The sequence below is a fragment of the Schistocerca serialis genome, chromosome 6, assembly GCF_023864345.2.
Source record: "Schistocerca serialis cubense isolate TAMUIC-IGC-003099 chromosome 6, iqSchSeri2.2, whole genome shotgun sequence".
NCBI lineage: Eukaryota > Metazoa > Arthropoda > Insecta > Orthoptera > Acrididae > Schistocerca > Schistocerca serialis.
This window is the reverse complement of record NC_064643.1, coordinates 624,113,224-624,401,581: the sequence shown is the minus strand read 5'-3', so window position 1 is coordinate 624,401,581 and position 288,358 is coordinate 624,113,224. Positions and strand designations below refer to the sequence as shown.

General features: G+C 39.4%; 3 protein-coding genes across 7 annotated transcripts; 2 read left to right on the top strand and 1 right to left on the bottom strand.

Annotated features, from left to right (window-relative positions):
• Window positions 1-73,928: 73,928 nt before the first annotated feature.
• Window positions 73,929-214,134, bottom strand: LOC126484343 (trifunctional enzyme subunit alpha, mitochondrial). Its single transcript, XM_050107795.1, has 12 exons — window positions 213,983-214,134; window positions 213,693-213,802; window positions 205,554-205,826; window positions 157,441-157,691; window positions 136,541-136,748; window positions 107,161-107,336; window positions 100,346-100,516; window positions 100,001-100,223; window positions 96,256-96,465; window positions 95,444-95,639; window positions 84,019-84,221; window positions 73,929-74,429 (listed from the first exon to the last, which is right to left on the bottom strand). Exons 1-12 carry the CDS (start codon window positions 214,053-214,055, stop codon window positions 74,229-74,231), a joined length of 2,295 nt encoding a protein of 764 aa, XP_049963752.1. The 5' UTR covers window positions 214,056-214,134; the 3' UTR covers window positions 73,929-74,228.
• Window positions 214,135-214,222: 88 nt separating this feature from the next.
• LOC126484344 (ras-related protein Rab-30) lies at window positions 214,223-221,566 on the top strand. 5 transcript variants are annotated; one of them, XR_007587839.1, is made up of 5 exons: window positions 214,443-214,678; window positions 215,023-215,204; window positions 215,290-215,534; window positions 215,627-215,929; window positions 216,249-221,566. XR_007587839.1 is itself a non-coding variant. In XM_050107798.1 (4 exons), the coding sequence occupies exons 2-4, from the start codon at window positions 215,025-215,027 to the stop codon at window positions 215,823-215,825; spliced, it is 624 nt and encodes a 207-aa protein (XP_049963755.1). In that variant the 5' UTR covers window positions 214,223-214,436; window positions 215,023-215,024; the 3' UTR covers window positions 215,826-216,200. The 5 variants fall into 5 exon arrangements, 4 of the variants coding, with proteins under 4 accessions (XP_049963755.1, XP_049963757.1, XP_049963754.1 ...); XM_050107798.1 differs by lacking the exons at window positions 214,443-214,678; window positions 216,249-221,566 and adding an exon at window positions 214,223-214,436 and having other exon boundaries at window positions 215,627-216,200; XM_050107800.1 differs by lacking the exon at window positions 216,249-221,566 and having other exon boundaries at window positions 214,423-214,537; window positions 215,627-216,200.
• A 36,679-nt stretch (window positions 221,567-258,245) lies between these two features.
• Window positions 258,246-284,424, top strand: LOC126485008 (uncharacterized). Its single transcript, XM_050108612.1, has 2 exons — window positions 258,246-258,431; window positions 283,621-284,424. Exons 1-2 carry the CDS (start codon window positions 258,246-258,248, stop codon window positions 284,422-284,424), a joined length of 990 nt encoding a protein of 329 aa, XP_049964569.1.
• Window positions 284,425-288,358: the final 3,934 nt, after the last annotated feature.

Sequence of the window (288,358 nt, the reverse complement as noted above, 5' to 3'; positions counted from 1 at the left end):
TTTTAATCTACAGTTCATAACCAATAGATTGTGGTCAGAATCCACATCTGCCCCTGGTAATGTCTTACAATTTAAAACCTGGTTCCTGAATCTCTGTCTTACCATTATGTAATCTATCTGATACCTTCTAGTATCTCCAGGCTTCTTCCATGTATACCACCTTCTTTCATGATCCTTGAACCAAGTGTTATCTATGATTAAGTTATGCTCTGTGCAAAATTCCACCAGGTGGCTTCCTCTTTCATTTCTTCCCCCCCAATCCATATTCACCTACTACGTTTCCTTCTCTACCTTTTCCTACTCTCGAATACCAGTCACCCATGACTATTAAATTTTCACCTCCCTCGACTATCTGAATAATTTGTTTTATCTCATCATACATTTCATCAATCTCTTCTTATCTGCGGAGCTAGTTGGCATATAAACTTGTACTACTGTAGTAGGTGTGGGCTTTGTATCTATCTTGGCCACATTAATGCATTCACTATGCTGTTTGTAGTAGCTTACCCACATTCCTATTTTCCTATTCATTATTAAACCTGCTCCTGCATTACCCCACTTTGATTTCATATTTATAACCGTGTATTCACCTGACCAGAAGTCTTATTCCTCCTGCCACCAAACTTCACTAATTCCCACTATATCTAATTTTAACCTAGCCATTTCCCTTTTTAAATTTTCTAGCCTACCTGCCCAATTAAGAGATCTGACATTCCACACTCCAATCCGTAGAATGCCAGTTTTCTTTCTCCTGATAATAACGTCCTCCTAAGTAGTCCCCGACCAGAGATCTGAATGAACTGCTGAAAAGGCTGCTGCCCCTCTTCAGGAACCACACGTTTGTCTGGCCTCTCAACAGATACCCCTCCATTGTGGTTGCACCTATGGTACGGACATCTGTATCACTGAGGCATGCAAGCCTCCCCACCAATGGCAAGATCCATTGTCCATGGGGGGTGGAAGTCTTTGATAAAACAACAATAATAAGAACATAATCTGAGGAAGCTTCTCACATCTCTAATACTTTTAGGAATAGGAAATTCCATTATAGATCTCACTTTTTCTGTGTCTGGCCACACACCTTCATTTGATGCAATGTGTCCAAGTATTCAGATTTCTTTTGCTCCTAACAGACACTTTCTTGAATTAAGTTTCAGTCTGCCTTGTTGAAGACGCTTAAGAATGGCCCTCAGTCTTTTTATATGTTCATCAAATATCTCTGAGAACACTACAATGTCATCTAAATAACAAAGACACATCGTCCACTGAATGACGAACACTAACTTCACTTAATGGAAGTTTATTCAGCACTTGTACATACAAGTGCACGGAGCAAATTGCCTCTGGCTGGAACACATACATTATGTATACAGCTACAGAACATTCCATTACAGTGATTCTTGATATTTGTGGATACTTCTAGAATGTACTCAAACCAAATATAGAAATTAAAATTGTACAGTCCAGGTGAGTTTTGAACTCACGACCCTCCATGCAATAGTTTAGTATCACAACCACTACACCACAGTGCTACTCAGCTTCTTCTATGACAATATGTTATATTTACTTACACTCCTGGAAATTGAAATAAGAACACCGTGAATTCATTGTCCCAGGAAGGGGAAACTTTATTGACACATTCCTGGGGTCAGATACATCACATGATCACACTGACAGAACCACAGGCACATAGACACAGGCAACAGAGCATGCACAATGTCGGCACTAGTACAGTGTATATCCACCTTTCGCAGCAATGCAGGCTGCTATTCTCCCATGGAGACGATCGTAGAGATGCTGGATGTAGTCCTGTGGAACGGCTTGCCATGCCATTTCCACCTGGCGCCTCAGTTGGACCAGCGTTCGTGCTGGACGTGCAGACCGCGTGAGACGACGCTTCATCCAGTCCCAAACATGCTCAATGGGGGACAGATCCGGAGATCTTGCTGGCCAGGGTAGTTGACTTACACCTTCTAGAGCACGTTGGGTGGCACGGGATACATGCGGACGCGCATTGTCCTGTTGGAACAGCAAGTTCCCTTGCCGGTATAGGAATGGTAGAACGATGGGTTCGATGACAGTTTGGATGTACCGTGCACTATTCAGTGTCCCCTCGACGATCACCAGTGGTGTACGGCCAGTGTAGGAGATCGCTCCCCACACCATGATGCCGGGTGTTGGCCCTGTGTGCCTCGGTAGTATGCAGTCCTGATTGTGGCGCTCACCTGCACGGCGCCAAACACGCATACAACCATCATTGGCACCAAGGCAGAAGCGACTCTCATCGCTGAAGACGACACGTCTCCATTCGTCCCTCCATTCACGCCTGTCGCGACACCACTGGAGGCGGGCTGCACGATGTTGGGGCGTGAGCGGAAGACGGCCTAACGGCGTGCGGGACCGTAGCCCAGCTTCATGGAGACGGTTGCGAATGGTCCTCGCCGATACCCCAGGAGCAACAGTGTCCCTAATTTGCTGGGAAGTGGCGGTGCGGTCCCCTACAGCACTGCGTAGGCTTCTACGGTCTTGGCGTGCATCCGTGCGTTGCTGCGATCCGGTCCCAGGTCGACGGGCACGTGCACCTTCCGCCGACCACTGGCGACAACATCGATGTACTGTGGAGACCTCACACCCCATGTGTTGAGCAATTCGGCGGTACGTCCACCCGGCCTCCCGCATACCCACTATATGCCCTTGCTCAAAGTCCGTCAACTGCACATACGGTTCACGTCCACGCTGTCGCGGCATGCTACCAGTGTTAAAGACTGCGATGGATCTCCGGATGCCACGGCAAACTGGCTGACACTGACGGCGGCGGTGCACAAATGCTGCGCAGCTAGTGCCATTCGACGGCCAACACCGCGGTTCCTGGTGTGTCCGCTGTGCCGTGCGTGTGATCATTGCTTGTACAGCCCCCTCGCAGTGTCCGGAGCAAGTATGGTGGGTCTGACACACCGGTGTCAATGTGTTCTTTTTTCCATTTCCAGGAGTGTATATATACTTAACAAAGACACATCATCCACTTCAGGTGACGTAGAAGATTATCCATAATCTGTTCAAAAGTTGCTGGTGCATTACACAATCCAAACGGCATTACCTTAAACTCAAACAGGCCCTCAGGGGTGATGAATGCAGTTTTCTCATGATCAGCCTGATCTACTTTGATTTGCCACTATCCTGAGTGCATGTCCATGTCTGAGAAAAAATTAGCCCACTTCAGACAATCTAGTGTATGGTCAATTTGTGGAAGAGGGTAAACATCCTTTTTAGTTATCTTATTAAGCTTCCTGTAATCAACACAAAAGCATCAACTGCCATCCTTCTTTTTGACAAGGACCGTGGGCTCTGTGAAGGCTGAATGATGTCATTCTTCATCATATTCTCTACCTCATCACGAATTATTCGGCATACCATTGCTGACACACGGAATGCTCTCTGGCTTATTGGTTGATGGTCTCCAGTACTAATCTGGTGCTTCACCTTCAATTTGTCTAATTTGCTCTTCACCTGTGGATTGAAGCATTCAGATAACTCTTGAAGAATGGTAAATAGCTCTTTCTGTTGTTCCTTAGTGAGAACTGGTGATAGTGAAGCTAGAAGATCTTATCTTGTAGTGGTAGCGCTATTTTCGCCCACAGACTTGGCATGGGAGGTTTCTATGACACTCAGCTGTTCTTCAATTAATGGATCAGCATTTGCTACACACATGCATCTTGGAAGTATCTGCGGTTCTCGGCGACAGTTAACTATCCACAATTCACTGAATCTGTTCCTAAATGTGACAACAGAGGCTGGGATGACCAAGTTATTCTTCAGTGGTATGCTTCTCTTACATTCCACTACAAGATCCATGGGTTGATGCATGACATGACACATGACAGTTACCTTTCTAGCGCTGACTGCCAGAATGATCACTTCATCCAGCACACATAGTCTCCACACACTCGGATGTGCATATTCCTGTCCACAGTATCTTATCTCGTCCAGCATAATCTACAAGTGACCACAATCTACAGTTGCCTGAGAAGCTTTCAAAAAGTCCCATCAGAGAATGATGTCATGACTACACTCTTGTAAGACGATGAATTCTAAGGGCTGTGTTTGGCCATTTATACCCACACGAATGGTACATCTTCCTGTAGGTTTTACAAATTTCCTATTAGCCATTTTCTAAAGAGATGTTTTGTTGATAATGAATTCTGTTTTCTACAACTGGCAATGGTACTTCTCCTAAATGACTGAATATGATGCTCCAGAGTCCACAAGAGCTTGGTGTGGTCTGCCATCCATGAGGATATCTATGTAGTTTCGTATCATTTTTGTAGTGATCGATGGAGGAGGATTTTTCTCTTTGGAGGCTTCAAGGAAAGTTGCAGCCTTTAGTTTTCCAGGTTGTGATGGCTAGGTGATCGGCTGGAGCTTCTAAATGGTGATGGAGACCTTGACCGGTGTGTTGAGAAGCATCCTCTCCAGCAGATAGCTTGTGGCGATTGTGGCCTACGCCATCCTGTACCCACATCTCCTTGTTCATTTTCGTCATCCTGGAGTTGGCATTTGCGTTAGCTAAGACCGGTCTGCTGTCTTCTGGCATGGGCATACTCAAATACCTGACACCTTTCTCAACAATAGCACACCACCTGTCCCGGTCATCTGCAGTGGAAAAATACTGGTTGGCTATCCTGGGTCCTCCAGACGTCAGTCTTCCTTGGTGCCCAAACAGGTTCCTCATGCGGCATTGTAGGAACATAACTCTGCCTGTGTCTCAACTTTTTCACCATTTTAAAGGGAAATGAAGCATGAGAGATGGCTTCAATGTCTGTTCCACTTCCTCCCATATGACTTCTTGAAGCGTCTCGGTTTTTTTGATTGCCGTGCAATCCAAGTGCGTTCTGAACTTCCTCTCTCACTATCTGATGAACAACACTTGTGAAATCAGTTGCTTCCTCCATCACAGACATTGATACGATGTTTAGAAGCCTTTCAAATTTGTTGCATGTAATTCTTTTTTCATGCCTTGTCTCGATATACTGGCACCATTTTATGAAGTCGCCTGCTGTCGAAACCTCCATCAGGAGTAGAGCTTGATACATGTCCTCAGCAACCCCCTTCATGAGATGTGCAGCCTTATCTTCCTCCTTCATTCTAGGATCCACAATTTTACACAGCTCCAAGACATCTTGAATGTAGGATGCTGTAGTTTCTCCTGGACACTGTGCCTTGCACTTTAATTTATCTTCAGCCTTGCACTTCTGTCGTTGTGCGTCACTGAAATACTATCGCAGTTCCACATAGAATACTTCCCACCTTGCGAACTTCTCCTCATGGTTCTCATACCATTGCTTGGCAGTGCCCTCCAAGTAGAAAAATACATTAGCCAAACACAAGGTGTCACCCCATTTGTTAAATTTGGCTATATGCTCATATACCTTTAGCCACTTGTTTGGATCTTGGCCATCATCATCAGAGAACCTGGAAGGATGTCTCATGTGGTGGCACACAGTTGCTGTAATCGTAACATCCTCTTCTTCTTCTTCTTCTGTCTCCGGTAGACAGCAATCTGTTGAATATGGCTCGAACTCGGGTTTCTCGCCATGTAAATGGTGGCTCTGGTGTGGCCTGATGGAAGCCACTGTGTCATCGATAATGTGCACTATCACAAGTTCCGATACCCAGTGCCTCCACCAGAATAATGTCACATAGAAGAAGGTATAATTAGATGAATGACAAACACCAACTTCACTTACGAAGGTTTATTCAGCACTTGTACATACAAGAGTGCGGAACAAACTGCCTCTGGCCAGAACACATACAGTATATATATGGCTACAGAACATTCCGGTACAATGATTCTTGATATTTGTGGATACTTCTAGAATGTACTCAAACCGAATATAGAAATTAAAATTTTACAGTCCAGGTGAGTTTTGAACTCACAAATGCAACAGTTTAGTATCATAACCACTACACCATGGTGTTATGCAGCTTCTTGGCTGATTCAAAAATTTTAATAGCTATGGAAAGATAGACATCCTGTGCTTGTTGAGTACCATGTAATGACAGTGTTAGATACATTACATATAAAAGATTACACTCTAACAGCTTACTCAGGCAGAACTAATACAGGAAACAGACTTGTTATATACGAGGGTTATTCCAAAAGTAAGGTCCGGTTATAAAAAAAAAATCAAAACTAAAATGTTTTTTCAAAACAATTGTTTTATTTACATTCCTTACATCTTTATCTATTTTTCTACACAACTTCCATACTTATTTAAACATTTGTCACATCGTTCAACAAGCTTTTGAATGCCCATGTTATAGAAATCGGCCGCCTGTGACGATAACCAGTCCTTAACTGCTTCTTTCACTTCATCATCTGCGTCGAAGCGCTTGCCGCCGAGAAACTCCTTTAAGTAACGGAACAGGTGGAAATCACTTGGCGCCAGGTCCAGACTGTAAGGAGGATGGTCCATCTGTTCCCATCCAAATTTCTTGATCAGAGCTTGTGTTTCATTTGCAGTGTGGGGTCTGGCATTGTCATGCAACAACAAGATTCCAGACGACAAAAGACCACGTCGCTTATTCTGGATTGCACGTCGAAGTTTAGTCAGGGTAGCACAGTAGGCGGCTTTATTAATCGTTGTTCCTCTCTCCATAAAGTCGACTAACAATACTCCACGTCTATCCCAGAACACAGTCGCCATAACCTTACGTGTTGAGATTGTCTGCTTTGCCTTGACCTTGACTGGCGATGACGTGTGACGCCATTGCATTGACTGACGTTTAGACTCTGGAGTGATGTGAGAAACCCATGTCTCATCCCCTGTGACAACATTGTCTAAAAGACTGTCACCTTCCTTATGATATCGCTCCAAAAAATCAAGAGCAAAAGCCATTCTTTTCATTCGTTGGGGCTCAGTAAGCAGCCTGGGAACCCAACGGGCACACAATTTGTGAAACTTCAAATGTTCAGACACAATTCTGTACAAAGTTGTTCTACTCACATTCGGAAAATGCATGTCTACGTCTGTAATAGTGAATCGGCGATCTTCACGAATTTTTTTGTCAACCGCATTGACCAAATCGTCTGAAATCACTGATGGTCGGCCACACCGTGGTTCATCGTGCACATTATCCCGTCCTTCATTAAAAGCTTGCACCCACTTGCGCACTTTACTGTCGCTCATTATGTTAGGACCGTACACTTCAGTAATCTGCCGATGGATTTCCGCCGCTGAATTGTTTCTTGCAGACAAAAACCGTATCACTGCCCTTACTTCACAATCGGCGGGCTGATCAATTGTCTTAAACATTGTAAAGTGACACTGTGAACTACACTCAGCAACAGTAACAAAGCGAATGGCGGCGTTTGACGCACAAGGCTTGCCGGGAGTCGGCGCGCATGCGTGTTTTGTCATTGGCACCAAATTTCAATAGTTACGGCGAATCGGACCTTACTTTTGGAATAACCCTCGTATATTAAGACAACACACAAATTCAGAAACAATGAGAAAACTAGATTTTGTAGTGGACAGCACACATAAGTGTGCACTTATGAATCAATATTGAAAAATAGTTCATGTTTAACTGTAACTGTATACAGAGACCCTCTCCCCTGTGAAATTTTGAACTGTTTATGAGGAATCTTGATTCTTTACTGTACTACCTGTCAAACAGCAGCAAGCAATTAACAGTCTATTGTGACTTCAATGCAGATTCTCTAAAGGGATTCTAATAGGAAAAACAATCTGAAAACCTTACTTGGATCCTACAATTTGATCTCACTGATTAACTTTCCACTACTGGTGGAGAAACTACAGCATCCTACATTCAAGATGTCTTGGAGCTGTGTAAAATTGTGGATCCTAGAATGAAGGAGGAATATAAGGCTGCACATCTCATGAAGGGCGTTGCTGAGGACATGTATCAAGCTCTACTCCTGATGGAGGTTTCGACAGCAGGCGACTTCATAAAATGGTGCCAGTATGTATACACAGTAGGACGTAATTGATAATGTTTACTTTGGTGTGGTTCAAAACGAGAAAATAACTGTTTACCCAGTAACAAATTCTCTCTCTGATCACTATGCACAATTAGTTAGGGTAAACATCAGTGTGTTACACTATAGATACTCCTCATTGGAAAGCAGAATAATTCATGACACCAGATGAAATTTTTTTTAAGAATAGTTGACAGAAGATGATCTGGGATGAAATTTATAATGAGCAAACTGCTAACATTAAACTTAATCTATTCCACAATAAATTGTTATCACTGTTTGAAATAGCTTTCAACACAAGCTGATCAGAAAGGACATTAAACAGCCACATAAAAAACACTAGTGGTATTAAAGTCTCTTTGAAGATAAAAGAGAAATGTAGAGATCCTGCAAGCAGAGATCCTGTGAAACTACTCAAAATTACTAAAAAAAAGTTATTAAAAAGGCGAGGAACATGCACATAATATACGAAATCATTAACTCCAACAACAGACTTAATCCTATGAGGAATATAATAAAATGAGAGAGAGGACAAGAGGCCACAGAACAGGATAAGACCACTATTGAACTGAATGGAAAAGCTATAAATGAGGAGTCACAGGTAGCAAATATATTTATTAGCCATTTCGTAAATATAGTCAAAAGTATAGAGAAAACAGTTGAAGAGTAAAACCACAGGAGTATGTGGGTAAAGTGACTCTCAAAAAATTCAATCATCTGAATCTATCAGCAACTTCTGTTTCTGAAATTAAGAAAATCATACATTCTCTCAAAAATGAAAGCTGTTCTGGTTTTGGTGTTTTCAATAGAGTATTCTAAAGAGCATTACTTTTCCTCAACAGAAGTGGTCAATAAGAGAACTAATTTTCGAATTTTGGACGGGTCAATATTATTTCAACTGTTTATCTGAAAAACTTCATATAATTTTATACATAATATTGTCAGACTGTGGAAGTTTCCAGTGATTAGAGGGAACAGTGTGGTGTTGTTGTGCAAGACTCACACTGCCCCTTGATTACTGAACTTACACGAAGTTGCTTTGCCGATCTTCTTTTCAGGATAGCTGGCTGCGATGGTCTGCCCCACTTCTTCTCTGAAGATAAGATGCTGTTTTGGAGGAATTTTCTCTACTCTTAAAACAACTCCGTATACTCGAGATACTTTGAACTCAGTCCCACTATATTTTCACAACACACAACAGGTTTCACATAGAGGAATAATTTTTCGTAAGTTCAACAATTTCTGGTCCTTCAGATACTATTACATATTCTTTACCATAAATACAATATTATAAATCTTCCAAAGTTCTACCTAGTCCACCATCCGGACCTCATGAAAGTAAGTGAATAATTCAAATAAGTGTCTTTTCTTTTCTTTTTTTTTCTTTTTTCCTTCAACAACATTCAACTGTTTTCAATAATGACTGATGTTGCACCATCGTGGAGTATGGCATGCTTGCTCCTTGTGCTGGGTGTGTATCTTCTGAGGCGAGCGCTGCGGATACCTGCCCGCACCAATCAACTGCCCAATACACGCCAGTCCTGCACACACATAATCATGGCGCAGTAGACACAGATCCACTTTCACACACTCATCTTTAAAATATCACATGTTCAAGACAGTGGAACTACGAGTATCTCTAGACTTTACCCCAAAATACTCGAAGCATTTCATATCCCTCCCCTTAGCTCAAACACACGATATTCTATACATGTTCTCTATGTGCATCAATATCGTATACATACAATATTAATTTATATTTCAATCAGTTTGCGTGACATTCCTTTTGAAAATTGTGTACTTAACGTAGCTCCCTTTTTTTCCCTTTCTACTACAACTATAAAACTTGAACCTTTTGATCAATATTGGAGTTAGCTCTTAAAAAAAAATCTAAAATTCGTGAGGACAAGATCCTTTCTGTTCCCTTTCCAATCATAAATTCCAAGTGCACATAACTCATGAATATTCTGTTGCTTTGTTCTTACTTCCTGTACTACCTTTTCTCGGTATGTACTTAATCATTACTGAGTGTAATCTGGAGGAATTCTTGGCAGAATAAAAGTGTTCCCTTTTTGGACATTTGTAAAACTGACAAGGCTAGTGAAATTCAAACTTACCAGAATAATATCTATCAAATTGTGTGACTTCTGTGACGATACTATCCTTCCATTTAGGAACAGTGCCTATAGCTTATATAGGTTGATCCTAGGAGTACCCTTTCTGCTTTTGTTTTGTTAGGTATGCCCCTTTTAATTTCCTAATATATGATACAGGTCAATTCCCTTCTTGGTGCCCCTGCCCGCACAGTATAGGTCAGCCTCTCTTTGGTCTGCCTATCTGCCCTTTTTTTCCATTCAATAAATGCTGGGTGTGCCCTCCTCCTCCTTCCTGAGTAGGTTTCATAGTTCATTGCCCTAGCATACATCTTTATGTACACTATAATAAAATACCTCCTAGAAAAATTAAAAATCTATATTACCCCTCACACTTCCTTTAACCCCTTAGAGTCCTCCATTACTCTTCCAGTCCAATGTTTCCAACAGACACCACACTTGGAAATATATCCTTGTCCCACTAGCCTACAATTTATCAGAATAGTTGTTAGACTGACATCCAATCCAAATATATTTCTGTACCCTTAAGTGTGTGATGTAGCATGTTCATAATGAACCACAAAGTGTATCTCCTCCTCCCATCTACACATACTAATGTAATACCATCATAATAACCATGAATACTCCTAGTCCTTATATACAATAATTTATTCCTGTACATATCTGTGTGTGATGTGGAACCATCACCACAAATAGCCATGTGTGCTTACCTGTCATTATGCGCAGTGCACAACTTTCCCCCTCCAACACATGGCGGTTCTCACATTATCTTTTCTGTTTGCGTTTTTGTGTTTCATTGTATGTATGTGTATGGGCAGTCATGTAGCCTGATTCTTCAGCCAGCTTATGTAAAATAAGTTGAAGGTTATAGAAAACCATGGAAATTGAGAAGGACTTCATCGATAGAAGTGTATGCATATGGACAGAGGGAAAGATGGACCGGTACTCAGATGAGAAATAAGAAATGAAAAAATAGAAATGATTGCTAAGATTGAAGAAGGGACAGAAGATAGCCCCAAAGACAGGAATCCCTTCGCACCACCCTTCCCCAGTATCCCTACTTCGACAGTACTTGAGTGAGAAGCCAGAGGAGGTATGATGTTAAACATCTCCTGCAGAACAGACATTCTCACCTTCAACTTTGAAGTCACCGAAGAAAGATCTTAGCAACTCCTCCAGAATGGCAAATGGTGAAGAATCAGTCACACTTGTCTGCGAGGGTTGTCTGAAAGGTGGGGTTTGTGTGTAGTGTTAGTCATGTTTGTGCCTACACTACCCACCCCTTTCAAAATTTATATAAACCCTCCTCATTCACATCACATCTCACCAAAGGTATAAAATATTCTATAAAAATAGAAAATTATTCACTATAATCAAATATTTAATTGATCAGTCACTTCACATTATATTATTCTTAAATATAAAACTCAATTCTGTTCCTTCCATCTTAAAGTCACTCTGTTTACGTAGTATCATCATATTATACTTTCTACCAGAATATTTTTCTGTTCATTCCATTTTATGTTTATAGATCACTGTTTATTCATGATCCTCTTAAATTAGTCGCTATCTTGAAGTCATATTCGTTCACGTAAATATCAACATGGTAGGATACTTTAAGAGGTCATGAATAGATTACAGAGTAGTTTAAGATTTGGAAGGAATTCGGTGTAGGAAAACTTTTAGGAATAGGAAATTCTGTTATAGATCTCACCTTTTCTGGGTCTGGTCGCACACCTTCATTTGACACAAGGTGTCCAAGTATTCTGATTTCTTTAGCTCCAAAATACCTTTCATGGATTAAGCTTCAGTCTGCCTTGTTCGAGAAACTTAAGAATGGCCCTCAGTCTTTTTATATGTTCATCAAATGTCTCTGACAAGGGAACCTCCCCATCGCACCCCCCTCAGATTTAGTTATAAGTTGGCACAGTGGATAGGCCTTGATAAACTGAACACAGATCAATTGAGAGAAAACAGGAAGAAGTTGTGTGGAACTGTGAAAAAATAAGCAAAATATACAAACTGAGTAGTCCATGGGCCACATAGACCACATTATGGAGAGTGGGAGCTCAGGAGCGCCGTGGTCCCGTGGTAGTGTGAGCAGCTGCGGAACAAGAGGTCCTTGGTTCAAGTCTTCCCTCGAATGAAAATTTTACTTTCTTTATTTTTGCATAGTTATTATCTGTCCGTTCGTTCATTGACGTCTCTGTTCACTGTAATAAGTTTAGTGTCTGTGTTTTGCGATTGCATCGCAAAACCGTGTGATTAGTAGACGAAAGGAACTGCCTCTCCAATGGGAACCAAAAACATTTGATCGCAAGGTCATAGGTCAACCGATTCCTCCACAGGAAAACACATCTGATATATTCTATACGACACTGGTGACGGCATGTGCGTCACATGACAGGAATATGTTGTCGACCCACCTAACTTGTACACTTGGCGAATGGGTAAAAAGATTCTTCTATCTTGCCCGATTTAGGTTTTCTTGTGGATGTGATAATCATTCCCAAAAAGTGATGAAAACATAAGTGTTTGTCACATAAACTGAAAATAAAAAATTAAACTTTTCACTCGATGGAAGATTTGAACCAACGACCTTTCGCTCCACAGCTGCTCACGTTATCACGAGACCACGGCGCTCCTACGTTCTCAGTGTCCTTGATGTTGCCTATCTTCCCATGAACTACTCAGTTTGTATATTTTGCTTATTTTTTCACAGTTCCACACAACTTCTTCCTGTTTTCTCAATTGATCTGTGTTCAGTTTATCAAGGCCTATCCACTGTGACAACTTATAACTAAATCTGAGGGGGGTGCGATGGGGAGGTTCCCTTGTGAAAACACTACAATGTCATCTAAATAACAAAGACACATCATCCACTGAATGACAAACACTAACTTTACTTAACGGAGGTTTATTCAGCACTTGCACATACAAGAACACGGAGCGAACTGCCTCTGGCCAGAACACATACAGTATGTATACAGCTACAGAACATTCCAGTAAAGTGATTCTTGATATTTGTGGATACTTCTAGAATGTACTCAAATCGAATATAGAAATTAAAATTGTACAGTCCAGGTGAGTTTTGAACTCATGACCCTCCATGCAACAGTTTAGTATTATAACCACTACACCACAGTGCTACTCAGCTTCTTCTATGACAATATGTTATATTTCAAGCGGAAAAACTATGAAATTGACTTATTTTGTTTTCATTGTTACTGTTGGTATGTACTAGCTCTGAATGTACAATGAAAATGACTTTTTTTTTCTTTTTTTTTTGAAACATATGAAATTACGAAATATTTGGCACACTTGTAATTTCTGTTATTAATTACACAATCTAGTGCTGTTTATTATTTTTATTTCTGGATTCATTTATAAAATAATAAACTACTAGAAACTCATTTGTCAAGAATGATTGTAAAGTCTTTGGAATATTTTTATTACCACAGAATGAAATAGTAGTGGGCATGCCTCTGACGTGATCAGACATGTTTTTGTATTTTGGAAGAACAATACAATTCCAGCTTTGTCAATGGAAAATTCAAAAGACAGTGTGATATAGTAAAATGTGAAACAAATAAACATAAAAATATCCATGCAGGCATTCATCAGAATTATCTCTGTCAATTGCAGCCATTAGAAGCTAAAATATGAAAATTTCAGCTTCAAGAATAAGTCCTGTAGACAAGTAGTACTAGAGACAACTATGAAAAAAGAAGATAAGTAAAACGTTTACTGTAAATCCTACTGCTCTCGAAACATATTAAAAGAGTTAACCATAAAGACAGTTGCGACAACAAACAGGGGTAGATTACAAATTGGGGCTCAGATGGGATCAGTTGACTAATAATGAAGTTTTGTCTGTTGTGGAAAAGAAAGTACTTTATTGCTTTTACGATTTATGTATGTATAAATTTCTGATGACATGAAGAAAGAAGACTGAGGGCTTCCCAACAAAGCAAATCATAACAACAGTGAAGATGTACTATCAACAATGATGGACCGGAACGAATGAAAGAGGACTTTAAAAATACAACCACAGACATCAAAAAGGAAAGATTAATATGAACTATTTGAGAAGCTAATTTGTTTGTGGACTTGCCAGCTTGTTAACAAAATGAATAGTGGCGAGAGTAGGAGTGAGGTAGAAGTGAAAGCTGTAGGAACCATTCAGGACATGTTTGAGCTGAGTGAAATAGTAGTCAGCAGAAAAACAGTAAAAACTGATATTTTGCAGTTAATTTTGGTAAAACTAGAGGAAATGAAGACAGATAACAGTAGTAAATTTAGTGCAGTCAATGATCAGTTAACTGAAGTGAGAACTGAAAACAATAGTAAAACAGGCAAAGTATAAGATCGGATAGGTCAACTTAGCAATCAAGTTTCAGAGTTAAAAAATGGGTTGTCAGAGGGGTTAAAAAGTGTGAATGAAAAAGTTGAGGTTTTAAAATAAATTTATTGTTTTAGAAAATGAGTAAGTAGCTGAGTCAGCAAGACAATCGAAGAATGTTGATGATGTCAGAGTTGCACAGAAGGCTGTAGAAGAAAAAATGAAATAAAATATCGCCAGCTTAAATCAAAAAGATTAAAATGTTGAAAATAATATGCAAACTAATGAACTGTTTTAGATCAAAAAAATTTAGCAGTTCAAGAAATTCATGTGAAACAAATTCTGTGTACAAACAATGGTACTGCTTGGTCCAACACTCCTATCAAAAGTTTTCCATCAGACAGTTTACATCCACTGTAGAGATAGTTTTGTGTCAGACATGAATGACAATCAAAAAATCAAATTTGTTAAAAGATGTCTTGATGGTGAAGCTCTATCATAGGTAAATTTAAACTTAAGTAAATGGGAAACATATCAAAATTTTGAAAAAAGTTTTTTAAATAAATTTTGGTAAGAAACTGAACAGGGGAGAATTAAAAGTGAATTTTTGAATTGTGCTAATTATAGGAATAGGGATGGTATTTTGAAAGACTTTTGTAAGAATCAACTTAAAAAATTAACATGCCTTGACAAACCATTTGATGAAATTACCTTGAATTATGCACTTAAAAGGAGATTACTAGTAAGGTTGCAGTTGGATTTAGATAACAACAGTGTTAATGATGTGGCACATGTATCTGAAACTGCACAGAAGGAATATCAGATTTCTCATTTATGTTTTGATCAAATGTTTTCAGATGCTGTGTTTAATTATGGTGATGTAGGTACTAATCACAAGCCAGAATGTCAGAGTATTGAGAATTTTGATGTAGTGTGTACTGATGATTTATTCTCTTGGTCAAAAAACTGTGTTATTGATGTATGTAAATCAGGTGATGACTGTATTGGATCTGAACTAGCTGGTATTTTTGTCTGAACTAGGTGGTATTTTCGATGTAGATGTGAATGAGAGCTGTGAAGTAACTGAGATTGGGAAGTCTGAGACTGGTGGCTTACTACGAATGACTGTGGGTGAGATAAGTGACTTTAATAGAGATGAGACTTGTATTGTTAGTGATGTTGTTGATGAGGTAATTTTGGAGGAATATGATGATGATGATGATGATGATGATGATGATGATGATGAGTATCAGGTATTTGTGGAGTTTATGAATAATGAAGTTTCAGAGTTATTTGTGAATGATGTTGACAATACAAGTAAGGTAAGTGGAGCATGTGATATTGTAAGTGACAGTCATGGAACACCAGTCCAGCTAGAGCAGTTTTTCATTAATGTCATGCAGAGAATGATCCAAACAGTAAAGGTGGGTTATCTGTAAGCCTAGAGAATAAAGGTGAAAACATTTTGAAGTTTGTTTGGGACCAGATTGATGATGACATAGATAAACGTGCATCCTGGAGTAAATTAACTATGGTTAGTCAGAGCTTGTATTCAGATTGGTGGAATGAAGTGAAAGAAGATCTAAGCAGAAGAGTACTTTCGACAGTAACGTATTTTGTGTACCTTCTGTAACAAGTGATGTGAGTTGTGCCATGGAATCCATTCATTGTGTTCAATCTTTGCCTGATAGCATGAGTAACCAAAGTAATGCTATGACACAAGTAAAGTTAATAAAAACTCTGTGAAGACATTATGGATGTATCATTTGATGAAATTGAAAGTGATGTTTTGCATGAAGTGTCTGACAACAGAGAAGATAATTCAGATTTTGGGTGTCCTTACATTAAAATTAAGATTGATCCCTGGGAAGATAACTGTTTGATTGATACAGGTAGCCTGACTTGTGGTGTATCTAAACATTTTAGTGACAAGATTAAAGGTGGTAAGAATTTTGTGGAAATTTCCACTGTACATATAAAGATAAGAGGAGCTACAGGTAAGCAAAGCAAATTGTTAAAATCTCAAGTACTGTTAACTTTTAGTGAAGATGGCAAGACCTTTGAATATGGATGCATAAGGATCTTTAGTCTGGAAAAATATGCACTATGTTTGCAGGTTCCTACAACTATATAATTATGTTTTGTAATAGATTTGTGCTTTAGAATTTGATACATGTAAGCCATGCTACTAAATGAGTAAATTCTTTTACAATTCTGAAATGGGACAATACCATTAAATATCTGGTAATAAATTTTCATATCTTGCACTGTAAAAATTAGGAATATCATCTTAGTATAACTGTGTGTATAACCTTAGTAGTTCATTTTTTCATTGCGTTTAGCTCTGTTTATTAAAGTTTCATATGTAAACACTTTTTAATCCAATCTGATGTAAACACTGTATACATTTTGATATATGTAGATAGGCAGAGAAAATGCCGTGTGATGTGAGGAAAGTATTGAACAGCATATTTAGTACACAAAACAATGTTGCATGATTTGATGTGAATGTTAGAAGGCAGTAACCTATCCATTAGAGCACATGATGAGAAATGTAGTAAAGAAACTGAAAGATGTGAGTGGATCCATTCCCACACTGCTGTATGGCTGTACCATTGTTGGTCTAGTTGGCTTACAAGAGATAGTAGGTGCTAGGTAATGTACTCAAGCATCTGTGAACTACATCAGTGTTGTGACTGAGATTCGTAAATTGTTAGCCAATAAATTATCCTGTATGAAGAATTCATGGAACTATTGTTCAGAAAAATCATCACTGACATGGTTAGTGTTATTCCACACAAATGTATTTATGTACAAGTAGGACGACTAACTTCCCAATACATTATATAACTTTAATTCAGTATGTCTTTTTTTATCAGTTGTAAATAAATTTTCTAGGCCTCTATGTATGTTAGTTTGTATGAATAATTAGCAAATAGTGTGGAGGACATTTAAGGGTGTAGATGGTATAATAAGAAACATACTCGTACATGTCTAATTTCATACACTGATTTTGGTCCTCAAAATACTCGACTATGTCATCATTCAAAGCTATTTATGACTTTGATTACTTGTATTTATCCTGAGTACTGCAATATTGTACCTCACTGGAACTTGAGTTGTGGGAAAACTCATACTTAACTCTGTTTTGGGTACCCTTGGTCGTTGTGACTGTGTATGCGTGTACTCAAGGAGAGCATGTAACTATTGATTGAGGCTAGATGCTTCTTATAATTACTCTCTCATATGATTTAACTTATTGATATGATTATGAACTTCATTCATTTTGTTGTGTCGAAACATTTTTTGCTGGTTTGTATCCGGTGTGGTTTGGATTCATGGGTCGGACCCCATATCATAAGCTTAGGCACTAATATTTTTTTCGTTATTGTGTCCTTTCATGAGTCAACACACCCTTCAATACTCTGGTTTATGTGGATGGCTGATTTTTGCTATATTCCTACTCATGATTGAGTCTATTCTTTTGGTCTGTACCCGTTGTCAAGAGTTTTTCGAGTCAGCTCACTTGCCGTACACTTAGGCTCTGAATTTTTTTTTTCTCCTCTTTTGAAGATTTTGAAGGTGTGATTTAATATATGTAAACTTGCAGTTTGTAATTCTAGTAATTTACATCCTCTCTGCATTTATTTCTATAGTTTAATGTTTGTAGTATTGTAGTTTTTACTTTGTATCAGTTATCTTATTACAGAATGTTCCACAGATCTGAAAACCTGAATGCCATGTTCTGATATACATATAAATTATGACTTGTATAGTAGATGTTTTTCTTATGTTTTCTATAATATGTTATGTATCAGATACTTCTATACATCTGTATTACATCTTTTGGCATCATTTTGTTAAGTCGTCTGGCAAACCTTATAGTAAGTAACAAAATATTGTAAACACATTGTTTCCAAATTTTGTTAGGGGTGTATTGTAAAGGGACACCCTCCTCTAGCATTACTTTTCCTCAACAGAACTAGTCGATACCAGAACTAATTTTCCTGAGGAAGCGACCGTTGGTTGCGAGGGCTTGAATTTTGTGTGTATGTTTGTGTTTGTTTGTGTGTCTATCGGCGTGCCAGCACTTTCGTTTGGTGAGTCGCATCATCTTTGTTTTTGGATATATTTTTCCCATGTGGAATGTTTCCCTCTGTTATATTCATATCATTAATTTGAACCCAACAATTACGTTTGTTATTGTCACTATTGCATTTCGAAATCTTTTCTGTCATCTTACTTTCTATTTCTGTTTTTGCAAGTAGTTTCACTTTGTATTCACCTTCTCCTTTTTACCATAATCTACAATACAATTTTATCCCGCCTATATATACTCAATAATACATAACCCACTTCCAACCCATAACAAAAAAAATAATTATTTTTCCGCTTTCAAAACTACCGCTGCTATAAAATCCACCATTTCCAGCTCACAAACAGTTAATTTCACCTATTAAACAACCATTTCGGCAAGTTCTAATAACTTTTGCTTTATTTCCATTTCCGTTTTTCCCACATCACTGATCATTTTTAGCCGCTTCCACAGGTTTTAACGTCATTATTTCTTCGTCAGACAATTGTTAGCCTCATTTTCATAATCTGCCACCACAAAACCACTCCTTTAATACATTTACACACAGTTTTTCCGAAATTTTCCCAAATTTCTCCACCCTTTAACGTGTTTAGGCGGCAACACAACCACCTAACCTTTGTGCACATCATTGTGTACCAACCCAAGTTCACCACAGGATCAACATAGCTCAGCTTAAACCAACACTTTTTCGACTTTTTTCACACCAGATCTCCAGTTGCTTTCTAATTCACCTTTATCTCTCCCCATATATTTTTATTTTCATTTTCATTTCAGCCTCATGTTTCACTTTCCACCTTCTAATACCATGTCACTCTCACAACATCCCCAGAATGACCTCATTAAGTTTTATTTACATTCCCTCCGCAAACATGCCTTCACCCTAGCCAGATAACACTCCCACATTTTATTTACTCAGACTTGTCTGACATTTGGCATCACCTCCAAAGGCCTCACACTTAAAGTTCCTCTCTGGCTGTAACCCTTCTTTCCATCAGTCCCTATACCAGTTCCAAACTGAACAATCCATTGCCCTCACCCACCTAATCCTCCACCTACACATAAACTCAGCCAATGAACACAACTGTCAACTCCTACCCTTAATAAAAGTCCTCAATATTTCCTCCCCACATCCACACCAGCTGTTCAGTGCATCCTCCTACAGGCCAACCGCAAATTAGAACATCATGCCACCCTCCACCTCAAAAAACTATCCAATCTCCTGGTTTCCCACCTCCGGAAAGGCAACTCACTCACCATTCACAACCTTTCCAGCAAACCTCAACCTCCTCTCATTGCACACAGACCCAGTCTCTCCCATCTACTCAATCTCCCACTTCCAGCTCCATTCCCCCCAAAACCTCAAAATTCTAATCAATACAATCTGGAACCACAACATCCTAATTTAGTAGTTAACCTTTCCTCCAAACCTCTCTGCCAATCCGAAACCTCTGTCCTATCCAAAGGCCTCACCTTCAGCCCTACTCCCAGATTCAACCAAACAGCCTTCGTCAAAGATTTACTGTCCTACACTCGTACTCTCTGCTGGAAATATCACTTTGCTATGAAGAAAAATGATCCTAATCCTACTCCCAATGATCCAACTCAAGACACTATCCAAATTGAACCCTGCCTGGAACAGTTCCGTCCTCCGTCACAGTGGGACCCACCTCCTCTTCCTCAAAATCACTCTCTCCAAACCTTCCAGGAATTTCTCACTTCCAGCCTTGCCTCTCAATCCTCCTTAAAAAACCTTAATCCTACTCCCAACATCACCACTGCTGAAGCCCAGGCTATCCGTGATCTGAAGGCTGACCGATCCATCGTCATTCTTCCGGCGGACAAGGGTTCCATGACCGTGGTACTTGATCGTCGGGAGTATGTGGCTAAGGTAGTAATTAGTTTTATTATGATAGTAATTTGTCAGTTTTTTGAATTACAATGTGATATGATACCTTAGCTCCAAAACTGGCACTCGATAATGGAATTTTCACTGAAACAGATCTGTAGTGAAAGGTAAGGAAATAAAAATTATGATCACACAGTAGAAAACCTGGACATTCATTATAAATCAACCAATACAGTATAAGAACATAATTCTGACTGGGAGAAATCACATATGGGGTTCCCAGGTCTCAGTCTTAAATCATGTGTGAGGTTCCCCAAGTCTCAGTTTTAGGTCCACTTTTTTCCTCTTCCATCTAATTGTAAGTGGAATTACAATATTAGAGAAGGAAAGCTGCTACTCGCCACATAGTGGAGATGCTGAGTCACGATATCACAACAAAAAGATTCACGCAACTATAGCTTTTGGCCATTAAGGCATTTGTCAACAACAGACACACACGCACACACACACGCGCGTGCGCCCACACAGACACACACACACACACACACACACACACACACACACACACACACACACACACACGTCTGCAGTCTCAGACAACTGAAACCACACTGCAAGCAGCAGCACCAGTGCATGATTGGAGTGGCAGCTGGGTGGGGGTAAGGATTTCTGTTATTGTAAGTGTAAAAGGTGAAGGTAGGAATTATGAACTCACACCAGAATATTAAAAAAGAAACCATATTATAAATGTTCAGCATATAGCCATATTTACAAATTAATTTGCAATGAGAACAACAATGACTCATTCCAAATCATAATGATGAAACATGCAAAATGATAAATGGAGCATGTAACTGAATAGTAAGAACTACCACTGATCCTTGAACAGTGTTTTGTTAGCTTCAGCTTCAATGATTTTATAATGTACTTAAAGAATTTACCACTAACCTCTTGGATGTTCATGAGTGTCAACCTGATATATGTGCTATTAATATTATGAAGTTGAGAAACTTGTCATTGTCCCAACAATGGAACTTTGTGGCTACCAAATGGGTGGAAAAGTGACATCACAAATGTTTTGTTGTGTACATTAGTGAGCAAGCACCATCCAACACTCAATAAGATTTTCAGCTTCAAGATAATAAACCGACTTGGTATCAAAGAAATGACTTTTTCTGAGTCTACGGACCCAGATTGGTGAAATTAAAATGACAGCAGAAAGCAAATCAGCTCTTAGCATAATTGAACAAATTCAGAGTCAATCCAAGATGTTATACTACTAAGATTTAAGCTTTAATTTTGGTCTAACAACTGATGCTTTGTGTGTTGGACTAGGAGCTTCTTTATTTCAGATTTGAACCATTAATAGACAAGCAAAATTTTGTACCAAAGGACTTGCAAGCAGAGTGTTAAAAGATTGTGAGAAGTGATATTCCACCAGTGAACTTGAAGCTTTAGCTACAGCATAGGCATTCAACAGATTTTTTTGTTTAGCAGGTCACCATAACAAAATATACAATGACCATAATTAAAAATTAGTTTTCTATTCAGCTGTAAACTACTGCATGCATGAGTAGCACTTTGGGCATTTTCCTTGTAGGAATCCAGATTTGAAATGAATTACTTTAAAGGAGAACAGAACTTAGACACAGATCCAATATCACTTTTACTGGAATAATTAGAAATATAATCTTTATATATAAAAACAAAGATGAGGTGACTTACCGAACAAAAGCGCTGGCAGGTCGATAGACACACAAACAAACACAAACATACACACAAAATTCAAGCTTTCGCAACAAACTGTTGCCTCATCAGGAAAGAGGGAAGGAGAGGGGAAGACGAAAGGAAGTGGGTTTTAAGGGAGAGGGTAAGGAGTCATTCCAATCCCGGGAGCGGAAAGACTTACCTTAGGGGGAAAAAAGGACAGGTATACACTCGCACACACACACATATCCATCCACACATACAGACACAAGCAGACATATTTAAAGACTCAACCAAGAAGTATTATTTTACAGGAGGAGATCTGACAAAGACCATTGATTAGTTTGGTTTCCTTTAGAATGATGAAACAAATTGATATGGCATTCACACTATGTGTGGAGGCACTTTGGAGTCATAAAACTTGGAAACAAGTTAAACAAGTACTGTTACCCACACAACATGAGAAGAAATGTACAGAATGAGATGTTGTTACTGTGTCAAAAACCTAAGGTAACAAATAAATGCATAATTTTAGAGTTACACTATATTGTCTGCACTAAAGTATTAGGTGGATATTTGTGACATTTTCTCCAAAGGATTAGGAGGTGTGAAATACATTGTTGCCTTGTGTGATGCGTTTACAAAGTATTTGAAACTGTATGCATCATATGGAATTCAAACAGCACAGTGATTATTAAGAGATTTGTAATGATTACTCCGTGAAGGTTACAAAATGAGACAAAATGAGACAATTGGTAGGACATGTTCTGAGGCATCAAGGGATCACCAATTTAGTATTGGAGGGCAGCGTGGAGGGTAAAAATCATAGAGGGAGACCAAGAGATGAATACACTAAGCAGATTCAGAAGGATGTAGGTTGCAGTAGGTACTGGGAGATGAAAAAGCTTGCACAGGATAGAGTAGCATGGAGAGCTGCATCAAACCAGTCTCAGGACTGAAGACCACAACAACAACAACATTATCAGATATCAGAGGTCAGTTTACTTGCAATCGATGACACAGTTTGTTGGCAAATTCGGGGATTAATCAAGCACTTATAATAAAATTCTATCTGGAAGCCAACACAGCAGAAGCAGTTTTTCATTTATGTTTGGGGAAGCAAGTGCCTTAACTGCTTAGCAACAGTGTCTAGTTAGGAGGAGTGAGGGAGACTTCCATTTCATTCGTCTCAGCCTCAAGTTCAAGCCAAGCACATTTGTCTGCATGTTCTTGTGGCTGACAAGAATTATGCAACTGTGTAACATAATACTGAGTTTGAACATCATTAGATAAATGGTTTCCCTCACAATTCATATTTAACAAAATTCTACATTCATCAGGATTTAAACATAAGGTATTTTTTTAAGGGAAATGCAAATTTTGGACTAAAAGTCAGAATAACATAATTCATCCATTTCTTAGGTATAAGACAGAATGTGGAGATTACAACAACATATTCTCAGCACCATATTGTTCATAGAAAGTGATTATGAATGGCCAAGTTTAAGAAAATTTAACAAGCATACAGCAATGATAGACTGGACAGTTCATATGGAAAAGACCTTTCATGGCATTTTAGAGGCAGTAGTTCCATTTCGTAGTCTGCTCCTGATTGTCCTGAGGTTATATAAACAACTCAATAGCTCCAGTATGAGATTTTTACTCTGCAACGGAGTGTGCACTGATATGAAACTCAATAGCTGCCTTGTGGGTACATTCACTCAAAGTATTTTGTCAATAATATGTGTCACTATCAGACTCAGAGAGTTGTGATAGAATGCTTTGTGTTGCTGGCCACAACCGGGAACACAAGCCTCAGACAATTTTGTGTGTGTGAACCCCTCTGATAGATAGCAAGAAAGTTGAAGGTTGCACTTTATGGAACCATTAGAAACTGAATAAATAATTAAATACCTCTTTCATTTTGGTCTAGCATATATTGTGCACTGCCGGTATTCTAAAGCCGTGTGGTGAGTGGAGTATTAAAACATACTTTTTTTAAGCGAACTAAACTGTACTTTGAATTATATGAAAAAATTTTTTCAGCAAAGAAATTGATGGCTAATGGAGTTTTGAGGAAATTTGGATTCTGAACTGTGACAAGTGCTGATTAGGGCAGTAAAACTTGGTTGATCTATGAACAAGTTTGTGTGGGCCCATAGCTTTTTGTGTATATATGATTATTTCAAACAGTGAACTTTCACTTTTCATCATTACTACCTCACTGTCTTCAAAGTAGTGAAAATAAATTTATTTTTCAGCCAGAGCTAGCTGAAATTTGAGTAAGTGGACTGTAGATTGCAACTAATACATTTGGGGCTATTTTGTGGTTGCTCATTTAAATAATTTAGACTCACTTTTGGTGTGCTTGAACTTACATTTAGAGAACCAACATACTGGTAAAGTTAAAACTTCCTGCCCCCCAAACTAAATAGCTTAGAAAGACAAGGAATATGGTTTAACTATCAAAAACAGTTTCACAAAATCATGAACAGCATATCACACACATCTACAGAGTTTAAACAGCATGAACTAATGTTTTCAAACAAAGAGTGAAATGGACACAATGTACACCTCAATGTGACTGCTCTAACATATCATGAGAAGTGAAAGTGAGACAAGCAGTTGCTTCACTTTCAAAACTGAGCAAAAGAATAAAAAATAATGACAGACAAGCAAGACTATGATTTAGTCCTTGTATGAAATCATCCTAAGTCATCACTGGTAGCTAAACATATAAGGAAATGAGATATATTATATATTCTACCGTACAGAATAATTCATACACTTCATTCTGGAGCATATTTGGTACATTACCCAAATTCAGGATGCATACCAAGATTTAAGGTATCTTTTCATTAAGACAAAGAGATGTAGAGTGCTGACAGTTTCCAGTAGGGCGTGTGGTGGAGTGATGGGCCAGTGGGGTCAAGTGCAAGAAACATTTTACTAAACTTTGAATATACATAAATTGGTTATCAATTTGAGGTACACACACACACCACTCCAGCAATTCAGGACAATGATGGCTAGCACATGTTGGCTTCATTCCTGGTGAAGAGGTGCACGTGTAGGTGCCCTGAATTGCTGACACCAGGCTGAGCAATAGCCAGCGGACTGACAGTGTGCTAAGGCCCTGACATCAGTCATGCTCTTCTATTTCTACTGTAACTGTGTTCTGCTGCAGAACAGCCACACCTGGTGACTCATGCTCAGCTCACGTCCACCATGGTGATGAGCGAAGACTGCCGTGCACACGACATGACCTGATGACCTGCTGCCCACAGCATGAGTCTGGTGACAGCAGGCATGGACAGCAAGCACCATGGGACCAAGTCCCACAAATGACTTAGTACTGGAGATGGCTGGCTCTACCCAGTCTTGAACCAATGGCTGCAGTTGGCAGTGCCAGTTATCTCATTATTTAGTGTGGCCCTGGTCTCTCAGTGGTGCTCTGAATTAATCTGCCTCAAAATTCACAGCTGTTTACATGGCACTGAGGCACATTTGTTGCACTATTACAAAAGGTCCCAAGTCATGTAGCTCACAACATGGATCTATCTTAAAGTGATGACATCATCCTGCCCATTCTGACTATTAGTGGTGCACATTGCAAGTTTGGTGAGTACAGATAGCCCATCTTGCAATCCTTGTACATGTGTTGTTGTGACTTATATGTTGCCACATTGCGGTTACTGGCCCATGGTTTCATGGTGGCCTTACAAATTTTTACAACTTTCATTTTGAATTGGATAATGACATTACATTGCAACCCCCGCCCCCCCTTCCTCCCAAGAACCCAGCTGTCTCCAATCAGCGCATACCAAAAAATAAAAAAAATCTTTATCCTTATGTACATGTACAATACTACCCAAAATTACTTTAATAATTGATGTAATGTACAAAAAGCAAACCAACCAAAATCACAAGAATCATAAAAAAAAAAAAAAAAAAAAAAACACGAAACATATTGAATATGCCATAGGCCTTAACACATACAGTGTGCAAGGTACATGGACCACCATCTGTTTCTCATTCTACTACTTCCTATTTTTTGCTTCCTTCCTTCTGGAATGTCTTCTGGCACACCCTTGAATAGTCATAAATGTCTGACATGCACAATCATTGACCCTGTTGGCAACTGTAGCTTCGCATTCACAGGTGATTGTGGTTTCGACAACTTTGTACCAGCCCTGGTGCCATGTCAGAAACTTCTTTGTATTTCCTTTCAGAGTACAGACTCAAAAATCACCCAAATGACCACCTTGTATTGCGGTGAAGTACAGATAAGTTCCACTGTCTCATCTTACCTTTCCACTGCCTTGGTGCTTGCTTGTTGTATCTTCTTCCAAATCTCTCTTACTTTTCTTGTTAATTTTCAGATTAACTCTACATTGTTGCTTTCTTTCTTCGTAAGCATAGTAAATGGCAACAGCATCATCTCATCATGCAGTAGCTCAAATGGTGATAACCCAGGGTTGGTGTGTTCTTTCGAATTATAAACTGTCACCATAAAAGATAAACATGTGTCCCAAACCATATGATAACAGTTAACTAACTGCCTGCTCATACAACATCAATACCATCTCAAGGTAACAAGAAATTTGGTCTCTTACAGTCAGCACAAAATTACCTGCTGGAGTTTGGTTGAATGGTTCTAATACATCCATTGCTCCTGGCAACCTGTGCAACAGTACTTGTTTCTGACTCAAATTATGATGCTGCACACACTGTACACAATCCCTAACACACTGACAGACGTAACTTTTTCTTCCTTAGAGCTCTGCCTACTCCATGGTCCAACAAAATGTGATCATGCATTTCTCTCATTACCTCTTCCCTTAACTTCAATGGAACAACCAACCATGATCTGAACCTTGCCTTCCTACAAAACATGTCACACGTGCTGAACTGGTGCTGCTTACTGTACTACTTACATTCCCTGTCAGCACTCTATGCTGCTTGCCATCAGGGTCATTCCATATCAAGTCACCCAGGCCTTGACACCAACCATGTCAGATTTTGATGAAACTTGGTACAATTACTCCTTTTATCATCCTGAAAGCACTTGTAAAATTGTTTTGCTCTATCTCTTATAGTTTTTTTTAATAAATTTTTAAAGTTTTTAGATTTGGCGTTGTTTCAGCAGTCGGAAATCGTAACTTAAACATGTACTCACAACTAAAAAAAATTATATATTAAAGAATACTCATGATATCAGTATGAAATTTTGGAATAAGTTTGTGTATTATATCTAAATGTTAAAAAAATTACCATAAAGATATATTAAAATCTTCCAAATGAAAAAAATTTACAAGTTTTTTATTTTTATTTTTTTAGCTAACAGATGTTTAGTTTTACAAAAACTGCAATATCTAGAGTCTCAGACTTGATAGAAAGCTCAAATTTGTTTTAAAATACTCTTAACTGTATAGGCTGTTAGATAAAAGAAAATTTACGTTGGCTTTTTAACCTGTTTAACAGTTATCTAATTTTTAAAATAATATTAATTATATTTTAAAAATAAAAAGTACCAAGTGACTTAGACACGGAAAATAAGTTTTTGTCTTCTTGGAGTAACAATGTATGCTTGGATTTGGTTTTTTTACTCCTGTGTTTTGAAGTAAAAAATTATTACAGTGTTAAATAGTCCTTGGATAGTATTTTATTAAGTTTATTAAGTTTCAGTAAGTACTGTTACTTAGTTTACAGAGATTCTTTTCCAATATCCTATAAAAGTAACCAGACCAAAAGTGAAATCAGTATGTCAGATACTCAAACCTGTAGCATAGGGTTATTTAAAAAATCTGACTGTTTCCAAACAACCTACACACCTTCAAAAAAGTTACAACCGGTATCTGAATTGAGTGAGGAAGAAAAATATTTGAACCACTTAAGATCTGGAATTAATCTGTGTGAATTTAAGAATATATGTTCACACCACAGCTACTACTTTTTAAATGTTTTTGAAAAGTATCAAACAACATGTGTAGACCCACTAAAAAAAACACAAAAAGCCCATCAAAAAATCATTGAGAAGTGTAGGCTTGGATCTTTCTAAACAATTACTGACAAAAAATATTAGCATAAAACCTGGACAAAAGCTTTGCTCAACATGCCGTAACTTTTGTGAGGAAAAATTAAGAGTTGAAGTCAATGAAAGTGAAACAGATGATAAAGTCATGGTTGAATTAGAATCATTGGAATCCAGAAATGAATCCCCCGCACAAACAAACATTGATCTTGATAATTTAGGTTTAACACCAATAAAGCTTCATGGCTTGTCAGAACAAAGTAAAAGGTCTTATTTTAAAAGGAAGGTTAGCAGTATTGAAAAGACTGCAAATAAGGCAGTTTCAAAAGCATTAAAATATGATGCACCAAGTTCTGATGATGACAAAGAAGATACAAGTGTGGTTGAGAAAGCAAAGGATTTTGATGTAATGATTTATCTTATGAAAGAGAAGATTTCATCTGTTGGGAGATCTAGAAAAATCCAGATTCTGACCTTGGCTCCAGATTCTTGGAGTCGAAATAAAGTGATGAAAGAATTTAATGTAAGTGAGTACATGGTGCAACAAGCTAGAAAGCTAAAATCTGAAAAGGGTATTTTGGAAATTCCTGGTCCAAAAAAAGGTAAAACTCTTTCTGAAAATACTGTAAGATTTGTAACAGATTTTTATGAAAAGGATGAAAGTTCCAGAGTGCTACCTGGAACAAAAGACAAAGTAAGTGTTCAAAAAAATGTGTACATGCCAAAAAGACTCATTTTGTGTAACTTGAGAGAACTCTATTATTCTTTCAAATGGGAGAATCCCGAGGTAGAAGTAGGATTTTCAAAATTTTGTTTCTTGAGACCTAAATGGTGTATCCTTGCTGGTGCTGCAGGCACACACACTGTATGTGTATGCAGTATCTACCAGAATGTTAAACTATTACTGGATTCTGTGAAAATTGAAGCATCTTATAAAGACCTAATTAAGATGCTTGTGTGCAACACGGAAAACCAAAACTGCATGCTACATCATTGCGACAGCTGTCCTGCAAATACTGCACTAGCTGAGTACTTAACTGAAAAACTAAGTGAAGATTATGATTTAGAAGAAGGAATTGTAATCAGTCATTGGGTTAACACAGACAGGGCAGAAATGATCAGTCTATCAATGTTGAAGACTACATTTCTTTATTGGTTAGGTCACTGGAAAAGCTCACCCCACACTCGTTTATAGCAAAATCCCAATCAGCAGCCTTTAAAAGATTGAAAGAAGACCCACCACCCAAAACAGCAATTATTGTGATGGATTTCAGTGAAAATTATTCCTTTGTTATACAAAATGAGATCCAAAGTTACCACTGGAATAGAGGTGGTTGTACTCTACATCCAGTTGGAGTTTTTCTAAGAAATGAGGAAAACAATGTTTTTGTTTCCACCCACTGTTTTATTAGTGATGACCAAGAACATGACACTGGTTTTGTTAACTTTGTACAAAAAGAAATTACAAAGTGGCTGTCATTACATCATACTGACATTGACTCAGTTCACTACTTTACAGATGGTTGTGCTGGGCAGTACAAAAATAGAAACAGTTTTAAAAATTTGACTGAACACTTGAGAGACTTTAATTTGAAGGCCCAACGCTCTTTTTCTGCAACAAGTCATGGGAAGTCAATTTGTGATGGCCTAGGAGGAACTATTAAAAGAATTTTAAGGAAAGCCAGTCTACAGCTTTCAGACGAGGAACAAATAATGACAGCAATCGATGTGTACAAGTTTTGTGAAAAAATATTGAAAACATTCATTTTCAATTTATTGACAAAAAAGAAGCTGATTTGCTACGGTTAAAACTAGAAAAATGTTTTTCAGCAACCCGAACCATTCCTGGAACAAGAAGTTTTCATAACTTCAAACCACTTCCAACAAACAACCTTGAAATTAGAAGGACTAAGATAGTGTAAAACCCTCCTTAGTCTTTTATTTCCATTCATCTACTGATTGGGTTCGTGTTGAACCATCCATAAATAGCTATGTGGCTGCAAATTATGATGGTAACTGGTACTTTGGACTGGTAAAAACAATATTCAATGATGAAGAAGATGCAGAAATTCTATTTCTACATCCTTCAGGACCAGCTGCATCATTTTATTGGCCTGAAAGAGAAGATTCTTGCATAGTGCCTTTGGAGCACATAGTCTGTGTAGTAGACGCACCTCAATCAAGCAGCACTGGAAGAATGTATTACTTCAAAAAGACTGTATCAAAAGAACTGAAAGCTCTTGGATGAAGTGGAAAAACAGTTTGAATCAGCATTAATGTTTATTAAATAACAAAATTACTCAAAAAATTCAATGTTTCAAGCAATCAGTTGGGTTATACATAAGTGTCGTAAGTACACTATCTTTGTACATAATTTTAATGTAATCTACTATAATTAATAAACATGTTAAAAAGCCATCATTATTTTCATTTTATGAAGTAGCCTATATGTTTAAGAGTAAATTAAAACAAATTTGAGCATTCTATCAGGTCTGAGACTCTAGATATAGCAATTCTTATAAAACAAAACATCCGTTTAAAAAAAAAAAAAAAAAAAAAAATTACATATATAATTTTTTTTCATAGAAAATATTAATATATTATAATAGTATCATTTTTAATCTTCAAATATGCATAATAAATAAACTTGTTGCAAAAATTCATGATGTTATCTAAAAGAGTTTTTAAGATATGCAATTTTAAAGTTTTGAATACAAATTAAATTTACCATTTCCGAAGGTTCGGAAAATGCATAACATAAAAACTTTAAAAATTTATAAAAAAAAAAAAAAACTATAAGAGATACAGCAAAGAAAATTTGCAGGTGTTGTCAGGATGGTATTAGAACCATTTGAGCCAAATTTAATGAAAATCTAAGGAGGTGGGTGAAAAATTTATTTTTTATTGGGTGATTTGATATGGAATGACCCATCAGCAAGGTCCTAACCTACTGCTTGTATCACTGTTATCTTCCTGCTTAATGCTGTTTGTTTTGTTTTGTTTTCAGGGCAAAAACAACTTAAGTCATAAGCACCCATATCATAACCTTAGAACACCAATCAGTAAAAGAAGTTAAAAGTTACACCAAATCAATGGAAGGAAAGAGGGCTAAAAACAAGGACTTCCTCTTGGACGAAGGTCCACAAAATATGCTGTAGAGACAGTGGAGATCCTTAATCAAAGATTAAATGTCCTTTGCCGTATTGCTACGACAGATAAAAAGTAAAATGTGGTCAACATCGTTTGCTAAAATGGCCAATAACTCAAATGCAAACACTGGGTCATAAGCAGTTAAAAAACGGCACTGAATCAGGAAATGGCAAACAGCCAAAGGTTGATGACAATAAGAACAAAGTGGAGGGGGATCACCGGTTAAAAAAAGGCGATGGCTAAAAAGACAGTGCCCAATACACAACCTCATCTCCTCACGATGAGAGGGCTGAGAGGTGGCCAGCCAAGCCATTGGAAGAGGTTTAATTCCCCAGAGCTTGCTCCTGTGATGAGAAAACCAGTGGTGATGCCATCTGCCAACAAATGCCAACACAGAGATCATCCAAAGGAATGGAAAAGGCCAACATACCAGGACTGCAGCCTTGGCAGCAGTGTCAGCAGCCTCATTCTGGGTCGTATTGACATGACCAGGAACCCTGACGAACATCACAGTGGCTCCCTCAAAAGCTAGCAAATGAGAGCTTTCTCAATCCTGTTGCATTACAGGATGGAGTATCTACAGCACACAGAGGCTCTGAAGGGACCTGAGGTAATCAGAGCATACAAAACATTTAAAATGCCTGTGTCGCCAGATGTCCTGGACGTCTAAGTTGTGTGCGAAGGTCGATAAACTTACAGCAACACATCAGATCCAGAGTAGTGTCCTTGGGAAGTGAATGAAATGCAACATGAACACGGGGTGCAACGTGAAGTCAAGGTTCAAACCCACTGGAAATGTGTCAGGTAGCATGAAGTTCAGCTGCTGGAGCAGTAGTCAAAAACGAGCTTTGCGAGGTATTAGAGAATAAGGGCACACCCCATACTGGCAGTCAAGGGAGCCATCGAGGAGGAGTGCATAGAATGGGTGGCTGGGCACAACAGACAAATGGCATCCGTACCCACTGGAAAGGGCATCACGTTGGTATGACAGTGGAAGTTCAGCAGCTTCAGCACAGAGACTCAACTAGGCTAGTTTAAAAGGCAGCAGTGGCCAAATGTATCCCACAATGGTGATTGCATCAAGATAATGTAAGATGGATGGACATGCAGAGGAATAAATGAAACACCCGTAGTCTAGTTTCGAACAGGCAAGGGATCTGTATTACCGGAGGAGGGTGGTCCAAGCTGCTTTCCAGGAAGTACTGATTAGGACACTGAGAGATGTGGTACAGTGTACTGCTAGATAAAACATGTAGGAGAACCAAGAATGTTTCCTGCCAAGCATGATCGCCAGGAATTTCATGGTTTTAGTGAATGGAAAAACAACAGGCACAAAATGTAAAGACAGTGGAAGAAACCCACTGCATTGCCAGAAATTCATACAAACAATTTTTTCAGTGGAAAAATGAAAGCCACTATTGATGCTCCATGAGTAAAGACAATTGAACCATTGCTGAAGATGTCACTCAAAGAGATAAGTCCGTGGAGAGCTGAAGTAGATCACAAAGTCATTTACAAAATGGGAGCCAGAGATGCCTGACTGGTGACAGTCCGTGCAGCTAAAGCCCAGTGGACAACACTCTGTTTGGACCCTTAGGGAACCCCATTCTCAAGGATAAACGTCTTTGACAAGGCTGAATCCACACATACCTTGAAAGGCCAGCCTTTTAAAAATTCCTGAAGGAAATGGGGCAGGCAGCCTTGGAAGCCCCACATGTATAGGGCACAGAGAATACCAATCCTCCAGTAGGTGTTTTAGGCTTTCTCCAAAACAATAAACACAGCCACAGTCTAATATTTCTGCAGAAAACAATTTATGACACGGTTTGACAAACCGATGAGATGATCAACTGCAGAATGGTGTGCACATAATCCACATTCTGCAGCAGTTAGTAGATTACAAGACTCAAGTCACCATACTAGCCTGTCATGAATCACATGTTCCATCACCTTGCAAATACAGCTGGTGAGAGAAATGGGGCAGTAGCTAGAAGGAAGGTGTTTGTGCTTATCAGGCTTAGAAATGGGTATGAAAGTGGATTCATACCACCACCTGGGAAACATGCAATCTGCCCACATGTGATTGTATGTTCAAAGGAGAAAGTGCTTGCTCACAAGAGAAAGGTGCTGCAACATCTGAATGTGAACATCGTCCAACACTAGGGTGGAAGATCAGGATGAGGTGCGAGTATGGTCAACCTCCCTCATAGTAAAGGCAGCACTGTAGCATTCATGATTCTGAGAGGAGAAGGATATCACTCAAGGCTCCTCCACTAGTTTCCAAGGGAGAGAGGTGGGGTGATAGTAAGTGGAACTCCAAATCTCCACAAAATAGCGGCCTAAGGTATGTTGAAAGTAGTATTAGGGTCCACTGTGACATCTGCTACAGTCTGAATGGAAATAGGGGAATGAACCTTTGTCTCCGAGAGCCACTGGAAGTTGCCCCAAACGATTGAAGAGGGATTGAAACTGTTAAAAGAACTAGTAAAGGAAATCCAGCTAGCTTTTTTGCTATCCCAAGAATGCAATGACACTGCACACACAACTTTTTGTTAGAAATACAGTTCACCATCATAGATTGACAGTTAAAAATGCAGAGAGCACATCTTCATTTGTAATGAATGTCGCGGCAGGCCTCAATCCACCAGGGAGCTGAAACACAATGCGATAAAGAAGTGTGAAGTATGGAACATTTTGCAGCAGTAAGGAGAATGCTCTTTTGTGTGTGTGTGTGTGTGTGTGTGTGTGTGTGTGTGTGTGTGTGTGTGTGTGTGTGTGTGTGTGCGTGTGTGCGTGTTTTTGGTGGTGCTTATGGGCACTAAACGGTGAGGTTATCAGTGCCCTTACATACATTAAAAGAAATGACTGTGGAAAGAAGTATTAAAACATGATCAGACATTCTAAGACAACAGGAAAGAATAAAAGATGCTGTACAGGAGACTAAAACACAAATAAAGCAAGAAAGGAGCTATAAGGAAGCCAAAGCAAACTGTCACTGGCTGAGAACTTATGTAAAATGTGGGCAAGTCGGGCACCCTGTGAACAAATTAAAACCTTCTCCCTGAAATCTTGGTGAAAATGTTAGACAATTCAAAAAACTTTGAAACTCCAACCACATTTGTATTATTATTACTTAAAATATATTGCAGATCCATCAGCAATTCAGCCACAGCCTACTGTTCAGAAAGTAAAATGCAGTCCAATAAAATGTGCAGTACAGTGATGTGTACACCAAAAGTGCCACACATCGGAGGGTCCTCTTGCCAGAGCAAGAATCCATGCATCATTGGGCTGTGGCCTATGCAAATACGAGTGAGGACAACCTCATTTCATCTACATGTCTGGAAGGAAATAGAACACAGCTACGTTGTGGGGTTTGCTACATGGAGCTTATTGTCGGTCACTTCCAGCCACCCAGTCTCCCACTGACGCAAGACTCTTGAGCTAACCAGCATGGCAATAGCATGGAGGGTGATAGCACACTGAAATACCTGCGGATCAGACACATTTCTTTGGCTGCTAGATCTGTCCTTTCATTCCCTTCAATTCACACGTGCCCTAATACCCAGCAGAAAGACTCCTCCTCCTCCTGTCACTACTTTGAGGAGGACTTTGTAGATTCTTACTGAAATTGTGTGAGAGTTTCGTGTAGGAGGTGTAATTTCGAGTTTTAGTTACTGTAATCATAAATTCAGGCAGATTTTAGCGCAGTCGTTAGGCATTTGTACAGGTTAGTTCATACATTTTTTGCGTGTTTCCCTTGCGTTATCTAGGCACAGACTCGTGTTGCAGTAACTGTTGTTCAACATCGATTAGAATGGACAGGGACTGTGATTGCTGTGTTCAGATGATAGCCGAGTTGGCATCCCTTCGCTCACAGCTGCAGGCAGTGCTGACTTCGGTCGTGCAGCTTGAGGCTGTTGCCAATGGGCACCACTGTGGGGAGCCGGACTTGGGTATCACGGGGATGTCAACCTCGTCCCGTCTGTTGTCCCCAGATCGGTCTGCCACTGTGGGTGCCCCCGTTGCTGCTCGCAGTGGGGCTGAGCCCTCGCCTGTGGTTGATGGGGAGGTCGTTCCAAGGCGTGGCAGGCAGCGAAAGACGTCCCCGGCGGCTGATCAGAAAGCCTCCCCGGTGCGTCTGACAAACAGGTTCCAGGTACTGTCTCTGGCTGAGCCAGATGTAGCTGCCTGCCCTGTTTCAGAGGATGATTCTCAGCCTTCAAGGTCTGGGCAATCGCAGAGGGTGGGCTTATTGGTAGTTGGGAGCTCCAATGTTAGGCGCGTAATGGGGCCCCTTAGGGATATGGCAGCTAAGGAGGGGAAGAAATCCCATGTGCACTCCGTGTGCATTCCGGGTGGAGTCATTCCTGATGTGGAAAGGGTCCTTCCGGATGCCATGAAGAGCACAGGGTGCAGCCAGCTGCAGGTGGTGGCACATGTCGGCACTAATGATGTGTGTCGCTTTGGATCTGAGGAAATTCTCTCTGGATTCCAGCGGCTGTCTGATTTGGTGAAGGCTGCCAGTCTTGCTTACGAGATGAAGGCAGAGCTCACCATCTGCAGCATCGTTGACAGAACCGACTGCGGACCTTTGGCACAGAGCCGGGTGGAGGGTCTGAATCAGAGGCTCAGACGGTTTTGCGACTGTGTTGGCTGCAGATTCCTTGACTTGCACCATAGGGTGGTGGGGTTTCGGGTTCCACTGAATAGGTCAGGAGTTCACTACACTCAGCTGGTGGCTACACGGGTAGCGGAGGCTGTGTGGTGTGGACTGGGCGGTTTTTTAGGTTAGAAGGCCTCGGAAAAATTATGGAATGGGCTGCAATCTCAAAGAGTGCATGGCAAATACACGACATGCTTGGATCAAGGAACAGTTGGAATTGTAGTTGTAAATTGTTGTAGTTGTGCTGGGAAAGTCCCTGAGCTTCAAGCACTAATAGAAAGCACAGAAGCTGAGATCGTTATAGGTACAGAAAGCTGGCTAAAGCCTGAAATAAGTTCTGCAGAAATTTTTACGAAGTCTCAGATGGTGTTCAGGAAAGATAGATTAGGCAGAATTTGTGGTGGAGTGTTTGTGTCAGTCAGTAGTGGTTTATCTTGTAGTGAAGTCGAAGTAGATACTCCGTGCGAATTGGTATGGGTGGAGGTTATACCTAACAGCCGAACGAAGATAATAATTGGCTCCTTTTACCGACCCCCAGGACTCCGATGATATAGTTGCTGAACAGTTCAGAGAAAATTTGAGTCTTGTAACAAATAAATACCCCACTCATACGGTTATAGTTGGTGGGAACTTCAACCTTCCCTCGATATGTTGGCAAAAATACTTCTTCAAAACCGGTGGTAGGCAGAAAACATCTTCCGAGAGTGTCCTAAATGCTTTCAACGAAAATTATTTCGAGCAGTTAGTCCACAAACCCACACGAATTGTAAATGGTTGCAAAAACATACATGACCTCTTAGCCACAAACAATCCAGAGCTAATAGAGAGCATCATGACTGATACAGGCATTAGTGATCACAAGGTCGTTGTAGCTAGGCTCAATACCGTTCCTTCCAAATCCACCAGAAACAAACGCAAAATAATTTTATTTAAAAAAGCAGATAAAGTGTCAGTAAAACCCTTTCTAAGAGACAATCTCCATTCCTTCTGAACTGACTATGCAAATGTAGATGAGATGTGGCTCAAATTCAAAGATATAGTAGTAACAGCAATTGAGAGATTCATACTTCATAAATTTGTAAGAGATGGAACTGATCCCCCATGGTACACAAAACAGGTCAGAACGCTGTTGCAGAGGCAACAGAAAAAGCATGCAAAGTTCAGAAGAACGTGAAATCCCGAAGACTGGCTAAAATTTACAGACGCGTGAAATTTGGCACGGACTTCAATGCGAGATGCCTTTAATAGGTTCCACAACAAAACATTGTCTCGAAATTTGGTAGAAAATCTGAAGAAATTCTGGTCGTATGTAAAGTACACAAGCAGCAAGACGCAGTCAATACCTTCGCTGCACAGTGCCGATGGTACTGTTACCGACGACTGTGCCGCTAAAGTGGAGTTATTGAATGCAGTTTTCCAAAATTCCTTTACCAGGGAAGACGAATGGAATATTCCAGAATTTGAAACATGAACAGCTGCTAGCAAGAGTTTCTTAGAAGTAGATACCTTAGGGGTTGCGAAGCAACTCAAATCGCTTGATACGGGCAAGTCTTCAGGTCCAGATTGTATACCGATTAGGTTCCTTTCAGATTACACTGATATAATAGCTCCCTACTAAGCAATCATATACAACCGCTCACTCACCGATATATCTGTACCTACAGATTGGAAAACTGTGCAGGTCGCACCAGTGTTTAAGAAGGGCAGTAGAAGTAATCCATTGAACTACAGACCTATATCATTGACGTCGGTTTGCAGTAGGGTTTTGGAGCATATACTGTATTCAAACATTATGAATCACCTCGAAGGGAATGATCTATTGATACGTAATCAGCATGGTTTCAGAAAACATCGTTCTTGTGCAACGCAGCTAGCTCTTTATTCGCACGAAGTAATGGCCACTATCGACAGGGAATCTCAAGTTGATTCTGTATTTCTAGATTTCCGGAAAGCTTTTGACACCGTTCCTCACAAGCGACTTCTAATCAAGCTGCGGGCCTATGGGGTATCATCTCAGTTGTGTGACTGGATTCGTGATTTCCTGTCAGGAAGGTTGCAGTTCGTAGTAATAGACGGCAAATCATCGAGTAAAACTGAAGTGATATCAGGTGTTCCCCAGGGAAGCATCCTGGGACCTCTGCTGTTCCTGATCTATATAAATGACCTGGGTGACAATCTGAGAAGTTCTCTTAGGTTGTTCGCAGATGATGCTGTAATTTACCGTCTAGTAAGGTCATCTGAAGACCAGTATCAGTTGCAAAGCGATTTAGAAAAGATTGCTATATGATGTGGCAGGTGGCAGTTGACACTGAATAACGAAAAGTGTGAGGTGATCCACATGAGTTCCAAAAGAAATCCGTTGGAATTCGATTACTCGATAAATAGTACAATTCTCAAGGCTGTCAATTCAACTAAGTACCTGGGCGTTAAAATTACGAACAACTTCAGTTGGAAAGACCACATAGATAATATTGTGGGGAAGGCGAGCCAAAGGCTGCATTTAATTGGCAGGACACTTAGAAGATGCAACAAGTCCACTAAAGAGACAGCTTACACTACACTCGTTCATCCTCTGTTAGAATATTGGTGCGCAGTGTGGGATCCTTACCAGGTGGGATTGACAGAGGACATCGAAAGGGTGCAAGAAAGGGCAGCTCGTTTTGTATTATCATGTAATAGGGGAGAGAGTGTGGCAGATATGATACATGAGTTGGGATGGAAGTCATTAAAGCAAAGATGTTTTTCGTCGCAGCGAGATCTATTTACGAAATTTCAGTCACCAACTTTCTCTTCCGAATGCGAAAATGTTTTGTTGAGCCCAACCTACATAGGTAGGAATGATCATCAAAATAAAATAAGAGAAATCAGAGCTCGAACAGAAAGGTTTAGGTGTTCGTTTTTCACACGCGCTGTTCGGGAGTGGGATGGTAGAGAGATAGTATGATTGTGGTTTGATGAAATGGATAGTCTGGATTACATTATCTGCTGGGTGCAAACATTTCAACAAGTGAAGGGCACTTAGATAATTGGAACAGGCAAGAAATTTAGCACTGGAAAAACGTCTCATCTGCTCCAGTGCCAGCAAGATTGCATACAATTCTCCATCAAAGAGGCTGTCGGACCATGAGGACACGATCTAGGAAAACAACAGAGCAACTAACAGAATTCCGTAATAACAGCTCAGATAAAATTTCAGAAAATGTCGCATTAAAAACGGACCACACCAAATCTAAAACCACTCTCAGCCTCTCTAGTAACCAGGACGTTATACAGTCAAAACCCTGGATTTGGGGTCGTACTGGCCCCACACTGAGTGACTTCAGCAAATGTTGCATGTGGATTCCAAATGGCATTGTGGCTTGTGGATGGTTCAAAAAAAGGTGTTCCAGAGGAGAATGACCAACAGTATGGTGTGTGGGTGAAGTCGGAGCTGTGAGGAACTTACATACCTGATGCACCATGAGGAACTGCTGCTGGATGGTAAGTTTCAGTTCCCTGGCTTCAGCACAGAGGCTGGGTATGGAAATGGTCCAATAAGCAACCATGGCCAGCCAAAGCCCCTTATGGTAGATAGGTCAATGATCTTCAAATAAGAAGGCCTCGTCGATCCATACACTGTGCTCCTGCACTCCAGCCACAGATGCATGAAGGCTCTATAAAACTGGAGGAGATGTGCCTTGCTCGCTCCCCAAGGCCTGTGGCTAAGGCATTTTAAGATATTCAATGCCTTCAGGGTTCTGGCTTTCAGGTCTCCAATCATGAGACCAATAAACCTCATTGAACTTCTAAAATTTAGGATGGTGTCCCTCATAAGCAAGATAGAAAACTAAAAATATGATGAGAATGATTAAACACACACACACACACACACACACACACACACACACACACACACACACACACCCGTCTCCAGAAAACTGAAAACCCGTCTTTGCAGCCCGCTCCTCTAACCTGCGCAATGCAAGTTGCAACTGATAGCTCGTTGTTGCAGCATTGGAGGAGGAACAGAAAACAGCAAAATCATCCACAAATGAGGAGCACACTGTACAGGACTCCTTCCCAAAGACGTGACATTGTTGATCACTATAACAAAGTGGGTAACACTTAAAATACTGGCCTGAGGGACATCATCTTCCTGCTCAAAACGATCTGACAGCTAGTCACCAACTCTGGTCCTAGAATACTGCTGAGACAGGAAAGACAGTCTCATTGATGCAAAAAAGTTGTGAGAGAATAATGTGTCCCCAAGTAGTATCGTATACCTTACCGATATCGAAGAATATACTGAAACAGCAATGTTTCTGTAGGAGAGACTGCTGAACAGCCACCTCTGACAGGCTCAGGTTGTCTACAGTGGACCAAATCTCTGGAATCTACACAGAGTGGCTAAGGAGTTGCCTGCTCTCTAACAATTGACTAAACAACTATTAACCATTTGCTTTTTCCTGCACAACTCGTTAAGGCATACTCTGATAACTATTGGGATGTGCAGTCCTTTCCTGGTTTGAGGAGAGATATCAAAATTGGCTGTCTCCACGAATTGGGGAAGTTACCTGCTTGCCATATAAGATTAAAACATTCGAGATGGATTTCTTTCGATGCTGCTGGCAAATGTCTAAGCTTGCAGTACCAGATCTGGTCATACTTGGTGCAATATCATGAGTCTCAGACAGGGCTAATTCCAGCTCCCACATGGAGAAAGGGTAGTTGTAAGTCTCAGAATCATTGGATCTAAAGTCCAATCTTTCCCTCTCTACAGCTGCACAGTAGCAAGGAAACGCCAGATCATCACTGGCATTTGCATTAGTTGGTGCAAAATTCTCCGCCAGCACCTCAGTGATGTGTGTGGGCTCTGTCTGGAGACACCCACACATCAGCACTGCTGCTATTGGTGAATGGTTGAGTTTATCAGAAATCCTCCTGATGGCTTCCCATACTTTTGTAGAACAAGTGGAATGGTGGATTGAGTACAGGAACACCGTGACCTTTCCCTACTGTCCTTAATCATATATTGGGCTTTTGCTCTCGCAACTCCAAGGGCTATGAAGTTGTCTGCCATAGGGCAGCTTTTAAATTATCAAGGAGCTGCACACCTGTTCTGGATGGCTGAATAGCACTCATCCATCCACCAAGGCACAAGTTGCCTCCTAAGATGGCCTAAGCACTTTAGGTGGATAAGTCAGCGGCATGATGGATCATTTGTGTGATATGGTCCACCCATTCCTGGACGCTATTACAATGTTGAAGCACATCTAAAAAGCGCCCAGTCAGCCCAGCTGACTGACCATGTTGGTGCTTTCACTTCAGTTTGAGGTCCATCCAAATAGGTTAATGCAGAGTGGGAAATGGTCACTTGAATAGATGTTGTCAATGACCTCCCATTAAATAGTGTCTGTGAGGGCTGGAGAACGGAGAGGTCAATGGCTGAGAATGAAACAATAGCAGTACCGAAGTGAGTGTGAGCACTTATGTTAAGGGTGAACAGCTCGCGAGAGGTCATGAGGCTCTCCAAAACTCGACCCTGAGGGCAAGTAGAAGTCAATCCCCACAAAACATGATGGGGATTGAAGTCTCCCAATAGGAGAAAAGGTCAGGAGAGTTGTTCCACCATATCTATGAGAGCCTCAGAGTTAATTGCATCTTGTGGACTGAGATACAGCGAGCAAACAGTGATTGTCTGACACCCATAAATTTCGACAGAAACTGGTTCTGTCCCCAGTCAGGTCATCCTTTCAGTGAAGGTTACAGCCACGTAGCACAGGGGTGTCAGTGGCTTTAATGTGTTTTTCTCTCCTAGCAGTTTCAGTTCATCCACAGATGTCCTGAATCCATTAATGTTCCATTGTAATATGGGAGCCATCTATCATGGGGGTTGCACTTTATGCTGGGGAGGGAGCTTGTAATGGATGGGGGCTCAGTCATGGGGCAAGATAATTGCCCAGTCTGACATCAAGCTCAATTAGTTCTACCAAAGAGTCAAGTGGGACATCAGATACTAGCATGTCAACATCATCAGACTGTTTACTTTCATACACCATCAGTGGTGGTTGCTTGGCCTTTGATATTTTGCCTGGGGAGGTTTCAGAGCCAAAACTGTGGCAGTGGTAGTGGTAGTGGTAGTGGCACTGCTGGATGGTGGACCTTTGGGGTGCAGAGAGCTACTCAACGTTTTTTAGGGAGTAGGCTTTGAAGGAATTGCAGAGGCACAAGTGCACAGGCAAAGTCAGGTGCTAGTGCTGACACTACCAACCTTTGTTCAGATAGCAGCATCGGTCTTCTGAACTAGCTGTTTAAGAGCAGATGCAAAGGAGATAGCAAATATCGGGGGCTACATGGCCTTATAGATCTTTTGGCCTCTCCATATAAATACATTTAGTTGTTTTGATTTCCTGTATCTTCCTTTCTTCAAGAAAGAGACTGCAGTCCCTACTCCAGACAGGGTGATTGCCAGAGCAGTTGACACACTTTGGAGGAGATGCACAACCAGCATCTTCATGGGGAGCCTTACCACATTTGCCAAAAGTGGCTGCTCCCTTACAACCTTAGGTGGTGTGTCCAAAGTGCTGACATGTAAAACAGCGCATTGGGTTAGGAAAATAGGGCCACGTGCAGAGGCGGAGGAAACCAGCCTTAATGTGCTATAGAAGTTTTGTGCTGCCAACAATCAGTATAAATGAGTCTGATTTCAAGAGATCACCATCTACTCATTTCAGTATGTTCTGTACATCAACGATGCCTTCCTAGGACCACTCAGCTTTCAGTTCTCCTCAGGGAATGTCAACCACACCCTTGCAAGCCACAACACCATTGCTATAGTTTAAGGTTTTGTGCAGTTCACTTTCTATTGCATACTCCCCAAGGCACTGAGCTTTCTGGATAATCTTCACTTGTTGGGAATTGGATGTTTCTACCAACAGGGTCGTGTTTCGCAACTGCTTGACAGATTTTAAGCTTCCAGCGATTCCCTCTACCCCTTTTTGTATGTAAAAAGGTGAAACTTTCTCAAAGCTCCCTTCTTTCCATTTAAATATAAGAAACACATTGTGGCCACCAGTATGCATACTGTTACTCAATACAGACTAAATCTGTGTAACGCCCAATTCTGGAGGGCTGGCTACATGAGCCCTCTTGTTTAATTGGGTGTTGGTACGTATCAATGGCCCACCATTTCACAGGGAGGAGAAAGAGAAGATTTAGAAGGATTCATGCTGGTTTCACAAGTAGCTAGGGAAATAAAAGTCCACCTAGACACAGGCCTGCATGTCTAGGTAAGCCTTATACAACTGAGGTGTGGTAGGTTCACCAGAGGTTGCCTGCTAATGACTGTTCCACCTCAACAGCCATGCATTTCATCAGCGTATAAGCTCACCTTGAGATTGAGGTGTTTTTAGCTTTTTACCATCCTCACAATCCAGGTGGTCAAGCCTAGATCCTCGTTTCACTGCCATGCTGAACAGTGGTCGCTGAAGCATGTCCAGAGCTTATGATAACAGAGGACTGGCAGTATGACCAGTCCCCAGCTCAGAAACCCTACGGTCACCAAGCCCGTACCCAGCAAATTAATGCCGAGCCCCTGAGGGGGATAATATTCATAACAGTTGGTCATCACAACTGGGGAAATGTTCAACAAAAATCGCCATGGTCCATTTGGCCTTAGAAAGCTTCCAGGTGGGTGTAGGTGCAGGTGGAGTAGGAGTCAACAAACAGATAGCATACAGGAAGTGGTTGCTTGTGTGATGTCAGAAAGAATGGGAACAGGTGTGTGTAGAGTCTGAAAGGAACTTGGGTGCTCCAATGTTAAGATAGATGAGATTGAGTTGATTGAGAAGATCAGCCAAGAGGGAACCTGTTGGTCAGGTTCTCTAAGAGCTCTGTAGGGGATGGTAGAGTGTTAAGAGTCATCAAGCAGTCAAAACAGGTGAGGGAGCTGACCAACAAGTTGGGGAAAGTCTGCTCTGGTGACAGCAAATGACGAAGGGATGTAAACATTACAAACAGGAAAGGCGAAACAGGGAAGAAAAATGCAGACTGCAACAGCTTGCAGCTTGCATTCAAAGGAATGGTTTGGCTATGGATATCATCCCAAATGAGCAGTAAGATTCCCGCATGAGATGTAATGCTGTCTTCAGGGAGAGAGCAGCAGTAATTCCTCCTTGTTGGATCTAATGCCATGAACATTGCACAAAAGAAGAGTCATAACAGGGACTGGGGAGGAGGAAACAAATGAAGGACAGTAACCTTGGTGATTGTCAGTGCCAACCTTCGAAGACTCACTGGGTGGAGGATCCTGTTCCAAAAATCTATGAAGATGTCAGCATTCTCCCTAGGTCAGCCTGTGGACTCTATGGCAGAAAAACGGTACACACTGCACGCTGGCAAAATGTAGGTTGGCGGAGTGAGGGTTATCATGCGGTGTCACCGTTTAAGAGGATCTCCGAGTCAGGGAGTGATACTATTTCCCTTTGTTAAATTTCTTAGAGCCTTTATGGTTGACAGACAAAGACTAAGACTTTGTTGGCTGAAAGGAAATAGAAAGTCTTCACGGGAGTGTTGCTTTTATCCTTTCCAGTCTGCTGGTTGCATTGCAGGTCATTTCGCTGCTGGAGGCAAAGATTCAGTGGCTTGTTGTGCAGCTCTAGGAGGAAGAGACGCGGATGCTACCATGATACTCGGCAATTTCACAACTGCGCTACTAAATTGGAGGTCGCAAGTCTGCATGGGCATATATTTTGTGGAACAAGGCATAGCAAGAACTGTACTATAAGTGCCTTATGGTAAAATGCACAGTTTCAACTGGCCAACAACTTGCAAGTGACAGGGTAGAGCACTTTTTCCTTCGTTCTGATCTCCAGTACAGCCTGCTCATCAAGATACATGGGACACTCACTGGATGAGATGGCATGGTTGCCAATACAATTGATACAGCATGGAGAAGAAGGCGGGCATTGTGTAGGTACATGGTGAAATAACCGCAAGATATATATATATAATGCGGTGTCACCGTTGAAGAGGATCTCCGAGTCAGGGAGTGATACTATTTCCCTTTGTTAAATTTCTTAGAGCCTTTATGGTTGACAGACAAAGACTAAGACTTTGTTGGCTGAAAGGAAATAGAAAGTCTTCACGGGAGGGTCTTTAAATATGTCTGCTTGTGTCTGTATGTGTGGATGGATATGTGTGTGTGTGCGAGTGTATACCTGTCCTTTTTTCCCCCTAAGGTAAGTCTTTGCGCACCCGGGATTGGAATGACTCCTTATCCTCTCCCTTAAAACCCACTTCCTTTCGTCTTTCCCTCTCCTTCCCTCTTTGCCGATGAGGCAACAGTTTGTTGCGAAAGCTTGAATTTTGTGTGTATGTTTGTGTGTCTATTGACCTGCCAGCGCTTTCGTTCGGTAAGTCACCTCATCTTTGTTTTTTTTATATATATATATATATATATATATATATATATATATATATATATATATATATATATATATATATATATATATATATGTATATGTATATATATAAAAAGAGCAGCACCAATTGACTGTAAGCATCAGCAAAGACATTAATTATGAATGCGTGGTAAGGCAAAGAAAAAAAAATCATTCATTTTTCTTTGTACATGATTTTGTTTCTCACTCTTTCGTTTGTAGAAGGACGATGAAGATGTACGGCTTTAAGTATGAAGTATTACGAGTGTTATGTATCATACGTAGGCCTGAATAATAGAATATTTAACAACAGTATTAAGTATTTTTATTGAAGTGAAATGGAACAAAGTAAGGAGGATTTTCTTCATTTATTTGACAAGCACTAGTGTCCTGGAAGTAGGCTGACTGCATCTACAATTGGAATGTAAGAGACGAAGTCCGATTAGCCTACATTTGTAAATGCAGAAATTTCTAATAATGCAATTATATTAGCCTTTAATTGTTTTCCATTCATATGTATGTTCTTCTTTTATTATTATAACACAACTGGTGACCTGGGTGCCATGACTTCAGGGCATTGGTTGTAAATAGGGATTGTTAACTATTGTTATAGTAAGAAATTTCTGTGACATTGTTATGAGTCAGAAAAACTACTTGTCTATATTTTCTGTTTACATGAATCACAAAGGGAAGCAAGTAAAACAAAAAGGCAAAAACTGAGGAGAAAATTTTGGAAAGCAATAAGAATTGGACGCAGATTATGTAAAATTTTCCGTAGTAAGCTGCTTTGTTCGGCACAGCAAAGGTAGGACGGCTACGCAAGTTGCTTGCATGGTTACACGTGGTAGTGTCTCTTTTGATGTAGATAGAAACCTTTTCCTCATTATTCCCTTCCTTGAATTTTATGGTGGAAAATTTACAGTAATTTTTTACTGTGACATGCATGATCAGTACAACATAAAGAATTGCGACCAACAATTTGCGTATCATAATAGGCATAAAACAGGCTATGACATCACGTAAATTAAAATTATCAAGTGTAATAATTAGCATATTAAATTTTAACATTTTTGTGAAATTTTTATTTTTGCATATTCATATAACACGGTCAAAAAATATATGTCCACTGTTGATAGCAATAGCAAAAAGGCAATCAGCCAAGACGGCATAGAATTGTGCAATCAAACAATTGAAGTTTAGGTGCCATGCATACCTACTGCAGAAAGTTTAAGTAGGTCAGAGATGAGTGACGCATGTGTGACAAATGATAACAACACTCCACAGCAGAATAATCTTGACAACACGTTTACAATTGATGAGACAATGTCACGCATCTCCCAGAGTGATCTAGCATTCATGAATGAAACATCAGAGAGCAGTACAAATATGAATCTTGACAACATGTTACAAACACCACTTGTTCACAACACCAACATTAACTTGGAAAGCACAGCTGACAGCAGCCAACATAGTACAACTGATGCACTGCTATGGCAGTTATCTAACATAAACACAAAATTAGATAATATGAACACCAATTTCAATTATATGAAACAAGATATGGATACCAAAATTGATAATTTGACACAGAATCTGAACACTGCCTCACAAGATATGAACACGGTAAAACAGCAACAAAACACTGTTACACAAGATCTAAATACAACGAAGCAAGACCAAAAACAAGTATATTAAACACACAAACAAAGTTGACACATGGCACGGTGTCTGATGGGAGTGACTGTATATGGCAAATGCCTTTACGGTCGCTCCCAGCAGCCACCATGCCGAGTATCAACTTTGCAAATACAGTACAAGGATTTCCAAGACACGGTCTCATAGAAATTCAATACCCTAGCCAAAAATTTTCACACTGAAATCAAGGAAAAATTGAATGATATGAAAAAACAAGTAAAGTATGAAGTACTTCCTGAAGTTAACAGTAACATTACGGAGTTATAACAGAAGGTAGATTCTTTTAATGACCTTCATGATCTAGTAGGGAAATAGATAAAGAAAATCGCAGATGCAAACACAAACATTAAACCCACACAAAACTAGTTATTTTTGACAGTAAAAAAGGTAACCACTGTCATTAACAAACTAAATAATGACTATGAAGGTGTACCGCTAACTGTAGAAGAGCTTACTTTAAGGATAGCAACATTAGAAGTTGACTCGGCATGTGCTAAGAAGGAGAGAAAGAGAGAGAAGATCAATAAAAATCTGAGTGATATCATTAGTCAAGCTGAAGCAGGTATGTTAGATAAGGGTAATACCATAGCAGAGAAGTTAGTAACTGATTGTAAGCTATATACAGATGTAGGAGAAACGGCTATTCAGAAAAAAGAAAATGAAATCGTGAACAAGGTAAACATTAATCTACAAGGCGCGGAAGATAGGATCCACAATTTTTTAGAAGAAAATATTACCAGATCTCAAAATATGCATGCAAATAACACACAGGCTACAGTGAACAAACCACAGCCTGTCAGTATATGTCTACAAATTGTTACGAGTCCCACAGCTGGTACGAGTAACAGTTGTAGAGTGCAAAATGTAAACATACCCACAACTCCAATACCTGAGCAATTACCAATCAGAATTACAGGTAACTACAATAACCACATAAATATGTCAGAAAATGCCATGTGTATATCACCTACATTTGCAGACGAAGGTTTGCTGAGACATCGACAGTTTCCTACACTCAATACCAAATGTAAAAAAAATGAATCCAGTAGTGTTTATCAGTGCTTTTCATCATGCATTTCCATGCAACTGGGCAGAAGCACAGAAAATCAGATTTGTCGTGGGATATATGCATGTGATTTATGGGCAACTGAAGTTGAACGTGCTTTCCTCAACAAATACTGGTCTGAGTCAGTGCAAGAAATCTCAGATGCGAGGTTTTCCATCCCACACCATTCAATGGCAAATACAGTAGTCTACGTGGATACTTTCAAAAATACCTGAACAAGACATGCTAGTGGATGAACTCTATATCACAGGTAGACGTGTTGAAAATTTTGAAAAGTCATTTACAATTGCAAATTAGAGATAAATTAGTTACAATGCCAGAGCACGACACTGAGTATTTTCTGTCAGTGCTTGATTCTATCGACATAATCTATGAGGAAAGACCTGTACCCAATAGAGCAACAGAAAATCAGGTACAACACCAACAACGTTATGTAAATCAGTAAGTAAAATGTGTAAAGCAAAAAAACAAATGATTTTAAAGAAATTTTCAAAACAACAGGAGTAATTTCAATGCATGAGTGAATTACAGTCCACTGTTGCAAGGCCCTATGCCAAACATGAACAGAAACAATTAGCTGCATCAGTGGCCAGTGCACGGCAACAATGCCATGCCTTACGCTGTACCTCAGCTGACCTTTGGGCATCAAAATAGCAGCACAGCAGCTAATGACATAAATTGGTGAAGTACCCACACAGTGCAACTAATCGAAATTACTCCAGGTAACGAATTAAGTCACATTACGCAGTCTGAAAACACCAACTGGTCATAGTTAAGCCCCAGGCTATTGACCTCTCTGGGAGTGGGGGAAAAGCAAAACTACAAACATATTTCATAAGGTTTGACAAACAAAGTGACATTAAGGATGCAAATGGAAATGAGCATTTGGCATTATTGGCCGGGAGGTCCCTTACAGGGCAGGTCCAGCAGCCTTGGTGCAGATCTTATTACATTCGACGCCACATTGGGCGACCTTCACACCGGATGAGGATGAAATGATGATGAAGACAATACAACACCCAGTCCCTGAGTGAAGAAAATCCCGACCCAGCCGGGAATCGAACCCAGGCCCGTACGACAGCAATCCGTCACGCTGACCACTCACGACATTAAGGATGATCTGTATCAGCATGAGTTAGATACAAAAAATAATATCCAGGAAGAACAAGTACAAGCAATCATTATGGTCAAAATATTTAATATTGACACACAGTTAATTTTAGATACAGGTTCAACTACCAAAATAATGTCAAATGCATTTTTCTGTGAACTGAAGAGATGCAAATTCCCAACATTTCCTGTCCAGAACTGCAAGGTGCAAACTGCTACAGGCAGTAAGACTAAATTGGTTAAACATCAGGCACTTATTCCACTAAAAATTGACCATTTTACAGTGATGTGCAATTTTCTTATATTGTCAAACTTATAGTTAATTGTCTTATTGGCATGGACATGTGTAGAACATACAAAACACAAATTGACATAAGTAATGGTAAATGCCACTTTTATGTAAAGGATCAGATTTTTTCTATTGATTTAGCCAAAGCACCTGATGAAAGTAACAAAACCAAACCAGAGTCAAATGTAATTGTACAATATTCCTTTCCAACTGTATATTTCACAAACAAATTTGATACTGAACAAGAAGCAAACACTGAGGTTAATTACAAAATGGTAGAGCAGAAACTAAGTGAATCACAGATGCTAAATGATACGCAATGACAAGAACTTTCTAACTTGTTATTTAAGTATGGAAATGTTTTCAGTAAGGAGCTAGGAGTAATCAAGGACTATGAATATAAATTTGAAGTCTGTCCACATGAAACATTTTGTGTAATGCCATATCCTATTCCATGGGCAAAACGAGAGGCAGTAAGGGAAGAGATCAATCATATGATTAAATGGGGAATTATACAACTTTCATTTTCACACTATTGTAATCCTATATTACCAGGGAGTAATCCAGATGGTTCTGTAAGGTTAGTTCTCGATGCTAGAGGTATCAATAACACTATAGTACTAGTACGCATAAGACCCGAAAACTTGGACGAACAGCTTCTAAAATTTTATAATACAAAATATTTCAGTATACTCGATCTCAGGTAGTCCTACTGGCAAATAAAGCTCCACGAAGAAAGTAAAAAATAAACAGCGTTTGTTTGTGGTGGCAGAAGTTACGAATCCTGTGTTCTACCTTTTGGACTGAACATTAGCACAGGCATGTTTATATCTGTACTGGACAAGGTTATAGAACCAGAATTGTTTAGCAAAGTCACTGTTTACATAGATGACATGCTAATAGCCACCAACTTGGTTGGAACATACTAGGCTAATTGAACAGGTGCTTCAATGATTTGCAGATTACACAGAAAGAGCCAATTTAAAAAAGTCTAGTTCTGGTAAGGAGCAAGTCAAATTTTTAGGACATATTGTATCAGAATGAGGAATATTACCTGATCCAAAAAAGACTTGATGCAATATGTAATTGTCCAGCTCCAAGGAATAAAAAACAAGTAAAAGGTTTTTTTGGGACTAGCATTTTTTTCTGTAATTTATACCACAGCAACTGATGAACAGTGATGCATTGATCAACTTGTTACAAAAAAATAAGCCTTGGTTATGGGATGATAAGTGTCAGGAGGACTTTAATAACATCAAGCAGGCATTAGCCAATGCAAACATTCTTAGCCACCCTGACATGTCCAAGGATTTTTGTCTATGCACAGATGCCTCATCTCAGGGGCTGGGGGCATGCTCATTACACATGCGAGAAGAAGAAAGTAAAGATCAAACAATGGAAAATCCAGGATGGAAAGTAACAATAACAGAGAAGGAAAGTCGCTAGTCACCATATAGCGGAGATGCTGAGTCGCAATGTGCACAACAAAAATATTCACACAATTATAGCTTTCGGACATTAAGGCCTTTGTCAGCAGTAGACACACACACACACACACACACACACACACACACACAACTTGCACACACGTCTGCAGTATCTGAGAGCTGAAACTACACTGCAAGCAGGAGCACCAGTGCATGATGGGAGAGGTGACTGGGCGGGGGTAAGGAGGAGGCTGGGGCGGGGAGGGGGAGGGAAAGTATGGTGAGAGTGGCGGACAGTGAAGTGTTGCAGTTTAGACAGAGGGCAGGAGACAAGGTGCGGAGGGGGGAGGGGTAAGTAGCGGAAAGGAGAGAAATGAAAAGAAATTAAAAGACTGGGTGTGGCGGTGAAATGACGGCTGTGTAGTGCTGGAATGGGAACAGGGAGGGGCTGGATGGATGAGGACAGTGACTAACAAAGGTTGAGGCCAGGAGGATTACGGGAATGTAAGATGTATTGCAGGGAAAGTTCCCACCTGAACAATTCAGAAAAGCTGGTGTTGGTGGGAAGGATCCATATGGCACAGGCTGTGAAGCAGTCACTGAGATGAGGGATACCATGTTTGGCAGCGTGTTCAGCAACAGGGTGGTCAGCTTGTTTTTTGGCCACAGTTTGTCGGTGGGCATTCATGCAGACAGACAGCTTGTTGGTTGTCATGCCTACATAGAATGCAGCATAGTGGTTGCAGCTTAGCTTGTAAGTCACATGACTGATTTCACAGGTAGCCCTGCCTTTGATGGGATAGGTGATGTTAGTAACCAGACTGGAGTAGGTGGTGGTAAGAGGATGTATGGGACAGGTCTTGCATCTAGGTCTATTACTGGGGTATGAGCCATGAGGTAAGGGATTGGGAGCAGGGGTTGTGTAAGGATGGATGAGTATATTGTGTAGGTATGATGGACGGCGGAATACCACGGTGTGAGAGGTGGGAAGGATAGTTGAGTTGTTCCAGTCCCGGATGGTACTGAATTATGTGGGGAATGCTCCTCTGTGGTTCGACTGTGGGACTTTGGGAGGTTGTGGGAGACTGGAAAGATAAGGCACGGGAGATTTGTTTTTGTACAAGGATGGGAGGATAATTATGGTCAGTGAAGTTTCAGTGAGACCCTCGGTATATTTTGAGAGGGATTGCTCGTCACTGCAGATGTGACGACCACAGGTGGCTAGGCTGTACGGAAGGGACTTCTTGGTATGGAATGGGTGGCAGCTGTCAAAGTGGAGGTATTGCTGGTGGTTAGTAGGTTTGATATGGATGGAGGTACTGATGTAGCTATCTCTGAGGTAAAGGTCAACATGTAGGAAGGTGGCTTTTTGGGTTGAGTAGGACCAGGTGAAGCAAATGGGGGAGAAGTTGTTGAGGTTCTCGAGGAATGTGAATAAGGTGTCCTCACCTTCAATCCAGATAGCAAAGATGTCATCAGTGAAACTGAACCAGGTGAGGGGTTTAGGATTCCGGGTTTTTAGGAAGGATGGCCCATGAATAGGTTAGTATATGATGGTGCTATGCGGGTGCCCATAGCCGTATCGCAGATTTGTTTGTAGATAAGGCCTTGAAAGGAGAAGTAATTGTGGGTGAGAATGTAGTTGGTCATGGAGACTAGGAAGGAGGTTGTTGGTTTGGAATCCATAGGGCATCTGGAAAGGTAGTGTTCGATAGCAGTAAGGCCATGGGCATTAGGAATGTTAGTGTACAGGGAGGTGGCATCAATAGTGGCGAGCAGGGCACCGTGTGGTAAAGGGACAGGAACTGTGGAGAGTCAGTCAAGGAAATGGTTGGTATCTTTTATATAGGATGATATGTTCCGGGTAATAGGTTGAAGGTGTTGGTCTACGAGAGCATCTCCGCTATATGGTGAGTAGCAACTTTCCTTCTCTGGTACTGAAGAAAGTAAAGAAGTACCCAAGGTCATGTTTTGCTAGTCACACATTATCAGGAGCACAAAGATCTTAATCTGTGTCAGAAATGGAAAGTTTAGCTGTAATATGGTCATTTAAAAAGTTTGAATATATTTTTTTTTTTTTTTTTTTTTTTTTTTTTTTTTTTTGTGGGGCAAGAATACCAAAGTTACTGTGACCATCAGTCACTGTCAATTCCTTTAACATGTAAACTATTGCACCGTAGATTAGCTAGGTGGTGTCTATATTTACAAGAATTCAATTACAAAATCATTTATATTAAAGGAAGTCAGAACATTATTGTAGATGCCTTGTCTAGGCTACCACTAGGTTTAGAGGAATTTAGTGAATTAACAGAGCAAGATGCAGAAATCAAAACGTTATTAATGCAAGGTACAACACAACTGTCTGATCACCATAAGTTTAGTAAGCAAATGAAAATTATACTACAGCAAGATCGCAGATGGAGTAAGGTCATACAAAACCTTAACCAAGATGAAGGTGGAAAGGTAAGTAAATGGTATCAGGAGTACTGGGCCGTTTTGTTTCATAGAAAACATGAAAAATCTGATCAGTGGTGTGTGTGTATTCCTGAAGATTATATCGACGAATTTATAAGACACACGCACTAAGTATGGGGACATTATGGAGTAGGCAAATGTACTGAAAAAATTGCAGCACTTTGTTACTTTCCAAATTCGAGAAGGTGAGTCCTACAGGTATTAAGAAAGTGTGCAATATGTCAAATGTCAAAACACTCCATTTTGTCAGAATATACTGAGTTACACCCAATACTCACAAAAACCCTCTTGATATAGTATACCTGGACATAGCTGGTCCATATCCAAGAAGTAAATGAGAAGTAAGATACATAGCAGCACTATGTGATATTTTCTCGAAACATATCAAAATGTACGCCATTAAAAATGCAACAGCCACAAATATCAGAAAAAGAAATGAGGGAGACTATTTGAGAAGAGTAGGTCAACCAAAGGTACTACTAACTGATAACACTTCATATTTCGTTGGGCAAAAGTGGAAATAATTCATGACCTCGCAGGGTATAAAGCACATATTAGTAAGCTTTTTTCACCCTGAAGCAAGCCCAGTAGAGTGAGTCTTTAAAGAATGTAGCTGGTTTATTAGGACATACACCCCTCACAAACACACCCGATGGGTAGAATACGTAACTTCTTTCATGCAAGTTGTCAATAACCTTCCACATTCTTCAACAGGTTTCACACCTAACGAATTGATGTTCCGGACAAAACAAACAAATGAGTGGGAGTCGTCCATACCGAAGGTATCCACTACAGAAACGACACTACAAGACAAAATCAAACAAGCCATGGTTACACTAGAAAACAGGGCTGAGTATAGAAAGAAAATTTACAATAAGAAACTGAAACATGTTACACAATTTTTTGAAGGGCAAGAAGTCCTCTTAAGGATGCACCCTAAATCAACAAAATTTGACAAAATGAATAGGAAGTGGCATTTACCATATGTAATTTCCAAAATACCATACCCTAGGACATACAGATTAGTCTATGAGACAACAGTCTCCACTCTCACAAAGATATAAAAGCTTTTATAGAATGATGAAGCTTCCTATCACAATGTAATTGTACATAGTATACATAAATATAGGGGTAATTTTTCTTCTGGAGTGTATTTTAAGATAAAGTAATGTGTACGGGCATAAGTAATTCTTTTGATTTGTACACATAGGCATAAAATTAACAGCAATGAAAGGTAATACACCACTTCACACAAAGAAAAGTATAAACAAAATTAGCTTATGGCTCAGCTGTCTGCGCTCAACAATATGCACTGATGTCAGTAGTAGGAGAGCAGACATTAACTTGGGTGCATGCGTGACAGACTGGCAGAAGGGGCAACCAAATAGGAATGTGATACGTTCAAACACTTAACTTGAATACAAAGTAAACGGAAATACTAAGCAATTACATCCACTGTCTAAGAACTAAGGAACCTATTGATATATGTACACAGAGATTTAATTAAATATTAAGCATTACAGAACGTATTGGCAAGCAAAAGGAAACATTACGAAAAAATATATATATTTATATACAAGACGTGTAAGCTAAGGAGAAACGACAAAACACTGTAAGAAGTATCAAATGATTTTCTTTGCAGGGTAAATGATCATAATGCATAAGAGAATAAACAAATGTCTATGAATTTACACGAAGTATGGAAATATCTGCAGACAGATGTAATGACCAAATATATCAGTGGCCATCGAGCTACATAATGAAATTAGTTTTAAGTTTTATTCTTTCAGTGACCAGTGAATGGTCATGACACAGAAGAAGAGAATTACGTCGAGAATAATAGGTACCAAATGAAGAAATGGGACGCACCTCGAGTAAACAATTTAGTTATAATGATATTTATACAAAGGTCATAAGGCAAATGAAAAATGAAATATCCGTCGCTGCAGTATATCTCTGTGACATTTACCAGTTCCTATTCACTGCAGAGTGCACATAAACATTTAAGCATGTGATTTTACAAAAACCAATTAATTTTTATCATGTCACATGAAAGCTTGAATAATGACATTTCCAGGCATTTGAGAAAGGTAAGACTACAATGGTCAAAACTTCTTCATATTTCACACTAAGCTACACGTGAATTGAATTAAACAGCACTAACACATGAAGAAACAACATGAGACTACGTGAATGATTAGTCAGTACACATTATTTCCAGAAAATAAATGTTCCTTGGCAACTAATCCATGATTGTATGAGTAACATTTCCTCATAAATCCTTCAACCAGTAGATAAGTATTTCCTTTCTTCCCTCCCAAACAAAGGACGCGGCGCCAAGTGTAGTTAGGCCAGCAATGCATAATGTTTTAGTCCCATTTTGAATGTTTTTCTCCCTCCTCTACCCAAGGAGGAAATGAGCTCCCATGAGTGATAAAAGCCTATCTATAAAATGAAGCATAAATGTATCATAATAATGTGATATGTAATTAATTTGTATATGTGATGTGAATGAAGATAAGTTGAAACTAACAGTCAAACTGTTGTAACAGAACACAGTTAATGAAGAATTTATGACGTTTTAAACTTAAGAAATTTATGTTCATAATGTAAGCAATGCATGGAATGTCAGCCATAGGTGTACGCTATCATGTCATGTATATTGTTGTTAACTCAATACTTGTATGAATTTTTTATTGGAAACCAAAATCCACGTGAAGGAATGAACTTCGACGACAAGCAATTTATACAATGTTCTGGACGGCTATATGTGTCTTTCAACAAGTAGACGCTCAAGTGTGGTGACAGTAACATAAGTGTGGAACAAAACAACTTCTAAGTATAGTGGCTCACAATGCTTCACACATTAATAAGTGAACTACAGTTGTTTGAGTCACTACTTACCTCGTCAACACATGCTGTTGGCCAGGGTTCTCTCTGCTGAAAACACGAGTATGACCGGTAATAATGACACCCGGGCCATAAAAACGGAGATCTTCTGCCACAGCATCGGATTTTGAGCAATAAGCACAGACCCACTGCACCACAAATGAAGAGAAATGCCACGGCAATTCTTCAATACGTGAAACTCAGATGAAAGTGTGACATTCAATATGAAATCAACACTAAGAAAACGAGTGCATGCATGTGCAATGGTAGCATCTGACATGTTGACCATTAGCGACTAGTTCTTAGCCGCCAAATCTGTCAGTGCGCAACATGGCAGTGAGGCCGAAGCAAACTGAACATTATTGTCAGTGCGCTAAACTCAAATATGTAATGGACTGTCATATAAAGTATATAACCTTTTAATTTCTTGCAGAACTCTAGCATACATAGGATAAGCTGACATATCCATTCCATTAAATAAAAGAAAAGCTGACAAAGGGCACCAACCCCTATCAGTAAATGTAAAATACACTGTACATCTCCATACCATGTCAATGTACAGTGTGGGGGCAATAATATAGATACATGGTGAAAGACCGTCGGGGTATCATAAATTTAAAATTTATTAAAACAAAACAAAAAAAATGAAACATCCATCGACCAATCGCATCGGCAAAGACATTAATTATGAATGCGCAGTAAGGTGCAGACAAATGAAAAAACAACCCATCATTCATTTTTCGTTATACATGATTTTGTTTCTCGCTCTCTCATATGTAGAAGGACGATGAAGATATACAGCTTTAAAGTATGAAGTATTACGAGTGTTATGTATCATATGTGGGCCTGAATAATAGTATATTTAACAACAGTATTAAGTATTTTTATTGATGTGAAGTGGAACCAAGTAAGGAGGATTTTCTTCATTTATTTGACATGCACTGGTGTCCTGGAAGTCGGCTGCCTGCATCTACAATTAAAGTGTAAGAGAGGAAGTCCGATTAGCCTAAATTTGTACAAGCAGAACATTTCTAATAATGCAGTTATATTAGCCTTTAGTTTATTTCTTTCCATTCATATGTAGGTTCTCTTTTTTACTATTATAACACAGCAATCATCCTGATGAACACCTCTACCACGACAAATACATTTGGCAGAGTTCTGACAGGACACGCAAGTATGGTTATAACACTAACACTGGTAGCAATGCATTAGGTTTGGAATGTACCGTCAGACTGTGAAGACTTTATAGCCTGCCTTTATCTTTGATGGAAGCACTACTTGATCAAACATGAGTGTAGGCACTAAATTTGCATCAATCGTTTTCATTACCCAATGAACTGCAGTTACATCTTGATCAGAGAGAAACCATAAAGCAGCTGAGTGTAAATACACCACACGAAGAATTCATTGTACGATGGACCTCCCAAACATCAGACAGAGGGACGAATTAGCAATTGGGAAAGTAACAATTCAAGCAATCACCCCTCCCATGCCTAGCCTGTACCACCAAGTATGTGCAAAACCATAGCAGCTGGGACTGGGAATTATGCATTAACCAGTCACTTGTTAAGCATCAAACACCTAGGTTCAGTCTTCAGGAGCACACAGGCAAGAAGAAGAAATGAGGAGATACCTCAAATGCCGAAGTGGAGGAGATGGAGAATGGAGACAGGGGGAGAAAGTGGACTAGGGACTGTTCTGATGTGGGCTACTGAAGCTTCAGAATGCATTTTCGAAAATATCTATGACATGTTCCTGCAGGGAGAGGAAAAAGAATAGCATGAGGATAGACACACAGTACAGAAAGGAAAGAGCTGGTGCAAAGACTGGAGGCAAGTAGTAGCCCAGCATGAACTCGCCAGAGAGTGGTGAGGCTGCTTAATGCATCTACTTTTCTGCATATCTTCCCTGGTTTGTGGATTACTTTATACTGAAATTCACCGAGTTTAATGCCCCTCTAATTCTGTCTACTAGATGGGTGCTTCAGACCAAGTAATCACTTCAAAGCATCACAATTAGTCACTTCTTTACGTTTCCTACCCTGCAGGTACCACTGGAAGTATGTTACTCCGTACACATGGCTAAGCATTTCTCTCTCTCTCTCTCTCTCTCCCTCTCCCTCTCCCTCCCTCCACTGGGGAATAATTTCTCTCCACTCCACTCCACTCCACTCCACTCAGTTTTTCGATTCCAAAGCAATAAGGTGTTCTTCCATTGACTTCCTGGCTCAAAATGCACCCAAGAGCATTATTCAATGCATGCAAGATAATAATTCCTTCCCAAAATCTGGGCATACCAACAATGGATTTGACAAATGCTTTCCAACACTCCTCAGGCCACACAAATTTGGTACCTTTCCTCACTAATAGTGCAAGCAGTTGAACTCGTCTGCAAATCCTCTCAAGTTTTCTGCCATAATTCTTTGCTTGTTCCAAGTACTAGAGAAATCTTGCACTCCCTGTATCAAACTCTGATCAGCCCCTATACCATCCTTACTAACTTCAGTGTCAAATGTGCAGCCTGTAACCTCTGGAACACTTCCTTTAGTTTTTTCCTATGTTCTTGCACATCTCTTGAAAAAACAATTATGTTGTCCACATACACTAAACATTGATGAAGCTATAACCCTCCCAACACCCCATCCAACAAATGCAAGAATGTCACTGGCACTCTTCAAACCAAATGGCATCCTTCTGTCCTCAAGGTATTGCAAACGCAGTCTTCGATGTATCCTCTGCACACAATTCCCACTGATGGTACCCCACTTCACAAGTCCATTGTCAAGAAATACAGGCACTGCCCCAGATTATCAACGGTTTATTTAATTGTTTGGAATGGGATAAGCATCTGTTGTCATCTTACTAGTCAAATGGTGGTGGTTGCAGTAGAACTGATATTTCCTCGACTTGCCCATAAGCTTCTTTTGTACAACTGCAATTCTTGCCCCACCCCCAAGGGTTACTACTCTGTCCTGTTATGCTGTCAGCCGCCTATTAATTGCTAAACTACTCTAAAATCGGCTGCAGACACCATGATATTCTGTACAGCCTCCAGTGCAACAGTACTTCATTCCCTGTAGAACCTTGTGTTGAGATGTGCTGCAGCCAACTGCTCCAGCGGAAAGAACAAATCTTGAAACTGTTCTCCCAAAAGCTTCACTTTCTCATGCAATGCAGACTTAGTGGCATCCTGTGCCCTTTCATAGTCCACATCTTCTATGCAGCATTCTTTCTCTTCCAAAATTCATGATTTTGCCACTAATATTCCCTTTAATAACTTAACCTCTTCAGCACCAAAATTATCCACACTGAAAAGTATCATCCTGCCACTATCCTTTTCCTGTACATGTACAGTACTTCATCTTACTAAAATGTACTGCATCTAATACATCACTATACTCCAGTGGCTCCATTTAGTAAGTCTTGCTCTACGCATACCCACAACTTCCCCATGCCACTTGACACACTACCATGTGAATTAGGCCTTAATGTCGTCGTTCATGGTTTACCTAGTTTGCCTTGTACAACAGACACTTCCTGCAACAGATCAACATCAATGACAGTTTCCTCCAGCCAGAACGTCTTCTCTGTAAGTTCCACGACACGTCATCGAGGATCAATTATGGCGTTATGCTGATGCAGAAACTGTAACCCTATGATCACGATGTAGCCCTCACTTACATGAGACACCACTTCTACATTCTGCTTAAACTTTGTTGCCTCCAATTGATCATTCACCATTGTTGACACCAGTGGCCACATATCCTTATCCCCCCACCCCATGCAAGTTATATGTGGTGGGCCCCATTGCCTTTAACCCACTAAATCTCTCAATGCCGTTGACAAATGCACCCATGTGTCCAACAACCACTTATACTTCCTTCCACCTATTACACCCACTACAGTATTTCCTTCCTCTGCATTACCACTGACTGCATTTGTTTTTACTGGGAATGCCTTTTGGCAGTTCTGGGGTTTCCTTTTGAGATTAACAGGTGCTTATCACAATCCAGCCTTATCATTATTCCCATACTATTGCTGCTGGTTCCTTCCACCCCTACTGTTATTCCCATGAAATCACTGATTGTTCACACCAACCCTACTACTCTGTGACTGGCAGCACTATCTCTGCATGTCCTGGACACCAACAATGAACCCTTTCAGACCCTCTGGATACATTTGTGCGCATTAACTTTTGCTGTATTTTAGCTGCAACAGAAGTATTTTTCCCAGTGGAAACATGAGTTACACATTTGTGAATGTTGAATGCTGATGTGTTGGTTCGCTATATTCCACTTTACAAATGAATATAGTTATTGTTATTTTGCATGGTAGTTATTGAATGATCATTGTACTATTTATGACAAAAGAGAATATTTCTTAATTAGTTATTTTAATGCATAAAATGAATCAAGTGTACAAAGTACGTTTTGAAAATAGGTGCATATTTTTGTATAAACCTTGCATCTAAAATGATTTTAAAAAAATCACGTAAGAGGATTACCACAAAGAAAATTTTTCCTTCCTTCAGAAAAAAAAAACAGGTCTGAATGGGTTAAAGCACCTTTTTATTTACTGCAAACACATTTCATCAATCTCTTATCCCAGTTGTAACATCAGTCTCCTCCAATTCCTTTGCTAGACAAACTACCACATGGAGACACATACGCACTCCAGTACGCACCCTGTTACACATCTCTGGTGCTAAACCCCTTAGAAAAGCATAGCGTGTCCTTTGATCAACTTCTTGTCCCAATACCTTGTTTGCCTCATCAGCCTGTGTCAACTCGTTTGAATACAATTTTAACTTTTCTAATTCTGTCCACAAAATTTCCTATGGCTTCATCAGGCCTCAAATTCTACTTAAATGTTCAGAGCAGCACGCAAACAAATTGGTAGTTCACTCCACCAGAGCTTTGGTCCAGTTCATGCAGCGGCTCTTAGCAGCCAATCGATCAAAACCTGTTTGGAAACCACCGCAGCAGGACCTATGACTTTCCAGCGATACCCTGAGACGTACCTGTTGGCCAACTCGCCAAATGCTCAACCTCTGGCATTAGGGATTATCAATGGCATGGTCTCCACCTCCCATGACGTTTAATCCCTGTGTGTTCCAGGCATATGCCCGCTAGTGTCTGAGAAGTTGTATTAATTTTTATTGAGAAAGGTTTTCCTTTGTTATTAATTTTCTCTACTGTGTTGTAATAAACTCTTGTTCTTGTTTACATGTGTCTTATTATTTCTTATCAAGCATCTTCACATGGTAGATACAGCAGCATGTTCATGCAATACGTTAAAGGAACTTTTACCCGAGACAGCTATTTGTAACTAATGGATAATAATGTCAATGATATGGTCTAACTTAGTATCAGTTATTTCAAACATAATAGTGTGCACATGAATACGTAAAACAGAAGTACAACAGTTAATGTTTCCTTTCAAATTTTATTTAACAGGTATTAACAATTAGGTCAATGAATTTCAAATCCATGAGAGAAAAAGAGGACTTGTTATCAGTGATGTGTGCTTGCTAAGGAGCTTGCAGCATAAAGTTCCCATAGAACTTTTGTGCACTACACAAAGGTACACATATCTGGATTTAAAATTGCAGGAAAAGGAACAGTGGCAGTGGCAGTGACTTATCTTCAAAGACAGGAATAATAGACGTAGATCTACTGAAGAATAATCCTATAATCAACAAGTGATTCATATATAAGAAATGTTAACATCCAGATCTGTATAACACTGAACGGAATGTAAATTAAACAGTTAAATATTCCAGACTGATTGTAAAGTGTGGGATTAGCAGCATGTTCTAGTTAAAATTTTTGTGATGTATGGACCTTGTGAAGGGCTTAAATCAAAAACAAAGTGACTGAAGGAATTCAGACTGTTTCCAACATGTAAATTCAAGATGATTCTCATGTTTCTGTTTAATTTATGTAAGCATATTTATACAAATAACTGACCTAACATACTGTGTTTTGAGTGTGAAATGTGAGTGATGGATACACTCACACAGGAACAATTAATGTATAACATCAGGAATCAAATTTGTTTAAAATTTTGTGTAATAATAGTGAATGAAAGTTAACAAAATATCTTTGCTAACAGAATGCTTCAGGAGGGAGCATGTGTGTTCTAAAATACGAGGGGTGTCTGAAAAGTCCGTGCAAAAATAAGACTACTTATGTGTTTGTGGTAAACCTTTATTTTTTGACACAGTCTCCTTTTAGACTTACACACTTTACCCAACACTGTTCTAATTTGTTGATCCTTTCCGAATAATAGGGATTGTCCAAGTCTGCAAAATAGCTATTAGTTACTGCAATCACTTACTTGTTTGAATAAAATCTTTGTCCCGCCAGCCATTTCTTCAAATTGGGGAACAAATAGTAGTCCGAGGGAGCCAAACTGGTGAATAAGTGGAATGTGAAACGAGTTGGAATCCTATTTCCATTAATTTTGCGACCACAACTGCTGAAGTGTGTGCTGGTGCATTGTCGTGATGGAAAAGGACTTTTTTGCGGTCCAATCATCGGCGTTTTTCTTGCAGCTCGGTTTCCAAATGATCCAGTAATAATGAATAATATTCACCTGTAATAGTTTTACCCTTTTCCAGATAGCCGACGAGGATTATCCCTTGCGAATCCCAAAAGACAGTCACCATGACCTTTCCGGCCGTCGGAATGGTCTTCGCCTTTTTTGGTGCAGTTTCTCCCTCGGTAACCCATTGTTTAGATTGTAGTTTGGTCTCAGGAGTATAGTAATGTACCCATGTTTCATCCACAGTGACAAAACGACGCTTGAAGTCCTGCAGATTCTTCCTGAACTGCTGCAAACCATCCTTGCTACACTTCACAAGATTCCTATTTTGGTCAAGTGTGAGCAATTGCGGTACCCATCTTGCGGATAGCTCTCTCATGTCCAAATGTTTATGTAAAATATTATCTACCTGTTCATTCGAGATGTCCACAGCACTAGCAATCTCACGCACCTTAACTCTTCTATCATCCATCACCTTACCATAGATTTTATCAATGATTTCTGGAGTCTTAACCTCCACAGGCCGTCCAGAACATTCAGCATCACTTGTGCCCATACGGCACTCCGAAAGCTTTGAAACCACTTATAAACTGTTCTAATCAAAGGTGCAGAGTCACCATAATGTTTATCAATCTTCTCTTTAGTCTCCTTAGGCGTTTTGCCTTTCATAAAGTAATGTTTAATCACCACACAAAATTCTTTTTCGTCCAATTTTTGACAATAAATTGACTTCCTTGATTCACAAGAATGCCAAACACAAAGAAATAGACCAATATGGCTGAAACTTGGTGAGCATTCTTTCCAAAGATGCCACTAACGAAACATGACCTCGACATGCACTGGTGGTGCCATCTCACGGACTCTGCACCAACTTTTCAAACGCCCCTCATATGTATTAATGGTACCTGCCATTTTCAGGAAGCAGATTAACTTCAAAGTTAGTAGTGACTCGAGAATTTCGGGGTAAATTTTAGAGACCCTTGTATTTCCACCACTTCAAACATGCATTATTTTAGAGATGAGTGCAGTAAAGTAAAACTGTGACTACCGCACCACAATTGTGTGTGCGCAGGACGGATGTGTATCGGGCGGATGAAAGGCACGGGCAGGTAGTCACCAAGCCCGCCTAAGAAGTTACACGTCCAGCTCAAGGAACAAACGTGCCGTACTCTGTGCGGCGTCAAACATTATTGTGTGAACATTTGAATGTTGTTGAAAGAAGAGAAGAGACAATTACTTATTCATTCATTCTTGTACTTTCGTAAGGTCTGGACAGTTGTCTTGTTTAACTGGAAAGATTTGCAGACTGTATTTAAGGAAAAATGAATTTGAGAGTTGACGGACCGGAAGGTGTCAAGCTTACAAAATATGTTTCAGTTGTATGAAAACTGTTGTGTTGATGAAAATACAGTGAGATTGAGTTCAAAGTATTCTCAAGTGTACGGAGTTATTTTAAAGGTAAAAAGTAGAATCTTATCTTCGGAGAAGAAGTTGTGCAGGACATTGCAGCCAGCTATCCTGAAAAGAAGATCGGTGAAGCAACTCCAAGTAAGCTTGATAGCCAGGGGGGGGTGAGTCTTGTTGTACACCAGTACCACACTGCCATCCTTAATCACCAGAAACCATTAGAACATGGGTATGTAAGTGAGCCGCACATGAAACGGAGGATTTTTTTTTTTGAAGAAGATTGAGATGAGACAAAGTTGAGAGTTGCCATAGCAACATATAATAACGAGATGAAAAAACTGGTCTGCAAGATTCAATTAAGAAGATTTGGTTATGGCCGACACGGTAACCAGCCGATGCCAACGCAGTCGCAGTAACCCACCATCGTTGCTGGTTACTGTTTGAGTTGCTGACTGCGTGCCCACCAATGCCACAACCAACATTTGATGCTGCCGGCGTCCGTGCAGTTCACCAGTGCTGTTTCTACACCTCACTTGACACAGCCTACAATCCTATGACGGGTGAGTTCAAGATAATAACTATTTGAATGCAAACTAGGGTGGTCATTATTTACAGAGGTGATTTTCTTTTTAATGATAACAAGATTGAAGGAAATTAGGACTATGGAGAAGGAACAACACCCTACAGAAACTGTAGAACCAGCCATGGCAAAGACAGTGACTAAGGTCATGCCAGACTGGACTGAAGTAGCAAATTTAATTAAGGGACTAACCCTGAAGTTAGACTCGGTGAAGACTCAGTTAAATACTAAGTTAGATGTACAGAGACAGTGACCAAAATGTTGCTTTAAATGAAAAACTAGAAGCACAGAGTGCTACTTTATGTGAAAGGTTAGAAGCACAGGGTGAAGCTTTAAATTCTAAATTTGAGATGTTAAATGATAAAGTGGAAAATTTATGAGTAGTTTCAAAGAATGAACTAAGTAATTCTTTGACTGTACAAATGAATCAAATGTTTATGGACTTTAACCAAATGCAGGATGATCAATTTCAGAAGTTGACCCAGAGATTAGAATTTAATATTGAGGACAAGTGAACCAAAATAGGGTCTGAATTTAATGAGAAGTTAGGGTCATTTCAAAGTGTGAGTGAGAGTGTGAGTGTGTGTGTGTGTGTGTGTAATGTTACATACGACACAGTGAAACACAGATTACATACCATAAAAGATACCATTGAAAGAAAAGACGAATTGATCCCTATTGTCCAATCGCAAATTGCAGGGGTCAACACTCGTGTAGATGTGGTAGAGAAATTTTAATGAAAAGCTAGCAACCTCAGACACCATAAATATGAGTGGTCTGGAGGAACAGGTAGAGGAATTAATTGACCGGAAAGTTGCTGAGAAGGTGAAAACAGACAATGTTCCATCACATTTAGTGTCGGAACTTGATGATACTAAAAAAGGCTTAGTCGATTTGTGGAAGGAATTTAAACTTATCCAGACTAAGACAGAGAAGGGGGTAGCTTCATAGAATGTAGTGTTGACTAGTAAAGTAGTAACAGATTTACAATGGGGAGCAAATTCTGGACTCACCAGACAATTGCCCAAATTTAGACCAGATGGAGACATGCACCCAACCCATTTCTTAAAAAGATTTAATCAAGCCTTACCAAAAAATTGGGAAGTTGCAAGAAAGATAGAATTTGCTGTAGGTTACATTCTAGGAGAGGCTTCCAAATGGGGCACAGTGAATATAGAAAATTTCTTATTCTGGTCGGATTTTCAGAGAAAGTTTAAGGAGAAATACTGGTTGACAAGTGCCAAGGAGAAGTTATATCTGATTTATGGGACCCAAGGTATTACTATAGTATGTGGGGTACAATGAGAAAATATTTTCACTGGCATTTAACAAGAGCCAAATATTTAGATAAACCAATGGAGGAAGAGGGATTGGTACGGATTTTGATAAGGTGATTACCCGCTTGAGTACTGCTCGAGCGTTGGGGTCCCTATCAGGTTGGATTGAGGGAGGACATAGAAGCAATTCAGAGGCGGGCTGCTAAATTTGTTATTGGTAGATTTGATCATCACGCGAGTGTTACAGAAATGCTTCAGGAACTCGGGTAGGAGTCTCTACAGGAAAGGAGGCGTTCTTTTCGTGAATCGCTACTGAGGAAATTTAGAGAACCAGCATTTGAGGCTGACTGCAGTACAATTTTACTGCCGTCAATTTACATTTCGCGGAAAGACCACAAAGATAAGATAAGAGAGATTAGGGCTCGTACAGAGGCATATAGGCAGTCATTTTTCCCTCATTCTGTTTGGGAGTGGAAAAGGGAGAGAAGATGCTAGTTGTGGTACGAGGTACCCTCTGCCACGCATTGTATGGTGGATTGCGGGGTATGTATGTAGATGTAGATGTTACGCTATGAAAGACAAATTATGTAGCGGGTGGAAGACAGTGTAAGAGTTACCATCCTTCGTGGATGCACTAGATGCAATAAATAAAGACCGAAATGAGAATATGCATCAAAATGAGAATCAAAACTAAAGAAGAAGTAATAATAATAGCTCTGGTAATTTCAAAAGACATGAGATGAATTTGGCTAGAGTACACTGATACAATCAGAACAAGGGTAATGAAAATTATCAAAAAAAGACATCGTCCTTCGAATATAAGCCCAGTAACTACATGAGAATTTGTACCTGGCAATAATAGGGCTAAAACTTAAAAAGTCATACATAGGTTTGGTAACCAGCGAGTGATTACAAATAGTGAGGAAAATGGAGGGTGTTCTGGACCCAGGGCTGGGGCCCAAGTCGTATCAGTACATTAAGAGTCCTACCACATAATAAGTTTGTTTCCTTTATGCATAAAATACCAACAAAAGAATGGTTGCTATTAGAAGAACCTGGCGTAGCTACGGTTACTCCACAACTAATTATAGCTGAAAACGTAGAACATTCCAAAGTGGACATATTTATTGATTCTGGTAGTGAAGTGTCACTTATTTCTAGCAGATTCTTTAATACGTTAAGTACTAGCAATAACTTACCTGTATTACCAGTAACAGGAGTATATATAATCAGTATAACTGGAACTAAAAGTAAGGTTGTTAAACACGAAACCCAAGTAAACTGTATCATTGGTGAGATTACGTTCCGGCAAACACTGCTAGTAGTAGAAAATATTAATAGAGAGATATTATTTGGCTTAGATTGGCTGGCAAGAGTTTAACGTTATACTGAAATTTGAAGAGAGCTGCCTTTATTTTGGACTTGGGGAAGATAAATATTGTGTTAAGTTTCTAGCAGACAGTTACGTTGATAAACAAACAACTGAATACGAGAGTTTACGATTAACCGTGACAGCACAATTGTCACCAGAGATGGAAAATATAAGTCATGCATCACAACGAGATGACATACAAAATAAAGTAAATAAATCCGCAATATTAACCGATGACCAGAAAACAGATTTAGCTGAAATTCTATTAGAGTATGAAATGGTATTTTTGGATAGTCCAGGTAGTATTAGTGACTATGTATGTAAATTTAAGATCAAAGATGATACACCATTCTTCCGTAAACCGTACCCAATACCGGTGAGTTTAAAAGTGGTTAAGGAGGATATAAATAAAATGGTAGATAACAAAATAACAGAACACAGTACAAGCATTATAAATAATCCCTTGGTAGTAGTGAGAAAGGCTACAGGCAGTGTGCGGCTAGTACTGGATGCGTGCACCCTGAATAAACATATAAAAACTGAAAGAGAGAGAGAGACCCGTTAACATTGACGAGTTATCCAAATTTGAGAAGGCACAGTACTTTAGCACGATGGACCTGACTGCTGGGTACGGGCAGATCTGGTTACATCCAGATTCAAGGAAATATACAGCATTCCTTTTTGATGGAAAATCATATCATTTTAATGTGTTACCATTTGGGCTAAAAATCTCGGTATCAGTGTTTATATGCGCACTGTACAAAGTGATAGGGAGAGAGTTATTAAAGCATTTAATTACATATGTAGATGATATATTGATAATATAACCCACCTGGAAAGAGCATTGCCTAAACTTGAGGAAAACCCTGAAAAAATTTAAAGAAAAAGGTATTACAGTGAACTTGTCTAAGTCACTCTTTGCCAGGAAAGAACTAAAATTCTTGGGACATATCATAGGTGTTCAAGGAATTAAACCCGACCAAGAATGTATAAAGGCTATTAAGGAGGGTCCACCACTTAGAAACATAAGATAATTGAAGGGATTTCTTGTAATGGCAGGGTATTACAGACAATATGTACAATATCAAGAGTTGAACGACCCTCGACTATTGCGTTTATTATGAAGGGGAATACCATGGAGTTGGCACCAAGAGGCACATGGTGCTTTTGAAAACGTAAAGAGGGCGCTATCAGAATCATCAATACTGCACCATCCAGTGATGGGTGAACCATTTAAGATTTCAACCGATGCATCAGACTACGGTATAAGCGCAGAGCTTAGATTGTATAGACCATAGGCCAATATCTTTTGCTAGACGGAGTCTCAACAAACACGAGTTAAATTATACGGCAACAGAAAAGGAATTATTAGCCATAGTATGGGGTATACAAAACTTCCAAACACTGATATAGGCGTTTGAAATATATGTCTATACAGATCACCAAGCTCTGTTATTTCTAATGAATAGCCGATTACTACATAGTATATTGATGCAGTGGATGTTGTTTCTTCAAGAGTATGACATTAAGATCCAGTATGTAAAGGGTTCGGAGAACACTGTACCTGATGCTTTGTCTTGGCTACCAGTAGGCATGAAAGAACTAAAGTGTTTGGAAGGACATGGCGTAATTTTTACAATCAATTTTCTGACATTAGAATACCCATACAACAAGAGATAGCTCAGAAAATAACAGAAAACATCCAACCTAACCCTTATTTTATGGACATCTTTGCTATGTGTGTTAGGAAATCGCTACCGTCTAATCAAGAGGGAAGATGGAAGATTGTACGATATAACCTGTTCTGGAGAGACAGTAGGACAATACAACATTGGCTTTTATGTATACCAAATTTAGTAGAAGAAGAGTTGGTGTGGTACATTCTTAAGGGGTATGGACATTTCGGTATAAAGAAATGTATTGCACATATGAATAAATTAAATTACTTTAAAAAGCTAGGACATAAAGTAGCATCAGTCATTAAGACTTGTGAGATTTGTCAGAAAGTAAAAGAGGATAACACCCATGTTAAATATAAAATCTATCCAATTATTAAAGCATTACACGATCTAATGGCTGCAGATTTCTTTGGACCAATTCCAAAAGGAAGAGGAGGAGTGGCCTACAATTTTGTCCTCATAGAGTGTTGGTCAAAGTATGTTTAATTCTATCCAATTAAAAAAGCAAATACACCAACAGTGGTACATTGTCTACAACAATACTTTCTCGAAGTAGGCAAATCAAAACGATTTCTTTCTGACAACGGACCTCAGTTTACTAGTAACGAGTTTAAAGAATTTTTAGCATGGGGAGGAATTTGTCAAATATTAATATCTAACCATAATCCATCTTTTAACCCGTGTGAAAGAATTATGAAGGAAATTGGGAAACAATGTCACACTTACTGCCATGAAAACCATACATGATGGGCGACAAAAATTAAAGATTTCGGGCTTATTTTAAATGAGTTATCACATGTATCAACTGGACTAACACCCTTGGAAATATTAGGTAAACCCTTTGTAGGTGAACCACTTATTAAATGTTTTACTTGGCCAGAACAACCTACTACTGATTACCACCTACGAACTTAGTTAAGAGAGCACAACAATGACTAAGAGAGCACAACGAGAAGGCTATAGAACCTCAATTCAAGGTCAATGACCTAGTCTTAGTAAAACGACATCTTCAGAGCTCTGCCCTACAGAAAGAAACGCATAAATCTCATCATAAACTGAAAAATATTTCCAACCCACATTACGTAACCAAAATGCACTGAGAGCTGCAATATGTAACTGTTCCATTTTATGTAAACACTAAGTGCTATTGTGGTTTAGTATGTCAGGGAAAGAGATTTTCCTTAAAGTTATGATTATTTCAGTTTAAGTTTTAACTAAAAATAATAACCACTCACTCAAACACGTGAAGGATGTCAAATGAATGTGGATTGTGGCACGAGTTAAATCTGTAACCTAACGAATAGTCTGTAAGTGGTGGCTCTGTCCATATCACATCTCTCTTGGCTGTGACATTACTTTTTTTGGTTAGTCTTTTGGTTTTAGGTATCATTTTTGTTATACTTTTTCACATCAAGCATTTTTTATTATCGTCTGGACACTCACTTGAGTAATTTCATCTCAGCCACGACCTCATTTTCATTTATGTCGAAACAAATGAAGAAAGGTAGACCAATTTTTTCTTCCCACGATAGATGCAGAATTAAGTGAACATAATGAGAGGCACTCTCATGTCTTCGAACCAAATTTGCTGATTAAATGACAAGTTTCAAAATATGCTGGTGTGGACTATGATATTTACTTTTCCTATTTCATCATTTAACATTTACTTAATACACAATGGCTGCTGGATCAAAATTTGTGTCAGCTTTTTCAGACATTATATATATGACACACACGCGCACGCGCGCCCGCCCGCACACACACACACACACACACACACACACACACACACACACACACACACACTTGGTTGGTTGGTTTAAAAAAGGAGGGAAGGGTCCAAACCGCTTGGTCATCAGTCCCTCGTTCTGAATAAAACAATGCCACAAGGGTGAGAATAAAACAAGCGCGACTGACAACAGAAAACAGACAGAAAGGAAAAACTACAAGAATGACGAAAGGGCAACAAACACTTAATGGACAAAACGGGACAAGAAAACCACAGAAACGCCAGAAACAGGTAGAAGAGGTTGAAACGACAAAACATATTAACATGGCTGGCTGACCATGAGAACAACAACGAGAAGCCAGCCACACTGCAACACATTAAAACCTCCATCCTAACAGCACTAAGGTGGAGGACACAGAGGGACAAAGGACATGCAGTAAACCTTAGATCAAATGATGAAACCCACCCTCACGAATAAAGCGTAAAACTAAATCAGCCAATGAGGTGTTGTCAGATAAAATTAATGGCAATGAGTCCAGTAACCAAAGATTTCATTGCAGGACAATCAAAGTAGGACAGTGCACCAGAATATGGGCCACTGTCAACCAGGTGCCTCACCGACACTGAGGTGGGTCTTCTCAGCGCAGGATGTAGACATGGGTCGCCCCAGAATGGCCAATGCAGAGCCAGCAGAACCACAGAGTCGCTGCAAGAGGCCCGCATGGAGGACTGTCACACATTTGTAGTCTCCTTAATGGCACACAATTTGTTGTGCGTACTGAGACTATGACATTCTATCTCCCAAAGCCAAAAAACATTGCGGCATAAAAACGAATGCAGGTCCGTTATTGGAATGCCGATCTCCATGAGCAGTTTTGTGTAGCCTGTTTGGTCAACCTGTCAGCAAGTTTGTTGCCTGGGATTCCGACGTGTCATGGGGGTCCACACGAACACTACTGAACGACTGGGTTGTTCCAGGGCAAAGATGGCTCCTGGATGGTCTCTACCAAAGGATGACAAGGGTAGTACTGGTTGATAGCTTGTAGGCTGCTCAAGGAGTCAATACACAGAACAAACAACTCCCCAGGGCATGAATGGATGTGCTCAAGAGCATGAGATATAGCCACCAAGCTCAGCAGTGACAACACTGCAGCCATTGGGCAAGGAATGCTGTCTTCCACGGACATACATGAAGCTGGCATGATCATCAGCCATCAAGTTATTGGTGTAAACCACTTGACTTCATGGCCTCGGTACATATCAAGAATCGAGTCCTTAAGGCCATGTGAAAGGTCCAGGCGAAGCCGCGACCTAGGTGTATTCCATGGAGGTGTAAGTGAATGGATCTCAAGCATAGGTGGTAATGGCAAGAACTACAGTTCAGACAGAAGGGATCGGACGCAAACTGCAACTGTAAGCCCTGACCTGGGCCGCCACTGCAGGAGATGAACCACTGCGGGTGGGAAAAGGAGACAGTAATTCGGATGTGCAGGAGAACTACGAACCTGTGCAATGCAACTGGCCAGCAGTTGCACAAGCCTGAACTGCAATGGAGGGACATTAGCCACCAGACTCATCCTAAAAGCTCCCTCCGGTAGTCAAAGTGGTGCACCGGGTTGAGTAAACGCAACGCTGAGGGTGCCGTCGAACCATAAACCTGACTCCCACAGTCAAGGCCGGATTGAACGAGGGCTTCGTAGAGCTGCAGCAGCGTAGAGTGATCTGCATCCCAGTTGGTGTTGCTCAGGCAGCGGAGGGCACAGGGCACTGAGGTGCTGCCAGCACTTCCACTTAAGCTGACGAAGGTGAGGAAGCCATGTCAATCGGGCATCAAAAACCAGTCCTAAGAATTGATATGTCGCCACAACAGTGAGGGGATCATCAGTAGAGTAGAGTTCTGGTTCCAGATGAACAGTACGATGACGACAGAAGTGCATGACATACAACTTTGCGGCCGAAAACTGGAAGCCGTGGGCTAGAGCCCATGACTGCACCCTGTAGCTGGTTCCCTGTAGGTGGCACTCGGCAACAACAGTACTTGTGGATCAGTATGAAATTCACAAGTCGGCTGCATACAGAGCAATTTGAGAATATTGTACTAGCAACCTACAGATTGCTTCCACCAGCCTTAGCAGCAACAAAAGAATAAGTAATATGAGATTTAGTTATGAAACGGAACAGTAATTACCACTCATAGGACTATTACAACTATTTTCCAGACTATCTTATGGAAATAATGTAGAAAAAGTATTAATAAAATTCAATTTTCCAACAATTATAAATGTTTCTGCTAAGCAAGACTTTTTTAAATTACGTTGTAATAGTCATCATTGATACAGTCTGTCAGTATTTGTAAGTGATCAACATATTTCTTTCCTATGTACTAGTTTCCAGCTGGATTAACAAAAATCGCCCATTGACAAGAGTTTAATTTTCCTTTTTTTATTACTTTTTTCCTACATCTCTCTGTCTCTCGTGTGTGTGTGTGTGTGTGTGTGTGTGTGTGTGTGTGTGTGTGTGTGTGTGTGTGTGTGTGTGTCGGGGGGGGGGGGGGGGGGGGGGGCGGGGGGTCATGTGTGAATCCATCTGTATGTTGTATAAAGCCACCTGCCACTTCAAAAGAACAGTGTAAGCACAAATAGTATTAAGCAGTGTAGTGACACTTTATTGCTGACAGAGTGTACAAATGATTTTTCTCAATACTGCATCAGTTTTCTTAATGTGCATCTCAATTTATTTCGTAAGCCTTAAGGTTATCATTGATGAGACCTATGGAACATAATGAATTAATATATGAATGAATGTGTTTTACAATGTACAACAGCCGATCTCTATGACCAGTTGCCTTTCATAATGCAATTATCAATTATCTGTTCAATACCACAATTGTTTAACTCTTTGGCACTGTGCATCGTATGGTTTGAGATACCGAAATATTTCTCCTTCTCTCTTCAGGAAATACAAAGGTACTAAGAGCTTTCACAGCAGTAAATTGACTAGAACTTCTGCTAGTTAACAGCAATATAAAAATATATTTCAAAACTCATACATCATAAACAAAACAAATATTGATGCAGGTATAAAAAAGCAGTCAGTTTCAGTGACAGGAACAGCCAAATGACATGTACCTTACTGTTACACATTTTTCATTAATATTTACATAGTCAGAATACTTTCAAAACTGTCAGTGCATTTCCTTTTCTTCCTAAATCTATTAAAAAAATGCCTTTCAATCTAACATAAGACCATCAACACATTTCAATTCATACAGTTTTAATATAAAAAGACACATTCTGGTCCTCTATGACAATTTTAAGAGTAGAACTTCTTTGTACTGTCATTAGCATGGGACACCAATAGCTCACAGGGCTTAAATGGCTCCCCATAGTGGGCTTGAAATTGTTCCATTTTCTGTACAAGATTCTTTGCTCCATAATGGTCAACCCATCTGAATGGTCCACCACTGAATGGAGGGAAACCTAGTCCAAACACTGCTCCAATGTCACCTTCCAACTGAAATATAAAAGGTTTCTTTAGTACACACCAGAGACATACAATATCTTCTGTCAATTTAATCTATTTCTAAGTAAACTTATATACTTTCAGGCTTCCGTAAATATAAAATTTACTTAGTAAATTAAGACTTAAATTAATGACACACAAATTGACAAAAATGAGAACATCTTGGGTGTGAGAGCTACATGTTTGTCCGAGGTGGGGATGACCTTTTCAATTTCCCCAAATTCTGCTTCTCCACTGTGATTCTATTCCTGACACATACTTATTCTGAGGCCTATGTCCGATATATTACAAAAGATAAAAATTGTATTTGGGGACAAGTAAGATAGCCATCACCTCCACATCTTCTAACATGCTGTCTCCTCTTGCATTCTTAACCTAGTCCTCAAACAGCAGTAATTTGAAGCACCCAGGTCAGCGTGCAGAGATATATTGGAAATGAGTCACACCCAACTGACGCATCAGGTACTACACCCATGCTGCAACATTACTGATGGATGAACAAATAATACCTGACAAAAATGACAACCATATCAAAGAACCTCAACAACAAAAACTACCACGCAGTAGTGTAATAGCTACAGCTCCATTGTTGAGCAAGTGTATTTTTCATTTTTTTACTTTTTTTAAATTATAATGAATATTACAGTAATATGTGTTATTTTGTGGATCTGCAAGTTTTTAAAGCAGAGTCAGTTTTGATTATTTCAATATTTATGTATATCCAAGTTCACACAAATTTTTCAGTTTCAGTACACAGCACGAAACAAGGATATTTTCTCGCAAAATTAGGGTAATGCTGATATGTGGTGAAACAACGCTCTGGTGGGTGGTTTGCAGGTTTAAATCACCTCGGGGTATGACCATGTGGTGCATTTGACCTGCGGTCGTCGCACGGTGGCACTGGCAGTCGTCCACATACGCAGAGGTGTGTTGGTGCATGTCAGTGTACGGTGCAGCGAGTAAGTGTGCAGACGTTTTCAGACGTGCTAATGGTGACTGTGTTGAAAATGGCTCAAAGAACACACATTGATGACCTTATGAGAGGTAGAATACTAGGGCGACTGGAGGCTGATCAAACACAGCGGTCGCAGCAAGGGGCCCTTCATGTGCCACAAAGTGTGATCTCAAGATTATGGCAACGATTCCAGCAGACAGGAAACTTGTCCAGGTGCTACAGTATGGGACATCGACAGTGTACAACCCTGCAAGAAGACCGATATCTCACCATCAGTGCCCGCAGGTGGGCCATGAAGTACTGCCAGTAGCCTTGCTCGGGACCTTACTGCAGTCACTGGAACAATTGTCTCCAGACACAGAGTTTACAGACGGCTGAACAGACATGGTTATTTCGCCCAGAGATCTGCAAGGTGCATTCCACTGACCCCTGGTCACAGGAGAGCCTGTAAAGCCTGGTATCAAGAACACAGTACATAATCATTGGAACAGTGGTCCCAAGTTATGTTCACGGACGAGTCCAGGTATAGTCTGAGCAGTGATTCTCGCCGGGTTTTCACCTGGCGTAAACCAGGAACCAATTACCAACCCCTTAATGTCCTTGAAAGGGACCCATATGGAGGTCATGGTTTGATGGTGTGGGATGGGATTATGATTGGTGCACGTACACCCCTGCATGTCTTTGACAGAAGAACTGTAACAGGTCAGGTGTATCGGGACATCATTTGGCACCAGTATGTCTGCCTTTTCAGGGGTGCAGTGGGTCCCACCTTCCTCCTGATGGATGACGATGCATGGCCCCACTGAGCTGCCATCGTTGAGGAATACCTTGAAACAGAAGATATCAGGTGAATGGAGTGGCCTGCCTGTTCTCCAGACCTAAACCCCATCGAGCACGTCTAGGATGCTCTTGGTCGACATATCACTGCACGTCTTCAAACACCTACGACACTTCAGGAGCTCCGACAGGCACTGGTGCAAGAATGGGAGACTATACCCCAGCAGCTGCTCGACCACCTGCACCAGAGTATGCCAACCCGTTGTGCGGCCTGTGTACAGGTGCATGGTGATCATATCCCATACTGATGTCGGGATACATTCGCAGGAAACAGTGGCGTTTTGTAGCACTTGTGTTTCGGGACGGTTTTCTCAACTTATCACCAATACTGTGGACTTGCATATCTGTGCCGTGTGTGTTCCCTACGTGCCTATGCTATTAGCACCAGTTTTGTGTAGTGCCACATTGTGTGGCACCTCATTCTGCAATTATCCTTAATTTATGAGCACGAGTATATATGACAGTGCAGGTGGTGCATTGTCTAGAAGTTTTTTTGAGTGCGCTGATTTATTGTGTGGAGGAAGGAAGGTGGAAGGTCAAGGGAAGGAAAAAGTTTGACAAGTCTGATGGAAGAAAATGATAACTAGTATAACATTTTTTTTTAATGATTTTCTATTGTCCTACAATGAACAACTGTCCCTGTACCTGCTAACTCAGTGTAAGAGCTGTCACTTAAAGCATTGGTAATAAATCTATGAAATTCTCTACCATGATTTGCCAATTACAGCACAACACACACGTAATTTCTTGACAACTGTCCCTTTAATTTACAAACTTACACTATATATGTTCTATCTGGTTGTACTAGTTCATTGAGGGAAGAGCGAAATTTCTTCCTTTCTTGTGTCTAAAATAGAAGTTCTCTCACTTCTTGAACATGTGGCATGACCCTTAGATAAATCACCATTTGACACCCATTGCTTGCAATAGGTTTCATTTAGGTCTTACCAGGCATTGAAGTCTTCCACTACAAGCATTCACAACATTCATGCACGTGTTCCAATTGCTCTACCCACATTCCACCAGGTCATTGCCTTGGTCTTTACTGATGTTTTTGGATCCAACAAAGAAGCTTCTTGGTGAATCTCCCATTCAACTGACTGCCCACATCTCAGCTACCTCAATTTCAGAAACAACTATAATAATGTCTTTCATTCTAGTCTTTTTACTGATCCATTTGTTTGTTTTAATCTCTCTATTTGTAATTCCAAATGTGCAATTCACTAAACAATCATCAATTTTTTAATGTTTTTAACTATCAAATTCCATGCCTTACAGTTAGAAGACATAACTGGTGATACACACTGACTGCAAACTTTTATTTTCAGACACGTCCGAAGTGTAGTTTGGAAAATCCTATTTAGTGCACCAAACGCACTCCAGGCCATTTCTACATTCATTTATTTCTCCTTTGTCCAACTACTCATTGCCTTCAACTTCTTTTTCTGTTTTCACTCTTTATAGATCTGAAAACTACTCTAGAACTGTTGAGCATAGTTTTGGTGATAAGGAGTTTGAAATTTTATGGCATTAGTGATCAGTTGTGTAACATTTAACTTCATGTTCCATATTTTTATCTATCTTATTTCTATCAATATTAAGCAGAAGCAGTCAGTTTAGGGTTTACTCATCCATAATGTGTCTGGATGTGCATGTGACTACAGGTTAACGTTCACACAGCTAGCGTTTTCTGGCAGGTATATCGGCCACCAGGTGCAAGTCTTTTTAGCTGACACCACATCATTGACTTGCATGTTGATGGGGACAAAATGTTGACGAAGACAACACAACATCCAATTCCCAAGCAGAGATAATCTCTGACTCGGCTGGGAATCGAACCCGAGCCACCTGCATTGCATTCTGTCACACTGACCACTCGGCTGTGGAAGTGGGCATATAACTACATACTGGATATTTACAGATTACTAAATAACCTAAGTTGAACTGAGTAAGACCTCACCTTTTCCATCACTCACACTGATAGGGAAAACACCCTATAATCTAACAACAAAAGTAAACCATCTATGTCTTCCACATTATAGAGGCTACTAGTTTTAGTTTAAATTTATCAGTTGGGGTTAGAAGTTGGGCATAGTACTCCAAGGAGCCATGAGCAGGTCATCTGTAGGTACGGAGAGGATTACATAATTATAAGTCACAAAAATAAATTATAAACTTAACACTAGTTAACTGCAGTAGTGTTCCAGGTAAGATTTCAGAATTACTCCCACTCATTACCGGTAATAATGTACATGTAAAACTTGGATCAGATAGTTGGCTGAAAACAGAAATAAATACCAGTGAAATATTAAATTATAAACGAACAGACACCACAACAGACAAGACACCAATGATGGTTGTATATTTATTGCCATAAAAAAAACCTGTAATGTTTATTAAGCTAAATACAAAGTAGAAATTCAGATAATCTGGTAGAAGATAACTCAATGGGAACTCATTGATTTTTCCATCTTCCTTCAGAGTGGAAATGCCAATACTAATACCAGGAAGTTTCTTGGAAGGACAGAAATTGCAAAAAATGGCTTAGCCACATCCACGATAGTATTTGCTTTGCTTATCTGCACTTCAAGCAAGTAGCATGAAGTCCTACCTAACAGTCACACTCTGCAAACTACCGAGAGATGCTTGGCAGAGGGTACATCCCATTGTACCAGTTATTAGGTGTTTTTTCCTGTTCCATTCACACATGGATTCCTGTTCCATTCACATATGGAGCACGGGAAGAATGACTGATTGAATGCTTCCATGCATGCAGTAATAGTTCTACTCTTATTTTCACAATCCCTAAGTGAGTGATATGTAAAGGACTGCAGTATATTCCTAGAATCACCATTAAAGCCAATACTTGAAACTTTGTTAATAGGCTGTCTCAGGATAGTTTACATCTATCTTCAAGTGTCCTCCACTTCACTTCCTTCAGCACCTCTGCCACATTCTCCCATAGATTAAACAAACCTTCGGCTATTCATGCTGCCCTTCTCTGTATATGTTCAATATGCCGTGTTAGTCCTATTTGGTATGGGTCCCACACACTTCCGCAATATTCTAGGATGGGTTGCATGAGTAATTTACAGGCATTCTCCTTTGTAGACTGATTGCACTTACCCTGTACTCTATCAATTAACCGAAGTCTACCACCCGCTTCACCCATGAATGAGCCTCTGTGATCATTCCATTTAATATACCAACAGTGTGTTAACCCATGTATTTGTAAGAGTTGGCCAATTCTAACAATGGCTCATTGATATTTTAGTCATAGGATATTGTGTTTTTTTCCATTTGGTGAAGTGCACAATTTTACATTTCTGAACGTTGAAGCAAGATGCCAATCTTGAAATCTTTGAAATCTTATCAAGCAAGATCTGACTTAATATTTATGCAGCTTCTTTCAAATAGTACTTCATTATAGAGAACTGCATTATCTGCAAAATGCCTCATGTTACTACTAATATGGTCTGCCAGATCATTAATATACAACATCATCTTACGATGACTGTCCATCCAAGATGACATGCTGCGTCCTCCCTACCAAACGTCCTCAAATCCAGCAACAAACTTCAATTGATACCCCGTATGATTGAACTTTTGACAACAAGCACAGGAAATCAAGGAATTCTGCAGCTACCTGACTGCCTTGATCCAAAGCTTTCAGTACGTCATGTGAGGAAAAAGCAAGTTGGGTTTACATGATCAAAGTTTTCGGAATTAATGCTGGTTGGCAATGAAGTGGTCATTCTGTTCATGATACATCATTATGTTTGATCTCAGAATATGTTCTAAGATTCATTACAACATCATCTTACGATGACTGTCCATCCAAGATGACATGCTGCATCCTCCCTATCAAACGTCCTCAAATCCAGCAACAAATTTCAATTGATACCCCATATGATTGAACTTTTGACAACAAGCACAGGAAATCAAGGAATTCTGCAGCTACCTGACTGCCTTGATCCAAAGCTTTCAGTACGTCATGTGAGGAAAAAGCAAGTTGGGTTTACATGATCAAAGTTTTCGGAATTAATGCTGGTTGGCAATGAAGTGGTCATTCTGTTCATGATACATCATTATGTTTGATCTCAGAATATGTTCTAAGATTCTACAACAAATTGATGTCAAGAATATTGGACAATAGTTTTGCGGATCACTTCTATTACCCTTCTTGTAGACCAGTAAGACCTGTGCTTTTTTCCAAGAACTGCGCAGTTTTTTGTTCAAGGGATCTACAATAGATTATAGAGAGAAGAGCAGCTAACTCAGCCGCAAATTCAGTATAGAATCTCATAGCGATTCCACTGAGGCCTCGAGCTCTGTTCAATTCAAACAATTTCAGCTGTTTCTCAACATCCCTGACACTAATACTTATTTCATTCATCTTTTCAGTGGTAAGAGAATTAAATTGGGGCAAATCTCCTGGGCTTTCCTTTGCAATGGAACATTTGAAAATAGAGTTAAGCATTCTCCCTTCTAATAACATTCCATATTGATTTGATTTTATTGCCAGAGTTGTTAATTTCTTCTGTAACATACATATTTCTTGATTTCCTTACAACTTTTCTCAGTATGTTACCACAATTATTCTAGTGTAAAACTACTTCTGGATCTTTACTAGTTCTTGCTGTCTCATACAGTTAACTGGAAAAGGTTGTTGCAGCAGGATGGGTGGCAGCCTGAGATGGTAAAGCCCATTGCTTGGGATACCATGTGCTAGACAGGATTTTACAAAGAAGATGTGTAACTGGAGTTTTGGAAGGACAAAGCAGAGAATTGACAGAGGTAGAATGAGCAGGTTTCATGGCTGGATGGTTGAGAGACAAATGGAATAACTGAAAATTTGGTAAAAAAAGAGTTCACAACAAGAAGGTGAAGATTTACAGTTGAGGTGTTATAACAAAAATAAAAGGTAGCTGCTATAAAGAGGGCTGTGTAGGAAGTTCAGAAAATGTTGTATAGAAGTAGAAAGTAGCGGGCGCGCTTGTAAGTAAGTTTGACAGCAAACTGATGTGTGTGACAGTAAGAAATACAAGCGACCGTAAACACACACACACGCAGTCTGCAAACAGTTAAGTTGGTTTGCATGAGCTGATAGAGGACATGTTGCTGTGAGAACAGGGAGTTGTAGCACACCAGTATTTAGTGTGGTGCACCTCTACAGAAGCAGGTGTTCAAATTTTGCAACAGAGGGTTGCCACTGTGTGTTTTGAAGGCACATACATAAGTCAGCTGTGCATTCTCAGGAGCTCAGTTCATCAGCACACCTTATGATGGCAACATGTCTGATAGCCGAAATATTGTACCCATTGGGCATTATGAACTAGCAGTAAACCTGTGGACTGCTTGATCAAATGTCAGATCTGTAAGTCAACTGTGTAATTGTTTTATTGAGCAACAAAATGAAGGGAAGTTACATCAGTTTGTAGCAAGCTGACATATTTGTGAGCTCTCTCACAGCCATCAACCCTCTATAGATCATTTAATAACATCACATGGTATAATTAGTGGAATGGCATAGCAGGTCCACAGTTTCAAGAAAATACAACAAGGCAACCAGTGATTAATTCAACAACAATCTATCATCAGAATTTTTTTTTTATTTCACTTCGACACACTACATTTCTGAATGGCTTCCTGCTCAACTAGTCTTTGTATCTTATGTATTTTACTCTGCATCTCACAAATCTATAACCAATTACAATACAAAAATGGTTTTGTTTCTGTGTTATTTGATGAAATGCACCAGGTTTTATTTTTAGTTTCATTTGGTCCTTGCCAAGAATATTTTATTTTTAACACTGTAGCAAAAAATACGATTGATACTTACCATGCAGGATACACATTAAGATGCAGACAGGCACAATTAAAAGACATTTACATAAAGCTAACAACCACAGCCATCATCAGCAAAAGAGAAACACACACTATTCATACACACAAGCAAGCATGCCTCATGCACACATGACTGCCAACTCCAGCATCTCGGGCCAGAATGCCGACATTTCAGCCCAAGATGCTGGAGTTCCCAGTCATGCGTGCAAGAGGTGTGCTTGCTTGTGTGTATGAATGGTGTTTTTTTCTCTTTTGCTGATGAAGGCTGTGGACAAAAGCTTTATGTAAGTGTCTTAATTGTGCTTGTCTGCAACTTAACATGTCTTCGTTATAGTAAGTAGCAATTTATCTTTTCCTACATTGTTGATATTCTTACCTGGAGTTTCCATTGTTCTATATTCTTTTTACTTTCTTTAGAAAGACTGTGTCAAGCACAAAACTTGTTATATGAAAATTCTACTTATTTCTGGTATCATAACAAACGTTTTCTACTGAAAAATTTTTCTTTAGTTTTTGTCCTACTTTACCATTAAAAGTGCTTAGCGTAGTCTTATAGTGTGATTTGTTGTTAATCATTAGCTTCCGTAACTTTTCACATAGGTCTGTTTTCAGAATGTTAGTGTTTTGTTGTACAGACTTTATAGTTCACATGGAATATCTTTTATTTATTTTTGAAACAAGCCCTGCTGCTCTATCCAAGGTTTCCTGAACATCTAGTATTTATCGTAATTTCCTTGTTCACAATGAAGTTTATCCCAAAATTTCCTCACTGTCCTGTTACTCTGTAATACAATACATCATCAATTTTAATTCATTTTTTTTTTCTTTCCCCACTCCAATACTGATAATCTTACTACAAGCTACTTGATCTTATATAACTCCTCTTCCAACTCTATTAACTTACCTTCATATATTCTTCCAGTAGTTAATTATCGCTATAATAAGTGTGAGCACTTGGTCTCCCAAGGTGTGTGTTATTATCTATTCAGACAAACTTAATGTAGTAAGGTACGGGAGCCTTTCAAAATCAGATGGTCATAGTATCATCCATAAAACATCAAGTCAAGATGGTTTATTGATGAACTCACCATTCTTTATGCAGTGTAAGTTTGTGAGAAACCTACCCACATTTGTTCCCATTCAAGTGATGCATTAACATTTTAAGTACTATCATCTGCATGGCATGAAATGTCTGGATTGGACATTCATATCTAACCCAATTAGTTATCTTAATCATCAAATGCAAGCAATTAAAGCTCCTCCCTCCTCAGCCTAGTTCTTAGTTGACACCTTTTACTATGCTAAATCCATCTAACAAATAAAAAGAAAGAATTTAAAAATGCAGCAAATCATCTTTTCATGGTTATCTGTTGAAGCAATGTTCACTTCCGAATGACAAATTGTAAGTCTGTTTTCACTGTCAATCAAGATTCATATTGCAATTGTCCTTTGCAGTCTAGTACATGCTTCCTTGCACAGTTTAAGTGGACCCAAGTCTCATTCAGATCCCTAATCGACCAACTGCAATTCCCTTTCCTGACTATTCCCATTTTTCTCAGAAATCTACACCTAGCTGCTACAATATCTGCTATTTCCATGTGAACATCTTTCACTGTTGTATCCTTTGTAACTGAATACAATACTTAAAGTTCTGCCTTTCACTTAAAGTTCTGCCTTTCAAATTTTATCCTCTTGTGAAGCCAGTTGTAACATTCAAGGTATCTGTCACCTTTTAGTGTGTGGGCATACTCTCCATGAACATAGAATTATAAACAGTATAGTGAACAATGTTCTCCTAGAAAAGGTCCCAGTCACTTGGCAGGCTTTCTTCCATACACATGAGAATTAACAGTGTATAGCTTTTTGAACAACGGTTCTACTTATTTTCAGTTAGAAAATTACAGAGGGTGGATATTTAATAGAAATTAAATAGAAACTTACAGGATTGGCTAAGATGTTTTCTTGCAAACAGAGAACTGCTTCATTCACAAATCTTGACACCATTCGCAACTGCTGGTCTTCAGTTTCTGTGGAACCTTTAGGTTCAAGTTTGTATCTTTGAATAATGTTTTTCGCTTCTTCATTCATATCCCTATCCTTTCGCCCTGGTTCATAAATGTAGCATCCTTTCCCAGACTTGCGGCCTGCAAATGATGGAAGCACATTTCCTCAAAACCTTTAAAAATGTACTTCAAACTTTTATATTTTGCATTTGTCGTTAGCGCTTAACAGTAATTAATGTAAAAGAATATCACAAAATGAAATGTTAATGAACAAAATGTTATTCAAGAGGAAATTATAACTTAATTACAGTAAGTACACTTGTTAACATTCACAAAGTTAGATGGTGTAAACTATTCTTCCTATACAATCTCAAGCTATAAATTAGGAAAAGAAAAAGAAAACTAACACACACTTTTGCAATAGACTTGGGGCATACTATAGGAAAAGTGCAAAATCTGAAACAACTACAAAAATTAAGAGCCTCCAGAAAAAAGATTCTTGCCATAACTTCGTAAAATAACTAGATCGCCAGCTAATGTGGTATTAATAGCAAATGAGAGAAAGTTACTAGAGTAATTCAGACATATATATTACTCTAAGGATTGTAACAAAGTCTTATGAACCAGAAATTCTCAAGTTTATGAAAAACTTCAATACGATTGATACTTACCATGCAGGATACACATTAAGATGCAGACAGGCACAATTAAAAGACATTTACATAAAGCTAACAACCACAGCCATCATCAGCAAAAGAGAAACACACACTATTCATACACACAAGCAAGCATGCCTCATGCACACATGACTGCCAACTCCAGCATCTCGGGCCAGAATGCCGACATTTCAGCCCAAGATGCTGGAGTTCCCAGTCATGCGTGCAAGAGGTGTGCTTGCTTGTGTGTATGAATGGTGTTTTTTTCTCTTTTGCTGATGAAGGCTGTGGACAAAAGCTTTATGTAAGTGTCTTAATTGTGCTTGTCTGCAACTTAACATGTCTTCGTTATAGTAAGTAGCAATTTATCTTTTCCTACATTGTTGATATTCAGCCTTACAATTTTAGAAGGGGAAAGTAAGCTGAAGGCATGAACTGAAGTTTGTGTTACCTATACTGCTACAGTGGTGTAATGGCTAGCACATCTGCCTAGTCGAGTTCCTCTCAGTCATAGTACAAAATTTAATTCATTTCTTCAGCTTCTGTCAGCATAGATACACAATATTATTACTGGAAGCTTGTTTCCTTTTTAAAACTCTTTAGTTTTTATTACTTTTTGTTACCCTCATGAAGGAGGCCTTTCCACAGCCTCTTTCAGACAGTCCAACAGAACTGTATGTGTTGCAGATCTGCTGTTATTTCAGATAGAAATTATACTGCAAAGTGTTAAGGAATTTACAAAAATCCTGAGAAATTAACATTTCTTATGTTATCAGCCTATTCATGTCCCAAAAATAATTTACTGATAATACTATAAATGATCTCTTTGTCAAAGTGGTTGGTTGGTCGGTTGTCTTAAAGGAGGGGGGAAAGGGACCAAACTGCGAGGTCATCGGTCCTTGTTCCTGGTAAAATAATTACAAAAGGGAAAGAAGAAAAGAAAGGAGAAGTACAGTACAAGAACAGGAGAATGGAAGAACCAGAAGAATGAAAGAAGGACAACCAACACTACTATGGACAAAACAGGAAAAAAATCACAGAGAGAAGCAAGAAACAGGTTGAAGGAATAAAAAGGAAAAGCCAGCCACTCAGTGACACATTAAAATGTTCAGCCTAAAAGCATTAGAGTGGAGAACACAAAGGGACAAAGGACATGCACGAAAATTTATACAGGGTGTTACAAAAAGGTACGGCCAAACTTTCAGGAAACATTCCTCACACACAAAGAAAGAAAATATGTTATGTCGACATGTGTCCGGAAACGCTTACTTTCCATGTTAGAGCTCATTTTATTACTTCTCTTCAAACCACATTAATCATGGAATGGAAACACACAGCAACAGAACATACCAGCGTGACTTCAAACACTTTGTTACAGGAAATGCTCGAAATGTCCTCCGTTAGCGAGGATACATGCATCCACCCTCCATCGCATGGAATCCCTGATATGCTGATGCAGCCCTGGAGAATGGCGTATTGTATCACAGCCGTCCACAATACGAGCACAAAGAGTCTCTACATTTGGTACCAGGGTTGCGTAGACAAGAGCTTTCAAATGCCCCCATAAATGAAAGTCAAGAGGGTTGAGGTCAGGAGAGCGTGGAGGCCATGGAATTGGTCCGCCTCTACCAATCCATCGGTCACCGAATCTGTTGTTGAGAAGCGTACGAACACTTCGACTGAAATGTGCAGGAGCTCCATCGTGCATGAACCACATGTTGTGCCATACTTGTAAAGGCACATGTTCTAGCAGCACAGGTAGAGTACATACTGACGAAAGTAAAATGAGCTCTAACATGGAAATTAAGCATTTCCGGACACATGTCCACATAACATCTTTTCTTTATTTGTGTGTGAGGAATGTTTCCTGAAAGTTTGGTCGTACGTTTTTGTAACACCCTGTATAGAATGATAAAACCCACCATCATGTATAAAATGTAAAACTAAAAAGCTGATGAGGCGTTGTCAGCTAAAATTAATGGCAAAGAGTCTGGTAACTGAAGAGTCCATTGCAGGGCAGCCAAAGGAGGACAGCTCACCAAGATATGGGCCACTGTCAGCCAGGCGCCGCACCAACACTGAGGTGGGCCATCATGGTGCAGGAGGTAGCCGTGTGTCGCCCAAGCATGCCCAATGCGGAGCTGACAGAGAACCACAGAGTCCCTGCGAGAGACCTGCGTGGAGGTCTTCCACATGTTCACAGTCTACTTAATGGCAGGCAGTCTGTTGTGTTTACTGAGGTTATGCCATTCCTCCTCCCAAAGCCGAAAAACCTTGAGGCGTAGTACTGAACACATGTCAGTTGCCGTGAAGCTGATCTCCATAAGCAGTTTCCGCATAGCCTGTTGGCAAGTTCGTTGCCTGGGATTTTGATGTGACCTGGGGTCCACACAAACACCACTGAACGACAGGACCATTCCAGGGCATAGGTAACTCCTGGATGGTCACTACCAAAGGATGACGACGGAAGCACTGGTCGACAGCTTGTAGGCTGCTCAAGGAGTCAGTGCACAGAACAAACAACTCCCCAGGGCATGAACGGATGTGCTCAAGAGCACAAAATATAGCCACTATCTTGTCAGTGAAAAAACTGCAGCCATTGGGAAAGGAATGCTGTTCAGTATGTCCTCTATGGACATGTGCGAAGCCAACATGATCATCAGCCATCGAGCCGTCTGTGTGAAACCACTTCATGGCCTCAGTACATGTGAGGAATCGAGAGGAAGTAGCAGCGGAGAGCCGCAGGGTTAACTGAGTCCTTAGGGCCATGTGAAAGGTCCAAGCAAAGCCGTGGTCTAGATAAGCACCATGGAGGTGTACGAGAATGGACCTCGAGTACAGGTGATAAAGACAAGGACTCCAGTTTGGCAAGAAGGGATCAGACACAAACTGCAATTGGAACCACTGACTTGGGCCACCGATGCCGGAGATGAACTGCTGTGGGTGGTAAAAGGAGACAGTTATTTGGATGCGCAGGAGAACTACAAACGTATGCAGTATAACTGGCTAGCAGTTGTGCACACCTAACCTGCAATGGAGGGACTCCGGGCTCCACCGGGAAGCTCGTCACTGGACTCATCCTAAAAGCTCATGCCACTAGGCAACCACCACAGTGGTGCACTGGGTCGAGTAAATGTAACGCCACCGAACCACAAACTAGGCTCCCATAGTGCAAGTGGGAATGAACAAGGGCTCTATAGAGCTGCAGCGGTGTAGAGTGATCTGCATCCCGGTTGGTGTTGCTCAGGCAGTGTAAGGCACTGAGATGCTGCCAGCACTTCCACTTAAGCTGACAAAGCTGAGGAACCCAAGTCGATTGGGTGTTGAAAACCAGTCCTAAGAATTGGTATGTCTCCACTACAGTGAGTGGATCGTCAGTAAGGTAAAGTTCTGGTTCCAGATGAACGGTATGATGCCGACAGAAGTGCAGAACACACAACTTTGTGCCCGGAAAATGGAAACCGTGGGCTAGAGCCCATGTCTGCGCCTTGTGGATGGCACTTTGTAGGTGCCGCTCAGCAACACAAGTACTGGTGGAGCAGTACGAAATACAGAAGTCGTCAGCATACAGAGAAGGTGAGATGGACGGCCCTACAGCTGCTCAGCTGATGCTAGACCATTAATAGCCACTAAAAATAGAGACACTCAATACAGAGTGCTGCGAGAACCCATTCTCCTGGATATAGTGGGACACGGGAAGTATGAAACAACAGGAAATTTTGGATAAAAATCAGGAGCAGACCTTGGAGATCCTACTTGTATAATTTGGCAAGGATATGATGTCGCCAGGTTGTGTCATACGCTTTTTGTAAATCAAAAAAGATGGCAACCATGTATTTGCATCTGGAAAAAGCTGTTCGGATGGCAGACTCGAGGGACACAAGATTATCAGTGGTAGAGCAACCCTGACAGAAGCTGCCCTGACATGGAGCCAGTAGGCCACACGACTCCAGGACCCAACCCAACTGCCGACACACCATACATTCCAGCAGCTTACAAAGAAAGTTGGTGAGGCTGATGGGCCAATAGCTATCCACATCAAGCGGGTTTTTACCAGGTTTGAGCACCAAAATGATGGTGCTCTCCCTGCATTGCGATGGAAAGACGCCATCACACCAGATCTGGTTGGAGGTGACAAGGAGATGCCACTTGTAGTCAGATGAGAGATGTTTAATCAAGTGACTGTGGATCCGATCTGGCCTAGGAGCAGTATCAGGATGATGTGCAAGGGCACTGAGGAGCTCCCACTCTGTAAATGGGGAGGAAGGTGAAGTATGACACCCAATGGTCAAGACTTATCTCTACCAACACTCCAGCTTCCATTGTTTGATAAGTTGGCGAATGTGGGCACGGAGCTGTTTAAAGGCTATGAGGTGCTCCAGGGAAGGGTGCCACTTATGCTGCAGTAGAGTTTGCCGACGCTCCTTAATTGTTTCAGTGACTTCTGGTGACCACTAAGGGACTGCCTTTTCCCAGGAGCACCCTAAAGAGCAAGGGATCACGTTTTCTGCCACAGAAACAATTGTTGTTGTCACCTGCTCAACTACCACATTGATGTTACCGTGTTGGGGAGATTCAACGGTGACAGCAGAGGTAGAAGTTTCCCAGTCTGTATTGTTTAAACCCCATTTGGGCAGGTGTCCATGGGCCTGACACTGGAGCAGTGACAGCAAGATGGGAAAGGGGTCACTACCGTACAGGTCATCATGTGCTCTCCAGTGGATAAATGGGACAAGTCCTGGGCTGCAAATTGATAAATCAATGGCTGAGTAACTACCATGAGCCACACTGAAAAATGTGGCAGCCCAAGTATTTAGGAGACTGAGAAATGTAAATTTTCATCATCTTTGCCTCAGCCAGTAAGCACAGTACTACCTCACAAGGGGCTTTTGGCGTTAAAATCTCCCTTAAGTAAGGAAGGTTTAGTGAGTTGATTGATCAGTGCAGCTAATACATTCAGGGGTACTGCACCATCTGGAGGAAGACAGTTATTTCCTGTGTCGTCCTTACTTTGACAGCCACAGCCTCAAGAGGGGTTTGAAGGGGCACAGTTTCACCACATACTAAGTTTAGGACATGAACACAAACTCCACCTGACACACTACTATAGTGGCTACGGTTCCTGTAATATCCCTTATAGCCACGGAGGGCAGAGGTCCACATTGCTGGGAACCAGGTTTCCTGGACGGCAATGCAGAAAGCAGGTGTAAAGCTTAACAGTTGCCGTAGCTCAGCTAGGTGGTGGACAAAACCGCCACAATTCCACTGGAGGATGATGTCATCGTGAGACTGGGAAGGAATGGAACATTCAATGAGGCAGTTTACTCCTCAGAGTCACCTGCTGCCTCAGACTTATTGCCTGAGCAGACTATATCCATTGTGTCTGAGGATGTGGCGAAATCTAAGTCCTCAGCTGATGCCTCACCCCCAGACACAGAGCTGGTAGATAGCAGCGATGTGGGTGCCACCGCAATTCCCTTGGTCTTGGGGATCATCTTTTTCGATTTTTCTCACTGCTCCTTGGGTTTCCCTGTCTGGGAGGACTTCACTGATTCAGTCTCCGGGACTGAGGATGGGCGTGAAGCCCTACGACCAGTTGCTTTTGTGCTCTTCAGCGACTGGTGGGTGTCATCTTTTCCACTAGCAGAAACCTGGGAATGGAGTGACCCAAGGGACCCCTTACTAGCGAGAGGAGCTGAAGAAGACTCCCACTTCTCCGGCACAGAAGTGGGGACTGATATCTCCAATGGTTGGGAGGGTGTTGCTCCCGAAGTAGGTGGTCCAGGAGCAACAGGGAGGGAAGTGCCCCCCACCCGCAAGGAGGCAGGTGTAGTCTCCGACTCTGAGAGGTGACTGGGGTTGGAGGAGCTGATGGGGCTAGAACTGTTGTAGCACTGATGTAAGGCAATGCCATACGTACAGGATGTAGGCATTCAAATTTCCTCTTAGCCTCAGCATACGTCAGTTGGTCCAGGGTCTTGTACTCCATCATTTTACTTTCTTTCTGGAGAATCCTGCAGTCAGGTGAGCAAGGCGAATAGTGATCTCTGCAGTTGACACAGATGGGAGGCGGGGAACATTGAGTATTGGGATGTGATGGGTGTCCACAATCTCGATATGTGACACTGGAAGCACAGAGGGAAGACATAGGTCAAACTTCCAGCATTTAAAGCACCACATTGGGGGAGGGATATAGGGCTTTATATCACAGAGGTAGACCACCACTTTAACCTTCTCGAGTAATGTATCACCCTCGAAGAGCAAGTTGATGGCACCAGTGGCAACCTGATTATCTCTCGGATCCCGGTGGACATGCTGAATGAAATGAACACCTCACCACTCTAAATTAGCGTGCAGCTCATCATCAGACTGAAAAAAAAGGGTCACTATGAAATATGATACCCTGAACCATATTTAGCTCTTATGGGGCGTGATGGTTACAGAAACATCCCCCAGGTTTTCACAAGCGAGTAACACCCGTGACTGGGCAGAGGATGCTATTTTGATCAAGACTGACCCAGATTTCATTTTGGACAAGCTCTCCAGCTCCCCAAACTTGTCCTCTGAATGCTCAACAGAAAACTGAGGCTTAATCATCATGAAAGATTCCCCATCAGCTCTCAAACATACAAGGTACCGGTGAGAATAACGGCCGCTGCCATCCTTAGTCTGACGTTCCTCCCATGATGTGTCCAGGGAGGGGAACGATTTGGGGTCGTACTACTGTGCGTTGAATAGAGCCCACGAATGCTTTGAGACTGCTGGTGTTTGACCACCAGCAAGAGATGATGTATTGTGCTTCACCATGTGTCATCTGTCCTGATGCCACCCACTCCAACCAGGGGCCCTCCCCACAGGCGACACCCAGCCGCAGCGAAGGCCATTGCCCAGAGTCCCAATGCTCCAGAGTGACAGGCATCTACTCCTTGGCATACATGGGGAGTAACAGCACAGGCATCAGCAGAGTGATCCCTGTGTGATCTGGGGGCTACAACCAACAGGGTACGTGGCAACCCCACCAAAACGGACTGGCTACTGTGCTGGATATCAGGTGCAACCAAGCAAACAAGTCCATTATCATCACTAGTGTAGAAAACGACACTGCACAGTTCATGGAAAAAATATGCACCCAGGAGGATGACCTCGCCCAACAGTTGGAGAATGTGCAGAAGTGCAGATCCATGCTGACGAAGCATGTGTAATAGGTCTCAACGCATGATTGACACAATGCACCATGTAAGGCGCCCTTCCCCAACTGGCTCGCTCTTCGGGAAAATTTTGAAAAATGGAAGTTAATCCCTACAGGGGGCCCTCACACAAAGGCCAAAACATGTGAGACTCCTTTTAGTCGCCTCTTACGACATGCAGGAACACCTCAGGCCTATCCTAATCCCTGGACCCGCAAGGGGGTGTCAAAGTGGCCATACATGAAAAATTTGCATGCTAATAATTACTTTGTTGCTTATTCTTTGAGTTGCGCCATTCATCTGGTCCAATTTATCACATTCTATCTGATTACTGTAAACTACTGCTTTCTACATTTTCTCTAGTTTCCTATTCCTTACAGTCCACTATTAGGTCACTGCCAGTTTTATTTATGAAATCTTTCACCCATCCCCTCACCCTGAAATTGTATTGTATTGACTTATTTTTCTCTCATCCTAAGTTCAGGGTGTGTATGCAGACAAGAAAACTTCCCAGATTTTCCCTGGATTTACAGGTTAAAAATACACTTCTTCCAGGTGAAAATACACTTTTTCTGTGTTAAGTGACAATATTTTTTCCCTCAAAACAATAAAACTTACCAATCCTTTGAAAGGTTAACATCTTATACACCAGCATAGAGCTTACCGGCACTTTAGAAAACGAACCCCCCCGCACCCCCACCCCCCCAAAAAAACAAAAAAAAAAAACTTTTGGAAAAATCTTTGATGTACAATAACATGTACACTGCATATTTTCATATTATGATACTGCGTATTTTCATATTACAAAATTATATATTTGAATTCCACCATACACAGCACATTAGTTTCTGAAGCATTGAAATCAAGATTGAGATGCACTTTCAGAAGCCAATCATAGTTCGCGTCACATGATTTCACCAGCCGATGACAGCAGATATTCAGAGCACAGAACCTGTGATGTAGCCAGCCAATAGCAACATCGCTGTTAAGTAGAACAAACACACAAATTGGAAAAGTTGATGGATTAAATATATATGCATAGTATAGCTACGAGAAAATCTATGCTTTCACTTTTCAGATCATCAGTCAAATGTTCCAGTGAAATTTTAAATAATGACATAAGTGTCTGGTCTTCTGGGCTCAAAATTATTGTGTGTGTCTGGCCCTCAGAGTGTTAAGCTATAACTAAGAATCGTACACACTGTCATTTAAGAAATTCAAATCATGTTCACACACATAGCAATTTATCTTGTGTAAAATGAAATTTACTTTGAAAGTAACACTTTTCAAACCACCATTTGCAATATTTTCTCACAAATGTTAGAATTCAATTCAGAAGTTGTCAGAGAGCACCATAAAACACACATTACTGTGTGGGCAGCTATGATGATGTAGGAAGCCCTTATGTTCTTATGTATATAACATTAAGAGATCTTACATTATATCATAAATGAAAAAGGATATCAGAGGATACTCAAAGAGCATCGGAATTTCGTAAACCATACAAAAATGCATAATTTGCCTTAAAGTGCACACTCATATGTCCAGATGCACAAAGTAGTAGGCCCCAACCTGACATTAAGCTTTTCAGTGTGGTTTTCGGGATACAAATTTTCTTGGAGTAACAGTACTGCACTATCTCATGTTTGGTTCTTTGTTACAGTGTAATAGCATATGTACCAGAAGATGAAAATGTGCATTTGAAATTCAGCAAACAGTTGACACTAGCCAACAATGTTTCAAATAAACTGACTATCTTTGCGGAAAAGGTTAATGAAAGTCAAATTTCTTTTGCAAATTGACAAAAGTCACTTCATTGTTCTGCATGGCAATTAATGCCAGACTGCCAAAAACCTAGAAATAAAATGAAATTGGAAAAGTGATACTAACAACACATTTTAGCCTACCATAATTATGTGAATGTATTTTAAATCACTTGATAGTTCCCAGCCAGAGAAATCTGTTTTGTTTTCATTTGGCATGAAAGATGTAAATGAAGAGGAAACAGCAAAATCGCTACATGTAAACATGGGTCACACGGAAACTAACCCCCCTCCCCACTATCACTCAGACTGCTCTCCGCGAATCTGCTGGCTTGAGCACACCAGAAAAATTATTCTAGATAGCATTCGGCTGCCTGTTGCTATTGCAAGTACAGCAAACAACCACACTTCAAGCTGCCAGAAGTGGGAAAAGTATGGTATGGGAGAAGTATGGTACTCAAGTGAGCGTGCATATGAGCACACTGGCAACTGCTCAAACAAACCTAATGTAAACCGTTATGAGGTCACACTCATCGGAAGCAGTTTGATTTTAGAAAGTATTGCATAGTCTTCATCCTAAAGCCTTTGACATGTTTTGCTGTTGGCAGATGCTTGTGTGTGCACTGTGTTTTGTTGTCACAGATAGTGCATTTCCTCTGCAGCTTAAGTTTTATTTCGATTTTTTATAGCTGCAGTATTATTCTGCAACAACAGGCCAAAGTAAAATTTTTTGTTACGGTATCAGTTGTTACCAGCCAAAACAACAAAAATTTAACAGAAAACTAAAACAATGAAAGATTTCTGGAATTCTAAAAATTTCCCAGTTTTTCCTGTATTTCCTGGTTGTCCTGGGGTCTGTACACCCTGAAGTTACATTTCCCTTGACTAAGGTTGTAAGTGCCTTTGTGCCCTTCAGCTTATGCTTTTCAACAATTTTTTCCAAAAAACCACAGAGAGAAACAAACATCTTTGATTCTGGAACCTAGCAATTAACAGACCTTTTGGTACATGTCATTTGGTCATTTGGTAAGTGTAACATCACTCATTCTTTTTAGAGAAAGGGAGGGAGCCATTTAAGAACAAAATCTGAACTTTAATCACTCAGAAGTTTAACCACTTCTGACACCAAAATGACTGAGGTTAGAATTTAACAAACAGTATCCAAATTTGCAACAAGATAGTTTGCCATGCATATTGCAGGAAACAATTATTCATACGTACTCAGCTACCTTTACCTTTAGATCACAGTGTGGTAATACTCTGGGTTATTTTTAATGAACAATAACCCAGACCATTGCTCATTAAAGATTTTAATATTCAATGACTGATTTTCGTATGAGGAGCTACATTAACGACTCTTATATTATCCACTGATATTACACTCCAAGTCAATGAAAGTGGCATATGTAATGAAGTAAATCATTTTAAGATAACCTAAGACGATTGTAACATTTTGTGCTGTGTGTCATTTCAATCACACAACCATTAATTTCAATGAAATCAAACTTCAACTCATTGCTAAAGATCATTCAGGTACTCATGAATGCCAAATAGTGAGCCAGCTTATAATAAAGCTGTCACAGGGCACAAAGATGATAGTCTTCACAAATTAGTAATTGGAACTTTAAGTAAAAGGCAAGCTACAAAATGTTATATTAAAATGGAAGATAAGTAGTTTGTTACCTATTACAATACTATGATGCCAGGTTTCATATTTAATTATAATTAAAATAAACCACTTTTGATTAATAAATTACCCAAAAATCCCTGCTTAACCATGTCCTGGAGAACTCCAATGTCACCACCACCAAATCTTGTTCCAAATTTGCTTCCCAGGTCCTTTGCAATGTGTGATGCAACATCAACACCAACTTCATCCAGCAATGTAGCTGCACCCACAGGGAAGCCAAATGTTTTGCTAAGTTTATCTAAAGTCTTGAACTCCACACCTTCCTGAAAAGGTTAATTTAGTTTTCAAATTATTGTAAAATGTCCAATGATATGTGCAACAAATACAGTCCAAAAGCTTAAAGAACCTATAAGATTAAACAATGCTCAATTTCAAAAATCAAGTAACAAACCATAGAAGAGCAATATTAAAACCAGTAGCAAGTAACCTGTGAAATTCCTGCAAGTTCCTTTCTTTAATAAAGTGCATGCAGAACATAAATATTAGAGCAATAAAATTAAAAGCTGTACTGAAATGACAAAAATTATTATACATGAAGTACAATACTGTAACAACCAGTGAATGGGGCTACCACATTTGAACTTTTTGGAACTTAATGAAATTAAAAACAGTAATAAGTTACATACTGCCCAAAGGGATTTGCCCTGTTCTCTTAATTCCTTTGCCTTGAACTAATTATTTATCATTTTAATTTACACAAATGCTGGTTGCAGAGAAGATGTTACAACAGCTTAAACCCCTATGTGAAGATTCTGTGTTCATCAACAACATAGAAATTCCACATTACATCTATACAATCTACAAAAGGACGAGAACTTACTTTCTTCACATAATACACTGAAATTGCAATTCTGTATTAGCTATGACTTGATTATGTACCTGTAAAAGCCTTAGTGCTTCAGCTTGCATGGCTGCAAGAATTCTTGTTGTATAAAAACCTGGTCCATCTCTCACAGTTATCACCACTTTTCCCTGTTTCAGTCCAACATCAACTGCAGAAGCTGCAGTATCTTTTGAAGTCTGATCAGTTGTTATCACTTCCAATAACTGCATCTTGTCAACAGGTGAAAAGTAATGCATACCAATAACCTTGGGAAAAAAAAGGATTGACGTTACTGTCTTCTCTTTTGCTGAAAAACAAGTCAGACACTCCCACAATACATTACCCTGAATGGGTGTATATGAAAACTGAACTACAAGAAAATGAACACAAATTGTAAATATAAGATTTATTTTTCTTGTTAAACTGTTTTAACTGAAAAGTTATCAACTTTCATTCAAAATAACACAGTATTTGCTTGTATGCTGGCAAATCATACAAGAATTTTCATTGCTGGTTTTCTCTACATTTAAACAATAGAATGAATAAAAATAACCACCCAATTTACAGTCCAAGGATTTAGCAATAGGATAGCTTTAACACAGTTCAGCATACAGACACTTGGGTACACCTTTTCACACACACACACACACACACACACACACACACACACACACACACACACACACACACGGGTCATAATACTGGAATACTGACTGGCTGTTTCCATGTGCTCCAAGAAGATGAACGAACAAACGAACAACTGAACAAACAAACGAACAACTGAACGAACAAACAAACAACTGAACAAATCAACAGACTGTATGCAAGTCTGTAAGCTATATTACAATATTCAAGTGCTTTTTTTGTGCATTGATATATACTTAACACCTACACCATAATTATAGTGCACATCTTGATTAATTTTATTTTTTGCTTTTGTTGTGTACATGGAAAGAGTTAAACAGCAATACCAAGAAAGGTCATCACTACACAGAGAGAATCATTTGCAGGGCATCACCTCTGTTCCGAACAGCCACCTCCAGGTGGTGCTAGCTATCAGAACTACACACTGCTTCCATGCCACTTCCATCAACACACGATATCTGTCCACTGATAGTGTTGCCAGCTGCCTGAAAGAGCACTGTTAACCGTGGTCTATTTCGCTCCTGCCCAGAACTGATGGGGATGGAGCTCTTTTCCCAAAAGGCACACAAGTCAATGTGCCGTGGACATTTGACAGTTCCTGCACTACATCACAGTTCCTACAGTTAAGCCATTCTGACAGTGCCAACATTTTCTGCTCTGGAGCACAGTTCCAGAAGTTCTGTTCAAAAGACATCAGTTCCGACTTAGAAGTCGCTATTTACACAATAATTGGCACAGTCAACTACGAGTGTCTGCATAAGTACTTGCAATCATAGTGACAATATCAGTCTGCCAAGAGACAGCAAAGTTATTTAGATTTCAATGTATTAGGTACAGGACATCAACTGCCACACCTCAAACTGTTACCAAAGTTAAGTTTTGTATCACAACTGTGGCGAAGGTACGAACTTTGAACAACAACAGCTTACTTAAGCTGCGCAGAACAATCTGGGGTTCCGTTGCAGAAACTATGCACACTTCAACTCTAGTCTATGATGGTATACAGTGTTCCTGTAATGCTCAATAGAGCACACATACAAATGCTCAATAGAGCACACATACAAATGCTCAAGGCAGCTGAACAACACAATAAGAATATCAGTGGAGCACTCAGATCAATCCTTGCTGAGTGGCAACCCGTAACGAGCCACATTCAATCCCTGCACCTCTGGCAAAAAGCAGTTATTCTCTGTGAGTTTAAATGCATATCAAGCAACCTGCGGCTCGCTGACCATCAAGCCACGGTTGTCCTAGAAAGAAACTAGCTTCAATTAAGAAAATCATCCATGAAAATAGCTAATGGAACTGTATATGCCTCAGTTCAAATTAACTGATTCATAGGAATGAGACTAGACAAAGGCTTGCCCTTCACATTGCCACAATTTACCTAGCATAAAGAAGAAAGCCCCTGTCTTCGAACAATCGTGCAGAATATGGACAACAATTAACAGAATATGCTCCAATCGTGGCAGAAGCACTGACTCTCTTTACAGATACGGTAAGACTCCATCTGTTCACCATTTAGTTACAGATAGGACATATTGTGGAACTTTCAATGAATTCCTGGTGGCAACAAATGGTGCAACTGATTGTATTAAAAATTTAAGTGTCCATAAATTACCGGTGTTATTGCTTTATTTTATTCAGTATTGTGCTTAAAAAACAATATGATATGCAAGTAAGATAAATAAAAGTTAAATGAGTATTTACCATGTTGCCACACTTCTGTTCTAGTGACGCCATGTCAAGCAAGTATACTTGCATCAGAATAACAAAGTAATTGCCGGTTAGGCACTGAAAGGCTCAATATTTTGTTAGGTGATATGTGCACAGCCAATATAGGTGTAACACTAACAGCTGCTAAGGTCACTGCTGAATTCTTTTTTATGTTTTCCTTCAATCTGCATTACTCTGATCACCTTACAGTAGAAGAGAAGCCTTATCACTTTGTTGCTCTGATTCACTATTAGCTACAGACATTCTTTTGCATATTATAAAAAAGAATCAGCATAAGGAAAGAAAGCATATGATGAAAATTTATGGCAACAATAATGCTATCAACCGCAATCATTAGATAATGATCACATGCTTTCTTTCCTTATGCTGATTCTTTTTTATAATATGCAAAAGAATATCTGTAGCTAATAGTGGATCTGAGCAGCAAAGTGATACGGTTACTCTGCTCCTGAAAGGTGGTCAGAGTATTGGCAGAGTGCCATGACAACGGTTGATTAGTTGTTGCTGTGGCAGCTCTTTCGTAAAACACTACCTGCCAATCACTTTGTTATTCTGATCCAGGCACAGATCTTACTACCATGCACACTGCCACCTTTTACAGAATTGTAGTGGAAATACTTTTGCTGCTACCATGGATGTTTGGGGTGAAATTGTATTAACATTTAATTTCAATAGCCTAATAGTTTTGCAGTCACAATTTTCCTATATTACAGAATAGGTGAAGAGGATAGCACACGATGGACCAGCATGGCGAGTTGCATTAAACCAGTCTTTGGACTGAAGACCAAAACATGTTTAGGTTGTTCTAAGATAAGAGCTCTGGATAGAGTACTCATTCTATTGCTGTTGTAATTTGGGAGACCAACATCTCTAAATTGGGTAAGAAGATGTATAAGACATGTGAAAGAGAACTGTTTTACCCTTTCTAGAATATATGCCAAGTTGCTTAAACAGGAGAAAGTTGATACGAATACTGGTCTGATGCACAATTTTCATACTCTTGCTTGCACAGATAGTAATCTACTGTGTGAGCCTTCTGACATGCAGAATGGACAGATTCAGAGCTTCTGTTCCCCACTGGCTCATATCTATTCATTCCTTTAACTAAAGACTCTTCAAATCTTAAGTTGGTGCCTCAGTTTTTGAAATGTGCTCTCAATATACCGTGTAAGAAAGAAAGATAAGTAGGTTCATGTCACAATTCGATCAAATCACTAGATTTGCAGATATTAAACCATACATAATATTTCACCTCTAAAGATGTACTCTGCAGATAGGGATGAACGGTCAGTGAACAATCTTATTTATTGATCATGGTCTCATGGTATAGCAGTTCAAAAAGAAAGAAATTATGTCCGCTTTTCTCACTTTGTTGGCTGTCAAATGTTGTTATTGAGATATTTTTACTTTTCAACTAACCTTTTCAGGTCGCTTGCTTGCCTTTGCAATATCTGTAATAGGAAGAGCACTGGTGTTGGAAGCCACAACACAATGCTCTGGAATAAGCTGTTCAATCTCCTTGATAACCTTATGCTTGATGTTTAAGTCTTCAAATACTGCTTCTATTACCATATCACAACTTTTAAAATTTGAATAAGATAGTGTTGGTTCTAGGTTTGACATAAATCGATCCATTTCAAACCTGAAAATAAAACATTTGTCATCATTTTTGAAGTATGCCAGAGATGATTAGATTTCCCAAACACCACAGTAGCATTAATTAAAGAAGTAGGTTTTTTAAAAAAAGTAGTTTCATTTCAGTACCCAGACAACTTCTTCCTTTTCACTGCTTTATCTAGTCCTGTTTGTATTTGTCCAACACCGCGTGCTAGCCCTTTGGGGTCAGTATCCTTCATAATAACTTTATAACCTTTATCTATTGACACATGTGCTATGCCAGCACCCATGAGACCTGCACCTATTACTGCAATATTTCTGAAACATAAATATAAAAATATATTAACAAACAATTATGAACAAAATAAGCATTTTTAAAAAATCAGCTTAGCATGAGACTGATTTTAAATACTCTTTAGGGAACACAAGGGGAAAAGTGAATATTACTACTGTCTGTCAAACCACTGGTCAAAAACAAAATGATTTTCTCAACATTTTCATGGTCTCTTCTGTAGTGCTTCGAGAATTTCGGAGTAAATTCCAGAACCACTCAGCCTTCCACCTTTTCGAACACCTGAGTTTTTAGAAGTGAGTAGGAGAAAAGAATACACCCTAGTACACATCACCTATTTGTATGTACAGGTCAAGAAACAGTTACGAGAAAAAGATAGACCCAGCGGCCGAATGGCAGCAGACAAGTACCTGCTGTACGGTCCACGGAGTTTCTGTGTACAGGTAGAGAAGAAAAGAAAAGTTGATGTAGTATTCTGTGCTCTTTAGTGTCTCTTGATTGTAAAAAGACTAACTAACAATTTAATATAGATTTCTATATACATTATAATGGAAGGAAACATTCCACGTGGGAAAAATTATATATAAAAACAAAGATGAGGTGACTTACCGAACAAAAGCGCTGGCAGGTCGATAGACACACAAACAAACACAAACATACACACAAAATTCAAGCTTTCGCAACAAACTGTTGCCTCATCAGGAAAGAGGGAAGGAGAGGGGAAGACGAAAGGAAGTGGGTTTTAAGGGAGAGGGTAAGGAGTCATTCCAATCCCGGGAGCGGAAAGACTTACCTTAGGGGGAAAAAAGGACAGGTATACACTCGCACACACGCACATATCCATCCACACATACAGACACAAGCAGACATATTTAAATATGTCTGCTTGTGTCTGTATGTGTGGATGGATATGTGCGTGTGTGCGAGTGTATACCTGTTCTTTTTTCCCCCTAAGGTAAGTCTTTCCGCTCCCGGGATTGGAATGACTCCTTACCCTCTCCCTTAAAACCCACTTCCTTTCGTCTTCCCCTCTCCTTCCCTCTTTCCTGATGAGGCAACAGTTTGTTGCGAAAGCTTGAATTTTGTGTGTATGTTTGTGTTTGTTTGTGTGTCTATCGACCTGCCAGCGCTTTTGTTCGGTAAGTCACCTCATCTTTGTTTTTATATATAATTTTTCTATATACATTCACATATTGGACTCACTTGAGACTGGAGAGTTATAACTTACTTTGTGTCTTGGCTGTGAACGAAGCAAGACACATGTATGATGTTCATAAATTATTTGGTTATCAAACCAATGATATCTGAATATGTGTAAACGAGTCTAATATTTAAGGACTAATTTAACTTGCAGAAGTTATTGTCCATGGAAGTTGAAAATATAAAGTGATTGAACTGAAAAGTTCCCAAATTATTTCAAGGATAGAGAAGTAGTTTAATAAATTCCTTTAGCCAGCTATAGTCTTCAGGGAAGCAGCTTTTGGGAGATCGGGGTAGCTGATTACCCAGAGAAGAGGACTGGCTACACACATCATACAAGTTAACTGACTTGAGAGATGTGTGAGCCTTGCAACCCAATACCACACGTGTCTTGTCAACCGAAAAATGTTAGAACGTGGCGACCCAAGTAACAGGACCCGAAGAAAGTGGGAATTTTAAGACGGAAACGGGAAGAAGATATGAGTTGCCATAGCAACCAGGCATAGCAAGATATGAGAACTGTTTCTACTAATTGTATTGAGTCCAATAAACCAATGGAAGAAAGTTGCAAGTACAACACAGTAAAAGACATGCAAAAGTAACAGCGGCAAAAATCCAGAGAAAAGACCTCAACCTTTCGACTAACAAGATTGAGCGTGGAGAGTAAGCCGTCTTCACACACGTCCATCACGCCGATGCAGTAACCAGCCACTGACATGGACTGCACCAGCTGCTGCTCACCGGTGCTGACTCTGCATCCACTCGCCAACAATGATGCTGAAACCAAAATTCAATGCCACCGGCGCCAGTGCTGCCCACCGGTGCTGATTACACATTCGCTTACCAACACAGCTAGATCTCTACACAGGTTGTTAAGAGGATTGTGCCTGTTAAGTCGCCTTCACACTCCGCTCTAGTCAGCGGTGGCCCCGATTGTAATGCCAACAGCAGCTGACGCTCTCCACATATAGTTAGCTCTTATTTTTACCTAGCCAGCCAGTCTCTCCTGCCATCCACGTATAGTTAGGTCTTATTTTTACCTAAGCCGCTATTTGAATGTAATCTCTTAGGCCGTTGGTCTACACAAACCTGGGTGCAGATTAATAAACTGCAAAGCATGTTAGATTAATAGAAAATATGATTTTGTATGAATCATTACATAATTGTGATAACATAATACATATTTTATAAGTAATGCAGAACGTTTGTTTTACCCCTTTATGATATGTGATGTATAGGGGAGGGTTTATATTAGTTTTGAAAGGGGTGGGTAGTGTAGGTAAAAGCACAACTAACACAACACACACATCACACCTTTCAGACAACCCTCGCAGACAACTGTGACTGGTTCCTCACCATTTGCTGTTCCGTAGGGGTTGCTAAGATTTTTCTTCAGTGACTTCAAAGGTGAAGGTGAGAATGTCTGTTCTGCAGGAGACGTTTAACATCATACCTCCTTCGGCTTCTCACTCAAGTACTCGCGAAGTAGGGATCCTGGGGAAGGTGGGATGGGAAGGGTTTCCAGTCTTTGGGACTATCTTCTTTCTCTTCTTTGATTTTAGCAACCATTTCTACTTTTTCCTTTCTTACTTCTCATCTGAGTACTGGTCTATCTTTCCCTCTTTCCATATGCATATACTTCTATCACTGAAGTTCTTATTTTCCATGGTTTCCAATAACCTTCAACTTATTTCATAGAAGTAGGTTGAGGAATCAGGCTACACAAACACCACAAACACACTTCCGCATACACAAACCATAACACAAAGACACAAACAAGGAAAGTCTGGATTAAAAGGATGTGAGAACCGTCAAGTGTTGTAGGGGGAAAGAACGTGCACATAGAGAAATATGCACTTATGGCTGTTCATTGTGACGATTCTACATTGCCTAGGTACTTGAAAAAAACTACCATGTTGTTGAAGAGCATAACTGATAAGCGTAAGTCAGGGAGGAACTAATTGTTATAATTATTCAGGAATGTCAGTCTAACAAATATTCTGATGACTTGTAGGATAGTGGGACTCTCATAACTTAAGTAAACATATTATATATTGAACAATGTATGTATTCATGAAGTAGATGCTGGAAACATAGAAGTTGATAAGTAAAAGAGGACTCTAAGGTATAAAAGAGAAGTATGAAAAGGCGAGCATGAAGGGTGAAGCAGATTTTTAGTTTTACCAGATAATATTTAGTTATATTGTACATAAAGATGTATACTAGGGTAATGAACCATGAAGCCTACTCGAGAAGGATAAGGGAGGATGCACCCAGCATATATTTGATGAAAAGGGCAGATAGGCAGACCTAAGAAAAGCTGACCTATACTGTATGGACAGGGGCACCAAGAAGGGGATTAACCTGTACCATGGGAAAATAGGAATTATAAAAAGGGGTGCACCTACCAAAACAGAAGGAGAAAGGGTACTCATAGGATCAATCCGTAATGTGAGGTATACGTACTGTTTCTAGAGGGGAAAGGGCAGTATCATGATGAAAGTCACAAAAGTTTGTAGAAATTATTTTGGTAGCATTATTACATTTTATGAGTGTCAATAGGAACACTTATTTTGGCCACAGTTCCTCCAGACTATAAAAAGTTTATAAATAATAAGGCCATTGCATACTAAAGAAGTAGTACAAAGAAATAAAATAAAGTACTCAAGTGTCGTGAACACCTGGAGTTTGTGATTGGAAATTGAAACAGAGTCCTAACAAACCCTAACTATTAGGAAAACTTACCAGATCACAATGGAATATTCAGAGTTGATGTCAAAATAGAGCAAGAGTAGAATACATGAAACATTACCTAAAATTTATTCTAAATGAGTACAAAGATCAATGTTGGAATGTACATTGTTAGAATTGTATGTGATATAAATTTACATGATGATTGTACAAAATATCGCGTATTCCATTTAAGGAGGTGGGGTGGGGGGGTGGGGAGGGAATACGTAGTGCTTCGAGAATTTCGGAGTAAATTCTAGAACCACTCAGCCTTCCACTGTTTTGAACACCCGATATTTTAGAGGTGAGTGTGAGAAACAAATTCGCCCTACTACGCATCACCATTTGTATGTGCAGGTCAAAAAACAGTTATGAGAAAAAGATGAACCCGGCGGCCGAACGGCGGAAGACAAGTACCTGCTGTAAGGTCCCTCACTTCCCGTGTACAGGTAGAGAAGAACAAGAAAAGTTTATGTAGTATTCTAACTATTTGCTGACCAGTTCCCTTTCTAGGCAGTGCCTAGGCCAATTATCCTTTTCCTTGTACACTGTCAAGGTTGTCAACTTTCATAAATCCTGAATGATACTTTCACTCTGCAGTGGAGTGTGTGCCGATATGAAACTTCCTAGCAGATAAAAACTGTGTGACGGGCCAAGACTCGACCTCGGGACCTTTGCCTTTCACGAGCAAGTGCTCTACCATCTGAGCTACTGAAGCACTCATTCTGGAAACATCCCCCAGGCTGTGGCTAAGCCATGTCTTCGCAATATCCTTTCTTCCAGGGGTGCTATTTCTGCTAGGTTTGCAGGAGAGCTTCTGTGAAGTTTTGAAAGTAGCAGACGAGGAACTGGCGGAAGTAAAGCTGTGAGGACGGGGCGTGAGTCATGCTTGGGTAGCTCCAATGGTAAAGCAGTTGCCCACGAAAGGCAAAGGTCCCAAGTTTGAGTCTCAGTCCAGCGCAGTTTTAATCTGCCAGGAAGTTTGATAAACCCTTTTTGAAAACTAGCTGAATACCTGCAGCTTCACCCGCATATGCATATAACACAAACATCTCTTTTCCCCTGCAATCCCCTTCTCTCTTCTCTTGGTCCCTCTCAATCCCCCCCACTCATCACCCCTCTTCCTGTACACACTTTCTGTCCCCTTTCTCTGCCCATCTCCTCCGTAACCCTGCCCCACCTCTGTACCCCCAGCCACTTTCTCTTCCCAACCCACTCAGCCAACTATTCCTCCTCCCCCCCCCCCCCCTCTCTCTCTCTCTCTCTCTCTCTCTCTCTCTCTCTCTCTCTCTCTCTCTCACACACACACACACACACACACACACACACACACACACACACACACACACTATTCTCCCTTCTCCTTACCCCTCTCTCTATCAATCCTTTCGTGGAGCCCCTCTCTGTCCATTCTCTCTCCTGCCCTCCTCTCCCCCTACTTATCTTTTTCCCCATGGTTTCACACGCATACATGTTAGACAAATATATTGCATGCATCTCCCCTTCCTTCCTTCCTTCCTTCCCTCCTCGTCCATATCCTCCTCCTGCTCTCACCCATGATCTCCTCTTACTTCCATCTCCCTGTCCACACCCTTCTTATCCCATCACTCTGCCCTCTGTCCATCTCCTTAGCCCCACTCTGCCTACTCCTCCTTGCTTCTCTGTACACCCCCTCTCTTTATCCATCTTCTTCTCCGCCCCCCCCCCCCCCCTCTGTTTACCTACTCCTTCCTCAGTCCCTCTGTCAATTCTACCCTCACCCTATCCATCTACTACTCCACCCAATCTTTCTCCCCCTCTATCTGCCATCCTCCTCCTCCATCCTACTGATCTCCTTCCCCTCGATTTCCTTCCTCCTACCCCCTCCCTCTACATTCCCTCCTGTGCATTTCCCTATCCATAACTTCATGCCTCCCATCCCCCCTCCCTCCTGTAACACCATTCCCTCCTCTATCCATCTAAACCTACTTCCAACTACACCCATCCGCACAAGTCAGTAACCCTTGTACAAAAGGTCAGTTAAGCAGGCCATTAGCATTCCCCAGCATGCCCCTTGTGCAGGCAACCTACTTCAGATCAAAGGCTTGAAAAACCTAGGCAGGCTAATACTATTTGTACAGAACACAACTGGTGTGCAGGACAGCCTATACAGCACAGGCTAAAAAATGTTTCTGCCCTCATCTCTGATCCTATTGGAGTAGAGCACACCCCCACACCCCCACACACACACGTGATAAGCATGCATATGGAAGTGTGCGTGCACCCACGATTGTTCAGTTATCCAATAAAATATTGAAATCTGGAGATCAACCAGTAAACTTCTTGGAAAAAGATCAAGACTTCAACTGAGAGACAGAAAATAATAAATTTCAACGTGTAAAACACTTAAGTACACTCATGCTTCTCTGCTTAAAAGAAGAAAGTTCGTCAGTAATGGTGCAAACTGCAATTAAAAACATTGTGAAAGTCAAGGTTTAACTTCATTATAGTCGAAAATAACGAAAAGCTTGCTTATGCTACTATTTTTTATTAATTTATATGACCATGATTCATGTAATACGAAATAACGGACTTCGTGCAATTTTGGAGTTTCTACAATATCTTCATTAATTCAGCTTATATTTATGTCAAGTGTCGAAAATCAAATACTGACAGTTCCTAAGAAGACCAGCTTCAGTACAAAACCACAATTATCAATATTTAAAGTTTATCACTCTCTTTTAAACCATATTGCTCTTACTTCACTTGATGAGATGGGTTACCAAAGCGATTCTTTTTGCATTCTGTCTGTCCTTTGAAAAGACCCATTAGTCCTCTACTCTGTGGAGTCATTGCCAGCTGTCCAAATGCAGCACTCTCTGCAGCATATCCTGACTCTGGTCCTTTTTCAATGCCAGTTCGAATGACTTCCAGTATCTGGTGGGAAGAAAGAGTGAGATCTAATGTTAATATGTATCACCTGTAATGATACGTTGTGCATACTATAATATGCTGTGACTTACCAAACGAGAAAGCGCTGGTAGATAGACACAATATTAAATTTTTCTCACGTGCAATGTTTCCTGACTTACCAAACGGGAAAGTGCTGGAGATAGACACAATAAAAAACACACACAAATATCAAGCACGCGCACACACACACACACACACACACACACACACACACACACACACACACACGTATATATCCATCCGCACATATACAGACACAAGCAGACATGTGTAAAGGCAAAGAGTTTGGGCAGAGATGTCAGTCGAGGCGGAAGTACAGAGGCAAAGATGTTATTGAGTGACAAGTTATGTATGAGGGGTGGCAACTTGAAATTAGTGGAGGTTCCGGCCTGGTGGGTAGTGGGAAGAGAGGATATATTGAAGGAAAAGTTCTCATCTCCAGAGTTCTGGTAGGGTGGTGTCAGTGGGAAGTATCCAGATAACCCGGACAGTGTAACACTGTGCCAAGATGTGTTGGCCGTGCACCACGGCGTGTTTAGCCACAGGGTGATCCTCATTACAACAAACACTGTCTGCCTGTGTCCATTCATGTGAATGGACAGTTTGTTGCTGGTCATTCCCACATAGAAGGCTTCACAGTGTAGGCTGGTCAGTTGGGAAATCACGTGGGTGCTTTCACACGTGGCTCTGCCTTTGATCGTGTACACCTTCCGGGTTACAGGACTGGAGTAGGTGGTGATGGGAGGGTGCATGGGACAGGTTTTACACCAGGGGCGGTTACAAGGGTAGGAGCCAGACGGTATGGAACGTGGTTTGGGGATTTCATAGTGATGAACGAAAAGGTTACAAAGGTTAGGTGGATGGCGGAAAGACACTCTTGGTGGAGTGGGGGGGATTTTATGAAGGATGGATCTCATTTCATGGCAGGATTTGAGGAAGTCTTATCGCTGCTGGAGAGCCACAGTCAGAGTTTGATCCAGTCCCGGAAAGTATCCTGTCACAAGTGGGGCACTTTTGGGGTTCTTCTGTGGGACGTTCTGGGTTTGAGGGGATGAGGAAGTGGCTCTGGTTATTTGCTTCTGTACCAGGTCGGCAGGGTAGTTGCGGGATGTGAAAGCTGTTTTCAGGTTGTTGGTGTAATGGTTCAGGGATTCGGGATTGGAGCAGATTCGTTTGCCACGAAGCTGTAGGGAAGGGACTGTTTGATATGGAATGGGTGGCAGCTGTCATAATGGAGGTCATAATGTTGGTGAGTTTGATGTGAACGGATGTGTGAAGCTGGCCATTGGGCAGATGGAGGTCAACGTCGAGGAAAGTGGCATGGGATTTGGAGTAGGACCAGGTGAATCTGATCGAAGCAAAGGAGTTGAGGTTGGAGAGGAAATTCTGGAGTTGTTCTTCACTGTGAGTCCAGATCATGAAGATGTCATCAATAACTTGGCAGGCCTGGGTAACCTAGAAGGCCTTCGCCATGCGACCCATAAATAGGTTCGCGTACAAGGGGGCCATCCTGGTACCCATGGCTGTTCCCTTTAATTGTTGGTATGTCTGACCTTCAAAAGTGAAGAAGTTGTTAGTTAGGATGAAGCTGGCTAAGGTGATGAACGAGGTTTTAGGTAGGGTGGCAGGTGAACAGCGTGAAAGGAAGTGCTCCATCGCAGCGAGGCCCTGGACGTGCGGAATATTTGAGTATAGGGACGTGGCATCAATGGTTACAAGAATGGTTTCCGGGGGTAACACATTGGGTAAGGATTCCAGGCGTTCGAGAAAGTGGTTGGTGTCTTTGATGAAGGATGGGAGACTGCATGTAATGGGTTGAAGGTGTTGATCTACGTAGGCAGAGATACGTTCTGTGGGGGCTTGGTAACCAGCTACAATGGGGCAGCCGGGATGATTGGGTTTGTGAATTTTAGGAAGAAGGTAGAAGGTAGGGGTGGGGGTGTCGGTGGGGTTAGGAGGTTGATGGAGTCAGATGAAAGGATTTGTAGGGGGCCTAAGGTTCTGAGGATTCCTTGAAGCTCCGTCTGGACATCAGGAATGGGATTACCTTGGCAAACTTTGTATGTAGTGTTGTCTGAAAGCTGACGCAGTCCCTCAGCCACATACTCAGGATGATCAAGTACACTGGTCGTGGAACCCTTGTCAGCCGGAAGAATGATGATGGATCGGTCAGCCTTCAGATCACGGATAGCCTGGGCTTCAGCTGAGGTGATGTTGGGAGTAGGATTAAGGTTTTTCAAGAAAGATTGAGAGGCAAGGCTGGAAGTGAGAAATTCCTGGCAGGTTTGGAGAGGGTGAGTTTGAGGAAGAGGAGGTGGGTCCCGCTGTGATGGAGGACGGAACTGTTCCAGGCAGGGTTCAATTTGGATAGTGTCTTGAGTTGGATCATTGGGAGTAGGATTAGGATTATTTTTCTTCATGGCAAAGTGATATTTCCAGCAGAGACTACGAGTGTAGGACAGTAAATCTTTGACAAGGGCTGTTTGATTGAATCTTGGAGTGGGGCTGAAGGTGAGGCCTTTGGATAGGGCAGAGGTTTCGGATTGGGGGAGAGGTTTGGAGGAAAGGTTAACTACTGAATTGGGGTATTGTGGTTCCACATTGTGTTGACTAGAATTTAGAGGTTTTGGGGGGATTGGAGCTGGAAGTGGGAGATTGAGTAGATGGGAGAGACTGGGTCTGTGTGCAATGAGAGGAGGTTGAGGTTTGTTGGAAAGGTTGTGGAGGGTGAGTGAGTTGGCTTTCCGCGGGTGGGAAACCAGGATATTGGATAGTTTTTTGAGGTGGAGGGTGGCATGCTGTTCTAATTTGCAGTTGGCCTGTAGGAGGATGCTCTGAACAGCCGGTGTAGATGTGGGAGAGGAAAGATTGAGGACTTTGATTAGGGATAGGAGTTGATGGGTGTGTTCAATGGCTGAGTTGACGTGTAGGTGAAGGATTAGGTGGGTGAGGGCTATGGATTGTTCAGTTTGGAACAGGTACAGGGACTGACGGAAAGAAGGGTTACAGTCAGAGATGGGAACTGTGAGTGTGAGGCCTTCAGGGGTAATGCCAAATGTCAGACAAGCCTGAGTGAATAAAATATGGGAGCGTAATCTGGCTAGGGCGAAGGCATGTTTGCGGAGGGAATGTAAATAAAACTTAATGAGGTCGTTGTGGGGATGTTGTGAGGGTGACATGGTATTAGAAGGTGGAAAGTGTAACATGAGGCTAAAGTGAAAATAAAAATATATGGGGAGAGATGAAGGTGAAGTAGAAAGCAACTGGAGTTCTGGTGTGAAAAAAAGTCGAAAAAGTGTTGGTTTAAGCTGAGCTATGTTGATCCTGTGGTGAGCTTGGGTTGGTAAACAATGATGTGCACAAAGGTTAGGTGGTTGTGCTGCCTCCAAAACACATTAAAGGGTGGAGAAATACGGGAAAATTTCGAAAAAATTGCGTGTAAATGTACTAAAAGGACTGGTTATGTGGTGGCAGATTATGAAAATGAGGCTAACAATCGTCTGATGAAGAAATAATGTTAAAACCTGTGGGAAGCTGCTAAAAAATTATCGGTTATGTGGGAAAAATGTGAATGGAAATAAAACGAAAGTTGTTAGAACTAACTGAAATGGTTGTTTAACAGGTGAAAGTAACTGAAGCTGTGAAATAACATTCACGAGGTTACACAAGAAATGTTTGTAAACTGGGAACAGTGGATTTTATAGCAGTGGTAGTGTTGAAAGTGTTAAAAATTTTTTGGTTATGGTTTGGAAGTAAATTACGTATTATTGAGTATATATAGACAGGATAAATTGTATGGTATATTACGGAAAAAAGGGAAGGTGAATACAAAGTGAACTACTTGCACAAACAAAAACGAGAAAGAAAGATGACAGAAAAGATTTTGAAATGCAACAGTGACAATAAAAAACGTAATTGTTGGGTTCAAATTAATGATATGAATATAATAGAAAGAAACATTCCACATGGGAAAAATATATTAAAAAAAGATGCTGTGACTTACCAAACGGGAAAGCACTGGTAGATAGACACAATAAGAAACACACAAACACACACACAAATATCAAGCTTTCACAACCCACGGTTGCTTCATCAGGAAAGAAGGAAGGAGAGGGAAAGACGAAAGGATGTGGGTTTTAAGGGAGAGGGTAAGGAGTCATTCCAATAAATATATATTCTATGACGGTTCTACATCATTTGTTTTTTTTAATTTTTTGTAGGTATACATATGAAGAGGTGAATGTAAAGAAAGAATGGAGGTGATAAACTCATTCACAAAGAGAAACAGAAGCATGGGAGTTAGTGGAACAACTATAAAGCAGTAGTGAGCAGGGGATAAACAAGGAAGAGGAGTGAGCAAAGAAAGAGAACGTAAGCTAGAGTGGAATTAATCGTGAAAGTCATTTAAGAAAAGTCAGTTTAATTAATACTCTGAGGAATTGATGGATTGTAGGATAGTGGGACTTACCATAGCGTATGTAGACATATTATCTATGCTGAGTATAGGCGTTGAGAAGTAGAGGAGGACTCTAGGGAGTAAATGAAGCAGTAAAAAGTGAATGCAAAGAGTAAAATAGATTTTTTTTTTTTTTTTTTACCAGAGAATATTTATAGTATACACACACACACACACACACACACACACACACACACACACACACACACACACACACACACACACACTATAATCATTATTTAATTTATACTGTGCATATATTTTTGTACATTCATATTATAAATATGCTGGGCCAAATATGCGAAGGGGAAGAAAAAACTACCTTTCAAGAGTACAAAGCTCATAATTATTGCACCTGTAAATTTGGTGTAAAGATTATCTGGCTGCTGCAATTGATTTTTAGTTTTTGTGCATATTTAATACAAATATAAGAAATCATCAATATTATTAAAAAAATATATATATATTAAATTTGGCTTCACTGTGACAGGACACATTTTTGAGCATTACTTAAACACTGGGTGAATTTTATGTTGCATGTGCACGAGAGAAAAGAAGACAAGGCCTGTTCCAGAAGTCAAAATTTTGTCACAACCTACGAGAACGTCGTTCAGGCCAGACAATATACAATTAAATTTTTGTAGATAGAAATTTAGAGTAACTATTTAAATGTCTATCGGTTTGAATCGGATTGACTGAGTGACTGTTGGGTTGAACTTTAGATAGGAAGTGTTTATTATAAGTGAGTATTATGCAAAGTTTAGGTCAGTGACATTATTAACTTAGATGCGAGTGACTTTATATGTTTGTTGTTCTGTGTATTAATGGTTCTTACTAGGGCGGCTTATAAAATGGCAATGCAACAGCAGAGCGAATCACAACAGCCCTCAGCTGTTTCTGAGGTTAGTGAAACATTAGACGCTAGCTTAACTGAAGTAGTGCCTAGCGGGAGCATTAATCAGGCCCCACAACAAAGCTTAAGTGTTTTGATGTCATCTGAGCAGGATGAAATAAACCCATTGACTGTAATCATGCAGCAGTTAACACTGTTAGCCAAAAATGTAACAGACTTAACTAAAGTGCAAATAGAGACTAAAAGGGAAATCAATGAATAATTAGCAGCCAATCAAGTGAAAGTCCAGGAGCAATTACTAGCTAATCAAACAAAGTTGAATGAGCAATTAGAAGCTAATCAAGTGGAATTAAATAATAAATTAGTAGAGAGTTTTCAGAAACTTAATGATAAATTAAATAAAACTGCAGAAGAATTGAAAATTCAGAATGAAAAGACAGAATTAAAATTAGCTGCTCAAATTGAGCAAGCCACTCAGCAGTGTAATGAAAATGCTAAGAAGTTACGCCTAGAGTTAACCAAGTATGTTGCTACTAAGCTTGATACTATTAAAGAGCAGGTCGAGTCAATCCCACAGATAGTTCAAGCACAAGAACAGATGGAATGTTCTATGGCGGTAATTCCGGTATTAGTTGAAGTTAAAGATGAATTAAAACAACAAGTAAACGAGATGTCAGCAGATATGCAGGATTTGAGACAATCACAAGACAAGATTCCGAAGGACATCCAAAATTTGGATAAATCCATAAATAACATAAAGGAGAGACAAGACGAGGTTGATCATAAGGTAAACATTCTCACAGGAAAATTCTCGCAGTTAAGTTTGGAAAGGCAAAGCATTTCTTCAGACAATATTGAACATACGGTCAGAGCAGGTATACAATCTATGACCAAGAGTTCTGAAGAAAATTTATTTAATAAAGGTTTGCGAGAAGCCAGAGAACAACTAGGCGAAGAACTTAAACAATGGAAAGAAAACATTGAGAGATCTTTAAACCTATCTCGAGAAGATTTGCGTTCCACGCAAGGAAGTGAACCCATAACGAGATCTATCAATGAAGCTACATTATTTAACCGATCAAGTGCAGAAAGGGACATTAATGCACACGTTCGTTTTTGCAATCAACATCAATCACAACACTATGAGGGTAGTCATAATGACTGTAATTGTAAAGGCAATACTGAGGAGAAAAAACTGAACAACGTCCTGTCACGATCGCCAAATTTAATATATTTTTTTTGTGGTATTCAAAAAATTTCAAAACTTCTCTCACACCGGCTTGATTTAGCTTCACTGATCAGGATAGTAAAAACATGCATATGTCAAGGGAATTTTCATTCACAAAGCAGGCTAATCACATTCACACGATTCAATACTGTTCTATCCTGATTAAATTGAGCTTAACTTAAATTCCATAAGGCAGTGAAGCAATTTCCAAGTCTCAGTGCGACGAAAATTGTCAGTCGATCTCCTGAAAACATTTGTAATAATTATTAACTTTCGGTGATCACATGGGGAAGACCGGAGATCTGCTGGTAAGACTGTGTTAGCCAATTTATTTGAAGTAACTGGATATCTTGAGCATACCGAACGGCAGGTTCGTCCAGTGTAAATCAAACGTTCCCCACTGATCCCGTGCAACACAGCATAGTAAGCAGACACTGTCAATAATAATCAGTTAAATAATATGCGAACACACTTACTTTAGTTTAGTTCATGTATTAAATTCCTTCTCATACAGAATCTCATCAAGATGGCGACTAGCTAAACAATACATACATATACATCCTCCTCCTTTCACGGCTAATCGGCAAGCTCTGAATCTTTCTTTTCATAAGAGAAAACATAGATAGCAGAGAAGCTATTCCATGGAGTAAATGGACGCTTCAAGGAATAATAGGGCTTGAAACTACTTTGCATTGATAATCATCGTATATTAAAGTTTAGGAATCGGTAAGATAAGAAGAGATATTTAGAGATATGCACTGAGTTATATAATTTATAAAATTTCTGAAAATATCGCGGAGAGACTGCTGCAAGAGACATTACAACACACACGTTTCACAGGTTGGCAACACTCGCAATGTGAACAAAAACAAACGAACAGACAAAAACACTGTTGCAGGGCGGAAGGAGAAACAGTTTCAGAAAGTGAAGTGTAAATAATGCAGTGCAAGAAATAGTGCAATATGGCAAAAATTGCCAAGTGCAATTGAAAAATGAAGCACTTCGACGCCACCCAGTGCTACCAAGGAGGGAAATAGCAGAATATGTAAGAAACACCATAAGTAACTTGCACACCAATTTTATAATCAAAACACTGTTTTTAACCTAAAACAAGCAAAAACATCCAAATGTATGTGTCCAATTTGCACAATAACCACGGATAAATAAAAGCGAAACACATCTGGTTTAATTCTTTTTTATTAAATTGCAGTCAGCTCAAGACAGATAACCTATAGCAACAGATTTTAATAGCTGCTGTGGAAGATGGGCATGTGAACAAATGTTTGAAAGCAAACCACCTCCGATACCTTGGCCAGTGAAGTCAACATTTAGAGCGAGTTTATGCAATCCACCAGTAAATAACTAAAATAAGAGGTGCAGCGGGGAAATGGGTGATTTGGAAACCCTGGAAATAGCATGCTACATCCAGAATCAGAAAACTAGAGTGGTGCCATCTGGCCAACATACCTCTGGCATTGACCATGATACTGATGTTTAGGTGAGGTGGCATTGTGGACCAGTGAACAACACACTATCACTGTGAAGGCATTTTACAAAAACAATTACAGCTATTTGGCTGTGCAGGTGTATTTCACGCTCATTACAAACTCGCATGTTATGTCCTAGCCCCGTCAGCAAGTGCTATCATAGTGTGGGTACAGAACTTTGAGGAAACGGCTCATATGGTGCAAAAGAGGTGGTGGAAGTGCATAATGCATTCGTGCAACAGAGAGTGTTGCAAGATTGGAAGAAGCCTACAGCGAGTGTCTCAGGTGTTATGCATACATGCACATGTTTCAATCTGACATATCTGATCACAGTGTAGAAGTGCAATACTACCCATACAAAATTCTGAGAGTGCAAAAATTGAATGCAGATGGCCTCCCAAAAAGAATATGCTTTTGCTGGGAATTGTTCTAACTCATGAATGACAATCTGAACAATGAGGCCAATTTGTGTGTGTATCAGGCTTGTTAACAAGCATAACTTTAGATACTGGTCATGTGAAAATCCCGAAATGATACACGAAATGCCACTTCACAGTCAGAATGTGATAATGTGGTATGATGTATCATCATCATTTGGAATCATAGGATCTTAGTTTTTTAAAGATTATCGTGGCAATGTTGTTCTGTGAATGCAAAATGTTATGTTCACATGCTCTACCATATCCTAGTGCAACAATGTGCTGATCTTCCTGTAACTGCAAACACATTCTTCCAACAAAACAAGGCCCCATGCCATACCTCATGGCATCTCATTAACATGTTAGAGAACACCTTTCCTTGTCATCATCTCCAAGAATGGGGACATTTCCTGGCTCCGTGATATCCTGACCTTTCAGCATGTCTTTTCTTGCTTTGGGGTCATTTGAAATCTGGTGTGACCCAGAACATGCCATCCAGGAAATGAAGGATCAAATTCACAGGGAAATTAATTGAATTCCAGTGCCTGTCCTAAAAGATGTGATTTCTAACTTCCGAAGAAGACTTGAAATGTGCATGAAGGAAATTGGCGACCACCTACGTGACACTCTTATATGATGGGCATTTTAAATGGCAGACACTGTAAATACATACTGTATTTATTTTGTATCACTAGTGGAGGTTTCAAGATTACCCACTGTCTGAGCCACCATTTAAAATACCACTTACTCTTATTGTTTTTTTAAAGATTTATTTTATGCATGTAGTCTGTACCTTGTGGGTACAGTGATTACTTTGTTCATTAAACTGTCTGGTTATTCCACTTGCCATGGAAATGGACATATAAAGCTTTTTCTGTTTCAAATTCCTTGTAAGAAGTGTGGCAATTTTACTGTTAGTTAGTAAAGATGTAACTTCTGTTTGAGTTTCACTTATTTTAGGCCTGATGTGGTCTTCTTGTATTTTTATCATCATTCTGCTGATGACATCTTTGTGGAATGCAATTTATCCCGTTAAGCACTAGAAGCCCAGTCTGTTTATGCCAACTCTGTAATATTGGTCAGTTATTTTGTGAAGTTACCACAATGCCAGATAACCAGTCCACCTATGTTTATTTATCAAGAATATTCTGAACACTTTTTGATATTTTACGTATCATATTTTGTCACTGAAAAGGATGTATCAAATCTGTCTTGCAATGCACGCATGTTCAAGATCAGCTACTTCCCTGCGAGTAGTCTCATAGGATGAGAATTTGTTTTAATATGCAATTATACCTGCCAGAGAAATTCCAAAGTTTGCTCCAAAGCCACCTCTCAGAATTGTTGAGCTTTTGGTTCTGATGGTTTAACTACAGAATGTCAAATCCACAGTTCTGTAAAATCTATTCTGTTTGACTACATTTTCAGTACTTCATTCCCAATGATTCCTCTGTACTTTAAGTGTTGCACTGAAGCTAATCCCATCAGTCTCCCGTTTTAAGCACCTATTTGCCCTCTTTTTTTCTAAGCATTGATCATAAGAATGGAAAATACCTTTTTTGTCCGCTGTGATTTTCAAAGGAACATGTTTCTTTCCATATTTCTGTGTAATGTTTAATGTCAGTGAAAGCTTTCTTTCAATTGTATTCAGTGAAACTAACATGCACAGTATTTCTCCCCACTTGTCTAAGTGGTATAGCATTTATCTGAAATCCAAGCGGCAATATTCTATGGCACACCTTGGTACTTTTCTTGTGTGGTAACCTTTGTCACTTTGGTGCGTGTGTGTGTGTGTGTGTGTGTGTGTGTGTGTGTGTGTGTGTGTGTGTGTGTGTGTTTTCACCACACATTAGTTTTGAAGGTTATGGTCAATGTATTCTGAATTTCTTATTGGCTGAGACTCTACAGAAATTCACCAAGTCCCTGAGAAAAGCTTTATTGTTTGCAGTGATCAGTTTTCAATTCGTATACAAAATTACTATAGGAAAATACTGTCCGATGATGAACAATTTTTAATTGTGTTGGTGTCCATGCACATACAAAAAGTTGTTTGTCCACCGATACAGAGTGCACATCATATTACACTGTCCCAAGTGTGGACTGGACAGCCACACACATGTTCATCCCACAAATAGTGGTGATACTTACCAGCTGATGGTACGCAGTCCTTCAAGGTCATTATAATAATGAGCACAAACATGTCATGACAGAATCTAAAAGTGCTTTCTTCCCTCCTCTCTCCTTATGCACCTTTTAGTACCCCACTTTACAGTTTCCCACCCATTGAGACATGGCTTACCACTAGAAGGCAACACAACCTCCTCCTGCCTCTGTTAAGTAGGAATTCTGCATTAGCGGCTTATCCCAGTCTCCCGGCCCCTCTTTTTTGTCTCTTGCCTACAAATGGCTTTTGTTTACATTTTCTTTTAAATGATTTGACAGCACTGTCACATTCTCACAGTGTGGCTTGTCACACTTTGAATGTAGCACTTTAATATTTTGTACACTGATTGGAAACTGGATACATTCTTTCCTTTCATTGTCATTATATTTATAGTGCTATTTTGTCACTTTTACCAGGATTGTACGTAAAGAGTGTAGTTGCATGATTTACTTTTCACTGATGTTTAAGCTGGCCCTTTTGTTTACTTCACGTTACATGTACTTGATTAATATGCAATTCTAATTCTTGTAGTTTGATTTTTCAAATGAGAAAAATGATACAAGTATAGGGTTTTTTAAGTTTAGAATTTTCATTTTATGTTCAGTCAATATTTTTAAGTCTACTCACAAACTGTGCTCTTTATACAACCATACCAAGAACTCTAATGTGACTAAAGAGAGGTTTTTTTTAAACAATGTTGAATGTGCCAGTTGTATTTTTTGTTGTTTACTGCATAGCTAATGAATATTTATCATTTCTGTTGTAACTACTACTGCAGTTCAAGCTACTCACATTACATCTTTATTGGGTTTAACCATTTGTAGTATGCAAATGTGGTTAAGGGAGATATGACTCTGATAGACATTTCGGTTACATGCTGTGTGTTACGTACATACAAGTTAGTATATTAAGCTTAACTTATCTTCATGGAAAAGCTTTCTCTTTTCCCAGTTTAAATAACTGCCTTGTTTAAATCAAGTCAAAATACTTACACTTACACATAATTTTCACTATTTCTCATGCAAGCATGATTCCTGGCCCTCGTTACATCGGATTTTTTTTTTTTTTTTTTTGTATTTTGTATATTGTTCAATTTTTATTGGCTTAATACACTTTAGTTTAGCTTCATGAAAAAAGTAGTTTTTCTTTTGAATAATGCAGTGTACCCAGGTGAAGCTTAATATCCATGTTTGTTTATATTCAGAACTGTAGTATCACAATGACTGTGGCAATGTGTTATTCTTCCTGTTTTCTACACCATTCTCTTGATTATTAGGGAACTTAATTTTTGTTCATCAGGGACCTGAGATCTCACTGGATTATAGTTCTTAGCATTCAATGGATTCATTTAGCTGTATTCTGTAATTCAAGTTTAACTTAAATGTTGTTGTTGTTGTTGTTGTTGTGTTTTTCAATCCAGAGACTGGTTTGATGCAGCTCTCCACACTACTCTATCCTGTGCAAACTACTTTATCTCCAAGTACCTAATGCAACCTACATCCTTCTGAATCTGCTTAGTGTAATCATCTCTTGGTCTCCCTCTACGATTTTTATCCTCCATGCTGCCCTCCAATACTAAAATGGTGATCCCTTGATGCCTCAGAACATGTCCTATCAACTGATCCCTTTTTCTAGTCAAGTTGTGCCACAAATTCTCTTCTCCCCAATTCTATTCAATACCTCCTCATTACTTACATGATCTATTCTTCGGCATTCTTCTATACCACCACATTTTGAAAGCTTCTATTCTACGATGCTACCCCTAGACCGCAAATCTACAAATACTAGAAACCTAGGTTTGCCTTTCCCTAATCTATCTTCTAAGATAAGTGGTAGGGTCAGTATTGCTTCACATGTTCCAACATTTCTACAGAATCCAAACTGATCTTCCCCAAGGTTGCTTTCTACCACTTTTTTCATTTGTCTGTAATGAATTTGTTTTAGTATTTTGCAGTTGTGACTTATTAAACTGATATTTTGGTAATTTTCACATCTGTCAACACCTGCTCTCTTTGGGATTGGAATTATTATATTCTTCTTGAAGTCTGAGGGTATTTCGCCTGTCTTATACATCTTGCTCACGTAATGGTACAGTTTTGTTAGGGCTGGCTCTCTCAAGGCTATCGGTAGTTCTAATGGAATATTGTCTACTCTCAGGGCCTTGTTTCGACTTAGGTCTTTCAGTGCTCTGTCGAACTTCATCCAGTATCATATCTCCCATTTCATCTCCATCTATGTCCTCTTCCATTTCCATAATATTGTCCTCAAATACATCGCCCCTGTATAGACCCTCTATATACTCCTTCCACCTTTCGGCTTTCCCTTCTTTGCTTAGAACTGGTTTTCCATCTGAGCTCTTGATATTCATGCAAGTGGTTCTATTCCCTCCGAAGGTCTCTTTAATTTTCCTGTAGGCAATTTCTATCTTACCCCTAGTGATGTATGCCTCTACATCTTTACATTTGTCCTCTAGCCATCCCTGCTTAGCCATCCCTGTTTAGCCATTTTGCACTTTCTGTTGATCTCATTTTTGAGATGTTTGTATTCCTTTCTGTTTGCTTCATTTACTGAATTTTTATACTTTCTCCTTTCATCAATTAATTGAACATCTCTTGTGTTACCCAAGGATTTCAATCAGCCCTCGTCTTTTTATCCGCTTGATCCTCTGCTATCTTCACTATTTCATCTCTCAAAGCTACACCTTCTTCTTCTACTGAATTTCTTTCCCGCGTTCTTGTCAATCGTTCCTTTATGCTCTCTGAAACTGTCTACAAACTCTGATTCTTTCAGTTTATCCAGGTCCCACCTCATCAAATTCCCACCTATTTGCAGTTTCTTCAGTTTCAATCTACAGTTCATAACCAATAGATTGTGGTCAGAGTCCACATCTGTCCCGGAAATGTCTTACAATTTAAAAACTGGTTCCTAAACTTCTGTCTAACCATTATACAAGGGTTGTTTTTTTAAGTAAGGACCGTTTTTATTTAAAAAAAAAAAAAAAAGATACAAATACTTTTGTAAAAAAAAACTTTTATTTTCTGATTTCAGACACTTTTACCTATTTTTCTACATAGTTGCCTTGTTTATTTAAGCACTTGTCATACCGTAAACTAAGTTTTTAATTCCCTCTTCAAAGAATTTGGCCGCCTGCTCCGACAGCCAAGAGTTCACGGCCGCTTTCACTTCATCATCGTCATTGAAGCGCTGCCTGCCAAGATGGTGTTTCAGGTACCGGAAAAGGTGAAAATCGCTAGGAGCAAGGTCGGGGCAGTATAGTGCATGGTCCAAAACTTCCCAGCCAAAAGAATCAATCAAATCCAGAGTCTTTTGAGAGGTGTGAGGCCTAGCATTATCGTGCAGGAGCAAAACTCCTTTTGTCAGCATGCCACGCCTTTTGTTTTGAATTGCTCTGCGGAGCTTCTTTAGAGTTGCACAGTAGGCATCTGAGTTGATTGTCATTCCTCGTGGCATAAAGTCCACTAGCAAAACACCGCGCCGGTCCCAGAACACAGTTGCCATAATCTTGCGCTTTGACAGTGTCCGTCTGGCTTTGACCTTGACGGGTGATGATGTGTGTCGCCATTCCATCGATTGCCACTTGCTTTCGGGAGTGATACGGGATACCCATGTTTCATCTCCAGTGACAATTTGACTCCACATGTCATCCCCTTCTTCCTCGTAATGAATCAAAAAGTCCAATGAAGTGGCAAATCTCTTCCCTTTGTGGTCCTCTGTGAGGAGTCTGGGTACCCACCGAGAACACAGTTTCTTAAAGTTTAGGTTTTCAGACACAATTTTGTACAAAACCGATCTTGAAATTTGTGGAAATTCCAAAGAAAGAGTGGAAATTGTGAATCTTCTGTCCTCACGAATCTTTGTTTCGACTGCAGCCACCAAATCATCACTGATCACAGAGGGCCGGTCTGAGAGTTCTTCGTCATGGACGTTTTGACGGCCATTTTTAAACTCTCTAACCCATTGACGCACTTTACCTTCACTCATTGCATTCAAGCCATAAACTTCTGTTAACTGACGATGAATTTCTGCAGCTGATAGGCTTCTCGCGATCAAAAAACGTATCACTGACCGTATCTTACACGCGGCGGGCGATTCAATAACCGTAAACATTATAAAGTAGCACAGCGATGCGTACACATCAGCCACAGAGCTGCAACTTGCATCAGTGTGAACGGGAAGGATGCCGGCAAGTGGCGTGGTGGCTTGTTGCGGCGTCCGCACGGACTACGGGACTATACGCGCGAACGGCCCTTACTTAAAAAACAACCCTTGTATAATTAACTCTCATAAAAAATGTATGTCCCTTCCGTGGATTTTACCACTAAAGTTGTAGACTCAAGAGCCAAAGTGTACTCGACTAATGTCTGAAGGAGTGCTGGAGGAAATTGACACCATGAATCCTGCAGGGCCGTTCATAAATCCATAAAATTACAAAGGGATAGAGATCTCTCTTGAACAGCATGTTGCAAGGCATCCGAGATATGTTCAATAATGTTCATGTCTGAGGAGTTTGGTCACCAGCAGAATTGTTTAAACTCATAAGAGTGTTCCTAGGGCCACTCTGCAGCAATTCTGGAAATGTGGGGAGTTGTCCTGCTGGAAATGCTCAATTCTGATGGAATGCACAATGGACATGAATGGATGCTGGTGATCAGACAAGATGCTGATGTACATGTCACCTGTCAGAGTCGTATTTAGATGTATCAGGGGTCCTGTATCACTCCAACTGCACACTTCCCAAACTATTATATAGCCTCCACCAGCTTTAACATTCCCCTGCTGACATGCAGGGTTCATGGATTCGTGAGGTTGTCTCCATACCAGTACACGTCCATTCATTCAATGCAGTTTGAAATGAAACTTGTCCAACCAAGCAACATGTTTCCAGTCATCAACAGTCCAATGTTGCTATTGACAGGCCCAGGTGATTTGTAAAATCTGTGTTTCGTGCAGTCATCAAGGGTACACGAGTGGGCCTTCAGCTCCGAAAGTCCAAATCAATGGTGTTTTGTTGAATGGTTTGCACGCTGAGACTTACTGATGCCCTAGCATTGAAATCTGCAGCAATTTGCAAAAGGGTTGCACTTCTGCCACACTGAACGATTCTCTTCAGTCTTCGTTGATCAATTGTTGCAGGATTGTTTTCCGGCCGCCGCGATGTCGGAGATTTGATGTTTTACCAGATTCCTGATATTCATGGTACACTTGTGAAATGGTTGTACAGGAAAATCCCTACTACATCGCTACCTTGGAAATGTTGTGTCCCATGGCTCATGCGCCGACTATAACAGGACATTCAAACACACTTAAATCTTGATAACCTGCCACTGTAGCAGGAGTAACCAATCTAACAACAGCGCCAGACACTTGCTGCCTTACATAGGTTATTCCTGACCACAGTGCCGTATTCTGGCTGTTTACATATCTCTGCATTTAAATATGCATGCCTATACCAGTTTCCATAGCGCTTCAGTGTATTTTGCCTATGAGAAACTTGTTAGTTCAATCAGTATTTACTCTTCAAAATTGAATTTTTATATAATGAAGATGACTTCCATGCAATCGTTCCAGTGTTCCCCATGAAAACTGTATTTGTGCTTCCATGGCATCAATTCTACATATGAAGTGTTACAGGTAACTTATTGTACCTCTTGCTCACATTACTCAACTGCTGTGGATGACAATGAGCAATACTATCTTCTCTTGTATCACCATGCCGCCATTTTTCAGAGCAGTTAAAAAAATATTTTTGTTAAAGTTTTATGTAAACTCATCTGGTAAGCTTACCCTATCACGATGCCCCCCCCCCCCCTCGCCCCCCTAAAAGTAGGCTGTACCAAAAGGAGGAGGAGTGTGCATGATATCTAGCTAGTCTGATAAGTATTTCAATTTATTTATCTAATTTTTCATTTTAATATTGATCTGTAATGTTCTAGCACAATTCATTGTGGCCTGTGTGTTGTGTAGGCTTATTGCTTCTGCAAAGGTTTTCATTCCCGTGGAACGTGCTCTGTTGATAACACACACATTTTGTACCCATTCTCAGTAGCCAATAGAAAGTAGAAGAAACAAATCACATGTCAACTGCAGGCCACCACTTGTATCATTGTTTCCAGACTGGACTCGCTCGTTCTGGCTTTCAGCTAGCAATGACCTGATTTCTTTCCTACTCCTTTTTTCCTGCAGTTACTTTTGACACTGAAATTGACTACTTCTTAGGACTGCCATGACTGGCTAATGGCCTCATAAGCCAACCTGGGCAGGCTCCATCTGTATTCCAAATGCAGAAGGAATCTGTTTGTTCATGAAAATCCACATTTTATAATTCAATTGCTCCTAAAAGATTCCTATATCATGCCCATCCTGACCAGAATCCTTCAGTACCTGGACACTGCTTACGATGGAACTATAAGGTATTATCAAAAAGTAATGGGAATTTAGTTTCCTGGCTTTATACATCATATTTTCAAATTTTTATCATCTTGTTGGTACATGTGTTCTTGATGTATGTTTGCATTTTTAGCTGCTTTAAATATTTAGATCATTGTTGACAGTCAAAGAGGTTACACGTGTTTTCGAGTGCTCAGGGAATTTTTACTCTTGAAAAAGGTGGATCAAAGAATTTACATTAAATTTTGCTTGGAAAATGGAAAAAAATGCAGCACCACATTCGAAATGTTGACTGTAGCTTTTGGCAAATCTACTATGAGTAAGACAAGTGTTTACAAGTGGTATAATCATTTCAAAGATCGTCAAGAAAAGACGATGACCACACTGGACACATTAGCACTTCAATTACTGACAATGTCGGAGAAGTAAAGGAAATGGTTCTAGAAAATAGTGTCATCACCTTATGAGAGGTTGCTGATGATGCTTGGATCACAGCAAGCAATTTTTTCAGATGTTTTGACATGAAACATGCAGCAGCAAAGTTTTTCCAAAACTGCTGATTTTTAACTAAAAATGATGACGTGTAGACATGCTCAGAAATTGTTGAATGAAGTAGTCAATGATCAAGAACTTCTAAAAAGGATTATAACAGGTGGCAAAATATGGATATGCGGGTATGACATCGGAACCAAGGTCCAATTGCCCAAATCAAAACTTTCTGTAGAGCAAAGATTGAAAGAAATTCAACAATTTCAATCACATGTGAAGATTCTTCTCACTGTTTTCTCCTGCACACTTGCGTGAAGAAATCCAAAGAAAATGACCAGAATTGTGGCAAAACCATTCGTGGAAATTTCATCACAATAATGCTCCTGCTCACACCTCAATGCTTGTTCATGATCTTTTGGCAACAAACAAAACCGTTACGTTGTCTCAGTCACTGCATTCTTTGGACGTGGGCCCCCTGTGACTTCTTTCTTTTCACAAGGCTGAAAAGAACCATAAAAGAATGTCATTTTGCCACCACTGATGAAATAAAAACAAAATTGCTGAATGAGCTGAACTTCATAATGAACAGTGAATTCCATAAGTGCTTCCAAGATTGGAAAATGCACTGGCACAAGCCTATTATATCTGAGGGAGGATTACTTTGAATGGGACAAAGTTGATGCTGAATAGATAAAGATTCTTTAAGGAAAACAGAAGTTCTCATTACTTTCTGCTCACACCGCATATACTGGACCTAACGGCAACAAACGGATCTTACCTCTTTGAGGATGTTCACACTGAAACTGTTATTTACGACTATGAAACAGTTGCAGCAAGAATAATGGTTACTCAAGTACAAAGGACTATTGGAACAAGTATAAAGACTTATATGTTCAGTGAACTAAATAAAGAAGCATTTGTTTAGTTTCATCAGGAGGAAGAATTCTGCTCGGAACAGAAGCATGTAGAGAAACTGGGGCACTAGTTGAGAATAATAAACAGTTTATCACTGGGTACATATGTACCTACCACAACAATCTGTGATGAGAGAGACCTCCGTGATGTACAGTCTCTGCAAAGAATCTTCAAAAGAATCTGAACACTGGACAACATACGTAAACCGCAGCATAAAACTATAGATGTTGTTGTTGTTGTCTTCACTCCAGAGACTGGTTTGATGAAGCTCTCTATACTACTATATCCTGTGCAAGCCTCTTCATCTCCGAGGAACTACTGAAACCTCCATCCTTCTGAATCCGTTTAGTGTATTCATCTATTGGTCCCCTCATACGATTTTTACCGTATGGACTATAGATATAGGATGCTAAATTAAATACAATGTGCTGTCAAAATTACTATGTATGGAGCCTCCACTGACTACCATGGCAAAGTCTTATCACAAGACCTCTCTACCTAAAATAGAGGGTGTCAAAGCCAAAGCTAACAATATTATGAAAAGGATAGTTACTATTCACAATACAGCAAAGATGCTGGATCACTGATCGACACAACAAAAGGACTGTCAGAAAGACAGTTTTCGACCAACAAATCCTTTGTCAAAAATAGACAAAAAACAAACAAAAAAACAAAAGAACAAACACACACACACACACACACACACACACACACACACACACACACACACACACACAAATGCAACTCACACACATTATCACTGTGTCTGACGGCTGAGGGCAGACTGCGAGCGGTAGTGCATGATGGGCAAGGCAACCAGATGAGGGTAAGGAGGAGGCTGGGGCTGAAAGGGGGAGGGATAGCAGAGTACGGGGTGGGGATCAGTAAAGTGTTGCTAGTGGGAACGTGCAGGGACACGGTGCAGAGAGGGTAGGGCAGCTAGGTACAGTTGGGAGGTTAGACAGAGGGCTGGGAAGTGCGCAGCAGGGAAGGTGGGGGAAGGGTTGGGGAGAGGGGGGAGAGTGTTAGCGGAAAAGGAAAGTAGTAAAAAGAACGGGTGAATAGGTGGAATAGAGGGCTGTGTAATGCTGGATGAGAGCAGGGAGGGGCTAGATGGATGTGGACAATGACTAACAAAGGTTGGGGTCAGGAGGCTCATCGGAACGTAGGATATATTGCAGGGCGAGTTCCCACCTGCGGAATTCAGAAAGTTGGTGTTAGTGGGAAGCATCCAAATGGTACATGCTGCGAAGAAATCATTTATATGGAGAATGTTGTGTTGAGCGGTGTGCTCAGCAACAGTATGGTCCTGTTTCTTGGCAACAGTTTGTTGGAGGCCATTAATGCAGACAGATAACTTGTTGGTTGTCATGACCACATAGAATGCAGCACAGTGGTTGCAGCTTAGCTTGTAGATCACATTAATGGTTTCACAGGTAGCACTGGCTTTGATGGGATAGGTGACATTTGTGACCGGACTGGAGAACGTGGTGGTGGTGGTGGTGGTGGTGGTGGTGGTGGTTGTTTTGGTGGGGTTGAGGGGGGCGGGGAGGGGGGGGGGGTATGGGACAGGTCTTGCATCTAGATCTATTACAAGAATATGCGCCATGAGGCAAGGGGTGGGGAGCAGGGGTTGTGCAGCTATAGACAAGGAAATCGTGTAGGTTCAGTGGGCGGTGGAATACCACTGTGGAGGGTGGGGAAGGATAGTGGACACGACATTTCTCATTTCAGGGCACGATGGGAGATATTCGAAACTCTGGTGAAGAATGTAATTCATTTGCTCCAGTCCTGGTAATACTGGGTAATGAGGGGATTGCTCCTCTGTGGCCAGATAGTAGGACTTTGGGAAATGGTCAGCGACTGGAAAGATAAGGCATGGGAAATTATTTTTGTACAAGGTTGGGAGGATAATTATGGTCTGTAAAGGTCTGAGTGAGACCCTCGGTATACTTCAAGAGGGACCACTCGTCACCACAGATACAACATCCATAGGTAGCTAGGCTGTATGGAAGGGACTTCTTGGTATGGAATGGGTAGGTATGGAATGGGTAGAAATTATCTAAGTGGAGTTATTGCTAGTAGTTGGTAGGTTTGATATGGACAGAGGTACTGATGTAGCCATCTTTGGGGTGGAGTTCAACATTGAGGAAAGTGGTTTGTTGGGTTGAGTAGGACCAGATGAAGGAAATAGGGGAGAAGGTGTTGAGGTTCTGGAGGAATGTGGATAGGGTGTCCTCACCCTCGGTCCAGATCATGAAGATCATCAACGAACCTGAACCAGTTGAGGGGTTTGGGATTCTGGATGTTTAGGAATGATTTCCCTAGATGGCTCAGGATTAGGCTGGCATAGTATGGTGTCAAGCAGGTGTCCATGGCCACACCCAGGATTTGTTTGTAGGTAATGCCTTCAAAGGAGAAGTAATTGTGGTTGAGGATATAGTTGGTCACGGCAACTAGGAAGTTGACTGTTGGCTTTTGGAATCTGTAGGGAGTTGGGAAAGACAGTGCTAATTGTGGTAAGGCAATGGGCATTAGGGACATTAGTGTATAGAGAAGTGGCATCAATAGTACAGAGCAGGGCGCCATGTGGTAAATGTAGTGTCCTGCGATCATCAGGAAAGAACTAACAATCAAGTCTGAACACACTTTATTCAACTAAAATGCCTTCTTGGTGGACACTAACTAACAAATGCAAGAACAACAAGAAGCATAAAAATTCTTGTGGTGGCAAAAAGCCAGATACGAGTATAAGACACTGAAAAGAAATAATAACCAAAATACTATTCTACACAGTTGTGAAATGGCATTCGCCCAACCAAATACAACTTTCTACTGAAGGCTATGACAAGAGTCTACTAGCCTAGAGCAGGCGTAGCTGTAGGTAGACACTGCCGGTCTGACATAACACCAATTCGGCAGAGTGCTACACATAGTCACATTAGTTTCAATTGGTGGATCTCTGTTACATGGCTTTTCACAAAGTAGTGCCATGTTTATGCGGTAAGTCTGTTGATGTTCACAACCACTGGCAATGTTTTGATCTGAGCTCTTGAAGGAAGGTCGGAAGCCTAACTGATAAGGGGCCACTAAGACAGTGAAGGACTAGGAACTGTGGAGAATCAGAGAAGGAAATAAATGGTATCATTTATATTGGAGCTAAAATACTCAACTCATGTTTCAAACACCCCTTTACAAACAGTATTGCCACTGCTTATTTGTTACATTACTGTAAAGAGAGATTATTTTGATGTTAGTGTTGTTGGTGGTGAAAAGAAAATGCTGAAATCTCTAAAACTTAATGAACCTCCAGGGCCCAATGGAATCACTAGCAGATTTTATAAAGAATCTGAAGTTGAGCAGTCACTCTTAACCGTAACGTATCATAAATACCTCAAAGAAACAAATGTGTCTAATACTTGGGAGGAAGCACAGGAGTCACTGATCTACAAGAAGGGAAGCAGAAGTGGTCCACTGACTACTGTCCAATATCCTTGGCATCTGATTATTGGAGAATCTTCTAACAAATCATGTGTTCAACAGTAGGAAGCATCTTGAACAGAATGACCTCCTCCGTGCCAACCAGTATGGCCCCCTGAAAACATCGGTCATGCAAAATTCACTTTGTACCATTCTCATATGGCATCCTGAAAGCCATGAATCGAGGCACTCAGGTAGATGCAACATTTGTTGACTTCTGATAATCATTCGACTCAGCAAGTTATCTGTGCTTATAATCGAAAGTACAACTGCATGGGATATCAAGCAAATTTTGTGACTGAACTGAGGATTTCTTTGTAGGGCAGATGCGGCATGTTATCTTGGACAGAGACATTTTGTGTGCCCACAGTAACTGTGCTGGGACCTTTTCTGATTCATTTCTATACAAACGTCTTGGCAGACAGTATTAATAGCCACCTCAAACTTTTGCAGATGACGGATTTACCTATAAAAAATACTATCTTAAACAAGTTGCACAAATATCATGTCGGTTTTTGTTAAGATTTCAGAGTGGTACCAGGACTGAAATTTAAATTCTCGTAAATAAAACTGTGCACTTCACAAAACAACAAAAATATCGAAGACAACAACAACAAAAGCCATAATGTCCTATAGCTGCAATGTCAATGAGTCACATTACCTGGAATTAGTCAATAATGGTTGGAGTTTAAGCAGCAAGTACACATAACGACAGAACTCACAACACATGAAGAAGATGACTGCATCAGTTGCTGAAATACTGTGCATAAAATAGAAAAAAACTCAACTGAGCAACCAAAAGTACATCATGTCACAGTGGTTTGTTGAGTATAGATGTAAATGTAGATAAAATGGTCTTCCTTTCAAGCAGTGGTGAGCAGATTGCTCAAGTCGCGTTAAAAACAAATTATATAAACGAACATCGCATACTCTTGAGTCCTGCAAACTGGCTTAAGGATAATTCTACACAACGTTTAAAACATGCCATGTTTCTTTCCTACAGCAGCAGGCATATATAAAAACCAGCACACTGAATGTGAAATGTCTTACATTGAAAAGACTGGCAGAAAGAGTAAAATGATATACAAAGAACATACCAAAATCTGTTGCAAAACCAACTGAGAAATCTTTTTTTGCATACCATCTGAACAGAAAGGCATAATGTCACAAGCATAAAAAATAACCTTACCATGCCGTGTGAAGCTATATTTCTCCTGCCATATAAAATGTTAAAATAAATTACAGGAATAGAGATGGTTAAGTCTTCAATAACTGCTGATATTTCAACATGTGACAACGCAACCACGCACGCACCCCCCTCACTCTTCAAGCCCTATAGGGCACTTCCCATTGACCTAGAATCATGAAAATTGGCAAGAACCAAAGTTTCAAAGTGCAAGTAAAGGGAAAAAAATAGAAAATTGTTAATCTGTAAACATGAAAAACTTTTTCTGTAATTTTTCATCTGTCTGTCACAACCTATTTTTCTCTTGAACAGATTGGCGCATCCAGTTCAAACTTATGTCACAAACTAAGGTCTAAGGTCCCTTGGTGCATAAAAATTTTAAGCTTCTAAGTCAATGTAATCAAAAGATATGGCCATTTATATCACATATTTTGAGACTCGAAATCACACTCATTGAAACCAACAGAGTACTTCCTATCGACACAGAATCATGAAATTTAGCAAGAAGAAAGTACAAGTAAAGTAAAAAAGTCTGAAAACTGTTAGACTGTAATTATATCACATAAAAAATAGCTTTCTTCCATTAGAACATACATTGCACTCGTCCCTCAAAAGCCATCAGACAAACTTTACTGCAGGAGAAGAAAATATAAGTTGTCATGTTTTCATAAGTAAATAATATTTTATTAAATCTTCTATACGTAAATTTAAAAACTAAGTTCCCTGCTTGCTTCTTTTTGTATACCTGGTCTAGTCCGAGGAACTACTGAAGACATTTTGAAATGGTCTTTGAATTCCCGGGAGCAATATCTTTCCAGTACCTACATCGAGAACATGCACAAACTGTCGACAGTCTCAATTCCAAGGATGGATGAACTACATACAATGATTATCCTGAAAGTAATGAACGTTTTGGTCTATCATGACAATGGGCCACCATCTTGGTGGCCAATATTTCTACACTTAGTACGCATCCAGCGGTGTAGTCTATGGTATACCTTTGACTACTTTACTTTCTGTGACTTGTTAAAATGTGTGCTGAAGCAGAAAATCCCACCACTTAAGGTGCATTCTATGGTATGGAAAAGGAATAATGGTGCATTGATACCTTGGTTTACAGAGCTCAAGTCAACTCTGACAAAGTTTGTCAGCTGAATTAGCCCATCTCAAAGTCACCTTTCATCAGAATGGTTACAGTGAAAGACAGAGCAGACGTGTTGCAATAATGGCCAACCATGTACCAGGTGAGTGATGACAATACTAAGATGGTACCATCGCCTATGACATTTTTGCCACACACAGCGAGCATTTTCAAGAGGATTGGCTGTATTTTGTGGAAATGTGATGTGAAATATGTTTTTCAACCACCACCTAAGACCTGTGCCCTTTTCATTAATCAAACGATGATCTCTATCTGTGCAAAGCAGGTGTCATCACATTCCTCACAGTTGTGGCATGTGATATTTTGGTCAGACACATGCTTACAATAATTGAGCAAATCTGCTTTGCAGGATACTGCTTTGGCACCAGTCATCCTATGGAATATGATATGGAGATTCTGATATTGACTTCCAGCTAGTGGGTTAGTGTTGAAATTTAATAAGTAGCCAACCTTACTGATAGAGATGAAGGTTTTTGCCTAAATTCTGCACGAAATCCTGATATCTGCTCTCTTCCTTGTCACAGGTGGACAAGTTAATGCTACCCCACACATTGGTTATTAATATTCATTACCTATAACATCCAACATTGGTCATCCTGGGTTATGTGGTGGTCCGGATATGCCCTGCAGATCTAGGTTTTAAATTCCCTCAGACAGCACTGCCTTGTTTTATTTGTGCCTCTGAAGTGACAGGGTGTGCACCTGTCAAAAATCGGCAGTTGTCAAAGATGTCACCTAGCTGCAGTCCAAAAGTTATTTGTACCACCACACCATTTTGCATAAAATGGGAAAAGGTGCCTTAATGGACATTCTTGAATAACTTTAAATCCATAATTAAGTATATAGTTCCCACTGAACAAAGAACAAGTCCCTTATCACCCTTCAAAGTACCTTTCCTGTGTTTCAATGTAAATGAGCCTCTGACCCTGAATAAAATCTTGTATTATTTGTCTGCTTGACTCTACCTGCTTAGCTTGTGAGCAACAGTATATCATGCTATACCGCTCAGTACACCCTTACTTTGAGTACTGAGATTCATCTACAAGTTATCTAGCCAATCGTTATGTCTGTTATTAATTTACTGATGTTTTGTGGCAACTCCATTTGTTCGCATCCACTAACAGTAGCACACAATGTACCACACCAGCAAAACACTTGCAAGCCAACTTTTCACACATTTCTCCAACACACATGCTTGTAACTTCTGCCACAAGTAGATCTTTGACTGCCACGTGGTTTGTGTCCCTAGCTGCCGCATTTCACAAGAGGCCACATTAACAGAAGAGGTTCACGCCAATATTCAATTTCCATGTTTCCTCAGAGTCTGAGTCATGAGATGTTCTACTGTCTCTCCCGTGCCCAGTCCTCAAGCTGCATTTCCTCAAAGAAGTTTAGTCACAGTCCTGCAAAGTCCATGGCCAGACATCTGATTCACATCCCCAGTATCAGCACCTGGAGTAGTGCAGTGAAGTGTGTTCTGTACAGTGTTGTCTAGTGAGTGCCAGAAGCACCAGGTGGCTTACCGTATTTACTCGAATCTAAGCCGCACTCGAACCTAAGCCGCACCTGAAAAGTGAGACGAAATCAAGGAAAAAAATTTTTCCCTAATCTAAGCCGCACCCAAAATTTGAGACTCGAAATTCAAGGGGAGAGAAGTTTTAGGCCGCACCTCCAAAGCGAAACAAAGTTGGTCCATTGTAATATGAGACACAATTTAGGTCGAATGAATGACGATAGAGCTACAGTAGTTTCGTTCGAGTCGTAAGCTTAGGATTGGATTGTTTGGGGGAAGAGACCAAACAGCGAGGTCATCGGTCTCATCGGATTAGGGAAGGAAGTCGGCCGTGCCCTTTCAAAGGAACCATCCCAGCATTTGCCTGGAGCGATTTAGGGAAATCACGGAAAACCTAGATCAGGATGGCCGGACGCGGGATTGAACCGTCGTCGTCCTGAATGCGAGTCCAGTGTGCTACCACTGCGCCACCTCGCTCAGTCGTAAGCTTAGCAGTTAAGCTTTACCAGGTAGCCATTGCTATGCGTCAGGCACTCCATCCGTATTTATACGGGTACCCTTCCTTTTTCACGTGCTTCGTCTGGTTTGAATCGATTGCTTATTTTTCTTTGATCTGATAAGTGCCGATCTATTTGTTATAGGTGTTTACATCACTAAGTTGAAAATGCATTATTGTACTGTGCCATGCATTGTATGTCGCATTCTGATAGTGCGTGTTTACGACCTGTCGCCGCTCGCGGCATGGCTTGCTTTTGGGCGCGCTACCGCCGCTTACAATAAAAAGAGAGAGGAATTGTCTCATTAGCGAAACGATGGCAAGATACTGCTATTTGTTGTTACTTACACTGCTGCTTTCTTTGATAATGATCAACAAGAACCAAATAATAGACTGCGTGTGATAGAAGTTGTTCTGAACGAGAGCTTAGCTAAAATTTTTCTCCGATTGAAAATCTTTGCAGATGCCTCTTTTGTACATTACATTCTGCACAGAAATTAGAGTCATCTTATATTTAAAAATCTAGTCAATTGCCGTCACTATTAGGCATAAGAATAATACGAATATAAACATGACATGATATGTGTATCCTTCCGCGTTTGCTGTTGTCTTACACTAGTTTCATAGTTTATTAGGCAGACAGGATTTAAATGAAATAGCAGCAAACACGAAAGAATACATGGCAAAATGTTTATATTCGTATTATTCTTACGGTGAAGAGAATACTGCATGTGATTCACAATTCATAAAAAGTTCCTGTTAGCAGCCATCCCTTCTCGCAGGTAGGAAAAAATTCAAAACATACAGTTGGCCATATTGACAAACATCCCAAACAGTCTTGCCAGTCGGATTTTCGTAGTACATTGAAATGCTGCTACATTTGAAGATGAACAATACGGAATTTGTATTTACTTCGTTGGATAATGTATGAAAATACAGTGGTCGAAACTCGGGGCGGAGAAAAAAGCTCGTCTTCCACCTTATTTTTAAAAATTATTTAGTGACGCAGAGGTTTTGGCGCCAGTATTTATCTTTGTGCCTGCAAAGCATGCCTGTGTAGCGCTACATATATTCGACGGCAGAAGTTAGTTGTGGCGGCACCTACCAACATTTTTCAGAACTTCCGCTTACTTTGCACTCGATTCTAAGCCGCAGGCGATTTTTTGGATTACAAAAACCGGAAAAAAAGTGCGGCTTAGATTCGAGTAAATACGGTACATTACCATTTCTTTCCCACTTGCTTTGGTATTCCTTTATCGCCAATGCATCCAGAAATGTGTTTCTTTTGTCTATGCGTGCTGGCTCCCTTCACCGTTAAGCAAGTCCATCTTCGCCCCGATTGTCTCGTCTTTTGGTGTCCATATTGCACCTGTCAAAGTTGTTCCAACAAAACCTTGCAGCAACATCTTTCTTCCAGTGTTCATTCATTCGAGTCACCAGACGTTGCCCACCACACACTGTAACCAGCAAATTGATTTGCCCTGTTTAAAAGACTCCACCATGAGAAAGAGCTACCCTTAATTCCGAGAATACAGGTTAATTATATTTTGTTGTAGTAGTTCGCCGGCCGGAGTGGCCGTGCGGTTCTAGGCGCTACAGTCTGGAACCGCGTGACCGCTACGGTCGCAGGTTCGAATCCTGCCTCGGGCATGGATGTGTGTGATGTCCTTAGGTTAGTTAGGTTTAAGTAGTTCTAAGTTCTAGGAGACTGACGACCACAGCAGTTAAGTCCCATAGTGCTCAGAACCATTTGAACCATTTGTAGTAGTTCATCTTTAGGAATAAATATCAAGCAAACCACCTCGCATGTTTCCTTCAGCACATTTGTTATTTATCCTTGCCAAATTTGTGTAAGTCAGGAAACTTGGAAGCCCCTAAGAGCGAAGGAAAAAACACTTAACATCGTCTGCCAATCATCACCTGTAATATGGATCGTGTTAATTTAACATGTAGGTCTACTACTTTCATGATTATTTTGTAACACTGTATCTATTTATGTATATTCCTGTATCATCATTTGTCTTTATGATTTACAAGGGGACCTTATGAAGTGGCCCTCTTAGATTTTCTTCACGAATACAGGATTTGAACGTCAGTGCCCAATATCAATTTCCTACAGCAATATATGCAATTCTCGAAACAACTCGAAAAAATTGCCTTTGAACTTTAGATTTCCATGCAGTGCTAAGTACAAAACAACTGTGAAGTATTAACAAATTTGTCTGAAGCTTAGAGCTTAGCATAACAGAACTGCCACTATATATTCGCTGGTTTCAAGCTCGCTAATGGCAAACTTTTGCAAATCCATGTTTACTACCAAATACTATTTTTTAAATAAATAAAAACATTTTTATTTTTAATTGCTGGACATATCTGATATTTCTAATGTTTGCACTAAATTTTAATTTATTGTGAATACTTGCATTTTCATGTGAATAGTAGCTAAAAATAAGATAATCTCATTTTTATTAAAAAAAATGATTCCATAATTGTTAATTAACATTTCCATTTGGTACAAAACATGGAATTTAAAAAAGCAGAAAAGTAAGTAAGTAGCATGATTCAAACCTATGTCTTTATGACAACTGCGTAATTACATTATGCATTGAGCCATTGAAGAATTCCTTATATAGCCCTGCTTGAAAACCAAAAGTTTTTTTTAATATAAATACCATCATATTACTGTACGAATTTGATGCCCAGGCACTGACCTCCAAATCCTTATTTTAAGATGTTTCTTGTTTCTCTTTTATAGTGAACACTTTAGGATAGCCTTAGGACTCAGTCTTGGAGAAATTTTGGTGCAACTGGTGCTGCAATGGAATAAAATGTTTTCAAAGTATCTACATTCCAAAACTACACGCAATAACAGAATACACAGCTTAGACCTGTCACATAAAAGACTGTCTTACCTTCAGAGGGGCAGGATATAAGCCTCCTGTCATCTTCATGACTTGATTTTTTGCTCGACCAAATATCTGGTCTCTGACCCAATTATATTTCAGTCCAAAAGCGAGTAGTTTATCTGGAAGAGCTTTTGGGGAACGATTCACTTTTAGTTCACCAGATGCTAGTTGTTTGGCACACGAAACAGCAACATCTTCCAAATACCGCAATGTCCTAAAAAATTAAATTACGTTCCTAAACATGTGTAACAATACAAATGATATGACTAAAAATTACTAAATGGTAGTGTTGCAAGAGCTATTATAAAACTAGAATTATATATTAATTAGTGTATAAAACTAACAGGTACATATTTACACAGATTTTTCTTTTTATGTTGACAATGGGGATGGAGTGCACAATTATTTGCATACAAATTTGATTAAATTAGTAAAACAGTATTACAACAATCTGTTACAGAAACAGGTTCCCAAGCCACGCATGCACACAAGAAAACAGGAGGTAGCTGAACAATGCACAAAACATTGAGAACTATTTTTCATTATCATCTCAATGCTGTCCAAACAGAACCACATAAGAAGAAAATTCTGGCATTGCTATCTTGTCAGTGTACAAAACATAATGTGCAATACAGTGCATAATAATCGCACACCTTGCAACGAAGCAAACTGGGATAATGTTGTTTTGCCATCTGCCTCCTTAAATTCATTTTTTCACTTTGAACTAATTACCATTAACATACAAGAGTATAATCTGCAATTTCATACAAGAGAAAGACTGACCCTCAATTTTAAAGAATATAAACACCAGATCTAATTTTGTGCTTAGTTTTATGTATGTAATTGATTGTCTAATTTATTTTGACTATTTCTAGTTAGTATCTTTTGTCATAGGCTGAAATGAGTAACCCGTTTCGTAACTTAAATTCTATTGTTGACGTATAAACAAACATAAATTCTGTACTAATCATAAACATTTGGAAGATGAAATACTAATAAACTTAAAGTATCTATTTAGCTCTACTCAAAAACATGTTAGCAAAGCGGGCTCTTAATTAATTCCAAAGTAATTAACGGTTTTGTCCAAAGTATTGTTTGCATAATTATATTTGTTAATTTCATGATTTAAACAAATAATTTGGCTAACTCTTGCAATAGAAGAAACTGTTAAAAAGATGCAATTTTTCGATTTAGTCAATTAATTTAATAAGTTAAGTTTTAATTGTAATTTCTGTAAATTTAACTTCGAACAATGGGTAGTTTCAGCACCTATTATTGTGATGATATGAAAGGGCCTGGTTTTTGGTCACGAGACAGTCAGTCCACGGCCACGTTTCAGACAATGAACCTGTGTTGGTTAGAACAATGACAATGTGTCAACATAACAGTGGAGTAAGTGTTAAACAATTAGGCTGTGTGTAAAAACAATTGCAGTGTCTGCTCCATATGTACCTTTCTATTCTTCAAGAACTGTGAACTTTGCTGTTAGGGTTTTACTGCTCGTAGATGTTCAATAGTAAACTATTGTAGCAATATGTGGATGTTCACCTGCAACCTATTAATAAGGCTTATCGAAAGTTAAACAATAGTGCACTGGACACATATGACACTGTAATACTGGGGAGTTGTGAATAGTTAAAGTAAAAAATTGTGAAATGCAAATGTGCACCTGTTGGCTACATCATTTAAAGTAGTGTGACTTCCACACCCCATTTTTCAGCCAGTATAGCAACGCAGTATGTTGACACCGAGGACAACAACGGAAGAAATAAATAAAGAAGGCAAACAACTACAACCTCACCCAATACAGACCACAGTACTTCTGGATTGGCATTTGCACTCAACATAAATGTAACACTCCGTGAAAAATAGATAAAAGATCCATTATTGTCTGATTATATGATTACAGAACAACCACATGCATTAGTCACAACCATTACATGTCTGGAAGTAAGCCTATGGAATGATTAAAAGTGGAACATTTACACAAAACCAATTGTAAGGAAGGCTCATTGGCTGTTTTCAAGGGGCCAAATTACAAGGTCATCAGCCTCTCATTTACCAGACAAGCCCTAGAAATTAGTGATGCTGGCTAGTGGTAAGGACCATCAGGTCATACTCCTACTGCATGCACCAATGGTAGAATCAATAAATTGGAGCAATAACAATGCTTGCATGTAGAGTTGCTCCAAGATATATAATGTGACTGTCAGATCAGGTTGGCATGTGGACTGGGAAGCAGATGTGAGGTAACCCCCCTACCTTCTCTCGAGGCTCATTTGCCATGACCCTCCTTAACGCCTTCCCATGCCACTTACTCACTTTTCACACACTCTTCTACATAAGATAAATGTAACACATACCTAAGTACTTCAAGTCAGTCATTAGGCTGAGTTACACTTAAATTTATTATCGATATCATTATACTGAATGCACTGATTTCATCAGTGAACGGTAAACAACAGCAAGATCTTTAGTACCCATAATAAAATATAATGAGATGATCGTGGAGGAATATCATAACATGACTAAAATAAGAGCTGTAAATAAAAACATAAATTAAATCTTGAAAAACCTTAACATACACACTCACATATAAAGCAATGAAAGTAACAATGTACATCTAATACTAGGTAAAAAATTGAGAAAAAGCAGTGGAAAGCATTAAAAGAAGACAGCAGAAATCTGTGGCTGGCTGGCTGTTGGAAAAAAAGGCTGTGAACCAGCCAGTCTACAACACATTAAAATCTCCAACCTAAAAGCTTAGGCCAGAGTCCAGACATAGCACAAAGTTTCAAAAGTTTCACCACAATCATCTTGTCATCAGATAAAACAGAGGGCAGAACCCCACCTATATCTACTTATGCCCATTTGTCATGAAGTAAAATGCACTCAGTTAAAATGTGACACTCACTGATTTGAATGCTACAGGTATCACAGACAGGGAGATCCTCTCGGAGTAAAAAGCCATGTGTGAGGGGAGAGTGCCTAAGGCATAGGCACATCAGAACCACCTCGTCTCGTCAGCGCAACTGGCACAAGGATCTATATAGCCAGACAGTTCAGTTCACTAATCACAGGTTATTTTCCATCACTGCCAGCCACTCCTCCTCCTCCTATAACTGTAGGGATCTGTGACCCACGAACAAGATGACAGCCTGCAAAGTAATGGTGCATTTTGTAGCAGTACATTCCCTGCATGTCTCCTCCATGGTTTTGTCGGCCTCTTCATTTCACCAAACCTCCATGTGCTCTAGTACCCAGAGGTTTGATGCTTTCTTCCCACACTGCTGCAGGATAGCGTTACAGAGATGTTTAGCAAACTCAAGTGGCAGACTCTGCAAGAGAGGCGCTCTGCATCGCGGTGTAGCTTGCTGTCCAGGTTTCGAGAGGGTGCATTTCTGGATGAGGTATCGAATAGGAGACACGAATGTAAAGTTAGAGAGATTCGAACGTGCACGGAGGCTTTCCGGCAGTCGTTCTTCCCGTGAACCATAAGTGACTGGAACAGGAAAGGGAGGTAATGACAGTGGCACGTAAAGTGCCCTACACCACACACCGTTGGGTGGCTTGCGGAGTATAAATGCAGATGTAGATGTAGAAGTACAGTTGATTGCATATGAGCTGCAACAATTTCTCTACTGGGTACATGTATCACAACAATTGTAGGGCATTGAGGGAATCTGAGCAGATTAGAATTGCTTGCCTGGAAGATGCCTCATCTGGTCCAGTGCCTTCAAGATCACACGGCGCTCTGCAGAAAATACAGTATGGGTATCGCAAAGGCAAATCCTAAAGACACGATTGGGGAAGATGACAGAACAACCAAGGGAATCGTCTTTCTTGGGGGCCATGAGTATACGCACAACTGTAAAACTTCTATGCCTATCTAAAATGTTAAAAAACAAGAGACTAAAATGTTAAAAAACAGAGACTGAAATGTAAAATTGGGATGGAAATCTTTCTTAAAATTTGTCAAATCTAAAATAATTCTCGTCCTCTGCAGGAGCCAAGGCAGAGATCTGCTCCAACCTTTGTATAAAACATTAAAACCAGTCACACCCATCTATAGTCTGATTACAATTACTGATAGTTGACGTCTGCCATTTGCTGCTATTATGTTGCCACATTCGCTGCCTGCTACTGCTCGGTTATAGGCAGAGCAGAGCGCACACGGATGCATGTGCACACATGACTGGTCATTTCACAATATAGAACAATGTTGGAAGCAGTCACTGTTAGGCATGACGGGAATGGGAGGTCCTCTGCCAACAGCTGATTTCTAATGACCAATGACTGAACTGTGGCAGACCGCGTTTTGTAGCCCTGAATTTAAACTCATGTCCTAAATTAACCACAACCTCATGATGTGCAATGTATCCAAGAAATGGTGATCAACAATCTGTGACAAAACTAAAAGCCTCATCACTTTGTTCATGGCTAATCTCTTCAAAAATACTAACGAAGGAAAATTTTCAGTTTCACCAATAAAAGCAAAGTGTAACTGCTGGCTCTCATTGGTTACCTGAAACTATCCTCACAGTGACTGCAAGAGCTACCGCATTACCAAGTCATGAGCAGTCCTGGTGGGCCCTTGCTTGCAGATTATAGGCGACAAGCAGATTAAAAATGAAAAAAAGAATGATATGAAGAAAAAGAAGAGTAAACAAAAAAACAATACAGTGATGAAAATGATGCAGCAAGGTATTAGAAATATAAACAAATACATTCCAGCAAATTAACTGAATAAAAATAATAAACTACTCTGATTAGATTTAGAAAAATAAAAAGTTTTGTTCCATTTGACGAGCTTCGAGCCTATGACCTTCCATACATCTGGTGTATACGCTATCAGCTACGCTATGACATTATACTGTGAAGTTTTGTATTTAGTGCTCCAGCGACCCAGTCACAATGGTTAATTGCAACCTTCACAAAATCCGGCTTCATCTATTGCAAGCACATCTCTGATTACAATAACTGTATGTGTAACGCTGAATGTAGTCTTGTGCATAAGAATCCAGTAGTGTTTGGCTAGTGCTGTGTATGAAACGTGTGCATTTCATTAGCATCATTTCAGTGTGTGTGTGTGTGTGTGTGTGTGTGTGTGTGTGTGTGTGTGTGTGTGTGTGTGTGTGATGGAATATGAAAAAGGGTCAGATCCACAATTTGGGAACCACATACATAAAGAAAGCAAGCCATACAAGGAATTGGAAGTGAACTAATTTTAATTGGGCTCTAACAGGCAATCCTTAGCACACATCCCAAAGAGCCTTGTCGCTCATAGGCATTTACGAAAAAGTCCTTCCATAGGAGACAGTGCTTATGCTAGCATATATAGCATGAATAGAGTTTTATATGCTTGGTGCACAATGAGCTGTCATCACCTGATGTGAAGTGGTGGCTTAGCAGCCTCAGCAGAGGGGCTCAGTATGTGGCCTGTGAGGTATGCCCCATGTGCCAGCCGGATCCCTTCACATGGTTGTATATCCCCTCCAACATCTTTAAATAAGATGGTCTTGCAGACAGATACACTGTGCACCCATAATCAAGCTGAGGTTGCATGAAGGCTCTGTAAGATCGGAGCAGGCAAGCCCTGTCTGCCCCCCACGAATTAAATTGTGGGTCTTTTCAGCTCCTTCAGGTGTGGAAACTATGTTAATTTCTAGGCAGATCTGGGGCCCAGAAATCTCACTATGTCTTTAAAATTAAGAACGAAGTGTCACTCATCGTGAACTAAGTGAAGTTTAAAACAGAACGGGAACTGTTAAAATGAACACACACTGACTTCTCAGTTGAAAACTGAGAACCCCTCCTCTTTGCCCATTCATCCAACCATCAAAGAGTTGTAACTGGCATGTTGTCATTGCAAGGCTTAAAGAGGAATGAAAGCTGGAGAAGCATCCACAAAGAACACTGGCCAAGACATTTAACTACTGACATAATATTATTAATAGCTATGGCAAAGACAGACACGCTTCAAACACTTCCTTGAGAAACACGATTCTCCTGCTCAAAGCAATTAGACAGCATGTTGTCAACTAGCATGACAACAGGAAGGACCGGCTAGATGTGGGAAGCCAACCATAAAAACACCTTTTGTGAAGCTGCCCAAGGATAAGATGCCTCTAAGTAGTATCTTAGGCCTTTTTGGTGTAAAAAAATATACCAAGGAAGTGATCCCAGTGCAGAAAAGCTTGTTGTATAGCTATCTCCAAGAAGGCCAGGTTATCAAAGGTGGAGTGAGACCTGAATGCACACTAGAAGTGACTTAAGAGCTGCCTGAATTCTAGGACCCAAACAAGGCAGCAGCTACCCATCTACTCCAAGGTCTTCCCCATGCAGCTAGTGAGGGTAACACTATGATAACCACTCTGGCATGTGTGAACTTCCCTGGGTTTTAAAAAAGAAATTAAAATGCCTCTCGCCACAAGTCAGGAAAGTGACCTGATGCCCAAATGACATTTACAAAGGGTGAGTAGGATTTTTTTTCTTCACTCTGTGAAATGCCACAGCACACTATAATTGATCCTATCATGACCAGGAGATGAGTCACATACTGCAAACAGTGCAGAATCCAGCTCCCACATGGAAAAGAGGCAATTGTACTCTATCAGTGGTGTACAGGAAGTCCCAATTGCCCCTCTCTACACCCACTCTGTGGCACCAGAAAGCTGTATCATGACTGGCAGTAGTGGTAACTGTGGCAAAATGAGCTGTCATGGTTTGGGCAGTGTCTCAGAGTGGTCTGGAGACTTCCAGTCCTCACTACAGCAGATGCTGGGCACTACCCTCCTCTATCAAGAATCCTCCTGATGACTTCCCATACAACTGCACTTCTAGTTTTATGGTTTTAGGTGGTCAAGAACTGTTGCCATGTTCTCTTCTAGCTCTCTTTAATAATGCAGTGACATTTTGCACTCACTACCCGAACGGCTGCAAGGTTCTCTCCTGTAGGCTGGCACTTGAACCGAGCCAGAGATGCCTGCCTGGACATGACTGCAATTCACATTCGTTGCTCCACCAAGGGACAGTTTGCCTTTCCAGCTGGCCTGAAGACCACGGAATGGATACTTCAGCAGCATGATGTATCATTTGGGTAATATGACCCACACGTTCCTGGATGTTGTCTTTGCATTCAAACACAACGAGTTGGCTGTAAAGTGTCCAGTGTGCCCTACGCAGCATCCATCATAGCTGATGCCTTAGGGCACCACTACATCTGGCAGATGAATCCATAATGGGAAGTGGTCACTTGCACTCAAGTCATCAACCACTTCTGAATGTACCGGTGTGTGTGAGGGCTTGGTCTTTATCCCCAGCTTGGATTTCGGGGTTGGTGGCAAGGTCAATGTAACAGAAACACCCTGCTCAATCTCTTACAATGTCTGCCGTGAAGGTTTGCTATCTAGGCTGACATCACGTTTGAAAACTTCCAGTGCTTCAGCAATAGGAAGGCTGGTCTGCGCAGGACCAGTGGCACAGACTGGCAGCTGCATTTACAGGTGCAGGTAGATTTGCCCTGCTCAACTGTCATAGTCTAAGTGCTAATACTGATCTTTGTGACACGCTGCTTCAATGCCAAGGCAAAATATTTCACAAAACTTGGTGGTGTGTGGCCCTAATTCCTTCTTTGCATCTGAGTATGAGATATGTTGAGTGGCTTATTTTCTGCATCATCTTTTCTTCAGCGAAGACAGGAGAGTGCCTGCCCCAAACTGGATGGGCCTGGGAGCAATTAACACACTTGAGCAGTGCAAAGCATTGAAAATGATGTTTGTGGACTGTGGCACGATACCTACCACAGGTAGCCCCACCATTAAAACCCATAGTGCTGTAGTAGCTGAGTGCTGGCATTTGAAGCAGTGCATTGGACTTGAGACATAATGTCTAACTTTAAGGTGATGAAAGTCTGCTGCAACATACCCAGGCAACTTCAGTAGACAAAGTCAGGATGAACAGATACTAACTTCTGAAGCCCAGCAATCAACCCTTTTCTTAACATTCTGGGCTTTAGTGACCCATACACATTCCTATCCCTGTTGCAGTTCGGGAACCCCAAGGTCACCAAGCCCGTATGAAGCAAACAAATGTTGAGCCCCTGAGGACAAGATAATTAATATAAAAGTTCCGTACCATCATATTTTCTGTGTAGATTTTTCCTCTGTGCTTGTTAGATTCTGAACTATGACAATACTTTTGTTACCCTAATTTATATGAATCCAATGATACCCCCCTTAATAATTAAGATTTTGTATAAAATAATAACAGTGTAAAATAATTTTCAATATTGCAACCACATTCGTAAGTAGGGTAATCGCAACAGGGACGCATAAGAAGGTTCTACCAATTTTCATAATGTATTAACCTTCAGCATATTTTACAAATCACATTATCATATTTGCACACAGTGCAATATGTAAATTATGAAATCAGCAAACATCTTTATGTCAGTCTCTATAAGACTAACCCCACCGCCAAAACTGCCAGACTGTTTTCCAGTCATCATGTTAACATCACTGGTAAAGTCAAGGCTTACATATAGCAAAAGTAACATCTATATTTAACTAACCTGTAAAAAGTCTGCAGCTAGAATGTCAGGCGAGCTATTTAAGGTGTGACATCTCATGTTAAAATGCTCATTAGCAAACCGGGCTCATTAGCACACATAAAACATCTGTGTTTAATTCTCATAAGTAAAGTTCGCATTTGGAAAGAAAACGTGCAACATCTAATAACAAAACATCACCAACCTGACCTCTTCTGTTAAGGGAGAAAAAGCACACTTGCATGATACCGGCATCAGCAATCGATGCCGCAAGAAAATTTGGGCCACAATTCTGATTGTACAAAGTGGTGCCCTTCTGCAAGTACAGCTTTTAAACTTTCATGTGCACTGTTCTTTCTCTCTTCCTCTGACCCACTGCAACTGCCTAATGCCCAAGTGTGAAGTACTGTGTAACAGAGTAAGAAGTTTGAAATATGTTTTGACATTGGTAACACTTGTATCAAAGTGAGCAGTTTCTCACATGTATATGACACTAAAGATCTCAGGTTTTGGCAACAACAAAATCTACTACTGGTGTAAAAAATATTTAGTTCTAAAAAGGAAAGCACTATCTGGTTTAAAAACATACATTCCACCTTCAGGTGCATCTACAAAATTTTAAAAGCATATCTACATAGTTAAGAAACTTATGAAGGAAAACTTATGAAGCACTTTGAGGTCATCATCAATTATAGCAGAAGCAGTTAATTACAGCAATGTTTATCACATTAAGAATAAAAAGGCCAACGTCTGATTTTTAAGGAACGTTGCTCACAACAGAACTGACCAAATCACAAATTCCCAATAAAATCAAATTAAATTAACAAACATCACTGGTAACAATCAAAGCATTAACACGCAGTAGCCTTCAATCAATAAGGAAACCCTTACATGTGCTGCAGTGCACTGGTCACAAGCGCATTTACTTTTGTCTAACCTTAATGGTTGAGTTGTAATGTATTCAAACACATACACAATCAGTAACTGGTGCCTTACTGGTACACGAGAGAAGTTAGCTTTCACTGCAACAGTTACAGTTGGTGGTTTCCTAGACCTTTTGTTGGCCGGTACGTTAATGTAAATTTTGAGCATCAGATGGGATGAGCAACCCACTTGCTACAGCTACGGATACACAGGCACTCTCACTGGTATTTCAACTTAGTATCGTGTGATGTACTGGTATGATGGGTGCTATGGAGACTGATGAGTAGCAAACTTTACTCAGTGCATTAAACTGTACATCAAACATCATTAACTTCATTTCATAATAACTCTTCAGTAGCTTCGGTTTGTTTATTTTGAGTCCGAGACATATACAGGGAGTTTCAGGACCTCAACGACAAACTTTTCAGGAATGATAGGCCACACAAAGAGGATCTTTTTTACTGCAGAATATATATAGGGTGAATCACCAAAAACTTGAACTGTAAGTTGCAGAAATGGGAAGTGCTATTGATGTGCAGTTTTCATAGAATGGATTGGTAGTCAGGGCTTGTATTGCTACACAATGAACAGACTGTAATATTACTTAGAAAGTATTTTTGTGCAAACATACAGTTTTTTTAAATGGAATGATGCTTGTTGACATTAACAAGCTAGAAGTAGAATAAATTAGAATGTCAGTGATGTTCACTGCAGGATTCTAGTGCGAACCATTTTTGAGAAATCATATTGTGAAAAGTTTCCACATCAACACTTGTTTGTGCCATTCAACCTGCGTACATGCGATATCATTATGTTTGCTTGCGTTATGCTTGTGTGTTCCTTGTGTGCACTGTGACTTGCTGGTCAGTGCATGACAGTGATAGTAGTAGGTTGTGAGTGGACAATGAGATATACTCATGCACGAAAAGCCAATATGCTCATGGCTATGGAGAGAATAGTAGGAAGTATGCAGATCTTTCTTGTACAGCATATGAGGCAAGATACCCCAATAGACATCAACCATCTTGGCAAGTATTTATCACCCTATTCAACCAGTTATGTCAAAGTGGTAGTGTAACACCTAGACTACATAACACGGAAGAAAAGAAGTGATGACAGAAGAAGGGGAAATTAATGCTTTTGCTGCTATTATAGCTGATCTGCACGTTAGCTTGTGCACAATCACGAGGAAGTGGCATGATTCAGGCACGTGTCCAACGCATTCTCCATTAACATAAGTTCCACCCCCATCACATCTCTCTCCATGAAGAGCTGCATGGAAACGATTATGAAAACCATGTTAACTTTTGTACACAGGTCATAGGACAGGATATTCCAGAAGTATCATGTACTGTGTTTAGTGACAAAGCCATATTTACTAAACATGGCCATGAAAACTGTTGAAACATGCACTACTGATCTGTCGACAATCCCCGCCAGGTGGAATGCCAGTGTCCATAAAACATCAATGTGTGGTGTAGGATAGTGAACCAGAAACTCATAGGCCCATTTTTCGTAGACAGGACACAGAACGCACACAAGTACTGCAGCCTCTTAACAGACATCTTCAATGGCTGATAGAAAACTTCCTCTGTGGACTAGGAGGAACCAATGGTACCAATGTGATGGCCGTCCCATCTGTAGTCCAAGTACTACAGCATGTTGTCATAAGCTGTTTCCAGATTGTTTGATTGGACACTAAGGACTTGCACCTTGACCGACCCATTCCCAGGATTTGACACCTGCAGACTTTTTTCTGAGGGGCAGACTAAAAGACATTGTCTAGAAGGACATTCCAACTACACCCAATGATGTATTACTGCAGCTTGTCGGGTATCTCCACTGAAATGCTAGCACGCGTGCAGCAGTCTTTCCGTACCAGAATGAAATTGTGTATTGCTGCTGCTAGTGGTCAATTTGAATGCAACTTATGATGATAAACTGTCATTACTGACCAGAATCCACAGAACTAGTGTATGCACTTGTGTTGTTGTTTAGTGTGTGCTAGCACAGGTATTGTACAAGTATCAACTTGGGAACTTCTCAGAATACGATATCTCAAAGGACTAGCACTAGAATCCTGCAACAAACACCACTGACCATTCTAATTTACCCTACTTTTAGTTTGTTAATGTCAATAGACGTTGTTCCTGTTAAAAAGTTTACATTTGCACAAAAAATACACTTTCTCTCCAAGTATTATTACAATCTGTTTATTAGCTAACGATACAGAGCGCTGACAACCAATCAATTCTGTAAAAGACACACATCAATAGCACTTTCCATCCCCCCAATATTTGCAATACTAGTTTTAGGTGGTTCAATCTGTAGTCTTAACTGTGTCATCATTATAACTGCAACTGCACACCAATTATTCGGCCTGTTCTCACTATAAATTGCATTAATGGTTCGAACAAACCACCCTGTGCCACAATACATGCTGCACACTTTTTTATTAGTGCCCTTCCAACTCTGGGGTCACATCACATCAGGATTCTGTTGAATTTGGTGAAATACATCAGTGATTTGGGCTATCAGATTATCTCTAGTGGTAATTGGAGTAACGTAAACAATACTTATAACATGTCTTGAAAGACTGTAATCAAGGGGCATCACTTCAGGCAAACACACTGGCCACACATCAGGTCCTACTTGTCCTACTCAATGTTCAGGAAAATCAACGGTTAGTTGTGCTCGAGTATCAATGCTGAAGTGTACTGGGGCTTCATTATGAAGGAACCAGGGTTTCTTCACAGATGAAGTTGCTGATTTTCCAAAAATCCTGTAAGTGTGGTTTGCAGGAGCTTTAAGTGAGCTGTTCGAGTTGATCTAGGTGGCAGTGTACAGGTTCTAGACGACTGTTACCTACAATCCTGCCTACTTGTTCATGGAGAACCTTTGTTGGTGAAACCCACCAACTGCGTGCAGGTTCTCACAGTCCCAGGTGTGACTACTGCAGCTGTAAAAATACCAGTCATGTGTAAAAAAGGCCGCTATGTAAATAAAAGATGTGCAGAATGCAACATCAATTACTTTTGGTGTACAAACCTGCACAAATTGCATATGATGTGGGTAATCAGCTGGTCTTAAAACTTGCACCTTCTGAAGATAGTATATGTGTAGGTTGTACTCTTACAATACTCTCCAAACAGGTCTGCATCTTCGTCTACATCTACGTCTATGTCTACATCTACATACATACGTACTCTGCAAGCCACTATATAGTGCATGGTGGTGTGTACCCTGTACCACCAGGAGTCATTTCCTTCCCTATTATACTCACAAACAGAGCATGGGAAAATGACTATCTATACGCCTAACATCTCTTATCTCTGTGGTCTCAGATGAAATGCATTTTGGCACCAGAAGAATCTTTCTGCAGGCAGCTTCAAATGCTGGTTCTCTAAAATTTCCAATAGTTTTCCTTAAAAGAAAGTCTCCTTCTCTAGGGATTCCCATTTGAGTTCCTGAAGCATCTCCCTAATACTCGCATGTTACTTCAAACCTACTGATAAAGCTAGCAGCCTGCCTCTGAATTGTTTCAAAATCTTCCTTCAATCTGACCTGGTGAGGATCCCAAATACCAGAGCAGTAGTCAAGAATGGGTCGTAATAGCGTCCTGTACGTTGTCTCCTTCACAGATAAACCACACTTCCCTAGAATTCTCCCAGCAAACTGAAGCTGACCATTTGCTTTCTCTACAATCCTTATATGCTCATTCCATTTCACATTGTTTTGCAACTTTATGCTCAAAAATTTAAACAATGTGACTGTGTCAGGCAGCACACTGCTAATGCTGCATTCGAACATTACAGGTTTGTTTCTCCTATTCATCTGCATTTAATTACATTTTTTACTACGTTTAGTGCTAGCTGCCATTCATCAAAGCAACTAGAAATTTTGTCTAAGTCTTCTTGTATCCTCCTACAGCCACTCAATGACACCACCCTCCCGTACTCCAAAGCATCATCAATGAACAGCTGCATATTGCTGCTCACCCTCTCTGCCAGATCATTTATGTATATAGAAAATAACAGCAGTCCTATCACACTTCTTGGGGCACTCCTGATAAAATCCTGGATTCTGATGAACACTTGCCAACAATGATAACATATTGCAATTATATTAAATTTCAGCCTCCAGTTGCATAAGCAAAGAAACTTTACCTAATTTTCGGCTATAATAATGTAGCTTCCTTCAGAAATGTCACAATATAAAATTAAATTAAAACATGCCAGATATTGGCCTTGTCAAACTTAAAATGTTAGTATTACAGTATATAGTCATAAGACTGCGTCACTTCTACTAATGTTTTGCCGATAGGTCACACTAACAGGCCAGACACCTATCTCGTCTGTTGGTGTGACCAATCGGCAAATCATTAGTAGTTACAACTCAGCACCTGCGGCCCACCTATCTGGCCTGTTGGTGTAATCTATTGGCAAAACATTAGTAGAAGTGATGCAGTCTTACGACTGTGTACTGTAGTACTAAAATTTTAAGTTTGACAAGGCCAATATCTGACATGTTTTACTTTAATTTTTTATTGTGACATTTCTGAAGGAGGCTACATTATTATAGCCAAAACCTAGGTAAAGTTTCTTTGCTTATGCAACTGGAGGCTGAAATTTCCTATAGTCAAATTTTACAGTTGCGGACTCTGCTGCAACTCGCTAAAAATATAATGTATTGTGTTCTCTTACTTAAGAAATCTTCAAGCTACTCATATAGCTGGGAATCTACTCTGTATGTTTGTACCTTCATTAACAATTTGCAGTGGAGCATCATGTCAAATGGCTTTCGGAAATCTAGCAGTATGGAATCTCCTCGTTGCACTTCATTCATGGTTTGCACAGGATGTCACATGAGAACAGGGCAAGCTGAGTTTCGCACAAGCGATGCTTTCTAAAACTGTGCTGATTGACACAAGGAAATTTATTATTTCTGAAGTGAGAACATGTTAAAGAATTCTCCAGGAAACTGATAAGGATACTGGTCTGTAATTTTGCAGGTCTGGTTTTTTTTTTTTTTTTTTAAATACTTCTTATATGAAGGAGTCACCTGCATTTTTTTTCCATTTGCTTGGGATTTTGCACTGGGGGAGAAATTTGCAATAAATGCAAGCTAAGTAAAGTCTCAATACCATAAAGCACTCTTTGTAAAAACAAACTGGAATTCTATAAAGACCTGTTGACTTACTTGCTTTACCTCTAAGTTGTTTCTCTATGCCAGAAACACTTATTACTATGCCCGCCATAGAAGAGTTGGCGCGAAGGTCAAATGACAGTAGTTTGTAGGATTCTCCCGTATGAATGATTTCTTAAATGCGGAATTTAAAACTCTCACTTCCCTTTTGCTATCTTTTACTGCGCCACCAAACTGGTCAGTGAGAGACAGGATAGCTGCCCAATATCCGCTTAGTGATTTTACATTGAGCCAGAATTTTCTAGGGTTCTCGGTAAGACATTTTGCTGATGGTGGTAGTTGTATGCTCCACACACCGATATTTTTACAGCACATGAATTTTTGGTAACTTTTGCCTGTCATATTTGTGTGTTATTGTTTAAAAGATGACTGCAACAGCATTTGGTTCCTACGCATTTTCCAAATTACGTTGTTAAATCACAGTGGGTCTTTTCTTTCCTTAATCCATCTACTCAGCACATACTTGTCCAGAGTACAATTTACAACCCATTTAAACTTTGCCCACAATTCCTCAATGTCCATCATACTGGAATATGTCAATTCACTGTCTAAGGTGGACACTAACAACTGCTCATTGTTCTTTCTAGCAGAAATACTCTCGTAACCTTCTTGATTGATTTACTAACTTCGGTACCCGTAGTCACTATGCCATCATGGCCACTAATCCCTTTCTCTATAATGACATCATCGATAAAGTCAGACCTGTTTATAGCTACAAGGTCTAAAATATTTCCATTGTGTGTGAGCTGTCGTACTAGCTCCTCAAGACAGTTTTTGGGAAATGTGCTCAAAAGTACTGCACAAGACTATCTGTCCTCCTCTGCACTGAATCCATAGATGTCCCAGTCTATACTTGGTAGGTCAAAGTGTCTCCAACTAATATTGCATGATCCGGGTATTTCCGCACTACTGACTGTAGACTCGCTCTAAATAACTCAAACTATCACAGCTCGTAAGACATCCAACAGTTAACTTCATTTCACCTTGACCTGTTATACATGACCAGATAACTTTACTGTCACACTCAAATTTGACATCAATAGAGCGAATATTTTTGTTAGCTGCAATGAACATTACTGTTCCTATGGCATCTAATCTGTCTTATTGACATACATTCCATGGCTCTTAATATTCGAGAGCTTCCTATTTCAGTTTTCAGCCAGCTATCGATACTGAGAATAATTCAAGCATGAGAAATTTGCTGGAGGGCAATAAATTTGGGAACCTTGCTACAAATACTTCAACAATTTACTGATAAAATTTAGACAGTCGAAGTGTCATTATTCTGCACACAGTCTGGTTTCGTTAACTGTGTGGTATCTGGCAAGTATTCATTAGAGTAATTCAGACTGCTGACTAGCCTAAAAAACCAACATGTGCATTCCACAAGTACTCTAATACCCGAGTAGCGGCTTCCTCTGTGTAGCACACTGACCTATCAAGAGGACTTCAAATTAGATGGAATGCAGCTTTTGCATAGTAAACTTGAATACTGTCAAATACGTGACTCAACAATCATGGGAAAGAATACGAATACATCAGTGTCTATTTTCGTAAGTGACAATCTAGAGCCAATCTTTTACATGATAAAAATAAGCAAGTAACTGTTGGCTGCAAGGAGCCCATGAGAATTTAACTAGGACAATTTATTTATGAACAACTAAGCTCCTTTGCAGAAACATGCCGGACCTGGGCCTCTGAGGATTCTCTCACTAGAGGTAAGATAGATACTGCCTACAGGAAAATCAAAGAGCCCTTTGGAGAAAAGAGGAACACTTGTATGAATATCAAGAGCTCAGACGGAAACCCAGTTCTAAGCAAAGAAAGGAAAGCAGAAAGGTGGAAGGAGTATATAGAGGGACTATACAAGGGCGATGTTCTTGAGGACAATATTATGGAAATGGAAGAGGATTTAGACGAAGATGAAATGGGAGATATGATACTGCGTGAAGAGTTTGACAGAGCACTGAAAGGCCTGAGTCGAAACAAGGCCCCAGGAGTGGACAACATTCCATTAGAACTACTGACAACCTTGGGAGAGTCAGTCCTGACAGAACTCTACCATCTGGTGAGCAAGATGTATGAGACACGCAAAATACCCTCAGACTTCAAGAAGAATATAATAATTCCAATCCCAAAGAAAGCAGGTGTTGACAGATGTGAAAATTACCGAACTATCAGTTTAATAAGTCACAGCTGCAAAATACTAACGCGAATTATTTAGAGATGAATAGAAAAACTGGTAGAAGCTGACCTCGGGGAAGGTCAGTTTGGATTCCATAGAAATGTTGGAACACGTGAGGCAATACTGACCTTATGCCTCATCTTAGAAGAAAGATTAAGGAAAGGCAAACCTACGTTTCTAGCATTTGTAGAATTAAGAAAGCTTTTGACAATGTTGACTGGAATACTCTCTTTTAAATTCTGAAGGTGGCAGGGGTAAAATACAAGGAGCTAAATGCTATAAGAGTCGAGGAGCATGAAAGGGAAGCAGTGGTTGGGAAGGGAGTGAGACAGGGTTGTAGCTTCTCCCCGATGTTATTCAATCTGTATATTGAGCAAGCAGTAAAGGAAACACAGAAAAATTTGGAGTTGGTATTAAAATCCATGGAGAAGAAATAAAAAGTTTGAGGTTTGCCGATGACATTGTAATTCTGTCAGAGACAGCAAAGGACTTGGAAGAGCAGTGGAACGGAATGGACAGTGTCCTGAAAGGAGGCTATAAGATGAACATCAACAAAAGCAAAACGAGGATAATGGAATGTAGTTGAATTAAGTCGCGTGGAAGTAGAGAAGATATAAAATGTAGACTGGCAATGGCAAGGAAAGCGTTTCTGAAGAAGAGAAATTTGTTAACATCGAGTATTGATTTAAGTGTCAGCAAATCATTTCTGAAAGTATTTGTATGGAGTGTAGCCATGTATGGAAGTGAAACGTGGACAATAAATAGTTTAGACAAGAAGAGAATAGAAGCTTTCGAAATGTGGTGCTACAGAAGAATGCTGAAGATTAGATGGGTAGATCACGTAACAAATGAGGAGGTATTGAATACAATTGGGGAGAAGAGAGATATGTGGCACAACCTGACAAGAAGAAGAGATCGGTTGGTAGGACATATTCTGAGGCATCAAGGGATCACCAATTTAGTATTGGCGGACAGTGTGGAGGGTAAAAATTGAAGAGGGAGACCAAGAGATGAATACACTAAACAGATTCAGAAGGATGTAGGTTGCAGTAGGTACTGGGAGATGATGAAGCTTGCACAAGATAGAGTAGCATGGAGATCTGCATCAAACCAGTCTCAGGACTGAAGACCACAACAACAACAACAACAACAACAACAACTACTACTACTACTACTACTACTACATCTTGTTAGTGCTGCAAAATTACAAACTACAAGAAGCTAAAAAAGTTCCAAACAGCTAACCACACCACAATGTCCAAGATATATGTTAAATATCCAAACATAGATATCTCTCTGCTTTTCAATATGCCAATATGATTCAAGAGGCATTCCATATTGGATGCTTACAAAGCTCACAATCAACCTCTGTAAGTGCTTGTTAATGAAACAGTAAATAATTAGTATAAAAGTTGTATGTCTTGAACCTATCCAGCATCAAGTGCTCAAAATCACTGACAAGTGCATAACAGAATAAAACATAAAACACATCTCACTAAGTGACAAATATTTAACCACACGCACTGGATACAATTGAAACAAAAACCTACATTAAAAAGAAAGCAAGAACAAAAGCTGTGAAAGATTTGAGGAAACCAACACAGAAACAAAGGAGGGGAGGGAAAAAATAGCTGTATACAACACACAGGCACAAATCACTAAACATTTCCAAATTCAAGCCATTAACATATCATACCAGACAAAAAGATAAACCACAGAACCCTTAACATCAAATCTTTAAGTGACTGGATGCATATTATACCACCACAAATTGCCAAGAGCAAGCATGGCAAAACCCATGTGAGGATCTCAGTAGTAAACGTAAGCCTAAAAGAATCAATAATAGAAAAACAAATTAACAGTTTTGACCTAAATGTTATATGTAAGCTTAACAGTCCTGGCCAGTGTTGCACAACACAGATTTGCCAATTTGTTTATGAATTATTACACCATGACATGACAAATGCACTGTTATACAAAAGAAGAGCAATTACAAAGCAGTACGGCGTGGGTTGGTATATAGAACTTGAGAAAGGTTGCTACCAGCAATAAAAATCTTTGAAACATTGTAGACAACTTCATTGATACCCGATTTAACCATATCTACCTACTTTATGAACATGAGAAAAGTAAGTGCTTGCAATAATGCTCATAGGAAAGACGACTGAGGGGTTAATTTCTTGAAATGAAGAACAATTAGAAACACATTTCAAGGATGTTTTATGTTGGGGAACATAACAGCCAATACATATGCAATAAAAATACTCCATTTAGATTATAGCCATAACGTAAAGAGTGAATTCGATGCAGAAACTGAAAAAAGGTAATTTAAGATAAATTTTACACAATACAAGAAATGACAGGGGTCATGTTAAAAGGATTTGTGGAAAACAATAAAACGATTGTTCTGAAGAAACCAAATGGAAAACATACTTCGCATGAACTAAACGGAACTACAATGAATTGATTATATTTGATCAAACACAAGGAAATTAAACAGAATGCAACAGCCTTATATAATTTAACAGTTTCCAGAAGACATACTCTCATAACAGGCACAGTAAAAATAGATAAAAAGAAAGACTTATCACACAGGACATCAGGAATGTAGATGAGGATTTATTTAGGATTACCGAAGTATATTAGAATCAACTGAGCATCAAGTTCAATAAGAAAATGAGAATTATGTGAACATAGACAAAAAGAATTTATTTAATAATATTACTATTGCAAACACCACAAGATGATGGAGATGGAGAGAAAACAGAAGAAAAGAAATTCTAAAATGAAACAAGTTAGATGTTACAGAGTGGAGATCTGCAGATTGGGGATTTTTGCTGACTTGTAGTCATTCAAGCTATGGTCGACTTAGGTGCCGTCGGGTAGGAAGGGCAAAGGCTGCCCAGCCTGGCATGCTCACTGCCCTGGTGTTGTGGCCATAATAGAAGCTATGTGTATGCCAGCTGGTGTGGCTTCTGGTATATTCCACCAGCTGATGAAAGTACACTCATATCAATTTAGTTACGCTCCAAATGTATATTCCTGCATGGCAGCATCCAACACCTTACACAACAAATAAAATTTGGAAATAGTTAAAGTCTCGCATGCCCCATCACTTACTTTGTAAAACTGCGATGTCAGTTCATTGTTGCAAGCAACTACAGACAACATAAACTCAGTTTCAACATGTTAATGCTTTTTCAGGTATGCATTCATTATTTTCCATACAATTTCTTTGTTTATGAATAATCTTGTCTCTACTTGATCATGTTAAGGGTAATCTTTGTTTTAGAATACCTTCAGTTTCAATAGCTACTATTTTTCGTTGCTTGTAATTAACCCAAAAATTACACAGTACTAACACTAAATTTGGGCTATTATGTATTGTCTAAATTTGAGCTTAGTCAGACTAAACAATTTTGTCAATATGACTAATCTGTGCCATTCCCATTTTAGAATGCTGAGAACAAAGCCAAAATATATTGGGTAGAGAAAAAGGAAGAAATGTAATGAAATAAAATGACCAAGGCAATACATGCTGAAAGAAATAAAACTATATAAACACTGAAGGCTGCTAAAATATTTAACAAGTCATGATTGATGTTACAAGTATTTAGCAAGACTTAAGTTTCTCCTTCAATATTAATTTCATGTAAATTGGAAGAAAATGTTGATTAGGTGCACAATTGGAAAAGAAACTAGTGCCTTACCTTCTTCACATATAACAGAAATTTTATGGATTCAGATGTGTTGACCTACATCGAATGGCTTACTAATTAACAAGAAGGAATGGTCTACAACATCTGTTTCGGAAGAGGGAGGTGGGGAGAGATTGGGTGGAATTACTTTTGCAGTTGATTATTTAACAAAAGTTGGTTAACATTCAGAAATGTGTAGGAACAGTACTGAGAGACAGATGACTAATGCACAGTTAAGTCTAGAGCAACCTTTTATCAAGCACTTTATATCAAATGCCTGATAATAACTTCCATCTTTTTAACAACAGATAAATTTAATGGCAAATTTTCAGGATCTATATCTAACCTCTCCTCTGGTTTTCCAGCTCCAGGACCAAGTGGGTCAACCAGTAAATCCACAATACCCGATTTCTTTGCCTTATCTGCTTTCACAGTCTTTCCAGTAAGTGCCATATCCAAGGCATTTGGCAACTGGGTAATCTTTGGTAATCTTTGAGTTCCACCAGCACCTGGCAAAAGGCCTAGCATGACCTCTGGAAGTCCTAAACCAGTGTTTCGGTCCTTCACCGCTATGCGATAGTGGCAAGCCATGGCAACCTGAAAGAGAAAAAATAAATAAATAAATAAAATAATAAAATTAAGATTAAACACAAGTCCTTTTACAGACACTAGGAAATGAAAATTGAAGACAATAAATTTAAATGAGTAGTAAATAGATGGGCATGATGAGCAAAAACTAAAACAAGGCGAATGCTGTCCAGGTCATTAAGTGTGATTTGGATTAATGGCTCAAGCAAATACATCAATGAGTGTGTGTCAGGGTGTGTGTGTGTGTGTGTGTGTGTGTGTGTGTGTGTGTGTGTGTGTGTGTAAGTAAAGGGAGGGGGGGGGGGGGGGGGGATGGTGTGAATATAGGTTAATACTAGTAATGTACAGTAGTGATCTACCTTCAGATGATATGATATGATCCTGCTTTACCACAATTGCATATTAACTTGCACATGTGGTTAATGTTATGTTTTGTCAGATATGTTTCTCAGCATGACAATGCAACAACAGTACAATGCATGAGACTGCCCTCAGGAAAAGCAGTCGACTGAACCAGGTACTAAAGTAATGATGGGTGTGACAACATTGGCTCACATATGCAGCAAGAAAAACACGGTAACTAAAGGTGATATACTGTACTGAATTTGTTTGGACATAAAAGTTAATAAATGACAGGTTTTTGTGGGAATATGAAAAAGTTTTTGAAGTTGCTAAAATAGAGACCACAGACAGCATCAATGGCTAACAAGGGGAGGCCGCCAATTGTGAAATTCAGATTCGATTCATGCTGCGCATAATAAAAGCTCATGGCCAGAGGTGTAATGTGGCAAAGTACCAAGATGCACTTCTCAGCCATTGTCGAGAAAATCGACAGTTAAAAAAACCGTTGTGGTGAAATACTCTCTACGATTAATACTTTTTCTACAGCATCGTGGCGCAGCGGTAAGCGCTCGGGTTCGTAATCCGAAGGTCACCGGATCGAATCTCGCGCCATGCAACTTTTTTTATTATTTGTTTTTCGTAATTCAAATGTATACACACACACACACACACACACACACACACACACACACACACACACACACGATGGAACAATTTTTCAGAATGTGAATCAGGTGTGTTTCCCAACAGAATTTAAGGAAACAATTGTTCTTGTGAAAACGCATCGTTTATCAGATGTGCTCGATGTCGTGCTGTTTTCTGCTTTCCATGTTTCTATGATAACTGTCACTCTGGTTCGTGCGATACTCCAGCTACTTCTGGTGACAAATTGTTAATTACGTGCGAGTGTATACCGAACTTGACAATAAATTGTATCCACTTGAATATTATTTGTGATATTGTGTTTTATTTTAAATATTATTTTTCCACGACAAAGACTTTCAACAACATATTATATGCATAATTGTTGCAACTGATTGCCGGAAATTATATATATATATATATATATATATATATATATATATATATATATATATTTATTGTGTGTGTGTATATATACATTTGAATTACAAAAAACAAATAATAAAAAAAAGTTACGGCGCGAGATTCGATCCAGCGACCTTCCCATTACGAATCCGAGCGCTTACCGCTGCGCCACGACGCTGCAGAATATTATTAATCTTAGAGAGTATTTCACCGCAACGGTTTCTTTTAACTGTCGATTTTCTCGACAACGGCTGAGAAGTGCATCTTGGTGCTTTGCCAAATTACACCTCTGGCCATGAGCTTTCATTATGCGCAGTATGAATCGAATCTGAACTTCACAATTGGCGGCCTCCCCTTGTAAGATGTTGAGGAACGATGAGAGACGCAAAACATGGAAGTTCATTTATCTTATGGGCTAAACAAGTGTAAAGTTATGGAATGCACGGAAATGATACATCTGGTGGCACCAATACCATGGAAACCAATGGAAAGAAACATGAGGACTCCACTGAACACTGACTTTGCGAACATTTTTAGATGCTCAGAGGCCATGCTAAAGATCTTGTACATCTTCAAAAGTAGCAAATAAATTCGTAAAAGTGTTGCAGCATGGTTCTACCTGGCAAAGCAGATGACTCTTGTGACTGACTCGGCAAAATTACATCATAAGGAAGGTGTTGCAAGAAGGCTCAGTAACTAAATGCATTGGCACAAGAACATATATTCAGTACACTGGCATTGCAGAAGTCGCTGCCCATGGCTTCTGAAAGGAGAAATTGTGACACAGTCTTGCCAGGACTGTGGCGTTGCTAATACAACAGGAAAACTAGGGCAATGATGTCGTGGTTGCTCCAACAGTCAGGCCTCACATCTTGACATGGAGGGCAGAACCGTTACCATATCAGAAATTATAGTGGGCCAGGCTAGCGTATCTGCTGCCAAATTTAGACTCTCAGTCTCAACTATCGCAGCTTCTAGTGACGAGAGGGCGTTCACAGCAGTCTTCGAGCCGAGATGAGTCAGCGAATGGATACCACCAGATGGTGTCTTTGTTAGCCACATGCCACTGCCTGTCCCGAGTGTGGATGCTGCCGACTTGGCACCTTCCTACCAGAGGGCCACCTGTTTGGTGACTGTCATCTGACGCCAGCTGATGTGGACTGAGATTCGAGCCTGGGCTGTCTAGCTTACACCACTCATATGGGCAAACACTGTCTCTGTTCACCACCCTGTACGGGTATATTGTACTGCCATCATTCACGCTAGGGCCACAGTTTGATCTCACCTGGTCCAGCACACTTAGTGCTGAGCTACAGGGGCAGGCCAGCTGCCACAGGGGCTGTGCACTGTCTGACACATGCAACTCCACTCCATTCCTGATTCAGCACAACAGCTGCTGTGCTGATGCTCACCTGAGGATCCCACATGCTCTCCCTCCGTTGGACTGTTGTCGACACCAGCAAGCTTAGCTGGCCAGGGTCAGCCTACATCAGAGAGAGCACTGGCCACCATTTTCACTTTGGAGCTTTCTAACAGGACTTTTTCAAACCAATACCGTCTCCATGACAGATCACTGTCCAACATCTGCCACTACACCACTGCAGCCACATACAGAGTGATGAATTGGAGATATCCTGAACATATCACCTACACCCATCCCAACCACTGCAAGTGGTGATAGAAGTGGTTGCTGCCACCTCTGTCGATAGCCACAACTTGCAGCATCAACATGCCATAGGTTGTCTTCTTTATTGCGTTCTGGGTACTGTAAAAAATGTATATTAATTTGCACCATTCAGTACAGGAAATGTATTGTGAGCAAGGAGTACGGCTCACTGTTTCTGTTTGTGTAATAAGTTAATGGTTATGAACGGCCGCTAAGGCAAAGAGACTAAATTACACTAGTATGATATTTGAGTGTCCTCCTTGTCATATTATTTTGCTCTCTCATTGTTTATAGTCGTTTCTGTAACTGGTAGATGACCCACCATGTCAGAAGAAGAAGAAGAAGAAGAAGAAGAAGTTGAGTAAACATTGCAGACTTTAGCAGTTCAGTTAGCTGAGTTGAGGGGGGATGGGGGGGGGGGGGGGGGAATGGATGAGTAACAGGAGGCTACAGTAGAGAACAGGCCTGCATCCAGTGTACCTACTCCTGCATATGTAAGCATAAGACAAAAAAATGGGATGAGTGGTTGACCGGATATAATTAACAACTTGTTGCTCTGGGGATAAGAAATATTAAGCATATAGAGAGACTGAGTGACTGCAGGAAGATAGAATATGTCTTAGATAAAATTTCTAGTTTGTGTGATGAATGGCAGCTAGCTCTAAATGTGGGAAAATGCAAGTTAATGCGAATGAGTAGAAAAAACAAACTTGTAATGTTTGGATACAGTGTTAGTAGTGTACTGCTTGACACAGTCATAACATTTAAATATCTACGCATAACATTGCAAAATGATAAGTGGAATGGCGTGTAAGGACTGTGGCAGGGAAGACAAATGGTAAACTTCAGTTTATTGGGAGAATTTTGTGAAAGTGTGGTTTATCTGTGAAGGAGACTGCATATAGGGCACTGGTGTGACTTCTTTTTGAATACTGCTTGACTATTTGGTAACTGTAGGTGACAGAGCAAATTGGGATATTTTTACTTCCCTCTTGTTTGGCCATCTGCCTCCTTAAAATTCATTTTTTTTTTTTTTGTCTGACTAATTACCATTAACATACATTGAGTATAATCTGCATTTTCATAAAAGAGAAGGGTTGGTCCCCAGTTTTAAAAGACATAACACCAGATCTAATTTTGTGCTTAGTTTTATGTATGTCATTAATTTCCTAATTTATTTTGGCAATTCATAGTTAGGATCTTTTGTTATAGGGTGAAATCAGTAATTGTTTCATAACTTAAATTCTATTGTTGATTTATAAACAAATATAAATTCTGTACTAATTATAAACAAGTGGAGGAACAACTAATAGTTTTCTTAATGGACCTATTTGACTCTATTCAAAAACATGTTAGCAAAGCTAGACCTTTATTAATTCCAAATTAATTACCAGTTTTGTCAAAGTATTGTTTGTGTAACTATATCTGGTAATTTCATGATTTAAACAAATAATTCAGCTTAACCCACATGATAGAAGAAACTGTTGAGAAGAACCAATGTTTCAATGCATTCAGTTAATTTAATGAGGTATGTTTTAATTGTAATTTCTGTAAATTAAACATTGAACAATGTGTAGTTTCAGTACCTATTATCGTGGTGACATGTAAGGGCCCAATTTTTGGGCTCGAGACAGTCAGCCCACAGCTGAGTTTCAGACGAGGAACCCATATTGGTTAGATAACAACAATGCGTCAATTTAACAATGGAATAATGGTAACACAATTAGGCCATGTGTTAAAACAATGACAGTGTCTGTTCAATATGTAGGGTACCATATTATTCTCCATGAACTGTGAACTGTTTGGTTAGGTTTTACTGATCATAGATGTTCAATGGTAAACTACTGTAGTAGTATGTTGACTTAAGCCTGCAAACTGTTAATGAGGCTTATCAAAATTTGCCAACAGTTAACTGGCCATATAACTGTGCATTATTGGAGGTGGGGGAGAGAGGGGGGGAGGGGCGGAGGAAGGGTCGTGAACAGTGAAAGATCTGTTAAACGCAAATATGCACCTGTAAGCTACATCATTTAAAGTAGCCAGTGTTGAACTTCCACCCCCCATTTTTCAGGCAGTATACCAACACAGCACATCGACACCAAGGACAATCAACAATGAAATAAAACAGGCGAAAATATCACATTTACAAGGTCAGACTGGAGAAGGACATCAAAGCAGTTCAGAGGCGTGCTACTTGATTTGTTACCGGTAGGTTCTAACAACACTTACGTGTTGAGGAGATGCTTCTGGAAGTGAAACGGGGTTCTCTGGAGGGAAGGCGACATTCTTTTCAAAGAACATTATTCATAAAATTTAGAGAAGCAGCATTTGAAGCTCACTGGGGAACGATTCTACTGCCACCAATATACACGGTATGTAAGGACCACAAAGATACAAGAAATTAGGGCTGATATGGAGGCATAGAGACAGTCACTTGTCCCTCACTATTTGCGCATGGAACAGGAAAGGAAATGCTAGTAATGGTACAAGGTGCCCTCTGCCACACACCGTATAGTGGCTTGTGGAGTACCGACGTAGATGTAGACTTGAGAGATTAAATAACGGTAATATTTGTGTGGAAATAAAAGGTCAGGGGAAATGAATTTAACTCGTGCTGATGTTGTTGCTGTTGTCTTCAGTCCTGAGACTGGTTTGATGAAAGCTCTCCACGCTACTCTATCCTGTGCAAGCTGCTTCATCTCCCAGTACCTACTGCAACTTACATCCTTCTGAATCTATTTAGTGTATTCATCTCTTGATCTCTCTATACGATTTTACCCTCCACACTGCCCTCCAATGCTAAATTGGTGATCCCTTGATGCCTCAGAATACGCCCTACCAACTGATTCCTTCTTCTAGTCAAGTTGTGCCACAAATTTCTCTTCTCTCCAATTCTATTCAATACTTCATTAGTTATGTTGTCTAACCATCTAATTTTCATCATTCTTCCGTAGCACAACATTTCGAAAGCTTCTATTCTCTTCATGTCTAAATTATTTATCGTCCATGTTTCACTTCCATACATGGCTACACTCCATATAAATACTTTTAGAAAAGACTTCCTGACACACAAACCTATACTCGGTGTTAACCAATTTCTCTTCTTCAAAAAGGCTTTCCTTGCCACTGCCAGTCTACATTTTATATCATCTCTACTTCGACCACCATCAGTAATTTTGCTCCCCAAATAGCAAAACTCATTTCCTAATCTAATACCCTCAGCATCACCCAATTTAATTCGACTACATTCCATTATTCTCGTATTGCTTTTGTTGATGTTCATCTTATATCCTCCTTTCAAGACACTGTCCTTTCCATTCAGCTGCTCTTCCAGGCCATTTGCTGTCTCTGACAGAATTACAATGTCATCGGCAAACCTCAAACTTTTTATTTCTTCTCCATGGATTTTAATACCTACTCCGAATTTTTCTTTTGTTTCCTTTACTGCTTGCTCAATATACAGATTGAATAATGTCAGGGAGAGGCTACAACCCTGTCTCACTCCCTTCCCAACCACTGCTTTCCATTCATGCCCCTCGACTCTTGTAACTGCCATCTGGTTTCTGTACAAATTGCAAATAGCATTTCGCTCCTTGTATTTTACCCCTGCCACCTTCAGAATTTGAAAGAGTATTCCACTCAACATTGTCAAAAGCTTTCACTAAGTCTACAAATGCTAGAAATGTAGGTTTGCCTTTCCTTAATTTATTTTCTAAGATAAGTCGTAGGGTCAGTATTGCCTCACGTGTTCCAACATTTCTACAGAATCCAAACTGATCGTCCCCGAGGTTGGCTTCTACCAGTTTTTCCATTCATCTGTAAAGAACTTGCGTTAGTATTTTGCCGCTGTGAATTATTAAACTGATAGTTCGGTAATTTTCACATCTGTCAACACCTGCATTCTTTGGGATTGGAATTATTATATTCTTCTTGAAGTCTGGGGGTATTTCACCTGTCTCATACATCTTGCTCACCAGACAGAGTTTTGTCAGGGCTGGCTCTCCCAAGGCTGTCAGTAGTTCTAATGGAATGTTGTCTACTCCCGGGGCCTACTTTCGACTTAGGTCTTTCAGTGCTCTGTCAAACTGTTCCCGCAGTATCACATCTCCCATTTCATCTTCATCTACATCCTCTTCCATTTCCATAATATTGTCCTCAAGTACATCACCCTTGTATAGACCCTCTATATACTCCTTCCACCTTTCTGCTTTCCCTTCTTTGCTTAGAACTGGGTTTCCATCTGAGCTCTTGATGTTCATGCAAGTGGTTCTCTTACCTCCAAAGGTCTCTTTAATTTTCCTGTAGGCAGTATCTATCTTACCCCTAGTGAGATAATCCTCTACATTCTTACATTTGTCCTCTAGCCATCCCTGCTTGGCCATTTTGCACTTCCTGTCGATCTCATTTTTGAGACACTTGTATTTCTTTTTGCCTGCTTCATTTACTGCATTTTTATATTTTCTCCTTTCATCAAATAAATTCAATATTTCTTCTGTTACCCACGGATTTCTACTAGCCCTCATCTTTTTACCTACTTGATCCTCTGCTACCTTCACTATTTCGTCTCTCAAAGCTACCCATTCTTCTTCTACCGTATTTCTTTCCCCCATTCCTGCCATTTGTTCCCTTACGCTCTCCCTGAAACTCTGTACAACCTCTGGTTTAGTCAGTTTATCCAGGTCCCATCTCCTTAAATTCCCACCTTTTTGCAGTTTCTTCAGTTTTAATCTACAGTTCATAACCAATCGATTGTGGTCAGAGTCCATATCTGCCCCTGGAAATGTCTTACAATTTAAAACCTGGTTCCTGAATTTCAGTCTTACCATTATATAATCTGAGACCTTCCAGTATCTCCAGGCTTCTTCCATGTATACAGCCTTCTTTCATGATTCTTGAACCAAGTGTTAGCTATGATTAAGCTATGCTCTGTGCAAAATTCTACCAGGCGGCTTCCTCTTTCATTCCTTACTCCCATTCCATATTCAGCTACTACGTTTACTTCTCTCCCTTTTCCTACTATTGAGTTCCACGTCACCCATGACTATGAATTTTCGTTTCCCTTCACTATCTGAATAATTTGTTTTATCTCATCATACATCTCATCAATCTCTTTGTCATCTGCGGAGCTAGTTAGCATATAAACTTGTACTACTGTAGAAGTGGTGAGCTTTGTAGTAGCTTACCCGCATTCATATTTTCCTATTCATTATTAAACCTACTCCTGCATTACCCCTATTTGATTTTGTATTTATAACCCTGTATTCACCTGCCAGAAGTCTTGTTCCTCCTGCCACCGAACTTCACTAATTCCCAATACATCTAACTTTAACCTATCCATTTCCATTTTTAAATTTTTTAACCTACCTGCCCGATTAAGGGATCTGACATTCCACACTCCCATCCATAGAACGCCAGTTTTCTTTCTCCTGAAACAACGTCCTCCTGAAAAGTCCCCACCCAGAGATCTGAGTGGTGGACTATTTTACCTCCGCAATATTTTACCCAAGAGGACGCCATCATCATTTAACCATACAGTAAAGCTGCATGCCCTCGGGGAAAAATTACGGCTGTAGTTACCCCTTGCTTTCAGCCGTTCGCAGTGCCAGCATAACAAGGCCAGATCAGTCAATCATCTAGACTGTTGCCCCTGCAACTACTGAAAAGGCTGCTGCCCCTCTTCAGGAACCACACGTTTGTCTGGCCTCTCAACAGATATCCCTCCACTGCAGTTGCACCTACAGTACGGCTATCTGTATAACTGAGGCATGCAAGCCTCCCCACCAACACCAACAACAAGGTCCATAGTTCATGGGGATGAAAGTGGTAATGTTAGGGAAGTTATGTAGGATTATCAGCGTCCAATTTGGAGTCTAAATCAGCCTTAGTACCAGACAAAGTAAGTGTGTGCTGGAATATGTGAATAACAACATAGGTGATTTTGATTTATATGCAGTAGTATCTACCTCACTGAGAGATAATGGGTGTTGTATACAGGCTGTGGAGCCTGGTCCAAATGCGACCCTGGATGAGCACATACAGGGAAGCACATGTGCCAATGGTTTTTGTGTCCTGCAGAGTGTAACTGTACACAGGAATTTTGTTGTACATTCCGCAAAGAATTCACAGGAATCTACTGCTGTTAATTACAGTAAAACCTTGTTTTCACATTCCTGCGTTTCACATTTTCCTGCATTTTACATCAATTTTTGACAGCCCCAAAAGAAGTCCTATTCTCTCAATACAATGCTTTCCCGTCATTAATGATTCTACGTTACAACATTTTGCCCTTTTTTTAACTTTATCACTACTTTTAACAATGATTTTCAAACAGATTCCAGCAACAAAAATGCATCAAATTTCTGCTCAGTCAGCCTTGGAAGAAAGCAGAAAATGCAGACCATAAGCATAGTTGTTGGTCATGTAACATAACGTTAGTGTGGTAATCAAGATTTTCATTGTCGGCATGACAGGTGTTTGGAAGGGTGGCAAAGTACGCCATGTACCTTAATAATGATAATCTGATGAGAGTGACTAGTAGCAACATTCCTTCTGCACACCGTGTTGTATTACAACAGCTTTACTTTCATTTCACAGTCATTTATACAAATACCCACTGCTTTTCAAGATGGTGGTTACTTCTGCGTGAAATACACTAATCCATATTAGGCACACAGCTTTTGGTTGGTATGACCTGATACCAGATGTAAACATTCCTCCACAAGATGCTCCATAACATGGTGACAGTTTGTGTCTTTCTCACCCAGAATGTCCCTGAACAGTGTGACCTCCTTGGCAGCAACAACTTTTGGATTTGATGGCAATTTTTTTCTGTTTATGAATACTGCCAACTTAATTGTTTCAATCAATATTGTGTTACAAGTTCTATTTACCATAATTTGATAATGATCACAATATAAAGAGAATGACAGTACAAGTAATTTATGTTTGCTTTTTGTGTTTCCTATGCTTTCCTGTGTATATTTTCCTCCATTTGACACTTTGTTAGGTCAGTCCATTGAAAAGTGTGAAATGGGGGTTTTGCTATATGCTGTAGATAATGAAATGGTACAGTAACATTTATTTTTGAAAGACGCAGATTTGTCGTCACCTTTGATGGCACCACTCCCTCAGAAGGTGGAAGGCTAAATACTTTCAGGAATTGGGGCTTGAGGATCAGGAGGATCATGAAGTTGATGGATGACATATATACTAAGTGTGAGAGAGAACATTGCCTGAAAACTGATATTTTGCAGCAAACTGTGTGACTCAGTGGGACATTGTTACAGCTCAGGGAGACTGCTGCCAATGATGCACTGTCACAAGACTCTCCTGTGTGAAGGATGAACCAACTAAACTGTGTACAATGCCATCAAGATTCAATGACATTAAGTAGTCTGTACAGTCAAATAAGTATGGCACTGGGAGTAGCATCCAATCTGTAATTAGCTCTGAAGTAAAGGAAATATGTAGCACAGTTGATTAACATTTGTGTGTGGAAGTACCATGTACGGTTTATGGATGAGAATAGTTTTAGAGATGTATTTTCTAGAAAAACTTAAGGTGAAGTTTTGTTCCGAAGATAAAGTTCTGAATGTTGTGCCTAAGCATTGAGTTAAGAAGCCACTGAATAAACAAGGAGAAATGCTGAGTATGAAACACAACTGGATAGTGTTTACTAACAAATCTATCACAGTTGCAGTAGATATGTTTGGTGACTAGTTTTGAACCAACTGGTTCATTCTCATACCTGACCTACTGAGGCTGCTCTGAAAGTGCCTGAGTAACAACAAACGTCAAAATGGCTATACATGCTACACAAAGTAACTACAGCTGACAGCTGCGACCAGCATGTACTCGCCTAGCAAGTTGGAACCAAACTACTTGTTAAATGGGCACATGTTGATTGTGCAGGCATCCATGATTACTTTTTATACCATGTATTGCCAGTGTGATGTTTGTTTTAATATCAGGCACTTTCAGAGCAGCTTCAGTGGGTGAGGCTTGAGAATGAACCATTTGGTTCAAAACTGGGCACCAGACATATGTATTGCAACTGTGATATTTGTTAAGAAATGTTTCATGAAATATTGTAAAAAGTTGCTGGTTCTGTATCAAAAAAGGTTAAAACTGAAAAAGCGATTGAGTATGTTGATTTGCTGTGGGGAAAAAAGTGAAGAGAACTTACTAAGAAGAGTGTTTTGCAATACTATTTTATTAGTTTGTTAAATGGTGATTCAATGGAGTGATGTCTATGTGCGGGAAACGAGAAAGTTCAGTGGGCAAATAGCAAATCAAGGTGGATGCATCACTGTTGAGCGCACACGACAGTACGCACAGCAATACTGTGACGAATGACACAGCAAAGTCACTACAATGAGCATCTTAATTTCCGATACCATCATGCTTCCCAACTCTGCTTTGCATAATCTGTATCTATTTTAAGCAGAAAACCACCTGATCACTTGAGCTCCCAGTGTATCACTTGCCAGCAGACTGGGTTAAATATTAAGAAATAGTAATTAATTTAATAAGCTGTTAATTTATGTTGTGGTTCACTGCTGGATTAGAATAAAGAGAATTGGAGTAACTTGCATGTTAAATCATGAAAAGCATTGTTAATTTTCCAGAAATTTAAACAGACAATTATCTGACAGACTGGCTCTCCCAAAGGGGATAAGAGGGTTGTGCCACAAATCTACCTTAGTAACTAGGTACCATGGCACAAGGACATCTATTCAGCAGTCTGATGCTGCCAAAGTCATGGTCCAGGTATTCTGAAAGGAGAAATTGCAACACTATTACAGTATTGCCAGGACTGCATAGTTGCTGATGACAGGAAAACTGGAGCAATGTCACAATTGGTCACCAGTCAGGCCTCACACTTTGAACTGGAGAGCAACATTGTTACCATTTCAGAAACTATAGTGGACCAGGCTAGTACACATACTGCCAAAACTAGAGAGACGGTCTCAGTCATTACCAGCTGCTCGTCAAGAGGAGAGGTGCACACCAATCTTTGAGCTGAGACGAGTCAACAATCTGCCATTGCCAGACAACATCTTCACCAGCTGCTTGTACTCAGTCTTAATGCTGCTGACTTGGTGCCTCCCACCAGAGCCCACCATCTGGATGATTTATCTGCTGCCAGCTGCCTTTCTACTGGACCGATGTTCAAGCCTGCCTGGATCATCTACTTATCTATTCAGCCATTTGCCCAGCTGTCATCACTCAAATGAGTGAACATAGTCACTGTACAGGCATGTGCCACAGCTGCTTGCCTTTGCCCTATGTGGGCACACAACATTGCAATTATCCATTCTGGAGGCTGTCATTTGATCTCGCCTGGCCAGTACACTTCTTGCTGGGTGATGGGGACAAGCCAGCTGCTGCAGGTGCCGTGCACACTCTTGTCCTGATTTAGTCACTGTGCTGACGGCATCCCCTTGCCTGGTGCCCCCATTGTCTGAGGGAAGATGTCACACATTGTTCTTTCGCTGGGCCACTGCGTACACTAGCACACTTTGCCAAACGAGCCTGGTCTACGTCACGGTCAGCACTGACCACCTTCACAGTACCATGTTCACAACTGTATCTTATGAAGTAAAGGGGTTTTTCTAAGCAATACTGTTTCTATGATCATTCACCACTCAACATCTGCCATCACAGTAGTGCAGTCACAACCCAGGGTGGTGAATTGCAGACATCCCAACCTACCATAGACAGCCTCACAACCCACCTCAGCATTCACCCTGGCCGCTGTTAAAGTGAAGGTACACTCTGCTAATAAATGTCTGAAAATGAAGCTAAGACAGGAATTATAATAATAATAATAATAATAATAATAATAATAATAATAATAATAATAACTGTGCCAGATGATATGTTAATGAAGATTTTATAAATTTACCAGTATGAGGGTGAAATTTGCTCAGATACAAATAAAATGATTCAAGATTATTCTTAACATAAATAAAAAGGAAATGAATTTTGATCTGTGAAAGAAGACGGAAGATAAAACAATTTTTGAGTAATGTGGGGAGCAAGCAGATTAGGGTATGAATAACTACATGTATTATGTAACATTAAATATAGAGAAAGGAGTCTGAAGGACACTGCCACCAATAGCAATAATACCAGAAAGAACGAGATAGACAAAAAACATAAGACAAAATAGTGGCTTGGTCAGGACAGACGACATTGTTCTGATCATAGCAAGTAACAATAGCTTATTACAGTAATTTGTAGAAGATTTTCTGCAAGAAAGAAAAACTTCAGCAAACACCTAAGAAAAATGAAGTGAAACTGCATAACAATTGTGGCCAAACTCAACATAAACAAAATGGGAAACAAAGTTCACAGACTTGAATATTTAAAAAGTAGAATGTAAGTAATATGCTAGAAATATATGATGTAGGCTTTTTGTTTGTGATGACAATCTGTGTAATGCTGCTTTTATATGACACTACAACCGGATTCTTGAATGATGACTGTTCACACAGGTCAAGGTATAGGCAAAGGATTGCAGTTTTGTCAGTTCCAAGTGACAATTGCAGTATGCACATACATAAGTTTAGCAGTTGAAGAAAGCATGTATCCTGCAAATTGCGTCTCTGCTTGCTTACGCAGAATTTGGTGCTTACCACCAGTCACCTGTGACAACTCACAACAAATGGAAAAATTCACTAAACAAAACTCTACGATCACATTTAATGCTCGCATTGGCTGCAATATTTACAGCAAAATGCTCAGAACGCAACTGAATGCTCATTGGATGTCAGAATGCGTGACATACACTATGTGATCAAAAGTATTCAGACACCTGGCTGAAAATGACTTACAAGTTGTGGCACCCTCCATCAGTAATGCTGGAATTCAATATGGCATTGGCCCTCCCTTGGCCTTGATGACAGCTTCCACTCTTGCAGGAATACATTCAATCAGGTGCTGGAAGGTTCCTTGGGGAATGGCAGCTCATTCTTCATGGAGTGCTGCACTGAGGAGAGGCATCGAGGTCATTCTGTGAGGCCTCACATGAAGTTGGCGTTCCAAAACATCCCAAAGGTGTTCTGTAGGATTCAGGTCAGGACTCTGTGCAGGCCAGTCCATTACAGGGATGTTACTGTCATGTAATTACTCTAGCAAAGGCCGTACATTATGAACAGGTGATTAATTGTGCTGAAAGATGCAATCACCATCCCCAAATTTCTCTTCAACAGTGGAAAGTAAGAAGGTGCTTACAACATCATTGCAGGCATGTGCTGTGATAGTGCCTTGCAAAACAACAAGGGGTGCAAGACCCCTCCATGAAACACACGACCACAGCATAACACCACTGCCTCCGAATTTTACTGTTGGCACTACACATGCTGGCAGCTGACATTCACTGGGAATTTGCCAAACCCACACCCTGCCAATGGATCGCCACATTTTATACCGTGATTTGTCACTCAACACGATGTTTTTCCACTGTTCAATCGTCCAATGTTTACACTCCTTACACCCAGCGAGATGTCATTTGGTATTTACCGGTGTGATGTGTGGCTTATGAGCAGGCGCCCAACCATGAAATTCAAGTTTTCTCACCTCCTGCCTGACTGTCATAGTACTTGCAGAGGATCCTGATGCAGTCTGGAATTCCTGTGTGATGGTCTGGATTGATGTCTGCCTATTATACATTACGACTCTCTTCAACTGTCAGCAGTCTGTCAGTCAACAGACGAGGTTGGCCTGTACGCTTTTGTGCTGTACATGTCCCTTCACATTTCCACTTCACTATCACATCAGAAACAGTGAACCTAGGGATGTTTAGAAGTGTGGAAATGTTGCATACAGATGTATGATAGAAGTGACACCCAATCACCTGACCACATTCGAAGTCCATGAGTTCCGTGGAGCACCTCATTCTGCTCTCTCACGATGTCTAATGACTACTGAAGTCACTGGTATGGAGTACTTGGCAGTAGGTGGCAGCACTATGCACCTAATATGAAAAACTTATTTTTTTTGGAGTGTCTGAATATTTTTGATCACTTGGTGTAGGTATGCACAACAAGCCAAAACAACTGTGTATCATTTCTGACTCCTACTGTAACAGTACAAAATAATGTAAGGTAAATATAGCAGTGTAATTACTTTTAAGTATAGTAGGTCTAATTTTCAACAAAGCATAAATTTCAGACATATACTAGATCCTGGGTTTACTATGTAATCCATGTCACAGCCTTTACCTTACATAATGTCAGCCACTATTTTGTGTTTATCGGATTATCACTTGTGTCGAAAATCTTATCACAAGATCATACCTTTTCTCGAACTGAGTATCTCTTTTCCATCAAAACTTAGCATTACCCTACTTCTAGTATTCTGCACCAACACCCAGCTTAAAGAATACAAAATCAATTGGCGTCTGAACAAAATGGATAAATCAGCTACTGCAGATCATGCAATGTGATTAGGAAACCACTAAATTCCATTTTCCAATATCACAGTTTTATCAAGATCCAATCATTACTATGCTAGGAAGTACACGTAGGCCAAAGAAAACACTAAAATAACACTAAAATAATTAACAGAAAAAAAGCAGAAATTATATAAGTTGTGAGCCTAAGTAAACAGCACCAAATCTTTTGCAGGACAAGCTTCAAACATGGGTCAGATGACTGATACACGGCACCAGACGGATGACATCATGACTCAACCACTGCAGGATTGTAAATATTCTATACTAGTCTGAGTTCAAAAATAGATTAATGAAGTCTTGATAGCTTCTGTGGAGGTCTCCAGTATTAGGATAGTAAGATGTTAGGTGCAGAAACATGCCTTAAAATGGAGCATTAATTAAAATCATCACAGATCTTTAGTTTGTTTATCTGCTACTGCCATTGATTTTCAGTTCTTAGTTATGTACTAAACATCATTCTAAATACAGAAAGGTGACATCTTGTCCCTTCTTCCCCATTAAGCACAATAAAGATTCTCTGGTGGGCAAGTACCTTGATACCATTCAAATTTTTAACATTAAGCATTAATTATTCTGGATGGATGGAGACACACACACACACACACACACACACACACACACACACACACACACACACACACACACACACAGAGAGAGAGAGAGAGAGAGAGAGAGAGAGAGAGAGAGAGAGAGGTGATGGTGGGGGGGGGGGGGGGGGGGGCACACACATTAATTCTAAAGGTTTGTCTGCAAGCTTATCAAAACATCTTCCTTTTTTATGTGCCTGTATATTGCTCAGCAAATTGTCAATATCCAGCATTTTGATAGCTTCTCTTGCACACAATGAATCACTAACATGCCTTTCTTTCATGTAGCATTTTTTCTAAGAAAAGAGCAGCTGTTTTACCTTTGGAGGGCCACTTTGTTGTATTTGCAACATGCAACAGCTCTGTCTCAAGATTGTATGAAATCTAAATCTCTGTATCAAATGGCTCTGAGCACTATGGGACTTAACTGCCGAGGTCATCAGTCCCCTAGAGCTTAGAACTACTTAAACCTAACTAACCTAAGGACATCACACACATCCATGCCCGAGGCAGGATTCAAACCTGCGACCGTAGCGGTCACGCGGTTCCAGACTGTAGCGCCTAGAAGCGCTCGGCCACTCCTAAATCTGTGTATCCTTTGAGGTATAAGGAACATATTGTTCCCACACAATTCAAGTAACGGTTGTTCACTAGCTCTTTTCGGCACTGTACTGTAGGCAGATTTCCCATCTTTTCTCTTGGGAACAATGGGAATGTTGTACGATTTTAGTTATGTTTTCCTGGCAGGAGAATACGAACTATAAATAAAGGGAGGTAATAGGAAACCTTTCTCAACAAATGCTACATGACAGAAGACAAGTCCAATACATTGATTCACAGAAGCTTCTTCAGACACTGTGCCAAACAGACATTTCCTGCTAGTTTCTTGCCTTTGTTGATCACGTCTTCTGGTCAGTTGTCCCACCAACAATGTACTCAATTTCATATTGATGCTTGAATTTTGAACACTGCCATGTTTTACAGGTCTCTTTCTGAAGAAACAGTATTTGTGTTTACTGCTATGCACACACTTGGTTGAGAACAATATTTCCTAACAATCTGATTGTCCAATGTAATTTCTCCTGATTTTGCTCTCCCACAGCTAAAAGTCATGACCCAGTCCTGTGTTATAAATTAGTCTGGGGATTGTTTTGTCATTTTTCACACATAAATAATGCCAAGATTCTGGATAATTTAGGGATATTTGTTTTAAGAGAGTTTCAGTTACACAATATGAGCTGTTAACTTATGCCTGCACAGACTTCAAAGGCACAACTGAGTGTAAGATTCCTAATGGCAAAATCATGATACAGACAAGCTCATCTGCATCTTTCAGTTTCCAAGTACTCTTTGATGCTTTAGATTTTCACTTTTGGAACTGACTCTCAAGAGTCACTTAATTTGTTGTCTTTAGAAGCCCACAAAATTAACATTATAAATTTTTAGACCTTGAGTGTTCATTTATGTAAAGTATAAGAAGTGTATTACAGAAACTTACTAAGTATTGGTTTAGCAGATGTCAGTATCTTTTTCACATGCCTCATACTTTGACACTGTTTTAAAATACACCAATGAATGGTTAATTGTAGGGTGAGATCAGATGATTCACAGACAACACCACCACCACCACCACCACCACCACCACCACCACCTATTGCACATACAAATGTAACATAACAGAAATTTATTACACATGTTTGCCTTTTAACTTCAGTCTTGGGCATATTCAGTTCTGGCTGTTGGATCTGTTTCTTCCAGGGTCACTAAGGTCCTGTCTTCCACCTTGTTCAAGTACAACCTCTTGGACATCTACTCTGTTACAGAGATTGCCCTTCTGCTCATAGAATGTGTCCTGCCCATTATAGCTTTCTCCTTGCAATCACTTTGACAATATGAGCATTCTCAAAACAACGATCTTCATTATGTCTTCTTTCCTATCTTGCAGTTTCTGCATTGTATACATGGCCATATATTTTCCTTAAAATCTTCCTCTCAACAACACCATAAATAATTCTTAGCTCTTGAATATGTTCAAAAAGCTCCTTGTGATAGACAGAAATAAATTTATAGTGGCCGTTTTCCTTTCTATGAAACTGTTGTTATTAAAAACAACATATTCTTAGACACTGCAGCATAGCTTAGCATTTTAAATAAAGGTCTTAAATATAACACCAAAACTCCTCAATATAATACTACTGTTGCTGTTGCAACTTGCTTGGATACCGCTAAGTTCAACAGGTAGGAACAAGCGAGACCAGTCGCAAGGTTAATGAGCTGATCACAAAAGAAACGAACTACAGCAGTCACAGAAAGAAAAAGAAAAATAGTTCTCTTTCTACACTGAAGCGCATTAATAAGACAATTGAAGAAGAAAACGCTTTCATCATAAAATCAGATGAAAGCAATTCTTCTGTAATCTTGTATAGAAATGACAATGTAAATAAAACAGCGCAATTCTTTTCTGACAATATTCACACCATTATCAAGGCCACCCAAAACTTCACTAAAGCACTTAAAGTGGCCTTTGATTCCAGTAATTCTTTTTTCCCTCCCAAAGACTGTGCTAGATTACTAAGCACAATCCCAACACAACTACTTTATATTCCTGTACATGAAACAATCCACATTACTGAAGACAATTTCACTAAATGAAATGGATGAATGGATTCAAATGAAATTAAAGAATTTTGCAGTAAAGGAAGACATGAAGGACATCAAATCACTTAGATTTCACTGAATTGCTTCCATGCTAAACTAAATTTACATATGACATAGGAAATCAACATAATGAAATTAGTTTTCTGGGCACGAAACTGCATTTAGTTGACGGTAAAATTAACTTTGATATTTAAAGGAAAACAATCACAACAAGTGACATCATTCGCGCCTCTTCTTGTTACCCCTTTAAGCACAAATTTGTGTTCTTTCACACTATGATCGTCCATATTATTAAGGCGCCCCTAATCTCTTCTGCTATTACTACTGAACTTAATAAACTAAAGTATACAGTGGTCAAAAACAAATGACTTGAGCCTTGCATGAAATATTTATAAATATAAAACCAACAAGAACATACATTTGTCAGCAATCAATAAAAATGGTCTTACTGTTAAACACACTACTATCCCGTTTCTAGGGGACATTTCATATTGTATAGCTGCTTTGTTTAAAAAATATAACACTGTGACTCTTACCACCAATAATGTCACCAAGTTTCTCTTTATACACAAGCTGAAAATTTCTCAAATCTGGGGTATGTAAAATATAACATAATGTATGTCCGAGTTTTACATAGCACAGACATTCAGGGCATTTAAAGACCTGCTTTCATGAGCACTTGCTCAATGAAGACTGTGGAAATTCATATAAATCAGCTTTTGACGAACATCTCAAAATCCCCCTCCAGCCTTGCTTAACATGGAAATTTTGCATACGATTGAGAAGTGCTACAAAATGAACCTTTTAGAAGAATTTGAAATATATAGACAGTCTCAGCCAAGTTTCCAAAAGTGCTCCTCTGTAAGCAATGATCTATTAAATACAGTTATGCCAAAGGAAGGGGTGTCACTATACTGGTCAGTTTTATAGCTCATTTGCTAATTTAATCAGTATGAATAATGTGGAAATATACACAGTGTGTCCCAGTTCCATTAGGACTGCTTGTCTGAAATTCCGAACTGCAATGCCATCTCATGGTGAGCTGCAGAATTTTGATCCTTGAAGTTACAACAGCAGCAGAGTAGAAGGCCAAAGTGTTAGCGTTGTGCCAGCAGGTGTCCTGGCAGTGAATGAATCAGCATGTGTCTGACACTCGTTGGAAAACTGTGATGGAGTAGCAAGGCAACAAGTTGTGTATTGAGTACTGTGTTTGTGCGCAAGAATTCATCAAATTTTACCCAGATACCATGAGACATTTTCCACATTGCTCCTCCACAATAATGCCTCAGCCCACGAATCGATGATTTTGTGAGAGTTTTTGCCCAGCAAATGGGTCACGCTCCTGGATCACCCATCATATTCATATTCACCAGATTTGACCCCAACTGAGATCCGATTGTCCCCCAAATTGAGGCAATGAAAGTACACCATTACAACACAATTAAGGACATCTAAAATGATTGTATTCCAGCACTAAATGCAGTTCCAAGAAAGGATTACAGCGACTGTTTCTCAACACTTTCAACACAATTTCAGCTGCATACTGATTCAGCGGAAGACTATTTTGAATGAATACAGTTATTTTGTGAAGACAATCCATTACTTATTTTTCATAGTCACATTCCTAACAGCACTGGGACACATTGTATAATGCAACATTACTTGCCAAAAGGTAGAACTGAGAGATTTGGGGTGATGTGAAATGATGACATAGCCATCTCTAGAACATGCTTAAGAGGGGAAATTTCTCCCAAGATACAGGCTGTACTCTTTCTTTCTGTTCCATCACCTGCAAGGCTGAATGAGTTCCCTTCAAGACAATACAGTTTGTGAAAGAAAAGTGTGAAGATTTAAGGCTTAAAATTCCAAAGATGTGGTTGTTAGGACACAAAATAAGCTTGGATAGCTCAAAGACGGAGAAAGAAAACTGAGCACAACTTTAAAAATGAACCACATGGTGTTCACCTTCTTTGATTTTGAGAAATCTTGGGAAAAAATAATTTAGGGTGGCTGCACAGAGATTTGAGAAGCAACATTCCTAAATATGAGTATATACTCCTTGGTTTGTGACACTTCCAATCTGTGACAGTCTCCTTCAATCCAAGGACTTAATTCAACTTCTAAGAAACACAGCTTCTTAAACTGCTGGTTAGTTGCTCTTGGGGAGGGGACCAAACAGCAAGGTAATCGGTCCCATCGGATTAGGAAAGGATGGGGAAAGTAGTCAGCTGCACCCTTCCAAAGAAACCATCCTGGCATTTGCCTGAAGTGATTTAGGGAAATCATGTAAAACCTAAATCAGGATGGCTGGACGTGGGTCTGAACAATCGTCTTCCTGGATGCAAGTCTACTGCGCTAACCACTGTGCCACCTTGCTTGGTGGCTTGGAGACTGTGTCTATGGCTGGGGTGAGGACTTTCAGGAATCTCCACAATGGAAAATAATGTATTTATTTGACTAAGACCAGGCAGGCATAAGATATTATATTAAGAAGACCAACAGTTACAGATCTAGCGAAGTTACACTCCTGTAGACTAGAGTACTAAATGGGAAACTATTGCACTTCACAGCTGGCCATCTAACAAGAATGTCAATGACAAAAAGCAGTTTAAGCAGTGATTTACTTTGAAGTGCTGTTTTACTTGGAATACGCATGCACATTAACAAATGGCCTTAAACTTACCAGTTTTAAAAAAAAATAAAACACCCTTGCTGTTGCACTGTACTATGCAGTAAAATGAGCTACACTTGTGGTAGCACATATCACTTTGATAAAGTGATCTTGTAGATTAAAACTAAAGAAACTGCAAAAAGGTGGGAATTTGAGGAGGTGGGACCTGGATAAACTGACTAAACCACAAGTTGTACAGAGGGATGAAATAGTGAAGGCAGCAGATGATCATGTAGGTAAAAAGATGAGGGCTAATAGAAGTCCTTGGGTAACAGAAGAGATACTGAATTTAATTGATGAAAGGAGGAAATATAAAAATGCAGTAAATGAAGCAGGCAAAAAGGAATACAAACGTCTCAAAAATGAGATCGACAGGAAGTGCAAAATGGCTAAGCAGGGATGGCTAGAGGACAAGTGTAAGGATGTAGAGGCTTCTCTCACTAGGTGTAAGATAGATACTGCCTATAGGAAAATTAAAGAGACCTTTGGAGAAAAGAGAGCCACTTGTATGAATATCAAGAGCTCAGATGGAAACCCAGTTCTAAGCAAAGAAGGGTAAGCAGAAAGGTGAAAGGAGTATATAGAGGGTCTATACAAGGGTGATGTTCTTGAGGACAATATTATGGAAATGGAAGAGGAGGTAGATGAAGATGAAATGGGAGATATGATACTGCGGGAAGAGTTTGACAGAGCACTGGAAGACCTAAGTTGAAACAACACCCCAGGAGTAGACAACATTCCACTAGAACTACTGACAGCCTTGGGAGAGCCAGCCCTGACAAAACTCTACCATCCGGTAAGCAAGAGGTATGAGACAGGGGAAATACTCTCAGACTTCAAGAACATAATAATTCCAATCCCAAAGAAAACAGAGGTTGACAGATGTGAAAATTACCGAACTATCAGTTTAATAAGCCATGGCTACAAAATACTAACACGAATTCTTTACAGATGAATGGAAAAACTTGTAGAAGCCGACCTCGAGGAAGATCAGTTTGAGTTCTGTAGAAATGTTGGAACACGTGAGGCAATACTGATCCTATGACTTATCTTAGAAAATAGATTAAGGAAAGGCAAACCTACGTTTCTAGTATTTGTAGACTTAGAGAAAACTTTTGACAATGTTGAGTGGAATACTCTCTTTCAAATTCCGAAGGTGGCAGGGGTAAAATACAAGGAGCGAAATGCTATTTACAATTTGTACAGAAACCAGATGGCAGTTACAAGAGTCGAGGAGCATGAAAGGGAAGCAGTGGTTGGGAAGGGAGTGAGACTCGGGTTGTAGCCTCTCCCCGATGTTATTCAACCTTTATATTGAGCAAGCAGTAAAGGAAACAAAACAAAAATTCGAAGTAGCAATTAAAATCCATGGAGAAGAAACAAAAAGTTTGAGGTTCGCCGATGACATTGTAATTCTGTCAGAGACAGCAAAGGAGCTGGAAGAGCAGCTGAATGGAAAGGACAGTGTCTTTAAAGGAGGATATAAGATGAACATCAACCAAAAGCAAAACGAGAATAATTGAATGTAGTTGAATTAAATCGGGTGATGCTGAGGGAATTAGATTATGAAATGAGACACTTAAAGTAGTAAAGGAGCTTTGCTATTTGGGGAGCAAAATAACTGATGATGGTCGAAGTAGAGAGGATATAAAATGTAGGCTGGTAATGGTAAGGAAATCATTTCTGAAGAAGAGAAATTTGATAACATCTGAGTATTGATTTAAGTGTCAGGAAGTCTTTTCTGAAAGTATTTGTATGGAGTGTAGCCATGTATGGAAGTGAAACGTGGACAATAAATAGTTTAGACAAAAAGAGAATAGAAGCTTTCGAAATGTGGTGCTACCGAAAAATGCTGATGATTAGATGGGTAGATCACATAACAAATGAGGAGGTATTGAATACAATTGGGGAGAAGAGAAATACGTGGCACAACTTGACAAGAAGGAGAGATCGGTTGGTAGGACATATTCTGAGGCATCAAGGGATCACCAATTTAGTATTGGCGGACAGTGCGGAGGGTAAAAATCGAAGAGGGAGACCAGGAGATGAATACACTAAACAGATTCAGAAGGATGTAGATTGTAGTAGGTACTGGGAGATGAAGTTTGCACAGGATAGAGTAGCATGGAGAGCCGCATCAAACCAGTCTTTGGACTGAAGACCACAACAATAAGAAAGTGATGCTTTGCCCACACACTACCTAGAGGACAAAGAGTAAAGAGCATACTGTGACAATGCTGCTGATGTCATCAAAAATGAAGACGAGGAGTTATCTGTAAAATCTGGGAGCATTCTGTAGTTGTATCTCAAGCTGTCAGTTTGATATTTACAATGAAACTGAGTGATAACTGTGATGTTTCCTTGGGAAAATTTTTAACATGTAAAGTAATTGTATTTGAGAGTACAAATTCACCTCAAAATAATTTTTACCTTTTTTGGAGGTGATTCCTTTGTTAAGAAGACTGCCCTTGAGCAGAGAGATCTATCAGCTGACTTCAGTCTAAAAATTGTACACCTGTAACACCAATTACTACACAAAGTTTTCCACGACTGGTCTCACCACCTCCCACTACACTGTCACAATCTTTGCCAGTCTCTCCTTTCCATACCTACTGTGATGCGGGTCATGCCTAATGAAGCCCAACCTATCCACTGACTCAACTGGCAGCAATGCAATGTCAGTCATGTCCTCTGTGCCCTCAAGCCCCATGTTAATATGTCTGACAGAATTTTCACAATAATGGAAATTCCTGGATGGAGCAATATGTAAAACAAGTGAAAGGCAACCACTCACAATAGTGGACTGATTCGTGAGACACAGAAACACACAACAGAGAACATAACAAAATAACAAAACAAGCTTTCGAGCACTAGCTCTTTTTCTAGTGAAACTACCTATTCACACATGCAGCTAAAGAGACACCAAAACACTAACAGCAGTATCAAGATGAGGTCAAATCATGATGATAAGACAGGTGCGTAGATGCACATTTGTGCCACCAGTTCAGCCGTCTAATTTCCAAATTGTTATTTTATTAGGCTACCAGTTTCAGAGATTTATTGTGACATTTTCAATATGAAATAGATAACAAAAAGGGGGTGGTGCAAGTCTTATATAAGGTGGCAATATGTAATAACATAACAATACCAAACTATAAACGAAGTTACAGCAAAGGTGCAGATAAATTGAGGAATACCAGGTGTACCGGTATGAAATGAGCGTTTTTTGAGAAAATGAAACACTAATTTTGGATTTAAAAGTAAAAACATTTTATTCGAAGTACTGACCATTGCTTTCTATACATTTTGACCACCTTTCTGGCAATTTGTGGACACCATGCCAATAGAAATGTTCGTCTTTTGAAGCAAACCAATCAGACACCCAATTTTCGACTTCTTCGTAGGAATCGAAGTGTTCCTCAGCCAATGCATGTCCCATTGATGAAAACAAATGGTAGTCGGAAGGGGCCAAGTCTGGTGAATACGGTGGGTGGGGTAGCAGCTTCCAGCCAAGTGTTTCGATTGTATACTGAACCAGTTTTACTCTGTGTGCAGGTGCATTGTCGTGCAAAAAAATTACTTTGCCATGTCTTCTGGCCCATTCTGTCTTTTTTCAATCAATGCATAGTTCAAATTGATCATCTGTTGTCTGTAGCGATTAGTATTCACAGTTTCACTGGGTTTCAGAAGCTCATGATACACTACACCTTTCCGATCCCACCAAACACAAAGCATTGTCTTCTTGCCGAATCGATCTGGTTTTGCAGTCGATGTTGATGGTTGTCCCTGATTAACCCATGATTTTTCCCATTTAGGATTCTTAAAATAAATTCATTTTTCATCACCAGTAACAATTTGATGCAAAATTGATTTTCTTTCATGTCTTCGAAGCAAAATTTGACAAATGGTTTTTCGGTTTTCCATCTGTCTTTCATTCAATTCATGTAGCACCCATTTTCCACACTTTTGGATCTTTCCCATAGCTTTCAAACGGTCATAAATTGTTTGTTGTGCAACATTTAGCATTGCTGCCATTTGCTTCTGACTCAAAGTATCATCTTCATCCAATACTGCTTGCAATTCGGCATCTTCGAAATTTTTTGGTGGTCTTCCACGTTCTTCATTTCTTACATCAAAATCATTATTTCTGAACCATTGAAACCATCTTTTGCATGTTGCTTCTGATAGAGCATGATCACCATATGCCTTGACAAGCATTCAATGCGACTCTGCAGCACTTTTTTTCAAATTAAAACAAAAAATTAATGCTTTCCACAAATCATCACTTTCTGGTACAAAATTCGACACTCTTAACACAATGAAAACATATGATGATGTTTGTTCCATGACTTTATGTATACTAAATATTAACAAAGAGATAGAGGGGCTGGCCAGTACTTAGCTCAGTACAGCCGATATATACACACAAAACAGAACTGAAAATTTACATTCCTAGCTTTCGGAACTTTGTTCCTTCATCAGGGAGGAGAGAGGGGAAAAAAGGGAAGAAGGGAAAGTGGATTCAGTTACTCACAACCCAGGTTATGAAGCAACAGGGAAAGGTAAACAGGGAGGGTAGCAAGGATGGAGGCATGGTTGTCAGAGGGAAGCCAAAGATATTCTACTGTAAGTACTGTGCCAGCTTCAAACCAAAGAGGATGCATACAGAAGTAAAGAGGTATATAGTATAAAGATAAACACAACTATGTAGGATAAAAAGATGCGTGAATGGCTAAAGAGGAAAGGGAAAGAGCAGAAGACTGAAGAGTGAATGGGAGTGAGGTTGTTTAACGTAGGTTCAGTCCAGGGGGATGGCGGGATGAAAGGATGTGTTGGAGTGCAAGTTCCCATCTCCGCAGTTCAGAGGGACTGGTGTTGGGTGGGAGAAGCCAAATGGCACATACGGTGTAGCAGGTTCCTAGGTCCCTAGAGTTATGCTGGAGGGCATGCTCCGCTACTGGGTATTGGGCATCTCCTAGGCGGACAGTTCGTCTGTGTCCGTTCATGCGCTCAGCCAGTTTGGTTGTTGTCATGCCGATGTAAAAGGCTGTGCAGTGCAGGCATGTCAGTTGATAAATGACATGTGTAGTTTCACACGTAACCCTGCCTTGAATTGTGTGTGTTTTACCAGTAGCGGGGCTGGAGTAGGTGGTTGTGGGGGGATGCAAGGGGCAGGTTTTGCAGCGGGGTCGGTTACAGGGGTAGGAACCGCTGGGTAGAGAAGGTAGTCTGGAAATATTGTAGGGTTTAACAAGGATGTTAACTTGAGAAAGTCATATCCCTGGCGGAGTAATTTGTTGATGTTTTCGAGGCCAGGATAATATTGGGTGACAAGAGGGATGCTTCTGTGTGGTCTGGGGGTAGGAACATTGTTGTTGGACGGGGAGGAATGTATTGCTCGGGAAATCTGTTTGTGGACAAGGTCTGCAGGATAGTTGCGGGAGAGGAAAGCACTGGTCAGGTTATTGGTGTAGTTGTTGAGGGATTCGTCACTGGAGCAGATACGTTTGCCACGAATACCTAGGCTGTAGGGAAGGGAGCGTTTGATATGGAAAGGATGGCAGCTATCAAAGTGAAGGTACTGTTGTTTGTTTGTGGGTTTGATATGGACAGAGGTGTGGATGTGAGCTTCAACAAGATGAAGGTCAACATCCAGGAAGGTGGCTTGGGTTTTGGAGAAGGACCAGGTGAAATTCAGATTCGAAAAGGAGTTGAGATTATGGAGGAAATTAAGGAGTGTTTCTTCACCACGAGTCCAGACCACAAAGATGTCATCTATAAACCTATACCAGGCCAGGGGAAGCAGCTGTTGGGTCTTCAGGAAAGCCTCCTCCATGTGGCCCATGAAGAGGTTGGCATAGGAGGGAGCCATCCTGGTTCCCATGGCCGTTCCCCTGATTTGTTTGTAGGTCTGGCCTTCAAAAGTGAAGTAATTATGGGTGAGGATGAAGTTGGTAAGTGTGATAAGGAACGAGGTTTTTGGAAGATCTTCGGGTGGGCGTTGGGAGAGGTAGTGCTCAAGGGCAGAGAGACCATGGGTATGTGGGATGTTTGTGTAAAGGGATGTAGCATCTATGGTGACAAGAAAGGTTTCAGGTGGGAGAGGAGTGGGAATGGATTTGAGGCGTTCTAGGAAGTGGTTTGTGTCTTTGATGTAGGATGGGAGTCTGCGGGTGATAGGTTGTAGGTGCTGGTCTACCAGAGCTGAGATACGTTCGGTTGGGGATTTGAAGCCTGCTACAATGGGACGGCCAGGATGGTTCTCTTTGTGGATTTTGGGTAATAGGTAGAAGGTAGGGGTACGTGGCTCAGGTGGAGTGAGTAAGTCTATGGAAGCCGTTGTGAGGCCTTGTGAGGGACCTTGGATTTTTAGGATTTTTTGCAGCTCAGTCTGGATGGAGGGAATGGGATCCTGGGTAACAGCTTTGTAGGTTGAGGTGTCAGAGAGTTGACGCAGTCCTTCTGCCACATACTCCACACGGTCAAGTACGACAGTTGTGGAGCCTTTATCCGCCGGGAGGATGACAATAGAGAGGTCTATTTTCAGCTCCTTAATGGCACGGGATTCAGCTGGGGTGATGTTGGGGGTTGTCGGTATGTTCTTCAAGAAGGACTGGGAGGCAACACTGGATGTGAGGAATTCCTGAAATGTCTGCAAGGGATGGTTTTGGGGGAGGGGAGGAGGATCCCTTTGAGAAGGCAGTCGGAACTGTTCTAGACAGGGTTCAACACTGGGTCTAGTACTTGGGGGCTGTGTTTGGGTAGTGAAGTGATATTTCCAGTTGAGGTTCCGGGTGAATGAGAGGAGATCTTTAACCAGGGCAGTGTGGTTGAATTTAGGTGTGGGGCTAAAGGTTAAGCCTTTTGATAGAACAGATGTCTCTGGAGGAGAGAGGGATCTGGATGAGAGGTTTAGGACTGAATTGGGACTGGTGATATGTGGCATTTGACTGTGGTTATAGTTGAGATTTGGTCTGTGTGGGGTATGTGCTGGGATGGGGAGATTGAGTAGGGTGGCTAGGCTAGGTTTGTTGGCTATGAGGGGGGTTTTTTGAAGGTTCTGTTGTGGTTGGTGTTTGTGAGGGATAGGGAGAGGGACCCCACTTCTTAGGTGTTGCACTAGCACTGTGGATAGTTTTTACAGGTGGTGTGTGGCATGGAACTCAAGTTTGCAGCTGGCTTCTAGGATGATGTTCCTCAGTGTGTTCTCCAAGCAAGGGTTTGAGAGGTGGAGGACTTTGAAGAGAGATAGGAGCTGTTGGGAGTGGTGGTTACATGAAGTAGTGTAGAGATTCAGGACAAGTTGGGTAAGGGCTAAGGATTGAAGGTTCTGGAAGTCCAGGAGAGACTGGTGGAAGGAGGAATTGCACCCGGAGATGGGAACTTTTAAGGTAAGCCCTTTAGGGGTAATTCCAAAGGTTAAGCAGGACTGGAGGAAAAGTATGTGGGATTGCAGTTTGGCTACTGTGAATGCATGTTTCCGGAATGAATGTAAATAATGTGGTATAGGATTAGGGTACATAGTGGGTAACTGGTGGGTAGGGAAATTAAATAACTAAAGTTGAGATAGTAATCATAAGAAGGAGTAAAACACGGAGGGAAGGACGAAAAGGAAAGAAATTGTGTTGGTAATGTTCAATACCAAAGGAAGACCACTAAATAAGAAAAATACGGAAAAAGTTGACCAGACCAAGCAAGTATGTCCAGATCAGGGGAAAAAGAACACACGTAGCTCAAAAACAGAGATAGCGAGTGGCGAAAAAAGATCGCGCGTGCCGCAAAACAGATCGCGCGTGCCGCAAAACAGATCGCGCGTGCCGCAAAAAAGATCGCGCGTGCCGCAAAAAAGATCGCGCGTGCCGCAAAAAAGATCGCGCGTGCCGCAAAAAAGATCGCGGGTGCCGCAAAAAAGATCGCGCGTGCCGCAAAAAAGATCGCGGGTGGGGCAGAAATGTCCCAAAAAATTTTTCTTGCGGCAGAGAAAGACAGCCAATGGCACAAAAATATCGCCAGCAACAAGAAATCGACGGAAATGGATGATACTGGTAGGTGTGGAAGAGATTGTTGGCAGTGATTGTTGGCTGGGAAACAGCGAATAACGAACGTTAAAACTATGGAATGTTGAATAAATAAATCAATAAATAAAAAAGAGAAGAGGACTATAAACGGAACAAGATAATAGGAGGAAGATGAAACTAGCACAGTTGGTGACGAAAATATTTATTTATGTATATATAAAACACTGAAGAAGAGAAAGTGTTAAGATGACAGACGTAAGTGATAGCTAACAAAAGGGACAAAACAATGAAGGATGTGGACCATATAGGTGATCTAAATGATTAATGGAAAATCTCATAAGATGTGAAACAAATACTAACAAAGAGATAGAGGGGCTGGCCAGTACTTACCTCAGCTCAGTACAGCCGATAGATACACACAAAACTATCCACAGTGCTAGTGCAACACCTAAGAAGTGGGGTCCCTCTCCCTATCCCTCACAAACACCAACCACAACAGAACCTTCAAAAAACCCCCCTCATAGCCAACAAACCTAGCCTAGCCACCCTACTCAATCTCCCCATCCCAGCACATACCCCACACAGACCAAATCTCAACTATAACCACAGTCAAATGCCACATATCACCAGTCCCAATTCAGTCCTAAACCTCTCATCCAGATCCCTCTCTCCTCCAGAGACATCTGTTCTATCAAAAGGCTTAACCTTTAGCCCCACACCTAAATTCAACCACACTGCCCTGGTTAAAGATCTCCTCTCATTCACCTGGAACCTCAACTGGAAATATCACTTCACTACCCAAACACAGCCCCCAAGTACTAGACCCAGTGTTGAACCCTGTCTAGAACAGTTCCGACTGCCTTCTCAAAGGGATCCTCCTCCCCTCCCCCAAAACCATCCCTTGCAGACATTTCAGGAATTCCTCACATCCAGTGTTGCCTCCCAGTCCTTCTTGAAGAACATCCCGACAACCCCCAACATCACCCCAGCTGAATCCCGTGCCATTAAGGAGCTGAAAATAGACCTCTCTATTGTCATCCTCCCGGCGGATAAAGGCTCCACAACTGTCGTACTTGACCGTGTGGAGTATGTGGCAGAAGGACTGTGTCAACTCTCTGACACCTCAACCTACAAAGCTGTTACCCAGGATCCCATTCCCTCCATCCAGACTGAGCTGCAAAAAATCCTAAAAATCCAAGGTCCCTCACAAGGCCTCACAACGGCTTCCATAGACTTACTCACTCCACCTGAGCCACGTACCCCTACCTTCTACCTATTACCCAAAATCCACAAAGAGAACCATCCTGGCCGTCCCATTGTAGCAGGCTTCAAATCCCTAACCGAACGTATCTCAGCTCTGGTAGACCAGCACCTACAACCTATCACCCGCAGACTCCCATCCTACATCAAAGACACAAACCACTTCCTAGAACGCCTCAAATCCATTCCCACTCCTCTCCCACCTGAAACCTTTCTTGTCACCATAGATGCTACATCCCTTTACACAAACATCCCACATACCCATGGTCTCTCTGCCCTTGAGCACTACCTCTCCCAACGCCCACCCGAAGATCTTCCAAAAACCTCGTTCCTTATCACACTTACCAACTTCATCCTCACCCATAATTACTTCACTTTTGAAGGCCAGACCTACAAACAAATCAGGGGAACGGCCATGGGAACCAGGATGGCTCCCTCCTATGCCAACCTCTTCATGGGCCGCATGGAGGAGGCTTTCCTGAAGACCCAACAGCTGCTTCCCCTGGCCTGGTATAGGTTTATAGATGACATCTTTGTGGTCTGGACTCGTGGTGAAGAAACACTCCTTAATTTCCTCCATAATCTCAACTCCTTTTCGAATCTGAATTTCACCTGGTCCTTCTCCAAAACCCAAGCCACCTTCCTGGATGTTGACCTTCATCTTATTGAAGCTCACATCCACACCTCTGTCCATATCAAACCCACAAACAAACAACAGTACCTTCACTTTGATAGCTGCCATCCTTTCCATATCAAACGCTCCCTTCCCTACAGCCTAGGTATTCGTGGCAAACGTATCTGCTCCAGTGACGAATCCCTCAACAACTACACCAATAACCTGACCAGTGCTTTCCTCTCCCGCAACTATCCTGCAGACCTTGTCCACAAACAGATTTCCCGAGCAATACATTCCTCCCCGTCCAACAACAATGTTCCTACCCCCAGACCACACAGAAGCATCCCTCTTGTCACCCAATATTATCCTGGCCTCGAAAACATCAACAAATTACTCCGCCAGGGATATGACTTTCTCAAGTTAACATCCTTGTTAAACCCTACAATATTCCCAGACTACCTTCTCTACCCAGCAGTTCCTACCCCTGTAACCGACCCCGCTGCAAAACCTGCCCCTTGCATCCCCCCACAACCACCTACTCCAGCCCCGCTACTGGTAAAACACACACAATTCAAGGCAGGGTTACGTGTGAAACTACACATGTCATTTATCAACTGACATGCCTGCACTGCACAGCCTTTTACATCGGCATGACAACAACCAAACTGGCTGAGCGCATGAACGGACACAGACGAACTGTCCGCCTAGGAGATGCCCAATACCCAGTAGCGGAGCATGCCCTCCGGCATAACTCTAGGGACCTAGGAACCTGCTACACCGTATGTGCCATTTGGCTTCTCCCACCCAACACCAGTCCCTCTGAACTGCGGAGATGGGAACTTGCACTCCAACACATCCTTTCATCCCGCCATCCCCCTGGACTGAACCTACGTTAAACAACCTCACTCCCATTCACTCTTCAGTCTTCTGCTCTTTCCCTTTCCTCTTTAGCCATTCACGCATCTTTTTATCCTACATAGTTGTGTTTATCTTTATACTATATACCTCTTTACTTCTGTATGCATCCTCTTTGGTTTGAAGCTGGCACAGTACTTACAGTAGAATATCTTTGGCTTCCCTCTGACAACCATGCCTCCATCCTTGCTACCCTCCCTGTTTACCTTTCCCTGTTGCTTCATAACCTGGGTTGTGAGTAACTGAATCCACTTTCCCTTCTTCCCTTTTTTCCCCTCTCTCCTCCCTGATGAAGGAACAAAGTTCCGAAAGCTAGGAATGTAAATTTTCAGTTCTGTTTTGTGTGTATCTATCGGCTGTACTGAGCTGAGGTAAGTACTGGCCAGCCCCTCTATCTCTTTGTTAGTATTTGTTTCACATCTTATATGAGATTTTCCATTAATCATTTGTATACTAAATATCTTTGACAGGTGTCATACCAACCAAACAAACAAAAATTAAGGCTTGTTCACAACAAATGTTCCCTATTTGTATCTTAATGCTTATTTCACACCGGTACACCTGGTAAAATAAGAGGACAGTTGCACACTGTATTAACTTACACTAGGGAGTAAATTACATACGTCCTATAATCGTAAAAAAGAATCTACTAAATGGAGGTCAATATTGCATGTTACACATAGATAATAACGGTGTAATGCTAATGAAATGCCTGTGAAACAACTGGAGCAAAACAATATAGTCATATACGTATGAATACAGACTGAAGGTAAAACATTTGATTACAAGTTGTCACTGAAGACATTTCTGTGGCCATAAGCTGTTGATTGAGAGGGACAATGGAGCTGCTTGACAATGCCAATTTTTAAGGAACACCTGCAGCATAAACATTAACAACGTAGTGTGGCTTGACGAAATGTGGGTCAATTGTGGTCACACTGTCAAATAGGGCTGGACAGAAGACACCGGTAAAAGGAACAATGGCAATCCCTTTTAGCAATAGGGCAGACTAATTCATCTTCATGCAGGCACCTTGCAAAATTCTCTCTCAAACAGTTTCCCACTTTTTAAATCAGAGAAAACAGGGGATTATAACAAACAAATGAACCATGCTACATTTACAAAGTGGTTTGAAGACTCTGCAACAGCAAAGCTTAAAGAACTGTCAAGAATTGTTCTAGATAAAGCTTCTTAGCATCCAGTAGTTGTTGACAAGGCACCTACCACGGCAAACCAAATGGAGAAAATGATTTGATTGGCATCAGCATTACAACATGGATATTAATGATGACCTTAAAAATGATGGACCTTACGGGAAAAATCTCTCTCCATAAACCACAGTTACCCTATACAAAATCAACGAACCAGCAAAGAAACATGGACGTACAGTCATTAGGCTACCAGCTTTCCACTGCCATTTCAAACCAGTAGAGTTAATATGGGCCCAAATGAAAAGTTAAACCGTGAGGAATAATAATAATAATAATAATAATAATAATAATAATAATAATAATAATAATAATAAACCCCGTGGAGGCCCGGGAAAAGAATAGGCCTGGCCTCCGGTATGTTCTGCCAGTCGTAAAAGGCGACGAAAAGAACAAACCACTAATAGGGCTAACCCCCCTTTTAGTGTGATTAGTTGGTTCAGGACAGAACTAATGAAGCCTCGGACAAGCGCCGTCATGGTCGGGGACGACGCTTGAACCCTATGCCCGCCCACAATGGTAACGACACTGCTAGCCAACTGGAAAATGATTTAAATCCGAATAGAGGTGTTTTGCAGGATATGCTTCCTGCAACCACCCTAGAAGGAAAACAAAGACAGAGGATGAGATGGTCAGATGAAGTTAATCGACACCTCATGTTCTGTTATTACCAAGCAACAAACCTAGGAACCAACACAACTGGATACAGATCACAAGTATACACAACATTTATTACCAGATACCCGGAATTAAAATTTTTAACAGAACAACGTCTAGCTGATCAGATCCGTGAAATAATAAAAAATAACAGGATACCCCAGTCAGAATTAGATAACATCAAACAACAAGTACAACAAATACTGGAACAAAATAATGTGCAATCAGAAGAAGAAAATACAGTAATGGACTCAAACATCCCAGAGCAAACAAACAAAGAACAACATGCACCAATTAAACAATCAGAGGAAAACGAAATCTTAAGGCAGCCACCAGAACAAGCACAAATGGAACACAAAGTGACACAGATATTAGATATAGAAGAAAAATTTCAGCTAACATATATAGAATACAAAGACACAAATACAGACATTTGACCATTCTTACATAGACCACCAAATAACCCACAAGTCGAAACAACAATAAAAACTATCAACACAATCATACACAACAAAATAAATGAAAACACAACTATGGAAGAGTTACAACTACTGGTATATATAGGAGCACTCACTACACTAAATATACACACTAGGCAGAGATCAGAACCAACCAACACACAGAAGAAACCCACAAAACCAGCATGGCAACACAGGCTACAGATCAAAATAGAAAAACTGAGAAAAGACATCGGACAGCTAACACAATTTATAAGAAATGAAATCTCGGAAAAAAAACGAAAAAGGTTAGGTAAAATCTCACAACAAGAAGCGACAGAGCAATTAGACGAAAAGAAGCAGAAATTACAAGCATTCGCCAAACGACTCAGAAGGTACAAAAAAAAAAGTGAAAATAGAAGGAAACAAAACCAAACATTCAACACAAACCAAAAGAAATTTTACCAGACAATAGATAACACACACATTGAAATAAACAATCCACCAAACATAACAGACATGGAACACTTCTGGAGCAACATATGGTCAAACCCGGTACAACATACCAGGCATGCACGGTGGATACAAGCAGAAACAGACACATACAAGATGATACCACAAATGCCTGAAGTGACAATTTTGCAACATGAAGTCACCCAAGCAATTAATTCTACTCACAATTGGAAAGCCCCTGGAAATGATAAAATAGCAAATTTCTGGTTAAAGAAGTTCACCGCAACACATTCACATCTAACTAAATTATTTAACAGTTACATTGCAGACCCATACACATTCCCTGATACACTTACACGTGGAATAACTTATCTGAAACCTAAAGATCAAGCAGACACAGCGAACCCAGCTAAATATCGCCCCATAACATGCCTACCAACAATATACAAAACATTAACTTCAGTCATTAAACAGAAACTAGTGACACATACAACACAGAACAAAATTATAAATGAAGAACAAAAAGGCTGTTGCAAAGGAGCACGAGGATGTAAAGAGCAACTGATAATAGATGCAGAGGTGACATATCAAGCTAAAACTAAACAAAGGTCGCTACACTATGCATACATCGATTACCAAAAAGCTTTTGATAGTGTACCCCACTCATGGTTACTACAAATATTGGAAATATATAAAGTAGATCCTAAATTGATACAGTTCCTAAACATAGTAATGAAAAACAGGAAAACTACACTTAATATCCAAACAAATTCAAATAATATCACATCACAGCCAATACAGATTAAGTGTGGAATATACCAAGGAGATTCATTAAGTCCTTTCTGGTTCTGCCTTGCTCTGAACCCACTATCCAACATGCTAAATAATACAAATTATGGTTACAATATTACTGGAACATACCCACACAAAATCACACATTTGCTATACATGGATGATCTAAAACTACTGGCAGCAACAAATCAACAACTCAACCAATTACTAAAGATAACAGAAGTATTTAGCAATGATATAAATATGGCTTTTGGAACAGACAAATGTAAGAAAAATAGCATAGTCAAGGGAAAACACACTAAACAAGAAGATTACATATTGGATAACCACAGCGACTGCATAGAAGCGATGGAAAAAACAGATGCCTATAAATATCTAGGATACAGACGAAAAATAGGAATAGATTATAGAAATATTAAGGAAGAGCTAAAAGAAAAATATAGACAAAGACTAACAAAAATACTGAAAACAGAATTGACAGCAAGAAACAAGACAAAAGCTATAAATACCTATGCTATACCAATATTGACCTACTCATTTGGAGTAGTGAAATGGAGTAACACAGACCTAGAAGCACTCAATACACTTACACGATCACAATGCCACAAATATAGAATACATCACATACATTCAGCAACAGAAAGATTCACATTAAGCAGAAAGGAAGGAGGAAGGGGATTTATCGACATAAAAAAACCTACATTATGGACAGGTACACAATTTAAGAAAATTCTTTCTAGAACGAGCAGAAACTAGCAAAATACACAAAGCAATCACCCACATAAATACATCGGCTACACCACTACAATTTCATAACCACCTCTACAACCCTTTAGATCACATAACATCAACAGATACAAAGAAAGTAAATTGGAAAAAGAAAACACTACATGGCAAGTACCCGTATCATCTAACACAGCCACACATCGATCAAGACGCATCCAACACATGGCTAAAAAGAGGCAATATATACAGTGAGACAGAAGGATTCATGATTGCAATACAGCATCAAACAATAAACACCAGATATTACAGCAAGCATATTATTAAAGATCCCAATACCACAACAGATAAATGCAGACTTTGCAAACAACAAATAGAAACAGTAGATCACATCACAAGCGGATGTACAATACTAGCAAATACAGAATACCCCAGAAGACATGACAACGTCGCAAAAATAATACATCAACAGCTTGCCTTACAACATAAACTTTTAAAACAACACATTCCTACATACAAGTATACACCACAAAATGTACTGGAGAATGATGAATACAAATTATACTGGAACAGAACCATTACAACAGATAAAACAACGCCACATAATAAAACCTGACATCATACTCACCAATAAAAAGAAGAAATTAACATAACTAATTGAAATATCCATACCCAATACAGCAAATATACAGAAGAAAACAGGAGAAAAAATTGAAAAATACATCCAACTGGCTGAGGAAGTCAAGGACATGTGGCATCAGGATAAAGTTGACATTATACCAATTATACTTTCAACTACAGGAGTCATACCACGCAATATCCACCAGTACATCAATGCAATACAGCTACATCCAAACTTATATATACAACTTCAGAAATCCGTAATTATTGATACATGTTCAATTACCCGAAAGTTCCTAAACGCAATGTAGCATATACCGTACAGTTAAAACGAAGTGACGCTTGATCAAGGTCCGCGTCACTTTCATTCCGAACCAGACCTAAGGTCTGAGAAAGGAAAGATAATAATAATAAATTAATGCAAGAGAAACCATCAGGAACATCAACTCTGAAGACTGGAAGAAAGTTGTCAAAGATAGAAGAGCATTATGGAAAGAACATGGCAGAATGAAGCTCTTTTGGAAAATTTCACTAAATGACAACAGTGACACTGACACTTCAAGAGCCCATCGCAGAAATGGGGGAGGATATTTTCCATTATTGCTGTGGAAATGGAGCACAAGCCGATTCAGCTTCATGTCCGGCATAAGTTAGGGAAGGGTGGGGAAGGAAGTCGGCTGGGCCCTTTCGAAGGAACCATCCCAGCACTTGCCTCAAGCAATTTAGGGAAATCACAGAAAACCTAAATCATGTTGTCTGGATGCAGGTTTGAACATTCATCCTCACAAATGTGAGTCCAGTGTGCTCAATACTGTGCCGTCCGCCCCTGGTAGCTGAGTGGTCAGTGCGACGGAATGTCATGCCTAACGGCCCGGGTTCAATTTCCGGCTGGGTCAGAGATTTTCTCCACTCAGGGACTGTGTGTTGTGTTGTCCTTATCATTTCATCCCCATTGACATGCAAGTCACTGAAGTGGTGTCAACTCTAAAGACTTGCACCAGGCGAATGGTCTACCCAATGGGAGACCCTAGCCACACGCCATTCCCATTTCCAGCACTGTGCCACCTCGCTTGGTTATCAGTGGTCTGGAGGAGGCTTGTATTACAAGTACAACTCATCTGCGTGACATTACTGCTGAGCAGGGATGGCTCTAGTATTGACACAGGTATCACACTGCTGCTGAGGGAACGAGGCATGCAAGTACACTGTGTTTCAAAACAGTGACAAGGGTGAAGCATCAGCTTTAGGTAGTTCAAGCACGTATATTAGCTACTGATTAAAACTTGTGTGGGAATAGTCATGATTTCTGTAAAAATATTACATCTTTAAATTGTTTTTGTCCACCTGATGCCTCTTTCCCTGTGTGCAGTTGCAGATGAATGGGGAAAAAGCATGTACACAAAAATTACTGGAAAGAACACACTATGCATGGATATTCTCATATCCATGTTGCCTCAGTGCTCAAACCCTCTGCTTTGGATCCCTTTCTTTGTTCAGTAGTTGGTGCTGCATTTATTGTGACCAAAAGGCGAAAAAAAGCCATAAAGGCGACTGTGGATAAAAATGTAAATAACAGAGGTACTATACCACAGTGGATCGATACGTGGAGCACAGTAACACACAACAGAAAACTGCATTCATCATACTAGCTTTCGAGCACTAGCTCTTTTTCTAGCAACAGTGCACTCATTCACAAAAACAGTGTACTATTACTAGAGGAAAAAGGGGTAGTGTAGTGTAACATGGGTTATTCTTGGGAACAACCTGTTCCACTGAAGTAGCTCACGCTGGTGAAAAATTTATATAATGTGAAAAATAAACTATACGCGCCCCAATCTGTAATCTGTGCAGATGGTGCGTACGCAGTGACATGACACAACATGGTGAGCGCATTAGCGCTTGCTGGACATGGACTTGGTGATGCCCTTTGAAGGTGCCATGAACACCTCAGAGAAAATTGAAATCTACAATGTAAACCCTTGGAAGAAATGGAGACTATAAACTTTTTATCTTAAGTTGAGTTCAGTGTGGTCAGAAATTATGAGTTATTGATAATTGGATCTGTCTTTATAATTAACGTACACAGTTTAAACAATACAGAAGATTATCACTGAAGAAGTGTTCATTCACTTAGCTGCTAGAAATAGTGAGACACACTCTTACAGCATCATCCTGCCTGGAGACAAAGTCGAGAAGAATAAATTCGAGCACGGCAATGGTACGGAGTAGCCGGACCACAAGGACAAAACGATAAGGCAACCATATTTGATGAAGAAGAGTAAGAGGTAACAGATCACATCAAACAGACAGAGCTGCCATTCAGTGTTCCCTGCTCAATGTGTGGCAGTCAAGTCGTCATACTCACACATGAAAAGGAAACACTGCACTAGTGCTCAAAAGCTAGTGTGAATGCTGTTTTCTGTTGTGTGTTACTGTGCCCCACGCCATGATCTGCTACAGGTGAGTGGTTGCCTTCCCCATATTTTATGCATTGCTCCATCCAGGAACTTCCATTAGAGATTCTACACTGTGAAATGTACAAAGTGAAAGCTATGTTTTATTTGTAAATTTCACAAGAAATGTTGCAGCATGATTTTCATTTTTTTGACTGGGAAACTGAAAACCAACATCTCTAAGCCACGATACTGTTATGCGAAACACAGTTTCTGTAGAAAGAAGGGTGGCTATAACACTTCACTACCTGTCAGCCAGTGATTCATATGGCAGTTTCAGATATTTGTCATGTTTCAAAACAAAGCATTTGGTTGATTATTCGTGGAACTGTTAAGCGCTTGAGGGAAGTTCTTATGATTACGTGAAAAAATAAATAAAATTACAAAATGTCTTCCTTTTACTCCACAATTTTTGGTACAGTGGAAGTACCGATTTTAATTAGAAATGACACTTCAGCATTATTCCAATGGCTGCATTAGATAACAGTTATTCATTTAATTGCTATGATCTACATTTTACCACCCCCAAATCAACTTCCAGGAAGGAAACTATGCATTCCAAATGTTCTGTTAACTGATGATGCTTTTCCATTACCCCACAACATAATTAGACAGTTCTCTGTTGCACCAAAATGAATATACAATTATAGACACAACAGAGGTGGTTTTATAGTGGAAAATGCATCTGGTTTGATGGCATCTGTTTTTAGAGTTTTAGGAAACCAATGGAATTAAAAGTGGAAAATGTTACTGATGTCACTGCTGCGAGTACTTGCATAATTTTCTATGGAAGTAACAAATATCTAAAAATATTTATACCCCTTTTGGTGAGGTAATTGCAGGATCATTGAGAAATATAACTTTCCCTGATACAGGTTTTAGCTATTTATTTGTACTCCATGAAAACCACCAGCTGATGCCAAAAAATTAGGAGATGAATTTTTAGAATATTTTATAACTGAAAGGGGATCAGTATTTCAGCAAGGCAAATAAATGCAAAATTGATCACGAATGTAATACAGATCTCATAAATACGTAAATTGCTCAAATGAATAGAAGGCAATTTCACTATCCCATGAATTATAACAACTGTACTAATTTCTGGCACTGTATCATGACCATAGGCTTATTTGCGTCCTTTAGAAATGATAATGCCAAAAAAGCTAATCAGTTCTCTTGTATGCCAAGCAAGAGCTACATAACTAATACAGCGAGAGGCCACTGCCACATGGGCACAACCACTCTCTGCTGTATGTCAGTGCCACACAGCTGCTCCCAAATGCCACTCTCAAACTCCTCTTCATGTTTCTGTGAACCTTCATTCAAAACATCATTTATGTCCACCGGAAGTGTGGGCAGCCAACAAAGAACAGTGCCAACTGCAGACTACTTTTCTTCCGCATTGTACTGGCAGCCATAAGCCTCGAGTTACTATATTTGGCCCAAACAATACTGTTCCTGCATGGACAGTTCATTTCAATATTTGCTGGGGGGGGGGGGGGGGGGGCACCACTTCTGCTGAATTTTGACGATGAAATTATATTCAGGTCCACAGCACATGTGGATGCAGACTTGCTTTCACACATGTTAACAGGGCAGGCATGTTTTGCTTAACAGCTGACGTTTTGTTTTTCAACAGATATCTGTATTAAAGACACTGGGTAATTCCTGATAAGAAAATTGTGTCCACAGAATCTGGCAGAACTTCAACACAGAAGGCCTCCGAAAAAGCCTGTGAATTGTCTCTGTTGAATGTATTCATGACATTTGTCTCACAAATGGAAATTTGGGGAAAACATCAATGAGGATCAGCTAGTAGCTTCCGAAAAATGGTCCTCCAAAATCAGTATACAGACATGAGCAGCATTCTACTACCTATGGCCATAGAAAATATTGTCAAGGTAGAGATGGCTCAAATTTTTAACATTAATTTGCATTTAGCCAACATCATTACAATGGCTTTTTCAATATTTTTCTAGAACTGATTAATTTCAATTTTAAAGCCACTCGTGCAGCAACATACCAAGCGTCAACAACAGTCTAAACAAAAAATTTTACACTTTGAGGACTGGACAGCTAGGGTGTCATTCAACTGGTTGATACTATGCATTTTCATTTTCATAGTTTTCCTGAGTTTTGTGTTGCAGGTTCTATTGAACAGAACTTAGACGAATTTTTGGCATTTAAAAGAGGGGTCTTTAAGCTATGAAATACTGCCAAGAAACAGGTGCATCTCAGTGACAATTTTTTTATACTTAAAGAAACATGTATTGTCTTAACACTGACAACAATTTTTTTCCATCTTTAATTTCCTAAATGGAGATAAGTTTAGAATTAGTTTGTACTAAAATAAAACATGGTTTTCTTTATTGAAAATTGTTACATTTGCCTTAGTGTGAAAAATTTCAAAGCATTATAGAAAACAAAGTAAACATCACATTCTTCACAACAGTACCTGGTTTTCCAGATCTTCCCTTGTTGCTTTTAGCAGACTTCTTGTCTGTCTGTGAAACCTATGGTCTCCCTGAGTGTGGTTCATCTTCAACATGTTCTCAACCTTCTAAAAATTTGAGATCTTGATAAGCCATGTTCCCCATTGGCCCATATCAACTTTGGAAAGGTCACACTCACCGATTCCCAGGTTTAACACAAAACTTTCTGGCATAACATTACTCTAAATTCTGCTGTTCCATTTTCATAACATAAAAATTGCTCGCAATGTTGCCAGTATCATTACTTTTTTCACACCCCGAACATCGCTTGTCTTTTTGGAGTTAATCCAAGTGAGAAATGAGATATGTCACTCATCATCATAGGGTTAAAGTCAATGAGCTGGTACTCATTTCAGTGTACATGTATCGGGAAAACGGCATGGGTACCAAGCACAGTCACAAAGCACTCATCAATGCTCTGCTTTAGATCTAATGTTGAAATGAAGTTTCAATGTGTCATACAAATCATATCCAGCACCACTTTACTGATATGCATATAGGCAGAACTCCTAGACTGTTTTCTTTTCACAATCAGAAGACCTATATGTGCTAAACAGCTGATGGACCTTATGATGCAGCCAGTAGGCACCCCCACTAGTGCCCACACCTCTAGCAGCAGGTCCCAACTACATCCAGCATGTGATGAACTGATGGACACAGACATTGCATCTTCCAACTGAGACCAGCCTACAGCCATCAAAAAGTTAATGCTTGACTGGCCTCCCCTTCATCATGGTTTTGCATGGGTTTCCTCCACAGTGCTGCAGGTTAATGCCAGGGGAAGAAACATATGTGCACCCACCAAATACACACACACACCATCAAACAGGAAGTAAGACACTAATGAATGGCTTCATCAGCACCCCACCCCACTCCCCGTGGGAGGTACGTTGTGTACCAGTATTTGTACACAACAAATACTGCGAGAAGCTGACACCACATGGGAACAGACACTCACTTGGCATCACCCAGTGCTGTGCAGCAGTCTACAGATGGGACACACACAATTATGGACTTCCTGCTCCTCCTTCAGCACATCATTTATGTCCACCAATAGTGTGAACAGCCAATGTGAAAAGCTGTCAACTGCAGACAACTTTGTTTCTGCTTTGTACTGGTGGACACAGAGGCACCAAAACACGACCCATCACGGACACTCAGGCAGTCTTGAACCAGCAATTAGAGAGCTCACTGCACTGCCTGCAGCCCACTCAGTACTAACAGTCACTATTTATGGAGTAACTGGACTATCAAGTGTCCACTCAACTATATATATAGTGGCAATATACCGACTGGCAAGAGACAACAAAGTTATTTAGATATCATTCAATTAGGTGCCATGCATCAAATTGTACCAAAATGAAATACCATTTTGCATCATACTCTTAAATATTATTTTTTATTATGTTATCACAGTTTTGTTAATGCCGTGCCATCAGGCAAGTGTTCATTTGAAATATTAAGGAACCATAGCAGGAAAATAGTTTTCTGTTAGAGTGGATGTTTGACTCAATAAATAGCAGCATTCAGTTGCTACATTCACAACTTTGATGGAGAATTTTCTTCTGCCCCACTTTCACTTTCCTTATTTTGATACCGTTCGTATTCTTTGCAAATAAGAGCAAAGACTTAATTTTGTTTTTATTCCGGCCAAGTCAAGGCCATAATTGGCAGTAAGTTCCTGTAGTGCATTGTGCCTCAATGTTTAATTCAAATAATCTTTCGACTAGAAGTCCTGCAATACTTCTCTTTCCCCCAAAACCTTTAATAAATTTGAGTGTACACTCTTTCGAGTCAACAGAAATCATTTCCACTGATCAGTCACTTGGAACACACAAAAGTCACAGAACACAAGAACATACATGTGAGCAACAGCTGATTAGAAGTACTTGTCACCTGCTAAAAAGCAACAGATTCCCAAAGTGGAAAGGGATGCATTTTTACACATGGCCTCCATTTCAAGGAAATTATGCATGCACAAATGCACATGTGTAAATGCACAGTTGCAAACTGAAGTGTATCCACAACATCGAACGGAATCTTCAGCAACACTTTTGTATTCCATCTGTATTTCAACCTTTACTGGTTCCTGCCACATTTAAGCATCATGATGCCAGTATTCCTTTCAAATATTTTTTACAAGTGCACATATTTTCAATCATTCTTCTACAGATACTTCTTTCATGCTCCTTTGTGTCAGGTACTCTAAAGCTTCCAACAAAAGGTCAAAATTTGTGATTTTTGTTTGCATAACTTCCAAATCACTTTTACTGCATACATATCCCAGGGATAGGGAGGTACTCTCAGAGCAGGGAAGTTATTTTCTACTACAATCTGTTCACAATATAAACAGGCTTAGATTTATTTGCCTTAACATTTACCACTTATCACTAGGTCAAGTATTTTGTCTACGAGCTATGTGGCAAGGAGCACTGTGAAAAGAACGAAGCATTTGTATGCGGGATCTGTGAAGTGTCATTCCTGCAACTACTAAATGTGACATGTACTGTGTTGTCTGAAAACTTTTGTAATTAAATAGAAAAGCTTTTCTGTCTTCATTCTGTGTGAGAGTTGTCTACCCCAAGACATAATCACTGATGTCTCCTTTCTACTCATGTAATGAATAAATGTAAAGACAGATTCTGTGATACATACAGAAGACACCTGCATTACAGATTACATGTATTAGTCACTTGCAAGTGACACATGAATGCCCCACTCCCTGGCCCTCATTAGCTCTAACAGTTAGTTCCACTGCTTTCCAACAGCGGAGGTATTTCAAACGTGCTACACAGAGATTGTGCTAGCAAAAAAGTTCCAACAGGGTGAGCATGCAATATGTATGCTTCACATTCAAAAGCCTGTATTCTACTCTGAATCATCTAAGTACAGACGCTCCATGGTGGCCAGAAAAACTTCAAAGATAGACTCAAACTAACTTGCAGTACTGTCAACTTTCAACTCTAGGTGGTTGAACTTCTAACCTGGAAAAGAACTAATTATTAAGATATAGCACTCATCAAACAACAAGGTCGACAGGCCACTGTGGTAAAGTGTACGAGGAGAAAACAGGCCAGAAATTCTTAGGAGAATTTCTCATCTGGTCCCCACATTTATTTATGACCTCTGTGGCAAAATTTTCATTACTTATGAGGCTGTTAACCACCTCTTCATGGGATGCACATATTTCGTATGGTTCATCAAATAATACATTAAAAAAGTGAGCGTTAAATGCAAAAGGTTCACAAGAGTTGTTTTTGGGTGCAGTGTTAAAATTTTAACTACCTCTTGTGAATTTTGCAATGTTCTTACCAAATAACTATTTGCAAAACAATGACCTAGAACATCCAATGTTCACTGGCCATACTTATTATCAATGAGGAAACAAAGAAGTACATCTCATATGTAGACATAATTATTTTCCACGTTACGCTTGGGAACAAAATTTCATCTTATTAATCAAATGAGGCAGTGTGTTTTATTGAGAGAGAGAGAGAGAGAGAGAGAGAGAGAGAGAGAGAGAGAGAAAGAATCATCTGGTTAACATGTAAACCAAACAATTTAGTATCATGTTGTACAACTGCTGCTCTAAGAATCTTGCCATTCAATTCTGCCATTGTCTTGTCTCAATTACACTTAAATGACAAACTGTAGAAAGCTAGCTCTCTCTCTCACTCACTCACACACACACACACACACACACACACACACACACACACACACACACACACACACGCTAGAAACATGATTTTTACAGGCATGATGTTTTACTCATCAGCAACTGACAAATGAGCGAACATAAGTGAAACATCAATAGCGATTTATTGGATCCCAGCGCACATTCAGTACCACTGAAAGTTCAGGCACAATAGAACATTCAAAAATATGTTCCTCTGATCACCAAATAATGGAGAATTGAAAGACTAACTGCTTTAGTCTTTAACTAACTCTTTGACAGGTGTGAAATGCCTTCACATCTGAATTATCCAATACACAGTATAATTCATTTTCACTGAGAGCTGAATTATTGTAGTGCGAAGAAAATTCAATAAAAGTAATGCAATGTAAGACAGCCCTTGCCTCTGTAAGAAGAACCAGTTACAGCAGATTAATTTTGTAGTGACCAAAGTCCAAGTCTTAAAATAGAACTGCAAGTAGGTAACAGGTTACCTCACCGTAATGTCGCAAGTATAGCTTCTGTCTTAAGTAATGCTTCTATCTTAAACATAGGCAGTATAAAGGTATAAAGACAACTGCAACAACTGTCAGCTCTTCTGGTGTGTTCCCTGTGAGAAACACAAAACATGAAAGGGAAAAATCACACATTAGCAGTTAAAAGGTGCTGTTATCCTAAATTTGTTTTGCTGCATTGGCCAAAGATAATTTGTTTCTTATTGCACCCAGAAAACAGTTTATACCTCAATTGCAAACAGAAGTTTTACAGATCTGCCACATATATATAGTGTCTTATAAAATGCTTGGCTACAAATAGCACATCAACGTGAAGTGCAGAATCATAAGCAGCAGACTGTGCTGTGAGTCTGTTATTTATGATATTGCAATTCACACTGACATGCTATTCAGAACCAATAATTACATATCTGATCATTTTTACAGCACTGGGACCCTTCAGATTTTTAAAATACTTTGTGATTACAAAATTTCTATGTCTCTAACAGTATTGTGATTGCTACATCCAGTGATGTCACAATTTCAAATTTCTAAGGTCTAATGGAACTAATTGCCCTACCAAACTAATTCTCCTCTCCACGATGTTTTCAGTACCACTGTCTTTCTATCATTCCATTTCACTTTGTTTTGTATGCTTCAATTTCATCCAACCGAATTAAGTCTTCTTTCACCATAAAATTAAAACATTTTTTCTTCTGGTTACACTTCAAACTACTCCTAATTTCTACTGACTTTACATCCCTGTCATCTAAAAATTATCCCAGTATTTCATTTACTCATATACTGTGTTAGAACTGTAAATCCTAAAACAAGGGATAACCTACTGCGGCATGAAATACGTGTATGAATTATTTGCTACACAGAATTAGCTACTGTAAGCAGCTTTTATACAACACAAATTCACATAACACGATATTAATCACAGACACTTGCTTTTACTGTTAATGTTTCAGTTTGCCACAAATATCTACTTGCGCACATATGAAAATATTAATTTAGACAAGGGAAGAGTGGTTGCTGATTTAGCACTATTCAAAAGTGGTAGTTACAAAAGAGTGAATTACTTACATGAATATGTAAATATTCAGTACAAAATAATTATGTATGCTACAATAATGTAAGCTTACTGTATCACAGAACTTTTTCACTGTTGTAAATGTGTTCAAAATATTTCAAACACATATACTGCAGATAATACATATGGTGGAGCAGGTGAAATCTTGTTTGGGTTTATAAGTTCTTTCACTTCTGTCACATAGCAATTTTTTATCAAGCCATTTTGTGCCTCTTTTAGGCAATTTATCCTCTATATTGCCCTTTTTTATTGTAGAAACTAATTTCAAGCTGTAAAAGCTTTAGGTTCAATGGTTTCAAACATTTATACCAGCAATATTGGAACATTTTGTAAAATCAACCAGCGCATTCACATGTATTACATACTTTAAAGATATGTACTGCAAAATATATAGGAACTGAAAGGTTACGGCAGAAAAAAATCATTCCAGACTATAAGCATCCATAACACTGATAACATTTCCTACAAAACAAAACGTGCTGTTACTGAATTGCATGTGAAACAGAAAAATGTAATAATTTAGACTTGCCTCAAGTCCACCTCCAAGACAAGGACCCATAATAGCTGCAACAATGGGTTTTTTACTATTTTCTATGCTGGCCAGAAGCACGTGGGCATCGCGAGATATCTTTGAGACTTCAGCTTCTGTTTTACAAGCTTGTAACATGTTAATATCAGCACCAGCAATGAAACTTCCTGGTTTTCCTGATATTATAACAGCTGAGGTAATTGCTGGATTGCTTGATATTTGTCTAAGTGCATCTTCAAATCCTGCAGCCACATCCTTTCCAAGTGTATTGACCTGAAAAATCAGCAAGTCAGTTTCAGAACAGATCAAAGCAATACATGGTTAATACTTCTGACAATACATTAATATAAATTATTACACAATGAGGTCTCTATAATTTTATTAAACTAGCTTATTCACATAAATAAAACACGACAGCATCACAGTATCGTTACACTAGCAATAAGCTCCTTCACACATTTATAAGCGCTCTTCATAATGCTATTCCTAATATAATGCAGGTGTCATCTCACTCTAAGATAAATACTCTGCTTTCACTCAGCCCTAACATACTATATCATTATCAATTAATATTTTTACAAGCAAAATTTGACAATATAAATCACTTCATAGGTATGCTGTTTGACACACTTTCCTTATTTTACACCACAACCATATGTGCCGCATCATAGTAAATTAGCACGTTCAGAAACATGGCTATATGAAGTAAAGCAGACATGTATTGATTTCAGTTGATACTGTGTGAGTAGTAGTTTCAATACGTGATATTCAAGTACAGTCACTACCCTCTATTTGCAACTATATGAGGTCTGGCACTTAAGTGGCAACTATTTATTTACAACTTACACAAAACAGACACATTTCAAAGTTTTGCAGTCCTTCGGAGTAGTCACAATCCTTGTTTATAACATGTTGCCAGCAATATGGAAGTCTTAGGATACTCTTAGCAACACCAGTTCTGTTGATACTTCAAAGTGGAGCGGTCTATTGCTCAATATATCTCTCTAACAGTTCTGTAGTTAATGCCATGAAGTGCTACCTTCAATTTAGAAATCAAGTTTAAGTCATAAGGACTTACGTCTGAGGAGTGTGATCAGTGGTAAAGCACTTCAGAGGCCCATCCATCAAAGAAATCAGTCAACTTGGGCCATATGTGCCCAAATATTGTCCTCCAAAAATACGAGCAGGTCTTGCAGAAAGTGTTGCCACTCTTTTCTCTGAGATAGTTGCAGGCAGTTACCACTTCTTTCTCTAAACTGTTCACACAAAAGTGAAAAAAGTGAAAACACTTTCCAAAGGAACCGCCCATCATTTTCCAGGACAATGCTTGGGCACCTAAAATGCAAGATGCGATTTCAGAATGAGATGTTCACTCTGCAGTGGAGTGTGCGCTTGATATGAAACTTCCTGGCAGATTAAAACTGTGTGCCAGACCAAGACTAGAACTCTGGACCTTTGCTTTTCGCAGGCAAGTGCTCTACCATCTGAGCTACTCAAGAACGACTCACGCCCCATCCTCACAGCCTCACTTTTGCTAGTATCTCGGTCTCCTACCTTCCAAACTTTACAGAAGCTCTCCTGTGCACCTTGCAGAACTAGCACTCAGACGGTCGAGCATTTACCCGCAAAAGGCAAAGTTCCCGAGTTTGAGTCTTCGTCCGGCACACAGTTTTAATCTGTCAAGAAGTTTCATATCAGCGCACACTCCATTGCTGAGTGAAAATCTCATTCTGGAAACATCCCCAGGCTGTGGCTAAGCCATGTGTCTGCAATATCCTTTCTTCCAGGAGTGCGAGTTCTGCAAGGTTCACAGGAGAGCTTCTGTGAAGTCTGGAAGGTAGAAGATGAGGTACTGGCAGAAGTGAAGCTGTGAGGACAGGGCATGAGTCGTGCTTGGGTAGTTCAAATGATAAAGCACTTGCCTGCGAAAGGCAAAGGTCCCGAGTTCGAGTCTCGGCTCGATAAACAGTTTTAATCTGCCAGGAAGTTTCAAGTTGTGCTTTGTTCAATCGATGGGACTGGGAGTGTTGTACCACCCATCACATTTCCCACACTTCATACCTTGTGACTTAAAACTGATTCCTAAATTGAAGGAAGCACTTCACAGCATTTGCTACAGAAGTGTTACAGTGATTCGTTGGCAATAGGCCACTTCACTCAAACTATCCACACGACTGGGACTGCTAAGGGTACCCTAAGACTTCCACATAACTGGCAACAGATTATACACAATGCTGGTGACTACTTTTACCGGCAGATAGTTTGGAACGCCATATCTAATGGCAACAAATAGACCAGACCTCCGAGGATGTCCACATCAAAACTGATATCAGTGAATACGACACGATTGTGGCAGCAATTATTACCAAAGTGCAAAGGACAACTGAAACAAGCAGAAAGATAATTATGTTCCATAAACTAAATAAAAATCAGTAATGTTGTACCCCAATGAGGAGCTTGAAACTTTCAGCATCAAGCAAGAGCCTGTAGAAGAACTAAAGCTCAAGTTTTACAAAAAATAACTGACCATGTTCAGGATAGATGAGTATCCAGTAGAACAGTTCATAATGGGACGGACACTATGGTGCACAGTCACTGCAAAGAAACTTCTAAAGAGACAGACTCCTGCATAATAGGGATAAAACAAAGCTTAGGGCTACATACAGACACTGAATGACACATTTGGCTTTCAAGAGAGCAATGCGTGCAGCCACCAATGAAGAATGTAGCATAATGTTGTCAAATGATCTTTCACAAAACCCAAAGAAATTCTGGTCATATGTAAAGGCTGTTAGTGGCACCAAAGTTAATGTCCAGCCCCCAGCAATTGAGACAGGAACTGAAATCTAGAGCAGAAAAGCAAAAGCCAAAATGCTTAGCTTGATTTTCAAATGTTTCTTTTACAATGGAAAATTACCCCAATTTAATCCCCATACCTCTGAAAAGGTGAGTGAAATACTTAGTGTCAATAGGTTGAGAAATCGTTGAAATCATTAAAACTGAGCAAATCTCCTGGGCTCAATGGAATCCCGGTCAGATTCTATACTTTTCGACTAAGTTAGCACCTCTCCTAACTATATAATCTACTGTAGATTCCTCGACAAAAAACTCTCCCCAGTTCTTGGAAAAAAGCTTATGACACACCTGCCTTCGAGAAGGGTAGCAGAAGTGATTGATATGTTGTAGAATCTTAGAACATATTCAGGTTTCAAACATAATGAGGTATTGCTAACAGAACGACCTCATCCATGTCACCCAGGGTGGATTTCAAAAACATGTATCATGTGAAACACAACAAGTCACTGTCTGAATCTACCAACTCATACAAATACCTGGTTGCTTCGTAGAGCTATGAAATGGAAAGATAACACAGGCTCAAGTCTGGTGTAAAGCAGGTGGTAGACTTTGGTTTATTGGTAGAATACTGGGGAAGTGCAACAAAGGAGATTGCTTACAAATCACTGGTGTGATTCAAATATTTGGAACCCATATCACGTAGGACTAACAGGGGATACTGAATGTATATAGAGAAGAGCAGCACAAATGGTCACCGGTTTTTTTGATCCGTGGGGGAGTGTCACAGTAATACTGAAGAAACTGAACTGGAAGATTCTTGAAGATAGTTTACATCTATCATGAGAAAGGCTACTAATGAAGTTTTAAGAATAGGCTATAAATTACTCTAGGAATATAGTACAACCCACTATGTATCACTCACATAGGGGTTATGAGGATAAGAGTAGAATAATTACAGCACTCACAATTATTATTCTCACAGTCCACACAAGAATGGAATGGGAAGAAACCCTAGTAAATAGTACAATGGGACGTACCCTCTGCCAAGCATTTCACAGTGGTTTGCAGAGTACAGATGCGCACACAAAAACTGTGAAACGTGTATCTAGTTTGTATAAAGTGTAAATAAATAGTTGCCAGAGTAACAGTTCCACCCTTCTTATGTAGTATTACTTGCCATCCTACATGGATCTACATCTACTCTGCAAACCAACGTGAGGTGCGTGGCAGGAGGTACATCCCAATGTATCAGTTATTAGGGTTCCTTCCTGTTCCATTCAAGTATGATGCATGTGAAGAATGACTGATTGAATGCTTCTGTGCATACAGTAATTATTCTAATCTTATCCTCACACTCCCTGTGTGAGCAATTTGTACAGGTTGTAGTATATCTCTAGAGTATTCATTTAAAGCAGGTTCTTGAAACTTCATAACGTCTGTCTTCAAGAGTCTTGTCATTTCAGCTCCTACAGTATGTCTGTGATACTCACCTATGGATTAAACAAACCCGTGACCATTTGTACTGACCTTCTCTGTATATGTCCAACATCCCCTGTTAGTCGTATCTAGTACAGCTTCCACACACTTTAGCAATATTCTAGGATGGGTCACGGAAGTGATTTGTGAGCAATCTCTTCAGTAGACTGATTGCACTTCCTCAGTATTCTACCTGTTCTGGCATAACCACAAGTGCTGAAACGAAGATGGAGAATGGTGGGCCAGAGAAGGTGGAGAGTAAACTTCAGTGAATAGCCCTCTGACAAGGACCGCACCGCACCAGGAGCGACCTCTGCAAGAAGTGAATATAAGCACCGTTCCTGCCAGCCTTGGCCACTCAGATCGGCTCTGTATACAGACATTAGTGGACAGTAGAGGCACTGTTGTAGACCAGCACTCGCAGATCAGTTCTTAGCGACATGTGTCAAACTTGCACAAACATTGCATAGCCCATAATATTACTGTTTGCTTGTCGCCATCGCTTGCGACTATTCCTTGTAAATCTCCACGTTAAGTATTGTCAATCTGCTTTATAGAAATAATACTACTAATGTTATTTGCTTGAATTGTTGTATAGCATTCCAAGAATGCAGCATCCCTTAGGCATCCTAAATGAGACGAGTGGACAAGACCCAACACTACCAATTAACCTAAGTCTACCACCTGTTTTATCCATGGCTGAACCTACGTGATCATTCCATTTCATATCCCTACAAAGTGTTATACCGAGGTACTTGTATGAATTGGCTGATTACAACAGTGGCACATTGATATTGTAGTCATAGGATACTACTTTTTTTCGTTTTGTGAAGTGCGCAATTTTTCATTTCTGAACATTTAGAGATTTTGCTGAGTTGGTTACAAGAGTTGTCTTCTTCACCTGGTAGATTTGTGGCACAACCCTCTTATCCCCTTTGGGAGATCCAGTCTGTCAGATCATTGTCTGTTTAAATTTCTGGAAAATTAACAATGCTTTTCATGATTTAACATGTTAGTACAAGTTACTCCAATTCTCTTTAATCTAATCCAGCAGTGAACTCAGCTGCAAATTCAGTATAGAATCTGACAGTCCATCGGGGCCTGGAGCTTTGTTCAATTTTAATGATTTCAGCTGTTTCTCAACATTACTGACACTAATATTTATTTCATTCATCTTTTCAGTGGTAAGAGGATTAAATGGGGCAAATCTCCTGGCCTTTCCTTTACACAAGAACATTTGAAAACTGAGTTAAGCATTTCCGGTTTTGCTTTGCTACCCTCAATTTCACTTCCTCTCTCATTCGCTAGGGACTTGACATTAACTTTGGTGCCACTAACAGCCTTTACACATGACAAGAACTACTTTGGATTTTGAGAAATATACTGACAATATTTTGCTATGGTAGTCACTGAAGGCATCATGCACTGCTCTCTTGACAGACAAATGTGTTTCATTCAGCATCTCTCTTATCTATAGGCTTACACTTCGTTTTATATCCATTTTGCAGTAATCTCCATTTCTTTAGAAATTTATTTACAGTGACCTGATATCATGGAGGTTCCCTCACATTATGAACTGTTGTTCTAGGTCCACATCTATCCAGTGCGTGGTCAATTACCTTCTTTTAAACTTGAGCCACAGTTCCTCTACATGCTCCTGACCTGTGCTGAATGTTTCAAGTTCCTCCCTGAGATACGAAACTACTGATTTTTTATCTAGTTTACTGAACATATTTATCTTTCTGCTTGTTTTAGAAGCCCTCTGTACTTCGGTAATCACTGTTGCACACAACCACATCATGGTCACTGATACCAGTTTCGGCGTGGATATCCTCGAGGTGGTCAGGTCTATTTGTTGCCATTACATCTAACATTTCCATCATGAGTAGCATTCCTAACCATTAGTTCTAGTTAGTTTTCAGAGAATATATTTATCAAAGTTACACAGAAGTTTTATCATGCTCACCACTAAAAAACTGTAATTTTCCCCAATTAATTGTTGGATGATATAAGTCTGCATTAATGATTACACTATGATTGGGAAACTTACGTACAAGTGAAATGAGGTTTTCTCCTAAGTTTTCGATTATATCAGGAGATGAGTCTGGTGCATGATAGAAGGATCCAATTATTTTATGCCCACCCCTGATACTGATTCTTGCCCAAATAATATCACATGCAGCTTCAATTTCTATCTCGATGGATCTCAGTTTTTTGTCTACTGCAACAAATACAACACCTTCACTTCCCATTTTCCTATCTTTTGGTATACACTTAAATTTTCCCCAAAAATCTCATTGCTATCTATTTCAGGTTTAAACCAGCTTTCTGTACCTTGTATTATGTGAGCTTCACTTGTCTTCATACTCGCTTCAAACTCTGGCACATTGTTGCAAATTCTTAGGCAGTTTACCATTAAGATTTTAATATTTTTCTTTCGATCTTACACTGATACTTCTGGGTTTCCTACAGCTGTCGTTATCTGAAGTAGATGGAGAGTCACCTAATCTAAAAAACATTTGTGTGCACCCCCCCCCCCTCACAATGAACTACCTGAGTAGCAACCTCTGATGTGTAGTGCATACATGACCATTTTGGGGGACCCTATGATTCTCAATGCTACGAAGGAAGTGCAGGAAGTCAGAGCCTACCTTGTCACAGAACTTTTCAAGTCTCTGGTTCATTGCTTCCACTCGACTCAGAACCAAAGTGCCATGATCAGTTCTGGAGACAATGCTGCAAATTGTGAGCTACACGAGGGAATAAGCAAATTTTCAACAAAATTTCATACCTCTATTCTTTTTAAGCTTTTATTTCCATGTCAATTGGAAGTTGTTAATACAAGTTTACAATACAAGGAACTATAGGGTGTTTCATAGCCAGAAAGTAGATTCTTACACATTTCTAATTCCACAGCTCAATAATCAACTGACTTAAATAACTTTTGGATTATGTAGGTTGCCATTCGCTTGCCTGTTGTTACCACTGCATGAAAGATTTTCATTCGAGGTTATAAAGAAGCAGTTTTTTAGTAATGGATTAAGTTTCAAATGCAAGCAATCTGAAGTATTTTGCCGCACCCTGTTTCACTGATATAACTTAACATCAAATTTATAAGAAAACTGAATAACAATATTTGTTTACAGTTGTTAATTGTAAACACTTCAGTAACATCATAGGTCACAATCAGAGAATTAGTAAGGCCAACAAATGGGAATGGAAATTTAAGGTTGTGGTAACACTGATTTGTGGTGTAATCCTATGTCTACATTTGCTCGAATTTTAACGATATCTTTGCTACAAAAAATGGCCGGTAAGTCATAACAAAAAAAATAAAATAAAAAACCCTATCATGTAACATACAAATTTATGACAAGTTTTTTGTTTCATACATTTACATCAACAACAGGGGAACAAAAAGTGGGCACTCCATAGCTAATGGAACGAAAAATCTATATATCTACGGATGCAAGACAGATTTTCGGAAGCTCTGCAAAGATTTTATATTGATCTGTCCCTTGATTTTAAAAAGTATTTACTAAAATTAATGTGAGAAGTGATGTTTATCAGTCGGTTGCATGTATTCTTGTACGACCATAATATAGCTAGTGTATTTTCGAGTTCAGCATAGTTCTGAAAAAGATTTTTCCCCAAAGTAAACGCTGTAGACATTACTGTCACTTTATATGATAATCTACAAGAAAGATGGGTATATTAAGACGACCGGGTGATTTCGATTGAACATAAGATTGACAAGCGATGCACCTTATTACAAATTACAACAATTTATAGTTCATCTTTTAGAGTATCTCATTTTGATAGGGTATTTGTTTTATCTTTTTATTCAAAAAATATAGGCCAACATACCTTAGAATTTGGGGCATCTAATGTTACAACACATACGCCATCAACTATCTTCGTTCTTACGGGGCCGCTCTTTGCTGCCTCTGTTGCATACAGCCTTCGCGACAAGTTACCTTGAAAGAAATATTATTTTGAAATTACAAAACTATAGCCAGTGTCACAGTGGGGTATCTACATCGGTCAAATTTTTGAACACTGAGTATTAATTTAATAAATATTAAAGGTTATACGGACATATGCAGAAAGTCACAATATAACTTCTATATTGGTATATACGAGTTACAGTTAATTACCTATCAACCGAGAAACCTTCATATTCCGCCTACCAATGCAACCCAGGACCCCACAAACCCTACTGCTGGCCATCACCGTCTCCTGAGGCCAAAGATCACCTGCATTCTGTTACCACAGTAGCTCAAAGTTCATAAACACGCACCGAAAACAATATTCATCGTACTTGACTACTAGCGGTTGTTGAAGCATCTTTATGAAGCTTGTGTCTGTGCACTGAAGAAACAATATTTACATCATCAAATGCCCGAACAACGGACGCTACCTTTTTTTAAATAGACAATACTTTTAAAAAAAAAACAAGGAACTCGTTGATCATTAAATAATACATTCGTTTAATTAAAAGTGGTATCGAAGAGATGTACTAATTAAAACTAAACTTCCTGTTGATAATTGTCTATTACGTTAAAAAGATATATAATATTTCGCTCTGTTCAGTTGGGAGACGTTTAAATGGTACGTTCTCATGTGTAGTTGTGTACATCGGCGGTATTTTACGTGTGTGTTAACAACATATACACACACAAACAATAGCATTCGCAAGTTTCGGTAGTAGGGTAAGGGCTGTGTTACATTAAGCGACTCACGATAAACCGTAATCTGCTTGTCGTGTATGACAGCGGATTTTAAACAGGCATGTCAAAATTTTGCCAGAATTTTAATCGTCATGCGGATCCTTATTTTCATCAGACTTCAACGTAATATTGAAAACCTCTTTTGATGTAGTTGCCAAGGAAAATATGCATTTTTTGACATTATGTAATATTATACCCTGTGTTCATTGTATTTTCACAAAGTAATTATTTCTTGTAGTCCACCAATTGCTATCTGCTAAGATACTATTTCGAGTGGTTTACCGAATTGATATAGACTAAAGTAATACTTAGCAGTAAATTATTTTTGTAATGTCATTGTCATAAGTCAGTCTCATCAAATTTCTTGAATATACACAACAATCCATGTTGCCACCTGTTTTATTTAAATTTTTGTTAAGTGTAGTAATATTTGTAATATAATATTTTTGGAATGAAATATTTTCCAGGCATGGCTTCAGTGAAAGTGCCTGAACAAAAGGTTATACTTTGTGGAGAATATGGTGTTGGCAAAAGTTCTCTTTTCCGTCGGTACTCCACAAATACCTTTGTGACTGCAACAGATAGGCAGTCAACATTGGGTCTTGATCATTTTGACAGGGAATATAAAGTATCTGGAAAACACATAAAAGTATGTTAAGCACCATGAAGTAGTAGTATCCTTTTGTAGTGCAGTGGGAATTTCTCATAAGCACCATATATGTTTGTGTTTTCAGCTACAGTTATGGGATACTGGAGGTATGGAACGTGTTGCATCAATCACGTCCAGTTATTATAAATTTGCAGAGGCGGCCATACTAGTATTTGCTCTAGATAATGCTGCTTCATTTCATGTTTTGTCCCAGCATCTCCTGGATATAGTGACATATGCAGAAAATGCAAAGATATTCCTGTGTGGCAATAAATCAGATTTGGAAGGTCACACTCCACAAGTTACTGAAAGTGATATGGAAAGTTTTTGGTATGATTAAATTATGTATTTTGTAAATGCTGTTATATTTTAAGTTATTTATCCATGATGTTAATATTCACTGTTTTTTTTTTCCTCTACAGTGAGCAGTGTCATAATCTAATCAGTGCTACATACAAAACTTCATGCAAGACTGGTGAAGGAGTAGAAGAAATGTTTGCTGATATTGCACATCACTTAGTGCAGGCAAATAGGTCACGTTTAGAATTACAGACAATGGACCAAGAATCTTTTAAAATCTCAGCCCCAGATGAAGCTACAGAACCATCATGTCTGTGTTAACATATTTTTGCATGGTTGTGCTCCTTGAACTGAACTGTGAAACACAGTGAAGATCTCTCTTTATATATCAAGGGAGTTTACTCATTTAATTACTGTCTTCCTAGGTAAGAAATGAAAAGGCTACTTTCATTTTCATTGATTAGCTCATGGTAAAATGTATTCCAATTAATGAAACAATTTAACATCAATTTTATGTAACATAATTGATTATTATATATAGCAAAAGATTTTCATCCATTGGTACACTTCTCGACAGTCCATCCATTATATGTCCTTTATTTATGCCAATATTTTGTAGTTAAATGGTTTGTATGATAATACTAATGCTGTACAAAAGTGATTTTTTACAAATATATTTTGTGTGTTCTTTGTAACTATGTAAAGTAAATTGTTTACTTGATCATTGGAAACTTATTTTTTCAGACATTGTGCTTATCAGGCTAGTGAGAACAATGCTGTTAAGAACTGAGTGCATGAGATGCATTTTGATAAACTACTGAAGTGTAAATGTGAATAGACTTGAACTTCACAGAGTTATTCTTGATTGTGTTTTCACATTCTTCTCTTTATCCAGCATCCCTGAGTTCTGTGTGATTCATTCATTCATTCTTTCTTTTCTTCCTGTATGTTTTGATCAATTAAGAAATGAAAATCTAATAGGCTACATTGTCTACATTTTGTTTATCTTCCTTTGTGTTTCCATTCCACGCTGTATAAATATCATGCGTTGTTATTAATTGTCATTTCTAACTTAATTAGGTAGATGAGACCTATGAATCTCAAACGTGTGAATAAGGGACATAAGTCCTGCATAGTTTGCAAGTATTATGTACTACCATTTCTTAAGATTTAAATTTGGGGCTTAAATTGTTTTTGTTACTACACAAAACATTGTCACTAAGCTGACAAAACAGAACTATAAGCAGTAGAGTAGAAATAATAATGGAGAACTAGATTTAGATTGTCAGGGCATTCTCCTTTCAGGTTGGGCATAGGTATGAATAAAATTATCTAAATTAAACATCCATTGTAAACAAATGAAAGCAAAAAACTACATTATAATTGATACAGAATTGCTGGACAGAATTTCCTTGCCGAATATGAGATATTTAGCAATGCCAGTAAACTTGTTTAAAAGTATATGACACTGTCATAGCTTTCAAAGCTATTAGTTTCTCAAAGGAACACTGGAAAATACTGAATACTAACATCTTACCTTGTATAATGAAACGAAATTTTTAGAATTTTCAGGGTCACTTCAGTCGTCTTAGCGTTACCTTAAATGGGTGCTAGAGTTTAAAGTAACTAATTTTCAGGAATTATGAAAGGCTTCGACAAATCTTTATTACATACTTACTGCACTGCATGAAATGTGCAAACTACACTTGTTAGTAATATGACACTTCAGTTTTACAGTGGTGGTCCCCATGTGCAATTAGGGCTAATCAGTTAACAGAAGTGGATCCCAGTCTTCCTGGGATGACAGTGACCTGTAATCCTTATTTAACTTTCCCTAACATCTCTGTCCCTTTAGCTAGAGGAAGGAAGTAATATTTCCAAGTGCTGGAGTAGTGTCGTATTTTTTTGTGTGTTTGTTGGCAGTACTAAATTTTTCATTTCCCAGAGGTAAGTACTGGCCAGAGATTACATCCTATAATTTTATAGTTTTCTGGAATGGATTTTCCTTTTGATACAAACTGCTCTATGACAAATAGGGGGAGGGGGGAGGAAGATTCTTAAATCATAACACTAACTGGACAAATAGGAGTGCCGAGAACATGACATCCTGCTGCAAATTTTTCTAAAGCATGTTTTGCAACTTTGGGTTTTTAAGAGCAAGCAAATGTTGCCATTAATAACACAGAACAGACTTAAACGGCAACACATTTTGTTTTGTAAATTTGAATGATTTTGCGATTTTGTAGTTTTAGATTCCAAAAGGTGCCTAAAAACCAAACTATGAATTGTATGCAATTTTAGTAAATAGTCCTATAGCTATACTGTGTTGCTTGTTATAGTTTCTGATAGATAAAAAGTACCACTGACAGTCTGATTTGCTAAACTGTGGGGATCTTCTGAAATCAAAATCACTTATGTTCTTTATAGGTTTGGAGTTACATTAATACTGTGCATCTTTAAATATTAATTGTCTAGTGCAAACACATCCTGTACTTTGCATGTGTATAGGACACTCAGTTGTTATAAAATACTCAAATTATCACAGTTACCTTCTTGCCTTAGATCTGTGCTGAGGTAAGACATTGGACTTGTATTTATGAAGATTATGGTTCAAATCCAGCCATCTAAATTTATCATTGTTTCCCTAAATTGCTCAAGCAAAATCTGGGAGTGATTGCTTTGAAAAGGATGTGGCTGATTTGCTTCCCCATTCTCCCACAGTCTGCGCTTACGCTATGCCTCTAATGACCTCTTTGTCAACTAGACATTAAACCCCAATCTTTCTTTCTGCTTTAGATAACTAGCACCATGTAGCTACTACTGATACAGAAAAAGTGGTGTGTAAAACTAGTTGTCTGTGGAATCTCTCTTTTGTGTATTGTTCGCAAATAAAAGTAAGAAATGAAAATTAATAATATTTGATACACAGTAGAAGTGTCTAGTTATCAGCTGCTGAAATGGGAGCAATGCAGTAATATTTGAATGGGGATATAGTGAAAAATCTCAACAAAAAAGAAGTAGCCTCCACCTCCACTCCCAAAAGAAAAGAAGAATAATTAGTTAGGTGATTGTTACAGCACACAACTTAGTAATTGTACACTGGCTGAGACATGAAAAATAAATGTCCTGTGGCATACAAAAACCACTGCTAGATAAAATAACTTAAGAGGGAATATGACATATGTCAGGTAAGGTGGTAGAGCTGAGTACCATTACAGTTTTGGGCTAGTTGTGACAGATTAGCTATGTCACAAAATAGAAAAATAAGTACCACTTTTCATACAGCTGTACTAGGTAATATCAGTAAAATAAATCTTCAACAGTGGTGCTAATTATTATGATATGAACTGTTTGACTGTATTAAACAACTAGGGAATGACTTGATCTTAAAATTATTATGGAGGGACAAGTCTAGTATAGTTGGCACTGAAAGCCATTGCAAGCATGTTTAACAATAACGGGTCTGCCTCTTGGTGACAATGATTTCCTATGGAGGGGTACACGGATATAATTATCCTCTTATGTTCACGGTGATGTTTATTTACCGTAAATCCTACTTTGACAGTATGCAAGTCTGTACCAAGACAAAGTTGACAAAGTGAGCGCATGGTGTGAAAGCTTATCCCATGTTGATATACCTAATTAGAGCTTTAACACTGAAAATATAACAGTGTTACTGATTCGCTAGGATGTTTTGTAGCCTTGTTAAACTCTTGGGCCCATTATCATGTATTGTCTGGCGGGAGGCTTTCAAAATTATTGCAATGACTCCTTTTTCATCTTGTGTGTAGGCAATTCCCAACTTAAAGCTGTTTTTTAAACTGAGAACATAATCTTTCATGAGATAGAATGTGCATATTTGGGCAAAGTAAGGAAGGAAAGAAAGAAAGCTGAATATATCAATAAGAATAACAGACTGTTAGTGAAAATTATCAATAATGTAGCAGTAGCACTGCATTTTTCAAAATGTTGGTAACTGACTTCCCACACTGAGAACATGTCAAGAAACAGGTAAGAGCCATTGGAAATTGTGTAACCATCAGATAAGATTCTTTGTCACTTATTGAAATTTAAACTATGATTGAATGGATTTTCTTGCTAGACTCCGTGTTTTGCCATCTATGGCAGACTTCTTCAGGGTGCATGAGACTGATGTGAAATTTTGTGCTGAGGATGAACTGGTGGGTTGACCTCGAGAATTCATTTAGCCACAGCTAAATAACTGAGAAAATTTTAATAACTGTAACATTTATGATAATGAAAGCCTGTATTTTTTTCAAGATTTTTATTACATCACTTATTTACACACATCCAACCCTCTCTCTCCCACCATCCACATCAGTCATTGTATCTTTGTCATGTTGGTTGATAATTTCATATACATTCTATTTTATTTTTCTTGTTGCCCTACTAAAAGAAAAATCTTTTTTTCAGCAATTAAATATTTTTTGGCTATTTATGTATAGTCTACTGTAATTTGTGTTGTGATGAGACTCATATTTGCATGTGAACTTAAATATGTTTTAATTAGCAGTCTCTTGAGTACTGGAATGTATTCAGTTCAGATAGAGGTGAAGAAATGTATAAGTCTCAGTTGTTGGCTGTTGAAATATAGTAAGGGAAGGAGGAGGAGTTTTATTGAGATATGCTGGTCCAGATTCATTATTGTTGCATGTCTTTACATGTATTAAAATTAATTGCTAAATACAATTCCAGAAAATGAATGTCCACATACTGTTGACCAAATTATGCGATTTCAAGAAACTTATGAGCTTTTGTAAGGTCTGTCATTTGGAACTCCATTTTCACTTTTAAGTTAAACTTGAGTACTGATGCTGTGATTGGCCTGCAGCATTTAGTAACTGGTGTGATCTACTGCAGATTCCTGTCTTTTGTTCACCTTTTCTGTACTGTTGTTTCAGTGTCATAAAAATGTTTCTCATGTCCCCACATCTGTTGTAATACAACATGTATTTAAGACTTGGAAGAAAATACAGTGCTTCAGAAAATTCCGCCCATATTGTATCAACAAGGTTTTTTAAATATGTACTGTTAATCATAACTTGTAGGTTTTGGCATGCAGGAAGGTACATACTAAGTTCTTTTTTACAGTCATAAATTTTGAGTGTGTTTATTTCACTGTATTTTATTAGTGGTGCTCATACGAACAGTTTCTATGTGTGTATGTGTGTGTCAGAAAGGATTGCACAGTTAGCACAGAGAAACTGTGCATTTGTTAAAACATATTTACTAAACAATATTAAACAGTACTAATCATTTTAACCCTTGAGTGGGCGTGCCTTTGTATAAAGTGCACTAACAAAAAATAAAATGATTTTGCACAATTCTGTTTTTGTTTCACAACTGCAGACCCATACCTATTCCTTCATTATTGCTTCAGGCAACACAATGATAATTTGTGTTGTCATATGTCCAACTGAGCAGCAGTAATATAAAATACAAAGTGAGCTAGGCGGAAAAAATTTACGATCTGTGCAAAAAAAGAGAGAGAGAGACCCTGATTATGAGCTAGCAGCCTAATGCCACATTGAGGCAGTTGTCTATGAGATAATTAGTGATTGAATGATTGAATAAACAGCTGGATGGGATCTGATGTCACAGCACTGCCTAATGCTTTGAATGGGTCATTTACTGTCTCTGTAACACCTGTCCTTGGCAACAGAGTGTTGTACTGAAAATTTATTTCATTATGGTTTAACCAAACAGTGGTGTAGCTCATATTATGTAAGATTACTTTCTTGTTCTTTAAATAAACTAAGGTTAAACTGTGATTTTGATCATACATGAATCACCTAGGCAACATAAATGAAGCTATTCTATACGTGTGTACAAAGTGCACCTCGCACCCACTCGAGGGTTAATATGATTTTCTTATAATTTGATAAAGAGCTTAATTCTATTTTACAAATGATGTTATTTGTATGTACAATATTACCATGTATGGCTGTATTCTTATTACTAGCATAATTAAAATTCTACTGATGTATCAGAAATAAATGTTTGTATTTATCTCATATTAGTAAAAAAATATAACAAATAAATTCTCTCTGTTTTGATACAATACTGAAAAGTTCTGGGTTGAATATGTATAACAGAATGAATAAATGTGACCACTTTATTTATAGTTAGGTGTTAAGCAGTTGGCAGAAACATGAAACGGAACAAAACTGAAAAATCTGAAATGAATTTTCTCTCTGCATCAAAATGTGTATTGATTTGAAACTTCGCAGCAGATTAAAACTTTGTACCCTCAAATGAGACTCAAACTTGGGACTTTGCCTTTGATGGGCTAATGCTCTACGATCTGAGCTATCCAGGCACAACTCATAACCCACCTTCACAGCTTTACCTCCGGCGGAAATTTTGTCATGATATTTCCAGCAGAGAATTAGTGTGGAAGGGGTGGGAGCTGACAAAGTGGAGGTACTATTTGTAAATGGTGGAATTTATACGTTGGTATTTTTCTGGAGCCATTGGAAAAGTGACAGTCAGCATTCAGTATAGTAGAATGATGCACTGGAGAGAACAAGATACTGTGGCAAAGGAGGGATAACAGGGTTGCCACAGGTTCTGGAAATCAGATAATTTCAGGGAAATTTGGAAAAAAAAGACTACTGGAAAAATCTCGTTTTTGTCTCAGTAGATGAAATGGTTTATTTACTGTGGTGTCGTGCATCGTCGCTGGCTGGGTGCAGCTGTGTACGTGTGTTGCTTACCTACTCCCTCATTACTACTTCTTCTCCCCTTCCTATTACTCCCCTCTGCTTGCAGTCAGTGCTGCCTCAACTTCGCTAGCCCATCAGCTGCTGATGGGTGGCATTAGGAGTGGTTTGTTTGGATCTGATTTTCAGAGACTATAGACACAGCGGCATTAGAAAGTGGTCATGTGTGTATGAGTTGTGTCTGATTGTGTGAATGTGCGTGTGCTCTCGTTTTCTGACAATATCTATGGCTGAAAATTTAGTTGTGAGAGGATGATTGTCTTTTCTATGTGCCTGTCTGTGGCTCAGCATTCATCTTTGCTGTGAGTTGCTACCTATCCCCATTATTATTGATTCTCAGAGTATTTTAATATGTTATCTGTCACATAGATTGATCACCCCAGTCTAATTTCATTGACATGCTGTCTGTGGCTTGTGAATAGCTAGCCACACAAGTGGATTTCCACCACGGGCCAAAACTGCAGACCGTTTATGTAGTCATCTGTAATGGATCAGACCTGCCAATCTGAAGCCATTCAGTTCCCACTAATGTGCAGGCCCTCCCTGATGGATCTAGTCTTACCGATCTGCCCGTAGGCTGGGTCTGTTTATGTGTGGCATAATGCAGTCGATTTTCTTGGTTTCTTCATGGACCCAGGACTGCAGTGCTCCTCAGCAGGTCAGAGGCCATGGGCGATGGATTTCAGGAATTGCGGCTTTCTCACCGCAAGTATGTTGTGCTTGTGGCGTTTTGTAGACATTTTATTTGTGCTAGTATATTTTGGCACTTTAAAATTAGTTTATATGTTAGAAAGTATGGACAATAATAAGAAGAAAATTGTGTCAGTTGCTGGCAGTTTGTACGCTATGTACTCATATATTTCTTGAAAGAAAAACCACACAATACCTGTAAAACAAGACATAACACAATGGGTAATGCCTGACAATAACAAACATAGTAGAACCAAAATTTTATTGGTGGTCACCTATAGTGTTCATTTACACAACTCTTCCCTTCCTTTTACACCTCTTTCAAGAGGCCTACTTTTTCTGAGGTTATTTCTGAAATCAGTGAAGGTATTTTAAATCTGTCTTGCAATTCCAAGGAAATGTGTATTTTTGTGCCTAAATGTGTTTTGTTTTATTGAAATAAAATAACATCAGTGGTCTTAGTGAAACTCATTTACCACTTGGCTTGCTTTCTCCATCTAAAAACAGTTCATGGCAAAAGGAGTTGATGTTAGTACTTAAGATTATTGCTCACACCAGGAAACGCCATCTGCTTGCATGTTTTTTTTTTTTTTTTTTTTTTTAGATATTTCCTCGTTTGCACTATTGTTTCTTGTTCCATGGCTGCAAAGACAGAGTGTCTTAACTTACCCTTGAGATCCCAAAATTTTTCAGGGGAAAATCTTAAAACTTGTCTGGAAATCAGGGAATCTCACTTGGGGAAACTTGCGCAATCCTGATTGAGGATAGTGCGTCTCGGCCCTCAGTGCAAATCATGAACATTTCATCTGTGAACCCAAGTCAAACAAGGGATTTATTATCTGGGCTGACAAGAAAGGTTTCCAATAGATTATCCACAAACAGTTCACATTTGAGGCTGCCTGCACCCACGCTGCAGATTTATTTGAATGATGTTCAGTCAAAAATATACAAAAATTTTCGATTTTTTTTAAAAAAAATTTATTTATTCATCTACATCAGTGTTGCGCTTTTCAAAATATTTCTCCATTACATATTGTACATTTATGCCAACACTTTTTCCAATACCTGAAACGCTTCTAAAACTCTATCTTTGGGGTAGATTTTAGCTCTCTCGGTGATGGTTGTAATATGGTAGAGCTTTAAGATTTTTAAAAACAGAAAAAGTCACATGGGATGAACACTCCACCTTTGTGGTTGTGCAGTTACTGAACCTAGTGTGTGCCACTGTGTGTAGAGGGTGCGTATTTAGTACTTTGATTTTGGGAAGACTACTGCAACAATGTACATTCTAAGCTCTCTATATTCTATACATTGTTAAAATTAATTTTTGAGGAGACATTTAATTTTTCAATTCTTTACAGAAGCACTACACTAATCTACAATTCGTAAATTACAACCACTGATACAGAAAGATTGCTGCAAAAATATCATTCACTGACAAAATAATGCATAATTCAGAAAATGAAAGCAAAGTAGTATGGGATGTTATAAAATGTGAAACTGGAAAAGACAGTGACAAGTATAACAATATACAAATTAAACATGGCATAGGTTAATTGAAAATACTCAGTAATTGGCAAATTTTGTAAATGTCTTCCTCTGGTATTGTGGACGAGTTGCAACAAAATCTTTGTGAAACACATGTAGCACCCACCAAGACTTACACAGCAAGCACAATGATGCTGGTTTCCCACAACAGACCTTGAAGTCAGGAAGACAATACAGAAATAAAAAAAAAAGAATAAGTGGAAATAGTTGAGATTCCAGTCTTTGTTCTGAATGCCTGCATAGACAGCTTACAAACCCCATCATGAAACATAATGAATGATTCCTATTGTTCTGATTTTTCCTGAGTACCTAAAGCATTCAAGAGTTTAATCTTGATCCACTGCTGAATATGTTGCTAAAATAACTATTCGCTTTTCTGTTCAGAAATGATTTATCAACGCATTTCGGGCTCTGCCCATTATGAGAAATATTAAAAACAAGTACAAAATTCTTATACAGAGTATGGATCCATGTGTGTCACCCATCAGTATCAGAACTTATGCATGACTTGTGCTTTTACTAAAGAAAGGTAATGTGGAGACTATTGAAAACTACAGACCGTTTCACTACTGTCTGCATTCTCAAAAATAATTGAATCAGTAATGAAAGATAGACTAAGGAATTGCATGAATAAATACAACTTTTTAACAAAGTACAGTTTTGTTTCCAGAGTTGGAGAAGTACAATATCAACTATTACAGAGTTCACAAAAGTGGTACTGGAAATTTTTTACCATAAAATACTACTAAAAAAACGTAGAAGCACTAAGTGTAAGAGGAATAGTGAGTGAATTGTTAAGTCTTATTTGGAACACAGGGTGCAGAAAGTAGAGATAGTTCATGTGTCTGCTGATGATAGATTTTTAGCACAACAGTTGTCAGGAAAGAAACATATAAAGATAGGTGTGCCTCAGGGCAGTGTATTGCATCCAGTTCTATTTGTAGTATGCACTGTCTGATCAAAAGTATGTGAACATGTCTACGTATTGTAGACCACTAGATGTCACGAGAGGGCGCGCGGTTAGAGGCGCAGGGTCACAATGGCATGGCCCCTCCCATGAGAGGTTCGAGTCCTCCCTCGGGCATGGGTGTGTGTGTGTTGTTCTTGGCATAAGTTAGTTTGAGTAATGTGTAAGTCTAAGGACTGATGACCTCAGCAGCTTGGCCCCTGAGGAATTCACACACACACATTTTGTCATGAGACGTGAAGACACCAGTGTAAAAGGATGTCAGCAGTTTTGTGTTATCAATAGACAAACAGTTAACAGCAGAATAGGTTGGCCACAAGAGCTCACTGGCTTCAAACCTGCACTACTCATTGGATGTCATCTGATCAACAAATCCATCAGGGACATTTCAACTCTTCTAAAGCTGTCCTAGTTGGCTGTTGGTGATATGTCAGTGATGTGGAAACACAAACTACCACTGCTAAATCACAATCAGGCAGACCTCATGTACTGTTGGATAGCGACAATTGAGCGTTGTGAAGGATGATAGTGAAAAACTCTCACAAATTCAGAGAAAGGAGTCACTCATGAGTTTCAAAGTGCTGCCAGCAGTCCGGCTAACCCAATGACTGCATGTTGGGTGTTAAAAATAATGGGCAACAGTGGTTGAGTATCTCTTCACAAGCCCCACATTTCTGTAGTTAGTGCTAAAAGACACCCGAGGCAGTGTAAAAAGTGACATCACTGGACAGAGGATGAGTGGAATGAGTGGTTTGAAGCAATGAATCATTCCACATGCTGTGACAATCCATTAGAAGGGTTTGGGTATGGTGAAGGCCTGGAGAACGCTACTTGCCATTGTGTGTCATGCTAACCATGAAGTACAGAGGTGGTGTCATGGTATGGGGATGTGGTTCCCTTAATGTGCTTAAGAAAATGCTAAATACAGAAGGATATGATAACATTTTACAGCATTGTGTACTGTATATAGTTGAGTAACAATTCAGAGATGATGGATGGTTGCTTGTACCAGCACAACAGTGCTTGCCGTCATAAAGCAGCATAGATGCCCAGATATTATGATGAGATAGTTTATATCAGTGACTTTCGAGACAGCTAATGACAACAACTCAGTGTCACTGATAAAACCCAGAACACTTATTAGAGAAATCAAATGAAACCCCAAGAATGTTTCTGATTGGACAGTATGTGATAAAATAACAATGAATATAAAGAAAACGAACAGTGGACACTTCAGCATAAAGAGGGCAAACAACTTTGTTGCATTAAGCATACAGTTTCTTATGACATACTGTTCCTTCATACGCTAAATTCTCGTCTATGGGAGTCAGCTATGGATATCAAAGGTGCAAAACATGGACACAATTTTTATATTGCGGAAAAGGGCCATAAGAATAATAACTAGAAGTAGTAGCTGGGCTCATTGTAAAGAGTTATTTAAAAATAACTGGGTAGCCTTGCTGCACCAGGTAAGTACATCTACCAACCTGTTGTACAAATCAAATCAGGGAAACAGTGCATAGTATTTCACTAACAATTCTGTAGATAATCATGGAACAAGAGTCAGTTTGGACTTACATTTACTAAGGAAAAACAAACAAAAACTCAAAACAGCATTTTTATCAAGAAATAAAATTGTATAATAAATTGGCCAAGGCAGTGTAAAATATAACTAAAACATATCTATTTAAAAGATGTCTAAAAAATTATTCATATGTAATACATGCTACACAATTAAGAACTGCTTAGAGGGCTCAGAGTAGTGGTTAATAATGAAAGGGGACGACTGAAACAACCTCTCACATGGTCAGAATGTAATGTTTTACAAGAAAATAATGTCGTAAGCTCTGTGGTGCATGCTCGTTCTGCCTTGACATTCTCCTGACCTCAGCACCTCACTCATCATGAGGGAGTTCTGACTCAATTTTCCAAGTGGACCAGGGGAAGGACATGAAGACATGCATAGGACACAGTTGTATGTTTTGGGCCTGGAATCAGTTTCCCAAACAGATTTAGCATACAAATGATCTATGAAAATAATTAACGGGAGGGAGTGTAAGAAGCCTAACAGCATGTTTGTGGTCCCGGAGTCAGCAGCCAGTGTCCTTAGCGTGTGCTGTGAAAAACTACATTTTATATTATGAGTTAAGCGAGTGCAAATTGTGTGTACGTCAAAGAACATTGTGCAGCAGTGACTAACTAAATGAGGTAGTGTAGTTATTAAGACAATGATCTCATATCATGGGGAATGGAGTTCCATCTTTCTGGCCTTTTGGTTTTCCATGGTTGCCCTAAATGATTTTAGGCAAATGCTGAGATGGCTTCATCATCAAGGCCGTGGTTTACCACCTGTCATCTCCTCATAAAAGTGTAGTTGTGTATACTATGTGTATGTACATTTTGCACAATTTATTTTCATTGTGTTATCATGACAAATCTTACATCTTTGTCAGATGATCCTTGGTTGAGTAAATAAATCAAATCAACCAAAGGAAATTATTGACGCCATATGTCGCCATTGAATATGGAGAAAGGTCCTTTGGACTGATGAGTCATAGTAGGGTTTACTATGTCAAAAATCATGAGGTGATGCAGATCATTTGCCAAAAGGACACAGTTGAGACAAGCGGTGGAGGTATTCTTATTTGGGGGATGTTTACAGGAGATGGAATAGTCCCACGATACCTCTTACACCAGCTAACAATACAGTACATTTGTTTTGATAATTAGCATCTGTTTGCCCACAGAACTTTTCAGGTACCTGTACCCACAGCAAGACAGTTCTCTGACCTGTCACTACTAAATTCTCTCAGAATGGTTACACTCGACAGATGCAAAGGTGCTTGTCAGGTCACCAGAGCTTGATCCTATTCAGTACATCTGGGACACCTTCTGAGAAGATGTGCACATCCTGGAACAGCTTGTACAAATTTTCATGTGTTGTGGTGATGGCTGTGCAGTCATTAAGCAGGATGTCTCCCCACACTTGCCCTGTTTTTTGGAGCTCTGTTCATGACAAGATGCTGTCATCATCAGGATGGAGTATGGGTTCTACATGCTACTAAATAGGTGTGTGTAATTCAATTGTTTATGAGCATTTGAACAGTCCTCTACCTTCATAGCCTGTCAAGTCCTCGCAGTCTCATAGATTGAGGTCTAGGCGAAGTAAATGAAAACTGTTTTCGGGGCTCTTTCAAATGATGTACACCACTCAGTTTTTGCAGTTAAAGGGGTCTCTCCATATTTATTAGTACTACAAACCATGCAATGACCAGGTCCAGTTTCACATCCACACTTCTTATACAGGTAGACATCTCCAGACATAACCTTAATTAACGCCATCTCAGTTCAGTGGCTCACTAATCAGTGAACTCAATAATGGCATGACACAGCTGAAGAATAATAGAAAGAACTGTGCACATGATAATGCTTTGAATAAAGTCACATCAGTGAAAGAACCAATTGGTAAACCAATCACTGTCAAAATCCAGGTGTTATATGGTAGCTATTAGATGCATAATTTCACAGATACTCGCAGTTGTCAAATAGGTGTTATCCGTACTTGCTACATAGATGTAATGTGAGTTATTTCTGGGAGCATGCTCAATATAGGTGTTGCCGCATAGATGTTAAGCAATTGCTTTCTGGTCACAGCCTGAGAATTATGGGTGTTGTCTGACTGTTTATAGACTGGCGTACAAACATATTGTTATTATGGAAATCACCTAATCATCTGTGGTATAACAGAGGTAGTGGCGGAGGACATACGGTGCCATTTGTAATTTTACTTACGTTCGAAATAGGCTTATGTCTTTTGAAGTTATTTTATTGGTCGTGACGCAGCTGCTGGGCTAAGACATTTTTCATTTATTAGTGTGTATGACTTCTGAAGAAGGCTATATTATTGTATCAGAAACCATGGTCAAGGATTAAAATAAACATAATTTAGTGTAATTGTGGGCTGTTTTTCATTTTTAGTTTCATTAGTTTCACACAATACACTGAAAAATATTTTGGATTTAATTACATAGACTTCCAAACGTCACCAGATCCAACCATTGACAGGACATTTTTCTCGTGAAACACAGTATTAAATTTTTTTCTTCCATTCTCCGATATGGTACTAGCATATATTTACAAGCAAAAAACCAGTCATTGAGATAGTAAACTTTTACATACATAAGTACTGAGCAAAGTAGCTGATGACTACTTTTCCTTATTCTTTATGGACAGGATGGTTAGACAAGAGGAGTGATCTATAAAATGAAGAATAGAATCACTCAGCTGTGGAGGCATTACTTGCCATGTAATACAGTCACTCTGAGCCCCCTGCTTATTCATGGGGTCACTTCCCCTTCATCTGATTTTGCAACATTGGGTGAAATTTCATATTTACTTTTCAAAACAGCTGCAAAACACAACAAAGTTTTTGAACATTTGACCACCTACAAGTACAAAAGCTTTGAACATTACTTCTACATTGAAAATTACCTTGTGCATATTTACATCGTAAATTTATTCCTTCAAATTGTTTACTTCCACATCCTATTTTAATAATTTGTACATGGCTACTGCTGGTAACTTCACAACAGGCTTCTTTAGTTAGACACCCTGCACCTTCTTTGCCTGTCCACTTTTCATTTCAGTATTATTTACATTAACTTTTACTACTGCATTTCATTTATCTTATTACTAATCAAACAACCCCCACTCCTCCCTTCAACAAGATCATCAGCTCTGTCCACAGTTTCATTCATTACTTGCACGTATTCAGTTTAATTAACCATGTGAATACTTACATTAACAATTTCCTGATCTACTCCCAGAAGCTTTCCATTGGAAATAATTTCATTACTATCACTACAGAGGCAAGTATGCACTACTACTGTTAATTCATTCTGACAAAAATCACCAACTTCAACTTCCATCTCCTCATTACATAGTTTTTCAAGCTCAACTCCATTGTCCCACAAATTCTAAATCCAGTATCTAATTATGATCTCACTCTTTCTGCAAATTCGTCTATTTTCTCTTCTCCGCAGACTTGCATTGAATCTATTTTCTTCATTTAGTATTCAGCTACTAACTTCATTTGTTTTTTTATATCACTACTATTTTTGTCCAGTTTTAATTTTTGTTGAGTGGCTAATGTCAGTAACAATTTCATGTCCACAGCTCCAGATTGTTTCTGTGCCCCTTGACTTTCTTGCTAGAATTCCTGCTGAACATTAATTTGTTCAATCAATTCGGAAGTTTTCTGTTACTCTTCCACATTACAGTAATCAGTGGGTGGCACCCCTGACCTTTTGTACAAGGACTATTCAGAAAGTAGGGAACGTTTTGGCATTTAAAACAAAACTAAGTTCAAGAAATACATTTTATTATATACATCTGAAAGAGTGACTGACATACTACTTTTCCACGTAGTCACCAAACACATTGACGCACTTATCATGGCAGTGGACAAGCTTTGAAAGACCTTCATCATAAAATTCTGCCGCCTGAGACTTCAGCCAGTGAGTCATGCCCGCCTGGAGTTCCGCGTCGTCATCAAAGCACTGCGTTACAAGCCAGTACTTCATCTTGGGAAACAAGTGGAAGCTGCATGGTGCAAGATCAGGGCTGTAGAACAGTGAGGGAAATTTTCCCATTTGAATGAATTAATGAGTTCTTTAGTGCAGTTTGTTGTGTTAGGTCGGGCATTGTTGAGCAAAAACAAAATTTTGGATGTCAGTTTTCCTCGGTGTTTGTTTTGAATTGCTCTTCTAAGGCTGTGAAAAGTTTGACAGTACCGGGCAGAATATATGGTTGCTCCACATTCGAGAAAATCAATAAGAAGCACACCTTGCCTATTCCAAAACACTGTCACCATCAACTTCCTTGCTGACAAGGTTTGCAAACATTCTCGTGGTTTTGGGGGGCACTTTGTGTGCCCCCACTCCATGGGCTGTAATTTTGTCTTGCAATTGACATGTTTCACCCAAGTCTCGTCACCGGTTACAATTCGATCCAATAATGAATAACCATGTTTGTGGAAGGTCTCCAGAAATGTCAACGTTGCCCCCATTTGCTGTTCTTTACGGTGCTCTGTAACCATTTTGGGCACCCATTGTGCACAAAATTTGTGGTAGCCTAACTTTTGAGTGACAATTTCAAACAACAAAGTTTGTCAAACTTGTGGAAAAGAAAGTGAAAGCTCCGTTATTGTGAAGTGAATCGTTTCATCAACTTTAGCGACAAGATTGTCAGTCACAATGCTCAGGCGTCCACTCTTCTCTTCATCATGAATGTTGGTTCGGCCATTTTTAAACCAGATGCACCATTTCCGGATGGACCATTCACTCGATATGTTGTTTCCGTACACTTCACACAGTTCACGATAAATTTCTATAAGTTTTAATTTTTTTGCCAACAAAAACCATTATCACAGACGGCACCTCAAAATTGGCGGGATTTTTGATTGCTGCGCACATGTCAAATTCGAATATCAAAAAAACCAGACCCGCAGAGATGTTCCAGCTATCACAGATGGATGCTGACTCAGCTGCTGACCACGCACATACCAAAATATACACGATCGGTGCGCACCTAGCAGCGTCAGATGGAAATGTTCCCTACTTTCTGAATAGCCCTCATATATTATTATGTTAGTCACTTGATCGAAAAGTTGTATTTTTCTAATTTTGCCATGCTATCATCACCATGAAGTTCACTTTTAATTACTACATTTTGTTTCTTTCCAGCATATAGTTCTTGGTCCGTATCTTCAAACACACTGTCGTCACAATGTTCACTTTTGATTTTTACCTCCTGTTCCTCAACATTAAGTACACTGTCTTCTCCTTCCTTGTCATTAATTTGGGCAAACAGTCAATAACAATCAATAATGATAGCACTTTACCTTTAAAATACCTCGCCCACATCTCGTGGTCGTGCGGTAGCATTCTCGCTTCCCACGCCCGGGTTCCCGGGTTCGATTCCCAGCGGGGTCAGGGATTTTCTCCGCCTCCTGATGGCTGGGTGTTGTGTGATGTCCTTAGGTTAGTTAGGTTTAAGTAGTTCTAAGTTCTAGGGGACTGATGACCATAGATGTTAAGTCCCATAGTGCTCAGAGCCATTTGAACCATTTTTTTTAAATACCTCAGCACCAGTTGCTGCTGTCAGCTGTAGATGTTGTCTCCTTACTGCATCTCGCAATAACTCCCACACCTAAGCTCACTAAGTTGCTGACTTTCTGAATCCCCATCCATCTGGTACCTTATTGGTTGCTGCACTGTCCAAAATGATGTCGGCATCCTCATCTAGTATTGGCTGAACTCTGCACATAGCAGTTCCACAATTAATTCTGTGTCATTAATGTTCCATGCGGTGACCTATTCACAGCTACTGCTTGCCTTTGTGAATTCCTTCACTGTCGCTTCTTTATTATGTAAGCCTTTTCCACAGTGCTTCTCCTGCAAAGTGAACCAGAATATCAGGGGAATAAAAAATAAAGTAGATGAGCTATTAGTGTGTTTAGATTATCTCAAAAATATGAATGAGATTGATATATTCTGCCTGTCTGAACACCATGTAACTGTGGGCATGGGCAGTGTCAGTATTAGGGGTATAATTTAGCATCTTACACTTGTAGATTTAGGATGGATAAAGGAGGAGTTGCCATTTTCATAAAACAAGGGTATAAATGCAAAACTGTAGAAGTAAGCAAATTTTGTGTTGATCAGCACTTTGAGGTTTGTGCATGTGAACTTCAGCTAGATAATGTAGTATTAATATTAGCAACCATGTACAGGTCCCCATTAGGAGTCTGGGAACTATTCATAAAAAAATTTGACTCCCTATTATGCTATCTGTCAGACAAAAAGAAGAAGTTATTAATCTGTGGTGATTTCAATGTAAACTTGCTAAGTAATTATGATAAGAAAAGTGAACTAGAAGTGTTATTAACAACATATAACTTAGAATCAGTGATCAATTTCCCTACACGTATAGCTCAGGACAGTAGCATGCTAATAGATAATGTATTTGTACAGAAAGAGGATGTAAAACAAACACATGCTTTCTCTGTAGTAAATGGATTGTCAGATCATGATGCACAACTGATTAACTTACAAAACCTAACAGGGTGTACAGTTCAGAAACCATTAAGTAAAAGTGTGAGGTCACTCAACCTGGTATCTATACAGCACTTCAGAGAAAGCTTAAGAATTGTTAATTGGGGAGATGTATATAATGAGCCAAATGCTAATGATAAGTGCAACATATTTCTTGATAAATTTATATCCCTCTTTGAACATTGTTTCCCAAAGGAAATTACTAAGTGTAACACCACACACTTTTCAAAGAAACCTTGGATTACCACAGGTATTAAAGTGTCTTAAGAAAGAAAAAGACAACTGTATGGGACAGCAAGAATTAGTGAAGATCCAGAAGTAGTTTTCCACCATAAAAATTATTGTAACATACTGAGAAAAAGTAAGTAAATCAAGAAATATGTATGTTAGAGAAGAAATTAACAACACTGGCAATAAAATCAAATCAATATGGAATGTTGTTAAAAGGGAGACAGGAAAAGTAACCACTGAGGTAGGTAGTATTACTGTTAAAGAGAACGAGACCATCCTAACCAACAGTACACAAGTAGCTAATGTATTTAACAATAATTTCTCAAGTGTAGGAGAAAAAAATTGTGAGAACAGTTCAAAACAAAAAAGCTAGGCAGTACATGGAAGAGTCTGTTTTGAAAAAAATTTGTCAGATTAAGTTTCGCCTTAGAACCCCTTGTGAAATAAGTAAAATTATTAAATCTCTGAAAAGTAAATGTTCTGTTGGAGTAGATGACATCTCTAATATGATATTAAAACAATGTTGAGCAGTTACAGCTGATGTTCTGACTCACATATGTAATGGATCACTAACTCAAGGTATTTTCCCAGACAGGTTAAGATATGCCTTTGTCAGGCCTCTCCACAAAAAGGGGGACGCCACAGGTGCCAATAATTATCGGCCAGTATCCTTGCTTACAGCATTCTCAAAAATCTTCGAGAAAGTAATGTACTCAACAGTGGTTAGCCATCTCAACAGTAATGGGATAATTAGTACATCACAGTTTGGATTTCAAAAATGCTGTTCCACTGAGACAGCAATATACAATTTCACTGTCCACTTAATAGAGTCTTTAAAAAGTAAAATGTCACCAATATGAATTTTCTGTGACTTGTCCAAAGCATTTGATTGTGTGAACCATGACTTTATGTTACAGAAATTACAATTCTATGGTATAAATGGAATAGCATTTGAGTGATTTGAGTCATACCTTCAGAAGAGGAAGCAAAAAGTTTCCTTGTATGGGTCAAGTGATTTAAATAAGTTTGCCACTTCATCTAACTGGGGTGAAATTACATTAGGTGTTCCACAGGGTTCAATCATGGGTCCCCTTCTGTTCTTGATATATGTGAACGACCTCCCTTCCTATCTGAAACAGGAAGCTAAACTGACACTGTTTGCTGATGATACAAGCATCGTTATTAATCCAGTAAAAGACAGTCAAATTGAAAATGATACAAATAAGGTCTTTGGAAGAGTCATTAATTGTTTTTCTGCAAAAGGGCTTGCTTTAAACTTTGAAAAAACACAATACATCCAATTTTCTACTGCAAAAAGTACAATTCCTTCAATAAATGTAACACATCAACAGAAGTCAGTAGATAGGGTGTGCATATAGATGAGAATCTTAATTGGAAAATTCATATTTTGGATCTCCTAAAGCGACAAGGTTCAGCAGCTTTTGCGATCAGAATAATTGCCAATTTTGAGGATATAGAAATTAGTAAGCTAACATACTTTGCATACTTTCACTCTCTGATGTCATACGGAATAATATTTTGGGGTAACTCAACATTTAGACAAAAAGTATTCACTGCTCAAAAGAAATTGGTTAGAATAATGTGTGGGGTTCATAGTCGCACATCTTGTAGGCATATTTTTAAAAGTTTGGGAATTCTTACAACAGCCTCACAATAAATCTACTCACTAATGAAATTTGTTCTCAACAACATGTACCAGTTTAAGAACAACAGTGACATTCATGATTATAATACCAGAAAAAAGAAAGACTTACACTGTCCTTTACTCAACCTATTTTTGGCGCAAGGGGTAAAATATGCTGCTATAAAAATTTTCGACAAAATACCAGATGAATTAAGGTGTCTGATAGATAGCAGTAATAGCTTAAAAAATAAATTGAAATTATATCTCCTTGACAACTCCTTCTATACCATAGATGAATTCTTGAATAGGAATAAATAAATATATAAATGTAGCATATGCATTTTGTGCCATTAAAGCGAATGGGGTAAATAATAGAAATATTAATCTTTAACTCTGTATTATATATAGCTGAAACTGTTTTCAAGGATTGTACAGTTAAGTAGCTCTCTCCACTTTTATTAGCACTTTAAATGCTGTAATGACCAGACACAGTTTCACAGTCACGTGTCTTACACAGATAGACACCTTAACACTGTTGTCTCCAGACATTATCTTAATAAAACAATCTCAGTGCGCTAATCAATGAACACAGTAATGGCATGAGACAATGGTGGAATAATAAAAAGAACAGTTCACAAGAAAATATTGCGAATAAAGTCACATCAGTGAAAGAAACAACTGGTAAACATATCACTGTGAAGCTCCAGATGTTAAATGGTACCGATTCACTTCTAGCTTAACACAATTTAGGCACCATAATTTAAGACAATGACTGTTATAGCAAGTTGATCAGCAATTTTGATCAGACAGGCTGTGTAGATGACACATTCATAAATGCATCTTCAGAATATAATTGTGACATGTAGTCAGTGAGAGCACTAGATACAATTGGCAGCAAACCACTTGCTGTATAAAAACAGGTAATTCAGTTTTTTAATAAGATCCACAGTCATCATTCCTTTTAGATCTTCTTGAGCTATAAACTTGGCTATGGAATCATAAGTACTTATAGTTATTTCTCCAAGAACTGGGATAGTACAGAGTGGTTGGCAGTAGTCAAGTCTCCAGAGCTCCTGTTAAGATTTGACTCTACCAGTCTTGTAATGCCTGCACTGAAAAAGAATGTGATTGGTATCACTAATTGTGACATCATCACATTGGCATTTGTTTGTCTCTAATATGTCTATTCTACATAAGTAATCATCAAAAATTTGTAGCAGTAAGGAAAATTTAAGTTAGAAGGCATTAAGAAACCTTTAATAGGACCCACCCTCAAATCAGTGAAGGTTAATCTTACAGTTGAAAAAGAATTTTTAAAATTTTACCAGGCATGTGTCCAGACCATTAGCATCTGACAGACTTTTGTCCAAGAAGCGGTTAACATAAACATGGGCCATAGCCCTCACAATGTTTAAGGAAGTGAGATACTAATTTTCTTTGCCCAGATTATAGTAGCAAGCAGTGACATTTGTACAAATGGCTTATTTATGAGGGCCGATGGACAAATTGTATATGTCCTTTACATACTTAAATAGAGAAACTTCAGTAAAATAACTATAATCAGAGTATCATAAGAGAATCACGTGTAACAAAGCAACACGTCAGACAACTGTATATCATTACAATACATTTGCTACCAAAAATACAAATGGAGTGTGCACAACTTCATTCCTTATTCTGGTGTTGGCTCAGTCCCACGTGGTTGCTGCCGGTATTTTTATTTTTGGTTGCCAATGGTACCACCTACCGGAGTCTCTTGCTAATAATCCTAGTGAACACAATAATAAACGGGCTTCTAAAACAGACAAAGACCCAGGAGTAGTTTACACTTCATGGCAGGGACATTCGCCTTAAATAATCTCTCCACCTCATGTAACATTCCCCTAGGCCAATGTATCACTTCATAGCATCCCCTCTGCAGAATGACAAACCCTAACTTCTAACCTACTGGACTCCCTTGGACTGTGTGGTACTGTAGGCAGTAGATTTACAGGGGTTCGTGGCAGGTTGTCTTTGTGGCTTACCTGCGCAATGGCAGTGTAGTCAGCCTCTGCACTTTCTCGACTTGCCCTTACCTGCAGTTCAGCCACTTGTACACTATTCGGCTCCCTGTGAATTCTGGACTTAGTAAATACGTAGAACTAAGGTTTGGAGACGAATTTCGGTGCTACTAAAAACTGCAATGCAGCTCTGATAAAAGCAATTATATTCTAGAGACACATTGGCCTCAAAATCCTTTGATACAATTTATTACAAAACAGATTGCAAAATCATAGTTTACATGCCAGAAACAACCAGATAGTGGCCAGACGGATATCCCCCTCTAAGTGGGTTCAAGACCACCATTGGATACTGATTGCATTTGGTTGTTGTCTCAATCAGGCTAAGCCCAGTTGTGATTGTATTAATATAATTCACTCAGCTGCCATGTGGGTCTATTAATGCACAAGGCCAGGATCTTGTATTACCAGCTGTCACGGAACTCAGTCTTTACTTGCACTTGATACCCTACATAAAAATAAGCATGATCATAACCAATTGATCATAATGATTATCAGCAGAAAACAAAAACAGAATTGCAACAGCAGTACCGACCACAACAGCTGAGCCGGCCGAAGTGGCCGTGCGGTTAAAGGCGCTGCAGTCTGGAACCGCAAGACCACTACAGTCGCAGGTTCGAATCCTGCCTCGGGCATGGATGTTTGTGATGTCCTTAGGTTAGTTAGGTTTAACTAGTTCTAAGTTCTAGGGGGCTAATGACCTCAGCAGTTGAGTCCCATAGTGCTCAGAGCCATTTGAACCATTTGACCCACAACAGCTGACTTACCATTTTCAATGACTGTCGTGTTGTTGCATGCAATAAGCTTTGCTCAATTAACTATTTGTGTCTATGCCTCAGTAATTGTCACATATTATGATAAACATTCATTCACAGTCAAGATAACTTCACCACCTACATGAACGTTACTTTATCACAGTCTTATTCAGATGTAGCCAAAAAGCAAAGAATGTTTATTCCTCTCATAACGTACAGTTACGAATCAAAGATTTTTGTACTGCGGACACATCAGATTACTTAAAAAAAAAAAGTTATAATAATTAACATATTTCAGCAGGCATTTCTGTATTTTTACACATGAACAATTTAACAAGAATGTATATAACACTTATGATCATTTTGCAGCTTGCAATACAATTTACATAATATATTAACAATTTATTATACAATACATAATCTTTATAGTTTCTTTTCTTTTCAAATTGCCAAACTGTCTGCATGAATTCTTTGATTGAGTCATAACATTTTTCCACTAGTGTATTATATAACAATCTCTTTAGTGGGTCAAACTCTATATTTAACAGATATGTTATTTGATTTATTGTGAATTTTTAATCCTATGTACAATGGTGTTTGTGCGTAAAGTTTTAAATTATGAGAGGGAAGTTTGAAGCTGTGTCTGTGATGAGTACTGTAATTGCAGTTGAAATGAAAATTGTCAAGTGAGTCTTGATTTTTATATATGAAAATAAAAATTTCGTAGATGTACAGAGAAGGAATGGTTAGTATTTTTAATTTAGTAAATAATGGGAATTGTGATGTTATTTTTTGGACCAAGCACATTTCTTATGAGTCTCTTTTGAAGTGTAAGTAATCTTGGGCTGTTCATAGAGTTCCCCAGAAAATTATTCCGTATTGAATTATAGTCTCAAAGCAGCTGTGGTAGACTACCTTTCTGGTGTCCATAAGGGTGGAACCAAATAAGACATTCATCACATAAGCTAAGCTGTTTAGTTTGTTTGCTAAGAAGTCTACATGTGCCTTCCAATTTAAATCTTTGTCACGGTTTAGACCTAGAAATTTTACATAACTTGCTTCAACCATTTCCTGATCACTGTACACTATTTTCATGGAAGACACTGATGTTTATTTTAGCACTGAACTGCACTAATTGTGTTTTTGTGAACTGAGTTTTAATCCATTTTGCTGAAACCATAATTCTAGGTTTCTCATTATATTTCCCACAGTATCATGAATTTGTTCTAAATTGTCATTTTCAATTAAAACCGAGGTATCATCTACGAATAAAATGGAGTGAACATCAGTGTTTACAGGTAAATCATTTACGTACATCTGAAAAAGATAAGGTCCTAAAATTGAGCCCTGCGGGACCCCTGTGCAAATCTTTCTCCAGTCCGAGAATTATTTTTTTTCTATTTAAATTTAGAATAACTCTCTGTTTTCTTTCTGACAAATAAGATTTGAACCACTTCAGTGCTCTGTCCACGATCCCATACCTCTATAGCTTGTGTAGAAGTAGGTAGTGACCAACCGAGTCAAAAGCTTTGGCCAAAAACAAACTGCAACCTTTTTACCCTTGTCTAGAGCAAAGCTTATCTTTTCAGTGAATTCCCTGATAGCATTTATTGTATTTTTCCCTTTTTGAAATCCAAATTGACTTTTAACTATAATATTGTTTTCTATAAGAAAGTTTTGAAGATGTTTTGCAACAATCCTTTCTATCATCTTAGCAAAAACTGACAGCAGGGAAATAGGGTGGTAATTTCCCTTGTCATCTGGTGAGCCTTTCCTGAACGATGGTCTTATTTCCGCATATTTTAACACATCTGGGAAGTATCCTTCCTCAAATGAGTGATTAATAATTTTAGCTAATGGATGAGAAATGATGTTATAAACAGCCTTGACTATGTGGTTGAAATTTCATCCCACCCAGCTGATTTCTTGCTTTTTAAAGACACTATAACATCTTCTACATCTTCTGGGATAATTCTTCTAAATGTTTTAAGGCTTGCATTTTGTTTTATATTTACAAAGTTGACCTCTACCTTTCCTGATGGGCTGTGATATCTACTTCTGATTTTGCCACATTTATGAAGAAATCATTGAAACAGTTTGACATTTGAAAAGGATCTGTAATTATATCATTTTTAACTTTTACTTGTTCTTTACTCCCAACTCAGATTTGATGACACCCCAAATTGCCTTTTGTTTATTTTTGTGTTTACTAATATTCAAGTTGTTTGCCAATTTTTTTGCTGGCTGTACCATTTTTTTTTTAATTTATTCTTATATCTCTTTACATACCCCACAAAGTCATCATTTTTGTTATGTTTTAACTCATTGTGAAGCTGTCTTTTCCTTGCACTAAAAACTTTTATTCCTGGTGCAATACAATTTATTTTATTGGCTACTCTCTGTCACCAGGCTTGAGGAGGAAAAGTTTCGTTGAAAACGTCTAGGAAACAATTTAGGAATGTTTTGAAATTTTATTTCACTTGACATGCTATTCTCTATAGGCCAGTTTATAGTTCTCAGTTTGTCAGCAAATATATTTACATTCTCTTTGCTAAAGTTCTTTTTAAAACAAATATTCTGGTTTCCCTATTTTTGGAAGCTCTATCAGCAGTGCCTAATGATCTGATATGCTTAAATACAAACAGAATTTGCTTCCATCCTCAAACTGATAACTTGTCAGAATATTGTCAATACATGTATCAGAGTGGCTATCCCTTCTAGTACATACAGTGAAATTTAAATTGAAAGCATATTTCTGAATTAAGTCACAAAAATTTACAATGTCATTATTTTTATTTAATACATTTATATTAAAGTCTGCTGCAATTACAATTTTTTCTTTCTGTTTTTTTTTTTGTAGTCTTTCTAATAAACATTGAAAATTGGATAAAAAGAATTTTGTTACAGCACGTCCAGGAATTCTGTACAGAGATACAATTACAGTATTTAAATCAATTAGCTCCTCAGCACAAGTTTAAAAATTACCTTCCTCATTCAAACAATTGAACTCAGTTCTCTCTTTAAAATTTATTGAGTCATTTAGAAGGATGCAGCACCCCCCACAAGGTCAGTTACTTCTATAAAAGCTACTGGCAACTGTAAAATGTTCAATTTTGTTTGGAATCCCTTACTTCCTTTTGTCAGCCAATGTTCATTTAAACATACAATTTTTAAATTTGGACATTCCGAAAGTAAAACTTGAAGTTCATCAGTTTTTGAATAACTTGGTTTACAAAAATCTGAGACTATACCATTTATATCCAATGCATTGGAAAATGTTTATCGCTGGTTTGAATACTTTTAAGTAAATCATTAGTTTGTAATCTTGCGGGAGTGCAACTGCCGGCCACCCGTACTTACCCCCAGTTTAACAGCTAGTCCTCAACAATGGCATCCTGTGCACCCTTCTCCCCCACTAAACCACTTGTGACATCAGCCACCATCCTTTCCCTTACAACAGGCACATTTTATCTTACACTTTCCCTTTTGCTTTCTGCACATATACACTTCTGATTTACACTCTTCCGCCAGTTTTACTCTGGCCCTCTACTCTAATTTAAGTTTTTTCAAACAAACCACTTTTTTACCCTTCGGCAGCCTCTGGTTGGACCAGTCCACTTTCTCCATCCCCAAGGGGTGTCCATTTGTGAATACTGCGTCATATTTCTAAGTTACCCGTGGCTTTTCTGTATTCCGCCTTCACATTCTTGCAAGTCACTGTGCCGGCCTACCGTGCCCGACTTTGCTCTTATCGCAACCCTTAGGCACACTACCTCTGCTCTGACCGTCCGTCTGTTCGCTATCCCACTGAATTCTAATCAGTGCTCACTTAACTGAAAAGGCTATAACATTAGTTCATTACCCGTTCAACAACCAGGTTTCTTTCTGAAGCCACCTCATATTCTTAGCTATCAAATGAAGTTCTTAAAACTATTGCTTATCTGTAATCATTCGTGCACAGCACATTGCTGCATTTCACTCAGACTGGAACTAATAACAATTTTTGTAGACTGAACAAAGCTTTTAGAAAAACATCTTGCTTTAACACCTTGTTACACCAGGAGCTGAGTTAGCAGATCAGTGGTAAGCAGTGCACAAGTGAGGCCATGACTTTTAACAGAATTCTACACACAAGGATTGAAACCCATGGCTTATTAGGTGAATGTCACTGAAACTGTAGAACATAATTTGTAGTTTTGCAGAAAACAGCACTGCAAGTAGAGTGCAAAAGATGATAACCATTCATTCCACAGCAGACAGGCAAGGTTAAACCAAAATCTCAGTATTAAAATGGCATGTACACATTGTACCAAAAGTAATAGACCAAAGCAGTGTGCCCACTGTCCCTCTGTATCTCCCTAGCATACACACCAGTTCACGTTCACCAGGTTCACCAATTAAACAGTTTTATTTGTAGCATGAGAAATAGACTCATAAATTTGGAATAAACACGATAAATAACTTCTGAAGAAAAAAACAAAAAAAAAACAACTTCATTAACTGAGTGAATGCTCAGATAATCTTAGTTCCAAAAGGTAACAGCCACAGGCTGAGTCCCTTTAATGACTGTAGGAATGAATTTTGTAATACTGGCACTAAATGTGACATTTCTGAAATGTAGAATATGTAGCAAAATAGAATACCAAGTCCTCTCCACTTGGCAGCATCCATCCTGTTTGGCCAGTCCCTCTTCATGATGACAGCAAAGAATAGAGGAGTTGACCGTGGTAGCACATCATCCAGGTAGGTCTCCCCAATGCAACTGACTGCGCAGGAACTGCTGGGTGCCACCACAGTGCAGTCGTAAATAATCATATCAGGGAGTAACACTTTTGTGTGATGGGCTCAAACTTAGTTTTGATAGAAATAGGAAATAGTTTGGCTTGCATGCACTGATCAGGGCTACTACTTGTCTGGCTACTGTCATTTCCCTCTGTTGATCTGCTAGGAAGCTGGCTGGCTTGAATTTCATGCTGGTGAAGACTGGAGCCTCGTCGCCATGGTGTATGTTGTGCAGGCTGCTGTTGGTGCTTGTTGCACTTGTTGCAATAGCAACCCCCACCCCCCACCCCTCCCCCTCTCCCCATCCCCCCACCCCTGGCTGGCGGAGGGATTCTTCTGAGTTTTCTTCAGCGTCCATGTCCATCTTTTGGTTAATGTCAATGCCAGCAGATGTAGGCTGCACAACTTCTGGGAGTGGAACATTTGACGTCAGGGTGTCTGGAACAAAAAACCAAATAAGGCCCTCTGTGGGTGGAGAATGATCCCAACATAGTCGAAATCAGCTGATACACTTCTGGTGATGGGATCCATCCAGAGGCTCAATGTCAACTGTGGCCCATCCCAGAGGTTGAATGATGGAGGCTTGTACCCAGCAGGAGTGTACACTGGTGAATGTCTAGTCCAGAGGGGATCATGCATGAACAGAGGTGGTGGCCAAGAAGTCTTTCAGGAGGTTATGTACCTTCTTGAGGTGTAGCTCAATAGGACGAAAGGAAAAGGGACATCATCTCATCAATGGGATGTTATTGGCAAAGTTTAGTCATCTGATTTTTGAAGGTACACACAAATCTTTCCACTAATCCATTTGAGGCTGGAAGAAATGGAGCAACACTGTTAGTGATGCAGAAATTGGAAAATTAGGAAGAAGTGAAACGTGAGCCATTATCTGTAACACCAATGTTTGAAAGGCTCTCAAGAGCAAACATGTGGGCTAATGCTTTGATGGTATGGGCAGAGGATGTGGTAGTCATCCTGGTCACGAATGGAAAATTTGTTCCCACATTTATAGCAATGAACGATGAGGAGCCTAAAAGGGGGTCCACAAAATCAAGATGAACACAGGACCAGAGGGCAGAAATGGTGAGCCACATAGGAAATAGCAGTGGGGAGGGCCAGACTGTTTGCTGCGACATGTTGCACATGAAGAGATCAAAGCAGTGATGTCTGTGTCAATGCGTCTCCAATAAGTGTGTCACTGGCCCATAAGTAGCAGTGCGAATATTCACTGTCATGTCATAGTGCTTGGCAAATGACCACCTGTGTGTGCCTGTTGTCCTCTTGGATGAGGCCGATGCCCTGGATGGTGGAGAGCTCATGGCGGCATCCCCAAAAAGCCTGGACTTCCGGGTGCAGTAGCTCCTTCCTGTTACTGGGCCAACATCATTGGATGCAGTGTTTCACTTGCTGGAGAACAGGATCTTCCTCAGTGTGGTGACTGACAAGGTGGGCATCCAATGGGTGGCTGTTGATGGTGCCTCAACATCAGCATCTAAGTGACAATACACCAGTGGATCAGTGTCGAAGTCCGCATCGGTGCCTATAGACAGCATTGAGAAGTGGTCTGCATTTGCATAATGTGCAGTGGGCCTGTAGCAGATGTTGTATGGAGTCAACTACCCCTTACATATTGAATATGATACATCTTTGGCTCACGCATGTTGCAGTATGTACTATCGATAGTTGAGCATCCGGTGCGCCAAGTAGTCAGTGTTGAGACTCCGGTTGAGTAAGTTGTTGGCTGCTAAATGAGCAGCATGGGTTTTGGCAGGACAGCCAATGGCATTTATAGTTGTTTAATGGCTGTGTGTGTCACCCAATGCCGTGAGCCTGACCTCCAGCAAGTATGTATATTGCATTAATTGAGTGATTTGTTGATGTGTTTAAGTGTTCATTTGTGCATCATGATTACGCAATGACCACACCTGGCATCCATGATTTGGATTTCAGTGATTGTGCATTCAGTGCTACAAGTAGAATATTGGCATGTGATGATATTAATGCACGACCCGTGATGAGTTAATCATTACTATTTTGTCAGACAAAGGGAGGTAACTGCCTTATTCGTGCTGTTTAGACAACATATATAGAACCTTAACAACAAAGTATGTACCAATTGTTGCTACCTGACATCCTAATTAGCTTTGTTGCATTTGATAGTTAGTTAGTTGGTTACGTGTTCCATTGATCAGTCGCATGGTACAGTAGCCTGTGGAATGTGTAAAGTGCACAAGAAATGCACATATGAAACAAAAATCTAAAAACAAAGATGATGTGACTTACCACACGAAAGCGCTGGCACGTCGATGTGGTTGTAGATAATGTCATGGTTCACACAATCAAATGCTTTGGACAAGTCACAGAAAATTCCTATTGGTGACATTTTACTATTTAAAGACTCTATTATGTGGACAGTGAAATTGTATATTGCTGTCTCAGTGGAACAGTATTTTTGAAATCCAAACTGTGATTTACTAAGTATCCCATTACTGCTGAGATGGCTAACCACTCTTGAGTACATTACTTTCTCGAAGATTTTTGAGAATGCTGTAATCAAGGATACTGGCAGATAATTATTGACATCTGTGGTGTCCCCCTTTTTGTAGAGCGCACTGACAATGGCATATTTTAACCTGTCTGGGAAAATACCTTGAATTAATGATGCATTACATATGTGACTCAAAACATCAGTTGTAATTGCTCCATATTGTTTTAATATCTTATTAGAGATGTCATCTACTCCGACCGAACATTTATTTTTCAAAGATTTAATAATTTTACTTATTTCACAAGAGGTTGTTAGGTGAAACTTAATCTGACTAAATTATTTCAAAACACTCTCTTCCATGTACTGCCTGGCTTTTTCTTGTGAAGTGTTCTCACCAATTTTTTCTCCTATACTTAAGAAATGGTTGTTAAATGCATTAGCTACTTGTGTACTGCTGGTTAAGATGGTCCAGTTCTCCTTAATAGTAATACTACCTACCCCAATGGTTACTTTTCCTGTCTCTCTTGTAACAACATTCCATGTTGATTTTGTTTTAATGCCAGAGTTGTTAATTTCTTCTCTGACTTACATATTTCTTGATTTCCTTACAAATTTTCTCAGTATGTTATAATAATTTTTATAGTGGAAAACTACTTCTGGATCTTTTTTAGTTCTTGTTGTCTCATACAGTTTTCTTTTTCTTTCTGAAGACACTTTAATGCCTGTAGAAATCCAAGGTTTCTTTGAAAAGTATGTGGTGTTACATTTAATAATTTTCTTTAGGAAACAATCTTCAAAAAGGTATATAAATTTATCAAGAAATATGCTACATTTATCATTAGGATTTGGCTCATTATATACATCTCCCCAATTAACACTTCTTAAGCTTTCTTTGAAGTGCTGTATAGATATCGGGTTGAGCGACCTTACACTTACTTAATGGTTTCCGAAGTGTACACCCTGTTAGGTTTTGTAAGTTAATCAGTTGTGCATCATGGTCTGACAATTCACTTACCACAGGAAAAGCACATGTTTGTTTTACATCCTCTTTCTGTACAAATACATTATCTATCAGCGTGCTACTGCCTTGAGCTATACGTGTAGGGAAATTGATCGCTGATACTAAGTTATATGTTGTTAATAACATTTCTAGTTCACTTTTCCTCTCAGAATTATTTAGAAAGTTTACATTGAAATCACCACAGATTAATAACTTCTTTTTTTCTGTCAGACAGCATAATAGAGAGTCAAACTTTTTTTATGAATAGTTCCCAGTCTCCTAATGGGGACCTGTACACTGTTGCTAATATCAGTACTACATTATCTAGCTGAAGTTCACATGCACAAATTTCAAAGTACTGATCAGCACAAATTAGCTTACTTCCACAGCTTTGCACTTATACCCTTGTTTTATGAAAATGGCAACTCCTCCGTTATCCAGGAGTGTAAGATAGAAATACTCAATACAAGTAGCAGAAAGCGCCTCTTGCAGTTCACCTCCCATGCAAATATTAACCAATCTGCCTTTATCAGTTGCACTCGGTCAAACTATTGTAAACTGTTAGGCTATAATCCACTAGTAAATACCGATGGGTTAATAAGGGAGTGTTTCAGAGTCATATGAATATTCTGTGAGGAATAAGGCCTACCTTCATAACCTTTTGCGAATTGGTCAGAAATGCAACTGAGGTCTTGAGAAGTGGTAATAATGGTGAAAGAGCAACCATAATCAAAGTAATGAAATTTTTAATGCAAAAAATTATTGCTATTACCACCTTCTTTATTTGGCTGTAATTTCTCTGAGCAGTATTTAAAGTCTTTGAAACAAAAGCAATTGGGTATGCTACCCCATTGGCAGTGTGGGAGAGCATTGCACTGGTGCCGTAAGGTTCTATGCAGTGATGCATGTGGACTGGAGCAGAGCTTGTTTTAAGTCTCGGAATGATTTCTCTCAATGTGGGGACCACTGTCAGGTTACATTCTTTCACAGGAAGTGATGGAGTGGTTCTGCAAGTGACACTCCATGTTGAATGAAGTGATAGTAGTAGTTTATTTGACCTAACAGTGATTTAAACTGGGATTTGTCTTGAGCCTCTTGCACCTTCTGTATTTTGGCTGTATACTATTATGTGGGTTGAACACCCAAAACACTGACAATGTGTCTAAGATATTCCACTTGTTTTACAAAAAAATTCACATTTTTCCAGGTTAGAGTGAAGGTCCACTTTTTTAAACACAATGAACAGGGCCTCTAAGTTCCTTGTGACATCTTCTGTATCTTTTCTAGCCACTAGGATGTTATCGAGATAGTTTGAAGTCCCTGGAATCTTGTGCAAAGTATCATTGGAAAATGGCTGGCACTAACTGTAAATAACAAAAGGCAACTGATTGTACTGGAATAATCCAATGGTGTGTTAATAACCAGCACTTCTCGGGTAGCAACATCCAAAGATAGCTGTATGTATGCATCTTTAAGATCAATCTTTGCATACATCTTTCTGCCTGTAAGTCATACCAAGACATTGTCATTTTGGCAATGGGATACATATCGACAAGTGATTGTGAGTTGACTGTTACTTTAAAATCCCCACAAATTGTCAGTGCCCCATTAGATTTCTCGAAGATGACTATCAGTGTTAGCCATCGGTTATTAGAGACTGGAGTCAGAATGCCTTCATCTTGGAGGGGTTCAGTTTTTCCTGCAACATGTTGCATAAGGCAAAAGTAGTAAATGGCTGAAGTGGGGTTGTGCTCACTGTTTGATACTGTTTGATATATTGGCCAGTTTATCATTGTGACAACAGATCCAATGTCTATCTTAAATTTGACCGGAACAGCGTTAAAGCTTACTGTAATTGCCAGTAACTTCTGGGAAAGTGATAGTACTGCCTGGACAAAAGAATATCTGAGTGTTGAAGGTCTCTATGGGATGATCAGTGCTGCAAAGGTTCTATGTTTATCTAGATGACTGACATTCTTGGAGTGGTGTGACAAACTTCTGCCTTGTGTTCTAATTTTCCACATGTTGCATATTTTTTCCTTTGAAATCTACATTTCTGACATGGATGCTTGATGAAGTATTGACTGCAGGAAGGTAAACTTCAAGTTTTACTGTGGCTGGATGGTTCTTTGTCATCCTTGGAAGCCTGCTGGGTGTGGGCTGCTGGGTGATATGAGAAAACTAAAACCAGGTCCTGTAAGGAGGCTTTGGAGCATACCGATTCTCCAAAAGCGCTCATGATAGGTAAGCAGGTGTCCAATGTGGGGTCCTTCAGTTTTAATAAGTCTTGGCATAAGGCCTCATCAGGTGCATGAATAAGCAACATGTCCCGAATGAGGGAGGATGCATAGGATTGTCTGCATTGTTTGTTGGTACTTTGGAAATGACACTCCCTTAATAGAACTTGAAGCCCTGCCATCCATTCTCTATAAGATTCAGAGGGTAGCTGTGGCATCTAAAAAATTTGTGCCAGGCTATGGCCACATGCACTTGGGAATCAAAATATTCTGTAAGGCTGGCTTTAACCGTAGCATATGACAGGGAGCTGGGCCCTGATTCAGAATGCAAATAGAAGGACCAGAACTGGCAAGCAAAAATGCAAATTGCTGCATATCACCATCAGTCATGTGGAAGATGAAGTGTTGCTCCATCTGGGCTGTATAGCAGTTCCACGGCTGTACCATCTGTTCAAATACTCGAATGAAGGTGATGTTGGGCAAATGTGGGTAATAGTGTCAATCTGCTCCTGTAACCTTGACATGGTGAGCACTGCCAGTCATTCTACCAGTTGTTAATTTGTTTGGTGAATTCGTTGTAATAGAATGGTCACAGAGAGTGTCAAATCTACTGGCTTGTTGGTTGTGGCTATTTGGAAACAGTCTTAGAAGGCTGTAATGGCTATCTGGAACAGTGTGGATGGAAATTTCAAAATGGTTCAAATGGCTCTGAGCACTATGGGACGTAACATCTGAGGTTATCAGTCCCCTAGAACTTAGAACTACTTAAACCTAACTAACCTAAGGACATCACACACATTCATGCCCGATGTAGGATTCGAACGTGTGACCGTAGTGGTCAAGCGGTTCCAGACTGAAGCGCCTAGAACCGCTGGGCCACACCAGCCAGCCTAGGAGATGGAAAATCAATTTGTTCTTTTAAACCTTGTTGCCAACTGGTATATCCCTTCCTTTGTTAATATCGCACGAAATGTTCAGTAGGTACACCAGTAAAACAGTTTTATTTGCAGTACAAAAAATAAACTCACAGATTTGGGATAAATGCAATAACTAATTTCTGAAGAACAAAAATAAAAACTTTCTTGACTGAGTGAATGCTCAAGTAATCTGAGTTGCAAAGCATAACAGTCCCAGGTTAAATACCTTTTAAATTTGTAGGAATGAATTTTGTAATACTGGCACTAAGTCTGAGACTTTCTAAGTGTAGGAGATGTAGCAAAACAGAACTCCAAGTCCTCTCCACTCAGTATTGTTCCATTTGGCCAGTCCCACTTCATGGTGACTGCGAAGGATAGAAGAGTTAATCCAGGTGATGTCTCCCCAATGTGACTTACTGTACAGAAACTGCTGGCTGCCATCACAATGTGGTTCTAAATAATTGTCTCGCAGAGTAACACTTCTTTTTGTCTGGCCCAAACTCAGTTTTGGTGGAAGTAGGAAATAGTTCACGCTCTGTGCACTGACTGGGGCTGTGTTTGCACTATGGAGCTGCTACTGTTCTGAATACTGGTGTTACCCTCTGTTGATATGCTAGTACACAAGCTGTGTGAATTTCCACCTGGTGCAGACCGGAGTATTGTTGCCATGATGTGTGTTGTGTGGGTTGCTGTACCTGTGCCTGGCAATTCCTACCATAGCACTTATTCTTGGAAGAAGGCATACAAACTGTATAAAAGCATTAACTATTACAAATATGAAATGATTACCATTCTTTGAATGTGGAAGCAGGCTAGGACAGTCAACAAACAATTTATTGAAAGGATAAAACTCATAGGTGAACTGCAAGAGGCGCTTCTGCTACTTGTATCGAGTATTTCTAGCTTACACTCCTGACACCTATCCACTAGCTTCCAAACTTTGGCTGCAGTGTCTTTCCATGTTACATGCATGCTAATTTTCATCCAAGTATTAAGGGTACCCAGCTGCCTGCCGCACAATGATTGGTGTAAAAATTTAAAACTTCTGCCTCAAGGTGCCTAGGTAGTCAGATTTTTGCATACCATCCTGTCTAGCATGATAACAGAGTATCCCGTTTTTAGCCCCTTGGGAACTGGGCTCCTTTGCCATGCCAGCAGATAATCTACATCTATAGTCTCAAACCACTATGAAGTGCCTGCCCTTCTCTGTATATCTTCAACACCTTACTGAATTCATACAAATTATAATGAGTACAAAAGGAATTTAGCATTTGGAATCCGCCATTAATGGCATTTGATAGTAAGCCAATAAGTTTAGTAGAGTAAAAACATGAGTATCAGTAAACCAAGTGAAACATTTGTGTAAATTGGGAAGTGCCATGGAGTCTAAAACAACTTTCTGCTTCAGAAGCCAGTAGTCCACCACTGGTCTGTATCTGGCATTATTAGGTTTTGGAACCAGGAATATCGGAAACACATATAGGGAGACTGATGATGTAATCACTTTATCTTGCAGTAATTTGCTCACAATCTTACATACCTCCTTCATTATACGTGAGAGCCGATAGGAAGACTGACTCACTGGAATTTGGCTGATCAATCTAATTTGACACTTTATTTTGTGTGTGACCCCTAACCTCTTCAGAAGAAATTACAGTCACTGACATAGTAATTCCAGCAACTGCTTCAACTGAGATTGCAGTAAGTGCCTGACGTCGAAATCCAATCCTTCACCTTGTACCTGCCACACACCACCTAGTACACAGTGATTAAAAAATTTAAACCTTTCAGTAGAGCAAAATTAAATATAGAATTCCTTCAGAGCATAAACAAGCACACAGCAAGTTGTGAGTGTACAAGCTGTGAGGTGGGATAAGAGCAGCAGTTTCTCGCTGCACAGCAGATGGCTTGCGGTTGCTACGAGGCCATGGTGAGCAGCTAGTGTTTACGTGGCCTTCAAAAAACCTGAGCGCTTGGCAGGGGCACATTTGGCCATGTTTTTGTGCTTGGAGGCATTTATATTCCAGAGAAAAATTGATAAATCATAACTAAGAGTGACACGGAGGTGTGAGTTTGCACTCATGGACAGAAAAGCTAAATTATCTAGACACGCCACTCATGATGGCCCCCAAGGGAGTTCACCAGCCCAGCTGAATGCTATAATTAATGGCATGACACACAGAATTGTCACAACAGAGGGGTCACCAGTGCGTCATAAAGTGTGCCGACTGCAGCCATAAAGTACGCCTTGCTAAGGCCGCGGTGGAGGAACTTCTGCGGGCAGGTACTGTTCTTTCATTTGACAGTAGCTGGTCTTTGCTCATACATTCAGTCCCCAAAAAGGATCACACAGTGTGCCTCTGCAGTGACTATCACTGTCTCAATGCACAGACAGTACTAGACAATTATCCGATACCTCATATACAAGACTTCACGCAAGTACTTAGTGGAGCACATATATTCAGTGTCTTGGACTACCGCAAGGCATATTTACAGATACCCATGGAACAGAGTGACACACCAAAGGCAGCGTTGAACACACCTTTCGGCCTCAATGAATTTTGTTACATGTCTTATGTTCTCAAAAATGCAGCCCAAACTTGGCAACGTTTTATTCACTCACTTCTGTTTAATTGTACGTATTGTTATTCATACCTCGGCGACATACTCATTTTTTCCTCCTCTGACAGAGAACATTAACTCCACCTGTCCATGATACAGGACTTACTGACATGCAATAGAGTCAAGATCAATATCAACAAATCACAACTTTGATGCACCTCTGTCACTTTTCTGGGGTACATCTCCTCGAAAGGTATACGCCCTCTCAGGAGCGGGTTGACTGCATTCGTGATCTATTCCTCGCATTGTCGTTTTGTGAATTATGCCAGTTTTTAGGAACTATCACGTTCTAGTGTCGTAACTGCCAATGGCAGCAGCAATTCAAGCCCCTGTGAGAGACACATTTGCAACAAACTTCGGGCAGTCACCAGGTACAGTGGTCTGACAATATGATGAGAGCTTTTGAAGACCTTTAATCAGCAATAGCACATGGTATCACTCTTGCCCACCCTTTTCCAGGCATATTTACAGATACCCATGGAACAGAGTGACACACCAAAGGCAGCGTTGAACACACCTTTCGGCCTCAATGAATTTTGTTACATGTCTTATGTTCTCAAAAATGCAGCCCAAACTTGGCAACGTTTTATTCACTCACTTCTGTTTAACTGTATGTATTGTTATTCATACCTCGGCGACATACTCATTTTTTCCTCCTCTGACAGAGAACATTAACTCCACCTGTCCATGATACAAGCAACTTTGAAATCAGTGCAGTTCTCCAACAGCACGTCGGTGACATGAAGCAGCTACACACTCCCCCCCCCCCCCCCCCCCCATAAAAATATCTACAGCTCAACATAAGTGGTGAGCATTTGACAGAGAATTGCTTGCGGTTTATGAACCTGTAAAATATTACTGCACAGATATCAAAGGAAGGATCATAACAATTTTCACAGATCATCAACCCCTCCCGGAGGCTATACGTAACCCCACTGCTGACCTTCCACCATGTAGGTTTCAGCAGATGGACTTAATTTGCCAATACACAACAGACATCTATTACATCTAAGGCTCAGAAAATGTGGTGGCCGACTACATATCATTTATCACTGCAATTTCACCCCCCATTCATTTCAATGCATTGACCTGCTTACAGGACAATGATATCAAATTGCACAACCTCCAACAGGACCCAGATGCTTCCCTCCAAATCATTTCCTGCAACCTATCGGGCTTGGTCAGGCCACTGTTTTGCAATATGTCCATTGGCACTGCTCGGCTTATTGTTCCCCCTGCACTGCATCACCAAGTATTCACTAAATTACATAACCTTTCACATCCTGGTGCTAAGGCTACTATGCACCTTGTTACAGAATGCTTTGTGTGACCGGGTGTGAAGAGGGATTGTCATACTTTGGCTCGTGCTTGTCTACAGTGCCAGTGTAGCAAAGTCGGCAGACACACACAACACTGTCGAGGTAAATTTGACATCCCGAAAGGCCACTTCCAACATGTGCCTCTGGACCTCATAGGACTGTTACCCATATCTATTGGTTTCAGGTACATCCTGTCTTTCTATCACTGCATTAAACATTGGATGGAGGCAATACCCTTGCAGCACATCACAGTGGACTCCATAACACGTGCATTCATATCCTCCTGGATAGCTCGATTTCGCTGCCCTGCATCCATCACAGCTGAACAGGGAAGGCAGTTTGAATCTCTGCTGTTACACCCTTCCCTGGGTTATGCTAGGAATACGCACAGCTTCATTTGCAGAACTTCCGTATGGCGAGACACTAGTTCTCCCCACAGAGTTTGTCAAAGACCGAGCAATCGTCAACCTCTCTGGCCTCCCCGCTCTAGTTGAGTGCGTCTGGATGCACATAGCTGTGATCCGCACACCGCCTCCATGACTACACACCCATCCTCGGAGTCTTTCTGCATTTGGCACTGAACTCTTGCGAATTCGTTATGTTACAGCATGACACAGTCAAACCAGGATTACAGCCGCCTTACTCTGGCCCACATCGAGTGGTGGCTCACATGGACAATACTATGGACATTCTTATTGGTGGCCATCCACAGACAGTTTCCCTTCAACGCATGAAACCGGTCTGGACAATCGAGGAATCTGTACCACACACTCTCAAGTCGAGTGTTCCTCTGTCAGGTGATGACTCCGATCTCACACAGATCTCTCACTCCTCTGTGTCCCACCATGATCACATGTGCGCCGAGCCTACACCTGTGGGCAGCTCAGTTGTTGCATGTGACGATACTCTACTCTCATTTCACTCAGGCATTGTGTGTGACAATCCACAACCTCAGGCTCAACCACATGTTGTGTGTGACATTAACCAGTTATAAGTGTTGGTACCCAATGCCAAAAGAGAATGTTCTAGTGTTTCACCTGAACTACGTTATATTTCCCCACCACCACCTCTACTGCCACCCATCGACCGCCAGTAACTGCCACTGCGAAGTGCAGAGTAAACGGTCTTTGGGGACTCGTAGTTCTTTGGGATGTTCTTGTGGACTTGGATTATGAAGTTTGTGTCAAGATTTTCTGTATTGTTCTTCTTATGTTTTGTGTTATTATACAAACCTTAACAAAAGTGCCTGATCGTAATAAGTTGGAGTTTTCTGTGCACGGTCAGTTGCTATACCCAGAAAACCCACAAACTGATTCAGGCAGGCAGTTGTGTGACACAAAGAACACTGAGACAATGCAAGCTCTGGTTGATGTGGATCAGAAGATTGTTGCTAGTTCTAATAAAACCAGAACTTTATTAGTAGGTCAACTGCAGGTACAGCTAGCAACCTAAGAAAGGAAATTGAAAATGTGGCTGCTGTTACTGTAAAGAGTAATGTAGAAATTGATAAAGTTAACAGTAGATTAAGTAACATAGAATTATGAGGGGCTAATGGAAGTACCCAGTGGTAAGACTTTTTCAGGGGAAATCAAGCACCATGCTGTAGATTTTCTGGCAGCATGCAGGGATTGTTTTATTGGTGGTGTAAGTGACAACAGCAAAATTAAATGGTTAAAAAAATTGTTGGAGGGTTGTGCTCAGAGATGGACAAATCAATGTAGTGAACAGTTTAAATCATGTTTCTAAATAGGTATTGGAGGCAAGCAAAACAATGCAGATTACAGAATGATTTTTTGAATGTGCCAGTTTACAGAGGAGGTAGGCAAACTGTGAGAGAATTTTGTCAGGAGGAATTAAGAAAGTTGGTACATCTGGATATGCCATTAGGAATTCTGACTGAGATTTCTACTCTAAGGAGAAGGTTACCCGGAAACGTACAGTGGGAACTGATACATTGTCCAACAGATTCTATAGATAATTTCTTGGTGTTTATTGAGAGGATGGACCAGGCAATGTGCTATAAGCCAAACTCAGGCAGTAATAATTCAGGTAACAATCAGAGGAATAACGGAGAGTGAAGAAATAATGTGAGTTGGGCTAATAATCATCGTAATTCAAACAAGGAAGGAAATCAGAATGCTAATTGGAAAGAAACCAGAGATAGAATTCAGAATGACACTTTGAGGGATAACAGGGAAAGATTTAATGATGATGTCAGGTACCAGAGAGGTGCATGGGGAAATGGAAACAGGAGAGGTCAAAGGCCAAAGCAGGAACATAGAGATGGGAGAGGAGAAATTAATGCAAGGGAACCACAGGGATGAAATTCTTTAAACTGAGATTTGTTCCAAATAGGGTCCGATCTGGGACAATAAACCATGCAGGAAATAGGACCATGAGATGGGAAAATAATGGTGGATCATTTACTAGTGTTAGGCAAATTAATGGGAAGTATTTTAATGAAAGCAAAAGCAATGGAAGAAGGGAAGAGAAAGTATGGAATAAGAATTAAGGGAAACTAACAGGGGTTTGTTGATCATAATAAAAATAAACAAGTGAAGGAAGAAGGGATTTGTGGAATGGAGGCAATTATGGGTAATGATGAGATGTTTGAATACTGGTTTAATCAGCATGATAAGAGGAGGGCCTTTAGAAACAAACATGATAGGAAATCTAGGAATCAGGAGGGAGAAATTAATGTTGGGGCTTTGTTAAATGAAAAGGATCAAAATGTGGGGATAATGAGTCAAATAGTATTGGCTTGGCAATTGTGTTAAGTAATCCACATGTATCAGTTGTGCAATCTGTGGGAGAAAATGTATGCTGTAATGTTGAGAGTGTGTATGTGAATGACAGCAGAAATAGCAATGTGTTGAATGAAATGGAACTTTCACCAGTGGTAAGAGGTATAGATTATGTGGAGTCTACAGTGCTTGATGCAAATGTTGTGTGCTCTAGCAGTGTGAATGAATTAAATAGTGAGCAGGCAGTAGATCCTGTATCAGATGTTATCATGGGTAATGATGTTGATATGCAGCACAAGACTGCAGAATGTGTTGTTAATGTATGTGGAGTCACTCACTCCAGTAATGATAGGAAAAGTAACAGTGAGCAGTCTATAGTTCCTGTAACCGATGTATGAGCATTACTTCTGGGTGAAGTTTTTAATGTGCAGAATGAAGCTGCAGGTTTTAATATTGTGGTTGAAACTGTGAGGGATTCTGTTGATTCAAATAAGTTTATGTCTGTTGCTAATGGTATGAGTGAAGAAGCTGGACAGACGCATTTTTTCAAGGAAGCATGGGAGAATAAGGCATAGAGTGATTTTGATTCTGATGGTTGGATAGCCAGGGCAAAATGGTTTCAGACATGGGCATCTTACGATTGGAAGATTAGTGAGCAAGATTACGCTAGGCAAATCAGGGATTTATGTAGGGAATGTAAGGTGTTCAAACATGCTTACAAGGAAAAAGTTAATGGGGATAAAGATGTTAAATCATTGGATGAAGAATGTGTATTTATGAAGGGAAAATATAGCACAGGTGATAATAATACTGTGAATAATGATACAATTAGTGAGGAAGGTCAGGATGTTGATGAAATCTAAATTTTCGTAGTGTATAATGATGAACAACAGCTAGCCATACATGAGGAGCTAAATACTGAATGGATGGGGAAAGGTGGGTGTGATTTTTATGCTCATGACTGGGTTAATTTTGCAAAGTTGCACCAACAGTTGATACCAGAGACCTGGGAGGAAGAAAAATATAGAGTTGCTAGAAAGCTAGGGGGGTTGAGTGTAGGAAACTCTGGAATTAGAGAGGCCTTTGATTTAATATTTGCAGGGGATAAGGATATTAAACCTTTTAGTGAAGAGCAGGTGTGCACTAAAGAATGCATACATGAGACTTGTTGTCTGAAACAGAATTGAAGCATGATTTTATTGAAAAGGTACAGCCGATAATAATTGTTGGTGTGGCAGGGGTCTGTGAAAGTGGTTTGGTGGATACTGGATGTTCTGTGTCTGGGGTGGCTGAGATCTTTCATGATTGTATTAAGAATAGGGAAACAGTGGAATTTCCAGTCACAGGGGTGAGAATTAAAAATGCTGCAGGAACTTTCAGTAAACCAGTGAAAAAGGAAGTAATTCTAGATGTAGACATTGGAAGTGAAGTGTTTAGTCACTCATTTTTGGTAGTCCCAAATTTAAGTATGAAGCTGGGGTTGGGGATAGATGTCTGGGGAAATATGAGGCATATGTAGAATATAAGCACCATATGATGGAACTGAATACTGTTGAGCTAAGAACGATGGTTAAATTCAAAAATGCACTCTATGCTGAAGAATTGGTGGCTAGTTTGCATGTAGCAGAGTCCTTAATGAGTCCACACCCTGTAGCTGAGTGGTCAGCGTGATGGATTGTCAATCCTAAGGGTCCAGGTTTGATTCCTGGCTGGGTCGGAGATTTTCTCCACTCAGGGACTGGGTGTTGTGTTGTCCTAATTATCATAATTTCATCCCTGTCGACACGCAAGTCACCGAAGCGGTGTCAAATTGGAAGACTTGCACCCGGCAAACAGTCTACCCGACAGGAGGCCCTAGTCACATGACCTTTTTTAGTGCTTAATGGATGAGATAGAGGTTGAGAACAAGATAAGGAGTAAAGTAAGTGGAACAAGGGCAATTTTTGAGGATGAGAAGGCAGAATTGTATCAGTTATTGGGTAAAATCAAAGATGTGTTTCCTGAAAAACCAGGGAAGGTGACTAATGTTAAGTATTCACTCAAAGTGAATCTGCATGAACCCATTAAGGTTAGGCAATACCCTAATAGCATTCACAGAGAGGGAGGCAGTTAGAGTATAATTTTGCATGTGTATGTTAGCTACTATTTTTTTCTTTTTGCAAGGGACTTCTTGATTTGTGCTATTTACATATGTGTTTAGTTTTAAGAATTTTCTGGATGGCCTGGTAGTTTTCATGTTTATCTTAGTAAAAGTATAGTGGTACTTGAAGTAGTAGGACAGCTGGTTGACACATCTAATCCTCTCATAATGACTAGTGATACAGGCTACAACAGTTCTAGTCACTGTGCAGCACTTATATGTACATCATGATAGGATGTGAATGTGAGAGGGGGACACTGAGTGGCATTTTTCTGTGTTTATAATGATACGAATATTGATTCAATTTTTCATTAGTGGTGATTGTGATTTGGTCACACACACACATTTTTTTTTGGATGGGGGTGGAGATAGTTCAGCATGGGATTGATGCGATTGACTGTTCTGGTCCCATATTTTCTTAGTTTCATTTTTGTTAGAAAAACTTTGTGTCAGTGTTGTGCAGCTGCAAAAAGTTTGGCCATTTCTGTTCTTGTATAGAAGAAACGGCTGCAATCAAAGAAAAGTCTGTAACCAGCATGTATTTCTTGGTTACATTACCATCTGTGTGTCTGTGTCAGGTTTTGCCCTGAAATTTGGTTTTAACTGTGTCAAGTCTGGAGAACAGAGATGTTCTTGGTATCCAGACACCTATGCTGATAGGAAACTGATTGGGTGAATTTTGTTTGTTCCAGGTAGAATCGGGTTAGCTGACTGGCAGGAGAACTTGAGAAATGGTGCTTGAGGTCCGAGCTGTAGCACTGCTGCAGGTTATGGGCACACCACAGAAGACAACAAAAGGTGTAGTGCTTACTGTATGTGTTGCATAAGAATCAGCATCATGGAAATGCTGATGAATAAATGTATTTAGCATAAGATTAGTTAAGTTAGGGTAGGAAGTGCTGCTGCATAAAATAATATAGGGACTTGTTAATTTCGATTTTTCTGCTATCATATGTAGAGTTTATTTTTGTGTATTATTTCATTTCTGAGGGCACAGATTGGGTTTGGTGCTACTTGCGACACCATGCACTGCGTTTATGGAACAGCAAGTGGGGGTAATTGTGAGCATACAAGCTGTGGGGTGAGATTAGAGCGGCAGTTTCCTGCCGCAGAGCACTTGGCTTGCAGTTGTTATGGGGCTGTGGTGAGCGGCTAGCATTTATGTGGCCTTGGAAAAACCCAAGCACTTGGCAGGGGTACATTTGGCCATGTTTTCGTGCTTGGGGGAATTTATATTCCAGAGAAAAATTGATAAAAATATAACTAAGAGTGACACAGAGGTGTGAGTTGGCACTCATGGACAGAAAAATATGCAAAGCTAAATTATCTAGACGTGTCATAAAAATATATGATAGTTTAAATGTTATTGCTCTCTTAAAAATTGTAAATTTTTGAAAGTTCAAAAGCTAATACTTCGGCAATCTCATTCTTTGGACACCTGATGAGAACTCCAGAAAACAGAATTAGTAAAAAAATAATACAAAAATTATGGAATAGCAAGAGCGATGTTAAATGGATCACAGAAATTAAGGAAGATATAAAAGAACTCCAAATTACAGTAGATGACCTAAAAAACAAGACAGAGAAAACCAGAATACTGCAAGACCCGCAAACCAGACTACAAATGAAAATCAATAAAAGGAGTACAGTAAGAGTGGTCTCAGATGAAGAAACAAAGAAAATATCTGAAAGAATGAAGAAATATTGGGCAGACGGAAGAGCAAAACACCTTTCGTATAAGAATAGACTCTAATAATTATATTACCTAAATATCATATTAAGTTATTGTTGAGCCAAATTGTATCCCTGTGTAACAACTTGTTTACAACTTTGTATTTTTGACTAGAGTGGTCCAATGAAGGCCATAAAATAAAGAATAATAATAAATAAATAATAAACTTCGGATATGCTTTGGCCAATTAATATAAACAAAGTGTCTACGGATGGAGATAGTAGAGCTGCATGGAGCAATCATAGCCGATTTAGCAGAATCTGTACCGTTTTTGAATGAGAGGTCAGAATATGGGATTCGACAGAGAGAAACTGTGTTTTTGGTAAGAAATAAATTTAAAGAGACTAAACTAGCGGCAGCATTGCAAAGTTTAATGAGGTAGATGAGTAAAGAAATATGTATTTTTATTTGTTTATTTATGTTTAGTGTCAAAAATCTTGGACAAGCAAAATCACACCACAAGAACATTATTTGTGAAAAAACAGTGGAAGTTTAAAGTTTGGACTTCAAATTGTTATTGCCCAGAAAATTTCCATATTTTTCAATATATCATATGTGTTTTTGTGTTTGGTTTTAGAATATTCGTAATTTTTGTCAAACATTCTTTTGAGTTAGGCAGTCCTTTCAGGAGTGGATAGGGTGGCCATCTTTGAGGACAGTAGAGTTTGAGCAACGCTAAGAGCCAGACGTGCCACCCATCTGGGGGTAGTAGTGCGTTGGTAGCTATGTTTGGGGAAAAGTATGCATGTAGTGACATTCAAAAACAATCAGGCGCATTATAGTGGATTGGACAGCAGACAGCAGTGTATTTTGTGAATTGTGAACAGACTGTCATATGTCGTGATCACAACATATGAATTTTATAGTGAACTGTTGTAGCATCAGTTATTAATGGCCACCCATAATACAAGCCTGTCAGACTGCATTTTAAGTGTTTACTCAATATATTGAAGACTATTCATGTAAAAATAGAAATAAACTACTTGTTCAAATTATAAATCGACATGAGTGACTCAATATTTTCAAATGTCACTGCAATACCTGCCTGCATTGTTTTGTTATATTTTATTTCATCTTAAAAATTGAGTCTACGACAGGTGTGACCTGGCATCCTATGATAAAAAACGACCCAAAAATTGAGACCAGAAACATCTCTGGGCCTCTCAATTAAGCTGAGTGTAACAAATATTCAGACTCAATGTGTAGTGTCCAGTAGCATCGTAAAGTACACATCAAAAAGACAGACCCTGATAGCATTTGCATAGCCAAGTGCTAGACCACAAAGAACCATAGCCACATTAACTTGCCTGTTCTAAGTTTGCAATAAACCTGTCTGAGAACCTCCATGGTTTGGTTCAGGACTGTTCCGCAACACCTTAACCAATTGAAGTTGTGAAAAACTGGCAATACTTCTATTGACATCGTACCACTCATGATCGACCTAGGATACGCTACTTCCTGAATCAAGAAATCCACACATTGGTTCTGAACCCTAGGTAGCACAGACTAACAAAAAATGCATTATTTTAAAGCCACACACTTTGCAGAAGCCATATGGTGGCAAGGATGCACCACTCCCCCACACCATCTTCTGGAGTCAGCTATTTGTGCCCTGTTGCCACAGTTCGTTACTGTCTCTAACAAAATGCTACTCACTCCTACATCAAAAATGCACTAGCCGCATTACCATGTGCTCTCTTGAATCAATAAGATCTTGCTTAGAACTTTCTCAATCATTACTGAATAACAATCCACCCCTCCAACTCTCATCCCTGTGCTTAACATTCTCTACACTGATTACTATACAATCTAAGCCATAAAGTGAATATGGGTTGTCAGTAAACGTTACCCATGACCAGTCTTGTGGCCACATGCTCTCTAGAATGATAGCCATTCACTTTCCAGGATATCTTCACATGAGGTAAGCATGGCCATCTGTACACTCTCCACATAATCAGCCAGTGTGTCATCAGCGACCTGCACTTTATAAAAATATTCATTGGTCAGATCCTACCACATATATGTTCCCAAATACTTGCCTATAATCCTTTCAAGGAGGACAGTAAGAGATCCATCATCCTGCAATACTTTGGCTATTAACCTTGTCAGCCACCCCTTTACTAACAGAAAAATGATTTGATGTAATCCATCCAGAAACCAGAAAACTTTGGATTTGTCTTGCAATAGGACTGTCAACCACAATACCTCTTTGATATGATTGATATTCTTAATGGACAGAACATGAACACCCTTAATCACCAGAAGCAGAGGGTTAGGAAATTTCCTTAATGGATTCCATTGATAGACGTTTCTATTCAAACCTGTGTGCAAATTTTATATTAAAAAAATATATAATATAATTAATTAAACAAATTGATTTTTTTCTCCCTTTTATCATTTTGATTCCTTATAGATTTTTAAGGGAATGCAATGTCCTTCACTTTTAACTTACATTGATTCCTGTATAATTAGTTCTCATTCTTGACCGTGTGTACAATATTGATTCTTAATCGGACTTCCTCTTCAGATGCAGGTAGCTAGTGACATGAAGTCACACTTCATATTTTCATAAAAATTATTATTCAGATAATACAATGTCTACTACACACTTCTCATGAGAATACGTCTTCTTGCCACGAGATCTAATGACAGAGTGTTTCTAATAATTGTCAAAAAAAAAAAAAAAATGAAAAAGGTTTCCATCATTTGTCTTTTGCCTTCCGGCATAGCAAAATATCTCTTTGCCAATGATTACAGTGGCTGCACTAGTCTTTATCATAGCATGTTGGGGGTTTTCCTGTATGTACCAATACACCTGCATACTCCCTCAAATCTTGACTCTCTCCCACTTTACTCTCCTAATCCTTAAGAGAGGATGATGTCACTTTATCGAAATAGTTTCATCTTGGAGGGCTTGTCTATCTGATAGCATTTAGGGTCCATATAAACAACATATATCACTAACCAGAGCGTGCAGACACAACATCTGATCTCAGTTGGGGGAGGTGCCTTCTAACAAATCAACACCCTCTCTAACTACACCAAGTAAAGAAGTACAGGTGGCGCATGTTGTCTTCACTTCCCCAACTGTTTGTGTTGTGATGGTTGATAACTTGCCCAACATTGCATTCTTGTTGCAGGGTGTCTTTTCTAAGGTACTTCAAACCCAACACAGTTTTGGTTTCCATGGTAAGGAAGTGGCAAATGCACAGAAAGATGTTACAATTCACTGATAAACAAACTATCACCAACTACTAATTGATCCTAATTCTTCTGTACTAAGGAATGCACTCACCTAGCACAAGCATGCTCTGTAACCATTTGAAACCGATGGTAGAAGATTAACCTTAGAGCAGATTTGCTTGGATACAAATTTTCTTAAGTTGAAAGCCACTAAGCTTTTATTAAAAACAACTTTTCACATTTATTAACGCAAAAGTTACGACATGTAAGTTTTTTCATTCATTGATACTTGAACAGATACATTGTTTGCAATATCTTTAGTCACCAAACAGTAAAAAGAAAAAAACACACTTCTTCGTCCTTTTTTTTAAATGGATTTTAAAATCTCAATGGGCTCTATCCAACTAAGAATTTAACCAATGAAATTTATTTATTTATTTATTTTAATAACAATAAACTTTCACAGGGCTCTTGCCCCAAGTAGTTGGACACACCCAACAATCTTCTTCCCAGATGAAGAATTAATAACAACTCAAGTATAGCCCCACAAGATCAGTCAGTTAATATTCTATGGAAGACCAAAAATTCATAGCCACAAGCAACATTTAAGTTAAAAGGCATTAAAAAACCTTTAACAGGATCTCCCCTTAAATCAATGAAAATTAGTCTTACATTGAATAAGAATGTTCAAAGTTTTATGAGGCCCTTGCTCAGACCATTACTTATTCAATGAACTTATGCCCACAGAAGCAGTTAACATAAACATGGGCTATAACCCTCACAAGGTTTAAGGAACTGAGATACTAAATTTCTTTATCAAGATTGTAGTAGTAGGCAGTGACATTTATACACAGGCCTCATCTGTGAGGGCCAGCAGACAAGTTGTATGTGCCCATTAAATACTTTAAGGCAGAAACTTTTATAAAATAACTATAATCAGAGTAACTTAAGAGATTCACTTGTAAATAAAAATACAACTTACAAAAAATCACTGTGTCAATAAAACAATGTCATAACAGTACAATACATTTGCTACCAGAAATACAAATGGATTGTGCATTGCACCATTCCTTGTTCCAGCACTGTTTCAATTGCACTGGGTTAGTGCTGATATTCCTATTTTTGGTTGCCAATGGGGCTGCCTACCAGTGCATCTATGCTCTGCACTAATAATAGTGAAGAACACAATAATAAACAGGTGTCTATAACAAAGACCCATGATTAGTTTATGCTTCATGCCAGACGCATCCAAATTAAATAACCTTTGTACCTCAAACTTGAATTAATAACAGTTTTCATTGACTGAACAGAGTTGTGAAAAAAACAGCTTGCTTTAATACCTTGTTATACTAGAAGTAGAGTTTGCAGATCAGTGCTGAGAGCAGCATGCAAGTGAGGCCCACCTTTCTAACAGACTTTATTCTACCTAGTGGGATTCAGACCCAGAGAATATAAGATGAATGTCACTGACATGTACAACACAGTTCATAGCTTTACAGAGAACAGCACTGCTAGACAGAGCACAAAAGATGCTCACCATTCATTCTACTGCAGACAGACAAGATTAGAGTACAGTCTTGTAAAATTGCTTGTACCACAAGTAGTACATGAAGGCAATGCCATCCGCTATCACTCTGCTGTTCCCCAGTATACACTCCAGTCACCCACGGCTGCAAGAATGCCCCTGCCCAGTCCAGTCAAAGTGGAAAATAGTCACTCACTTTAGGATCACAATGCCACCAATCAGCCCTCATGTCAACTGGACACAAAACCAAAGTTGTTACTGTCCTTCCTGCACACTGCTTAGAAGTCTTTTTTTTTCCCCTGTGCCACATACTCCATAGGCCAGAGTCACAATAAATATCTCTGTGCCAGATTTGCAGTCATGGAGAATAATCAATATTCTCATATCAGTTGCCACACACAGATTCATTCATTTGTGAACATAAATTTATGCAAAAAAGAATAAATGTGTGGATTTAATTAATTTAGCTCAGTGATTATTGATTGTCAGCTAATTCATAATAGCATTTGGACAGAGCTTCAGCTTCATTGTATTTGTTTAATACCCATGGAAAACTACCACTTCGTGTACTGAAGAATCAGCTTAAAAACAATGTCCATTACATTGCCTTTCCAGCATTGTCCATTGAAAATTTCAACATTGATGTGATTCAAATGGTTTAGAGTTTCATAAAATATGTTGCTCCATAAACAGCTGAGATAGAGCATGAACTGTATTAAAAACTACGAAGGTGAACAATGTCTCTCTTTTAGTAAAATCATAATCTCTAATAGACATCCATACAATATTTATTGTTCCACGGATGAATAAATAAATAAATAAATAAATAAATAAATAAACATGAGCAAAGAGAGTAGTAAGTTAGACAAATTCTGTTAGTTAACAATTCTTACTTAATTAACCATGCAGCATGCCAGACGAGAAGCCATAAGTACCTTAGCTAAGTTTCTTTATAGACTACAGAATTTGTTATGAATCAGATTGAGCTTCTTTGGGGATATGTGAAACACACAGCATTTTCTAATTATATTTCTTCAATTCCAGAATTCAGTCTCTATTGTTTTCCTCCCAGTGTGTTGTCAGTGACCACAACATTTGAAATACATATGTCACGGGACATTTTATATTCAGAGTTTCCACTGGAAGATAATGACACTTTTGCAGGAATGTACACAAAATATGTAAGTCTGTTAATGATGAATTCTTGTTACAGCTCAGAGACCTTATGATGCCGAAATAAGATTCATGTAGAGCCCGATTTAATTTTTCTGTCAAGACATAGCTGGAAACTCTTTTCCACACATATTCAAATATTAATAACATAATTTCAATAGTTACTCTGAGGGAGAGAAGGTTCTTCTGGAAGCAAAGGTAATTCTTTTATCACCTTGTAGCAAGCAGAATATGTCTGGGGTCTTTTAATGTTGGTAGCAGGTTGGGTAAGGTCGGTAAGCTATTGTGTACCCAATGGGCTGAATGTTTATTAAGTGATAATGTGGCATGTAGTTTTTGTAGACTAAGACAATTCAGGGAATTAGTAAGCTACTTCGAAAGTATGTACTCACTGAACAATCGTATAAACATCTGTTGCCAAACTGTGATTTTAAAATATATGAAATTGCAAATAGTCTTGAGTGAAGTGTTTAAATGTTAGGAGTTTGTTCAGATGATTAATATGTTGCACAGACTAATGTGTTTGAATATACTATATGCCATGAAAGGCCATCATTCTTAATAATTTGTTTTTTGAGACAAATAATAAACTGAAAGTGAATCTTATTTCAGTGGGCAGGGTATGTTTATATCCTAGGGGACAATACCTTCAGTCTTTCTGTTTAATAATTCACAAATAGTTTGTTCAATATTTAGTCACTGAGTGTCCATAAGGCTTGCCTATAATCTATTGAAATTTTTCTTAAGGTCACAGGACAATGGTTTACAACCAGACCTCTATATGAGGAACTGAGCCACTAAACTGAATTATGATTTTGAATTTGGCCTAGAGTTATCAGGAACAATGAACTATTTAGCTGATGAATAATTTAACTCCATTTATTGGTTACCATAAACAGTCTGGTGCAGTTTCAGTTGTTTGGTATATTCATCATCATCATCATCATCATCATCATCATCATCATTTAAGACTGATTATGCCTTTCAGCATTCAGTCTGGAGCATAGTCCCCCTTATAAAATTCCTCCATGATCCCCTATTCAGTGCTAACATTGATGCCTCTTCTGATGTTAAGCCTATTACTTCAAAATCATTCTTAACCGAATCCGGGTATCTTCTCCTTGGTCTACCCCGACTCCTCCTACCCTCTACTGCTGAACCCATGAGTCTCTTGGGCAACCTTGCTTTTCCCATGCGTGTAACATGACCCCACCATCTAAGCCTGTTCGCCCTGACTGCTACATCTATAGAGTTCATTCCCAGTTTTTCTTTGATTTCCTCATTGTGGACACCCTCCTGCCATTGTTCCCATCTACTAGTACCTGCAATCATCCTAGCTACTTTCATACCCATAACCTCAACCTTATTGATAAGGTAACCTGAATCCACCCAGCTTTCGCTCCCATACAACAAAGTTGGTCGAAAGATTGAACGGTGCACAGATAAGTTAGTCTTGGTGCTGACTTCCTTCTTGCAGAAGAGAGTAGATCATAGCTGAGCGCTCACAAATTTGGTATATTTAGTGATCAAACCATCTGTAGGACAGGAAAGTTGCAATATGCTAGTTGATAGTCATGAAAGTGTATGTAAGATATTCAAATTCACTAAAACCCAGAACTTAATCAGCATGGTATTTCCTAATGTTTAGAATTAATTTTGCTACAGCAAATAACAGAATAATTTTTGGTATTGTAATCATGTGCCTTTTCATTGAGGGTGGTTTCTGGAATAAATCTAGTGTCATTGAATGGCTTCCATCCAGTAAATTTCTGTGACCTGTCTCTGACTTTTATCATATTTTTACACTGGAAAAGTAGTATTATATTTTGTAGTTGGAAGATTAAAGATAAGTTAGAAGATGTAAAACCAAAGTTATTCATCTACAAACTAAATATTAAATACCTCTGCAGCAAAGGGGGAAAGAGGCAGATGAATGGTAGAACATTAGAGACCTATAGTAACACTATATATTTCCTGTTTGTAATGAGAGATCCCGGCAGATTGGAAAAAGGTAATCATATGCCCAATTGTTTAAAAAGGCAGTGTCACAAAAGTGCATAATTATCAAGGGAGCTCACTGCTGGAGGTAGGACATAAAGTGTAGATCACTCTATACTAAGTCAACTAAAACCATTGCTTGGAGGGATTGTAGGTACATACCAGTGTGGATTTACCTCTGGGCTTTCAACCAGCTACCACATCTTTATATTGAGACAAATGATGGAGAAGTTTAATGAATTTGATAAAGACCTACCTACACCTTATATTCATTGACTTCCAGCAGGCCTATGACAGAATTAATCAGACCACACTCTGGAACATAATGCAGGAGTTCAGAATACCAGTGAAGTACATTAGGCTGATTGCAGCTTGTTACAATAGATCTAGTTTCCAAGATGGTTGGCACCCTTCACAGTTAAGAATGGGTTGAGACAGGGTGATCCTCTCTCACCAGTTCTGTTCAACACAATGCTGGAAAAGGTGAGAGTGCAGTTGGCTGTAAAAGAATGATGGAGTTGGTTGGAAGTGATACGATCCTTGCATTTGCAGATGATGTGATTGTGGGCGAAACTCTGAATGAGGTGACAGTTGATACCTCTTGATTTATGCTAGAAGTGAGCAAACTAGGGTTATTGGTTGATGATGAGAAAATAAGGTATTTCTCATTGACAAAATGATATGAATGCCATCAGTATAGACATTTACAATTTTGAAAGAGTTTGAAAATTCAAGTACCAGGGGTCAATATTGTCGAATAAAAGTGAGATAAAGAAGGGAATTTACAAAGAATAGTAAGTGAAAACCAGGTGTATTGCAGTTTATACCATGTGTACGTCAAGCATCGTATCCCAGGAAAGCAAGATACAGCTATACATGTCACCAGTGCGACCTGTATGGTTGTATGGTTGTGAGAGATGTGCAAGTACACAGACACTGGAAGAGTTCATTCACACATTGGAGAAGAAGATTTTAAGGAAAAGTTATGACCCAGTATACAATGCAGAAACTGCAAGATGGGAAAGAAGGCACAATGAAGATCTGTATCAGCAGATTAAGAAAGCTGATATTGGGAGAGTGATTCCAAGAACAAGACTACAGTGAGCAGGACATGATCTATGAGCAGAGGGCACTATCCCTAATAGAGTATTTGTGCACCAGCCAACTGGTAGACATACAAGAAGTTGTCCATGAACAAGGTGGAGATTCAGGACATTAGTGACCCTGGAAGAAGCAGATCCAACAGCCAGCACAGAAAATGTCTGACACAGAAGTAAGTGGGTAAATATATGTAATAAATTTCTGTGATGTTACAACTATTTCTCATGATTCGTGGACATGATGTGTTAATCATTTCATTGTGTTCTCTGTATGGCTTATACTTGCATATTTTTGCCTTTTGCCATGGGCCTAAATGGCCTGTGTATGTCCAAGAAATGATGATGATGATTATGATAATGATGATAATTTGTAGTAATAGATGGTTTATTTATTTGAATGTCAGGTATCCTCATTTTACAGCTGTCACCATGAGCTAACAGATTATGTGCTGTAGGCATTTGTAGTGTGTCTCTAGCTCTTGTTACTGTTGTAATAAACAATTTCCTATACAAATGTTAATAACCTAATTCATAACTATGGCACAAACATGGTGATAATTTTGTAGGAATCATCTCTTAATTGCTATTACGAAGCTGTCTTTAGATTTTTTTGTAACTCTTGTGGAAGCAATTTTAGTGTTTTTGGTGAATATATATTTTTTATTTCTAGTCACAGACAGAACCTCACATACTTAGCATCCATAGCCTCATTGTGGTTTAGTTTCACCCCTCTCCCCCATGTGGAAATCCACACAGCATCTGTTTAGTGGCTGTCAGTTATCCACCTACCCTGTCACCTCGCTTACTGCGGCCCCTATGACTGTTCAACAGTTCTTACTTACCGGTCTGGCACAGACACTATGCTGCCAATTTTCCAGCCACATATTGAGCATCTAAACCTTCCATACTGTACAAGGGACCTCCAGGCACTGAACGTGAGCAATTTTTATTATTTAAATTTTACAGAGTCCACTTATTTTGCCCATTGCCTTTCAGCTGATGTTACAACAACTGACTGGTTCAAGCCGGAATAGGCCAAATTGCCATCAGCAAAGCCACCTTGTCAATCAAATCACATTGCCAGATCACTTAACTGGTGGGACTGAAGGCTCTCAGAGCCACAACCAAAAAATATCTCTCTTCTCTTCTGAGTGACTGCCTACAGCAGACGCTAAATGGCTTAGTTCCTTCATCTTTGAATATTCCTTTCTCCTTCAAGATAGGTCTGGGGCTACTGACGTTATCATCTCTTGTCCTCCTGGCAATCCTTGCCATTTAATCCATTTAATCTCGAAGTGCAAATAAATCAATAAATCAATAGGGGGGTGCTTTTTTTTAAAAAAAAAAAAACAACTGTGCACCATGTATTAATTACAAGCCCACTACACCTCAAATGACATGTACAAACAGGTATCAGAATTGGGATACCGAATTCACCCTGTTTTCAGTTTTGAGGTGCTGCAAGCAAATTACTAAGCCATGAGCGGCTGTGTGAAACTGTTACGTGGGGCCACCAGACTGCAAGCTGTGACACAATGGATGACTGCTTAATGCGTTCAGTTTGGGCTACTTGCCCCAGCCTACCCAGAGCCACTGCTGCTACAACTGCATGAGGTCAACAGACCTTTCCTGTTGCTTGTGATCCATTTGCAAAAGGCCATGTCGCAGGTACGATGAGCCAGCACTACCCTGATGCCGGGTATCACTGTCAGATCACTACCCAACACTGCCATACTGTTTATCAATCAACAAATGTAAGTCATGAGCTTCGCTTTTAGGCAGAAGACATCATCAGTGGCCAGTGCTGCCTGAGACAGATCTGAAAGCTACTGCTGAAGACTTTTTTTCCATGTGTGTAGTTTAAATCAATGTGCACCATCAAGTCACAGGACAGCTAGAGATGACTCCTGACAAGCAAGCAAGACTTGAGCGACACCAGGTGGAGAATGATTATCTACAAAGGTGGCTTAATGAAGCATTAGTAAATCCGACACCACAAAGCAGTGCTATACTGTGCCTGCAACTAGCCTCATTTTCAGGGTTCCCATAGATGGTTCCACCCAGGGCAGTAACTGATGTTGCAATGAGTTTGGTAGTTACCACCAGCATGTGCAAATCAGGCGAAAATGTCCACACTTGCATACAAAATATAACAGATGTGGGGAAACTGTCCTCATGGAGTAATGAAGTGTTGGTATGAGTCGCCAACCTAGAATTGCAAGGAAAGCCACATGCTTATGTAAATTCTATGGAAGAACTCAGAAATACTAAGACATTTGACTTCCTTTCAAAAGGGCAAGTGTATAGATATGGAGATAAGTATAGCATTAGCTATTATATGACCAACTTTTCAAAATGGTTCAAATGGCGCTGAGCTCTATGGGACTTAACAGCTGAGGTCATCAGTCCCCTAGAACTTAGAAGTACTTAAACCTAACTAACCTAAGGACATCACACACATCCATGCCCGAGGCAGGACTCGAACCTGTGACCGTAGCGGTCACTCCAGCCGGCAACTTTTCATCCTACACCGCTTAGTGATCTCTAGTCTGGAAGAAAGTATAATTCTCGCTATGGATTGGATAGTGAAATATGAGGTTGGTTTTGGATGGAGTGCTAAATAATTGTTTACTTTGGAACCTAAAAATAATACTTATGTGAAAACTAATTTCTGTCTTTTAAGCTGTGGGAAAAGTTGTAACTATTTGCAAAACATTGTGATCCAAGATGAGTACAAGATGTCATATGAAGATTTAAATCTACACGAGACTGATGATCCGGATTTTGAAAGTGTAGTAGATTGTAAAGTGACGGAAGCTAAAACTCTCAATGACCAACAAAAGGAACAACATAGGAATTTGTTATTGGAGTTCAGAAATGTGTTCAGTGAAAGACCAGGGAAAGTGAAAAGCTATCAGTGCATGCTTTACCTTAGAAATCATCAACCCTGAAGCCATATAGTATATCATTTTCAAAAAGAAAAGATGTGGAGCAAGAAATTCAGAAAATGGAAATGTGGGGAGTAATTGAGAGAAGTAGGAGTGCTTACAATAATCCTTTGCTTGTGGCAAGTAAGAGAAATGGTGGTGTGAGAATTGTTTTGTGCTCTAGACATCTTAATAGGATTCTTATCAGAGAGAATGACCATCCTGAGAACATGGACTAGCTGGTACACAAATTTGATTATGTAAAATTCATGAGTAGTTCGGACTTGATCTCTGGATTTCACCATAGTCACTTGAAATTAATTCTAGAAAGTATACTGCATTTTTGAATGGCGGTATCTTCAATACTGTGTGGTGCCATTTGGGCTAAATGTATTTGTAGCTGAATTCATAAGAGCACTGGAATCTGTCTTGGGAAGTGAATTACTAATTGTGTACTTGAATGACATTTTGGTCACTGAAAATACTTGGGAACAACATTTGGATCTGTTAAGAGAACGTGTTTACAAAATTGGAATAAGGAGGTATGACTTTGAAAATAAGTAAGTGTAAATTTGGCGTTAAAGAAATACAATTTTTAGGACATGTTATATCTGAAAAAGAAATTTCATCTGATAAAGAGAAACTTGATGCTATTGCTAATTTTCTTGCTCCTTGTAACAAGAAGCAGTTTAAATCATTTTTTGGGTTAACTGGATTCTATAGAAAATTTTGTAGCAGCCAAGCTTTGAATGCTTCACACCTGAGTGAACTTTTGAAGAAGAATACTGTTTGGGATTGGAATCAGGAATGTCAGGATGCTTTCGATGAGATCAAAGGTCAGTTGTGTCAAAGTCAGATATTGTTCAGACTGGATTTGTCCCATCCTTTTTGTATTATGACAGACAGTAGTGATGTTGGTTTGGGTGGTCATTTATTTCAGGAGGTTGAAGTTGAAAGTGTTATTGAACATAGATCACTTCATTTGCTAGTAGACTATTGCTGAAGCATGAAAAGACACACACTGTAACTGAGAAAAAACTCTTGGCTGTACATTTGGCATTCAACAAGTTTAAAAATTATTTACTAACTCACAAAGTCAATATCTGTACTGATCACAGAACATAATGTTATCTCCAGGAGTGTAAGCTGTACCATAACAGAATTTCTTGGGCCTTGTTTTCACAGCAGTTCAATTACGAAATCAGATACATTAAGAGCACAGACAATGTACTTGCTGATGCTTTATGTTGGCTACCTTTAGGGAGTGACTCATCTAACAACTTTGGAGAAGGAGGGAAAAAGTTCAAACTTTTGTTCTCGAGAGGTGTGAAAGAGGAAAAAGAGATGCCGAAAATTTGCAAAGACATCTGCAGGTATCAAAATCATGATCAAAACTGGAAAATAGTAAAGAGCATGTTGGGTAAGAAAGGAGGAGAAAAGATGGAACAATATTACAAGGTACATAAGGGTATTTCATTCAGGAGACATAAGACTGACTCAGATGATTGGAAATTATGGTGGCCAGAACAATGTATTGATACTTTAATTATTTATACACATGAGAGATTTGGTCATTGTGTTTCAACTAAATGTACACAAAAGATCCAGAAAAACATCTATTCTTATAACATAGGAAGGAGAGTCAAGAAGAAGAATGCCAGCTGTGGCAGATGTTAAACAGTGAAGGTAAGTAACCAAACAAGTAGAGGTCAAATGCAAAACATACTGCTTAATAGTAATCTAGACCTTGTGTCTGTGGACATCTATGGACCTTTGCATAAGTCTAAGAATGAATTTGTTATGTTTTTTTGGTGGTTGATATATTTTCAAAGTTCATAACCTGTTTCCTCTTAAGAAAGCTACCAGTAAGCAATCATCTCCAAGTCTGAAAACAAATTTTTTTATTAGATGGTATTCCTATTTGTTGATCATGCAAAAGTGAGGCTTATTCTAACCTCTGTGTGCCATCTGTCAAGTAATCCTGCAGAAAGATAGATGAGAGAAATTTGGAAGACTGTTTAGAACATGCTGTAGTAAGAATCTTACCAGTTGAATAGGCTAAGTCAGTGATTTTGAGGATATTATGAGCAGCTTACAACATTCTTCAACAGGTTCTTCACCATTTGAAATCATGTTTAACCGAAGACTAGCTAACTTTATTTCTGAAAATGTTAAGTTTCCACCAAGTAAAATTATTTTACCGCAAGAGAGAGATGAGTGTGTCAGGGAGACGATGAAAAAGCCGGGGGATAGGAGAAAGCAGAAACTTGATGGTAAAGGCAGATTTTCTAAGTTTGAGGTAGGAGATCTTGTGTTGGTGAAAGCCAAAAAGAAATCTAAAGTGTTGACACCTGAGTTCTTTGATATTCATACAGGACCATTTGAAATTCTTGAAAATACACATCTTAATGCATACAGACTTGAGTATCCTAAATCTAAGACATTTTTTGGATTATGCAATATCACTTAACTGAAAGCATATAGATATGATCCATAAGTATCTATTTTTTTTTCTTCTTTGTTAGGAATGTAGTATTTAAGATGTGATTTCTAAAGCTCTGTCTTGTCTATTGACTGAGTTTAGGTATATGCTACACTATATTTACAGGCTCATACAACTATATAATTCTGACACATAATAGATGTGTGCTTTATATTTTGATACACATATGCCATGTCACTAAATGGGCAGATCCTTTTACAATTTTGAAATGTGACATGCTATTAAATATCTTGTAATAGTTTTCTGATTTTAGAATGATGCTAGTGTTACCTATTATTATTATTCTTATGTACTCTGCAGAAATTGATTTAATTTAACTGTCAAGAACTCTTTTGGTAAAGTCATGGGTGTTTTCGTAACTTGAGTGAAGACTCATTTTCTTCATGTGCACTGTAAATATTAGGAATTGTATCTTGAAATTTCATATGTGCAAACCAAACTCATGTATAAGTTAAATACAGAAGTCTTGTCAGTACATCATGGACTATGGTCCATACCTCATTTTGTAGGCATTTGTCATGGACTGCATCAGTGCAGTCCAACTTGTCTTGCTTGTGTACATAATTTCTTTTTATCTGCTAATTGCCAAGTGAATGTTACTTTGAGATATCTATAGTATATATCTGTATCTTACCTTACTAGTTCAGTTTTTCATTGCATTTAGCTCTCTTTATTAATGTACTATAAGGGTGAACACTTTTAATCCATTCTGATGTAACACTAAATACTTAATTTTTTTCAGTATAGATAGGCAAAACATGTGCCGTGTGATGTGAGGGAGGTGCTGAACAGCATACTTAGTAGATAAAACAATGTTTCAGGATTCAATATGAAAGCTAGACAGGAAGTTACCTATCCGTTGGAGCATGTGATGAGAAATCTAGGGAGGAAACTGAAATATGTGGGTGGATTCATTCCCACACTCCTGTATGGCTGTGTTGTTGGTCCTGTCGACTTTCAAGAAATCATAGGTGCTGGGTAATGTACCCAAGCATCTGTCAACTACATCAGTCTTGTGACTGAAATTTGTAAATTGTTAGCCAACAAATTATCCAATATGCAAAGTTCTTGTATTTATATGAATTTCAAGGAACTATTTGTTTAGAAAAGAAGTCACTGCTGTGGGCAGCGTTATTCCACATAAATGTATGTTTTTCCAAGTAGGGGGCTTAACCTCCCAATACCATGTGTAACTTAAATCATGTTTGACTTGGGTGTAATGCTGAGCAATGTTGATGTTCTATGACTGATGATTTGTTATGTTCAACACATAAATGTGAAAACTTAAAAATTTCAGAAGTATGTTCTATGAATATGTTCTATGAACCATGTTGTAAATAATTATCAGAATCTGGTAAAACTTAGGTACTGTTAGGTTAGTAATCATATTATTTCAATGAATTTTCTTGTCTCAACACTCAGTATGTATTTTTTTTTTTTTTTTTTATCGATTGTAATCTTCCAGGTTTCTATATATGTCAGTTAGTTTGTGTGAACAATTATCAAATAGTGTAGAAGACACTTACATTTGTGATTATTAATTGTGTATAGACCGTATAACAAGATGTATACATTTCTGATTTCACCCACTGATTTTGGTCCTCATGCTACTAGAATATGTCATCATTCCAAGCTATTAATGACTCTGAGTGTGCAACTATTGATTGAGGCTAGTTGCTTCCTCTAATTATCATTTACATGTGATTGAACTTATTGATATATGATTATGAACTTTATTCATTTTGTTGTGTCAAAACATTTCTGATAGTGTGTAACTGGTGTGGTTTGGATTCATGGGTCAGTTCCCACATCGTGAGCATAGGCCCTAACATTTTTTCATTATTTTCTCTTTTCATGAGGCAGCATATCCTTACATATTGTGGTTTATGTGACTGATTGATTTTCTGCTATACTCCTACTTGCGATTGAGTATATTCTTCTGGTCAGTACCCGTTGTGAGTTTTTCGAGTCATCTCACTCGTCATACACTTATGCTCTGAATTCTTTCTTCTCTTTTGATGAATTTGAAGGTGTGACTTTATAGATGGAAAGTTGCAATTTTTAATTCTAGTACTTTACATTACCTCTGCACTTGTTTCTATAGTTTAGTGTTGTAATGTTGTAGTTTTGACTTTGTATCATTTGTCTTGGGACAGAATGTTCCACAGATCTGAAAATTTGAATGCCATGTCTTCATATATGTATAGATTATCACTTGTAGAGTAGATATTTTTCTTATGTTTTCTGTAATATATATTGCACTAAATTGTACTTGCTTCTTAAGTTACTGATTTGAAGCACTGTTTCTGGTGTAACTTCATTCTTAATTATCAGCATGTTAAAAGAGACCTGTAAACTGGTGTAATCAATATTCTTGTAGTTAATATGTTATGTATCAGGTACTTCTATACATCTGAATTCCACTTTATGATCGTTAATATGCTTACACTAGTGGTATTTACTATGTTTGTAGGAACTATGTTTCACTTTTGTATTATGTTCATTTACATTAGATTGTTATGGTAACACTTTTCTATAATACTTTAGTATTCATTTTTACATACCAGTAACATTAACAGACACTTAACCCTCATTCGTTGCAATACTGAAAGAGACTTACACATTATACTAGATTAGAGCATTCTGTATGACACTAGATATGTTAGAACAACTTCATGTGAAGTTTGTCCATACTTTTATGAATTGTCACCATATGTTAATTTTGCCATTTCACTACTCAGGTTTCACACTTATTTGGACTATATACAAATTGTAAGCAAGGAGAACTCTGTTTGTTGTAATCAGAAATTTGTCAGATGCTGTATATTTCCTTCTATAACTTTTGGAGATTTTTGTAAGCTAACCTATACTTATGTTCATAGGGAAGTGATGTTCATAAATCCTAAAATTTCTTTGTGATTTGGAATTTAACTTTGACAATCTGTATTCTATCTTTTGTCATCATTTTGCACACCATTTAGCAATAGCAAACCTTATTGTAGGTCACAGAATATTGTAAACACATTGTTTCCATATTATGTAAGGAGGATGTTGTAACAGGACACCTACCTCCAGCATTACTTTTTCTCAACACTAGTTGTCAATACCTGTAATATTTTTCGAATTTTGAATAGGTCAGTATTATTTCAGTTGCTTTTCTGAAAATTTTCATATAATTTTATACACAGTATGTTATATTTCAAGCTAAACTTTATGAAAAGGAATTACTTAATATTGATGTTATAATCAACAAGCACTAGTTCTGTATGTACAGTTGAAATTACTTTTTTTTAGAAACATTTGAAATTAAGAATTATTTACACACTTAAAATTTCTGTTATTAATTACACAAACCTGTACTGTTCACTGTGTTTATTTCTGGATTCATTTATGAAATAATAATCAAAATTAATCATGTATGGAAACTAGTAGGAATTCATTTGTTAAGAAAAATTGTATACTCTTTGGATTATTGTTATTTCCGCAGAATGTGAGAGTCATACTCCTAAGCTTGCCACTGATGTGATTGGACATATTTTTGCATAACAGGTGCGAACAACATAATTTCAGCTTTGTTAATGTGAAAAATCAAAATAGCGCATGATATACTAAAACATGAGAAAATATATTTATGAAAAAAATTCTGCAACAACAATCTTCCAATTTACTTAGTTCAAACCAACCATGAGGACCTGAGGTTAGATTTTCAGCTTCAACAATCAGACCCCTAGACAAGAAGAATGGAGTCATCTCAACATGACAAGCTAGGTGAACTAGAAAGTTTATTGTAATTTTCGCTCCTCTCAAATCTTCATGAAAGACTTTGCTTATTAATTACTTGGACTGAGTATTGTTTAATGTGGGCAATAGATGGATGAAGGAAGGAGGGTGGAGATTTCAGTAACCAGCAGAAGTGTTTAAACTCAGAAGAGTGTTCCTGGAGTCACTCGGTAGCAATTCTGGATGTGTGGGGTATCACTTTGGCTTGCTGGAATTGCCCAAGTCCATCGGAATAAACAATGGACATGAATGGATGCAGGTGATCAGACAGGATGCTTATGTATGTGTCACTTATCAGAGTCATATCTTGACGTATCAAGAGGTCCCTTATCAGTCAAACTGCACACGTCCACCACCATTACAGAGCCTCCACCAGCTCAAACAGTCCCCTGCTGACATGCACAGTCCATAGATTCATGAGGTTTTCTCCATACCCGTACACGTCCAACTGCTCAATACAATTTAAAATGAGACTGCTCCAACTAGACAACATGTTTCCAGTCATCAACAGTCCAATGTCAGTGTTGATGGGCCCAGGCGAGGCCTAAAGCTTTGTGTCATGCAGTCATCTAGGGTACACGAGTGGGTCTTCTGGTCCAAAAGCCCATATCAATGTGTTTTGTTGAATGGTTCACACGCTGACACTTATTGATAGTCCAGAAGTGAAATCTGCAGCAATTTGTGGAAGGGTTGCACTTCTGTCATGTTGAATGATTCTCTTCAGTTGTTGTTGGTCCCATTCTTGCAGGATCTTTTTCCAGCTGCAGCGATGTCACAGATTTGATGTTTTACCAGATTCCTGATATTCACGGTACACTCGTGTAATGATCATAGGGGGAAAATCCCCACTTCATCACTACCTCAGAGATACTGTGTCCAATCACTCATGCACTGACTATAACACCATGTTCAAACTCTCTTAAATCTTGATAACCTACCATTGTAGCATCAGTAACCAATGTAACAATGCGCCAGACACTTGTTGTCTCTTGTAGGTGTTACCGACCACTATATTCTGCCTGTTTACATATCTCTATATTTGAATATACGAGCCTACACCAGTTTCTTTGGTACTTCAGAGTATATGTGATTAATGGGTAGAAGGGACATAAGGCGGAAGGAATTCTTAATGTTAGTGTATATCTTGTATGGCTGTCTGCTATAGTATTCCTCAAAGTCAATGTACAGTGTCATGACCAATAATTTCCACTACCTTTGGTGGTTCAGTAGAATTACTTTCTTGCTACCTAATTTAAAATTACTGCATCAGTGTTCTCTAAGAAGGGCGACATTTCTATATAAAGCTAGATCTTTCACTGTGTAGATAATTTATTCTACCGTTTTAATAGTATTAAGTATTTAGCTGTAAGAAGTTTTTATTTGTCTGTCTTTCCTCATACATTTGTACTATATGAAATCAGAGCTTGGAGCATGGGGGAAATGCCTTCATTACTGATCAGTTTGACATACGTAATATAACTTGACAATATTATGAAAAGAGAAGATTCTGAGTTAAAGGTAGGCACAACAAAAAGATGGCAAACATGTAAGCTTTCAGCCAGAAAGGCCTTCATCTGTATTAGACAAAACACACACACACACACTTACTTTCGACTGAATCAAATTCTCCACCAGGGTTTCAACTACTGTTGTGCGTTGTGCCCTGAAGTGAGGAATGTCCTACCCACTATCCTTCCCACCCCTCCACCGTCCATCCCTACAAAACCCCTGCTCCCAACCCCTTGCCTCATGGATCATATCTCTGGAATACACTTGATGCAATACTTCTCCCATACATCCACCCACCGCCAACTACTCCAGTCCCATCAAAGGCAGGCATACACATGAAACAAGTCATGTGATCTACAAACTATGCTGCAACCTCTGTCCTGCATTCTACGTAGGCATGACAACCAAAAGCCATCTGTCCACATTAATGGCCACCAACAAACCATCTGTACACATGAATGGCCACTGACATACTGTGGCCAAGAGCTGGACCACCCAGTGGGTGAGCACACTACACCAACAATGTTGTTCATTTTAGTAATTGCTTCACAGTCTGTGCCATCTGGATGATTCCTACCAACAGCAGCTTTTCTACAGTGTGCACATAGGAATTCTCCCCGCAATATATGCTATATTCCGATAAACCTCCTGGCCTCAACCTTCATTATTCATTGCCCTACATCCACCTTTCCAGTTTCCTGTTCTCATTCCACCACTACACAGCCCCCTATTCCACCAACACACCCACTGTCTTTTTACTTCTCTTCTTTTTCACTGTAATTAAAGTGCGCTAAAGGGACTAATAAAACAAGTGCATTGATGAAAGGAGTACCGGAACATTATTCAGAGTACTTTCTGAGTGGAGTTCCTGCACATCTACGTAGGGCAGGGGATATTTATCAGTTTCTGTGACTTTGTTGATGACACTCATGTCAGCATACAGGTGATAGGATTTCTCACCCTAACTGGTATTTTGGGAACAATTGCATTGGTGAGATCCAGGGGCTGAAGAAAGGTTGCTGTTGCTGAATATTCTCTTCCAGACTGAGTACAAGTGATACAGAATTTAACAGGGTTTCTGTGCTATCAGCCTGGCATTGCTGGTCAGAATTTTGTGTTATGTTAAGTCAGCGGCCAACAAACATTGCCTCTCCTCAAACAACCACACAAATTCTTCTAATAATGGATACAAAGGCTTCATTCTAATTACGAAAAGTGTGACAACTTATCCAACAAGCGATTTTTAAGGGGTTAAATGATTGCATAAATGTCTTTTATGGGCAATGATTTCTGTTTCTTATGCTGCTGAAATTGCTTTCTCCTGTCAGAGGTAACTCATCATCAAATATCTCCTCTTTACTGGTCAGTATAGTTCCATGTAGTATTGCAACATATTTTACTCCGAAGTTTTCTAAGCAAACTGGGACATATATTTTCTGCCCTAAAAAGCCTTGTTTCAGAAGTACCTGAAATATATCAAGAATGTAATTCTGAGAGAAAGGGTCAACAAGAAAGACAGTTCCTTTTGCTCTCAGATTTTGACTACAGCCAGAACATCTTTCCAGTACTGCCACATAAAGTGCCAAAGAACCCACAAGAATAACACCCACCATAAAACCAAAAGGATGAAAGAATGGTACACACCACAATTAAACAATTTTAGAACAGTTATGCTCATGTATAGTAACAGGTCTCACCATAGTGAAGCAGATAAAAATATCTACAAACTAGCCAGAAAACACTATAGGCCTGAAATCAAGATGGTAAAATGCAAAGCCAATCACACATTCATACTCAATTCCACAAATAAATGCAAAGCAGTATGGAAAGTCATTAAAACAGAAATAAACTGCCAAAAGAAAGAAAACTGTATACAAATTCATCCACATATATTAAATGCACATTTTGCCAATCCTGTCTCTGACATTAAGATATAGGAAAATGTGAGAAAAGCATCAGTACTGCTACCTACAATACACAGAAAACTGAGTAATAAATTGGAATGGACATTAGTAACTCCTAGGTAGGTCAGTGAATCAATAGCCAAGCTCAGTAACTCCAGAGCTGAAGACTGCTATGGTTTATCTAATTATGTTATAAAAAATATAAGAGAAGAAATAATAATCCCCTTAACAAGGGTAATAAATAAGATATTAAATGAGGGTGTTTACGCATATTGTTTAAAAATTTCTGTTATCATACCTTTGTATAAGAAAGACGACAAAGATTTACCTGACAATTACCGACCCCTCTCGCTAGTTCCCATAATTTCGAAAATAATAGAGTACTGTATCCACCAGCAAATGAGCCAGTATTTTGAATTGAATAAACTGCTATGTTCCACACAGTAGTGGTTCAGAACTGGTCTCTCAACTGCGAAGGCAGCAGGAAGCATTGTCACTAAAGTATAAGACTCCTTTGGGAATAAATGCATAATTAGTGCAAGACTGTTGAACTTAAGAAAGCATTTGATACTGTATCCCACAATATTATTATAAGAAAGCTACAGTATTATGGAATAGGGGAGAGTGCTCTCCAGCTATTACTATCTTACTTATGCAATAAGAAACAAACAGTGGTTATAAATGAAAAAAGATCCAGTTTCTTGTGAGTTACCAAACGAGTACCACAGGGCTCCATACTTGGACCTTTTCTTTTTGTAGTCTACATAAATGATTTGCCTTCTTCATTACCTTGTGACACAGCACTTTATGCAGACGATACAATACTAATTACTCAGGGAAACAACTTATATGAATTACAGAATAATGTAACAGTAGCAATGGACAGATGTACCAGCTGGTTTCAGGCAAATTCGTTACAGATAAACAATAATAAGACAGAAGATATTGTATTTAATTTGAATGCCCTCAAAAATGAAAACAAATCTGTAAAACTACTAGGGTTCCATATTGACCAAAAACTTAACTGGGAAACTCACACAGGCATGCTATGCAAAAAACTGTCACATGTAATCTTCTTGTTACATAAACTGAGAGGCTCTGTTAGTAGAACACTCCTACCATATGCATACTTTGTCTTCTTCCGCTCTCATCTCACTTATTGGATTATACTATGGGGAAACCCCCCAATTTCAAAGACTGTGTTTAAATGGCAAAAAAAAAAGCAATCAGATGTCTTGTAGGACTACCACCCAGACACTCATTTTAAAGAATTAAATCTAATGACAGTCTCTGGCTTGTATACTTATAGTTTCCTGATGTATGCAAAGGAAAATTTAAATAACTTTGCCCTTAAGATGGCAATGCATTCACATAATACAAGAAATGGACATACAATTGACATCCTGTTTGCCAGACTATCAAGGATTCACTGCAGTTATAAGTATCTAGCACCCACATTTTTCAACAAATTACCCAAAAGTGCTCATTCTATGCCCATGGATAAATTTAAAGTAAAATTAGCAAAATGGATAAAAAGTAAAGTATTTATACAGTTCAAGAATTTCAAGAGAGTGCAATAAATGATATTGACTTTTGATGGTACTTTTGTGAAAGGAGTATATACTGCAAAATTAGAAATATAATATTATGCAGGCAATTTGTCTTGTCAAATAACTGTATATATAGATGTATACAATGTATCTGTAACTTTTATTATATGACACCAATTACATATAAAATGTTTAAAGGTGAATAAATATGAATGAATGAATGCATGTTACAGGGGCATTGGCTTTTAACATATATGAATACTAATACAGGAAAACAACTACAAAGTGATATTACCTTAAAAATAAATGGAAAATTAGTCTCCAGTGGGAAAGAAACAGCAGAGGAATTCAATAACTACTTTACAGAAACAGTAGAAAACCTGGCTAACCATCTTAAAAATAGCTGTCCCTTCCAACTAGAACCAAACTTATGCTCTGAGACTCAATTTTTAAGGCCTACATCTGAAATTGAAATAGAAAAGACACTTCATAGCAAAATTTTTAAAAAAAAATCATCTGTTGGACAAGATCAAATTCCGTGCTTCCTCCTTCATAATTGCAGTAACTTTATCAGTAAACCCGTAGCCCACATAATAAACTTCTCATTCCTGAATGGTGCATTTCCTGGTATGCTCAAAATTGCAAAAATTATACCCGTCCACAAAAAAGGAAGCAAAGAGGATCCCACTAATTATCGACCCAATGCACTGCTTTCAACTTTTAGTAAAGTATTTGAATATATAATGGCCACCAGAATCATGTCCTTTCTAGACAAAGAAAATATCCTGTCACCTGCTCAGTTTGGCTCCCAAAGTAAGAAAGCTACAACTGATGCAATACAAGAATTTCTAGATCATGCACTGGAGCTTGTGGACAAAAAACTCCCAGCCATAGGTATCTTCCTAGATCTAACAAAGGCCTTCGACATGGTTAATCATAGTATACTTTTGCAAAAGATGCATTCCTATGGAATAAGAGGAAATGCCTATGACTGGTTTAAAAGCTATCTGGAAGATCGACAGAGTATGTTGAATTAAATGAAACTAAGCTCTCAGATACAGCTAGCACTGTACATTGCTCCATACATACCATAAAGCAAGGCGTTCCCCAAGGCTCCATCCTGGGCCCCTTGCTGTTCTTACATTACATAAATGACCTTCCTCACAGCCTACCAGACACAAAAACCCTTTTGTTTGCTGATGACACCTCTGTACCAATTCTCCAATCTAATATAGATAGGACCACAGATCAAATAAGTCAATGGCTTCTTAATGCAAAGTTTCCTAGTACAATCAGACTTGCCATCTCTTATAAAACATGGAATGTAACAGGGTTAACAGTTCTTACTGGGAATGGAGTAGGATGGCTGCAGCTCCCCCCATCAATTTCCCTTATTAGATCTTATTTCCTCTCTGAGTCAGAAAACCACTTTGGCGATAATTTACTCTACTCCATGACCAAGACCATTTACTACTAGATGTCCAATTTCTTTGCAGTTTGGACAACAAGGGGCTCTAGGTCTATTGGCAGTGTGACCTGTCAGCGATTTGCTTCATTGGTGAACACACAATGCAAATTATTACCTCGTGAAGGAATGAATCGAAATTGCACTGCTTCCTCTCACAGTAGTGCTAAATGGACTGCTCCATGCAAGGAAGATGGAGATGCCCTCTTGACATCAATGCCAATTTGCCCATTGATGACACAAATAAATATATCCACTGTGCACACTTCAGCTTCCTCTACTAGTTATTTATTAGTGTTACATCCCTCCACAAGGTGTATGTCTGACAGGAAATCATTCTAAATCATTCTGATTCTTTTGGCAAATGCCTCAAAAACCTACCCTCCCCCCCTTCTTTGTATGAGCATGGATAATTTAGCATGGTAATAATTGATCCTTCTCTCATCTTAGTCCCATTCCACTAATGCTTTCACTAAGGTTTCAAACCTACCTGCACTATTCAGGGTATCGTCTGATTCCATATAAGTGTTTCTGCTTCCTGATAATTTCAGTCATGCCACATTTAACAGAAAACCATCTGGCCAAGAACTGATGCAGGCAGTGCCATGGGTACTTTGCAAGAATGTAGTCACATTTTCATTAGAGCTCCCTGAGAATGAAGGAATAAAGATAACAGCCAGAAAACTACTCACATAGCAGATGGTAAGAAAGCTGTACTGCCTTTATCTACCTTAGGGTTGTCTAGAGTGGCCTGAACATTAGAATCTGATCTCTGCACAACCACCTGTACTCTTAGCTGATCAAACTGCTCTACTAACTCCCTATTTTTATTTGTGAGCTTACGTACTTTTTTTCTGCAAAGCCCCAATAGAGTTTCTGCTACCACTCTTTCTGGGAGCACATACAGGCATGGTTACAAACAAAGGGACCCATTATTTAATAGTTAACAACAGTACAATCAAAGCAAAAGTGAGAAACGGTACCTACAAGCAAAATATTTCTTGCTACCACTCTTTCTGGAAGCACATAGAGGCATGGTTACAAACAAAGGGACCCAGAATTTAATAGTTAACAACAGTGCAATCAAAGCAAAAGTGAGAAACGGTACCTACAAGTAAAATATTTCTCTGATCTCAGTGCTGCTACAATTGCATATTCATTCACTGGAAGATCAGTGACAGGAGGCTAGCAACACTCACATTAGTTGTGGTGTGTGGAGACAATGGCACATTGCAGCGAAAGGGGATACAGGACCCATGATCCTCAGAGAGAAGACATCACAGCAAGTGTGAAAATGAGGCAAAGGTGCGGCTGCTGTAATGACAAGCCAATGATGACCCTCGCACTAACATACAAAATCTCATGGAGACGACAGCAGGAAAAGGCAGTTGCAACAAAGGCTGCCTGGCAGCAGGTGGCAAGGCAGCAGTGACTAGAGTCAAGTTGGGGAGAGGAAAGGCTGGCATACGGCAGTGAGGGGGCCTGCTTCAAACAGGGACTCAACACAGCTGGAGGCAACAGTGGCCAGCATGAGTTCACTCACGCACAGTGCACATGGTTGTGTCAGGTGACCAACATCAGCGGAGTGTGCTGGGTGGCACAAACAAATACCAAACCCCACAGCACCATCTGACAAGAGCAAGATGTGAATACAGGGCCATGCAGAAATTTAATGGCTTCCATCCACTGACAACACTCTCATAGCAGTACCTAGCTGTGAAAAGGCAACATAATTACTGGTTCAAATGGTGGGCCTTATCCCACTGCACTGACATCAGATGTCCACGATAGGAGAGGTTAGGCTAATGAGTGAGTATCCATGGAGAATAAGTTTTGTAAAGAGCAGAGAAACCTGTTCAAAATATGGTATCAGATTTATTTTTCCTTTCAGGGATACAGAAGGTACACCTGGGGAAGATGTCAGATGTGTGGTGGGCCCACATGGGAGCAGGCTCTGATGGGTTTCCTGTCCTCATACCATTCTCAGCCAGCGAGTGGCACTTCGCCTGTGGAACTACTGTAGTTGCTGTGGTTGGCCTGTCCCCCACACCTGAAGTGCAGAAGAAAAATAATGTCATATTTTTAAAAAATTGTAATCAATTACATTTCCTGTATGGTAACCCAAAATTCCATTTGTTCTTGTAGGTCATCAAAAACAGTAAACTCTAACCTAGCCATATTTTCAAAGCATTAAGAACTTTTCAGAATAACAGTTTGTCCTTACACTCATCTATAAGTAGTCAGACATAACCGAGAATAGTCAGCTCATAGTTTGAAAACAAACAGTTAATATCTATATCATACATCAAGAATCAAGAATTTTTATTCATCATTGGTCATTTTACAATGAAATAGGCTTCTTCAAAGATATAATTGCCATTTGACTGTACAATAAATAGGTTTTATTTCACAACCTAGATGTCAGCCTTAGGCCAGTATCAAGTGTTATAACTGCAACAGATTAAAGCACAATAAAAGTACAAGTATCAGAAAAATAGCAGGGCAAACAGTTAAATTAATGGATGGACTGCATGATTTGCTCTCTTTGTTACATATCAAAAATCATTGGGTTGAATAGAACACAAGTCATCATCAAAACATGTATCTTTGGTTATATAAACCAATTTTGTCAAAAGTAAATGTGAGAACACTTGTGTAATAGGCTAATTTACTGCCAATTAGCATGACTTCTGCATTTGACATGGTTGTAGGATAAAATAGATGACAAAATTACAGGTTTTAAATTTTGTTACACCGTGTCTAAGCAGCCACTGATGTAAACATAAGGGAAACGATCACCAAAGACCGTCATTAAGGCATCACAGTTTGCACCACGTGATCCGTGGTATGTCATGAAAACAGGTATTGGGACTCTTTATAATACAAGATGGCTAAATTATCTCTGAAGTGGGCAGAAAATGCCAGAGTTTACATAATATGGCATGAAGAGCCAACTTCCCAATATACATGTAAATATGCGACTCACACTATTGAAATTAAAGACACATGGAACACAGTCTTCAATTTCAATTTACTGCTCATAATATGTAATTTTATATGCATGTGCATTTACAGCTAAGTATAAAGTTATTACAATTACAATTTTTTTAATTTACATTATTTCTTGTTACATTATAATCCATGTTAAATTCAAGTTATAAGGGCATTTTTAGATAAGCCGCTGCTTGACTTATGACGTTTGCCTGCTTCATTTCTTTGTTGATGGTCTTCGGTGTTGACGTACTGCATTGTGATACTGGATGAAAAAATAGGGGGTGGAAGTGCAATGCTGATCACTGTAAATGATGTAGCCAACAGGTGCACAGTTGCATTTGAGAGTTCTTTACTTTCACTGTTCACAAGCCCCCCAATATTACACAGTTATATGGCCAGTGCACTACTGTTTAATTTTTGATAAGCCCCATTAATAGGTTGCACGCGAAAATCTAGATACTGCTACAATAGTTTCCTGTTGAACATCTACGAGCAGTAAAAGCCTGACCACA

Coding starts and splice junctions, on each gene's coding strand:
- LOC126484344 (XM_050107797.1), top strand. CDS start 214,594: ATGACAGCGGATTTTAAACAGGCATGTCAAAATTTTGCCAGAATTTTA. Junction 214,679..215,022: donor TATTTTCATCAGACTTCAAC/GTAATATTGAAA, acceptor AATATTTTCCAG/GCATGGCTTCAGTGAAAGTG. Junction 215,205..215,289: donor TATCTGGAAAACACATAAAA/GTATGTTAAGCA, acceptor TTGTGTTTTCAG/CTACAGTTATGGGATACTGG.
- LOC126485008 (XM_050108612.1), top strand. CDS start 258,246: ATGGATGAGATAGAGGTTGAGAACAAGATAAGGAGTAAAGTAAGTGGA. Junction 258,432..283,620: donor ATCTGCATGAACCCATTAAG/GTTAGGCAATAC, acceptor TGCATGTTACAG/GGGCATTGGCTTTTAACATA.
- LOC126484343 (XM_050107795.1), bottom strand. CDS start 214,055: ATGGCCAGCAGTAGGGTTTGTGGGGTCCTGGGTTGCATTGGTAGGCGG. Junction 100,517..107,160: donor AACCCATCTCATCAAGTGAA/GTAAGAGCAATA, acceptor TTTATGTTTCAG/AAATATTGCAGTAATAGGTG. Junction 95,640..96,255: donor AAGCACTAAGGCTTTTACAG/GTACATAATCAA, acceptor TAACCTTTTCAG/GAAGGTGTGGAGTTCAAGAC.